This window comes from Strix uralensis, chromosome 2 (assembly GCF_047716275.1).
Source record: "Strix uralensis isolate ZFMK-TIS-50842 chromosome 2, bStrUra1, whole genome shotgun sequence".
Classification (NCBI taxonomy): domain Eukaryota; kingdom Metazoa; phylum Chordata; class Aves; order Strigiformes; family Strigidae; genus Strix; species Strix uralensis.
In genome coordinates this window covers 12,660,373-12,904,165 of record NC_133973.1, presented here as the reverse complement: position 1 = coordinate 12,904,165, position 243,793 = coordinate 12,660,373, and the positions used below count along the sequence as shown (strand labels likewise).

The following is a 243,793-nucleotide window of genomic DNA, read 5'->3' as shown; positions in this document are numbered from 1 at the left end:
GCTCATATCCACTGTAGTACAGCTAGTTTTAGTATTATTTCAGTATTATTTTAGTATTAATTTAGTATTATTGCTGCTGGGGACTTAAGAGTTGCCTGGGAAGGCCATGGGGTATTTTGCACGATGCTGCCTTTGCAGCACGCAGATAAACCTGTCGGTTTGTTCCAGGCTCAGTGGCAGTTTCCTGTACAGCCATGAAGACACCACAAACTGTCCAAATTTCCCAACCTTAATCAGCTCTCTCCCACTCCCCCTTGCTGTGCTTTTAAACTGTTTGTGAGTAGGGATTTTTTTTTTCCCCACATGTGTAGTAAATTGAACTCTGGAGTGGTGTACAAACCTGGGTTTGTAAGGTTCATTGCTTGGGTATTTTTTTTAATCAGGCCACAAGTGGAGACCTGTGTGATCAACCTTCAGAAGGTTTTCTCTGAGTGCTTGTGCTCTCTAGGTCCTGACCCTCGGTCTGCAAGAAGGCCCAGTCACCCACACTGAGCCCCCCTGGGCTTCCTGGGACTTTTCAACCCAGCCAGACACTAATGGAGGCGTGTCTGCAGGATTAGAGTCAGCACCAGCACGAGCTCTAGGTAAGTGCGTGCCCTCCCTCGTGTTCAGACGTGTTCTTGTAAACTGAGATTTCAGACAAGCGAGTGAAGACATACTTCAGTTTTATTGTTGTTTAGGCATGGATAGAAACATTAATTCTTTTGCGCTCTTGGTTCTTGAAACGTGCCTATAGTGAACTCGGAGCAGTGAAAAACTCAGCTCCTAGGACTGACGATTTAAAGTGCATAGGAGATCTAGCAGAATCCCAAAAGACGAGGAGTAGTTGTTATTCCTTTTTCATAGCTGTGGAAGTTGAAAGACTTTTTGTCTTCTCCTCTCCCCCGTATTTCCCAGACAGTGGTATGAAAATTTTCAGCCCTTCCCTATGCTTTCCCTCATGATCTTTGGAGGTTTCTTCTCTGTATTTAAGAACTATTTGTAGTGTTATAAAGAAAGACAGATGATGTTTGCACACTCCTTCACAGGACTCTGTTAAAACTTTTCCTGTTTAGAGTCATGCCCATTGCGTTGTTTTTTTTTTTTTTTAAAATGTTTATCACTTGGCAGTGTTCTCGCACCAAAAGAAAAAGATATATTTGTATATAAAGTAACTTTTTTGTGTGTTCACGTTTTATTTTGGAAAAACAGGTGTTTAAAAATTTTAGAATTTTTTTAACAAAATTCTAAAAAGAAAAAAATCACAATATTTACAGAGATAACAGAATGGCTTAGCCATGCAAAACAAATTACTTTGGTTTTTCCCCCATTTTACTTTGGTTTAAATATTGACCAAGATTATAATTTTTTTCCTTTTGCCAAATAAAACAGTAACAAATCAAACTTTAGAGGCATATAACAGGATTTCCCTCTAATATTTTATACAGCATAGAGTTTATAGGACATCTTATGTATTTAATCCATGCCAATGCACTACAGGAAGCTTTTATTAAGACATCAGTCACTACTGCCCAGACATTTAACATTTTACAAATTTACAAGTAACAGTGTTTTCTTCCCCCTAAATAATGCAAAAGTGGCAAAATACATTTCCTAACGTCCATCTTTTTCTTTTATTTATTTATTTATTTTTGCCTACCAGTCTATAAAAACTTACTTTTTCCCTGGATATTTGTAAATGGAAACCTGATGTTCTGCTTACTCTGCTGTTCCTCTCTATCAAAACTGCCCATTGCTTTCTTCCAGAAACTAACCTTCTGCATAAGATGAAACTTCTGTCCCTTAAGTACAACTTTCTATTGGCCCTTTACCCTAAAACATTTTCTTATCACTACCATTCTAAAAATTCCCTCAAGCATCAAACATGTTTATAAAGTTACAAACTTGAATGTAACTAAAGATACATAGACGTTTCATTGTTACAATTATATGTACTGTTTGATAAATTAGGTACCAGTTAAAAACACTAAAATTATCTCAAGGTGCATTCAATATCTGTAGCATAGTTAACAAAAACACACAAAAAATATATATATATTCTATTTTTGTGGGAAAAAAATGCAGCTTTGATATGACCACTTTTTAAAAAAAGTTTACAATTCTGACTGGTATCTTTTTGAAATGAAGAAAAGGTACAGTACTTTAAGGCAGCGGATAACATAAAGGAATCAAAATTAACCCAGAATTCCAGTCCCTTATCCTAATTCTAATATGAAAGACGACTGATAACGTATCAATAAGATGTGTGTCTTGCTCTAGAAGAAAAGGATTATTAGCCACCGTCTGTACATAGGCTAGGAATTTTTCATTGTGTTCCTTGCTCAATACCCAGACTTCGTGGAAACTCTTTGTTCCCTTTCTGGCTGTTTAACTTTGCATGGTTTTTTAAATGTTCACTTTTATTAACAATTTATTTTTTTCTTGTCACAGCTGTCACCCTTCCTCTTCACTGTGATTTCAAATGTGTTTTTTTACTGTGATTTCAAAGAAAGGAGTTTGACATTTTCCTTTAAGACAATCTTACATTCTAGGTACTTGCTACAAAGCAGAGGCTTCACTGATAACAATCAGAATTAGACATGTACCTGCTCAAAGGGTGTCGTAAAAACAATTGAAATAAAACCATTACACTATACATCAGATTAACAGCAACTCCCAGAACAAAGCCTTACAGTGTATAAAAATAGCTACGTAAAAAATTTACATAAAGGCAAACAAAAAGAAATCTTCAGTGCAGACATTTACAAAAAAATATTTCAAACAGAACACAACATGGTGACCTATTATCATGGCTGTTGCCAAAATTAGTTTGTGGGTTTTGTTTTTTTTTTTTTTTAGCTTGAGATAATTGTGTCTAAAATCCTTTGAAAACTCGGTAGTATGATCTGTTTAATACTTGAACCATGAATAGCTGTCACTTCTTTGTATATGTTTAAATACAATCCACGTTCATGCTTCAATTGGTCTATATGTATTCTCTGAAAATAGGAAAGATAAAGCCAGTTAAACATTTCAAAATATGTGAACCAACAAAACTACTCAGTATTTAACCTTCAAATAGACAGCTACACGAATAGTACCTTCTTCTGCCATTCAGTGATGAGAATACTTTCACAATAAGAATAGCTGTTGCAATATTGTTCCTGCTAAATCCAGTAAGTCTACCTGGTAAGTAATGGATTTATGTCCATTTCATTTATGTAGATCTACTGATCTGAAGAAATAATTAGAGTAAAAGATTGCACCGAAGGCACATGATGTTATTGAACTTCTATGTTCAACAAATACACCCAGCTGACTTCAGCTCCATCTAATCACCTCAATATTGCAATGCCGCAGAAGGTACCAGGTCCAGAAAAAAAATACAAAACAAGCCCTAACTGAAAAAGATTACAGAATTTTCCCACAGAATTGCAGTAGAAACGCTGGGTATTCACACTGCAACTTTTTTAAGATTCAAATTTATTTTCCACTTTAAACCATTCATAGGGCATAATTTTGGGATTTCCAATTCCCTCTCTCAAATAGTAAAACAGTGATATTGCTAGCAAAGTGCACACAGCAATGCTCCATCTCTTTATGTACTTTATAATCATTCCACCAGTGAATTCTGAATATTTAGTACAAAAATAGTGCCCCATACCTTAAAATTTCAGACAATACTAACATATTGGAATTATTAATAAGGAGAACTGTTTTTAGATTAAAAAAAAGTTTAATCTTTAAGTATGAAACGTGGCAATTCCACTCATAACACACCACCACTGAACACTTACTAGTCTCATTTTTAGGAACAGTTGATGATTAACCCAAGAAACCTCAATATGGTTAGCTGGTTTCCACACTGTTGTGCTACCACAGTGTTAATTTAAATGGGCTCAGTTGGTCAGAAAAATGGTCTAATATCCTACTCTGGGTGCTAAGGGGAGAGATGCAGCAGTGGCACATCTACGTGCAGCGGTGGTGTATATATATGTGAACACCGGGTGGTGCTGTTGGTGCTTTGTAATGCTGCTGTAATTCCAGACAGAACTTCGGCATCTACCTAAGTATTTGTGTAGAGTTTATTTTATACGGATCCTGGTTGGGGAAACTTTCATACCTGTTTCATTGCTACTAACTTAATATACAGTATCTCTTTCCAGGATAAAATCGATAATAGTGTGAGTATGTGAAATCTTGTGTAAAGGAATGATTTGGTTCTAGGGAAAGTTTCATGCCTTTTGCAGTGATGATAAATAAAGCTGACCGAAGACTTAGAAACTATTGCTTTCAGTAAGGGAAGAAGGTTCCTGTAAACATTTAAAGTCATAACTCAAAACCTTGTAAACTATACCTAAACACACTCTTCATATACATACATGCACACATGTATACCAGTGATACATTATACAAATTTGTATTTTCATTTCCCCAAGTATGTGGTTTAAAATAAAGCCATGTGCTAAGTTATATCTAAGTGTCAGGCTTTTTTAATAAGCGTGTATGCAGGTATGAATTCTTAACCAGCCAGGGGCTGAGCCTGTCTGTCCTGATAGAGCACCACTCAAAACTGCTCCGCTGCCAAACCTCTGCAAGGGGAGCAACAGACTCCAAGCTACCACTGTGGTCACCAGACACAGATCGCTAGTGCGAAATGGTGGACAAAGGTATGTGAAACGCTGCAGTATGAAATGCTTACCTGGAATGATGACTGACACATTTTGTCTCTTAAGTTTCAGATTTATGATTGTTTTCTTCTAGTTTTTTGTTTTCTTCTATATTTCCAAGATCTTTGTCTACATGTTTTGATGCTGTCCTATAATGAAAAAATAAGGTCACTTTTGCATGCCTACAGCATTTTGTTCCACTCTCACATTAACGACAGTGTCTCCTCCCCTCTCAGTAATACATAAAACTTTTACGAGTTCTGTTCTGAGTGGAGCAATAGGCTTGCATATGTCTGTAAATAGACCAACAGCACCAGTTCCCCCACTGGCATTAGTACTGCAGGGAGTACTGCAGTACGGCTGTGCATGTGTGTTTTACTTCTTGAGGAATTCAGAATTATTACATTTAGTAAGGTTAAACCAGTTGTGCAGATCCGTGTTTCTTGACAAATTAATTGTGTAGCTTGTTTCAGTAAACAAGAGTTTGCTTTAAGGCGTACTAAAACCTTGCAAGTGTGGCTAAGATATCTTGATCAACACAGCAATCTTTTCTGTACTTGTACTAATTGACTTTCAGAGCCTGTGCCAAATAGAAGCTCTTTAAATGTGAAGAAATTAACAAAAATTCCGGCAACACCGAAAAAAACCCGCTCTGGCTTCTGGATCTCTGCTATCTATGACTGATGAGCTTTGGGTAAAGAAGAGATTGTGTAAATGTTTGAGGGGGGAAAAAGAAGAGGTATGCTTCATTTAAAATAGCAGGTCTTCCTTAATGCAAGTAGTGGAGATGAATTAATGAGTTAAGTGCTTAGTTTAACTTAGCACAATAAAACCACTATGCCATTCATTTAACGTGTGAGAAGCCTCACTGTCTGCCAAGGTGAAAGATTCCTGCAGTGCTGCGATAACATTTCGAGGGCCACAATTTTTAAAATGTAAATGGGCAAATGTGTTTGAGTGGGACAAAGTAAATCCCTTGTGTCAAAGCAGATTATTGTTATATGCGTTTTTCTCTATGGATAATTTGTTTCCCCTACAGGAAAGTAACGTCTGTTGTGACAGATTCATGCATATGCTCACCCTTGCTTCAGGGCAAAGACCCATAGTGACACTGACTTGCAAAATACAATGAAGACACAGGTTAGCAAGATAGTGTGACATGTCACGCTGACACCATGCAGGTATGTACCTTCCAAAACCACTGACCTGAATTTTCACTAGTGGAGTGTTTCTGTGCACATCCTCCATCTGAGCAAAGGCCGCTAGCAGGGGCTAAGCACTACGTAGCCTTGAACAGTACTGTTAAGACAGCACGGTTTAGTTCGTGTCTCAGAAGAGCTTCTGATGGGATGCAAACCCACCTAACCCTCAACACCTCCGGGAGCGCTGCGGAAACGCTGCTCTCTGGGCTGGGGAGCAGTGTTTGAGGTGAAGTGCCAGGGGGTATGGGACTCTGGGCCCTGAATCTCCCTGATTACACTGAATGGGACCATTCCAAAAGCTTTTTGATTTTAGAGTACATTATTTCCTGGGTGGGTATAAGCTTTAGTGCTTCAAAGCTGCATTTACCTTTTACTGCTGGTTTTAGAGTGCCTGGTATGTTTGTGTGGCTGATGGAAGGTGTCTGTGCTGAAAATCCACTTACTGCAAAGATGTGAACTCCTGCTTATCACGGGCAAATTTAATTTTAAAAACACTGAGACTGTATCATGAAGTAACTTGTTCTACAATGGTAAATTTCTTTTGTCCAGTAACTTTCTACTTTCTTCTGGTATTCAAAACCTGAAACATGTGATGTGCATAGAAGGAAAGGATGCGAGATGAAACGAAGAAGAAAATTCAGTGCTCTGGTAGAGATTGACCTTCTGTGACCTTAATAACCTTTCACAAATCTCTTTAATCCTAGTAAAAAAGAAACACTCCCCCAAATAAAGAAAACCCTTAAAAAACTTTTTTTTTTTGTAATTAAAAAAATGTTTGGTTTAGGTAGAGCTCAGGATTTGGCTTGTTATGTGGCTAATGAGTCTTTTCCATAAATAAGTCTTACAAAATTGGAGACAGTAGGGAAAGAGATGAAAAGCTGAAAGAATCTGGACTCAAGCAATTACCTGAGCTGAAATGAGTTGGAGGCGAGAAAGCAGGATCATGCACGTCTGCCCTCATGTAGCTGTGTATGTCTGCTCTTGGAGACAAGACAGTGGACTGGATAGACTATTGGCATGGCTCAGTGTGATCCTTTTTTTGGCCTCTTATCAAGAGTTTTACAGTGCCCAAAGCAGACTGAATCTCACATGACCTGACACTTAACAGCAGAGGGAACTGTAATGAGCATTACTGGTCTTTGATTAGGTTTAAATTATTCAATGACTAAACCTGGGAAATTCTGCAGTGCGATCAAGGTTTTGATTTTTAAAGTGTTCTATTTTAGTTCTGCATTCAATGAAACTGTTCCCCTCACCAAATGTCACCTCTATTTTCCTAAAGCCAAAATGGGTGAAAATGGGAGATATAAAAGGCAGCACTGTGACTTTGAAAGAGGCAGGTGATCCAGAACTCTTCTGGAGGATGGTATATACTGCTTGCTTGAAATGAGAGCAGCAGCAGTTTTTCATGTCTGACAATCAGATGGATTTAGATTCTCAGTGCCTGAGACTGAAATACAGCAGTTTTATTCTGGTGGTTCAGTGATCTTGCTGACCTTTTTTTGTTGTGTTTTTTTTTTTTTTTTTGTTCCCCAAATAAATACTGGTATCGAGGCAGACTGACCACCTCAGCACAAGCAATACTGCTGCCTCTTTTAGTGCTATCTAAACAGTGTTATTAACAGACAGAAGAGCAATTTTGCATTGAGTTGCAGCAGTGTGATCCATTGGCAGTGCTCTGCCAACAGCAGAGGAATAGCCGACCCTGGCATGGCACCAATCCTCAGGGCTCGACAGACGTGGCCTGGGTTTCTAACAGAGAAATGGCTCAAACCGTGGTTTCCATTGCTTCCTGAGGTGACTTGAGGCACAGGACAAATGGTCCTTTGCTAGCTCAACATTCAACAACAGTTGTTCCTTAGTTTTTTTGTGCATTAACTCCTGTCAGCTTTGCTACATTTGCACCTCAGGAGTGACATCTGAGCAGCTGGGCAACACTGTCGAATGGACAGAAATATTCCTAAGGATTTGCCAAAAAGGGCAAGACAGCCCACTTTGCCCAGACCATCTCACACACTTTAATGTTATCTACAGCTCCACAAACAAAGCCCACACCTTAGCATGCTCTGGTCATGTTGTTCTGAAGAGTGAGAAGTTGGTTGTATGAGTCTACTTATGCCTCTCAACTGTTTTTTTTTTAAATTCATTTGTAAAACATGGATCATTCTGAGCTCTTGCTAAAATTATGACTCATATTTTACATTTATCTGTGCTTGCTCTTCAGGAAAATAATTATCCTCAGGGAATCCTAATCAAAATCTCTCTAAGTAGTACCAAAGTGAGACTTTTAGCTTTCTTTGGAGTGTGTGTGTGCGCACTGAGGGGCCGTTATTTTCATGGATTTTGTTTAGATACTGTTCATAGCATTGCTCTTAATATAAAGAACATTTTCCATCTCAATTGTCTTGCCTGCTGTAGAGTAAATACAGTCTGCGTATAAATGACCCAGAAAGTGTTGGGTTTTAATTGCTGATTTCTTTTAACCTCCTCACAACTCTAGGCCTCACCCTCAACACTCTTCAAGGAAGAAAATCTGCAATTCTGTTGTCCTTGTTACCCAAGCTTGCGATAATGACGGGTAAGAGAATACATATCAGTGTAGTTCTGGGTGCTGAAGCAAGAGACACACATTTTATTACAGCTTGCCTTACTTTTGAAAGGCATGTTAAGACACTCAACTGCACTGTTGCAAAATATTTTCTAGGAGCTAACAGTCTTATACATGCAAATCTGGAGTGTCTGCAACCTCTCTTATTATCCCAATCTTGCCTTCCACTTCCTCCTATTATTTTCAAATGTCCATCAGTAGGAAAAAAGGCAGATATCTTACAAAAATATTTCAGTCATCAAGAAATGAGTGACCATTTTTCTTAATTCGTGCCACTTTTGTGACATGAACTGACACTTTCAGAGATGTTTGTAACTTTTGTCTTTTCTCTGGAAGGGAATTGCACAAAAAAACCCACAAATGCTGAGTCTTGTTCAAAGCATACAGCAAGTTTCCTACATATTTGGCCTGCCACATTTAGATTCATATGCTTATTTCCTGTAAAGTATCAGAACAGCAGAATTGTTATGCTTCAAATGTTCAATTTCAGAGAAACTAGTAACATTCTTGATTACTGTGACCTAAGAAGAATTTCAAGAGTTTGGTGTGCTCTGAGTATGAACAATCTTAAGACTGCTGTTGTGCTTCAATTTGCCCAGCTGAATTTTCCTTCACTGCATTTTAAACCACTTTAACCTTGATCTAGCCTCATGTGACTTGAGATTTGTGCACCACCATATCCAAGGAGCAAAAATGGGACAAAGGCCCAATCTACATGTAAAACTTCTGTGCCTGCAAAACAGAGATACAGGGTGCTGGATGCATTCATTTCTTTCTAAATCTTTAATTTCTGCTGTACTCTCAGCTGTTTCTGCCAAGGTGAAAATTTCATATATGAAGGATTTACTGAAGATGGGTGTCCTAGAATCACTCAACTGAGGTCTGACACAAACATTTTAGAAAGACTCTGAAGTGCTAAGTTATATTCTGTTTGGTGCAAATTAGTTTAAAATATCCTTTTTAGAAAAAGGAGAAATCTGTAGAACAAGTCTTTGGCCTTCTGCTCAGATGAAGGAGAAACATGGCATGCTGGGGTAGGTAGCCTCAACTCTTTATAAGTGAGGGGGTTGGTTGCAGGATGTGGAATACAGATGAGTCCCTGATTTATGGGATAATATTCATAGTGAAAAGAATATGTGGCAATAATCAGCTTTTGCATCAAGTGGAGCTGAGGCAGTGAATAACTATATAAGTGATTTATTGTGAATATATTCCAAGGCTACAAGTATAATTCCTACTTAGTGTGGATGACAAGACAATAGAAGATTATACAAACCACAACACCAATAATGAAAAAAAGTAATGTTTTTCTTGCCTCGGCAGACTTGGAAAGTTCTGTGCTGCTGCCTTCTCAGACTTTCCTTTGGCGTCACTTTGGGGATAGAGATTAGGTGAGTTACTGTTCAAGGGTGGGTTCAAAAAATAACTACTAACTGTTGGCCTGTATGGAGATGGTGGGATTGTGATTAGACACGGATTGTGTCTAAAGGTGTAAGGTGCTTTTTGCAAGGTCTACTTGGATTTCTACATTATAATTCGTAATGAAAACTGTCAGAATAGGTACTGACACTCTGCTTGCTCTTGCAAGTACAGCGTGCAGAAAGCAGGGAGGATAACAACAGATCAACTTAAATATATGCTGAGAACGGGAGATCGTCAGTGATGATGCATCAATTAAGGGTTTCAGAGGCCAGCAACCATGTATCAAATATGGAGACTATTATTTAACTATAAAGGGATTTTTATCTTGTTCCCAGTGAACCTGTCTAGTCAATACTAGCTCTAATTCTTACTCTAAGATTGTAGAAGAGAAGCTGAGCATGAAGTGTTGTCCATGTTAGAATACGCTGTATCCTATCTTTGAAGCTGAAAAAGTTATCTTAAGTCATAAACTTAGCAAAGGACATGCTATATTCTACAATTCTTACCTCTCCCCATGCTACATAATGGCACAAGAAAAGATACTTTACCTTCTCTGCCCTCCTTATACCCAAACCACCTCTTCCAAAAAAACCCAAACCAGTGAACCACAGTTTCATGATCCCACATTCTCATATTCAAAAGCAAAAAAGAAAATTATTCTAGACGTTGTTACACTAGTAGCAAAGTGTGGGAGGAGAAGCTCAACCCTATTATTACTTTTTAATTTCTACCAAAAGAAGCGTAAGCTTTGCAAAACAAATTTTTTCTCCTGTACAATATCTGAATGTGGTTCTGCACTTGGGTAATTTATTGCAATTGTTTATTTGAAAAACTACCAAAACCTGCTTGGTTATGGCTGGAGTAAAATCCTTACATTTTATCCAAAAAAAGAGTATTTTCAAGCAGATTGAGAACTCCTTGTTGTATTTTCCTATCAATGCTAACACATTTGTTCATAGTAAAATCCCACTGGTATATTTTAAATCTCATCTGATCTAATTTTAATGAAAGGTCATAGAAAGAACAACTGAACTTTTAGATTGCTTCTATACCTGTACCGATTTGTGCATGTTATACATAACTACCTTAATCTTCCCTGTTAAGAAGCAGCTGTAAGGAACCCTTCACAGAGCAAGCCTGCCCTCAGTTCTCCCTGGAGACAAATGTATGGGGTAAGGCCAAATGGCATACAGTCACAGCCATCTTTACAAGGATGGAGAAACATGGTTACTTTCTGAGATCATCCTGTTTAAAGCGAGCCTGTATGATAATAAAAAAAATCTGAAAGCAAGCAGGCCTCCCTGGCAAATCCTGTTCTATGCATAGGATGGCTAAAACATAGATTTCGATGATAGCTTCTGGACTTTCAGCAACACAAGATCTATCTTTACCAATTTTACTTCAGAGCTCTCAAAGTATATATGAACAAATGAATTAAGGACCTCTCTTCTCCCTGAGATGGTTTAGACTTATTCTGTAATTCATTCCATTTTTAAAGCAAATGAGCTACCCAACTTCTAAATGAAGACAGTTTCTAGTACCAGTAAAGCCACACAGAGGTAACATCCCACAGTTAAGTAGCAGGTACTGTATTCAAGTGCAAGAATCAGCACAGACTTGGTTGTCAGGAAAGAGAACCTCATTACAGGTGATCTATGAAAAGTCTTGGAACCCCACCTCCAGGAGGTGAGTCCTGTAAAGCATTAGGACAAGTCGCTCAGAGGTACCAAGTTTCCTTTCTCTGTTAAATGCACCCACTGTAACAACTTTTCCCCACTCAGACTACTGGAATGCTGCAGGAGGGAAAACAGGTAAACATACATTTCTGCTTATCATTATTCTTTTTTCAATTCAGTATCAAGTTTTCCATAAATTCTTACTTTGATTTCTTCACATAGAGCCAGTAGACAACACCTGCAACCAGAGCAGCCAGCAGAAGACCGACTACAATCCCCACTATTAGCTTTGCCTGGTCATTAACCTTTTCGCTATTGTCATCTGAAGCAAAGAAGAAAAGTTAATGAAGTGACCTATGATAAAGTAAACCATTACACCATTTCTAAAGAATTTCCATCAGAAACAAGAAAAGGGGTCAGAAAGTCAAAATTAAAAAAAGTAGGCATTGTTCTTAAAACACATTTAAAGATTCAGAAAGTCATGTTCTTAGTCAATCATGGCACCAGCTATTTCAAATCAAGTCCAACTTTGAGGGACTGTGGAAGTTGTTCAGTGATGTCTTGAACTGAGACAATCAACAGAAAGGTTTATGGAGATAGAAAACCATACATACCGTTTCTATCCTCTGGCTCATCGTATTCTGGAATACTTACTGAAATGAAAAATGTTAAAATTAAAGACAAAGTGTGTTGTTCCTGAACATCACCTTTAATTGGCTATTTACAGTAATGACAGAAACACTGAAACTTAATGCAGTGTTTGCCAAACAACATGGTAATTAATCTTATCTTTAAGCAGAAGTGTTTCCTTTGTAACTATAATATATCCAACTGAAGAATCTTATTCAAAACCTGTAATACTAATCTACCCTTCCACAAACTGTAGCTTCTCAGCACCTTTCGTTATTGAAAAGTGACATTTGATCAAAGCCCCATAGGGCTGATTTCTGTTCTGAGTCAAGTCATACCAGTAATAGTAAACTGGAATTTGGGGACTAAAAGATGATGTTAGTTTAGTAACAAATAAATACTTTTGTCTATAAATAATGTATTATTTGGCAATATTTTTGTCCTATTATGTTGTAATATTATTTTGTAAGATTATTTACTTTTGTAAATAATATATTGCATACATGAGATAGCTAGCCAAGAAAGTCACGAAGACTAAGTGACTTCATCCAGAAAGCTATCAATAAATTTTATGTACTACTGATCCAGAGTGGATTTACAATTGCTTGACTTAAGACAAAAAGGTTAAATATCTTAGTATCAACATTACTATGCAGACCTAGTCTTCATACAAGTGTGAAGTGTGGGTACTTTATGTGAAACTGTAACTTTAAGGTCTTTAGAAGACACTCACTAGCAGAGACATTCAGGGAGGTCACAGTCCTTTCTAGCTGGTTTTCTGCAATGCAAGTTAAAGTCACATTTTCCTCGGGAGCAATTACAATTTTACTGGAAAATTTTCCATTAACGTATTTGGTCTCCTCTGTCTGAAAAGGTAAAAAATGAAGATTAGTATCCTTGAAAAATGCATTACCTGTATTTACACACTGAAAATGTTCAGAGGGAAATTACTTTCAACTAATATTTCAGTGTTCCAAACAACAGCAGTAGAAATAATGCATTATTTTATTAAACGGTAATGTGAACACTTTGGCCACGATATCCAGTTACAGCTACATTTGGTATAGTGTGCACTGTCAGACCACTGATAAAGATGCATTTTTGAGAAAGTTAAGCACATTCTATACTTGCTTTTGCTTCTTTTGACTATTTAAATAATATTCCAAGTGAAAAAATTCTTGAAGAAAAACCCAAAATCGAATTCCTAAGGTCTCATTTCTTTCCCTCTTGCTGTTTTTCATTTATGTCTTCATAAGGAAAATAATCACGGTAAGTTTTCCACTTTCTAGCTTTCCAAGTTGTTTCACACTAAGCATTATTTTGCCAAAATACATGTATTTAGTAGTACTTGCAGTATCTGTGCCATAATAGTGATGTGAAGTCGTTTCATAATTTTGCTGTATGTCATTCTTAGGTTAATACAATGTCCAGAGAAAATTATTTTCAATCATTTATATAGTTTCAAGACAATACCTGCCATATAGCTTCAAGTAAATGGACAAATTTTGACGGCTATACATAGTTTCTACAGGATTAAAGCAAAACGTAATGGAGTAATGAAATCTACAGGAGTAATTCCAGTTTCCAACTGCTTGTATAGATGTCTTATTTATTTTTCCTGCTAAGGCAAAATGTGGCAGTGCCTTGTATGTGATTTGGTAATCAATCTGAAAATACTTCAGTTTGCTTATTTTCCAGGTACTTTTCCTGCTGTATACGAGTACTCCTTATTTCTCCCCCAGGATGACTGCATTATGGTTCTATTTCCAGTGAGAAACAACAGGTATAACCATACAAAACCAACTATAAAAATCAGGATAAAAACTGCAAAGCCCGTAAGGAACTATATTGACTGTATTTTCTGACTTGTACTTGTCACATTTCATTACACTCCACACAGTTAATGTCTACATCAAGTACCCATTTGCTTTCTAATGTAAGTTCTATAATTCCATCATTATTTGTAAATTCTTTATTTAATGGCAAAATCACCACATTACCCAGATAAAACGACCAAGTACCTTCACTTAAAAATGCGTATGTCATTTGTAACCTTTTATTTTTCCTTCCAGGTTTGGCTTGTAGCCAGTGGATCTTCTGTGCCTTCACCTGCTCTGTTCAATAGACCTTTATCATCAGAAATCATCCATGTAAGTACCATGTAGCTACAGCTACCACTTAACCCTTCTCTTAGATAAATGAAACAGACCTAGTTTCTTCAATCTCACTATCTGGAAAATGTTCGCTGATTTTAAATTGCACCTCCTATGCACTATCTTTTGTTGAATAAAGTAATAAGAAAGATACTTGCTTTATTTATGATGCTTCCACTTCCAGTAACTGTCCATTGCACTGCTGGTTTGGGGAAGCCTTCCACATGGCAGACAATTGTTTTAGACATTTTATTTGTGTTGGTTTTCTTTGTCATTTTGATTTGAGGTTTTCCTGCAAGAACAATACTACAATTAAACATTTTGTTTGAAAAGGAGAATTAACAATGATAGCTATCTGCTCCCTTACCTTCCACAATAAGTTTAAGTGTCTTTCTTTTCTTTAACCCTTCGACCTCCTGTAGAGTAGTTTCACAGATGTAGTTTCCAGCATCTTGATATTGAAGACTTGAAAATGATGGACTTGTTTGCATTCTGATATTGTCCTGATAAAGTAAGAAGTTAATCTCTGTGAATTCTAACTCAGAATACATTAACCTCTAAATTACAAATGTGACTGCTATCAACAGAATTTTTCACGTGCTGCGGTAAATTAGAGCCTTACTCTTAAAATGTTCTGCTCCCCCCTGCCCCCGCCCCCCCCCCCCCCCCCCCCCAATAACTACATTTGAATAGCTGACGGCAACATAACAGCATGAAAAGTGGAAACTACTGGAGATTTATAAAAACCACCTCCCTCCTTCTCAAACTACTCTGCTTTCAAATCAAGGGCATAGATGGAATCAATTAATAGTCTGAGCTTTTCTAGTAGGCTGGCCAAAACCCCTAGTGGTACAAACTGTCTGAGACACAGACAACTCTCCTCTAGGCCAGGTTTATGAGATCAACCTATGCTACTAAACCATCAGGTATCATTATTTTTAGTTCCAGCAGTTTAATTTAAACCCACCATCTGTGACAGCAACCTTTTTCACCAGCCACTGAACACCAGTTCTAACACCCAATCTCTCAACATGCCTTGTTTTTTTATTATGTTTATCAGAACCAAGACCAAACTTGCCTCTGAGAAAACAATCAATGGATCTAAATTCCTCCAAACGGGCCTTCCTTCTTAGAGGGACCTGATTCTCAAAGGGCCTTGTATAGACCATTTCAAAAAAGTTGTATTTGTTATAGTAGGCATTACTTTTCTCTATTTGAAAACCGAGCCAATAACTACAGTAACTGATTTTTAGTCATCAACTTGAGTCAGTAGCTCTCATTTTAGCCATATGTGTAAGACCCATTTTAACAATATTCTTTAAAAAGCCCAGTGAACGACTTCCTTCCTTCCTTCCAAAACACTGAAGTAGCAGCAGTAATATGAAGAGGCGAACACTTAGATGAAGTGTGAAGTAGATGAATTACTGACCTTTATCCAAAACACAGTTGCATTTCTACTAGATGAAATCGTGCATGACACAGGCAGGGCCTCTCCAATCTGTTTTGTGACTTCACCACTAGGAGTAAGCTGCAAATCCAAATCTGGGATAGAAAGAACATTTGTCAAAAGTTAATCTCGGAAAGCCTGGCCCATTTCAAAGGCTTACCAAGGAAAGAAAATGTGACTAATTGCACTCATTAAATTCAAGATTTCATTTCTTCAATAAAATCTAAGTCAATTTTACAAGTAAGGGAGAGGAGAGAATTATTCTAAAATAGTCACTGCAGAACATTCACGTTTTTGCTGTAATTATAGGCTAAAAGGAAAAGCAAAAACTCACTAATCACTAGACAGATACATTTTTTTCACCTTGTACTGCTGAAAGAGTGACAGAGGAGGTACAAGAAGCTGAAGGAGTACTTCCCATAGCAGTACATGCCTCCTGAAAGGGGAAGCACAGACTGCTGTGATGGTAGCTTGCTATGGGCCAGGTAGAAATTTATCTTCGGGGTAGGACTCGTGGAGATGGGGACAGATTAACCTAAACAGTAGGTGTGGAGAAGAGGATAGGAGGACAAAGGGTAACTTTCTGGAATCTGATAAAACAAGTTGTTTTTTATCCTCAGGATCTGGAGAGGATGAGGATGGTCAATACAGGGTGTGCAAGACACAATATTGATGAAGGGGTGAAGAGTCTGAATTACAGTGTTGGGAAGCCACACATAAGGCCCTTTCACTTAGTTGTTTTCATTTGTAACTTAAAAAGCCATTTTCATGTAACTCACAGACCAAGCTTTGCTTGACCTGTTTGGGCTCCAGGGAAATTGCAGTCAGTGATGGCTGTGTTTGACACAAGGCAGGGTGAGAGCCAGCAACAGAAAGATCAGGAAACACTGCTCTAGATTTTTCTTCGTATATGGATTTGGCAGGCTAGGGACTTTTTTTTTTTTAAAAAAAAAAATCCTACACTGAAAGAAAAGCAGAGTTTGCCAAGCTAAACCTCTATTTTGCTTCCCCTCTCACAGTGCCTTGCTTGTAAGCCAAGTTGCCTGGTTGAACGACTATCACAGATGCGCACACATACACACACTCGCTCTCAAATGGCAGGCACACACGATTTCATCACGAATATAGTACTTGCTGGAAAAGGACTGCGAAACATCCTTTTTGGCTTTTAAGCAGAGTTTAAAAAAATCTTGAGGCAAAAATCACAGTTGGTAGAGGAAAGGGAAAACAGTGAGTTTTCCTTACAAAACAGTGAATTTAGCTACTGGCTTCATTCAATGGTTGCCCTGGGAACACCACTGTAACTAAAGGCAGAACTTCAGGGAACAACTAGGGTCCATTCTGTACTGTTAAGTCTGCATTATTATCTGTTTTATTAGTCTAATGCCTAGTCCAAGAGGTCACAAGAACTGTACTTTCATCTGTGCATGAGTAAAGCAAAGATCTCACCGAAGAGATAAAATGGCATTTTGTTTCTGTATTTCTATGGGGATTTCTCCCCCTGCCTCCCCAAACTAGTAAATGCAAACAAACTAATGAGATTCTCAAGGTCTTACCATTGCTTCCACAAGAAAAAACAGAAGAAATTAAAACAAAGACAAGACTCAGCCAGTGAGCATTTATATATAGATTCAGATGGTGTATGGGATGTGCTTCTTCTTGCTGTTACTCTCAAGCACCAAGGCAGAGGGGTGGCTGAAGAAAAAGCTAAGTTGTTTTCTTACCCTCCCCCCCCCCCCCCCGCCCCCCCAGGGTGACTCTCCTGCAACATCTACTTAAACTTTTTGTTCTTTGAAGCAAGATAGCACCTCAAACCCAAGAGATCACCAAGGACCATATAGGAGGGATTCCTCTCCCCTATGCCACAGGAAGCATTAAATTATTAAATTTTTGGCCTTTGGCAAGACTGACACAGCCCAGAGCAATCCTTCAACCCAGTCTTCCTTCAGGGTAGCATCCTCCCCACCCCTGCTTTTTGTGTTATAACTGAGACTACAATCCCTCTCACACAGTGGTCTTGGTTGCTACAGAAGTTCAGGAAAATTTACAGTGTGTGAGATGAACTGCATAGCTCAGAGCAATATTTGTAAGGTGATTTATGAGGCCAGTACAGAATTAAGCTACTGTTTAACATAGGATCTCCTCTAGGAGCTCTACATAGAGAAATTTGATTTGTATTAATCTTCTGCCAGTTATCTGTAGGGTCCACAAAGAAATGTGATGCAGATACTTTTACTTCTCAACTTACGTGCTCCATTAGTAAATAATCTCCTCTTGGTACAGAAGGATGAGGAGAAATTATTTCTTGCATACAGAAGACTGTCAAAATTAATTTTCCTTGTCATTGAAATAAAAACTTTGTTGCAAGAGTTTTCCATACATTTCCTGTTTGGCTTTGAAATGTTCTTCATGAACAAACTTCTCATCAGGCACCATTTTCAATATATGCTAGCTCTTAATGTGGTCTCACTTGAAGTCTTGCATTGATTTCAGAGCTGTCTTTGCATACCAAGTAGCACAGAGAAGAGACAAAGAGTGCATTCTGCATGTATTGCCACATCATGTGAGAGAGGTATGGAATTAATGCAGGGAAGACTGGAGCAAACACTTCTGTTCTGAAACTCTATTGCACATACAGGACAGGCTCCCAGCATTTAAAGGAGGTCTCCAACGGAATACTGTGCTACGACTGGAAAAACTATGTACAGCACCTGCTTGTAGTCTGAACTCCCCAAACACATTAGCAGACAACCAGAAACTCCTCCTAGTATACTGAGAATAGATTTTTCCCATGCAACATTCAAAAGGTGATTTCCCCTGTATTTTCAATGAGTCTGCAGCACAAGAGAAGACTATTAAAAATACCTATGGAGAAAGACAAATGGTAAATTTCTCAAACCTTTAATTTATTGGAAGGTTTGCAAACCTATTTCCCCAGAAAACACATTTTAGCAGAAAGGAAAGCATCACCAAGATGTTGTTCCACAGCCATACTCCATACCAGGTTTTATGTACAGAAACAATTATAGCAAGAGATCAAGAAATGGGACTGTGGGATGAAACAGTCACCTGCTTCTTCATAGTGGGGAAGGTACACCTGTCCTCTACTGCTAGGTGCTTTCCTTGCCTCACACCGGGTGTGCTTCTGTAGCAGTTTAAGTGGTTGTAAACAGGTTTTGCCCTGACCCCCTACCTCTTCCTTCCTGGCCTCTGCCAGTTTTGCTCATCTGATCCTAGGCAAACTCACTCAAGGAACAGAGCTGGCAGAAAATATACAACCTGGGGTAAAAAAAACAGACCTACAATATAAATCCTGTTCTGTTGCTCCCTCTGTTGAGGAACAAATCAGGCCAACTGCAAGCATTCAGTTCTGCCAGACTTTAAACTGGGACCTTGCTGCACAGATCCTGCACCCACTTCAAGGGCAAGAGCTCAGATTGTTCAGTTTGTCCCTTATGTCCTCTGGGTAAGGACGGGAGACCCTTTCTTCCCTCCTCAGTTTGCTTTATAAATAAATTATTTCCCTAAACATTATGGGTAACTCAGATGCTTTAATGTCAATTTTCATCTGTCTGTGAATCTCATAATTTACGTTCATCTTGGAAAAAAAGAGCTTGGTATTGAGCCAGAATATTTTGCTACAAAAATATTTAAGGGCTATAATGTGCTAATGTATTTTCATACCAGCAAGCTGCTTTCCCTCCCTAGACACTGAAAGGAACCAGAGTAATTATAATGCTCAATAAAATCTGTTTGGGAAAAAGCACTACAGTTGAAATGTAACAAATTACTATAAATAGTTTCACAGATTTAAACTAAAATTATTATATTGCCTGGGTTTGTTTTGGGTTTGTTTTTTTTTTTACATGAAAATAAAAAAAAAAAATCTAAAGGGCCAAGATCGAATGTGAGGAAATGAAAAGCCCTGACTCAGAATGAAGGCTTTTTCAAGTGTAACAGCACAGACAGGAATACTCATCCATATGTGAAAAGGTAAGCAATAAAGCAAGAGAGAGATAAAAAGTAGGATTTGATAGGCATTAGTAAATATTATTTGAAGGACAAAAAACATCATGGAAGCATTAAAAAAAATCTGAAGATCTAACACCAAAAATATATAAGTACATTAGAAGGAGAAGGCACTAAAAACTACTCAGTTATGCTGTAAAATTAATATAAAATAAGCAACTGCAAGATGAAGGAGGATATTATAAAGCATCTCCAAGTTCTATGACTTTTTCAGAGGAGTTCTCCTTACAAGAAAACATGCTGCAAAAATGCTTTAGACCAGCATAAGGCAAGACATATAGTAGCTTAAAAATAAGGCATGGTCTGGGCATTCAGGAAATACAGAACTATTCCAAGGCCACTGTGCCTCACTTAAGCAAGGCCTTATTGCAAACAGAGGTATTTAAGAAAAACAAAACAAACCCTAAGTGAAGTGAAGCAGTAGGGTACTAGATTGTACCTATGAGCTCTGAGTAGCTGCACTAGCTGCCAACACTGGAAAGACTTCTGTCAAGAAAACACATGCTTCTTGTGTAGTAAAGCTCTTCTGACATGCAGACAAAATAGCAGAGAAAGGAAAACTGGCTTGTTATAAATAACTTGGAGCTGAGGAAGCCATTCTTTAGAGCAACTATTTATGGAAGTACAAGTAGACATGCAATCCACTTGGAGTAAATAAAAGGGTCAGTTATTCCACAGCAAACTACCAGCAAGCCACCTTTGACTGTAGTACAGAGGTCTCTTCAGATCTTACATACCCTGACTCTTGGCAAAGAGAAGGGGCAGGTAGGAAAACAGCAGATGACCTTATTAAATGCAAAATAATCCATTAAATGGAATAGTGTAATTATTCATGTACAGGTATATTCTGCATGCATTGCACCTCTTCCAAGAGAAAAAATACCAAAGTATACAAACATGAAGTTTCTTTTTATGTAAAGTATAACTACTGTGGAAGCCTTTAAACTTCATTACCCATCATGTTCCTCTGAAGCTGTAATCTATTAAAGGTATTTATGCTACTGAGAAGACTACAGATCATCAATGCTTTTAGGGGAAACCTAGTACCATTGTGTTTAGTCTCATTTCGCAGACTGTGATAGTACAGCAAAATTTGAAAGAGTTCCTGTCTTGTTTTCTCACATAAGGAGATTAAAAGCAACCATTGAAAAGCAACCCTTGCTTCAATGGTTCAACCAGTTCGATGGCTGCTTTTGAAGTGTTGCTGATACAGTCTGAGTAAATACTCTAGTATCCAGCTAAAGAAACTTTACTGAGCTCTGGAGCTCTCATGACTCTGGGAAAAGTGAAAAAAGCAGCTTGTCCTATGTGAACATAAGCAATTCCTAAGTCTCTTCTCCAGACTCCTTACACGTTAACATCATCTGGATGAAAGGACATCAGACTAATGTGAATTTGACTATGAAGAATGACCTTCAGTGATACCACTGTGGGACAGCTTGTGTGTTTGAGTACATTCTAAGGCACAGTTGGAGCAGAATAATTTGCCATATATATGTTCACATTGAGTGAAACATAAAATACCAGAATTGGCACTGTATGTGACAGTGCATATACTATACAAAGGTTACATAAAGTGAATCTGTATCTAAGCCAATGAATTGAGAAAGTTAAGGTTTTGAAATAGAAATACATTAGAAAAAATAGAAATGACCTGACAGTACTTCAGACCAACCACATCATTCAGTTCTCCCATAGGTTAACTGGAAGGTCCAAGATAGGTTTGTATCCTAACCAGGAGTGCAAAATGCAATGACTTACAGTGTACAGTGATGGTGGTCGAGTCCATCATGCTTCTGTCAGTCAGAGAGCATTTGTATTCTCCTGTTGCATTTCGTCTCACATCTGTCATTACATACATATCTGAGCTTCTTATACCTTCTGTTTCTCCCTGTGGATGGGAAAGAAAATAGTTATTGTATATAGGCCTGCTAAAAACATTACTTTTTATTGAGGATTTTTTTAATTATAAGGATGGTGAAATACTCCAAAATATGTATTGACACAGCATCATTGAAGTGTAGCTACCTATTAATAATACTAAGGTTTATTTCCTGTATGACACCATAGTTTTAAAAAACACCTACAGTTAAGAGCTTACTCTTTTAATTGAATGACTGACTTATTTTAAGAGGACATTAAAATACAAAATTTGAAAGTTTAGCAGAAAAAAAAAAGAGGCGAAAACAAAAGACTGAAACAGTCTACAAATAAGAGTGTTGCAGAAATCACAACAGCAAAATAAACTGCGTTTCTAAATCTGTATCTGAAACGATATATTCAGTTTAGGAAAAATCATGAAATGAAGTGTACTGCATTACACGTGTTTAAACAGCACAAGCAAACCTTGCTCTATCCACATCATGGTACGGAGTCTGTTAGGATATACACTATATGCAGTTATAGACAGTTAGGATATACACCTTATATGCAGTTATCGACAGAAACTGGTGTTTTGAATTAGCCTGCAAGTGCTGCTTTCTGGCTGTCCAGTTGCCCAGTTTCCCCCTGATTACAACTGACTGACTTAGATCAGCTTTGAAACAAGCACAGAGTGAAACCCTAATTCATATCTCTGAATCCAGAAAGAGATTTACGATACCTGTGAACCTTGCAAAGAAACCACCAATTCCAGCTCTCCTTGAGCGAAAGGACTAGTATCAGGTAGCAGGGAGACTGAAGATAAGACAAACTTGGGTGTTTAGCTATCTCACTGTGATAGTGGAGCAAAGAGAGATACCATACACTTTTTCCCTGGCATACAGGGAGTTCCTAGGATGACTCACTGAATCTAAATGGCTGTCCTGAGATAAAAGGACTTCAGCTCCTAGTTTCCCTTGCTGCTCTTCAGCAATTCAAACATGCCAGGAGTCCAAAGTAGGTGAGGATTATGTTCAAAGGGCGACATGCGGTTTTTTGAATACCTGAAAGCATGCCACTGCTTTTGGCCTCTCTCAAGATCAGCTCTGCTCACTACTACAATAGGAACAAAAAAAGTTATATAAAATAGGAGAGAAGCAGGACATGGAAGCAGGACTAGAAATCTTAGAATATAAGGCCACATCTCTCTCGGGATTTCACCAATACTAAGAAGATGAATGGTACCAAAGCCTTTTATTTTTCTCAATTTGCATTTTATGCATTTGACAGATTTGTACTACACTTTCTCTTGTGCTGTCACACTCATTCTTTTTTGTGCTGTTATTCCAGCAAACAATTAATTAATTAACTAAAGAAAAGAAATTGCGCAAAGATTCATCCGTGAAAGTTCAAAAAATGGCTGAATTAATTTCCTGTACTTTCACTGCCAGATCTTTGTCTGTTATGACAACAGATTAGATGGTTTTATTCAAGATGCTAAACTGCTTTAGTCAAAACTGTTTCTTATCAAAACATCTGATGATGGGAAATGAAGCCTAGAAATTTTTAGTAGGTCCAAACCCCAAAGCTTTTGGGTAGGGTGGGGTGAAGAAGTTTTTTCAAAATATTTTGCCAACTCAGGTGAGGTGTTCTCAGAGCCTGATGTAATGGCCAATGTCTATCTACAGTTATAGTCACATCGAATTTCTTCCTTCATTTGTTATAAAAATCACGTATACGCTGACATGTAGCAATGTCTGTACAAAGGATGATACAGAGTATTTCACCACGCAGTGACAGTGAGGCAGGACTTACTGGAATGTAAAACAGGAACTCCTGTGGAGGAGGGTTGCCATTTCCTGAGCACTTCAGAGTGATGTTATCGCCTTCTTTAATGATACTACTTTGTGTCAGCACTTGAATAGTCACCTTCTCTGTTGGATCTGTGAAAATAATGTACACGTTTAATAGCTTCTGCAAAAAACCACACAGTAACACTACGCATAGGATATTCATCGCCGAAGAGTACATGATTTTATCATCAAGCAGGTGAAGTTATTTGCATGTGTAGATCTTTCTATGAAAGAACTGAAGTTAATCACACTTTTTAAATTTTTGCCAATGAAGTAAGTGCAAAGAAGCCATATGATGTAAAATTCATTTTTCTTCACCAAAATACCTGTAACTGAAACAGCAGCGATTATAACTATGTCATGCGCTTAAAAGAAAAAAACCCTGATCAGTTTGAACACTTTCATGGTGTGATTTCATTATGAGGGATTAACTTGTCCTCTGTGAAGCTCACTGTTTGGAGGACTGCAGCAATCAGAAAAACAACCGAAGCTCTCAACGCCTTGCATTAGTACTAGATAATAGCTTTCTTGCATTAAAAAGAAAGAAATATGAACTAAGCGACTATGTTCAGCCTATTCTATATGCTGATCACTACAGGCTTTCAGAAAGATGAATCTGGTGAATATAATAGGACCCTTAACATAGTCGACAGAACTGTAAATGTAACATACTTCTGTCATGTTCAGTGAAGTTGAACTATAACTTACATTTTACTTTGGTAATTTTTTTAAGGCAAAGAGTATACTTTAATAGATGCTATTCTTTCTAAGTAGAAGCCTAAATATAATTTTTTGAAAACAAAGTAAAATGAACAAAATTAAAGGAAATAATATGGGTAGATTACTCTCACTGTTTTAATTTCAATGAATAAATAAAATTCCACCAAAGATGCCAGTCTTGCATTAAGACACAGTACAGTGCATCTTATTAGACACTAAAAAAATCTACACAGCAGAGAAACCCTTGCCTGACAGTTGATTTTGTGCGTTTAGTGAAGCGTGTGCTCTACAGCCCTTCCGACCCTTAAGGCATTCATCATGTCTGTCTTCTGCTATGGGATTTCTCAGTAACAGGAGCTGCATTCTGCTATGGCCTCTCGATTTCAGAGCCCTAACAGAGCATCTCACTCTCCTCATTGGAGGAGGGGTACTGGGCTTCAACAAGCCACATCCTCCCTCCTTCAGATGCAATAGCCTCGGCTTCCTTCCACGTTCAAGCAGATTCCACCTCAGCACCTTCAGAGCTGAAGCACAACTCTGCCTGCTTAGGAAAGGGAAGTCCAGCATCACTGCTGGTGTAGAACACAACGGATGTGATGAAGTAGCTTGCCAGGAATCACATGCACACCTCTTGGTGGCTGCTGGGCCAAAAAACCCCGTTTCAGGGGCTGTCTGGGGAGCAAGCTTGCTGCAGAAACTTGTCTCTTCTTCTGTCAAGTTTATGTGAAGGTGACCAAATGTGAAAAAGTTATCATAAAGAATGTCTAGATATACCCTGGAATTGCTTCAGCTTTGTCTCAAGACTGAAAAGGGATGAATTATAATGAGGAAGACTTTAGGACTTTAATTTGGAACAGGTTTTCCCACAGAGATGAACAGAACTGGATTAAAAATGGACACAGTTAAACAAGAATGACATTCTTGCAAACCATCAGTCTTTCCTGTAGGAATATCTTGCCCTTTTATCTACTGCAATCAACCAGGAACAAATTTTTAATTTCATTCTCTAAACTGGAAGAAAAAGAAAATCTGCAGAAGTAAATAACAAGACTAATTAAATTGTTCTCTAAGGTGAAAAGGTCACCCTTCTGAGAAAGACTCAACCTGGTGACAGGAAGATACAGTGTTCAGTGCAATGCTGAGTGCTGCTTAGAATGAGTAATGTGCTCCCCTGCTTTCACTAATAAACAGGAGCAGTCTGGTGAAAGTATATCTTGCCTCTCAGTGGCACATATCTCTGGCTTGGCCCACCTTGTGCTTCTGTAAACCTGAGGTTCTGCTTTCTGCAGGAGCAAAATTCTGTGAGCCATCACCAAAAGGCAGTTATTTAGTAAATGAATGCTGCTATCCCAGACCTGCCATGGCCACAACTGTGTGATTTCAAGGAAAACACCAGCACTGGAAGCAACATGAGTATAAAGTGTCTTTAATCTGTTATGTAAAGAGGTTTATCCATAACGAGACAGATGCTTAACAACAGGGCATGACTGGAAAGTCTGCCTGACAAACATTATCTTTTTACACTGATTAATGCTGAGCAGAACCCAACATAACTGGAGTCTAGATAATTTAGATATCTGAGATACTATCTGACTGACCAGCTCCAAGAGTTCTCTTGTATTACTCATGTTATTTTCAGTAGCTTGCTTGCTACAGCTGCAAACCAGAGCTGATAATTACTGCTAGCTGAGCTAAGTTATCCAACTTCAACTAGTACCCAACTCCACAGGAGCTAATACACTCTTCTTCTTATACTAGGTTACAGTGGCTGGCTTCTTCCAGGATGTCAACTTGAGTACTAGAGACTGCACTAACCCAAAGCTAAAAAAACAACAAACAGTAAAACATTTCTTAGATGCTGACTGAATAGGTATAGCTTTAAAAAAAATCTAGTGTAGGCATGGTTTTAAACATGCTCTCTCCATTTCATTAGGATAAACGGGTAAATTGCAAGGAATGAACAGCAGGTCTTTATGAGTTTTTTCTGCCTGTTTCAGAGCTGCAAAACACGATAGTTTCAGTCAATCTGAAAAAAAAAGGCTGAAAGACTTCCATTTCTCGCAGTCGCAGTCAGGATTTTTTTTTCATCTGCATTACATTTGACTCATTAAAAGTCCCATTTATTGAGAAAGAAACTAATTAGGATCACTGAACTAAATTAAAAAACAAAAATCAGACATTATCATTAACTAACATCAGTCACAAAATTCATCTGTTGAAGCTTTGGACATCTATTAATAAAGAGTTTCACAAATTCGTTTAGAGATGCATTTGAGCAGAGTAAGGAATTGGAAGTTACAGCAACCGAAAATACTCAAAAAGGAAATTGGGCAACCCCATATTCTGAAGTCAAAGTTCATACTCAGGGCCTCTTCAGTACTGAAGGGTGCGCCTGCCTCCCACTGTTGGCTAATTAGCAGCACAATGATAGTGCCCATCTCTGGAGGAAGATCTTAATTAAGCTGTTACTAGACGAAGATTAAAAGAGCTAGTCTAACAAACATTAAATCTTTAATACAGAGCGCACACGATATCGGGTGCAGTGACTGTTCTGCAGTGCTGTGCAGCCTTCTTTTTCCTTCCCATTGGGAAGTCCTTAACTGCAAGCGCATGTAGTACACACATCACAGGAATCTGCAAGAGCCTCATCCTCAACAGGTGAAGTAGCCTAATGCATGAAAGTGGTGGGAAATGAGGAAAGTAAAGCATCTCTTGGCAAGTAATAGCAACAAGGGCTTTCTGGTCATTATACTCCTTCCCTGTGAACATCTGCCATACACAGCAAGAGTTATTCACAGACATGGGGCTCCACAGATGACAGAAAAAAAACCCAGCAAAATTTGGTACCCAATTTAAAAGCAAAACCAAAATATAAAAAACCCTCTCTCTAGCTTTAAAGTGATGAGATAGGTGTCTGCAGGCTTGAAATCTCCATGTTATTTCCAAGGATAATGGTTGCTGTCCCAGAGATTTTCTTCCCCAGAAGTTCTGCCAGTTGTCATTCTGGAGAAACAGCTGGTGAAAATAAAGCTTTAATGTACTCTGGCTTCTCCAGGTGAAACCAAGGAGCAACCGCTCCAAGGTTTGATTTGATTTGACCAAGGTCAAAACTAATCCCCTACTCTGCAGCTCAACAAACTACCTGTGAAGGAGAAGCAACTAGTCCTCTAGGTAGAACACACCCTGCCACTTCAAGCCCGTGGCTTCATTTTCAGGGCCACAGAGCACACATGCTAGCTGGAGAAATCCACTGCCTTACTGACTTTCTTTGCATTCAACTGGATTACAGAGTTGTTACACAATGTATACTAAGACCCTATTAGATGCTGGACTGTATATTTAGACTCCATCATTCCCACAACAGGGACTTCTTTCATAAGCTGAGGTATAACCTGAAGTGTGCAGAAAGGTAACACTTGACTGGACATACTGCATATCTCCTGTTCCTCTACGTTCTGCTATGACCTGTTGCGTTTTGCAGCCCTTCAGAAGTGTCATTTTACCAGATTTTGAAATGGCTCTTCCACCCTCTCTAACCGCTACCACCCCCTCTGACCCTTCCTCGCCAACTGCCTGTTTTGTTTATTCAAGGAGAATCACGATTTCCACATCGGTCAGTAACACAGTAAGGAAGTTGCTTTAGGACTCAGGCCAGCTGGAAGTAATTATTTACACAAATTCTCTACTTAAAAGTCCACCAATATTCAAATTATAAATTTTAAGTGTAAAAATCAGCATCTTACAGCTGTAGATGAGCTACTGCGTTTTGTGCAAGGTGGTCTGCCAGCATTAGCTGTTTGGGACTGACTCTGCAAAAATGAAAAATGAGTATACTAAAAAACTGCTTTGTGTATTTTAGTGTGTATTTCAGGGGACACAGAGTCACTCTAATCAAGCTCTCTAACTTTTGTTCAAGTTCTGAAAAGCCCATTTCACTGTAACTTTTTCTGGTTATCACTTTCCTCTTGTCAACGCAACTTTGACATTCAGCATTTTACTGTTAACGAAGAAATAAATCACAGGTAAATCTGAAGATAAGTAAAAATTACACAGACAATGTACCTGGACCTTCTTGCTGCAAATCAGCTTTGAAGAATCATCCTGACAGCCAAGTAGCAATGTCTCTGTAATTTTGTAAACTGTCTGATTTTGCTCCCCCCCACTGCTGAGGTAGACTTCATACAGCAATAAATGCTTTATAATAACTTACAGTGAACATCGAAGACAACAGGGTCAGATTGTATTGTTTTCTGGCCAGATGGTCCATAATATGTCACAATGCAAGAAAACTTGGCATTTGCATCTTCCTTTGTTGGCATGTACTGAAGAGATGATGTCATGGTGAAGAGTCCAGTAGATTTGTCCACAATCTTTTGCAAATTTATGACTACAACTGAAAAGGAAATACTATTTCAGTGTCACACAGACAGAATTTGCAACCTTTTTCCTACATTTTATTGCCCGCTCTGCATTTGTTATCAGGCTGCAAATATGCAAGCAACATGACAAATTACCCAGGAGACTGTACAGTTTTCCTCTAGTATTGCCACTGACATCCACCAGGAACATTTTATCAACAACATACTCCTAACATACTGTACATTTTCAATAAATCAAAACAAAAAAACTAATTGCAAACTGGTGGGGTCTTTAATACAACTCTCAGCTTAATTTGTAAGACAGACAGAAGGCCTCAAAAATGCTGGCAAAAACAATTTTTAGGATCATATTTATAACTTTATTTTGTAAGCATTCTCTATTTTATGGAAGGTAGAATCTGTGGTCTGATTAGCCCGTCAAAATCAAAGTTGAAAGGGAGGGAAAAAAAATATTGTTCTTAAATATCCTGGAAGATAAATACCTGTATAAGGAGACGATGATCTACACAGTCCAAAATATTGGACAGATGTGAAATTAAGATAGTTAATACCTTATAAGAAGTTGGAAATTAGCTACAGGTTTCTACTAGCTCCACAGGCTCAAGAATAGCTTTGCAGTAACATTAACAAAGGCAACCCTCCTCCCGATGACGTGGTTTTAAAAGCTGGAACTGAGAGATAGAGATTATATGGCATAGGTTGGGTGCTCTTAAAAGGCCTAGAATTTTCCTTCCAGTTTCATCTTTCCATATGAGTAGTTTTTCTCAAAGCAACAATACATTAGACTAAAGCAGAACAACTCTTATAAACACAGTTCTTCATGAATCCACCTGTCTGTGGATTCAGGGACATTGGCCATTATTGAAATGTACCTTCTTCCACGGGCTGCAAAACTCTCCCGTTTCGGTACCACGTAACATTGCCTTCGGGATAACTATCTCTCGCAACGCACTCTCCGAGCTGCAAAACAGATAGGAAATAGTCACTGTTTTTGTCCACTATGTTTTAATATAATTCTATTTTTGCTTATGCTGCTTTGGGTAAAAATTTCTAGATAGTTCAAATGCTTAACCCTAACCATTTTTCTTAAATAGGACAAATCCCATCAGTGAGGCTTAGGTATGGTTTGGAAGAGGGTTTGGTGGTGGGTCTAAGATCAGGATGGCCCCTGTTTGCAGAATCTGGCAGGGCTAATACAGTAGTGGCAATGGAAGTGCTCTGCGCTCAGCCTGGCTGTAGACGAGGATCTCTCACAGGCAGGTGTGCACGCACATTCACCCTCTCCAAGCCTCAGTCCACCACCTCTCTCCATCTTGACCTGTAAAGGGGCTTCAGGAAGCTGTCAGGCACATAACTTTGAGGAAGAATGCTGCTCTTACCATTTGTAGCTTCTCTGTTTCTAAGAAGTCTGCTTGATGTAAGATTTCTGGTTGAGAGGGTTGTTCTAGAACATAAATAGGATAAAAGTACTGGTGAAGGGAGCACAAACAGCTCTTCGAAAAACAAAAAGTTGCTAAAAGATATACGGACTTTGAGACTAAATAGAACAATCTGGCCTAGTATAGTCTTACCTATGCCTCGCCATTAAATGAAGAAAAACTGAGATACTTCTACCTCAACAGCAGCAAATGGATTGAAAAGGAAAAACCATCACTTTAAAATGTGTCATACTTTCCATAATGGATTCCATGCATTCTGACAATATATATTTTAGCCAGGCAGACTAGTTCAGCACCTGTGAACTCTGATCTCTCTGATTTATAGGATACACATGCTGGAGAAGGAACCACTGGTACAGAAACTATAGCAACAGAAAAGCAGCTTTACTCTGGATATTACTGTAGCTGAGCTGTCACATTATAAAGGAACAAATTCAACCCAATCATTCTTCTAATGTTTATTTTTCTTAACTGGGATTCTTACATTTAAGAAATTCAGATGATAGAGATAAGTGTAATTACTTTAACTGATTCTGAGTTAGTTATGACTCTCTTAAAAAAATAACTTTTTCTTCAGTGCCAGTATGTCTTCTTATTTACTTTTATTATGGTAGATGGACCTCTTAGCTTGCCAAAGTGGAGGATCTATCAGTGTTTCCATCATAAAAGACTACTTTCTAGAGACTACATAACTTGTCTGTTAAAATAGTTTGGCCTGAAGCCCGGAATGCAAATTTCTATCTCCAAAAGAGACAGTTTTCCCCACAATTTTAAAAGAAGAGGGGAAGAGTGAGGGGAAAAAAAAATAAATCAATGTTTATACAGTCAAAGAAAGTCTCTACACCCTAGCTATACTGCTTAAATAAGCATACATATTACATACTTTTACAGACCGAAACATCCTTAACCATGCCAGCTTACAGAACCTTTTTCCCAAATCAAGCTCCCTATGAAATAGTGTATGTATGTCAGTAATCCCAGCCCAAAGTGAACTTCACACTATCTTGCCAAAATCTCTGCACAATGATGAAGTTACTAATGTGCAGGTGGATTGTTCCTGCTCTCGATAGCAAGACTCAGTATTTCCACAATAATCCATTTGCTCTGTGTGCATGTATGTGTGCGTGTTCATGTGCACACAAATGCACAGATGTTCTTCACTTGGAAGACTATGCCAGGATGAAACAGGAACAGCTCAAAAGAGAAATGAAAGCCAATAAAAGAAGCTATTCATTTGACATTTTCAAACAACTTTGCTTGTGGCAAAACCCAAAAACAAACAAAAGAAACAGTCAAGGCTATGCACCAAAACCATCACAATTTTTTCAAAGGTCTAATAAAGATTTATTTATTTTTTTTTATATATGTGCATGTTTTATCGTTAGTTTTAAAGGAAAAAGGTTAACCTATTTTCTGTAATAACCTGTCAAGGACAAAACATTTTCATGTGAATTCAAGCAAATGTGGTTTTACAAGACCATTAACAGGCCTTCTGGTTCAGATTTTCGGGTCCCATAAACAGGCATAGCTGGCTGCCTGTCACAGTCACCAGCAGATCAAACCACAAATCACACCACCTTCCCCTCACCTCAGCTTTACTCCCTTTTATCTCTCATCTCCCGTAGGACTGGTTTGAGAAGACCTACTTTTTGGTGCTTTGGACGCTCCACCCTGCAATGCTCCTGCTGAGGGAAGGGGAGGACCTCCTGCTCCATGGGCCCTGAGTGGTTCTCCCTACTTTAAGTGCTCTGGTGACCGAGCAGATGCTCCAGTTGAGAGGCCACCACCTGCTTTCTCTCAGCAGTCTCTGAAAGGAAACGCCTGCTGCCAAATCCCCACAGCCACAGCACGTGCCCCAAGGTAATTTGCTAGGAAGAGACTTATTTGGCATTTACTAGTTCAGCGTCTGAAGTGAGAAGAAATTTTAAACTTGGCAGCAGTAGAGCCCACTTTGGTGGGTTTGCAACTTCAGCACACTGCTTATCTCTGGGCTTAAGAGCTTGCCAGAGTAGTTTGCAACTCTATACAGGTCCTATCATAGTGGGGAGAAGAGCTCTCTGTCTGCAAAAGCCAAGCACTGGTGTAGCAGGACAGCAACTGATGTCCGCCGGGCTGCTCTGCTTTGGAGACTCTGGCCATTTAATTCCAGAAAAAACAAAAAGATGCTGACAGGATCCATCTGGAAAGCTGGTAGAGCTTGTTTGCGTAGTCCAGCAAGTGAGACTAGCAGGTGGTACCTGTGCAATGAGCCATTTCAGCTCGTTAGTTCCGAGTTAATCAGGGAGCACAGCTGAGGACGTGACAAGCTCCACTGAAACCCAGAGTCAGACACGACTTCTGGGATACAGCTGAGTTTCAGGTGCACAAGATTTTGGTTTATGAGAGTTGGCAGCTTAGCTCTGTTTATCTGTGGTTCAAGGAGTTAGGAACTCCACTGGTTAAATAAATGAAGCCCCCAGGCTACTCTTAACTCTTTCATAATTAGACCAAACAAGCAAGCAAGCAACAATAAAAATTAAACCCCAAAAACCAGACTCAAGGAAGTGAAATATTAAGAGAACCCTAAAGCTGTGAACTCAAAATGAAAACCAGCAAAGGTAATTTTCTCTTGCAGTGCTAAGTCAGCCACATTACATATGTGGCACCCTCTATTCTTATCTTCCTTAGTAAATAGAAGCTTTCTCTATTAGTATTAATGCATACAATAAAACATACAAGCTGTGCTCCATGGCTGAGTTAGCATTGTGTTAATATTTAGTACAGTACACAGTAATTCAAGCAGTTAGCATTTTGTTTCACCATATACCACTGTCTCATCTACATATTTACTGCTGTGCAATAAGTAAACATGATAATTCTTTATCATTTCCTTTGAAGCGTTGTGTTTACTATGCATGCTCTGAGCACACTCCTCCCTGTTGTCATTAATTCGATTGCTCTTGCAGTTGAATTGAAAGTGAAACGAGGAAGAGGAATTACTGTTGACTCTAATCTAGCTTCAATCTCATTTATGCCACTGACAAACTTCTGCCTAGACACCACCGAGGACTCCCCGACACCTTCTCTCTGAGAGAAGAGTAAGGGTTCTCTTCCAAAACATGAATTTGCGTTTTTTAAGCAGAAGCGTTATCTGTTTAAAATTGCCCATTCCCGCAAGCAACACACAGAGACTGACTTTGACTGTGTAAATCTGCATCTGAAGAGGAACAAAGGCCAAAAAAATGCCAAATAGAAACATGAAGCTGAGGAAGATATCCACAGCAGTCACAGGGCAGCAATTACAAACGCTAACCTTAGCCTCAGCAGACCTGTGCCCGTAAAAAGGAGTAAGGGACACCTCCACAAGCGGACTCAGGGTTTGAAGGATTACATGTCTACTCTGAATCAGCACCAGGAAGAGGCCAGGTTTGTCCACACTCTTGTGCAAGCTCAGAGCAGGACTGTGCCTCAGAGTGCTGGGCCTCCCACTGTGGGTCAGCCTTGCAATCCGTTCGTAGCAATACCGAACACTAATTAACTTTTCTGTGCTCTACAACAGAACAGCAGACTGGTGGTCCTCCTGATAGTTCAGCAGGGGACAAAATAAGCATTTGGGGCTAGCAACTCGTTTTCCAGCCTCTCGCTCACAGCTCATACCCATTGCATACTAGCTGCTCAGAGCTGGTTTAAACCTCTCCGTTGATCTAATCCTGCAGACTGCACACAGTTAATGTTTCCCTCTTGCAGAAAAATTCGCTCGGAGAACAAATGGAAAATAATCAGTGCTAATTTTACATTTTTCATTTCCAAGGCCAAATGACATCACACAAGTGAGTCATTATCAAAGACTAAAATTCTCTTTGAGCCAGCACTTATCATGAATAAACTGCAAGTGCAGGCAGTCCTGTTACGTAAATGCCACCAGTAGATTACATTTTTGAAAGCTGCAGAAATTTGCTAGTCCTAGTAATTTACTCAGCCAAACTTACTTTCTTGGCTTTAATCTTTCCCTTAAACAAAAGTTTCTGTAACTTATAATTCAGATGCTGATGAATGTTAACAGTAGTAACAACTAGATTTACTTACTGAAGACTTTGACTATCGTTGGCTCTTCGGATACATCGTCTTCTGTAACTAGCATACATACAAATCTCTTTTCATCACTGATTCTTGCATTCTTGATGGATAATGTATAGTTTTCTGAGAGACTCAACCTGTCTTTGTAGTCTGGTACATCATCATACTGTACATTTTTTTTTGTTGATGATCTGAAGGCAATAAATACTGGAGATCCATTGGGCATTTCCTATAATAAAAGGATAAACACCTCTATTTTGCATAAACACCCACTTAGAAGTTCCTGAAGATCTGCAATCGGTACAAACCCGTAATTTAAAAAAAAAAAATCTAAAAACTGCATCAGATGGCTTTTTTCCTGATTAATTTCTGCTGTACAAACAAGAAATTCAGTGTAATACAAGAGCTAGTTTAAGACTGCTGTGGTACACACTGAGAATATCATCAGGAGAAATAATTTCAATCCTTTGGCTCAATCTCGACATAGCACAGGGGTTTCTCTGATGAAGGCTGGTGGTTCTGGCACCACCTGCCTCTGTCTGTATGAAAAAGTATCTGAAATAGAAGCATTTGTGGGCTGGTCTCAAAAGCTTCAGTCTCCTTTTTGTTCATGATTGTTTTACATATTCATATTGTTTGTCTGGGATATTCAGACTTCATTTCAAATGCAGGATTTAATCAGGCATAACTGCCTATTTTATTCTAAATTAGTTTTTAGCTTTTTTCCCCCTTTGTTTTCAAAAGACCCAAGAGCGTGTAGCATGGGAATATACATACAATCAAATATTGTTATTTATGCATCTCAGGATAATCTGCAAAATATTATTTTCTAGACGTCCTCCTTATATTAATAAGTATGCAGTTGCCATTCTAAGAAGGAATACAAAGTTGACAGCCTTGCACAAACCTACCATATAAAAAATTTATTTTTATGAGAGACAAAGTTACAGCCTGAGTTCTGCAGGACTTTGTTCCCTGCCCCCCCTACACACACACACAGAGCAGGGACAGACACTGTCTGCCTTTAAATAAAGTAAGGTGAAAGGTTGACGCCATCTTTATGTTCAGTATTGTGCTGGGGGCTGGAAGAGGTTTTCGTTCCCTTTTATCCCTTGCACCTTGCAGCACTGATGTGAGTAGTGTTCCCAGCACAATACCTCAGCTTGACTGCAGAGCCCACAAAAGCATGACGATGCTGTGACAAGAGATGAGTGGTGTCAGAGCTGGGCAAGGAGCAGGAGGCAACAGCTAACGTGAAGTTTAAATTCCCTTATAGTCTTTCTCCCTCTCCCACTTTTAACTCTCGTATTACTCCAGACGTCTGTGACACAGGAAAGAAAGCTTTGCCTTGACTCGATACACATGAAGTTGGCTCTCAAGCGCAAACGAGCTCTTAACTCCGTAAGCGTACCCAGCGGCCGAGCACGCACGGGTAGATGCTGAGGGGAGCAAGACCTGCTCCTGTCACAGTGCAAGGCTCCCAGTGCGCCCGGGCTCCCACCACCAACCCCTATTGCTACTTCCAAGGCAGCAAAGCAGAAAACGGAGTTCTTCCTTCTTCCAGTGAAATAATCACCTGACCAAAAAACCTAAACCAAACCCTCCCCCTGCTAAAAACAAGTGTTGCCATACTGGGAGCTGCCCTGGGAGAACGGGTATCACTTTCACTGGGTTGTGCGGCTGCATCAACAACTTCATACAATAGCAACTGGATGGGCCATTCTCCACATTAGGTTTCACGTCCCTTTCAATTTAGGAGAAGCTGTAACATCCCATTCGCTGCTTGGTACTTGTCTGAGATGATCAATCCAAATGCACCGGAAAGAGATAATGCATTTCTTTTTCTCAAAATAGCCTTGCATCTTCATACAGATGGACTTCTTCCCAAGAAAAGTCAGCAGACTAAAAAGCACATTGCAAACTGTAGGCCCTACATCTTCTGAACATTTATATGAAAGAGCTTGACTATCCCTTTTAGGAAAACGTCCTTTCCAGACTTCTGACTTCATTTCCCAAAACGTGTTTGTGCAGCAGGAACTCTTGAGAGGGCTGCAAAATCTGGAAACTTCCAGGTCCAAGGGAAGGAGCCAGGGGGGGATTATGAAACACCCCCTGTGGCAGACCAGTCTGCTGTAAAATAGGCAGGTGAATGCCATTTAAAAAGAGAGAGAGAACACTATGTAATTTTAAATCCAGTGTCAGAGTAAGCAGCACCTGTTGCCGGTAACACTTCGGTTTGAGCACAAGAGAAGATTTAGATGAATTTACAGTAGCAGGAAAACTAGTTGTCCCTTGTCAGTCTGAGAAGGGTTCTGGTATCCTGACGGTTTCTTCCACATATCGTTCCAGGTTTCATTTGACTTTGATATGCTTATTCTCCTTTTGGCCCTGGATTCTGATTGCACACAGGAGAAGGGCACCCTTGGTGTTCCTACTGCAGGCTGACCAAGGCAACCAGGAGCACACTGGTGATTTTGCCTCTGCTCTCCACATGCCAGAAATGGCAGAGCGAAACCACCAGCAACTCTACTAAGGTCGGCTCTGCCCTCTTCTTCGCTGTACATTAAACACACTGAAGCATGAAACAGTACTGAGTGACTGTCAGATCAACGAGACCTGGGGACAGCACCTTCCCAGGGATGAAGCACATGCACATGCTGCTTCAGGCAGCCCACTTCAAAAGTATTCAAATGTACAACGATGGCTCTGTCAAGCGAGTGAGACACCACTAGGTAACATGCCAGATCTCTAATTCAGGTTGGCAGAGAACTCCCGAATAATTATTTCTCTTGAACAATGAGATCAATTCCTCAAACCTCTCATCTATGCTTGGCAGAAATTATGCAGATTGGAATCTTGCAGTCCTACAAACCCAGGAATGAAAGTCTTCGTATTCGAGGCAGAAATCCTATTGACTGGAGTCTTGTAATCTCACACACAAAAAATACACATCGTCTTATACCACCTGTAATGAATGTAAAGGTAAGCTATACTTACGTATTTCCATTTTCCAAACATAAGACCATCTGGTACTTCTAGACGACAAGGCATAGTAATAGTATCTCCATATACTGCATTTACTGTGTACAATCCCAGAGCTAGAGGAGAAACAGAAAGAGAGGAAACAATTTTAAGCGTTTTCTTAAATCTCCATATGCTAGCTAATGTTTGGTTCACAGCTATTACAAAAGCAGAGCCACGTCCTTTGTAAATGGGTATTTTTCCAGCATGTAGGATTTATCCCCAACCTCCCGATAAAACAGATTCCTGTCACTGAATTCCTTTACTTAAACATTATGATCTTTTCATACTCATATTTTCTGCTGCAGTCAGTGGGAGCCAAGCAGGTTTTCAAACTGGATCGCACCTGCTCAACTGGATGAACATGTACACTACAATCAGTATCCACAGCTATTGTCCCAAACTTAAAACTTTAAAAGGAAAATCCCTAAACCTTTATTTTCTTCATCTGAAAAAACAGCCATTTCTGCCTGGAGAGTTTATGTTGCAATGCAGTATTGTGAGGAGGCCAGCAGACAAGCGATATTCTGACTGCTGCACTACATAAAGACTCGTGAAAGAAAGAAAGTGTTAAGTGCTGGGTACCCTTACACCTGGGAAACAAACTAGTCTGAACAGTTAGATCTTCCAAAAATGAAGTGAAATGCTTCAATGAATTATTTAAGAATAGCTTTTTTTGAAACCTCAGCACAATGTTATTGTGCTAATGCACACAAATTTACAGAATAAAACTGACCCACTTATTTTCATTGTCCAAAATACGTGAATTGAACAAAACCAACAGACCCTCAAGTGATGAAACGTTAAAACACAAGGAAGTTTAAAGGGGAAGGTGTTACAACTTGGTGCATTTGCTCTAATGCGACTTTGCTTTGCTCCCATTTATCCGTAGTTTCCCTGCTCTTGGTGATGCTCATGGCTCCTTACACTGGAGGGAGGTTTTGCCTCTGGTGCTTGCCTGGTGTCACTGAGCATGTGCCCTGGCTGCCTCCTCTCACCCACACGTCTGCAGCTTTTGCCAGGATCTTCTGCCCAAAGACTCAGGGTCTCCCCCTTTCATTTGCAACTGGAGCTATACAATCAAAGGATTGCTGCCAAAGAAACCTTATTTAAGAGTGAGCAGTAGGATGCTGGTGATGTAGTCAGGGCCACAGAAACACCCAAGCTTCTTAGAGACATTCAGTTTTCCAGAGATTCAGCCCTTCTTGCTAGAGCTGGAAAAAGCAAACCCGTTCCCATGCACTCCCAAAAGACCGGAGCCGCAGACCCCGTATCTTTTCCCAAGTCCTGAGGCAGCCACTGGGATGACCTGACAATTCTCTTGCTTTCTGCATGTGTGCACTCTATAGGGAGGTTTTCCCAAGGATTTTTTTGTTTCTTTAAACAAAGTCATGTATTTTTAAAGAGCCAAACACTTAACTCATTGCCTAGAATTTAAATTAGAAAGACTCCAGAGCATTTTCCTGAGATGAGGACTTCAGATATCACCATTAGCACCAGCTCATATTTATCATTTGTATCACAGTGACAATCAGGCTGTGGTCTGTGCTGTGTGGTACTTCACAAAGAAATAGTATTCCAAAATCCTGCCTTAGAGAAGCTTACAACCTAGACAGCATTGCATGGCAAGGCAGAGGAGGTGGCAAGCAGGCTGGAGCATAATGGATTGAAGGAATGCAGGAGATAACAGGCACCACTACCCGCACATATCTTGAACTTCTTTTCTTCACACTGCTCATTTTCAACGAACAACTGCTATTCTTCTTCTGATTCTGTCATATAATTAGTCACAAACATACTTTAGGTACATCATTCACACTATAAGCAGGACTGCATGCGCTGTACAGTTTACGAAGACCAGACGTGACAATAGCAGTCCGTCCACTAGATGGTGCTCAGTAAGTGCAATCTCTAAAAATGAAACAAAAATTTTTTTTAAGAAATCGGCTAACTTCAATTTTAGGCAAATAGGACCAATCAAACTATAAATGGAAGTAAAATTCAGAGCTGGAACAAATTCTTCCCTTGCACTCATCCTCATTCTGATCTCCAGGAGGGGGACAAAGCAACTTTGGCTTCTCAAGTTGAATCCCAATTTTAGATTCTGCTAGAGCTACAATAAACAGTCCTTTTTGGTTCCTCTCTCTCATGGGTGCAAAATTCAAGACACTTGCAAATATTTATTCAACTAGTAAGCTGGTTAGTACACGTTCGAATTCCAGTCAAGTGTCATTTACTAATTTGAAATTCTGTAATGGTATTTTGCATCACATGGAAAACAAGAAACTGCTCCTCCTGCTAGGAGATACTCCCTGTCACGAGGGGGAAGCAAAATGACCCTGTGGAATCTGTAATGTTGTTCTCTCCTAGACACCTGTTTAACCCCTGCAAGTTGCTAAGGTAACAAGTAAATGCTACCAAAGACTTGACAAACAGCCTCATGAGCGCGAATGAAATTGTTTCTGGAAAGGACTTACATTTATAGCATTCGGAGCAGGTAGTTGTTGAACGGCCTGATAAAGAGAATGACTGGCCTCTGATTTTAGAACTCTTCCATCTGAAAGCCATTCCTTAAGACGGACAACCCCTCCTGCAAAAACCATGCCTTGCCATAAATTCTGTCTAAACTAAAATAATACAGTTTTCTATTAATTGTTAACACGGAACGAGAAAGACACAGGTTTCACTTTATATACAGAGAAATGGTCCTTACAAGAATACAAGAGGTCCTGCTGTAAAATTTTCTCCTACCACGTTTAAGGAGTGCGAACTAGTCGAAAAACTGTAAACTTTCCCTGCAGGAACTGCAGTAATCTCCACAAAACAACTTTGCAAACCTAGACATTTAAGAGAAAAACAAACAATCACCTCAACAAATCTGGAAATTCCTCTCTCTGTTGGTATTAGATATATTTGTAAAATGGTGGGATGAAGAAGAAAATAGAAGAAAATGACTGCTTAATGATGTAACAGTGCTTAGCATCAACCATCATTTTCTGAGAGCCCTTTACATAGTTTCCAGCTTATTCTAAGAAAATGAAAGCAGGATCTACAAATATATAACAAATTGCTCCATGCCCTGACACAACACAGGGTCAATGTCAAGGCCCTCATATCTCATTAACTGCAGGAGGGTGCAAAGACAACTGTAGGGAATAACACTACAAGAAATCACTGGACGTCATGCCCTGCCTTGCTGTATTTCTGATGCACCTTTCTGTAGCTAATTAAGAGCTCAGCCAGCTCCCCTGCATGGTTTTCAGATGTTGCCTTTAAAACAGCCAGCACTGTTAATAACAACACTAATTCAGAAGCACGTATGCTGGGAGAAGCTCTACTTGAACCAGCTATGAATTACACCTATATAACAGGTTAATGCAGCTCACTTTCCTTCCATGCCTTTACATACAGCTTTGAGCAGGCTGAGGGGTTTAACTCATTTCCCCCTCTTTGATCCAGTGGTGAAGAAACTCTGAGCAAGATTAAACCTTTCCACGTAGGTTCAGACACAGGAAGAAAGCAGCAGCATCAGGAGGTATGATGACTCAGAGAGATCCCAGCAGGACACAGCTAAACTGAGATGGCATTTGCTGTTGATGCTTTTAATTACAGTACTTTCCAGGTCCCCATGGCAGTGCTAAATGGCATCCTTCTTTGTCCCTCTCTCTGCCTCTGTTTCACAAGGGGGGAACCAAACAGTACCCACATATTTGGGTGACAAAACAAAAAATCTGACTACTTGATCAGAGGCTTGAAGGCAGAGGAGGTGCTGTTGTTATTTTGGATCCTCAACAAGAGCTTATGATGTAAGTCACAATTTAGACTAATATTTTTAATCAACGGGATCATATAAGAGCAATGGATAGAAGGTGAGTATCTAAAAATCAGGAAGCTGATGTTCTTCCAAGGAAATAACAAAAGCTGTAGGAAGTGTGTGGAAAGCAGCCACGTTTTCCATCTCTACCTTCCATTTGAAATACTGAGTATTTTTCTCCCCGCAAACACCTTTAAGTGCTTAAGAGTAAGATTTTTCTAACAGATGTAAAACAGAACAAGGGCTGTTCAAACACCCTTTAGATGCAAGATCCATGGGAGACTATGAACCTGTATCTGAAAACTACAACTAGCAGAGGTACTGCCCGAAACTCCTCTTCACTGACCTAGCTGGCTGCCTCACAGCACAGCTTTACTTCTGGTTACTAAAGCAATGGAAAACTGGGCAACTGAACCTTCCTCAATATCCTGGAGTCCACTGATTTAAGTGTGATGTTTCACATCTACAGGGATGTCCTGTATTTCCCTTCTGCACCTAATTTTTTACTGCTGATGCTTCTGCACTGGCAGGTTCAGCAATGATGTTTTATTCCATTTTCTGGACCCAAGGAGCAAGGTCTCATTACCAGAGAACAGCAGGACAGGCTGGCTGCTATGGTTCTTTGAAGCAATCATCAGCACTGAGCAGAAGAGGTCAATTAGCAGCTTCTGGAGTGGAAGTGTCCAAATCCAAGAGCTATTACGTCTATTTAGCATCTCCTTCAGAAACTGTAGTTATCTACTTTGGAAACTCTGAATTAGGATTAGCACTTCAAATCTTTATTTGAGGTTTTGGCCCTCCCATTTTATCTCCAGGTAGCCCAGATTAGCTTGTACTTAATACATTGTGGGAGGTTAAAAAGCTTTGCCTCATGAAGTAGGTATTTTATTAAGTTGCTTGCTATCAGCTCTGAAGTAGCAACAGGCAAATCTTTCTTTCTGCCTTCCACTTCCCAAAAGGATTTCAGCTATACAGGCATACACATAGGTCCTCTCTTGAGCATCCACTTAGGTACCCACCCAAATGGTTGGTATCAGCCTAAATGATTTCCTTTAGGAAACATCAGTATTTCACAAAAACACTAATTACATGTTCTTAAGATCAGGAAGTCATCTTTCTGAATCATAGTATCATTTAGGTTGGGAAAGACCCTTAAGATCATTGAGTCCAACTGTAAACCTAGCACTGCCAAGTCCACCACTAAACCATGTCCCTAAGCGCCACGTTTCACGTTCTTTAAAGACCTCCAGGGATGGTGACTTGACCACTGCCCTGGGCAGCCTGTTCCAGTCCTCAATAACCCTTTGGTGAAGAAATGTTTTCTACTATCCAATCCAAACCTCCCCTGGAACAACCTGAAGCCATTTCCCGACACCCGCCTTGCTACAACCTCCTCTCAAGTAGTTGCAGAGGGCGATGAGGTCTCCCCTCAGCTTCCTCTTCTCCAGACTCAACAATCCCGTTCCCTCAGCTGCTCCTCATAGGACTTTTTCTCTAGACCCTTCACCAGCTTTGTTGCTCCTTTTTGGACATGCTTTTTTTTTAAAAAAAAAAAGACAAAGCAGTATATGAATGACAGCTGGGTATTGGTACAATGCAAAACAGATTAGAAAAAGCCCTCCAGCTTTGAATGGGACAAGACTTGACAGCAGTACTTACTGTCCCAACTGTTGATATCGATAATGCCTTAAAGTAGATTTTAACACTGAAAAGTATTTTCCATTTAATTAAAAGTACTATTTAGGGAAAAAAATTAAGATTGTTCACAGAATCAGATTGGTTGAGGTTGGAAGGGACATCTGGAGGTCATCTGGTCCAACTCTCCTGTTCAGGCAGGGCAACTTACAGCTGGTTGCCCAGTACCATGTCCAAATGGCTTCTGAATATCTCACAAGAATGGATATTCCACAGCCTCTCTGGGCAACCTGTCTGTGCCAGTGCTTAGTCACTCTCACAGGAAAAAAAGTGTTTCCTGATGTTCAGAGTTATGTCCTACATTTCAGTTTGTGCCCATCACATCTTGTCCTATTACTGGGCACTACTGATGAGAGTTGGGCTCCATCTTCTTTGCAGCCTCCCTTCAGGTATTGGTACACATTGATGAGATCCCTTCCGAGCCTTCTCCAGGCTGAACAGTTCCAGCTCTCTCAGCTTCTTCTTATAGGAGAGATGTTCCAGTCCACCATCTTCATGGCCCTTCACTGGGCTTTCTCCAGTGTGTCCATCTCTCTCTTGTACTGGGGAGCCCAGAACTGGACACAGAACTCCAAATGTGGCCTCACCAGCACTGAGCAGAGGGGGAGGATCACCTCCCTCAACCTGCTGGCAACACTTTGCCTAATGTAGCCCTGAATACCATTAGCCTTTTTTGCTAAAAGGGCACACAGCTGATCATGTTCAACTTGGTGTCCACCAGGACCCCCAGGACCTTTTCTGCAAAGCTGCTTTCCAGCTGGGTGGCGACCTTCCATGCTGCATGGAAGTTGGACTTTTCAGACAGGACTCAACTATTTTTTCTCCCTCTCTTTTCCTTGCCTGGTGTTGCATTTAGGGTGAGAATACATTTGGTAAGAGGTAAATCCCCTTGTGTTCTAGCCGGTCCTCAGAGATTAGAGGGACTAGGGGTGGCTGGACTTATCTCTTAATAGGTATGCCAATTGGGGCCGTCACTATAGGTCTGACCCAGCCCAAACAGCCTGTATGCTGTAGGTCTGGTTGCATTCAAGAGAAGCAGTCAGGTTCACGAATAGTATGGTTTATTGTTATGCAACATCTACAGATTCTTTAAGACTGCCTACGGTAAATGCACAAACTGCAGGTTGGCTATATAGCATTACACAAAAGAGAAAGGATTGCAATCACACACACTAAGTTCCCGGGTATACACTCAGCATAGCTGAGGAAATCTTACCAAAAGGCATCCCTTGGGGGAAGGGGAGAGAGCACAAACCCATCGATCTGTCCCTCTGATTTGGTATCAGATTATCGTCCCTCCAAGTTAGGTACAAACTTGGGGTAGTATTTATCTTAGTTTGTATGTGTGAGGGGGTGGGACTGCAGTCAAGCCATTATCTTTTGAGTAACGACACAGCACATTCTTTGGTGCCCGGGGTACAGCTGTTTTTGTGAGAAAAAAGGGAGGATGAGGAACAAGGCTGGCAGGCTACTGCAAAAATCATCCCTTGAGAGAAAGAAGTAGAGCAGGAGATAAATCTGTCCTTGAAATGAGTGAAAGAATGGTACCGCATGGCCTACACCCCGCTTCGCATCCCTCCTTGGCGCCATGACAAACACAAATCGCTGGACCTCCATCCTGTCCTGTGCTTGCTCTGGGCACCCTGTGTCAAGGAAATGTGTGTTTTACAGATTTCTCACTGTTTTGCTTTTCTCACATTTCCAACACCTAACACCTGGCAAAAAGTAACTTTTCCAGTAAGACGTTTAGTAAATTTTAAAGACATTCACAATGCTGATCATGGGAGCAGAGAAGAGAAAATACAGCAAACATGTCATGGACCTCATGTTTCCCTACCTAGGCCTGACGAAGTCAGCTGAAGAAAGGGTAAGTTCTGTATGAACATAATGGGACTTTAATCATCCTTTTTGTCAAGTCACAACAGCCTAGGACCCAAACACCACTCAGTCTTGAGTTTGCAGACCTCCGCAACAGAGGCCCAGGTGCTATTTTTTCAACAAGCTCGTCCTTGTGAGCCAGCTCGCTTTACTGAAAACAAGCCTCTTCACATGAGCTACAACAGGCACTCTTACGCACAGCTTACACAGACGTGCCCTTGGTCATTCATCTTCTGACATAGCACAGAAAACACAAGATACACTTCAAGATGTCAAAAAACTGGTTAAAGCAAAGCAAAAAGAAAAGGTTCATATTATCAAAATTCATGCATATGACAGCATCCATTTCAGTTCAGTGGTTACGATCGTTCCTTGTTTCATATGCTGGGCATCAAAATTGGGAAGCAGGGCAAACACTTCCAAAAAAATCCAAACATTGATTATCTTCATCATACAAATATGATTAAAGACAAAAGAGTTTATGTTTGTGGATATGTTATCTGATACAGCTTATATAAACAGTACATATTGTTTCTTATCTCTCTACCTGTTTAAATAGTAAAACAAATCCACACGTGGGTGATTAGGACTTCAAAAGGACTATTAGCTACAAGAGAATCATCAATATTATCCAAGAGGGAAATTAACTTCAGATAAACATATCCAACAGTATTTAATGTAACATACTCTTGTAAAACAACGTAACAGAACTTGATGAAGGGTTTCTTATACTTTATCACAGCATTCCTTCAGTGAGTTTTAAACCCTGAATAATATCAGCATGCAGGCAATTTTAACACCAAAGGAAAAAAAAAATCCTTTATCATTTTATAAGCACTGATGTAATGGACAGCAATTACCCTTTGGAATCCTCACTAAATTGAGCTCTTTGAAGATACAAAGTAGCTGACTGGGAATGCACATTCCACGTGTTTTAGGGTTTTTTTTGAGAAGACCCAACTCAAAACATGGTTGTGACTCTGGAAGATGTTGAATTCTCTTTTGACAAGCTGGTCAAAGAAGCACCTACTTAACTCCAAAGACACAAGTAGCCAAACCCACACAAACAGAAGCACTTACATGCTTAACACTGATTTTGGCAAGTACTCCAGCAGATTAGGGAGATGGGACTTGGCACCCAGCAACATCAAGGCATCAGGCAATAAACATCAGGAAACAGGCAGGGTATTTAAAGCTAGATACTGAAAACACCAGAGCTGGAGAGCAGGCATTAAATGCCAGCAAAATTCAGCAATCGTTACTCTACACAAAGCATTATGCTTGTTTAAAATACGCAGAGTTTATTCTTATAAATGAGGAAAAAATACTAAAGGAAACACTTAAACACTTCACAAATCCTCTCTCCTATGAACACTTAACAACTAATATGCTCCTACTCCTTTCAAATTCCATACAAATCACATGTTTTCCTTATCAGTACAAACAAACCAGCTATTATCAGAAACTAGCCAAGGTAACATGTGCCATCCGACCAAGGCTGCATGGGCTCTATCACCTTATCAATAAAGAAATCCTCAGCCCCGTCCTCCATCTTTGGTCAAGACAACAGAGACCAATGCACGTTTCTCAGTGGCGTTTTGCTCTATAGTTCAGCCAGTCATGCATGATGAACAGTTTTCCTACACAAGAACGTACCTTGGCTCTCTGTGTGACCCTAAGTGTGAACTCAAGGCTGAGGCCTCCATGAGTTTAGGTCCAAAATCTCACAGAATAATTTAACCACAGTTTTCAAAGTCCTACAATATGGCCAAATAAAACTCTGGGTGCTGTGTGCCTGTTCACAAACCAGACTACTCAACTGCTGCTTGTTTCACTGAGGGCTATTTCTGCTCTAAGATTTCAAAACATCCAGCTGTTTCAGTATTTCAGCAGCTATTTTCCCCACTTCCCACACCAGAATACAGCTTTTGCATCTGTACGCTCCCTTCCTGTAAGCTTTGCTTGTAGCTTGATTTGGAACAATTTTAGCACAAGCTTTTGAAAAGACTGAGGTACATTTCAATCTGTAAGGCAGAGGTCTTAGAAAGTTATATCCTTCCAAGAGCATACGGGTTTGTACTAGATGCTACAAGTGTGCAGTTTACAGGGGTGATCATTACTGTAAGCTTTACCCTAGGGAGGTTCATACTAGGCATTTCTCTGAACATTTTCCATCATCCTTGCTGCTAAAGGAGTACACTGGAGAACATACAGAAGAAAAGCTTCTTCAGTCTGAATGTACCAAAACGCCTGGATTGCATCTAAATAATGATGACTAATAAGCTTTTGTCAGCTTAGGAACTTTAAGTGTTATATATAAAAAGCAATAATCATGACAGTAATCATAATCACAAGAAGTTTCTAGAATTTTTAATATGTACGCAAAAGAAATTTGTACGTACTCATACTTCTTTACAAGTTGAATGTCCATCATTACATGCATTGTCATTGTCACTTAAAGTAAACCAGATACTGCTTTCCAAGTCAGCAAAGCTTTCAAACTACATAAAAAAGCTGTTCCTAGCATTAGCTTCTGCAAAGCTTGAGACCAAATGATCAATTCAAAGCTCAGTAACTGATGCAAAATGCTACTGCAAAATGAATTACTTGTGTCAGCACATCAACCTTGCTACCTTCCCTCAGCCTCTGTTCCAATGAGCTGAGCTACCTCAGCCTCTGTTCCAATGCCCAGCTCCAAGAAGACAAAGGAAACTGCTAAGACCAATAGCTCTGAAACAGGACCAGCAAAGCTCTGGTTTGCCTGGCAGCAGTAAGCGCATCTCTGCTTTTTAATCTGGTCCCTTTTAAATCAGGAAGGCTCCAAAATCTACTAAAGAACTGGAAGGATAACTCATGAAAGCCACCAGTGCCTTTGTACCACATGGGCTTTGTTACAGCAAAATTTTCCTTTCGGGGGAAAGTCCTCAGCTTATTTCTACAAACCACCACCCCAAAACACCACCTGTGATTTCAATGGCCTTCTAATCACACTATTTTATGGAAACCCTAGCTTTTGGCTCAGAATTACTCTATTTCTGGATTTGGTGCTGATCCAAAACCAGTCAGATTTGTTTTGCAAGCTGATTTGCAGGTTTAAATTTTCAAGTCCTTTGAGTAAATCTTACAGGTTTTAAAAAGTTACATAAATAGTAGTGTTGCTCTAAGTAGGGAAAAATGTAGTGTTAAGCAAAATTGTAAATTTGTATCTCAATTACTTTTTGTCCTTTCTTGAACACTTCTTCTGCCTTGTTGCCCCACACAATGATGTCATCGATGTACTGTAGATGTTCAGGGGCATCACCCTTTTCCAGTGCAGTTTGAATTAGTCCATGACAAATAGTGGGGCTGTGCTTCCACCCCTGGGGTAGTCGATTCCAGGTATACTGGACACCCCTCCACATGAAAGCAAACTGTGGCCTGCACTCTTCTGCCAAAGGAATTGTAAAAATGTAAAGCAAATATTTACAAACAGGACTTAAGGAAAAAACATCTACCTACTTAAAAATGCTTGAATTAGTATAAGGCTAGCAAAGACAATGTTTCCACAACGGGGTGGAACCATGTCAAAAGACACACCCAACACTGGCAAGTTGTGGTCAGCATCAGAAAACCCAGATGTGTTTTTTATGAGCACTGTACAGTGGGGAAAAAAGCTCTCTTTCCCACAGTTGGTGCTGCAACTCGAAGGCCACTGTTAATGATTTACTTTGATGCAAATTTTTACAAAACATTGCTTAGGACAGTTCTCATAATTCAGAGGAAGAGATAAGATGGCCAACATATCTTCATATAAATACTTCTGTTCAAGATGTAGCCATGACTGAAGGAACTATATTTTTTTTTAACATATGGGAAAACTGAAAATAGTTTATTAAAATAGTTACCAACATATGGTGTGATTTTTAACAAATGGTCTGGCACATCTGCCAGGGAAGTGAGTTGTAGCCTACTAAAGTTTGATGATACAAGCTATCTGCCAAGAGATGAGCAGCAAATGTGGGAAAACAGTTTCTGAGTCAATACTGCAATGAGTTTCAACTTTAAAGGGTATACCTAATTATGCAAAATGGGATCAACAAAGCCTTTGTAGCTTGGTAAAACTTCTCACTCTTTCTGAGGTTAACCTCTGGCTGCTCCTGCAGCGTACTTCTGTTACGCTTCTCAGTTGCCCTTCCAAAGCACTTTTCCATTTGCTAGAACTGCCTCAATTGTTTTTCATCTTCTTGTTTATGCTAGTTAGCAATGGTGCTGTGTATCCAATAGCTTAAAGGGACTTAAAAGTTTCTATTAAGTCAAATAAAACCTGTAGCTCAAAAATAATTATCTAAAAGCCCTGATTATATTTTGCTATGAATCCTTTTTTCCTTTTATAAAAAAAAGTCAATAGACAGCATACTAAAAAAAGACCTGGCCCTCTTGCTTTTTCATAACTTTATATTGACAGTGTGGATCAATATACCCCACAGGCTAACAGTGCAGAAAAAACACATAATTTATACATAAATGCTGAATAAGAGGCTAAACAGTGTATGTTTTTCATATCAGAACTGTAAGAGATTTTGTTTTGGTACTCTGAGTACAATGCCCTGTCATCCTAGATTTTAAGTCAATGTCAAGTTGGCAGCGCACCAAGGGAGAAGACCTTCTGAAAGAGGAGGCTGAACTTTTGCCATCTGTATCCTTCCCTTGCGTGTGCTGCTGCTTCACTGCAGCAAGAGGCCTGGGAAATGGGGCTGCAATCATGGTATCACTGGAGTGGAGACGGCAAAGGAGTCCCAAACCTGCTGGCTCCTTCCAGAGGCACCTGGAAGTGAACAGACTGTTTCTCACAAGGTGAAACACTGGGCTCCCTTCCTACCACAGCCATTACCTTCTTCCCATCACCCTGCATGGGATTAAACCAACGAGAAGAAGCAACTGCAAGATGACAAGAAGGTGATCACTGCATCCCACTTGGTCAACTGCTGTTTCTGGGAAGGTGCGATCACAGCACCATGTTAAGACTTCACTGTGATCATAACAAAAAACAGTAGTACACCTGGGTCCCTGACCCAGGGTGCTCCTCTCCAACTATGGAAAACATAGAGGAAAAAAAGTCTTCTTTCACATGCTGTGGTCCATATATGCTAGTAAAGTACACACTAGCTTGTCTATATACAAGTATGCCTTGTGAGTACATCCCTTTATATTTTGGTCTGTGAGGATCCATAAGCAGGTAAGAGGACAAGGAGCAGATGGACCTTCCATATCAAGTTGTTTTAAAAGTTAGGCACTACCTAAGAAACATATGCTTTACTGATCTATGCTCCAACTCTTGCATCAAAACAAAGGAAAAATAGTTCTAGCAAGACCCTAGCTTTGGAAAAGCAACTGATAGGCAGCATTTTCTTCCCTCTGGCATCAGCCAGATGCAAGGATGCACTCAAAGACTACAGCTTCATAGGGAAGTCTGACCCTGTATTCGCCTACTCCCAATCAAATACATGGAAGGGCTCTGTGGCTACATTGGCAGAGCCAACATCAGCATTACTTGGTTTTCCTCACCTGCTCTCTGCACCTTTTCTACTTCTAATTAGTGAAAATTGTGTGGTTAACATACCTAAGGCTTAGCAGTACAGAAACAAATAAGACTTATCCATACCTCCCTCTATAAAGGTAAATAAGAAAAATACTGGATTTCTTGATAAGTGAAAACTTAGTAACAATTTGTTTTACCACAGATATACTTCCCAGGACAGGTATACATTTCTTACATTTCTTACATTTCTTTAAGCATGAAGGAGTCTCAAGAGAAAAATCAAGGTACCAGAAAGCAAATCAGAGGATTGTTTTGCAAAGTATGAGAAAAAAAAAAAAAGAAAAAAGAAATCACTGATCACTCTAGCTAAAAGTAAATAAACATAATGGGAAAAAAATAGGAATTAGGAAAAACAAGGTACCACAGAAAGTTAGAAAAACTGATGTAGTTAAATCAACGCCACCACAGTCCTCCTATGCAAAGGAATCTCAACAACAGACACCGTTCTAACCACCTTCCTCTTGTGAGTTGTCTGCATTCTGCCCACAGTCCTCCTTACAGGAACAGGCACTTCCCTTCTGCCTGTCTAGCATCCTTCGAAGCTGAAAATTAGTGCCTGACAGTTTTCAAGAATGTAATTTTTTTAACCATGCTTGTTGTTCCTCTACTTCAAATCATGATTGTTCTGTCAAGTAATCTTAAAACAAAGAAAAAGGCCAGATCTCTACTACTGGGTACGTTCCAGATCTGCAAACCCTACCTTCTCCATTACCTGCACATTCACCTGGACACTTGCTTACTATCCTAAGGTTCAGCTCCCCAGCTTCTGTCAGAGGCTTGCTATCTGCTATCAGCATTCCGCTCTGCAGCAAATGGGGTTTCCAGCAAGCAGAGAAGAATCTGTGGGGAGAAGGCATAATTTTTGCTTCTCTTTCTTCATCAATGCTCTGAAACATTAGCAGAAGCTCCAACCGTATTCCTGTAATAATTCCATACACCCCAATAAGAAAATAAAATATTTGGTGAATGCAAGTTTGATAGGCAACTTGCAGAAGTGCAGCTTCCACTGACACTGTCGAGATAAGCACCCAAAATTGTGCATCCAATACTGTGTATTACAGAAACACATTCTTCCTGCCTGCACTTCATCAAGGCTGCAGGGTCTGCAGCTAATTAAGAGGCAGTGTCCTGCCACACTTCTCTACTGCAGTCACACTCACCAGAACTGCTGCTTGCTGGTTTTGGCCGCGTTTATTCCCAAAGAAACCATCTAGATTTCACCAACAGAGCAAATCATAACCTGTGACTGTAATGTGTACAGAATATTATTTTTGGTGAGTGAGCTTCATTTACTTGTGGTGAAAACCATGCACTAATCACCTGGAAAAAACAAAAAAGCCGCCTTACAGAAGTTACAACTTTAAAGGGCATAGATGAAGGACAGATTTATCCTTCCGTAACGCTGAGTGGGTGGAAAAAGCTGTACATGCTTTCAACAGAAAACATCCAGCCCTTCCAAATTAGGGAAGTAGATTGGTAAATGGAAAGCATCAGCTTTATGTGCCATCAGGTGGCTCTGGTTGGATGGACACCCCCCCAGGTGATGATAGGCTTTTGGCTGCTCCTTCTGTTTTCCAACTGCGTTCCCTACTGATAAGGGAGAGGACAAAGCGATGCAGATGAGATGAATGTAGCCTCCTCGAATCATCAACAAGTCTTTGTTACCTGGAGACAAGACCTATCATTTCACTGATAGCACAATAACATAGGTGTGAGGGGGGGGAAGCTCATTGAAAGTATAATGCTATAAATCCTTATGATTTATGCTAAAATAAGTGACTGACAGCTCCTCTGAGGCTCTCTTTAGATTTAATGGGCTCCTCACAGACACAGCTTTTTAAATTTCACAGATGCCTGTAGCCAGCCCTGGTACTGGCAACTGTCTCCTGCTGTAGGAGGATGAGCTGAAGCAGATGTGCACTTTCACCAGTGGGAGAAATCAGCATCACCTTCGTTTCTGAAAGATTCGTCTTTGCCTGCCTTTCTTAACCAGTATGACGAAAATTAACAGGTGTTATCAGCAGCACAAACTGCAAACTATATATGAAAAGAGTTAACATTACACAGACTCTTATTCAATGGTGAAACACAGACTACATGGTCATGGAAATATGTAAGGCTGGTGTGACTTCAGTGCCCATCATTTCTACTTGTGGATATTACCGACATGTGCACTGGTATGAAACACTGCCAAATATCAGGGTCTGTTTCCACCTCATATGTATTTACATATGTATGTGCATATATAAGCCAGCATCTGATGTGCTATTACTTTTCTTTTTTGCATGAGTTCTTTATTGTTTTTTACAAAAAACCCTCATTGCTTAAAATAATGCTGCATATATAAAACTATGCTGGAAAGGACCACACAACTGCAGCCCAAATCTGGTGGATGGGCTCACAGCTTACAATGATTTATCAATATAACGTAACATTAGAACATACAGGTTCTGTCCAGTTATTGAACAAATTGCTGTAAGTCTCAGCTGTCCTCTCGAGAAAACCATAAAGGGTTAGAAAATGCAAAGTATGGTTCTTATTCATTTTTTTAATTAATATGAGTTACTTTTTAGAGTTTTAAACTGTAGGCATTGCTTTACAGAAATACACTGTTGCTATAAAGTTTAAAAGCAGTGGCATATGTTGTAATGCCTATCTGTAGTCCCAAAAAGGATACCAAGGAGTTACTGTAAGCGTGTGTAAACAGAAGCAGTACTGAAGTTCAGTCTTTCAAATATTTATGCACATATTTGTCTTCAAGAACAAGTAGTCCCACAGCACGAGGGCAAGGGCACAAAACATCAGCATTACTACTAGAAAACAGTTGTGCTGACTAAGCTTCCCTCACTATTATTATCTTGTGGTAGCTTCCTGAAAGTCCAGGACCCCATTTAAAAGATAATAGAAGTGTGACATGAGCAACTGATTGCTCAGGGACCCAGCCCAGCCCAGCCCAACCTCCAGTGCAGTACTTCAGGATCCCCGTGGAGCCACTGTTACTTCCAACGTAACCCCTGTCCAGCGAACCCCCCAGCTCCAGGCATGCAGCACGCGCCTCTGCCACAAATAAAACGTGGTACATTGTTTGCAGGAACAGTGAAAAACTTTTTGACTACCCAGGTAATACACTACGCTGGCTTTAGGAAATGCGTTCACTACATGCCACTCATTTTGACATAGTTCTGAACAGCAGTATCAGAAATGATAGCAGCTGCACAGACTTGGATGCTTGTAATTGTAGATTTCGATGTGAATGGTTGAGTGAACAGCAATTCCTTCAGAGTAGCCCACCTCAGTTTGATGTGTGGCTTCCAGCACAGAGTGGCCACACTTACGCTGTCATTGAAACTCTCTGTAAACACCTGTCTTGGTGTGAAAGTCGGCCACTTTCTCTATATACCTGTCAGAAACTCTTTGAGGAGAAAGCAATCGTGTTTTCGTTAGCATGACAGCTTTTGCAGTGCATTATGCTCTTGTAAACTGCATTAATGCCCAACTGCACTTTTAAGTATGGTTCAATATGCTGTTTTGACCTACGTATTTGGGCCATAATTACCAATTTCGTTATCTAGACACTGCTGCCGCCCATATCGCCAATTCTTCCTGAGCAGGAACACAGAGACAGGTCTCCCAAGTTGTTACTTTGATCTGTGGCAAGAGCTTTTACCTGTACACTGCTAGTTATCTGTTTTTTGACACCAACCACGTACTCAGATTATTACCATTTTGCAACAACCAGCAAAGCCAAAGTGTTTGCTACATAGACCCTGCGTTGGCCAAGCACACAAGCTACTGCAGTGCCGGGCTGAAGCAGGTCACCTACTGAAGGCAGAGCCTTTGGGCGCATCTTTATAGCGCAGTACTCCAAAGAAAATGAGAGGTACCTTACTTCTTTCCTAACAGCCATCTTGCGTTTTCTGCAGAGAAACAGCATTCACACAGGGCCCAGTGAGGGGCTGCTTCAGCTTCTGGTTAAGTTAAAAGCATCCCTGAGTCTGTCAGTCACAAGTTGTCCTGCTGTGCTGTGGCTCTCAAAGCCATCGTGCCCGAGGGGACTCCTAGAGCACTCACTACCTACAGCCCTTCCCAGTCACTATTCTGTATCAAGAGGAACGCAACCATGCAGTGTACCTGGCAGAAAACACTTTCTGAAAGGCCAAAACAATCTCACGGCTACTTCCAGCCATCTCCTACGGTCAGGAGGGGTGCTAGGATGGCTCAGTGGCGCAAGGGATCTGGCCCTCAAAGACAAAAACTTGTTCTTCTGTCTTTTGTGAGGAAGCAGAACATTTTTTAATACTCTCCAGCTTCTGTAAAAACATGCACTAATTAGCACACATTTTAAAAAATTACTCCTGTACCTAATTATTCTGAAGAAATCCTGAAAACTCATTATTAGTTCTGGAATCCTTTTTCCTTTTTGGAGCCAGATGGTGCCCTTCCTAAAATACCAAGGCTAGAGAATAATTTATGTGAGCTTTGACCATGTCTCAACAGCTCAGGGAATGATGTATGTTTTTAATGCCCTGATACTGACAACAAGCCTTTTTACTCTAAATTAATGGGAAACAAATGTCGCACAGTGAAGATAAAAGTGACTTTGCAAAGTTTTATTCTTTAGAAGTTGCCTTTTTTAAGAGCCCAGGGTCCTTGCAGAAATGTCAGTATCGGCTTGTCTGACAGAACAGAGGGATGCCAGGGCACGTGCATGTGCTCATGAAAACGTTTGGTATGGGTTGTGTGTACAGCATGGGGGGAAATCAATGGTTTTTGGGATATTGGTTTTAATTGAGTCTCGAAAAAAAAACAAAACCACAAAAACAAAACCAGCCCCACCACAAACAAAACCCCAGAGTAACCCATGCCAGCCTCCAGCAAAGGAACAGCTGCCTTTGGCTTCTCACAGGTACAAATCAGCTTTTTTAGGCTGATTTGCTTTGTTTAACTTTTTGATATGCTTTTCCTAAATGCATTTAATATGCAAATTCAGTCTGAAAGATAGATGTTCTTAGCCTAAACCAAACTAAAGAAGAGGGAAGAGGCTGGGTTTTGAGACCCGGTGCAGGTGCTGGGCGTAGCCCCCCCGGAGCAGGCCTTCAGTGCACCCCCTGCTCACCAGCTGGTCCCCAGCCACTCCTCCCCATGAAGCACAGGACAGGGACCTTTGAACAGAAACCTGCAGCTTCTGCACACAAGGGACGTGAACCCAGACCTTCAGAAACAACGCTCGAAAGCATCTTTTTAAAAGTAGTCAGTAAGAGCCTAGAAATCCCAAACTTTCCACTTACAGATTGCTGTTTTCACCAGTGAATCTCAATGCACTTTCCCATGGACGTAACTGCTTTTATCCTTGTTTTAAAACAGCCTAGGAAAGGTCTGCAGACATGCAACGCCTTGCCCACCATGGTGAGGAGGGCTGCCGGCTGTGCAGAGCTGGGACAGGTATGAAGAAGCAATGGACAGCTGGCACAAAGAAGCTTTGAATCGGGTGACAGACCACCAGGCTGCAGAGTTGTAAGAGGGTTTCTGCAGCACCAATCATGCTATACCCTTGGCATGATCCTAAAGCACCATTTAATAAGCATCATGCCTCTACTTTGAGGCTGAAATAACAAGTCCCTAAAAGTGTCTTCACACCTGAACCTGCCTTCTGTGCACCAACAGCTGCTCCAAGAATTATTTTTCCTCTCTAGACAGTCCATATAAGTACCTAAAATTGGCTGCTGCAGTACTGAAACAAGTCCAACATAAAATTAATATCCAGCATAGCTATTTAAAAAAAACCCCTCAATATATTAAGTACTCTACAATCAAAACAAGGCACCTTAAATCAAGCTGAATGCATCTGAGTAGGTTTTTATTATCTAGATTTATCTGAGGTACATGTCATTTCTTTCTCATTAAATTGCAATATGAGCCATTTTGTACATATAAAAACATTAAAACATATTTTCTTCTCAAAATGACTAAAATGTGATAAAAGCCCACACAATACTTCCCTTGCCTTGATGTTTTCAAGAGAGTACCATATGGCTTGTCTGAATCCCTCAACAAGAGGTTTCCTGAATTCAAAACTAATTTGATTTGGCAGCTCCTTCTTTAGAAAGATGTAAATTCCCATATTTTAAATTATATTCTATCTAACAAAACATTGTTTTCTTGTCATAAGTACAAGCAAGCTTTTACACATTTTTCATTTTCATCGTAAATTCTTCAGCTTTTAGAACTGGCAGTAGTATTATTTTCAAGCACAGTATCCCTGCACATTATTAATAAAGTAATATTTCATAGGTGCCTCCATGTCTCTCCTGTATTTCACGATATTAGACACTCCAAAGACCTGGAGTATGTGGTAATCTCTTTTTTAAACAGCTGTACAACCTAAGTAAGAAAGAAAAGCAAAGGAGAAGAGCCTTATTGAAAACCCTTTTCTTCTACAGGGAAGCTGCAGCACAAAGCTCTCCTGACGGGCAGGGGCCAGGCAGGCAGCATTTGACAAGATGATTACTTTGGGTTGGGTTCTCCACGGTCCTGCTACAAAGGACCATCTAAGGACTTGTCTCACAGACCAGGCAAAGTAAGAAAATCCACAACTAAAGGCTCTTCTGAAGAAATCAGCTTATGGGCCCAAATGAAATTACAGTAAAATATTCTGGTTTTGTCCTGGTTTTTCACATCAGACTGAAATTACTTCTTTATTTCTCAGGATGGATACAATAGCTGCAACAGAAATTGCTATTTAGTTACACTTCAGAGAACAAAGTAGTCTGTCATCATAGGATGCTTCTGTACTCCTAAAAATAACTGGAATACAGATAGTACAATACACCATCTTTAGAGCTGTGTTAAGGGCTTTTCCTTCCACCTAAGGAAAACAAAGCTCAAGTGGTTGTGCTGCTCATGGGTACCCCCACAGGAAGCCAAAGGGTTAAGAACTTGACAATTTCCATTAACATTTCACAGGGAAATAGGAGGTACTTCATATCCAGAAGTGTCATGAATTTAGGGACAGAGGAAAAAAAAGAAAAATAAAAATATAGTGGCCAGCTGAGCAAAAGGCTGCAAAACAAGGTTAAATTGACTGGCTACCAGGGCATTCACCCTGTGGAGAAGCTTGCAAGGCTCCCATCAGGAGACAAGCTTCCACAGGAACCTCCACTGGCTTCGTCTCCAGAGGACACACCGATGGGCATGAAGCCACAGAAAAAATAGCCATTATTAGCTCTACTGCCCTTCATTTACTTAGTTACCTCTCCTCACCTTATTGGCAGTTGTTCCTGGGGAAAAGGGTAACCTGGTACCAGCCATCAGGCTGCACAGACAAAGCTCTCGGGGAGGCAGGCACCTGGGAACATCAGTCCCAGCATAATGGACACATGGCAGGAAGATACAACATCGCATTGATCCCCTTCCTGGTTATCTGAAGAAGTCATCCAGCTGAAATGACCCTTAACAGACAAGGTGAGCTATGATTGTAGACCTGTTTTTCTATCCCCAGCTATTAAGGGACAAGACAGCGGTATACTGTTCTAGCACAAGTGTCACTTCGTTAAAGCTAGTATTTGAAAAGCAGGAAAACAACAGGAAAGAAGGTCTTCAGCCCCAAACCCGACATTCAGGGAGTGCAGAGGGTGCAGTGGATTTGCCGTACCAAGGCACAATCCTAACTAATCTTACAGAAGCAATTCTAATTAGGCAGGAAATGAAGAACAGTTCCTTTCAGGCTGGCTGAAAGAACAGTGGATTGATTTAAATCAAATCACTGATTTTAATCATGGATTTAAATCAACCAAGCAGGACACCTTGATTTAGCTCATCAACTTTAATCTTGTACTTTTTACTTTTTTCCTAATGAAAGATCATTCATTTTGTTAAGATAATGTGGGGAATTGTAAAAAGCACACACTTCATGTTAAAATGGATTAAAATTTTTATTCTCACTCAACATTGATGACTTGTGACTACAGAGCCTGAGCTAACTAATTTTTTTAACAGAGTTAAAAAGCATCACTTTTAAAAATCATTCAAACTTGAAAGCTCATACGTGAATCACATTGCAAATTATTTTAGAGATTGTAATAAATTTAGGCCTTGATAAATATAAAGGATTTTGCTTAGTTTTCTTCTAAAACTATTTAGGTAAAACACCCCCAAACTCGCAACACCATAGACATTAATCTATTTGTGTCAAAGAACATTAGAGTCCAGTAAAAGGTAAAGCATTACATTAATTAGGGATACCTATTGACAGTAAGAAACCTGGTATTACTCAGCATTCTCTTAAAAAAAATTGTAAAAAGCTGTCAAGATATGATTGCAGCCTCCATTAATAAAAATAAACGAGAAAAGCGTTGGTATTGGGATCGCAACACTGAACTATTCAGACTACTTCAAATATGAGATAGAGTTCCTGATTAGATGCTACCCAGAAAAAAAAAAAGCTTCATAATGTATATTGTGGGGAAAAATAATGCAAAGCAAGTGACAGCAGAAAGGAAGAGGACACGTATGGACAGTACTTGTGCTGGAAAAGACCCAGAGGTGACAGAAGAGCAGAGCGGATTTCATGTGTAGGTACTTGTAATACAACATGACAGCAGCGTAGGGAACAACAACGTGTATTAGTAAGAATGAAAAAAGAGACATTAAAATGATTTAAGGGACATTTCAGGAGAGTGGGCTGACAGACACATTGTATCTGGTAAGTCCAAGTATTACCAGTGTACAGCATCAGTGTTTCATTCAATAGTTTCCTTTTTTTCCTTTATTTAGAGCCTTGCCAGAGACAACAGTTGTCAGAAAACATTCACTTTGTACCAACGCACACCAAGACATACTTCTCTGTATAAAACTCTGCAACCCAACTACTAAGTTACATGAGCTAAATACAAGACAAAAGTGCACAAAGCTTGTAGCTAAGCAGTATCTCATTTTAATTGTACATACAATTCTGACTGGTTTTGACAGGGAAAAGTTCCTGATGAAAAATATCAACTCTTAATCCTTGTGAGCTACCATTTAATTCTTCACCAGAGTGCTAAGGCTCTGCTAAAAGTGAGCAATGACAAAATGGTGACACTTTATTCATTAGTCCTGCCCTCCGTAGGCATGCAAAGCCGAGGCCTCAGAGCTGCTTATTTCCATGTCAATGTCTTAAGTGCCTTTCCCTACTCCCCTTAGCTCTGCAAAGCTTTGCCAGAAAGATGGGGATGGAGCCCATCTCGAATCATTCCCAGCCAAAGCAAACCTAAACAAAACTTACAATCCCCCCAAAAAGATTAACTATGTTGGATTTGCTCAGCCATATTCTACCTCAGCAATCTCTGAGGATAATTTTCCCCCTTTTACTGACAATGTTTTTGAATAAGAAAAGATTTACATTTGAATTTGAAATGTTACGATAACTTTGCAGTACTTTTCCTTACAAACTATGGGAACCCAAAGCACAAAGTGGCAATCTGCTAACCCAGGCAGATGCAGTGATTCTGCTTTTTTTTATTCCACACACAAAAGAAAGGGACTTTTAAACACCACTTGAAAACACACAAGTGATAAGAACAGTCAATCCAGAAGGAACATTCAGAAGAAAAAAAAACAAGCTACGGTGGGTAAATGATGAAGATTTAACAAAAACTCCAGATTGTTGGCCTTCGGCGTACACGTGTCAGATAAATTAAAGTACAGCTTAAACAGCAATGCAGAATCTCTTCTGCTTTATGATTAGGAGCTTCAGCTATTTAATTTTGTGTATTTGCTCGGGAGATAATTTTCTAAGGGCCAAGCTACATAATCTATGCACTAGCGGGACTCTAGATAATTGAAGTTATCTACTTGCAGCTCCAAGAGGTTAATAGAAGAACACAGCTGCGGGTTGATTTGTTGGGTACCGCTGCCTTGGAGGGTTGAAGACTATGCAGACGTGCAACAGAGAAGCTTTGCAACATCTTGAATAGGTCCACCTTTAACATAACAGCAGCACATTAACTGTGGCAAAAGAAACACTCTCCAAAATCATGGGTGTGATGCCAGTTAAGAGTGAAAGTGGTGGCACTAGCAGATAAAATAAACTGTATTAACTACTAACAGTGCAAGGATATTAGTCTTCTGCACATGATCTCCTCTCCCCTGCACCCCAGTAGGATCAGATAGTGCAGTTTACACCATGGACCAGACATGGTTTTGAATGGTGGATTTGTTTATGTCACGTCCAAAGTTATAAACCAAATTCATGTAATTTGGTGTGGATCATTCAGCTTTGGTTTCCCCTTGCAGCAGAGGGGAGAGAAGCTCTCTTAATGTCAGCACTTTACTTTCTCCCCCCAAGTCTTCACACCTGCATCTTTTAAAATTATGGGTTTCAGCAGAAAGTAAATACTCAATGCATTCAAAAATTTTGAAAAAAAAAAAATACTATCTATCCTAAGAGAGCTTCCATAAATCACACTATTAGAGCAGGACAATGAAATGCTATTTCTCAGGGCATTGAAGACACCTCATGAGATACTCTATCATCTCATCTTAAACACAAATTTATCACACAAACAAGAAAAAAATAATCAGAATGCACACCTACACTGGTTAGAAACCTCAGTCTGTACAAGCTTGTCTGACAGTAGGAAAGCTGCACAGTCTTATAGCTGATGAATGCATCTTTCAATTCATGTGTTCATTTTCTGAAAATTATTAAGCTTGTTAAAATTATCTACTAAAGAGAAACAACATCAAATCTTTTGGTAACCAATAAAATCCCAAAAGATAAAGAGCATCTATTTAGTAAAATAATAGCTATTCCAGCGTGTTTTGGCATACCTAGCTGGATACACCTATGCTAGCTGCTGTAGTCAGTGCAAAACGAGGACAAACTTCCCTGTTTTCCATCACAGCCAGAACTGCTATGCGTAGTCACTTATAACAGAAACACATGCTTAGGAACAATTACTTAAAAACACCTTGCTCTGTACTTTTCACCAGATATTACTTTGCAGATTAATTCAAAGCATAACAGCTAATGATACACTACGGACTTAGCTGTTTTCTCTTCAGAAGGACACTTACTATGCACTGACACACCTGCTTTCCTGGCTCTTCCTTATTTCTTCTATTCATCTATCAAAGAACCAAACCCACTCTTTTCTTCTGGATACAGCCACTGGAGAGGAGTGAAGTGTGTATTAACAAGCAGCCTTTTGGCTCTGTTGTATTCAAAGGAGCAATATGCTAATGATAACACTCATACAATTTTCTTTTCTACCTAACTTCACGTTGTAATTTTAGTGAAGAACACATTTAAACAGGTATCTTCAGTCCTATGGCTTTTTAATCCTACATAAATTGTGTGCTTTTTTTTTAATGTCTACATATTTATGCATTAGTACCTGCAGCTAAGGAAAAAAAAGTCTTCTGAATAATTCTTTCCTCAGAATTATAGTTCATCACCTTAACTTGTGGTTTGTCTTTCACCAAACATAGAATGCAGCATTTCTTATCTTCATTGTTTACAGAGGATATGCCATCTTAAACAGTTTATATTCTCCCGTGATAACAGTTGCTTTTAAACAAGCAGATAAAACTATTTCCATTTATAACTTGTTTTGCTGGTTTACAAATCCACATGAAAGAAGCTTTATAAATGTGAAATTATGTTAAAGCACTCATTATTCCTAGCAGGGAAACAAAAAACAAACCCCAAAGATAATTCAACTAGAGCTTATTAGTGTTACACTGAATATTTTAGGCCAAATACTAGATCTTTGATAGTTGACTGCCTAAAGAAAAATATTTTTAATTATATTTTTTAATGATAAGATTTACAGGTCCAGTGTTAAAAGAAATACATGTGTAATCTTTTTCAAATAATGAAGTTATAGCTATCATCTTTCTGGAGGGATAACTTTAAAATTTATATCTGGTATGAGCTGGAGTCAACATATCTGATTTTAAAATAAAATGCAAATAATAAGTTCAACATTTCACAGATATATATTAAATATTCCTAGATTTTGAATTACTTAAATACACATGCCATTAAGCGTTCTCTTCCTTTCCTGGTTACAAAATTTTATAAGCTTACTATCCTGAAAAAAAAAAAAAAAGAGAGTGTTGCAAAGACTTGAAAATTTAAATTTTGACATATTTTGGTACTTATAGGCTGGAAACCTACTAGCACTTATGTGTATTCTGTAACTTGCTTCTGCTACTGTTGGAAAACCACTTTTGTGACCAGGTTGTGACTTTTCCTCTCCCTGCCACCAGTCTAAAACAAGAGAAGGGATCCAACTGAGCTCTTCTAATACAACAAGTTCAGCAAGTGGAAATTCTGATTTACAAAGAACTTTATGCAATTCTGCAGAACCCTATATATAACTTAGCAGAGGCCTATAAAGATGTCAAATATTTGATCTATTAGGATTCAGTCTCTGCATTATTCTTTCAGCTACAAATTCCTGTAAGATATCATGGAAGGAGTAATAAAATAATATGAAATATTCAAACCAGCAGATGAAGATGGGACTTATCAAAATATTAAGAAGCTGTTCTATGCACTCAACTGAAAAAAAATATTGGATAGAGATTTTATATTTAAGGTTTCTGGAAAGAGAAAGTGGGTTAAATGTAGGGTATGTATTTACTCACACACCTGTTTATGTATAGGTACAATCACACTATAAATATGGACTCTTTTCACTAGAAATTTTCTTTTCTATCTCACACTTACATATTACTACACTATATTACTAAGGAACAGGTTAGTGAACTCATTACAATTTCTTGAGATTTCAGCCTTCACATTCCCCCTCTTTAAATGCACAAAGAGAAGATGAAACGCACTAGTTGAGGCTTGGGTTCTGACTTCAGTTGCAGCTGCATAAATCTCTGAAATTCACGAGTTATTCCAGAGCCATACTAGACCAACTAAGATCTGGCTCTACATTTCAAATGTCGTCAGGTACATTTTTAAAGTCATAGTGAAAAATTTTGTTATGGCCATCAAAAAAACCCATTAAAAGCCAATTATTTCAAATCCCTATGTCCTCGCTTCCCTCCCTGCTCATGCCAGTCAACCCGCTGCAGCATTATCTTTCATGCTGCTTCTAAATTAATTCTCTTAAACGCACCAGTCAGTTTTCATGTAAAGCAAGGCAAAAGACTTTATGTAAGCCAAATACCTTCATTTGAAAGATTTACTGCTAGGAAAATTATATGTTCTATATCTAGAGTAACAAGCGGAGTATCAACAGAAAGCCACAACCATTCTATGAATATTACAAAAATTAGTCTTTGGCTAAATATCTGAACAAGGACACTCGTATTCCTACTCTGATATCAAAAAATAAAACATTGTGCATGCAGAACTTTGGGCAAATGGCTTTCAAACAATTTTTTTTTTTTAACCAACTCTAGTATTTTGTGATTAAATAGTAATACTTTCTATTAAAAAGTCATTATTCTGCTAGTACAGTAAAATAATCTATCACTTGATTACTATCTGAAGATCAGGTTTTCAAGAAATACCTAGTCTTAAACTCTGCTAGGTTAAACACTGACGTTGCAATACTCAGTAAATGATGACAAACTCTATTCTGGCATGAAGGCAAATACTTGTATTTCATTAATGTAAAACAATTACTGTATTTTCTGTACCATTAGAGTTTCAGTATGAAGGGTACTATAAAGCCAACTCATAACAAACCATCCATAAAGACGACACAAGTTAACAGGCAGAAAACAACATAACCCAAAATGAAAAGCCTAGCAGTAGTAGTAGAATGGTGACACCCACTGTGTGCCACAAAACCAGAGAAATAAAAAAATAAAAATTAAAGAAATCTCGTGTGAGAAGTGATGTTTTAATAGGGGTAGGAAAATGGTGAAGCTCCTCAACAGGGAATTTCTTCACTACATTTAAGAAAATAACCTTTTAATTGCTATCCATTAAGAGTTTTCTACAGCTCAGTACATCTACCTAATGTAGATACCTGTGTCTTAGGTCTGTCTGCTTTTGACTTCACACACTTCAGATCCTGTGCATGTCATCTGGGTAAGTTTCCAGTTTGGAGAACAGCTCTTTATAAAACCCTCTAGGCTCATATAAGTGTGTCTCAATGGTTAACTCAAGATCTTCCTTCACAGCTTGCCTACTATGCTCACAGTTCTCCCTGCCTTCAGGGGTTTTAGTTACCCAAACAACATATGGAGTTTGAAGATTACTAAGATATATAATGAAAATTAAAAACAAAAACCCAAAAACCCCAGGTCCTAAGTATTTTACAATAAAACATTTAGGTGAACCAAGACACACAACCAATTCTTATTTACACTAAGTGTTTCTAAAACACGGTTGAAATTCACAAAGATAACTCTGCCTTCACATAGTTATTTGTTTACATTTTTTGAAGTATATTAATATGTAATCCAGGTGCCCAAGTTAGAACATAGAAGTGTCTCATCTGACATTTTCCTCAGATGTATATAGTGCACTTAGATATATTTATAGATTGAGTGTTGGCTTTACCTATGGATCGTAAAACAGGTTGGACCTGTGCTGTTACAACCTTGAAGACCTCTAAAACAGGCTGGTTTTAAAACATAATATCTACCTAAACTTACACAACAAATAACTTGCTAGTGCCCACATGCTTTTTGAACAAAAGAAACCTTGACAAACAAATGCATTTCTGCCCAAAGGTTTTTCCTGCCTTCAGTCTTCACCAAGCAACTCACACTACTCTCTCAGCTCAGCCCCTTTCAGATGAGTTGTTTCACAACAAACTAAAAGAGATGTAAGTGATTTTGTTGACTTTTGCCAAAACAGGCCAACACATTTAGGCTTAAGATGGAACAATACAGGAAGCAATGTCAGAGGCTCAGGTCCACCAAGGTACATCAAGTTTTACCTGACCCTTTGCTACTCGATTACAGCACATGTGCTCCTTGGCTGATCTGTATTTCCACTTTAGGGATATATACTACAGGAGCAGCTGCCTCTGAAGTAACCAAAAACATGCTATTTAATTCAGCTTCTATAGGCATTGCAAAATAACCTGTCAATGCACAGTTAATTCACAGAAATTCACCAATTTCCATAGAAAAATCTGAAATTGGTCCAATAGTGACAACTCTGCAAGACTTTTCCAGGGTTTTATGACACATCAGCATTATGTATCTGGGGAATAAATAAACTGAACAAATGCAATAATAATTTTTCAAGTGATTCTTTAAGTCATTCTGAATGTATTGTAAGTTGAAATATGAATTTATAAACTACTGAGATTCTAGCCTCTAGCTTTAATCACAATCAGTAAAAAGAAAGCATTTATAATTTGGTGCCCAACTGTGAAAACAAAAAGCCATTTTCTGTTTTGGAAAAACAAAACAGATTTTACTTTCAGCTCATTCTTCATGAAACATGAGGTAGGAAGAAGCAGTTTTAAACTGCTGCTTGTAAATGTCACTTGGAGGCATGGCTACTTAGAAAATTAAACCCATAATACATCATATTACAAACGCAATTCCAGGTCTCCTGGGTATTAACCTCATGTTCTAAACACAATTTAATTTGACTGCGCTGCCTATCACAAAACTATGGAAAGCAAGATTTCATAATTTTTCCATTATAGCACATTGATCAATTCTTCTAACAACTTATTGCTATTCCACTTATACATAAAATATCAGAATCACTTCTCTTTTGGTTGCTTTTATATTTTCTGTTCAAAATTATGTGACAGCAAAAAAGCAGTCAGCAGACTAAGCATTAAAACACACACATAATCTACTTGATTTCACAGAGATGTCAGCATATTTTTTATCTGTTATTACAGATTTGCAATCTTCCGTACTGCTCAGATAAAAGATACCACAATTTCTCTCTACATTTCAAATGTTGCTATTGTTAGGACTTCTATCATAGCAGCATGAAGCAACCTGAAGACTCAGCCTCCACCGTACCAGGCACTACACATCTCTGGAGGCAGACTGCCACAAAACACCTTGCAAAGCAAGCAAATAGCAGAGGGAAAAGACAAAAGGTAAAACATTTCTTCTTCCATCTCTCCTCCCTGCCTCCCCACACCCTCCCTGCCCTTAAAGTAGCCATGGGAAGTAGGATCCAGTGAGCAGACACCAATCTGCTTTCAAAGTGAGGAGCTGTACCGTGGAGCTGGGAATGGCTTGCCACATGCTGCTGCTACCAGGCTCTTTGGTTTGCCAAGAGACCTTACGTGGCACGCACGCCACTGCAGAACAGGTCACGTGTGCCTGCTTCTCACCTGCAGACAGGAAGCTGGAAACCTCACGCTTTAAGATGGTCTTCCTCAAATCAAGGCATGAAATTGTGGAAGGGGGCAGACCTGCCTATTACAAAGGGCCAGAGACCGAAATCACCTTCTCCAACAAGATTAACCCAGGAATTCAATTCTAAATATGCTGTTTCTGTGGTATCTTGGTTGGTTTGTTTTAAGCAGTGAAAAGTCACCTTGAGGGAGATGGGAAGGGGTAAGAGGCAAAGACAGCTTTCTGCCTAGGGATAACACATTTCACAGATTCAAGAGATCTGAAAACCCATTATGTCCAGGGCTTGCAGCCACAAGCTCCATGACAGAACCGAGGCCAGTCAGACAAAACACACACTAAAAGCAATAGATATGTCATGTTTCTCTAGGTCTGGCTTACACAGTGACACCTCCCTGTAGGGTCTCCTGTAGCAAACCCCCATGGATGCTACCACCAAGGGCTGCTGAAAAATGAAGTGTTAGGAAGGATGCACAGTCTGCATCCCTTGGTGCAGGACGATCAGCCATAATCAAGTGATTCAACAGAATACCCAGTGATGTACTGTTCTGCTCTACAGGTCTGAACACTTACTACAGGTATCTACACTTCTTTTTGGCCACATTCATCTCAGCTTTATGCTTTCAATCGGAAAGTGTACAAAAGGGAAGCACAGCTGGTAAAGCTGTTCCTAGATAATAACTTTATTATTTTTTAATAGAGAGGAATAAGTAAAAGCAGCATAAACTACAGAACAGTAAGCCATAATAAGCTGTAGATATATTTCAATTCAGTTAATCATTAACAAAGAACATCTATAAAGTAGACTCCTTCTCAAAAACGTTAATTCAATCAGAGATATATTTCTGTACGAGCATAACAGCACAGTCATTAACATAAATTCAGAGAGTCAGTATTGCTTTTTGGGTGATCAAAGTGACATACAATGGAGAAATCTGATTTCCTGAAGTAGCCCCTCAATCACACTCCAAGAAGGTATCTGGCTCAGAATCACAAGGTTAAGCACAACCAATTGCACAGCTACTATGATTATTATGTCTCTACACAACGTAACATACCCCAAAATTCTGTTGTCATGAGTAAGTGAAATTCTCCAATCTGATGCAAACCCATAGAATCCTCTATTAATCATATTAAAACAGCAATTAATATATTTAGAAATACAAAAAAAACCCAAAACAAATCAAAATCCATTACAACTCAGCAAATGTAAAGTTGCAAGTTGTGAAAATAAACAAATGAACAATTTTTTCGTACTATCTGAAGATATCTCAGGTTCCTAAAAAGGCAGGAAATAAAACCCTTCTACACATTTAGAAATTACACTTTTTTTGAATCAAAACTTTTGAACAGGGATTTGTAATAAGATATTTAAAATATAGTTTAACCTCAGTTGTGGATTTTTTCAGCTTGCTCCAGAAATTTAGGCCCCTCATCTTAGAAAACAAGCCAAACAGCCAGCTGAAGAGCACAGGCCCTTTGGTGTATGTCAGACAGACATATGTGCTGTAAATTAAGAGCATTTTCCCCAGCTTTTGAAAGGTGTCATCAGACAACTCCCCATCCACTGCAGGATCCACAAGACAAGTTGTTGATAGTTACAATTCCTATGCTTCCCTCACTCTTCTCACAGGGGACTCATTATAGACCCAATCCATGTGCTTTTTCACTAACATCAGCCTCCCCACATAAACTCACGGAACTCTAAAAATTGAGTGTTACAAAGGTAAGCTGTATAGATGCTTTTTTTTTTTTTCTGTTGAGCACACCTGAAGTCCTTCACGTCATATTTAATAGTCTTATAGTCTAAGGCCCACCACACAATTTTTAAAAAGAACAAAGCAATAAATTATTTCTTTACTCCACTTAGTTCATTTGTTGTCATGTCTGCCAGGAGCTCCATTAATGCTCCCAGTGTTCCTTTGGTTTTCCACTTGTTGCCTGTAGGCCTAAGATGCTAACAGTAATGTGCTCCAAAAAGCTACCTCTTGCCAAGTACAGAAGCAGCACTCCCAATTCTTCTGGTGTGCATCATTTATAACTTTGTTTTATACTGAGATTTTTGGAAGAGGTGGGAATACAAAGAAGCACAAGCAGAAAGTCAGTCAAAGATACATCTTTAGGATTAGTCAGCTCTGGGTGGATACCTACCCGCCGCGCACCTGGAGATACCACAGAATCACAAACTCACAGAAAAGTCTGGGTTGAAGGGGGCTTTGGAGATCATCTAGCCCAACCTTCTGTTCAAAGGAGGGCCCAGATCAGGTTATTCATGGCCCTGTCAAGCTAGTTCTTAAATATTTACAGTGAAATACTACATTTTTATCTAATTTTCCTCTTCAAATTAGGTAACAAGTGTAATAAGAACATTCAAATGGAGGCCTTTCATTTTGACTGATTTTCATTTATGAAGTCTCTTCACTTAAGGAACAACAACTTCTAATATAATTTCAAAACAGAAAGTAAAGGCAAGGTTAACAAGTTGCTTCAACACCACCCAATATCCCCCTGCTCTAGCTTTATAACAGCGTGGAGACACCACCACCAGTAAAGACGCAGCTCCACAGACTAGAGCAAAACATCCTAGAGACCTGGTATTCCAGGTGCCATTTGGTGCAAAACCCAAGCCACCACATTGTTTTCCTGTTGGAAGAAAGAAACTGCTGAGCTGCTTCATAATTACTGTGAGACAGTGGAGACAGTACTCAAATACCCCTTTTGTGTGAGACTTGGGTCCGTCTAAAGCTTGCTGACATCAATCAATGAGTGTTGGATCAGATCCACACCTGAGAATTTAAGCAATTTAATTAAGGCTTTGTCAATCTCAAAGTTTGTTCAAGAAGCAGTTGGCCATTAACTGAAGAGGACAGGTTGTTCTTTTAAACTTGTAAGGCTCTCCCTCCAGGACCAGAACAAACATTTTAGGTCCTTAATCTACAGTTAAGGTTAATCTGTTTTAACAATTTCCTAATCGGCTAAAATGCTCTGGATATTGATGAGAACAGAAGCATAACACAGCCTCGATTAACTGAAGGGCAAATTAACTTTTCATCTGAATCCTGGGACACTAGAAAAAGAACAGTTGGAAGAAGTTGGAAAATTTGTCTCCTGAAGAGTAAGGAAAGATCTGAAACACTAACTCTCTGAGCAGAACAAATAACCACAGGAAAGGCACTTGCAAAGAGAAGAATTACAACCAATCAAGACTGGAAGGCTCAAAGGGTGGTTCCATTAAGAAACTCAATGTCAGATTAAGACCACAGGGAAGAAAAATCTTCTGAATGTCACCTTTGTTAAAAGGAGTATTTTAAGGAAAAAAAGAAGAGACAAGAAAGAAATGTGACTTCAAGTTGTGAAAGAAGGCTTTTCTTTCCCTAAACTCTGTACCTGATTGCTAAAATAGGTGCTATTTGCACTTTAAGTAGCCACCTCTATGGATTTTATGAAAAAGACTCTTAGTGGGAAACCAGGATCACTATCTACTTGTTAGGAAGAATTACACCAGTAGCGTAAGAGATACCTGGACTGCCAGGCTCCAAAACAACAGCTGGGAGGGCACTTAATCTGTTGAGGTTGTGATTAACTATCCCGAAGTTGATGCTGGGAAGCAAGAGAAATAGACTGCAGCCAAAAGATGAAGTCAAGAACTCAGCACTTGATCGTGAAAAAAAATCGTTATCTTGCATATATGCAGACAGGACGCAATCTATACCTTCAAGAAATGCCTCACTTGATAGGTATAACCTATCACTAGCCATAGCATCTATTACGCTAAGGAGTAACATTTCTTGTAACATGATCTGCAGCAAATAAAATGAAACACGTCTCCAAAATAGTTACGAGGAAAAAAATGCTGATTTACTATTTAAATAATGTCACTCTAGAGGCAATCTGAAATTTGCTGTTCTTGTTACTCAAGGTTCCTTGCATAAATACCACTGAAAGAAGCAGATACAAACATAGCACTGGCAAGAAAAATATCAGTAAAAAAGATGAGGAAGCGGAAGCAACTGAATAACAAGAGGTTAGATGGCAAAAAACTTGTAACTGATGAATTTTTAACTGAAATGAATGTGATTCAATACCAAACACTGGCAAAATTAACAGGTCCCATGAAAAACTGTTCTATGCTATAAAAAAATTTCAAAGAACACTGAAAAATCTTAAGAACCCAAATTTCTTCTAACTCTATTAAATCACTAAAATACTTTGAGGATCTTAAGCTTCCTAATCTGTAAAGAGACTTTTGGGTACTTTAAGACATTACAAAATTCAGTATTAATTTTTTTTTTTTAAATTATTGAGACCAGCGTCTTTAGTATATCTGTTAAAACTGTGGTTTAGTAAGTTGGGTATTGTGAACTTTGTTGTCTGTGTGTTTTAGCAATGTCAAAATCCTCTTTTTTTTTTTTATTAGCATACAAATGAATTCTGATTCACGAACAGTCCTTGTTGAGCTGTACAAATAAGTTGTTTCTACCAGTATCTGAGGTATACACAAAATCTACAACAAAAATGCTGCTGAAAACACTACCACTCTTGTCTTTTATGTTCATACTGTAAAATTGCCATTTCAGCTCCTCAACAACTGCTTTAAGCTACACACCCGCTTTTCTCACTTTAAAAGGTAAGCATTATCAGGGTTAAGCAAGCATTTCAAAAATCTCACTGATTTTTTGTATGCTGACGTAAAGCTTACCAACTAATTTTTTACTAAAACACAGTGAGTCGTAAACTCATAAACTTAAGATATTTATCATACTGTATTTCTTGTAACCCCCAACAGAACCATCTACAGCCATTTTCTAACTCTAAAAAAATTAATAGAGCAGTATCTCAGGTAAAAATAATCTCATCTAACTAATTACTTTCCATATGGGCTTTTACACCACTCTAGCATCACCTTTATGCTCAGATGAGAGAAAACGGCACTTCTAGGAAACTAATAACGAATAGTCTTCCTTATGGTGAACCATGCCCTTCTTCCCTTTGCTGTGAACTAACACCATTTAGACAGCTGGCTCAGATGTACACGTCCCCAAGCGGTCAGATAAATTCCTGTGACTACTGTACTCAAACTATTTATAAAAAACTAACAAAAAACCCCAAACAGACAGTAGTCATTATAAAGAAGTTCTCAACAGAAGCTGACAAGTCAAACATACTGTGCATAAGCTTGCAACTGTTCCCAGCCCTGCCTCAGACGCTACCCTTTACACACCTGAAGCTACCAGAAGCCCTCCCTACAGAGCAGGGCTACCCAGCACAGCCACGCTCGCCACTGCTCCAGGTCCACTTGTGCAGCACAGGTCTCCTCCCTCAGCTGTGCAATCAGTGAATTTGGGTATCCAAAGATTTCCACATACACAAAATAACAGCACAGTATTATGGAGCCTTCACGTATTTATCAAGTTTTGGTTCACATGCTTATGAAAAAAAGCATCCTCATTTCTATCACACCAGTACAAATACCCACTCTGATTTTATAGAGTCACTTGTTTTCAAGTTGAAATGCTGAATATGCAGTTTCAGTATTTTACAATTTTTGCAGACAAAAAGTAAAGGTTTCTAGTAAAAATGCTGACATTAACTTGCTGCAAGTGCTACCAATACCTTTAAAGTTATACAACTAGAAAAAAAATACACATTTGCAAAATCATGTAATAGATCAGTGTTGAGAGTATTACTTTTCACAGATAACATAAGTGATGGATTTCTTTCCTCAAAGACCAGCAGATATTTCACAGACATTGAATACAGAACACTATACAGGCATTTCGTCTAGTCTGCAGTATTAAAGCATTCAAATAATTTAGAAGATGTAACAATGACACGAATGTATAAAACTTTGTCATTGAGACATCCATATATATCAGTCTAAACATCAAGATTCTCTAGATATCTCAGTTAAAAACCTACGTAAGTTTTGAAAGATATCATTATTACAATAAGTCACAAGGATAAAAAAAAGGACAGTGGTTTATGTTACTTCAAATTAATTTAAAAACTTCAATTAATACACAATTTTGCTGTTAGCAAATACCAAAGAAATTTCCAAGTGAACTTTTGTGACACTGCAGATTTAGCCCCGACAATAAGTAACTAAATGTTGTAAAGTAAATGAGAAAAAAATCTGTTTATAGTGTTAAGACTGCCACAATTAAGAACTTGTGAACAGCTGATTTTTCAAAGGAAAGTCTGTTTCTGTTGGAAAAAATAGGATTAATGAAACAAGTCCTTTCTCCTATTCACTTCTCTCCAACACAGGCAAAAAGATAGTATCTTTTTGTCTGTAACTCACAGAAAGGACAGACAGTTTGTTTCAACGAAAGAATCCTGAATTTTTCTCACTTGTTTTCAGGCGAGGTTTATCTAGGAACGTTTTATTGAGACTAGCAATTTCAACAAAATAGATAGAAACAAATAAATATTAAGCTACTATCCCAAGCAACAGAGTCATCCTCCACACACTCTCCCTTAAGCATTGTAAGCTACTACTCCTTATCTTTTACAGAGCTGTTGGCTCTTTGTGATTCCTTCATTATCTCTTCCTGATCTAAGCTCTCTTTCCAATACAAATGATTTTTCAAATTTCCTAGCATTTCTTCAAGAAAAGATCACCCTAACTTATTCTGACTGAAGACTATCTCCCAAAGTTGTGAAGAGCTGAGGGAACTTGCTTTGAGACACAGCCAAGAAACTTCTAGTTCCAATGTTTAAATGCGCTATCATCTCTCTCAAACTGATGTCTGACTGTAACAGATCCTTTTTTGCAGTCTGTGCTAACACAACACCTGAGCACGTGTTTGTTTTGCTAGGGAATCAGTATTGCTTGAATCTGAATCCTTTGCCCTTTGGGGAAAAAGAAAAAAAAAAGGATCGGCATTATTTACTACCCAGCTATTTCGCCTCCTCAGAATATCAGGATTAGATATTTGGATGGGTATCTATCCACTCTACTGAACAGGGAAATTAGCTGATACCTACCGATTTGGGGGATGCTTACAGGAGTTTCATTTTCTCACACATCTGCACTGACTGACTGACTACTGACACTGATATCAGTAACTTATCAACTTTACTGACCAATATGTGACTCTTCACAGGGAAGGATAAATGCTGCTATTCTTTTTCTTTGGGGAGATCACAAAAGTAACATATAGAAATTATTGTCCTACCCCCTCACACAAACAAGGATAACTTATGTGGTGCCATGCATTGTCAACTTTAACCTGATAGTAGAGAATAATCCTGCTGGGATGAAAATGGATGTTTTTACATGCCATGAGCACCTTCCTTTTACAATGCATCTTCCTCTTACAATGAAAGAAGTAACAATTGAATAAGATTATTCAAGCATAATCCATACTGCCATTCAAGAATCAAGGCTGGGAAAAAGCAGAGTTGGTGCAGATTATATCAACATACTGTATTAAGTTCGCTGGACATGTACTCTCTCCGGGGTTTTATTTTCTTCTGTCCTATACCTCTGCAGTCATTTTGTGAGAACTGTGCATAAACCAAGAGCAAACAAATCCTTGTTACAACTGTGGTATTATACATCCATTCTGCAGTATGAAAGCTGTCTCTGTAAGGAACACGACAACAGACTGTAAAGGTTTAGGGGTGTGACTTTACCTGGCTGTCTTCCACAGTCTCATTCAGATTTTAAATTCAGTAGTTGAGGCACAGCATGAAATCAGTTTCTCCCAGAAGGGTTATATGCTCAGAGAGAAGCTGGATCTCTCTTCTGTGTCTTGGAAAATCTCTTGAGTGAATGACAGAAGATAATCACAAAGGCTGACAGACTGGGATACAGTGGGTTTGCACAGACTTATTTTTTACTGGGTAGATAACAGCAGTCAATTCTTTATGGTCATTAAAATCAAATGTTTTATTTCAAAATCAAGGTAAGTGGTCTTGAACATGAAATGAGAGCAGACAAACTCTGCCACTCCCCTGCCCTTCAATTCCAGTACCATGGGAAATGCTTAAGGAAGTTAGAGAAGAGACAGTAGTCTACTAAGACTTGGGACAGAGTTGTCTTCCCTTATCATAAGAACTCCAGACTACAAGAAGTCTAACTTTATGTGGCATTTTAAAAAAATATGTTTTGGGGTAATTTTAAGTGCATTGTTTGCTCCCTGAGAGATACTCAAAAGCAAAATAAGAAAAAAACACTGCATACTTACTGGCTCATTAATATGTCGTCTGGTCAGAATTAATTTTCTCATGCAGTGGGACCACCTGAGTGATCAATTTTCCAAGAGACAGCTGTCCAAAAGCCCTAAGGGTCCCCTGCTGGTGAAATTCAAAAGCATAACTAACCCTGGCTCTGTTTCTGGCCAGGAAGCACTTAACCCTCCCAGCTCCTATCTGGGAGGAGATAGAGGAAAAGCATTAGCAGGTCTGGTCACAGAAGCATCAAGGAGCTTCAGTGGGGAGTCCTTTGTTCCCAGTCTTGCTTTCCTACTCTTTATATCATATTGATCTACCTGCTACTATTTCTTTTTTCTTTAGATGAGCCCAGGTCATGCTTCCTCACCATAGTTTCCAAAACTAGAGTGGGAAAGGCAAGCAAAACCAGACAGCTCATCCGGCCACATTCCCTCTTCCTCTTGCCCTTTGCCCTCCCCAGGCAACAAACTAGACACTCTGAACAAAATGAAAGCTGGTACGTTTTCTGTAGATGTCTCTGTTCCACCCACCAAGAGTGCATACACACATTCAAAGAAGAGGACAAGGCCAGAGGTTTCACCTGATCTAGAAACTAGCTCTGGAGAGATTCATCTTAATTAATTACATCCTGCTTTATAAATCCAGCAGACAACATGACACATGTGGTACACTGGTTTCAACAATGCTGGAGAAAAATTAGCTGACAAAGGGGAAAAAATTTGCCTTTTCATCCTCTTTTCCATTTGAAATTAATTGCAAAACGTATACCAGCGTACTGTAAAAATGCTGAAGTCAATATAAAAATTTGCACATGTAAGGACCCCCATGTATTTGATACATATTTCATTCCATTTTATTTTTAAATAACAAATATTTTTTGAATGAACCAGTTTACAGGCATTTTTGCTACACCTATGTAAGCTACCTAGGAAGAGCAGTATTACCATTTCTATTTTGCACGCACAGAAGCTGAACAAAATAAAAGAGAAAAATCAACTGTTTAACAGAGGTTTGAGCTTAGAGAGTTGACCTGCAACCAAACATGGAAAGTTAAAGGTCATATCAGACCAGTTCAGGGTGTTTATATACAGGGTCACCAGCCTGACATCAGCAGGACCAGTAGGGAAAGGCAGGTGTGACTGAAGGACCTTAGAAGTGTCAGGCTACGCACCACAGGGAGGCAGCATCTCTTGGCACCCTAGGTAGCTCCAGACCTTCCCATTTCCAAAGCAGCTGGAAGAGGAATGCAAATGGTGACACACTATGTTTGTAATTACCAAATGCTAAGTGTTACGGATGTTATTTAATAGACTAAAAGTCCTAAAATGAAGGTAACAGGCCCTGACCTCGCTATATTAGTCCCAGTACTTACCCAGTCCTTTAACTTCACACTCTGTTTCAAATGGAGGAGCCATTCATTGCTTTCTAAACAGGCACAACAGTTAGCCCACAGTCTGTGAAACTTCATTTCAAAAAGGAGAAACAAAATGACAACTCAGGATACTTGGTTAACCTGCCCAGATGCCATAATCACTAGATTAAAACCCAAGAATTTGAGAACACAGGTTTACATATTCATGATAAACTACAGTTCTCTGAAAGCAAGGCTGCTATAAAACTCTCTGGACTACACATGTCCATGTGGCGATAAATCCATTTATGATGCCAAATTAGTTTTCTAACTTACGCTGCTGAGCCCTCAGGAAAATCTTGCTCCAGTCATTCAAAGTCATTGTGATTCAGCTTTGGCAGATGTTTAGCAAATGAAGTACAACACCTGGTACCTTATTTTGATGTTGAGTCCAGATGCGAGTGGGATATAGCAACCGAAATACACAACTTTGTCAAAGTAGTACCCCTGAACAGTAAGGTAAAAATTACTAGCACATTTAGAGAATGTTGAGTACTATTGTCTTTAGTGGTGGTATTTCTTACTGCAATTGCCAACAATAACTCAGAAAGATCCTGAAATTTCAGAAGTTTCAGGAGTGGGAATCAAACAACTGAAAAATTACATAAATTTGCAAGTAAGACCTGACAAGCTTTCTAGCATAGAGACTTTCAAACTCTATCCTCTAAATTATTTTTGCCCAAAAAGAGAAGTCCAAGAACAGAAGTCTCTGGTCACGAACCCACAGAAAAAAAGACATCAAAGAAATAGGCGATACAGTGTAGTTTTTCTTTTTTCTTAGGACAAAGCACACGATATCTGCCAGCATAATGAATTATTTCAACAAAACTACTTAGACTATCTATTTGTCAGTGAAAGTAATGGCTTTTAAAGACCGCTGCAGATTAAATATATGAAAAGGTATATACGGTTTTCCTTATATTGATGTTTTCATACAATGTTGTTGGAAGGAGTTACAAAGAAATCATGGCTGGCTAGGAGTGACAACATTAAGATTATACATTCATATGTAAAATAGAGGCCACACTAAAAGAAGACCAACAATTTAGAGCATTCTCCTGACAAAACACAACTATCTTACACAGTATATAAGTACATACAGTGTGCATGAGTTCTCCACCTTGTCTGCTTTAAATGATTCAAGTGACCTGGTCTAAGTCATTCCTTTTCTGAAAAATGCACAGTTGAAAAATGGTTCCTGATAAACAGGGAGGAAAAAATGCTGAACATTAAGTTCTAGTGCTTCACACTGTCATTCATACTAACTACCTTTTCATGAAAGTGGACTTGTCTATACTGAGAATTCAAGAGTCACATTACAGCTCCCTGCATAGAGCATACCCTTGGAGGTTTGATTTCAAAAGCCAGACATCGTATTGTATATTCCCTGCTGACAAGAAGTCAGTCAGAACCTATTACATCACTCTTCAAAGAGTGATAAAGCAAATGCAGGAAAACCCCTGAAGTGATCTGATAAATGATTTTGTTAGTTAGTTTGGCACCAGTGTGTCTGGTATCTAATACTTATGATACACAGCCTACCAAGTACACGGTATTAGATTCCTGCTATTTTGTCTCAACAAGAAATGTATGCTGTGACACAGGCCTTTGTAGTAAAGTATGGGAGGAGAGAAAAGTCACGAGAGGAACACAATACATTTCCCAAATATGTAAAGAAATCAGTGAATTGTGCTGGGATTGTATATTGCTAACAGGCTGCCATTAGGAAAAAAAAAAGTCACAATTCAGACTACTAACTCCAAGCATATCATGTTGCACCAGCATTACCTAGTTTTCAAATAAAATTTACTATTGGACAAAGCCCTCAAATCAGGGTTTCAAAAGATCTTTTTCTCCTCTTACAATACATTTCACGTAATCTTTACGTATATCCAATATCAAGACTATGAGTGAAGAAGGGAAGAAAATGAAGGACAATAATCCAGAGATTAACCTATTTCACAGAATCATGACAGAGTAATTCAGGCTGGACAGGATCCTGGGAGGTCTCTAGTCCAGCTTCCTCCTCAAAGCAGGGTCAGCCATGAGATCCCATCAGGCTGCTCAAGGCTTTATCCAGGCAAATCTTTAAAACCTCCAAAGATGGAGCCTGCACAATCTCTCTGGACAACCTGCTCCTTCCCAGTGAAACTTCCCTACCCTCCCAGTAAAAGCGTTTTCTTCACTGTCTCATTTCAATTTAAGGCTACTTTCATTCTCCCCCTCTGAACCTCAGTACTGAACCAAGCTGTCTTTTCTGTAACCTCCTCATAGGGAGGAGACTGCTGTCAGGTGCCCCTAAAGCCACCTCTCCTCCAGGCTACCCAAGCCCCACTCTCTCAGCCCCTCCTCATACGGCAGGCTCCCCATCACAATTGTTCCAGTTTATCCCTGTCTGTGGTGTACTGGAAGGCCCAAAATCAGATTCAGTATTTCACATGTGGTCTAGTGAGTACTAAGGAAAGGGAATAACCACTTGGTGCTATGCTCCTGTTAAGGCAGCCTAGGATACTGTTTGCCCTCTGCTTCAAGGCACCCTGCTAGCTTTGGACAGCTTGTCTGTCAAGACCTCTGAGAGATCCTGATGGAACCTGAGGGAAAGGAGGCTCTTGGGACTCAGTGTGACTGCGGACTTCTCATCTGTGCCCACTGTCACTGAATCACCTGTCCTGTTCAGCAACAGGTCCACATTTTCCTTCCTTTCACTGGGCATGCAGTGGCAGAAGACCGCCTTGTTACCCTTGATGTCCCTTTCCACTCTCAGCTCCAGCTGAGCTTTGGCTTCCCTAACACAATCAACTATGTGCCTGTGCAACATTTCTAAATTCCTCCTTTGTAATCTGCCCCTGCTCCCACCTCCCCAGTACTGCCCTTTCAAACTGAAGTTCAGTTGTGATCTATCTACTTGTTTCCCTGAATAACAGGTAGTAATGTTTTCATGCCTGGACGAGGGAGCGGGGGGAGGGGAAACGTCAACCTTAAGGACTTGCCAGGTCTCAAGTGAGCTCCATCATTTCATTGTTGTTACAGTCATTCATCACATCACTAAACAGTTCCTCCTTGTTCATGAGCCACAGATCAGAAAAATATTACCCCTAGCTGGTCCATTAGCATCCATGTTAACAAAAAAGTAATTTGAAGTCTACTTCAGTATCAATTTTATAATTCTAAGGTATTAAATCTTACATAAGTGATGGCTTTCGTGACAAACGCACTTAAGCTGCCTCTAGACTTTAAGGTCTCTTTGTATTTGAGTGATTTGTTTTAGCTACTTTGCTCAGCCATATACCTAGGGCCGTAAGAATTCAGATACAGAGGTGCACTTGATGCAGTGGTCACTGTATCCAGACTTACAGAAGTAATGAGCCTTTCAATGTCTTGAGATTAGTCCACTTATTAGAAAAATAATGTAATGTGAACTTCCAGGCTAAGAAATAGTTTGGTATTGGAGCTTATGGCAAAGCACAGGGAAATAAAGACTAAGCTGAAAAATACTATCATCAGTATTTTACTTTTTTTACTTAGTTTATCTAAAGCAACCAGATGTGTGCAATGAATAAAAATGTCTACTTTGCAGCATTTCAGTGAGTACTAAAAAAATATACACTTGAGTACGCAAGTTAAATACTGGCAGAGGGAATCCTGCATTTGAATATATGGTAGTTTTGTAGGTCACACTAAACCCAAAGGAACAAACACAAGAAGTGCCCAATTCTTCTTTTCATTAAATAGCACACTTTTGAATATTTCCTTTACAGTTAAAGCATTCTATAACTAGTTTACTATTAGCAAAAGTCTTTCCCACCTCCTCCCCCCCTCTGGACAGCATTGGTTTTTTGTGTGACAGAGCAACCTTTCTACTCCAGCCCAACCTAACTGTCAGGTAGAAGGAGTAACATTGGTCTTTTTTAGTGCTGCCATCCTTGATACTTTTTTTGGATGAGGCTTCCATTTAATATATTCAGCTGTATCTGATGTAGATGACTGTCTGCTAGGAAGAAGACAGATGACCCCTCTATATTACCCTGTGAGGGAGCTGCATCGATTTTGCAATACCACCTTTTCACTGTTTCAGTTCACGGTCTGGAATTTTTGTCAGTACTGCCACTATTTCTCATTCTCTTTCTGTGAAGAATCCCCATCTATCGTCCCACTGGATGAAAGCCACAACAGGTTTTGCTCATCTACAACAAACACTGTTGTATATGGAGCCTGGTATCCTATGGAAATATAGCTTATGTAATCATACTGAGCTGTGTACCCGTTCATCCATCAGCTGAGCTCTAATTACTTATGCCTGAAAATATCTCAGAGTTGATACACAGCTATCAGCCTCAAGGATCTTAAGTACTTCCAATTTTCTCACTTAACAGAGGACTACATTAAACCCATATTCATTTTAATTTGTTCCCCTTCGGAGAAATTAAGTCATGTCTGGCTGATTCTCCTTGGAAGCAGGTCAGGGTTATCATGGATAGGGTGTCAGGGTTTCAGCAGTTTGAGGAGATAGAAGGGAGGTGTGGGACAGACAATACAAAGCTGTTTGAAAAGAGATTTCATTATTTCTTCTGCCTGCAGATGGATGTGTTGAAGTGGGAATACATGTTAACTAGTATATTCTAACCAACATGATCAAGGTGTACAGTAGCATGTCCCGAGTTGTATCTTCTGGGAAAGACCATCCTTGACAAATATAATCAGAAAGCTTCTGTAAGAGAACTCTATGGAAGAACACATGGAAAGGGGAAGTGATATTTATTTATCATATTTCAGGTTGATTTTACCTGCTCCATTCTCTCACAGATTCCATTCACTCACACTCTTGCAATCACAGACTTGGAAGTACCACAGCACGTGTGCCCAAGTGGTCTAGCCAGCATCTCGTGTGGGCAACACCGATTTGAATGCCAGCATCCAGTAATATCACGCTCATGTAAACAGCTGGGTCACACTTGTTATGACACCATCCTTTGCTTCAGAGTGTTGCTTACTGGTCATTTCTCCTTGTTTGTTTGAAATCTGTTTTTCTCTCATGAGCTAACAAGAAAAAAAAGTCACATGGATGATATGCTGCAACCTTGTTGTCATCATCCCGTTGCCAGCAGAAGACACTGTGTTCTGAGTGGTCATTTATGTTGTGGTCTTAGCAGAGTGGTCTCAACATAAACTGTATGTTCCTCAGTTTTACTACTAGAAATGGTGTCCTGGGAGCAGTATCCTCAAACTGTGTCCTTTGTTATCAAGACAGGCCGTTCCTACAGTCTCACCCTACTCCTTTCAGCACTTTCACTGAAGCTCAAGCAGGTACACACAGAACTTCCACTCATACTTCATTCATACAATCTTCAAAAGTTTAATTAAATTCAAAGTACTAAGTCTGAAATGTGCAATTTTCCTTCCAATATCACATAACTGTTACAAAGTAATCAAGACTTGTGGCTTTTGAAACCACTATTTGTTGCATTCATGGTACTTGGAGGGTCTGAATAACACTGTAGGTGTGCAAGGCTTAACTTTGACAAATGGCTTCTTTGTAAAATCCCAGAACCGGAACCCACCTCTCCGCTCTCTCCTAGACACCTGCGGAAGAACTTCAAAATCTCTTTCACGTAGGACATATACAAAGATCCGATACCCAAAATGCATCAGTACCTGTGTAAATCACCCACAGTGCCAAGATGAAAACCCTCCATGTTTACTAGATCTGCAGGTAGCTTTTCACTGTCTAGAAAAGGTAAAAGTCAATCCTCACATTGTCAGCGTTAATGAAATATGGAACTATCATAACATAAATTATTTCAGTTTGGTCTTTACCTTGTACTGGTTGGTATTTAATAAACATGTGATCCTCAGTACACTTGAAAAGACTTACAATAATGGCTAAGGCACAAAACTTTTCCAGCATTTATATGACACATTGTTCCCGTGTTTTTTGTCTGGTTTTTAGAATTGCCTCTAGAACTTGCACCTAGACCCTGAAAGGCTGATTAGTTCAATTAAGCTAATAAAGAAAAAAAAATAAAGTGTATCTCAACCTTCACTTGACATTAACAAAAGTGTTTACATGGCACAGTTCTTGGCTTTCCTAGCCAGCAGAGCCTCTGCAACACAACCGATTAATTAAACACTGCTGAGAAGTTAACACTGAAGGTTACTGATTAATTGTATGTTAGAGCTGTCTAATCAAGTACCCAAGGCAATAAACAAATACAAAGATAAATTACACACTGATTAACACAATTATTTATAGTTTTATTTTTAACTGCTTGCTTGCTAGATGGCAGACTTCAACCTGAGTAAACAAGGGGACAGGATGATCAGAATCACTTACTGTATTTCCCAGCTGGCTATTATGGCTGTTTTCCCTTAAAGTGAAATATATTATTATAAATCCTACTTTGTGCACGGTCATCACATAGGCATATAAGCTGAATGAGCAGTCATACAACATTCATTTATCATGTATTTTTGAGCACTACTGCTTGCTAATGTAGGTCTCCAAGGTCTTAAATCCAGCACTGGAAACAGCTGCTAGCCTTCATTAAGAGAAAGCAAGCAATCTACTCTAAACACTACAGCTTTACAAGAGGACAAGATTCAGACCCAGAGATGATCAACAACATTTTCTCTAATTCACAAGCTCTTCTGTCTAACAGCAAATCTCTCATTTCAGGGATCTTCACTTCAATGTTTGAATTTCCAATCCCAAAACCACAACACTTCTCCATCTGGTAAGGCTACTTTTCTGGCCTCCTCTAAGCCATCACATAACTTATTTCTCCATTTGACAATATAGGGAGACAAATAGTAAAATATATCCTCACTCCATGCTACAAAGGAGGAATTTAGAAATGTTTCTTTGTAAACATTGGGGCAAGATTATTTACCCTTATCATGGTTCAGACAGGTCTTTTGAAGAAAATGCTTCAGGAAGGGCTCTTAAAGAAGGAAACTCCAGAATCATTCTTATTTGTCCCAAAGTCACTGAAAACAGAAGTTTGTCTCCAGAAATGTCATCAGTTCTCCTCCCAGATTTACTAACCCTGATTCATACCAAGAGGACTATGAGAAGACTCTCCTTTTGTGTCCACCATCCACCTCTCTCCTCTGAAGGAAAAAAAAAGGTCATCTGGGCCTTACAAAACACATCAATTACTGAGAAAGTCCAATGGCTTTTATCCATCCCCTGGTACTTTCCCCAGGATTTCCACTGTGCCACAGAAAGATTTATTAGCCATTTTAATAGATTAAGCCCTTTGTCAGTCTGCACTTAATATAGTCAGCACAACAGTCCAAATACCAAAGTTCAGCCTTGTCCTGTACTTCTCTTGTTATAAGCCACTGTATATCCAATATAACAATAACCAAATGTGCCATTAAACTTCTCAACTACGAGTGAGATAATTCAACTTTCCCTCTATATCTAAACAGACCCATTTCCCATCTATATCACACTAGTTTTAAAGGACTCCCTGCCACAAGACTGGTTTAAGACAAGAGGCTCAAGTACGTCGTGGTGGCTAACGCTGTGCCCTCTAATTCCACATCTTCCACAGCTTACAACATCCACAGCGAACCACGGATCTCCCTTTCTCTGTAGAGCTGGTGTGCTGGAGCTGTCAGATCTCATGCACGCTCACCTTCCCCCGCCCTCAAATAACTGCTATTTGAAGCTGCTTGGGGGGCTGAAAATACAACAGTCTCAGGAAGAGTGGATCAGCATGAAGTAAAAGAGAAGGTCAAAGGCTGATTGATGTCACTACTGAATATTGTAATAAAATATTAAAATTTGATCAATTTACATACGTAAGTCGCAAACTTCACACTAATGCCACTGTCTTTTTAATGTTAAAATTACCTTTAGAATTTCTCTTTTTTTTTTTTAAATCTGGTTGCAATTACAATCAATCAAGAACAAACAACCCCATCCCTTCTCTCCTGAATTATGGATTCTGTGACATCAGTGTAAATTACACATTCAAAAATCTGTCTTTCCTTGTTTCCAAAAGTGGTTAATTATATAACATTGGAGAACTGTTTTTTGAAAAGCTAATTTTCATAAGAATCTTTAAATCTGCAATAGCTTGTTTCCTTTAGAAAATAATTTTCACACATCAGAAAAGAACAGCAGGAACATCCAAAGAATATTGAGCTTCATTTATGTATTTACCAATCCTGTGAAGATGGACCTCACTCTCCTGTACCAACAACATTTCTCCAACCCCAAAGTCTCAAACCTACTGTTTGACCCATGTGAGCACGGCTCTCTTCGGCACCCTGGGTTTCCAACTATTACATGAGAGTGTGTGTCCTCTCACAAACTTTTAGATTAACACACCTGTTCTGAACATGCTAACATACATGCAACATGCTAAAGCAGGCAGCCCACCTTCAACAACTGTTACCACTCACCAAGAGAAAACATACTTAATTAACCAAAATGCAGGCAATACCTGCTTGTAAAAGATGTTGGGTGGCCATCACTGTTACAACAGGAACATATCAATCCTCTGTCATTTAAAAAACCCCAACATCTCACTGTACGTTTGCTTCAAGTCCAGATGCAGAGATTATATGTGGGTTTTTCTTACTTTTTCTCCCAGATTGATTTAGCACAGGTATTTAGGCTCTTACACTGTTCGCATAGTGGCTACTGTTGTACTGCAAGTTTAACTGGTTTCCTTAATTTTGACACAGAAAGGTAAGCTAATTTTACAGTAATCAAACACACTTTCTTCTTCCTTTAATCATATAGGAAATTTTATTCCAGTTCTTTAAAACACGCTAAGGAAAAGAGAACATGCTTGTATTTCAGATTTCTGTGGCAGGTAATACTCTCTACAACCTGTTCCCATCTTTTCCATGATGCTGTGTTGCAACACCACAGTTCTTCCATGTAGCTTTCCACTTAATTTGTTAGAGTATTTCCAAAAACTAAAACTAAATGGGCTTCAGGTGACCACTTAAACTGTTCACACAAGGAAGGTCTTTTAAAAGCCTCTATTAATATGCCCTATAGCTGATGAAATTTCTCATAGCACACATGCCAAACCAACAACATCACAAACCAGCCAGGTAAGAGATTCACAGCTTCAGCAAATGATACCCAGATATCACAGAAGTGTACACCTGCAGTCAGAAGACTAAGTTTAGAGCAAAGCTCCTTCCTCTGTCAGTACAACCCCTGCAAAATGTGCCAGATAACAGCTCATTTCTATTTCAAATGCCTAGTGACACTCCATGGTTTCAAAGCACTTCTTATGGGCTTGTTTCCTAGGGGCCATTGCACTCCCAGAAAAATACAGTGAAACAAGTGAATGCATTTGATAGGGACAACTGCAAACCTCCACATATTTTTCCCATTCTGGGGTAGAGAATGATTCTGAGCTCTTGAGCTAACCTGACTTGCCATAAATTTCCCCAGCAAACCCGTCTGGACAAGCCCTTAAACAAGAAACAAGTTGTGTGCACATTTTATGATGCATGAGACAGAGCTGTGCAGTAAGAGTTAAGCAGCTTCACATTGCTTCTTGACTAAATATCTGAAAAGGTTATTATCCCTGTAGCACATAATCAGAAAAAAAAAGTAGGTAAAATAATCCCCTGCTTAGGGGGTTGTATTAAGATGATGGCCTGGTATTTAAGAACCAACACAAGGCACAGTGTAAGTAATCTCAACAATCTTAACAGTACACACAGACTCTTCACAATCCTCACTTGAGAAACAGCAATGACGTTGTCACTGTTCTTCAACAAAGCCATACCTTCCTAATAATCTCCCATGGCAAAGCCCAAATATTAAATCCAAGAAACATTCATGATGACATTCACATGGATCAAAAGGCAGAATTTTGTGTAAGGCTGTTTATGCTAAAGCAGTTAAGTTTTGACGTTTCTATGCAGGAATTTCAAAAGAGCATATCTGTGGGTGTTTTTTGATGGATTATGTATCATAAAGAACAGAGAGTTCTTAAGAAAAAGCTACAGGTGAGCTCAAGATTTGTGGTTTTCATTAAGCAAAAATTACTTGAAACTGAAAATTACTGAATTCAGTGTACTGTAACCTGGCACAACCCTCATAACCTTCCTCCTACAATAACAGATCTAATTACATGTCTTTGCTATGAAATTTAGTTACTTTAAAATACCCTTTGAACACAAAACTAGCTTCATTGTTATCCCTATTGTATCATCACTAAATTGCACCTATGCAAGTGCTTAAGTGCTCTCATTGTACGTTTACAGGATGAATGCCTCAGAAAGTAACTATCCAAACTACATAAAGATGATTAGGGCAATTACTCGTGGGTAAGAATATTTAACACAATGTCAAAACCATACAGCATTTGCGTATTTGTTAGGTATGCTGTTCCTGTTGCTGCCTACAACTGTCTTCCATCTAAACAGTGAGATTACTGCCAGGGAAAATCTTTCTGGTTTTTGTTGTTTTGTTCCCCCCCCCCCCAATGCTGGTGGTTAGACTCCCACTACAAGTTAGAAGGCATTTGCAATTTGCAAAATAACTTGTAAACAGGAGTTGCAGAAAAACAAAAAAAAAACACAGCATCTTCTGTAACAAGAGGACTGAAATCATAACAAAAATCCCAACAGAATTTGTTTTGGTTTGAACTTTGAACTAAGTATTTGTGAGGGAGAAACTCCTGTTCATTAAGGAAACCTTTGCAAACCTCCTAATGCCCTAGGTACAAGGTATGTTTGAGAAAATTGTGTTGTTTACATCTTTAGAAATTTCAAGTTTGTCTCCAATTTTCCTTTTCTTTATGTTAACAGGACTGTAGACTGATGGGTCTGTACAAACAAAAAAGAAAATAGCATTTGTCACCAACGTCACTACTGCAAACATACCCCAGTAAGCTCATATACTTGTATTCAACAGTCATGCTGAGAATTCAGAACCTCTCCCTGTTTATTAACCAGAAGTTTTTCCTGAATAGCAGCTTTTCATGCGTGTGAGGTTAAATACCTGAATGGGGTCACAAAGCAATATCTGAACTAGATAGTCTAGAAACACTGGGTCTGCAAACGTAAAGTTACTTTCTAGTTAAATCTTTCAAAAACTAAAAGCTTCTATTTCAGAACAGCTTAATGGAAAGAGATCCTCCTCCATTTGCTCCTCAGACAATCATCTAATGATAAATAAGGATGAGGTGGGGTAAGATCACAGGGGCTACATCTACGCCAGCGAGCAAGGCAGGGCAAGGGCACAGGCTCCCCATATGCCTACGCACCGTTTGGCAGATTCGCACGTGCTCCAGCACAACGTGGCCATGCCAAGGCATAATTCCGGCAAAACTACACCAGTCAGACTTTGCTCCCAGCAGGACATTCAGCTGTTGGATGTACATCATGCTCCACTGCCCGCCCTTTTCAACAGCTCCTATGGATGCTGCCGCAGCAGGGAGTGCAGAGGGACTAGAGGCGACTGCAAAAACGCCAATGGGGGCAGGGGAAGAAGCAGAAAGGCAGATAGATGGTAGGAAATGACATGTCTCTAGTGAAAGGAGGAGAATAAGAAGAGGAAAGAAGGGGAACTGCTGGATGAGAGAGCTTAAACATTTAGTCTTTAAGATTAAAGATCATTAACAGTCTCTCCCCCCTTCCCCACCTCTGTACATTAATGCTTTAATCCAGTTTTCAGAAGAAAAAAAAAGTCTTACAGACTTTTACTCATTGTTGTATGATCCATCTGAGTGAGTTTTAAAACTGAAAAATAGGTGTTATCTAATTTGAGAACACTTCCACAGCAACCCTCTATTTTCACGTGAATACAAAATGGCTTTGGTTCTGGTTGGTTCAGACCTGGGATGGTAGGAGTTAATAAAGAAAAAACAAAGCTGTGAAATGTAGATGTACTGAACTATACTTTTAGTAATAAACTACAAACTAAAACCGCATATTTACATTGCAATTTAAATTACTGCTTCCTAAGTACAACACTGAGAACTTCTTAGCAAGACCACTTTATCCTTTGTGTATTCCCGTAAGTAGGGCTTATCGAACTTCTAGACTTGGCATAAATTAATATGGAAGAGATTTACAGGCTTAAGAGATTTTTTTTTCCAATTTTCACAAACTTGATAATAATTGTACTTCACTTTTTAGTACATGACATTTTATTTACATTTCTTTTACAACACAATTAAAAAAGGAAATACAAAATACTTCACTCTGTTAAGATTAAAAACTCAGAAGTATCAAAGGAACTAAGTAACCCAAGAATTTAATCTGTGACCCCACATTTTCTAGAATTATACAAAATTGGCAGCATACTCCAACACTCAGTTCATGTATTATTACCTTTAAATGTTTAACAATTCCAATTAAATGTTACGTTGCTTGAGTGCTTCTCTTTCTAGCTCTACTAATTACTGTACAGTTTTTAACAAGGGAATCACAAAAAAACACATTCACAGCTTTATCAAACAGTAAGAACTCTTAGACCTACTTTAATTTGAATCATACAGGGGGAAAAAACAAGTCTGCTTATTACTAGCCTGATCTTTCTTAATAAACCAAGTACTTTCATATACTTTAGTCTGCTTACTACCAGTCTATCTTTCTTAATAAACCAAGTACTTTCATATACTTGTAATTAGTTAATTGCTATCACACACAGAATTATAGAGACTAAACCCAGACATCTGAAAATGCTCAACTAGAGAAGTTCCCTCACAGTCCTTGGACTAGACCATACCAATATGCAACAATTCTCATTTCAGATATTATACAGAAAGACACTCAGAATCTGTTCAGAGCAACAATATGAATATATATTTAAAGTTTTATCATGCTAGTTTACATGAAGTCAATCACCAAGAAGCACACAAAAATTTACTCCAAAGCATGTTTTGCATCACAAAACCTACTGCTGAATATGAATTTCAGTTTTGCTTAAACCATAAGATTATGTTAAACAAATGGTTTAGCTGCATAAAGTTTTCTGCCAGGTTTCTTCTGAAGTCAAGTAAAGTTGAATGGCATTTCACTATGGTTACCATCAAAAATAACAGACCTATTGTTAGAAATACACAACCTGTTTAAATAGATGGTTATTCACAGTCATTTGTAGCTACACTATAAAATCACAGTTCCTTTCAAGAAAGTCAGCCCCAGTTTAAATGGGGATTTTGTTTTTGTGGAGGGTTCTTAACATGTGGCGGGATAGTTTAAATCCAAGATTTATTTACAGCTTGTGAATTTAACACAAAACACGCTTGCGATAGAAAAGTTAGAGGGAGCAAGAGCAGCACTTTATTGTGTTGGAAACCCAGCAACAGTGTTTGAGAGCTTGCTCCCCTATTTCTGTGTTTAGTGACATCCCTCACTAAGCAAAGATTTTGCTCCAGCCCATCTGACTTGGGCCTACAGGGGACACAAAAGCTGTCACACTTTTGTGCCAGAACACTGCTTCTAAGTAAGAGAAAGTGTTTCTCTTGGTCTCTGTCACAGTTTGCCAGATTTTAGATGTGCTCATTTTCAGATAGAAAAAAAACCAACGTCCCCATCTTTTACTGCTACCCTGCCCTTCAAAAGGGCTAATCACTTCTGCAGCTACCATCAGCCACATAGCCATATACTCTGCAAGGTAGGTAACAATGCTGACTACTAAATGAAGACTGATGAAATTCTGATTAGGCATTGTGCACATAGATGAGATTTTATTTTTAATCACTCTTACCTATCTGCATTTAAAACTCAATTTTTGGCCCAGCCCTAGAGAAGTGAAGCCACTTGTAGTTACTGAGACACACTAGAATAATGACATAAAACATGTTGAAGTCACAGCTTCTCAAATGTTCTAGAGGGTTTTCAGCAGCCACTATTCATGTTCTTGGTACGTTTTGTGTTTTGTTTTGGTATTTTTGGTTTTTTGGTTGCTTTTTTTTTTTTTTTAAAAACACACAGACCACCCCCCCCGCCCCCAAGAATAAAAAATATGCAAACAGAATTGTTGTGGCTTTCAGCACATTTTGCCCAAGAAAGTCAGCAGGCTCCTTAAACGTTTGTCAGTTTCTTTTGTTTATCTTGTATATGTGCTAAGAAAAATACTGGAACACCAGTAATGGCAAAAAAGCCTAGAAACAGCCTGATTTTTCACAGGTATCTAGTTAAACTCAAACAAACCCCTTAACTATAGCTAAAGTTGTGCATTTCTTAACATAAGGAGCTTAGGTGACACAAGCCAGAACTCCTTGTCTTTGTCCAAGGTTACAGCTCATCCCTAAGGAAACCCTCCTGCAAGAACACACAAAGATGCATCCTCAGAAGAAAACGACACTGAAAACTGCTGAGATACACAAATACCCCCTTCACTAGCCAGATGTTACGAGCCTTCCTTCATCTTTTGCTAATTCTGAAGTCATTCACAGGTAAAAGTGGCCAATGCAATCCCTGTTCAGTCCAATACAGATGTCGAGGGATCAGACCGTGTGTCTTTCAGAAGGCTACGAAAGTGCACACCTGTAATCATCTCCTCCCTCGCGACTTTTCATCGACCTAACTTCTAAGGCTTCAAGTACTTTCATAGGACACAGTATACTTGATATATTTGCATACCAGTGTCCATTTCCTCTATTCAGAAATATGTATTTTACTGTTATAGTAAAAAAAGATAATTTTATTAAGAAAAAATTACATTTCACTGTTTTGGTCATTGGTCAGAAAAGATCCATTCAGATTCAGTATCTTTCACCACACTAGCATTGTAGATGGTACTAGACAATTCCAAATGCATTTGTAACCTAAGCACACACCATTTTTAGAAAGCTATAAAACTTAACCTTTGTAGGATATGAATAGTGCTTCACAATAGCTTTTAAAATGGCTATTAAAACTTCACACTTCAGATAAAAAACAGTCTAACGCTTCAGATCCTGACATTGCATTTATACAATGGATTTCTTTCTGCTACTCAACTGTGTGAAAAAAAAACCCACCTATATTCTAAAGATTACATCTTTGTACTTTCAAAAAGTAGTTTAAGCAACTCCTGAATTTGAAGTCTGCCAAAAAAAATTCCCAGCAGTAAGAAAATAACTAATTCCTGCCTTCTCTGCTCACCAATAGAGATGGATGTCAATTACGACTTTAGTGGTGGTTTTAATTTTATTAAAAGCTTTTTCTGCAACTTTCAGATGGCAAAGAAGGAAATATCCCCCATTACTTCATCTGTTTGTAGCAGCATCCAGAAATTAGTCTTTGCCTTCCCATTGATTAGAAAAATTAAGTGAACAGGGATTTCTTCTGATACAGTTGTAGGCTAGACTTCCAAAAGCTTTTTGTTTATAAAGCACAGCCTAGACAATTAATTCACACTGAACCAATAGATCAGAAACCCACAGCAACCTGTTAATCTAATACTGGCTACAATAAACTGTTCATTTTTAGATCAGACCTCATTTCCACACAGGAATACAGGGTCCTTGGGCTCTCCTAGGGGCAAAAAAGCCTCTACACCGTATTGTCAGTGTAGTGAGCAAGGGATCATGCTTTTTCCTTCATACAGAAAAGCAATAAAAAAAATATCAAGGCAAAGGCCTCCAAGGATCTTGCCTTCCAGCAGAAATCTCTTTTCTCATGTCAGATTCATGCAAGCATGCTGCACACCACAGCCATAATCCACAATTTAGAAACAAGAACACTAAGTGTGTTGGCACAAACAGAAGGTTTGAAAGAGGGAAGCTATGTTCGGGCAGTAGCTGTTTCATGCTTTGGTAATTCTTCAAGCAGAAGCCAATTCTAGAAATAAACACCCCCCCCCCCCCCCCCCCCCCCCAGATTTGCTTGTTTTGCTAAATGAAAGAAAGAAACCAAAACACATGCAAAACACCCACTACCCACCAATTTTTTACAGGCCCATTACAAAGAATACCAACCACAAAATGGGTAAAAGCATGCACTTTTATTTCTCCCTCAGCTCTTGGGGGTATTTCAGATGCTCAGGTTCAGTTTCTTCAACTAGCTGGAGCAATGCTAGCACATCACAGTAGCAAGCCCAGCTGTGAGACCAGAAGTCACAGAAAGCCATGGCCCTCAGTTTTTCTCATTGACATGCTGTTTCTGTATGCAAATGATGACTTCTGGGGGTTGAGATGCTTCCTAGGAGTGGAGCCTCTATGTGTCAACTTCTGCTGAAGCGAACACTTATGAATATACACAGGATGGCTGTTCAGATATCCCTCCCCACCCTGCAGGTCAGGCACTGGCCAAGGGGGCTTAGAGCTGCATCTCCAGCTCCTCAGAAAACTACACCATGGCTCCTGTGCCAAACAGCAACTGCCCTAATTGCCGCACTGAATGTCTTTAGCTGCTTTGTGAAGTCATTTATTTTGGTTCTGTCCACATTTTTGAAATGTTTCATTTCTGGTACATCAGGTTTTATTTTCATGAAAGATTCCAATTTATTTTTTTTAGTTGCTGGGTTAGACAGCTGAAGTCCAAAGTCCTCATCTGCACAGATACATTCCTTTTAGCAAACAGATCTCTAACCCAATTGTGTTACGTATGGTTTCTGCCAGCTTTATTTGATCGCTTTATCTGTCCTTTCCTTTCATGTCCCTCTCGTACAATGTGGGAGTGGGAAAAAGGCAGCAAGACATGTTACTTATTCTTGTAACAATCTCTTCCCACACAACCATAACAACGTAATTTATAATCTCAATATTTGAATAAAACTTCTCAAAAAAAATCTTGCAATCATGTTAAACATGAAAGAGATGTCCAGTTTCAGCCCTTCAGGTTTTTAAGCTCTATTTGAACACAATTTTGGAAGCTGGGCACATTAACATTACACTTACTTTACAGTTAGATGTGATTCCAGTATAAACCCCATCTTTCCATCTTCTCTCAAAGACTTACTTCTGCATAAGGAAAAAATGCCAGAACTAACTTTATCAGCTAGCCCCAAAAAGTTGTATTACGTAGTACCATGTTACAGTTCAACGTCTGAATGTAAAACAGCGATTTAAGGATTTTTTCTTCTTAGCCTATTCTGACTTTTTTCAAACTGTTAGTAGGAAAAACAAAATCATCTCCCACGCTGTATAGTTTTTACCCATGAAGAGTGGGTTTTACCACTTCCCAGAAAAGTCAGTGCAGCAATTTTCAAAATATTTCTATACTTCTTCAGGGTTATCTTTATTATTTAGAAAAAGAAAAACACACCAAGCCAACAAAAAACTAAACTGAATAAACAAGTTTAAATAAACCAGTTTAGCACTTTGGGACTGCACATTCTCTGCTTTGTAAGAGAAATACTACACGCATAGGCTGTCAATGCCTGCTACTGCAGGAAACTGGTTTTCATAACCAAGGAGGCTGAGATTTCAGCAAGACCAGCCATCATTGGTTGCCTTATATTTTATCGTCCCACCACCGATTTCCTTCTGCTGGGGAGAAATAAATACAAAAGCAAGACATTCTACTTATCTTGCTTTATCTTCCATATCGCTTTCTCTTATGAAAAAACAAGTTTTGATTGTTAATTCCAAAGTCAAGCTTCAGACTCCAAAGGAGTAAGTCTTACAACGCTCTTACAGTATTGCTTGGGGTTTGCTGGGTTTCCTGTGGTTTTTTGTTTGTTTTGTTGGGGTTTGTTGGGGTTTTTTTTGTAGAAAAGCAGCAGAAGAAATTATGTCACTCTGCAATTTATTATGTCACTAAAACAGCCAGGATCAGCTAATGTTTAGTAGAAATAATATATGGTAGCAAATATTTTGCAATAAACTATAGACAGGCAAACCTAAAGGTAGCATGAGTCTCATTACAACACTGTTTTTGAAAGTCCAGCCGTGTGTGACTCCAAAGCATTATGCATATTCCCTATTTAAATCAATTAGTAGACAGGTTCTGTCCCCCCCCGTCCCCCCCCTTTAATTTCATCACTGCATTTACACTAACTGTGTGGGTAGTGGCAAGAAGTGACACATGCTAAGAAAAGGAAAGCCATTAGTCCCAATTTTGTAATTCTGAGGGAGTAGATCCTGGCTGTTTGGAATCAGTTCTTCATGTTGGTTCACAAGTGCACAAAATGAGCAACCTTTCTTCCAGCTGAGTGAGAAATGGCAGGTCATTGCTTCACTGGCACTCAGAAAAATGACTGCTTACTTTCAGTACACCAAGGACAAAATAATTGGTGAATATACAAAGTATCAGAGGAAATACATTCAGAATCATTCTGCTCAAAAGATGCTGGTTGGGAGTCAATATTCTCCACAGTCTTGTAGTGTTGTTACTTTCACAAATATTCTCCCTCCTTGAAAGATAAGCAGCTATTACAGATACTTGTATCCCAACATTTGTTAAAAAAAAAGAGCAGGCAGACTCTCAGGAAACTGGGCATCCTTCAGTCCAGCCTCCTTGCAGTGAATCATGCAGCCACCCTATCTCACATCAGTACTTCATTGCTCTGCTCCTTCTATGTCTAGTTACTCAGCAGCAAAAGGAACAATTTATTTTTTTTTAAATGTGTGGGTGGGGAAAGCTGGATGTGTACAAAAAAAAGCATGTCTTCTCACAGAAGTGTTACTGAGACACTGGAAATACCAATTTTGGTTTCTTCACCCAAATCAGAAGTTTGGAATGAATCAGCCTCTCTAGACTGCTTATATCCCTTCTCCTGTCCTACAAAAATACTGTATATATAATTTTGAAATCAGCACATCTGACATTGATAAGAGAATATAGGAAACCACATCATACTGACTTTTCATGTGGTATTTTTTACCATTTTTTTATACCTTCCTTTCTCATTTACCTCCAATCTCTCCCACTACATTGCTTTTTCTACTGAGTTTACACTCCATAAAACATTCAAGCATTAATTTCATCCCATAATATAACTGATATTTTAAAAACAGAAAAAACTGGTAGTATCTGAACTAGGTTCAGTTCTGCAGAGCTGTAAGAAAAATCATGTATAAGCAGATACGACTAAGTCTTTGGACAAAAGTTCACCATATTCGCATACCTTAACTATCCACATCCATGTTGCTATATTCATGACATTTTCATAGATCAGCCATTTTGCTCCTCTAATAAAATGTTCTGTCCCCAAAAAACCACTGTATTTGTACTTATGCTACAGAGCATCTGACACTAGAAGAACGAACTAACCTTCTAAAAGTGAATCATTCTTCAGAGTTAAGACATGAAGAAAACACTGTATCAATTGCCACAGCTTTAGTCAAGACAATGGCACTATACAGCTCATAACCAAGTCAGCAGCTCCGCTACTTAATGTCACTATATTCATTCTCAAAGCAAATTCTGACAAGGATGAATACTAGTTTAACGACAGAGAATGTGAAGCCTAACCAGAAATGTGAGGTTATCAGTGGACTTCTCGAAATTCTTTTCTTGCCACCAAAATTCTTTATTTCAATTCTCATCAATGCTTTTTGCAGTGTGCTAATGAGACCTGCAGAGTGGAGAGACACTGTCATCAGAAAAAAGGAGAACACCACATGGGAAGATGTGGGATTGCCTTAGGAGTAATAGAAATGGGGCAAAAGTTACAGAAACGCAAGGCCTCCAGGGCATCTTGCTTGGAAGCGCTCTAGGAGTAGACAAGTCTAAGCATGACACATAATGACACAGCAATTATGGGCTGACAGCTCAATGGAAACAGAAATAGGAACCTAAATTATACCTGGGGACATAAAGTATTAATGTCACTGTGACAATGGTGAAGGCTCATCTCAACAGCACATTTCTGTTCACATATTTTCAAGACGACCTGATTTAACTTGAATAACAAAAAAGATTGTTTACTTGAAGGAAAGGAGAGTCTATCATATCAGAGAACACTAGGAGAGAAGACTTTGTTCTCTAAACATATTGGGGACAGACCTATTTAAGCTACAGTTCAAGTACTGCCACAAAACTAATGTACTGTCACTGAATTCTGGCAAGTCGACGTTTTCTAGCCTTCTGAAGGGAAGAAGCAATGGCAGAAGACCCTTTTTAAAAGGAGTCAGTCAATTCATAAATGGAATTTATATTATCATCTGCAACTATGTGGGCATGACTTAGTGATCCAAGATGCCCCTTCCGGTCTTACATGCACACCTCTCTTGCTAACGTCACTATAAATCTTCCCAAAGGAAATTCCAGCATGGGCATAAACCACTTGCTTCACCCAAACACATCATGCCCTCTGGCCTGAAATTAGCAGTGAACACTTGAACTGGAAATGTAAGACTCCTCTGAGCCTACTTCCATTTTCCAGTCTGCTGAATTTTTAAACAAATTCCCCTATAAGGGACTTCTTGCTGCCTAGCTCCTTATACGTTTAATATAGATCTACCAAAAATTGGTTTCTGTGTCTCCCTGCTCTTCCATGTCTTCAGTTTTCTTGCTTAAAATATCTATCTGTCCCCTCTGAATTTACTGGAGCTATAACAACATACTCCAGCCTAGTGCTTCAAGCAGCAGCTTTAGAGGCTTCCAGGAGCATGTTACCTGCCTGGTACCCTAGTACTTCCCCATACAGCACTGGGGACGCACCACCAGCCCAAGAAGGTGCAGATTCATCTTTGGTCATGCTTTGCACTCTGCCTTCTCCTCCCCCTTTCCTGTTCTTCATTCTTTATCTCGAAAGACACTTCTGAAAGAAAAGTCTTCTTAAGTGATGCTTTAGAAGTGACATGCTGTTGCTTTTTTAGCATTTAATAAGCCAGTTTAACCGTAAGTATTTGTTTGCCTGCATCTCCCACCTGTAATTTGTTAGTGATGCTGGTGCTGCTGCCAAGCTGCAAAGTTTCTTCCCGAAAAAGCGGTATTACTAACTCACAAATTACATACTTAATTTTATATATCTTCTCCTACATGTTCTAAAAATTTACAGAAATACTTCTTTTGCTCAGTTGGAGTAAATTTAATCTAACTTGATTCTGTGGATTTGGGCTTGTCAGTGCATCACCTCTGCTTAACTTGCACATCTCATATACCAGATATTACTGTTTTTCAAGACCATTAACAAGTAAAATACCAAACCTGTTACTCTCTACATCAACACAAAGAAAAACCCCCAACATTTCTGAAACAAAATCTTAAGTGTAGACATTCTAGATTTGAGACTGGTACAGAAAAAACAAACAAACCCCAACAACACTTTAAAAATATAAACCTCACTTTTGAACAAGAAACCTAGAACTTGGCTTTATACAGGTAAATAACATGTCTCTGGAGGCTGCAGCAAGGAAAAATATACCTGCATACCATTTTCTAATTGAGTATCCAATCCAAAATTTCTACTTGTTCATTCAAATGCAAATTAAAATAGCTAAAGCAAAATTCCCAGTCTGAGACACAAATTCGATTATAACAAGGAAGTTGCTGAATTCTTAATATGGACGCTTTTCTATACTTACTTACATTTTAATCTGGACAGAAAAAACAACCCCGATGAGGAATATGCAGATTAGACTTCACAGTCCTTGATGTATATGATAAATTAAAACAAGACAAAACCAGCAGACAAATAGGAGCTCTGGGATTTTATTTTATTTTTTAACACAAATGCTTTAAGAACATCTTTAAGGGACAGGCGTGACCATTTTTGTCACTTTCTGTAAAGAGTTTTCCTCTCAGTGAAAGAATTGCAACCTGAGACATCAGCACAGAACAATGATCTGACTGGTATTCCTGGTATGACCACAGGTAGGTGAAAGGATAGAAGAGGTTCTTAGTCTGAACTACAGCAGCTTTTACTCTGCTTACAAGTTACTTCATGCTCTTAAACTTCTGTAAACACCTTTCAAACTTCAACTAATTAAGAGCTGAAGTTCTTCAAATGATCACTCCCGCAGACACCCAAGTCAAAGGGCTTTGGGAGGCTTTGTTCCCTGCACAGAAGCGAGCAGCCTCTGCAGCAGTTTGAGACACTGAGCCACCCCAGCAGTAAAACGCCATGCTCAAGGGCTCCAAACACATAGAAGTGCAACCCATACCCCCATTTCTAGCAGGTGCCCACAGCTCAGGAGCAAGCAGATATTTCCCACAGGTTACGTGGCTGGTTGTGGTGGGTTGACCTTGGCTAGATGCCAGGTGCCCACCAAAGCCACTCTGACACTTCCCCTCAACTGGACAGGGGAGAGAAAACAAAAGGCTCATGGGTCAAGATAAGGACAGGGAGATCACTCACCAATTACCATCACAGGCAAAACAGACTCTACTTGGGGAAATTAGTTTAATTTATTACCAATCAAATCAGAGCAGGGTAACGAGAAATAAAAATCAAATCTTAAAAACAGCTTCCCTCCACCTCTCCCTTCTTTCTGAGCTTAATTTTACTCTTGAGTTCTTTACCTCCCCCCCCTCAGTGGCAACACGAGGACAGGGAATGGGGGTTGTGGTCAGTTCATCACCCACTGTCTCTGCCACTCCTTCCTCCCCAGAGGAGGACTACTCACACTCTTCCCTGCTTCAGTGTTGTGTCCCTCCACGGGAGACAGTCCTTCAGGAACTTCTCCAACACAAATCCTTCACAAACTGCCCCAGCATGGGTCCCTCCCACGGGGTGCAGTCCTTCAGGAACAGACTGCTCCAGCGTGGGTCCCCCATGGGGTCCCAAGTCCTGCCAGAAAACCTGCTCCAGCGTGGGCTCCTCTCTCTACAGGTCCACAGGTCCTACCCAGGAATCTGATCCAACACAGGCTTCCCACAGGGTCACAGCCTCCTTCAGGCATCCACCTGCTCTGGCATGGGCTCCTCCAGAGGCTGTAGGTGGAGATCTGCTCCACCGTTAACCTCCATGGGCTGCAGGGCACAGCTGCCTCACCATGGGCTGCACAGGAATCTCTGCTCTGGCATCTGGAGCACCTCCTCCCCCTGATTCTTCACTGGCCTTGGTGTCTGCAGAGTTGTGTGTGTCTCATTCTCACTCGCTCTCCCAGAGAGTTGCTGCTCACCTGTTATGCAGCTGGTGTTTTCCCCCTTCTTAAATATGTTATCCCAGAGGTGCTACCACCATCACTGATGGGCTTGGCCTTGGCCAACAGCAGTTCCGTCTTGCAGATACCTGGCATTGGCTCTATCAGACATGTGGGAAGCTTGCATCATCTTCGCACAGAAGCCAACCCTGTAGCCCCCTCGCTACCAAAACCTTGCCATGCATTCCAATCGACTGGTTCACAGAAAGCCGCCCTCTCCAGGGGAATACTTTTCGCCCCAGTTAATCCAGCATTTCACAGGCATGTGCACTGGCACTATCAAATCCGCTCTGCTGGCAGCCCACTTCAGTGACAGGCAGCAGAGCTCTCACAACACAGTATTGTGTGCTTTGACAGTAACAAGCTTAGTTAATGCAGTTGCTTAAATAATCCATTACTGCCCTCTTTTTCATAAAAATCAGTGAACCGTGTTCGATGCTGTGTGCTCACAGGTCAATACATTTCATCAGGTCCCTAAAGAGATGCTCTGATCTTGTGTTGGAAGCATACAGGTGTCATGTCATTTTGTTTCAGAAAGGACACTTAAAAGCAAAATACATACATCTCTTGCCTTCACACACACATACTTATCAGTCCTGCTTACAGTGCTATTCAAAGACTGAATTTAAAGGACTTCAAGTACAGTGGTCTCAGCTGACCTGTAGCCACAGAAACCTAATGTTGGCAGATTTTCAAAGATCAAGGGTTAAATCTAAAACAGAAAAGCAAGGAAGAAATTTCACACACTTGGATGGCAAATTTTGACCATCCACCATGAGCCTAAATCTAGCTTTACATCATCTAAAAATCTAACAATAGACCTACGTAAAGATTAAACAGGTAAATGCAGACTTCCATTTAGCCAAACACCATCACAAGCCAAACTCAACCCCATACTGAACACAAGCTTTTAACAAATTATACTTTGATGGAAGAGAGTTTTATATGGTCCAGATTTCCCATTAAACAGTTAGATATACTTTGTCCTATAAATTTTTATTTATATAAGTAACAGTTTCATGAATGTACTTTGAGATATTTTCTCCTGCTCTCCATACTTTATGTATTTTCACCAACACCCTCCCCCCCGCCCCCCCCTTATTTCTGTCCTTCTATCACAAATCTTCCTGGATGAAAATCTGCATTTTTCTCCATAGCTCCATGATTGGCTCACACCTTTCTGACATTAAAAAGCAGCAGAAACACTTCAGATGCTGTGATATATGTAACTCGAAGTAGAGGAGAGAAAGCGATTAACTTAAGTTTGTTGCATTGTGTCGTTCACTTGGGTGCTTTCTGGAGAATTAAAGTGTGCATTAAGCTAAGCATAACACTTTTGAAAGCATACAATTATTCATAAAGATCTCTTGTGCTTAGCTTTATTTTTTTCCCTAGCAATATTTAGTGCAACTTGCAAACATCAATAAAGAACACAGCACCTAGGAATATCTAACACACCCACTTAAGGTACTATATTGTCACTTATGAACTAGCCTAGTAAAACTTCTGAAGGGCAAAACTAAAACAAATGCTTGCAAGAACACAAGAGCAAGAGCAAAGTATAGCAATTAATCTTACACAAATATACCAAGCTTTCATAGTCACGAAGGCATTTTCTTGAATGTATTAGAGCAGACAGTTCTGCTCTAAGCCTTAAAAAAACTTAAAGAGCTTTCATGCCAGACTGGAAGAGACAGAAAATTGTACTAATTTATGATTTAGAATAATTTTTCATTACACGATTGTACAGAAGTACAAAACTTCACTAGTTTAATGTTTTGTTTTAATAGAGAAGTTACATACGCAACGCATAAAGCAGATATTGGGCCACAGCGATCTTGGCAGCAGAGTTGACACCTTATAATGGGACAGAATTAGTTCACCAGCATCAGAAATTGAGGGAATTCCCTGTTTATGTAGCACGCTTACTAAATAACAAACACAAAGAACCCCACTATTTGCAATGGTGAAACTTAATTGACATGTTTGCATGAGTTATTCCACGGTGAAGATTCACACTGCTACAATAATTAAATACTTTCTAAGATCAGAGAAAGAAATTAAGACAAAGACAAGCTCTTACTGGGATTTAAAATAAAACCCAAAGCAAGCAAGCAAAACCTCAGCAGGAAAGGTGATTTGATTTCAGTTGACAGAAGCGACACATCACTTAACTTCCACTAAGGACACCACTACCTACAATAAACAAACCCTGCAATTTGACAAAGTACTTTTGAAAGAACAGTACATTACATGAGGAAACTGCTATTTTTCTTTACTTCCTGAAGTTTTACAATGACCGCCAAAGGGACACAAGAGACTTTAGTCTTAGTCAAATAAAAATCTGGGGGGGGGGGAAATCCCCTTTTACTGCTGTAGACAAGTTAATTGGAAGAGCTGCTGAAGTGACCTTCCAAGTGATGAGGTGTAATTAGGATGCTCAGCTTTCACAGCATGTAAATGAATTAAAGCAAGAGAAGGTACTGGACAGCTTCCTTAGTGCTTAAAACACCCAAAGGTGTTTTTGAAACCGGCTGCAAAGGGACATATAGTCCATCTTGGAAAAAATTCTCTTAAGAGGACAATTCAAGAGCACACAATTAGCTGGAAACTGTGCATCCTGAGAGCAGCCTGATGTGCCTCTTCATTACCTTGGCTGATGAGGCAAGGCTGTAAGAGAGCTCTACTGAAACAGGGGAATAAGACAGCAAGGTTGTCAGGAACCAGGAGGGGAGAGAGGGAAGGGAGGAGAGGAAAAGGAAAATAAAACAGGCACCAGTTTCCTCGAACTGTGGAAGAGAGAACAAAGTCTGAAGCACAGGTATGCTTTTAAGGAGAAGTGTCTCGAAAGTGGCAGGTCCAACTATGGCAAAATATCACTTAGTAGGAGGAAAAAAGGCTCAGGATGTTGAGAGACAGACAATGCCTATGCAGAAGCCATTGCTGTGCAGTGGTATGCTCTGCTTCATCAAGTTCCCATTCAAAACATCATCTAACTTCTATTTTCGATATAAAAATGCAGATAGCAACAGTAAACTATAAGTAGTCTCTGGCCTGCAGGAAATAAGTTACACACTATATGAAAATACATTGATCAGAAGTTCACTCATACCACTATGCTTTTTCCCCTCATTAAAATGTTTCTACTGAACAGTAATAGACACAGGATAGTTTCATCAATACGGCAAGAACACATCTGCTCTATCAAAGGCTGTGGAGGCACTAGATGAAGAGCACAATAAAAGAGGACAGTTTCTTTGTACGCATGTCTTGCTATTAGCATACAAAAAAGCAGCTCAAACATTCTTATCCCACATAAAACTACCCATGGGACAACAGCAGGTAACAGCAAAATTAATGAATTTTTGTAATGGTCCTGCCTCCCTCCCCAGCCGTTTAGGTACATTACTCTTAGAAGGAAAAAACCTCTAGATGAAACTAGATTTCTTCTCCTCCAGTCATTTTCTTGCAATGGATCCCTATTACACATCCACAGGTAGCTGACACTACTCCTGTGCAGATAAGTAAAGAAGAAAATTTTGATTTGATCAAAAGCAGGTTTTGACTCTGTGATTCCTTAAGTAAAAACAGAGGTGCAACATCTGAAACTCTGAAGATAGAGCAACTTCTTCACTATTTACCCAGAAATGAGAAGTTACCGAAGGAGTTATTCCCAAGAGGCCTATCCCCAGCGTGGCACTTGCAAAGATCTTTGAGAAGCTCCACTGATGGCTGAAACAGAATTTAAGCCTGTCTTCCCTTGGTTTGTGCAATACCTTAAGTATGATCATGGAAATAATCTTCCAGCTCTCTTTGAACTGACAAAGAACTGCCCAAGCTTAACTACTTTTAACTGACCACCATCAATTAAGAAATCCAGAGAGTGACAGGAGAAGGAACAGGGTCATTCTAGAAAGAAGCCATCTGCAACTGCAGGCAAAGGCCAAGTTAACAAGCCCCTACTCTCATTCACAGAGATGTTCTCCAGCCAAGGAACAGACTGCCCCACCTGCTTGAGAGATGCAGACTAAGACCCCTTCATGCCCTCTCACATCAAGAGGAGAGAACACTGACAGATGAGATTTTTCAGTCAATCATGGTGCAATATGCAACACCACCAGACCTGGCTGTTTTGTCCAAGGAAGACTATGAAACTGCTGAGAGCAGCTCCCATCTGCAGCAGCTCTGCTAGCTGTAGTCTGGTTGTCATCACATCAAGCCATGGTCAAACGAAAGTAGCTGGAGTGAACAATAGGTCCTTCGTAACTACTGTTTGGGGCTCAATATGTTCAAGCCATTGTACTTTTTGGCCTAACTCTGACACATGGTAATAGAAATAATCCTGAAGGAGGAAGCATGGCTACGCCTGTGGGAAAGGTGCAGCAGGAGGGGAGCAGCACGGTTCTTCCCCCACACCCTCCAATATCTGAAGTCACCCACCAAAGAGAACGTCACAAGGCACGCTGCATGCAGTCCAGATTAGAGACCATGAGCAGAGCTGTAGCAAATCCTCCTCAATGGAGACAGTTTTATCAGAAGTTTGAAACTGTATTAGGTATAACGCCAGCAAAACCCTTTCACAACTGCATCCACACCAAACACTTTTCCTGGTAGAGCTCTTGAGCTTAAGCACATAGGTTTTTCCATATCTCATTCTGACTTTGCTATGCTATGAAAACATTCTGATCCATTTGCCTAATTTGTGCTTGAAAGTTCAACAATATCACAGAGATTAGCAGATAAATTTCTATGGCATAACTTACTACTATATTACCTCCTGGTTCTAACTTGTCTTTCCTACAATGACATCAAAACTACTTCACCGTGACTCAAAAAGCGACCTTACACTGAACAAAAATTTAAAGATTAAAACAATATCTGCATTTCTGTTATTCTTATAACACATTGGGGCTTTTAAGTATAAAATAGGTTTCCTTACCCTATCAAGATTATTTTTCTTCCAATTGCATCTTCTTTGTTTATATATATTCCAAATTTATCGGAATGGCAAAGATTTGGAAATTATTTTGAGTCAAACTGTCAACGTTAGACCATAACCACATTTTTGTTGCCAATCATTTAGTTAGTTTCTTTGGTTTTAATATTCTGAAAAGGTATACCGGTGTATTTCATAAACCTATGGAGAAATGAAAAAGTATGCAAACAAACAAAACTTAGGAAAAAAATAACTATGTATTTTAATGCTTATTAGAACATTAATGTCAAAAGAAATGGAAAGCTTGGAAAAATACATAAATCACCAGAGTGTTTTTTAATGAATCGTCCTTTTAAGGTGCACAACTGCCTTCCTAAGCAGTTTAGTTGGCCATTCAGTTGTTTGGAAAGTTGTATTCATCACTCCTCCCATGGAAGTTACCTGCATCCCAAAGGACAGGCAAGAAAAGATGACATCTGCAGAAGTATTGTTAATCGGTAGGCATCAGCTTATGAAATTCCCTACCAGAGCTTGCTTTCATTGCATTTGAACTTGCAAAACGGCTTTTGAGGAATAAAGAAGAAAAAAAAAGAATTTGCACATAGTAACATTAGAGAGTTTAAAACATTCAGTCACCATGCCTAAACCCACATTAAAGGGTTAAAAAAATAATACTATGTTTCTTGAGACAAAAAAATGAAGTTGGTAGAGTGTTTGGATCAGCGTCTCTGTTGTACTGCTATCTTCTACTCTGTATTCTGAAAAAATGAATTGCCAACAAAATGCTTTATGTCATTGATTTTTAAATTTAAAAAATACTTTCGTAACTGATCATCAGAAGAAATTTATAATGAAAAATGGGCTTTAATAATATTCACTACACAGAATCACAAGGGTTTATTGGTAATAAAAGGCTTAATTACAGACTCAATTACTGATAGACATAAATGAAGTGCAGTTACATCATTTTTATAAGCTGTACAAAATATAAACTAGAAAGCAAAGAAATCATTCCTGGGCTTTATTACCTAATGCCGGTAAGAGGGTTTTTTAAATTTATTTATGAAAAAGAGTCCTACAACACCCCTCATTCCCTCCACTTTTCCTTTCACCTTTCACTTAGCTTTCCATCTCCATCCAATTTGCCCTTTCATCCAGTAACAGAGCCCTTCACAGGCTCCTCTATTTCTTTCATCCTGTCATTTTAGATGATGACAGCAATGGCTTCCATCAAGTTTTCTACCTGGCCAGAAGTGAGCCAGCCAGTTACTGCTCCCCCAACCCACCCTGTAGCAGCACCACTTCAGGTGCAGCAGTGGGACAGCCCCACCTGGCCAGGACCAGGAGGAGGTGGTGGTGCAGAACTGCAGTAAAATCCAAAAGCCTCCTCTCATCTCTGCAAAGGACAGAGCTCTTATGTCCTCCTCCTGTCCACACAGCACTTTGAGAAAGAGTTACGTAAGTCTCCGACCACTTCTGTATAGCTCAGGCACCTCTGAGCTGACGTCCAACAAGGCAGAAACAAAACTAGAAGGAAAATTGCCTCACTGAAAAATGCAGCTGTGCAGCACCTCCATAAATCAACCTCTAGCAAGCCTTACACTCACACAGCTACCATCTTACCACACCAGAGTGCTGTGCTCTTTCAAGGATCCTAGCACAGTTCCAGGCAGCACTGAGCACCCCAGAAAAACACTGCCAGAAGAAGCTTGCCTTACCCTGTAATCCCCTGCTCACCAAAGAGTTTGTTAAACCATCTACGTGATCTGTATTCCCTGCTGTAATTTCTGCAGAAGGTTGGGGCACCTTGCATGATCTTGGAGAACAGAGGAAAACAGCCCCACTAAATATAGATATTGAAACCTGAATGAGAATTGAGCCAGTCAGGCTAGCAGAGGTTGCTATTCTTAGCATTGCTTCCGGTTAAATAAAGATTTCTGCGTAAATAAAGATATCAAATGTACCTAGAAAATGCTTTCATTTTCACTGCTGCTGCAATCTGCAGCTGGCAGTTGTTTCCCAGTGAGGACCTGGGAAGCAAAACCCAAGAAAATTCTATAAGCCGAGAACAACTGATCATTGGCACAGAGATTCAAATAAATGTTATCCAACACTTTTAAAAACAGAGGAGCAATCAGGCCACTTTAAGTCAGTTAAAAAAAAGATCATATTGAGACAGAAAATGCAGCTAACGAGCCTGACTAGTGCCAATGAAACGCTCTTTGAAAAACAAGAAGCCAAAATACACTGATTGAGAAACTAATTGGTCTATAAAAGCTAGCCTTGAATAAGAAATAATAAATAGTTGTGGTAAATAACTATAAAATTAACATAGAACAAGATTTTTTCAAAATTAAAAATGAGCACAGTAAGCAGTTTCAGTAGCATTTACAGTGCTTATGGAGAAATAAAATGAACATAATAAAAAGGTACAAGACCACCAATTTCACCAAAAATTAATTTTACCCAAAGCAAAATAACTGAGAAATACAAACAAATCAATTATCCTACTGGTAAATAATACCTGTCCTTGTGGTCTGGCTAGCAAAGCAACTTGATTCAACTATCTCTGATAGCTATAGTTTCAGATATTAGAAACTTTTAAAAACTGAGGATTACATTACACACACAATTATTTTTTTTTTTTAAATACTTCAGTGAAAGAAGCTGTGCAGAGGTGTGTAGCTCTTACAGGATATGTTGCCATCTACCACAAAAGCAACAGAAACAAAGGCTGCAGAAGTCTCTAGAAATGCAGTCATAGAAGACAGTCAATAAGCAAACAACAATGCTAGAACATTTGAACAAAAATAAAGGAGTGTATGATAAGGTACTTCAAGAGCAGGAACATGAAAGCTTGTGTATGAACAGCAAATGCTGGCTCAAATGGGCTAGTAGGACTGGAAGATCAGCAATTTTCTGGCACAATGCATTCATAGCCTGTCACCAGCAACAAAACTTCTGCACTCAAATAATTTTGGATGCTTGTTGAAAAAAATCAAGAGGAAAATAGAGATAACAAAAAAAGAGAAAGTTATCCTTCATTACTATCCCCCTTACCTGTAAATTATGACTGATGATGTGGATAACCTAACCCACACAGGGGTGCAAACTCAAAGCTGAAAGTAATCTATGCTTACAAGTGAAAAAAAAAGCATTTGCCAAAAAGAATGTATACGCCATCATCCTTGTCATGGGATGAATGCAAATTGTACTTAGAAATTGAAGGGCTTGATCCTCATCTTTTACAAGCCAGTTTAAAAGACTTCAGGGAAGAGAAGCATCTCTCCCTCATCTCCCTAAAACGCAGTGTGTAGAAAATACACTGAGATAATGTGTAGGCATTTACTGAAAATTATTACAGCTTCTAACCTTTGCTAACAAGTTCCAGGGCTAGGTAATTGATTATAAAAACGAAACTGCATTTACCATTTGCTAACTTCTGATAAGCAGCAGCTATATAATTGATTCTTGCTTTCAGTATGCATCCAATTGCACTGATATGAAAGCCTGTATGTGAAACAGATATTTTATCTAACAGTTCATCTGTTTCACTGCCTACTTTCCCTCTATGAATGAAGACTGAACTAAAATAGCCACAAAAAAATGGTATTGACTACTTCAGTGTATTTGGTATTATTACTGGGTAAATGACCCAAGACAAAATTAAATGCAAGGTTATCAGAAGTTACTACGTTTTCTGGGAGGGAATCTAGGAGTCAGGAGCAATCATTAGTCATTGTCCCACAAGTCTCCCAAGCAGACCTCTGTCACAGGAATCTGCCAAACCTTGTAACCCTGTGGTTCTCCTGGCACCGCCACTGGAGAGAGCACCCAATGTTCTGGCAGGACCAAAAAGCAATGAGCATGCTACTTCCGCAGCTCTGAAGATACAGATAGATGTCCACCTCCTCACCTCCTTTCAGTGACTTTCAGAAGACACACAAAAAACACTCTAGCCTGTATTTCTTCCACTTATTACAAGTTTCCTGCTTTCCCTTCTCCTTTCTTCATGTTTCAACTTCTGTTCTCCTTTTTCTCCATGTGCTTACAGAAAAATAAAAGCCACAATTCTTTTAACACATTTTCTCTATTAAACATCAGCAACAGTAAGACTCCACCCATTCTCCATTTTCTCCTTCAACACCTACAAAAGAACTCCGAGGCATAGTTTGGTAGACAAATTCCGATTAATTAACTGTATCAGAATAGTCTGCTAATACAAACACAGCTTGCATCAGCATGTGTATTCCTGCCAGCATAACAAACAATTCTCCCTCCTTCTCTCTTGCTTTGCTTTTGACAGTGCAGTCTGCTCACGTAAATGCAGCCATGCTAGTGCCAGCGCTAGTATAGAAGGAAGCATCAGGGAAACATTCTTGAGCAATGTGATCCTCTAATAAAATACTTCCTTTAAAGTCTGTAATATAATTAGCGCTGATTATTCTACCTGATAAGTTTCCTCTCTAGATCTTCACCAAAAAACCAAAGGTTGTGTTTAATGACCCACATGGAGAAAAGAGGAGCATCCTTTTCTCCTTTACATAGTCTCCTGCTGGTCTAGAGCACAAGGCTCTCCACATGGTCACTCACACAAATAGGTCAAGGCAAAGGACTTTGAATCCTCGTCACGTTCACTTCTGATGGACTCCGACTTCACAATTTACACCTGATCACTTTTCTCCATGCCTTAATTATTCCTAGACTGGGAAATTCTGCAATCAAACAACTCCAAGGTGTTTGAGATGACAGATGAGCCTGTGATTAGAAGATTCACATTGTCATGATATTATAGGCATGGTTAGAGCCAGGCAAAATAATGTTTGTTTAACTCTGCTCAGATCTTCACTCCAATTCTTTCTTTAGCCTGAGCATAAGTTCAAGTAGAAAGCACCATGCCTAAAAATCAATCTTCCACTGACATGCCTGTCTGCTGCAAAGAGAACAGAGCACACACTGGTGCTTAATGAGAGAAAGTGGGAGTTAAACTTTTTATAGGTCTTGCTACCTATCATAATTCTATGCACTGTGAACCAAGATTTTACACGCTTCCACTTACGTCAAAACAATTTTTTAACGTTTTAAGTCTCTTGTCACTAGTCATGGTGATCCTTCCTTCACTTACATTTTACAGATAAACTCAAATTAAAATTATTTGTGTTATTTCAAATAGCAGTAACCATAAAGTGCTACAGCATCTCGTTGAAAAGTGGGACACATACGACTCATGAATGGGACTATAACTGAATTAGTCTACACTGCAAAATAAACAAGCAATCGTCACAGGATTTGATAGCCATGCATTTAAACATATCCTAATCTCAAAACTAATAAGAAGGCATAACTATAAAAATAGATCTCATGTTAAGTCTCATAAAAGTCTCAAAACTGCAAATCTGCTCTAAAGGATTTCCTCACTTTTTAATTAACAATCATAAAAATATTGTGATGAGATAATCTCAGTTTATATAGAAGCATTTTCTCCATTTAAAATTATACTCAAGAAAGCTTAGTAAGCTGCACATTCCCTGCTGACAGTCGCCAAAAAAAATATCCTCATATAATATATTTTATATATGGAAAAACCATTTGTGTGCAATTTAAAAGTGGAGGCTTATAAAGTCAGCCGAAGAGGTGAACTCATACCATACTCGGGAAGACTGAACTAGATCAACTCCCTACCTAAACTGTTTCTCTGTGAGCTGTGCTAGCCAGTCATCCTCTACAAGGAGCAGGAAGATGCTACGACTCGCAGACAGTATCCAGCATTCTAACAGCCTCTATGCCATCACTTCCAGCTTACCATGTTCTCCTGGGTCCCCTCGGTAGGGATCCTGCTACACCTAACCTAAAAATTAGGTCCTTAAGGATATTTTTAAATACTTGAATAATTTTGAAGCTGGGTGTACAAACACATCCTGGATCATGGCCCAAAACTATTGCATTAGCTCAATTTCTAGATTGTGTGACTTAACACAATTTCTGTTACAGTGTCTGTTGACTACCACAGTCTGATGCTCCCTGCCTCAGTCAGACACAGCATGAAAAGGCTCAGACTAGAAAAATGGCTGAAGTTGCCATTTCAGCAGCAGTGGGTCATACACCTGTATTTATTACAGAGTTCATATTAAACAACTAATGTTACATTTCTTCAGAATTGATAAAAAAGCATTATAAGAATATGGGCTCTTTTGATTCAGAGATGAGAGTTTCTTGTCCATCCTGAATGATCACAGTGTAAGGCGCATGCTACTCCAGAGAAAATTTGATGGCTCAACAGGACAGAGCCTGACATTAAGGTCACCCAGTGATCACGCTCAGCATACAACACCCTTTCCCTGACACATTATGTCATACACCAAGCCTCTTAGGAGGACTAGAGGAAAACATTCAGCATTTTTCCCCCTCAAAAAAAGACTGTTAGCGTGAATGGCTTTTCAGGTTATCTGTACTGACCTAAGAACAGAGAGGGGACGTTGTCCAGAAAGGCTGCGTTAGTCCAGACAATCGCCCTACAAGCACAAGCCATGTAAGCCCAGGGTAGGAGCACTTGAGCTTTGAGAAGTCCCTGTAGGGAAGCAGATGTCTTTCCGAGGCAGGAAATAACACTGAATGGTATGGCTGACAAGGGGAACGTAAAAAACTGAGTACAGGGGCACGGCAGTGCATGGTCTCAACCAAGGGGGACGGCCTGCTAATTATGGCAGGTAAAAGGACAGGGAGGAGGCAGAGTAACTGCCAAACCCAGGAGAGCACACGGCAATATAGACAGGGAAAAGCTGCCACTTTCTTGAAATTGGGTTTTCTCCTGCTCTCTGGTGGCTTTTCTACCTGCTTCTGCTCCCCTCCCTCTAAATACTCTATCAAGGGTTCTCCTTAAGGCTACCATTTTCCAGAAAACTTTCTGTTCTCCTTCTGCAACTTATTTCACTTGCAAGCAAAAATCCAGCTGCATTTTTCATGCAGGTAACCTGCCTCCTCCAGCCAGATTTCTGCCTCCACAGGCCTGCCAGCCACACAAGGCCAAGAGACAGCACATGCTGGCTCTGAGCAGCTGTGGCTGGGGCCCTCGGCTTGCTTCCTCCTGCCACCACCCACCCCAGCTCTCTACCACAAACGCCACTTCCCACCACCTCTGCAGCAGCAGTGGATTTGACAAGCCAGATGCCAAAGCTGGCTTCCCCTCAGGTTCAGCTGACTGTTCTCCAAAAACTCACACCCACAAGACATGCACCTACTCATGGCCATCAAAATGGCTACCTCTCCTGCGCAGCAGAGCCCTTCTACAGGCCTGCCCAAGTGATAGTGCATCCCTCCTGGTCTCCGTTGAAGACTCCTTTCCACAGTTTTGCCATATTATTACTTTTCACAGGCCTTATGGGTATACCTGTTTTAACACACTGGAAGTAAGCTATTTGCCTTTTATTTGTGTATACCACTCCCTGCAGAGATGCCGATCCATGTCTTTGGCCCAATCATCAGTTACTGACAGCAAATTTCTCTTTCAGCTAGTTCATATGTGCTCCAGTCAGAAACATTTGCTTACAGTGCACTGGGAGAAAACTGAACTTTTAACTATAAAACCAATCCATCTTCCTTTTCACATTAATACACCCTGTCAAAGATTCAAAGTGCTGCTCTTGCAGTTCTAAATACTCTACCTTTCCTTAATTGTTCTCACTTCTAAAGTATTTGTTCTTCAAAACCTACAGATCATAGAGGCATATACTAGTCAATGACACAGTGAAGTTTAGCAAACAATAGGCTAGCAAAAAATATTTTCTATTTCTCAGCCTGAAACATTCCCAAATATCTTTTGATGTTCAAGTGCACTTTATAAATCAAATATGCCTCTATTATGTTATTTTGTTTTCTTTAAACCAAAGAACTTACACTTTTTTTCTTACACATCAGATGCTAAAAGAATAAAAATCAGTGGGTAAGCATTTCAGTATTACATTTTTGTATCTTTTTCCTTTTCCTACGATCTTGCAAAGACAAGTTCAGACTCCCCTCCAAATAAAATCGCAGAAAAGCAGCAGCTTTTTCAGTATGAATCTGCATGCCAACCCACTTCACAAAATTTTAACCCTTCACTCACATGCATCATCAGTAGCACACCTGGTGATATACAAAATACAGCACCTAGAAAGCATCAGTAAAACCCACAGGAGGGCTCAAGCCCCAGGGCTAAACCATGCAGCCACTGATGCTCCTCAGCTGCAGCAGTAGCTGCTGGTGCTGGCTGACACTGCCAGGCTGCCCTGGGAGTCACTAAACACTCAGCCTAGTCCTTTCCTGCAACGGAGGGGAGAAATACTGTCTCAGAGGAATCACCACTCCTGCTCCAAGTCCTGGCAGGAGTTGGACCTCCCTGAGCTTTTTGACCTGGACACGTGCTGTTCAGGTTCAGATCACACAGTAATTCCCACCCTCTGAGCCTTGCAGGGCAAAGTTTGGCTAACCCGACACAGGGAGAGCTCTTTAACATACAATTCATCTGGTACATCTGCAAATATAATTTGCACAAGGTTAAGCACTGCAGACTCACAAACAGCGTGTTGGCAATAGCAATTACCAAGGATGTGCATCCATTGCAGAAGTAGCCCATAATAAAATTTTCTAGCCTTGCAGCTGCAACTACAGTATTACCAAGCAGCCAAAGGCCACAAAGGGTTCACTATGTTGAAGTGTAGCTCAAACAAATGCCACAATGCCATAACAAACATAAAAGTCAAATCATTTTTTCATTACTGGAGTACTGGAGTTTGGGTTAGACCACTCAAATCCTCTTGAATGAAATGCATTCAGTGGTACTCCCACCCTGGCTTCACAGTCCAGGAGGGCTGACATGTCCAGAGGAAAATTGGCTCACCCAAGTCACTGTCAGTCCCAGTTCACAACAGTTTCCTTCTGTCTACAAACACCACTGTTTGAAAAGCCTGCCATACAGTGCCACTCCAGAGACCATTGATCACTTTCCTCTTTCATTAAATTATATCAAAAAAAACCCAAAACCCAACCCTCAGCTCACATCCAGTCCTCAGTCTTTCCTGAGCAGAGGGAATCAAAGGAACTGTGGTTTTTTTTCCCCTTAAAGTTGCCATTGAGGAAGATAAAGGGAAACTGCTGAGCCCGAAATATTATTAGCAGATGGAAGATTTAGGTCTTAACCTCACACCTGCAATTAATGCAAGCCTGGATAAAATTTTTCGTTTGCTAGTACTTATCCTTCCCTCCTTTCCTAAAGATAGAGTAATGGTCCATCTTTAAAGAAACAAGAGGAAAAAACCCAATACAACAAAAAACACCAAAAACCCCACCGAAAAACCACATCCAGATTTTAGGAAAAGTTTTAGCAAGAAAATAAAGATTTTTCACTGCAATACTCCCCTTAAAGTGTCTACTACCATTTTTGATTAAAAGGATCCCTCAAGTTTTATGTAGAGTTTACCACACTCTGTCAGAGAACTTGCAGACTATGAACCACCAACATCCTTCCATGCTTATGAAAAAAGTCTGTTCTGTACAGTATGTCCAAAACCAGAAACAAATATTTATTCTACTGCATGGAGAGAGCCTCCTCACAAGAGTCATGGTCCCCAACACACTCAGGCTCTGCTCATTCATGCTTACATGAAAAGCTTCTCAAAACAATCATTGCTGTTTACAGATGACAACACCTCAAAGGAAGACTAGCAACCAGTCAAAAAGCAAGAAAAAGCAAGCTATTTATGAGGCTTTTGTGAATTAGAATCCACAACTAAGACAAGGCACCTCACCATACCAAGAGGGCTAGGTTTTTATATACGCTTACGCAAAACTTCCAAATGTGAAGCTTATACGCGGCCCTTGGGAGAAACCATATATAAAACTGTAACAATAATTCACTTCAAGAAACAGTTTAAAAGCACTACTTCTGTCCAGGAAAATTACCAAGCTTTTGGGCTGAACTATCAACTTCAGTCTTCAAAACTACTCCCACATCTAGTAAAACTGGTCTGTGAATTCCAGCTAAAAATGATTCACCTGCCTCTCCTCCTCCGGGTGCGGATATCACCCCTCAGAACACCCTGCTTCTTTCTGGATAAAGCTTCTGGCAACTCACACTCACCCATTCAGCATTCATTAAAGAAACACACTGCGTTATTCATTCCCCCATGCCCTGTGCCACTGATGTAATGGAAAGAAAGCCAAAGACTGCAAGCATACAGAGTATGCTGAAGCCCATCCTTCCTTATCACTGATCTACTTGCAGATGGACATAACGATTAAAGAAGTGACCCACTGAGTGCTTTGCACACCATTCAGAGCAGGAGAAAAAAATGCAGTGCCCCTAAAGTAAGCAGATACCTCTCTGCAGCAGTTCAGAGGGTAAGCATGCCCCCAGCAAAAAGAGGGAATTTCTCATGCTTGGGAGGAATACAGACCCTTCCCCTCTCACATAGTGGAAAGGAAGCAGCCACCATGGACACTATAGGTGACCACCATTACAGAGAGTTTCTGACCTCTGGCTCTTGAGGCTGCATGCTGTCCAAGAGTAACTCCAAAGCTGCCCTCACCAAGCTGTGCTGCCACGGTGGCTGCAGTGGTGCTCCACATCCCTGTCTATGGAACGATGACACCAGCAGGCGCTGCAGAGCCAAACACTGCCAGCAGGCCCCAAGACCCAGCTACTCCCCACTCCCACAACAAGAGCGCTGAAAAAAACACAGCTCTCATTCTCCCCACTCCTATCCCTTTGGCTCTCAGGCAGACATGATACATCTCTTAATGGCCCTCTGATATACCAACATTTTGATACATAGGCCAGAAAATTTGCCTTCCCTGGTCCTGTAGCAGCTTCCTCGTAGCTGCATAACCCAAGGGCTTATGGCTCTTTTGAGATAAGAACTTTCCTTCTAACAAAGCAGGTATACACTATGTTAAGATGCATAGAAGATGCCAAATAAATTCTGTGAATCTGTAAAAATGGTTAACCTGCTTCTTCTACATCCACAGTTATCATCTTTGCAACGTGCCACTTACTTTCCACTATCTCAAAAGCTTTAGACTCCTCCCCCCTGATGCCCCCAGAAGCTATGCAGTTTTAGGTTTAACACTGCAGGGTACTTAAAGTGATAAGCAACGACAAGAAATGACCTGCAGACACAACTGAGTCTGGATGAAATACCAGAATCTGACCCCTACCAAACCTGTGGGTGAACTTTCAGAAGTCCCACTGCGACATCAGAGATTCACCTAGACACTTAGGAATTTGTTGCTGTGGGGCACCACACATTAACTGGGGTTAAACCTTTAGGGTAAAGGTTATACTTAGGGCTTAAAACTTCAAAGCTAAGACAGAACCTCATCCAACAGTAGTGTGATGAGCAAGGTCAAACTAAACTGTGGAAGAGTTACCACTCTGAAAGGCAAAGCCCTGCTACAGAAGTCATGTCAAGAGCTAAACTACTACAGCAAAACATTTTCTGGAAGTTTTAAATATTTCACAAAAAAACCCACACTTTTATTGGCAACAAAGATGCAAAATGTGAATTTATGCCACATGAAGTCACCGTCATCATTTACTTATACACTGGTGACTGTTTTAAACCTTAGAACTGTCTGCACAGCACGCTCTGCGTTACTAAAAGTTCTTGTCTGCGCAGAAATACAGTAGCAAGAAATGCAATTCACTCATATAAGCTGCAAGCTGGTGGGACATTCATAATACTGACTTCCTTACCGCTTCTGTGTGTAGGTAGTGTTCAAGATTAGCAGTAAGTTGTGCAGTAGTTTGAGAACTAAGGAGTAATGTTAAACTTGATAAAAATCTCAGTCATGAATTAAAGTTGGAAAAATTATCCCCTTGCTAAGCTTTCAAGCTGTCAAGTGTAAGATGCAAATGTTTTCTTGATTTACGTCACCAGTTGTCAGCACACCACTTTGTTGGCAGTGTCAGAAACTTTAAACTTCCCCAATTTGAGAAAGCAAATCCCATAATGCTGTGTCAATGAGTGAATTTTAAGATAATACTTACCCTATCATCTTCTCTATATGCAAGCACTTGTTATACAATTTGATGTACAGTATCAAGAATGACAGAATCGATTCAGAATCCTTCTCTCTTCTGAAGCTATACAGCTACACTGAAGTTCCCCAAATCCTGCCTAAATATTCTGTTCTTCATCCTTTTTTCTGCGCCATGTATAGCTTTTAGTAAGTAAAGGCCATTAAGATCATCTCTGCTCTCTAAAACTAGAATAAGCTAACAAACATGATTTTTTATCTGTATGAACCAAAGTAGTCACTTTGCTAAATGTATGCTGGTTTCTACATCTCACAAAACAAGATTCCATGCCAAAATGGAGTAATACCTAAGCTAATACTCTAGATAATTAAGAACAATTCAGAAACTGCAATTAAAGAACTGCATTTCACAAATAACATTAAAACCTCACACTTGCATTCAACTGCCGTTTTTTAAACCCAGTTCCAACCATGTATTCTCTGTAAGCTACCCAGTTAGAGCCTTATGTGAACATTTACCATTCTACCCCACAGACAAACTGCATCAACCCTCTTCCATCTCTCTAAAATACGAGCCTTAGCAATTCTTCCTGGCCAGCATTATAAACTCACGGAACTCAACAGTGAGTTCTTGAAAAATAAGTTGTTCCACTTTCTAAAGAAAACCCCAAAAACTCACATAAAAAAAAAATCTGAAATATGTCAGTTGGTCATATAAAATGCCACATTTAACTCTAGCTCTATATAAGCTACATGTATTTTGTTATCCAGTATCTACAGTTATTTTCTCTAGTTAAATTGAAAGATTAGGAAAAAATATGCAGCTTCTGTATCAAGTCAAATGATAAATGGCATTTGTGCAGGATTCATATGACTGAAAAATAATGCTGAGTTCATTACCAGTTTACTTGAAGGCAACTCGATTTAAAGGATTTGTTTGGGTTTTTTTAGAAGGGATTGGTCCTTAACAGAACTTCATAATTAGTGTCAAAACAGTCTGATGAGAAATAATATTTTAAAAAGAATCCAAGAAAAATATAAAGTCCTAGGTTTGCAGAACAGTTGTCAGTTTTCTGTATATACCTGTTTCTGTATTAGAGATATGGAATGGGTTAAAAGCATACCAGCACAAACCTAAACTGGCTTTCTTTTACAATAGCCTGGAATCCAGACTGTTTACAGAATGTCATACATATTTCAATTTTCCTTTATGATCCTAGAAGAACTTACTGAAAGAATCACTTTTGTATTTAAGAGTCCTACTTAATACATTTTAGTGGAAGCATTCTACAGTTCTCTTGCCACAACAGTCTATCTTAGTACAATCATTTCCTTATCCTGTTTGTATCCTATTTCATGCAACACCTCTCTTGGCCCATTTCATCTCTGGAAAGTACCCTCTTTTTATTTTAATTCTTTTTGAGTTTCTCCATTAAGCCCCACCCCGGACAAGGAAAGGTCATTTAAAAACCTGATTCTGCAATGTATCCGTTTAAAACACACCTAATGCCTTGCTGCAAGACAGAAGTATCTTTGAGTCATCTTTTTGGGTTTGCCTGTTGTGTGATTCAGATTTGTCCTTCCATCTCCTTCATGCAACAGGAAGCCTGCGATGAAAGTAAGATGCTTCCAGAAACAAAGCCTGGCACCACAGATCACTGCGAAGAAACAAAGACTTTTAACATAACTTTCAAGCTGAATCAGAGGTCTGGGAAAAGCAGAGACACGCTGCTTCTAACAGTAAGGTAGCGGAGCTCCCTCTATTGAATTAGCTGCCAATATGTCTTCAAGTTTAAAAGATGCCAACTACGGTCAGAATCAACATTCTGTTAAAAAAACAAAACTTTCCAGCCCAGACAGCTGGGACGCATCCATCAGGAACACTGTATAGAGAGCGCTGGCCGAGGCAAGGAGACAGTCACTGCAGAGCTCCTGACACATGCCAAAACATCACCAGCCTGCCAGGGCTTCAGCCCTGCGGACTTCTGCTGTCCCTAAGACCTGAGGAGATGTTTAAAATTTGACTGCTGTTTGAGCGCTTTCCCTCAGGAGCACAATTGCTGTGACCGATCCCCATGTTTAATGATGCCAGGAGGTGCTACGGATGGGGCTACCACAACACAAAACACAACGCATGAATGCGATTCAAGCATTTGAAGTATTTCTTCACAATAAGGGGTTAACTATACACAGTACAACTTAATTGAAAACAGATGATATGGATATATAGACTGCTGAAACACTCATTAAATCACTCAATGCACTTTTTGCTTGTTATCAAGGGAACAGCTTAGTATTTCCATTGCTATTGAAAGCACTTCAAATGCTTTCTAACCAAACCTTACAGAACTGTTCTAACCCCTGATAACCTCTAAAAAAATCATATCCCAAAGCTGCAGGCGCTCTCTCTCACTCTCTCCACTGTTTTATCATTGTCTGCCTTTTTTTACCTCCCAGAAGAGGCATATTTCTTATCAACAACATAAATACCAGTTCAGTAGAAGCAGCAGTTGTTTTAATAAGTAAATATTTATTTGCCTTTCTGGAGACCTATATGCATGATAAGAAATGCAATTTAATCTTAAGCTAGGCAGATATTCCTCAAAAGAGCTGCCACTTTGGAGCAGGAGACTAACATCCACTGGTGTAGGACCAACTGCAATTCAAGCCATTTCCAATAATACACACTGGGGAAGAAGAAAAAAAACAGAAAAGAAGAAAAAAGGAAGAAACTTGATCCAATCGCTGCCAGTAGTAGATTGTCAGCATACTAGTTGTACTGCGATCTCCTAAGATGACATTCATTTTCAAGCATATTAAAGACAGGAACGTACAGCCTTCTTTAATATTCATCCTGCTCTTATTAAAGAAAAGATACAAAGATAAAGAACACGTAGGTCAAAGCCTTGTCTTCAGGGGAGATACCGCTCAACAATTTCAAATCAAGGGTAGTTGTTAATACTCAGTTTTTCCTGGAAAAAAAAAATCACGTTCTGCTCAAGTCAATTCTAATTATCACCCTACAGCATTTACAGTTCTTGAAGAGTCTCTCATTTGAGCACTGGTGCATGGAAGCGTAACTATTTTTCTTGAAGGCAGAGGAACTCCAGAGAAATCGGCACATTGCAACAGGTCCTCAGTTCTCTTACAAACGTGGCCTTGCAGTTTACATGCATTTTCTAATAAAAAAATTTTTGTATTACCAGAGGAAAAAGTTATACACTAGCCAACCCAGAGGAACCTTGAGGAGCACTGAACAGACAGCCTGAAGATTATGTGTTTTAGACATGGCAGTATCTCTCAATAAATCAGTATGTAAAGTCTAGCTCTGTATCAGAGTCTAAACTAGACTGTACTAAAAACGAACTAAAGACCACCATACTAAGAAAAACATACTATTAGTGATGTGGAAAAACAGTTTCCACAATCAACATGGTAGTATAAAAAAACCCACCACCTCCCACATGTGAAACAGCAGTGGAACAGGCACTGCAGACTAGACCTCAGGCCAACTTATCTGTGACCATCACACATATGATCATGTAATGCAGGTCACAAAAAGGCAAAACTGAGTATTGATCATCCAGTTTTAGGAGATCCAATTACAAATTATAGCTCCTACAAAGTTGGTACAGTCTCTCAAGTGCTAACAGGCGCAAAGTGTATACAGGTAGGCCCAGCTCCTCCACAGCTGGTTTCCTATTCAGCAATCTGCTTTTGTTTCACTCAGCCAGTCCAAAACCACTTCAACAAAAAATACTCTCCAAAAAGTCCCCGTGGTAGGGACTCAAGAAAAACCCATGGTGGTGTGATGTGGTATGACTGGCCAACATATTAACGCTATCGCCAGTTTGCTTGTTTTTTTATGAGGTCTTTCTGCACCATTTGTAATCAGATATGACATCACGGAAATCTGCAGTGAGCACTCTTATAGCTTCAGACTATAAACCACACTACAGAAGTAGGATATTTGTAAGGAAAGAGAGGAGATAGGTTTATCCTGATCACACAGATGTAACTGCATTATGTAAAATACATAATGCTATTTTATTTTCCCCTTCATGTGTCATCTTACATAAATATTTAGAGATTCTGTTCCCCAAAACTTTCTGCTGGAAATATGCCAACAAATGTCTTCACTACTTCTACAAAAACAGCTGAAACTATTTACCCTGGTATTTCACATTAGCACCCTAGGTTGCTTTCAGGAAGGAGAATGGATGGTACTGTAAGGAAGGGTATTATTCTTACACAGGCTGGGAAGTGGAAATAAGATATCTTTGAATTAAATATGACTTACGAGAGAGATATTTATTTCATGAACATAACAACATATATTTTCTCCAGTAAAAATCAATGGTCTGAAATTTCAGAGATTTACAGACCTGGATGATTTCTGTTGTTGCCCTCTGCCTTATGAGAAGCGCTAGAAACCCAACAGAGGAGGGGAGAGCACAAGAAGAAAAGTAATTTATGTTGAGAGACTTTTCTAGCATATTCACACCAAAAGAAAAAAAAAAACGTATCAAACACTTCCCAAAGCAAATGATTTAACAATTTATAGCTCACTTAAAAATGAGTCTGGCTTTGCTACCTGTGTATTGGACCTCAGACTCAAAGCATATTGCAACATACATACATGCTGCAGATGCCTCCTAACTTTGCTTTCACAAAATACCAGGGGAAAAAAAAAAAACCTTGTCAGGAGTGAGAACACAGTAAGTGTCATGTGAATGAGAAGACTACACATTACAGTCTCACTACCCTTACACAATATAGCAATGTGTGACAACTCTTTAGTAATAAAATATAGTATGAGAGACTGAGCTTCACAGTTGTAACCCACCAGAAAGCAGGGGGAGGGGGAAGCTTTACAAAGGTCATGATTAACTCCTGTGATTAAGAGCTGACTTTCTTTTCACATACAGTCATTTCCTCTAGAAAAGTATGAGATTTTAATTGGTGTTCTCATTTAGTCTGAACTAGTCTCCTAGTACCACATGTGGACTTGGACCCCCCTCTTTTTTTTTTTTTTTAAATGGGTATCTTCCTAGGCAGTTTATTCTGTGAAGAAAGAAACTGAATTTCTCATAGGGATCCCCAGTTAGCTTGAATATTCCTGGAGATATCTACACCTGATGCACATCAACTTTTAATATGCTTTTAATGGCTTGTCTATTGCTTTCCATATGCAAACCTGAAATGGAACTCCCAAAAGCCAAGCCCCATGATAGAGTAATATATCCAGAATTTGTTGTAGATGATAGCGAATTAGCTATAATCTAAAGTAGCTGAGATAGCAAGGAGAAAGACATGTGAAGTCTACAGTAATATCAAGACCTTTTTATAGATATTTTTATATTTAAGTATCTTTTATACTCCTCAGAATAAACGGAGAGCTAGAGGCTTAAATCTTTTATTAGGCTTTCCAGGCATTTCCAGTTCTGCAGGGAAAGTTTCTAAGCTAAGGTGGGGCTGGTTTCTCCCCATATATATTTGCTTATACAGTTAGCCTGAGCCTCTCCTTGAGGGGACAAGGAAGAAAGGAAGAGCAGAAAGAACTAGGTAAATGGTTTTACCTCCAACCTATTTAGATTGTAGGTGGTCAAGTCCCATCTTTTTATACACCTCCATCAACACAGCCCTTGAGATAAAAATATTTTATGGTTTCATGTTTCCTTCAATGGGAGAATAAAGCCAGTCACACAATCAGCGAGATCATTTCATATTTACTGGGATAAATCTCTCCACGGGGGCCAAGTCTTGCTTCTTAGAAGCTGATGTGCTTATCTCTCTGGATACTCCACATGCCTTTAAGATTTCATAAAATGAACAATCTTTCCTGAAGACTTTCTCTACATCACAGAAACCCGTCTTCTTTGTAAGCTCTGCCGCCGAGACTGATATTTTTTATGTCCTACAGTGATTACACACAGTATTTGGCAAAGCAAACGCCTAGCAGAACAGCCTGACATATTGCTTATGGTTCCAATATTGCTTTTGGTTCTGCTCGGAGCTTTTTTACTATTCTAATTGAAATTAAAGCTTCGGCAGCCTTACTTTATTGCTGTAGCTCATTTTCTACTTAACTAGAGCTGGTACAAAATAAACACAACTACATCCCGTGAAAAAGGTCTGTTCTTATCGTCCCCCTCGATGAGAACATACTGTCTGTAAATGGTTAACTGGAGAGCACGTAATAACAAGGCAGAGGACAGGAATGAAAAAGCACCAACTCCCAACACTTCTGCAAACCCTCCGCTGTTGCAAAGGCAGGCACATAAAGGCAAAGCCATTTCTTAAAGCAATTCAAAATGTTACCACAGGCTGACGCTCTTTCTACAAGAATAATGAGACGATCTCCGCGCTGAATGCAGAACTCCTCACTTCACAGCTTTTTCCTCAGACTTCACTTTCACGCTCAATATTTACAAAATACAGCCTACAAACACCTCACGGCCAAAATATTCCCAGAACAATTAGGGTATTTAGCACTCCCTGCGCCTTCCCGCTTCCCTAACGCCCCGAGAGGGATTTCAGGGGGCGGGGGGGATGAGGAGGAGGGAAGTTACCCACGCGAACCCGACCCCGACCCTCGGGCACCCTCGCCCCACGCCGCGCTGCCCGCGCACGGGGAGGCCGACGGCGGGGCTGCCCCCCCCACCCACCCCCCGCCGCCGCGCTCCCCGAGTACCCGCCGGCCCCCAGCAGCGCCGAGGCGCTCGGCGGGCACCCGTCGGCTCCGCGGGCAGCCGGGCGCGGCGGGGCGGGGAGAAGCGGCTGAACGGCCGAAGTTGGAGGCGGTTCGCCGCGGAGACGTGCCGCTCGGCTCCGGGAAGCGAAACGGGCGCCGCGGCGAGCCCCGGCTCTCTCTCCCGCGGGGGCAGCGCCCGGCGGAGCCAGTGACACCGCCCCGGAGGGGCCCCGCCGCCGCTTCCCACGGGGGAAGGCGAGACCGCCGCCCAGCCGCTGGGGCAGCTCCCGCCTTCCCCTCAGGAGAGGCGGCATCAGCCCGCCCCGCCGGCCGCCCTCGGCCGCCTTCCCCGGGGGCCGGCGACGGCGGCAGGAGGGGACCAGCTCCCCGCCCGCTCCCCGCCGAGGCGTAACGGGATGCGGAGGGCACCGCCGGCCGGGAGCGGCGCAGAGACCCCGTGGTAGGTGCCGGGGCGCTCCGGTGAAGGGCGGGCGAGCAGGGCGGGCGGCGCCGGCGGCAGCACCGAGCCGCGGGCGGGCACCGGCACCTGCGGCCCCGGCCCCCCCTCCTCCTCCGCCAAGTTACGCGTGGCCGGGACGGCGCGGTGGCGGCTGCCCCTTCCCGCGGGCGGGCGGGCGCTCACCTGTCGGCAGGCAGAGGGCTGCGAGCAGGAGGCAGAGCAGCAGCGGCGGCGGCAGCGGGCGGCGGCGGCAGGAGGCGCAGGCGGCGGCGGCGGGGGGCTCCATCATCCCGCCTGCCCGCGGCGGGACCGGGAGGCAGCGGCGGAGCGGGGCGGCGCGCCCGCGGGGGGCTCTTCCCTCTCGCAGCCGGACGGCGGGGAGGCGGCTTCTCCCCCTCCGAGGTGGGAGGCGGCGGCGGGAGCTTTCCCCCGGCGGCGGGAGGAACGGTAACTTCCCGGGCGCGGGCGGCGGGGCGGTCGCTCTCCCTTCTGGGTGCGCAGCGAGGAGCGACTCCGCACCGGAGCAGGTGGCGGCTTCCCTCTGGCAGCCGAGCGGCGCTCCAGGACTGGGAGCTGCGGCGGGAGAGGCGGGGCCGGGCAGCGGCGGCGGCTGTAGCGGCGGCGCTGGCCCGGCCCCCCCAGTGCCCCCGCCCCCCCCGCCCGGCGCGCAGGCAGCGGGGCGGGGGAAGCCCTGCCGGCCGCCCCGGCCGCCGCCCCAGCCGCTGGGGACGCGGCCCCCCGCCGGGCCGGGGGATGCGGGACCTGCCCCGGGGGCGACGGGTGGCGCCCCGAAAGCCGGGAGCCGCGGAGAGGGGGCCGGGGCAGGCGGGCGGGCGGAGCGACACCCCCCCCCCCCTTCGCCCACCCCTCCTTCGCCTCTGCGCGGGGCACGGGCGCCTTAGCTCGTTCTGTGCTCAGGATGCACGTTTGGGTGCCAGTGTTTCAAATCAAAAGCTAGAAAAAAATTAATAATAACAGTGCCGTTGCGGGTTTAGAAACGTGGTGGGTCCTGCGTTATCCTCTCCCTCGTCAAAAAGAATAACAATCAGATAATCTGATCCAACTAATTTAGCAGAGGATTGGGTAAAGGGAAGGGAAAGGAGCTCCCAACTCTCTTCGCTGCAAGAAGAAATGCGCCGAAGGGCAAAGGAGGGATCATTCGGCGCTCTGGATTCGGCTGCCCTAAAGGTCAGAAAGATTGCCTCGTCGAAGTAATGTAATCCAGAAACAGTGCCTGCCTGCACAGGGCTTCCTTCTCCTCCTGTTTCGGTCTGAGTAAGCACTGCTGTTTCACCGAGAGGGAAATGAGCACCCTGAAGTCGCACAGCGAGTTTCTCGGCTGACAGTACAGTGTGATCAACACGTAGCCCACGCTGTCATATGAAGTGAGCCTAGTGCCCAAAATCTAAAAATATGAATAATGCACATCATTTGGTCTCTCCAGCGGGACTTTCTAGTAGTGAAATCCAAAGTGTCAAGTGCTTTATTTTACTTCACCATGTGATGATGTGAATTCTTAGATGGGAACTTCCCCAAAACTCCTGGAAATCAAAGTCAAACTTAACCAGTCGGTTCTGCTATTCTCAGAACAATTCTCATGATGACTAACAACTAAGAACACTTAAACCTTACCATGATAACAGAGTAGGTTTAGATTAACACAGCCTGTGTATTTTTTTCCTCATGTACTGTGCCTGTTTTCTGTGGAGTGGTGTAAGGATATTTCACTTTTAGAACTTTAAAGTATTGTTTTCAATTCAAAACATCCTTCAGTTCTTCCATGTTATTATTATTATCTTTCTTACTGTGTAAGCCATGCTATGCAATCAATTTTAAAGATATTTTACTTTCTAAGCTTACTGCTCAGCAGAGCTCTGTCGTCCTTTGTTTTCTCAGCAGATTTCTCTTTATGGTCATATTACTGAGCAGAATCAAAAAAAAAAAAAAAAGCTACTTTTAAGATCAATAATCTTTCTGCCTTCATGTTGAGGCTGATTAATATTTTCCATTCAGTGTTTTTTTTTCTTGCATGTTTAAAAGCAGTAGAGTAGTCGTTAGTAGGGATATTTAGTATTTTTATTGCTGTAGAGCCTGGAGACCCCCTCAAAATCTTGAGAGGGGTGTTGTATAGAATTGCATTGAGACAACCACCTAATCCAGTTCAAAGTTGTATTTCTACTATGTTTTTTAACTTTTAGTGCTTTTAATAGTATGTGCGGTTTTGCGACAGCTTGGGGTCCATGTCAAATTAGGGGCCTAATCCTGCCTTCTTTATTGATACGGGCAAACCTGTTGGAGCTGGTAGGACCATGGCTGGGAGAAAAGACAGAAAAATTATCTGAATGCAGACAAACATAAAAGATGAAAGGGCTTATAGGCCAGAATTCACTGGTGCTTTTAGTATATGTTTTGTTTTAAACATGCCAATGGCAAGATCAATTTGTATAAATACAAATACATGGTTTGCTGGTTTAGGGAATTAAATAGTGCCCAAGCACCTTGTTTTTAAAGCAGATGATTAACTGTTCCTTCATTTGCATCAAATTAATGAATACTGTATATTTTCTGTCAGTGGGAGTGGGGATGAGGAAGTCTTGTGAATGTTGCAAATAATTTCCAGTGGCATGGTGCAGTGCCTAAAAGGCGAGCTATACAGCTGTGCATTTCAAACAGGCAAAACATACAGAGTCATTTTACAATTTATGCTTAAAATAGTATTCAGAAAAATTATTCGATGACTATTTTGCTCTCAGATCAATACTGAATGTGTTGTTGAAAGTCTGTAAGAAATATGAGAAATGCAGAAGATTACATTAAGGACATAATACTTAAATCAGAAGTATGATTTGTTTAGGATTTCCCTCACTCCTTTGTCATTTCTCTTCAAAGCTGTTTCTACCTTTCACTTGAAAGGAGCTCTTTGAATTCTGAGTAAATAGAAAACATCTCAAGCTCAGATTACTCAAATGTTTTGATAACTTTACAGGAATTTAAATGTGATTAGAAATTGTCAAGGTAATTATAAAAGATATCTTTATGTGCTATGTCATTTCAACTGTCCTCATTTCTGAGATTTGTAATTAATTCCTTTAATGTCTATTGGCTTGACAGAATATAGATTAGGTTTTTCACAGATTATTTTCTTGGGCCATGCTCCTCTTCCCATTGAAGTTAATGGGAGTGTGAGTGAGTCACTGATCTGTTGGGAAAGCAGCAACTGCCTGGCTTTAAAGTCCAAAATAAACATTTATTTTGAAGAAGTTAAAACACTTACTAGTACAAAAAAAAATTCTGTAGAAAATAACTCCGTGTTTCGAAAGCACTAATAATAATATTAAAAAAATCTTTGATAAATGCTTAATCCTATCAAACCATACATTTTCTATTTATGTGACAAAGTGGATTAAAAGTGTAATCCATTAATAATGGTTGTGCATCATAACAAAGAGTTTTTGTTAAACTGAAATATCATTTCCCATTTACAACAGATACATAAAATAGTTACTTTGGAAGCACATTTCTAGCAAGAATAGTAGAGAATACTGTTGAATAGAGCACCGCTCAGCACTCCTGGTCATTTAATCCATTGTTAATAGTGAGTGAATAAGCTTTAGTCTTGGACGATAATTACTGTGATGTCAGTGAAACTGTGCATGCTGTTTTGGCTCAGCATTCAGAAGTACAGTCTGCAAAATGGAAGCCCTCCATTGTTGAAACTGTCCTTGAATTATAAAACAACTGTTGAATTCAACATCCAGCCTTGTATTTCTGTAAATCTGGTTCTGTTAGTTTAGCTGGAGACTGTTTAGTTAAAGGTGTTAATTCAGGAGATACCTGCATGGTTACAGATTCTTGTCATTTGTACTGATACTCGTTGCAAAATTATCTAACACCAAGGATTAAGCATGAATGTAATCTATACTGCCAGTTACAACATTGCTGAAGGAATTGTTAGTGAATCATCTAGGACTTGGGCCATATTTTTATGACAACTGGGAAATCCACAAGGTGATTCCTGATCCCTTAGGCACCCGAATACCTTTAAACATCAGGCTCTGCAGATCTGAGCCAAAGCACATTGAAGTTAAGAAGAATCTTTTGGTGACTTTGCTTGATTAAGGTACAAGCCATGGTAGAAGAATACTCATGTTTGTCAGGAGTTATTTTGCATTGCTCAGTATGAGCATATCAGCATAACTGGTAGCAAAGTCTTTCTGAATTAGATCAACTGTGTATGGTGGAGCGTCTCTAGTTGTAAGGTATTTCAAACAGAACATGCAAGACAGAAATAGAAAATGGTCAAAAACCAGACTTGGGCTAAAGATGAACTGTGACCAACAGTAGCAAAGAAGAAAGCCTACTTACTGGGGTTTCTGCAGCTATCTGCAAATTTGGCTATCTCTGATCTGAGTAAATGAGACCCACATATTTAGAATAAATTAAAAAACCCCAACAAATTACAGTGGAAGAATACCCAGAATCTGTGTTTCCAGTATTTCTTCACTGCAAAAATGGTCCTACACAAAAAAATCAGCAAATGCCTGCCAGTATTATTATTATAGTCATCAGCATAGCAATTAGGCTCCTGAAACAGACTTATTTTCCTATTACCCATGTCCAATGCACCTGTTTTTTACATAATTTAACTAAAGGACCAGTACTGTACAAACATTCATTAAAATAACATTACACTTGCATTATATACAAAATACCCAGAATGCCTTCAGCTGAGACAAAATTTTCATAAAATATGAGTGAAGGATGGGAAGAAGGAGTTTGAAGAATAGGTAACAATTATTGTCTTTAAAAATTTGTGGTCTGCATTAGAAAACAAGAAGAAAAGAAAAATATTAGACTAGAAGCAAGTCTTACACACAAAAAATACAGGAGCCATAGCGGCTTGACATGTTAACTGAGAAGTGCATAAAGAGCAAAATCAATCCAGTTCTCTAGGTTGGACCAGTATATATCAGCTTTGCGGGCCACCTGCTTGCCTTTTGCGACGGCTCAGTTGCCTTTTCCTCTGCCTTTTTTAAAACAGGTTTGAGGCAGATAAAAGTAAGCAGTTTTCAGATTTCAAGTCTCTTTTTTTTTTTCATTATGAAAGCCACTTTTGAGGGCAAAGAATTGTTTTTGTATGAAAATCCAGTGGGATACGCAATGGTAGAGTGTGAAAAGTAGCACTGATAATGTATTGGAGATGTAAAATAGCTGTAATACAAAGAATCAGATCGTTAACGCTGCTAAAATGATTACACTGTGTTTACCCTTTTCTCAGCATCCATAAGACCAAATTCTTTGACTTTCTGTGCTTTCTAGTCCTTGATGGTACTTGACTGTAGCAGGAAAACACCATAATACTATAGGAACTGACGGATCCCCTGTACTAAGGAACATCTTTGACAAGACATGTCACGTTCTGCCAAAAATATCCTGCAAGAACTTCTGCAACATCTGGCTTGCAATGCTGGCATGCTGTGAAGGAGCAAGAAAGAGCATAGTGTCATGTGATTTATGAGGATGCCAGTGGGTTTCTCTGCCCTGTTTGATGGCTCCAACCAACTCCTGATGCTTACCCACGTCAGCTGGCCTGCCTGCCTGCAGGCTGGACTTCCGTGTGTCTCCAGTGGTGTGGAGCACAGTTCTCAGAAGGGCTCAGCCAACGCCTGACTTGTGAAGTTGGTTCTCGGGCTGAGGAGCCTTTCCATAGGGCTCTTCATAATGGAGTGGAGTGGCGTTGGTCTTGGCGTCAGCCTTACCTGGAGGCATCTCCCCGTCTGTTCCATTGCTGTTGCTTGTGGCTAAGACTTGGACTAACTTGATTCTTGCAAGGTCAGCTCTGGCATAATCTGGGCCAGCTACCAAATCTGGGCCTCTGTTGCCTGGTTCTACCCATGCTGCCAGTACAAGTGCAGACAGCGTCCTGGCAGGGGAACAGAGGAGATTGGAGGCCCTGTCTGGCCAGCATCCTCCTTTTATCTCTGCTACTGTGCTGTCAGTCAGGAAGCAATCTGTAATCACTTGGGGATTATGTCACATCAGATGAGCTGGTGTAGGAGCTAGTGTTGGAACAGCATTAGAAGTGCCATAACAGCTTCTGGCATGTGGGATAGTGTGAATGGGGGCTCTGGAGGCATCAGGAAGTGGATGCCTCCTCATGGAGTGTCCTTGCTGAGGTGCCAGGGGGAAGCAATCCCACAGAGCAGCAATGGACACAGGCACAGATACCCCCTCCTCCATCAACAATGAAAGACCATTTAAATATCTCTGTATTCAAAATCAATTTTTACTTCCTTCTATAGAGGCTATGCTTGGTTTTGGTGAAAAATTTCAAATTCTTACTTGGATCACTGATTTCTGTATGAGGTATGTAATTTTAAAAATCTGCTTGATCAAACCTAATCAGAATACTGATACTGAGCAATTTCTCATCTGAGGGTCTGACATTGATGAAGCTTCAAATCACGACACCTTTGTAAGGTAGGTACTCAAATAGCTTTCACTTCTGTCCTGCCTTTCATTTGAGGAGTTCAAATACTTGTGAGAGCATTACGTGCTCGGCAGCATGTGACATTAGAGAAGATACTGAATCCTAGAGAGATGAACGGATTTACCCAGATCTATTTAAAAAAGCAATGGTGATCTAAGGACAAAATTTGGAGTTCCCGAGTTTCGATCCTCAACCCCAAAACCAAAACCACTCTGTGTTTATACTTGGATATAGATGGAGAAAGGTGATAAAAACAAATTTAAAGATCAGAAGCAAGGCTGGTAGGCAAGCCAGTGAAATGCACCTGCCTGTAGTAGTTAGTGTGCTCATGTTTAATTTCAAATCTAGCCAAGGGGAGGAAAGTGGAGATCACAGAATCACAGAATCGTCTAGGTTGGAAAAGACCTCAAAGATCATCCAGTCCAACCATTAACCTAACACTGACAGTTCCCAACTCCACCATATCCCTCAGCGCTATGTCGACCCTACTCTTAAACACCTCCAGGGATGGGGACTCCACCACCTCCCTGGGCAGCCCATTCCAACGCCTAACAACCCGTTCTGTAAACGAATGCTTCCTAATATCCAGTCTAAACCTTCTCTGGCGCAACTTGAAGCCATTCCCTCTTGTCCTATCGCTTATTACTTGGTTAAAGAGACTCATCCCCAGCTCTCTGCAACCTCCTTTCAGGTAGTTGTAGAGGGCGATGAGGTCTCCCCTCAGCCTCCTCTTCTCCAAACTAAACACCCCCAGTTCCCTCAGCCGCTCCTCGTACGACATGTGCTCCAGACCCTTCACCAGCTTCGTTGCCCTTCTCTGCACACGCTCGAGTAATTCAATGTCCTTTTTGTAGTGAGGGGCCCAAAACTGAACACAGTAATCGAGGTGCGGCCTCACCAGTGCTGAGTACAGGGGTCAGATCCCTTCCCTGTCCCTGCTGGCCACGCTATTTCTGATGCAAGCCAGGATGCCATGGGCCTTCTTGGCCACCTGGGGAATGTTATCTCTGAATGAGATAACTCATTCAGAGCAGTCATGCATCAGGGCATGTTGTGGATGTTCTCCTTTGCATGACCAAAACAAAAATGAGAGGAAGGATGGAAAGAAATGAGGTACATTTGATAGAAAGTTTGGAAGGCAAGATGTGAAAGAAATGAAATGGAGTCTGGTCTGTAGCTCATTCTGACCAGCAGACTCTTGCCATGTCCATAGAGGAAAGCAACAAAACAGCCCTCTAGTCCCATCTCATCTCCCCATAATTCTCAGCTGTGATAAAGAAGAAAGTATACAAGGACTTAGTGATAAGAGGGGCAAGATCCAAGAGTAAAAATCTGAAATGGAAAGCAGGAGAAAGGGAACAAAAGAAGAAAGGTAAACTTAGAAAAATAAATGTTTCTATAAGGGCTACTTATTGCCACTTACTCTCAATGTGTTTCAGCATCTTGCATTACAAATAGTATAGTTGATACAAGTGGGATTCTTGACAGAATATAATTTTATAGTGGTGGAAAACTAGTTACTTGGGACAAGACCTTGGCTGGTCTGAGCCCACACTTGATCCACCTAAGTGGAGACCGAGTGGTTTTAGGTCTGCTTGTGGCTGAAAAAAACAGTGAAATTTGGAGGAACCCACAGGTCTCTGTGTGGAAGATGGACAGGACAGCAGACAGCTCGGAGCCTTTCATGCCTGCTCAGGACTTACCTGAACGAAAGGAAATTTGTTACCCCTTCTTCAGAAGCAATTTCCTTCCCTTTTTGTCTTGGGTGAACCAAAGAACCTGGATCAGGTGTTGAAGACTGATGAGTCATTGTTGAGTAGTGCAGGTGTATTTGCTGCAGGGTTCAGCTCCTTCAAAGTACTGCTGCTCTGAGTGATGCCAAAAAGTAAGAATTGAAAAGGAGGAATTACAATAAAGAAATAGTACCAGATTCACACTGGTTTGCAATGCTAGCACGCTGGATTCTGTACATCCCAAACCTGGGCAGTTTCCTTGTGTGACAGGTATTACCTCAAACCCTGTTTATCAGTTTTTCCTCACAGTCTTGATGGTAGTAACAGACCTACCTTCTCATGCTGCATGCCTTTTAAACATCAGTAGCTTTCATTCATTAACTTGGAGGAGAGGGTCAGCAGGAAATCAATGATGCTTTTTTTATCTAGCCATATGCAGAACCATTAAAATGAATCCACTGACCACGTTCCAGCATTGCAATTTCTTCCTTGCAACCTTTATTGCAATGTGTCTGCCCCTGATTGTGCTACATCAGCACTTGCAGATTAGAAAGAGCAATTCCTAAGTAAATGAAGGGAGTTGCTTCTTCCCAGTCTGCTGGTTGCTCAGGGAAGGAATGGGCCTGCCTCAAGAGACAAAAAGGCCATTGGTCAATCGCGTGTTCCTTAGAGCCACGCTGTTGTCAGATCCTTGGAAAAATGTGTTTGATCTTCTGTCCTTTAACTGGATACCTGTGCCAAGGCTAAATTTGTAATTTTTTTTTTTTCATGCTTGAAGATTGAAAGGCTTTTAAGACCAGACTGTTTAGAATGCAGCACAATTTAGGGTGAAAGTGTTGAAATATATCCCTTACATACACAATGCTGGTTCTTCGGGGGGTAAAATTAGCCCTTGAGGAGAAGGATACAATGATTACAAATGTTGAAAACAGTTTTTTATTATCAAATCAATAGAAATATGCCAACATATTTGAAGGTGAGGAGGGACAGGAAGTGGGGTGTGAGAATTAGCCATGTAAGAATGATGATTACTGTATAATATATATTTTACATTAGAACAAAAGGGCCTGAAGTGATTGGACTCCCTTTAAATAGCTTTGCTGTGCCAGAGTAAGGAAGAGCTCCTGCTACAGGGAGTTTACAGATTAAGTAGACAGGATGAGCAAGGGATGGTTTAAGGGAAAAGAAAAACGTTATTCTTGTTTTACAAATGGGGCAACGAGGCATTGTAAGATTGACATGATTCTCTGGAGAAAGAAATTTTTAAACTTAAATGGCCCTAAAGTCTGCATTTTTGCATATGTCAAAAATCGCAGGAAAGATATTCTATAAAAATTTGCAGAGCAGTTCATCCTTTAAAAAGAAGAAAATGGTAGGATCCATCTGGAAAGATTTTTACAGACATTGCCAATCTACTATAGCAAGTATTTCAGGATTACATAAAAGTGCATCCATATTAAAATATGTCCAATAATATATCATCCTGCTTCGGTTTAATAGGTTAAAGTGTTCTGCACATTACATTTTTTACATTAAAACAAAAAATAATTGTAGAAAAAATCAAATAAAACTTGAAGAAACTTTTGATTTGCAGAAATTAAAGTATGAGGTGTATTTTCATAAAAATTACCTTTTCGTTATCTTCAAGAAACTGTGAAGAAGTCTTTGGGAAGAAGATTTATGACACTGAGTGTATTGGCAGAAGACGTAAGCTCAGGTTGTTAGATTAGGGGCTAGTGTTGAGTTACATTCTAGAAGGTAATACCAATGGCTGGTGCATCCTTATTAGCGAGTCTAACTGGGGTGGCCGCTCCATGTGTTCGCAGTGGCTAAAATAATCAGTGCAATTGTAGAAGCAATGCTGCGGGGGCTTTTTTTCATACAAGGTGCTGAAAGTTTCTGATAAGGGTGGATAACTAACAAACATATTTTTCCAATTCTATTTAGTAGCACTCTGCAGCTCAAAGATTGAAAGACAGTTGTTATCAGCTGTCTCAGGATCAGGCTCTGAAAGAGGTGGAACATAGTGGATTCAAGGTCAGATTCACATTCTGTCAGTATGTGTGAAATGATTCTTTGCTAGGGATGGCAGTCAAAAGGGTTCAAACCTTCCTGCCACTAATGTTCTGAAAAATTGCAGTTAGTAAGAAGAAAGGGAGTCTACCTGTTATGCTAAGGGCAGACTTACCAAGATCTCTCTCCTTTTCTGGCTTGCATTTGAGCTAACTTTTTTAGTCCATGACATTTTTCAGAGGGCAATTTATTCCCTTGATTCTCCTACCCAGAGTTCAGATTTATTTTCAGACTTGCTGTTCACCCTATTCTCCCATTGTCAAACAGGGTCTCATATTGACAAGATGTTCCTCCTGCATCCCATTATTTCTGTTGCTGTTCTCTGCGCTCTCAGTTCACATGAATGCCTGTTTCTTTGTTCCTCCTGCACTTCAAGTCATTTGTCTTAGCCCTCAGGCAGGTTTCTACCTGTCTTCTTGTCCACAGCTGGGCAACCTTCAACCTTCAACCAGTCAGTTCTTCTCCCTGCTCTTTTCTGTGCACCTTCCTCTGGCTCTCACCATGAGAGAACCCCTTAACTCTGGTTTTCACTTCCACCAAAAGTTGCCTACTCACTGGATGCTGAGCTCAGCAGCGTGGGATTCTCCTGTTCCTTGGAAATTCACCTATAGTCTTGTACTGGTTTTGGCTGGGATGGAGTTATTTTTCTTCATAGTAGCTCCTATGGTGTTGTGCTTTGGATTTGTGATCAAAACAGTGCTGATAACAGAGGGATGTTTTTGTTATTGCTGATCAGTGCTTACACAGTGTCAAGGTCTTTTCTGCTTCTCAAAAGCTGGGAGGGGACACAGCTGGGACAGCTGACCCCAACTGACCCAAGGGATATCCCACACCATATGACATCATGCTAAGCAATGACAGCTGAGGAAGAAGGAGGAAGGGGGGGACGTTCAAAGTTACGACGTTTGTCTTCCCAAGTCACCATTACACATGATGGAGCCCTGCTTTCCTGGAGATGGCTGAACACCTGCCTGCCAATGAGAAGTGGTGAATGAATTCCTTGTTTTGCTTTGCTTGCATGTGCAGGTTTTGCTTTACCTATTAAATTGTCTTTATTTCAACCCATGAGTTTTTGCGCTTTTACCCTTCCAGTTCTCTCCCCCATCCCACTGGGGGGACTGAGAAAACAGTTGGGGAGGTGCTAAGCTGCCCACCAGGGATAACCTACAACCAATTTTGTTCCTTCCAGAATTATTTCTGGCCCATAGTTTGATTTTCTTTTCTGTTTTGGACTTTTTTATTCACTCTGTGCTAAAGGTGCTATATAGTCACTACAAGTAAACAGGCTTATTATGGCTTTATATAGCTGTATTAATAGATAATGATATACACAGAATAGTGGTCATGCCACCTATTCACCAACAAAATTGTATATTTAATACAAAATCCAAGATACGAAGATGCATTTGTTCAAGGATAAGGATGTTTATGAGTATAAGATGCGTGGTGAAGATGCATTTGATCCTCAAACTAAACTTTTGCTCGATGTTCTTTGTAAGGCAGTTGTATAATCTATTTAAACAATCAAAGGCGTATCAGAAAATGGATGCATTCATCACAGTTCTTCTGCACCTTGCCCACATTCACTCACCTGCTCTTCAAGTATAAATCTTTGAGCATTATCGTTTTTTCACATGAATATGAGGTAAAAACAAAAAGAAGTTGGAACTGGGAGGAAGATGTAGACATTTAATAACAGTCCTTTTATGGGTTAGATGGGGAAGGAAATTAGAATTTGCTTCAATGAAACAGGGCAGCGGTGTACAAAATTTCAGTTTTCTGAGGATTGAGGTGAGGCTTTAGAGAGGCATAAATGCAGTAGTAGATTACTGAAGTGAATGCTGCTGTTAAGCAGAAAGGTTTCCACTTTCTTTTGAACTACTGCAACTAATCTTTGCATACATTGTGGGCTCTTTTTTGCAAATCATATCACTTTGGAGAGGGATGAACCCCTTGAAAAGCAAAATCCTCTAACAAGGCAACCAGAAGGATTTGAGTCTCTAATTGAGCTCATGCTGAATTAATGTTGCATTTTCAAATGCTGCTTGATGACATGGGGGATGGCACAGCCATGTCATTCTTATATTGTATAAACCAAATTCTGAGGTTTTGAGAGGTTCTTAGAGATGCCATCTATCTCACTCAAATCTAAGTGCCTCTCAAATTAAAAAAAAAAGAGAATAATAATACACACGATTTCTATGAAGTGCTCATCATACACAGTTCCAACAGCACTTTAAGAAAGGATGTCAGTATCATTATTCACACTTTGCAGATTGGGAAACTGAGGCAGAGGATGCAGTGCGATTTCCTAAATCAGCCAGTAGGTCTATAAAAGACTTGGGAACAGCTACAGTGTCCCATGAATGCTAATACGGCCCTGTAATCTTTACCATCTTGTTTCTTTCTCTGAATGTTGCTTGAGAAGAAGCTGTCCTTGAGAGAAACCCTGGGCCACTTCTTTGAGAAACTTTAAGAAGTTTGAATTTGAGAACTTTTTAATCCAACATCTCTCAGGTATTGAATCCTTCATGCTCTTCCCAAAGTGTTTGTGGGGCCTTTGCGGAAGCCATGGATAATCTGGAAAATGGTACTATTAGGAGGTAAGCGGCATGCTGATTTATTTCCTTTGCATTCAAGTCATATACTGTGGTCTTTGTTATTTCAATAGCTGCCAACCACAAGGACCAGAATGATGAGCAGGGGGAAGTCTGAGCCAGAGATGACAGGAGAGCTAATATATTGGCACAAGGTCTTTGTAATGCGTGCATTATCCTCCTGTGACAGCAGATTGCCCTCTCAAGGTATTTGTTCAAAGACATTACTGAAGATAAGTCCTGCTAAAACATGAAGTTTTAGATAGTGTTGGTTAAATGTGATTTTTATCTGTGTGTACTGAAATAAACAATGATTAGGTGATTTGGATTTTTTAATTTTGATAAAAAGCCTTTGAGATCTTACATATGCAATCTCTAGGACGCACTATAACCTGTAAACAAATTGGACATAGACAAGGCTATCTGGAAACCATGGGAGACAGAGGTACTTTTCTTGTTCAGGTACTTGTTGGGTGACTATTACAGTTAATGTAATAGTCATTATAATTACTCGCACTTGTTCTGACCTTTTCATCCTGAGGCCCTAAGTCCTGATCAGAAGATGGGCAGTACCGTCATCCTTATTAAACATTCATGGGAAAAAGTGGATGGGAGTGTGTGACTCTTGGTGTGATTCAGAGTGTTGAGGCTGTTCACGGATGAAGGCCTGTAGGAATTGGGTCTTGGTTTTTCAGAAGAATACCATCTTCCTCATGCAGGGCAGCTGCTGTTACTGTTGACTCCTACTGTTTGAACATACGGAACACAGCGGCAGTGGCTACACATGAATGTATATATGTGTATATAAGAGGAAGAGTAGATTCGAACTAATTTTGGAAATTCCTTCCCCTTCTGATCAGCAATACATTAACTTCAAAGTTAAACCACTCTTTAACAAGTTGGAAAAATGATTCAGTTACAGCTGGTAGGAGGCTGAATATAAAAACACAATAGTGAGAATGAGTTGCAGAGACACATAGTACGCCTGTTAATTCACATTCTCGGTTTTGGTCTTTTTTATTATTATCTTTAGAACTATTTTATTTTAGTATAGTAAGTTTGAGAAAAAATTGTCACTTAACATAAAATTTTACCTAGTAAGATAATCTTTGCATACCTGCTGTCCAGGGCTAATTTATTTTAGTTATTCAAATTTACTCCAATAGCATGTTCAGGGGGCGACCCTAGTCTTAACACTCTTGTGCAGCATATGCAAGCTGATCTTAGTAAACAGATTATTGTAGAGTTTAATATGAAATTGAGATTTTTACCTGCCATTAATTTATCTATATCAAAACTTCCCTGAATTGTCAAAAGGGACCAGTATTTTTCCATAAATTACTGCTGACCTGAGGTATTATTTATGCACTTACTTAAGTCCATCCTGTTTGTCTTTAAAGTGAGAGAACTGTCTTAATAGCTGATTCAGGGCAGTGGCCTTTTGGAAGAATATGTGGTGTATCTTCATTGCCTTTTAGCCTAGATACAGCTATCATAGGCTGCAAAAGTTCTTCATGAAATTCTGGGAGTACGTGGGTGAGTTAACTTACTCTGAGCTCCTATTATTATATTGCTCTCAGTACCCTAACTAGTACCCGCCATTGCTGCTATAGACACACTCTGCGTAACAGCTTTGGTTTCCTTTTGCCATATTCCTGTTGGTGGCGAGATGCTGTTTCCATCTTAAGTACTTGTAATTCTAATAGTCCAAATGGTATTCACTTACTTTAAAGTGATGCTGGCAGGCCACAAGCAAGTTCTTGCGGAAGTTTTTTGTTGCATGGGTTACTTAGCATGCCTCCAGTACTCCAGAAGTAATGGCTGTATTTTGCTGGATTTTAACCAAGTAAAATTCCTTTTAAACAAGGTTATGGTTTAAATTAAGATGCAAATAATTTGATCCAGTATTCATTTTGGTAACATTTCTAGTTGGTTTTTTTTTTCCCCAATTTTCCTGTGTATCACCTTCTACTTGGGAAAAAAATAGCTAAAAATATAAGAAAAGAAAAGAACTTATATATGTCCTAGTAACCGACTAAAATCTCAATTTTCCATTGAGACTTAAACTTTATTTGAACTCAGCACTAATGCTAAATCCATGGTTATCAAACTGTTCCACAATACTGTGGGAGTGAATAAGGCAACTATTTTTTTGAGATATTGCTTGTAATTACTGGAAAAGATAGGGATATTAGTAACAATATTCAGAAGATTTATAGCTTGTTTGCTGGTGCATAGGAGAGTAAGTGGAGATCACTGAGAGTTCTCCGTTATGAGGTCTATGAATTAAAATTGTTATCCATAATTTATTATTCTCCATGTGCTTCTAGTCTACATTTAGTTGGAGAGAAAAAGTAGACAGAGTAGGGAGGAGTAACCTTGAAAGACTAAGACTTGCTTCGTATAATTACCATCTTCACCCTGTCCCTGAAAACAAATAGAGAATCCTATTGTTATTTAAATACTTGATTGCTATCTTGCTTTAAGAATTGGAGACCCATTAATTAAAACAGAAAAACTGCAGCAGCCCTCTTGCCCAGCTCCTGTGCCTTCACCATGGAGCTCCTGTGGAAATTATGGAAGGTTAGGAAAAGTCACAATGAACTCCAGACAGAGTTCAAATACAGCTACCAGCTTAGTGGGATCAACTGCTTCTATTTTTGCAAGTATTTACATTTTTCATAAGTGGTGCTCCTTGGATCTAGTGCACAGCTCAGATTTAGCGCACTTCAACATGCATTTCTAAAGTTGGGTGAGAAGAAAAAGCACTAGTTTGATAGATACGCTTTTGTTTGTTTAGCCCTAGTATATTTTTCTCACTGATTATACTGATATAGATGTATGTATTTGGAGAGAAAGAAAGTTGTACACTGCTTCTCAAAAGAAGAGAAAGAAAATGTCTATAATTTCTTTTAAACTGAGTTCAGGTGAACTTGATTATCAGAATGCATCATTTAATGCTTTACCATGTAGACCTTATATTAGCAACACATCAGCTTCACTCCAGTACATCTTTCGTTCCCACACATTTTGAACAAGTAATAGTTTAATAATTGAAAGAAAATGTTTCCTGTGCATCTTCTTCTTTCAATGTCTCCAAATTAGCTTCTAAACTCCTGCCCTTGTATTACATGGTGCAAGTTCTGCAGAAAATTAGTAACTCCATCCACATATAGACATGTTGGCTGGCTGATTTTTTAGGTAATGAAGATTTAATTAGGTAACAGAATTGTTAAGTTAGAGTCTGCCTGGGCAGATTGAACCGCAACATTTTAAAAATTGTCATTAATGTTCATAAAATGGTGATATAACATTTTATGGCCTAGCAGTAATTTTCTTTGCATTTATTTACTAGTTATTAATTCTTAAATTTATAAAATAAAAGTACCAGGAAGGGACCTGTCTGATCATTCTAGATATTTCTGACATATATCTGAAAATGTAATAAATCCCTGCCAAAAGCAGCATCCTTGCAAAATGAGAGTAAATCATTGGGTAGATCAAAAAATAAACCAAAAGGCTTATTTTCTATTTCAGAAAGATTCCAAATGCTTCTGTAGCAACTGTTCTAATAATTTAAATGTTGTGTCAAGTCCTGATGCACAAAGGAAAGGGGTGGCTTTGAGGAACTCATTCAAAAGAGAGCCTGAGAGCCATTGTTAATGTAGTGCCAAAGGACAGAGTTCATCTCCTCAACTCCAGACACTTAGAAGTCGGACAAACAGAAAAACTGAGCTTCAGTTCTCCAGCTGGTGGCTGGAGTAAGACTCCTCCAGAACAATTCACCTGGTATATTGTTTAGCGTCATGCAATCCCAAAAGTGTTGACATTGCTTCTTGATTTAGTCTTGAAATTTAAAAATGAAGTTTCTCACCATCACAGTAGTGAGATTCATATAGCAGGCTTGTCAACATACTAAAAAAGGAAATAGCTGGTTTTATTATTAAAATATATTCCGGAGCATCACATACACATCCTTTGTCCCTGTATTTATTGCCTTCCCATTTCTTTTTCTTGCACTTTCTTTAGGTACTAGTCTGCAAATATTTATGCATGTGCTCCTTGTAGGTTTGAAAGTATTACAGGTGTGGCTGCTAACATGCTTATAGTAAATTGTTCTGTTTGCTGGACTTTTAAGGGCTCAGGTTGCGACGACAGTGATGTGTTTTCTTACAGTGTCATGGCTGAATATCTGAAACTATCCAGATAGCTGACCTCCACCAAATGTAATGGAAATTAGCTATCTTAAGTACCTTTGAAAATCTCCACCCTCAATCTTTTGGGGTAGAAACATTGTTTCTCCTATTTAACTATGGAACAGTATGCCAATTTATGGTTGGTTTAGCAGCAGTAATAATACTATCTGCACTCACTGTTACTATTTTTACATGTATTTAAAAATTCTTTTGTTTTATGTTATTACTCCTGGACTTGTTCAATCTAGAGAAGAGAAGGCCTGGGAAGACCTAATAGCAGCTTTATACAGAGAGGAGAGGAGGTGATGAAGAAGGTAGAACCAGGTTGCTGACGGTGGTGCATGGTGGGAGGGCAAGAGACAGTGGAAGGAAGTCTAAACAAGAGAAGAAAGGTTCAAACTGCATACAAGGAAAACCTTTTTACCCTAGAGGACAGTGAGGCAGTGGAGCAGGTTGCCCACCCAACAAGGCTGTGCTGCCTCTGTCCTTGAAGGATTTCAGGACCTGGCTGGACAAAGCCATGAGCAACCTGGTCTGTCCTCAGTAGAGATCCTGCTTGTGACTTCCTGAGATGCCTTACAACTGAATCTTTGTATGATCCTACCATTTTAATCACAGCAGTTTTAAAATAATACTACTGGATCAGCTGAAAATGGCTATTGCTTTCAGATTGTGAATGAATTAGTCTAATCAAGCAGTTCTGTATGAACTACAGAATCAAACCTTCCTTGATACTGTAAGTATGTTCCTTTATAACTTCTGAATCATTATAGAGATGCCACATCTAACGGCATGCAGGTGCTTGAATATATTTACTGGAAAGACAGGTTGATTTTGTTTTTGCTGTCTAGCTGTTGAGATAAAGAGGTTGTCAATGCCTTCATAAACCATAAGAGAGGGAAGCTTAGGATTGCTAGGGTTTTAGCTGTTAATAAATTCTTCAGTTTCTGGCAACCAGCAAATTTTTGTGGAAAAGCAGAACTTAGTCAATACCATTTTCCAAATGAGACTTCTAAAATCTAAGATATATTGTACTACAACATTTTTTTCCACATGGGGTTTTCTTTAAATCACCTATCATGGCAAAAACCAGATATACCTTTATTCCATAGTGTAAAGCAGTGTGTGTTTATATTATTCCTTGAAAAAAATCTGCTTCTATCTTTCAGTTCAAAAAGTCCATCAAAATGTGTTTGTTTTTACTTTAGATAAAAATAGAGGGAGAGAGAGGGGGAGAGAAGCTACAGCTTTTACATTTTTTTAAAGATTCTGATTTCAACAGCTGCAGAGAGTAATTATTATAAAGGCTGTAGTCCCAATTGTTTTGAGTTGATGTTGTAGCCATACTGTAGCAGATACTCAGCAGATGCAGACTGAAGCACACAACTTGAAACATATGGCAAGATAAAATCTGAAAGCTATGCTAGCTAGCTACCATAAAGATTTTGTGAGGGAAAAGAACCTTAAATCAACGTAGACTTTTAAGGAAGGACAGCAAAACCATTATAGGATAGAAATGATGATACCTCTCTCTCACTTCTGCATCTGTAGCTGAAATCACTGGAAATAGGAATTACCGTGTTTTATTCTAATTGAGGGGAGTTGACAATCATTTGTTCAAGACTTCCAAATAACACTCATAATCTCAAAGCTCAATTATTGCACATTCTATTATTTCAAAGTCTTTCTTACTGTAGCGATATTCCCAAGAAGGCAGAATAAAATTTCAGATAGTAGCAACAGGAAAATAGATTTCAACTGAAATAGATCTTATTAGCTGAATAAACCACTGAGAAAATTTCTGTGTTTTGGAAATTGTTTAGGTGATTTTCACTTGAAGCATGGTGTAAATAACACAGCACCTGCCTTTTTCCCCTGATGGACATGTTTAGTTTCAATTTCTGTGGTAGAATACATTACTGAAATATAATTGCCATTCATTTCATTTTAAGCATTCCAGGGCAGAAACAATTATATACATCTTAGAAGGCTTGTAAAAAATTGTATTTTATAAACAACATATATTTTAACATTGATAGTTATCATACCTTAAAACTGATACCATTCCTTTCACTTATATATATACACCTCCCACACACACAGACAGTAAGAATCTGTTATCTGGACTTGTCTGCCTACTATCTTGGTATTCCATTGGCAACTACTTAATGCCCTGCTCTACTAGCCATCATTATTACCCTGGTTTTCCATCTTTAACCCTTCCACCACCTATCTTCTGTAAAAAACTTCCCTGAGATGCCTAGTCATGTTGAAGCAGGTCTGACGAGCAGCAGCGGACATCACAGAACTACCTTAACGTGTGGATGACACTTTACTGTAAACTATGCATTTATGTTTTCTTCCATAAATGTTGTTGAATGTATTTCTTGTTTCAATAAAATATTTACATATAGAAGTGCTGAGAAAATGAATGCTCTTGTGTACAGTAAAATATTTGTTTCTGTTTTGATGCTGCCTTTGTATCACACTGATGCTCATAGAGCTGTGTGGGTTGTCTAACGTGGTTTGCAGCAACATCTTCCTTTTGCATCTGAGCCTTTAAAATCTTACTTTTCTGGTTAATGTTAATGGTACGTGAGTGGGAAAGATCTTATAATGCAATGTACCATCCCTGTCTGTATATATTAAGTGACTGAATGCATCTTCCCTTTACTACAACAATTCTTATGGCAAAAAAATCATTTTGCTATTCATTGACCTGCTATCCGTTGCCCTTTTCAGAAACTCGCCCTCAGCAGATAGCAGGGTATGGAAACACATGTTCACATCTTCAGAGATGAGAAACAGCATGCGTCATGACCAGCGGATATTTCATATTGGCAAAGAATGATTTTATGTCAGGTTGGAAGCTGCTAGATGCTATGAATGGCAACGACGGCGCCAGCTATCCCTTCAGAGCAAAAAAAAAAAAAAAGAAAAGAAGGAAATGCATACACACCATGTCAGAAACACTTACAACATTCCGGTTATGCATGTAATTGAAGTGAAAGGCACCTCACACCTGCTGTTCAGTTGAGAGATATACCACAAGATAACTATGACATGGCAGAACGTGATAGTACATGGAAAGCCTTTACTTCAAACTGTTGTAGTTCATGTTGCTTGCTTTGTAAACCCCTTGATGACAGAGAGTGTGATTTGCGGAGGCATTATATAATCTTTGACTTGGGTGAAATATCTGGCTTTTTTGAAACATCTAGTCAAGGATTTGGATGAATCACTCAGATGTTCTGTTCAGACTTCTTTTTAACCTGAGCAGGAAAATAAATGTGCTTCCAAAACTTCCGTGATGAAGTATAAAGAAATGGTCTTTGCAAATGTAGGTAGGAAAGCTGGTGAGGAGACTGCTCTGTACTTGACTGAGTCCGTAGAGGAGAGTTTGTGTTAAATAAATGTATGTGCATTGTCATTGTTAATGTTATTTTTGTAACTATTATACTTAGTAATTCATTAAAATATTTTTAAGTTTATTAATAGATGTATTACTCCAGATATATTTACCAAGACATCTTGTTTGTTAAGCATTTAAGTACTATACAGTTTTATGGGGGGAATAAAGCTTATAGGCGGATGAAAAAGAGCTGTGGAAAAGTGAAATGAATATGGATTTTTTCTTCATAGTTTGACCCAGGTTACCTCATCCATGGAATTTACAGAGGATGCAGATGTCACAACTGACTAAGACTTCAGTTCAAACTATCGCAGAATGCTGGATCAAGTCTTTTGTGAAACCACAGTCCTACATGTGGGACTACATCTGTGGTTGGGAGTTTACTACATGGTGTTCCAGGACAGAAAGACGAATCCAGGACTTCCTATCTTTCATTGCTTGTAATTTGCATCTGTCTACGAATTTGAGAGGAGACCCCATGTGTTTCTGAATTGTGCGTTTCTATGCTCTTTTGCAATTCTACTTCTGATGTAGCTGCAGTACTAAAGAAAGGGCTTTGGAATAAGGGTTAGTGCCCCCTCCTGCACAATTAACATGTATCTGGACCTGGTTCATGGTCTGTGGAGGTGAGTGGGTAGAGTCCCAGTGGCTTCAGTGGATATTTAAATTTGGTTCAAGGAAGTAATGGAAACTGTACTTGTCTTTGCAGGATTGAAAGCAATATGCCCTAGTCAGTGAACTCCTATTAGTTTACATATGCATACAGAAAATATACAAGTATTTGAAGTTAAGAGCAGTGTTCACTTTTTCCCTTCCTGAAAGTCTTTCTTGATGTCTTAGAGAAAATTTTCAATCAATTAAAAATGAAATTAATGAGTCTTATTGGAGAGGTCATTTTAAGCAATGTATGCATTTTACATGTATTTTTAAGTGAGCAAGATCTTTTTCATTTACACAAATTTCTCTGTTATTCATGTCCTTGTTTTCACTCGCGGTGAAGACAATACAGCCTTCCAGCTCAGACCTAATTTTCAGAAAAAATTTCAGGCATAGCAACATCAAATCTAGTCATGTAATCAGCATGCTCTGCAATATTACTACTTTAGGGACAGTGAAGTTTATAAATCAGCAAAACTTAGTAGTAAAAACCAGTGCATTTTTAAAAGGGAAACACTAGAAGAATAATGATTAAGTGAGATTGAAATGATAGCACTCTTAACAAAACAATTTACTGAAACATTTTGAAATGGAAATGCCAGCAGGCAATTTGTTTTGTTTTGAAATAGGCTTCAACATTGCCTTCTGCCACTGTGATGGTAGGATGAGGGAGGTATGTATACAAACACGTGCATATATACACATAAATAAAGGTACACGCACTCACACATCTATATATACTCTTATGTGTGCATACATTTGTGCATAGAGGTAATGCTTTCCTTTGTATTATTTATGTTCAACTCTTTAAACTTGATACCTGTTGTAGTAGCAACTGTCTTAGAGTCTCACGGCAATTGTATAATGGAAGCACAAACATTTTTATTATTTCTTACAAAAATAATAAAATATTTTAAAACATTATTTTAAAAGAGTTTCTCTAGTACTGAATTTAGCTTGACAGAGCCTCTTCCAACCTCTTTCTACATATGGAGCATCTCAGGCAAATAGCAACAGCAAACAAAACCTTTTTGTTGCATGTTGTACTGTAGGGGCTATTCCGGATTGTAGTCAAGAAATTTGATAAATTCCTTATTGAGGTGGGAAGAGGGAAGATTTGGAATGGAGAGTAGAGGACATCTAGCATAAAATTGTAAGAGTTTCAGAAGAAAACTTAAAAGTCAGGTTTTACAGACTAGAACTTAGGATCCTGTAAATTCACCATTATGTGCTCTTCCCTTTCTTATTTTGGCTAAATTCATTTCTTGCACAGCATTAGTAGTAAATACTGAAATCCTTTAATATCAGCTTCTCCAGTTTCTTATGTTATGCTCATGCTTATAGGCTTTGGATATGCTGAATTTGGCACAGCCCTGTGACTTGAAAGGTGTTCAGAATATTTTGGAAAGAAACCAAAACAGATGTGAAAGATCATTTATATGCAGAATACACATGAAAAGGATCCCTAAGTGTACTGGGGATGTGGGGGATGAGCCCCTGACAGAAGAAGTGGAGGAATGGGATTGGTTGGGAATGGCTCCTGTCCTTGCAGGGGCATTTGGCAACTGACATCTAGCTGTTGTCGAAACCATTATTCCTGCTCTTCCTCTCAAAGCTCAGATTTAGGTGCTCTCTGAGCATCTCTCATAATTTGGAGTTTGTGTGAGGGACTTCTCAAATATGATGGATAGTGGTTTAGCCAAAAAGTCATTGAGTACCTCAGCCTTCTCCATATCCCGGGTAACCAGGTGTCCTCTTTCCTTCCTTTCCCTAGTCTTCCTTTTATCACCAATGTACCTATAGAAGCTTTTCTTGTTGCCCTTGATGTCCTCGGCCAGATTTAATTCTATCAGCTTTCCTAACCTGATCCCTGGCTGCTCAGACAGTTTCTCTGTATCCCTCCCAGACTACCTGTCCTTGCTTCCACCCTCTGTAGATTTCCTTTTTGTGTTTGAGCTTGTCCAGGAGCTCCTTGTTCATCCATGCAGGCCTCCTGGCGTTCTTACCTGACTTCCTCTTAGTTAGGATGCATCACTCCTGAGCTTGGAGGAGGTGATCCTTGAATATTAATCAGCTTTCTTGGGCCCCTCTTCCCTCCAGGACTTTATTCCATGCTACTCTGCCAAGCAGGTCCCTGAAGAGGCCAAAGTCTGCTCTCCTGAAGTCCAGGGTAGCGAGCTTGCTGTGCACCCTCCTCACTGCCCTAAGCATCTGGAACTCCACCATGGTCACTGCAGCCAAGGCTGCCCTTGAGCTTCACACTCCCCACCAGACCCTCCTTGTTGGCTCCTCTGTCACTTGGAAAAGGAAGTTATCATCAATGCATTCCAGGAACCTCCTGGGTTGCTCATGTTCTGCAGTGTTGTCCCTCCAACAGATACTGGGGTGGTTGAAGTCCCCCATGAGGACCAGGGCTTCTGAGCGTGAGGCTGCTCCTACCTGTCTCTAAAGGGCCTCATCCACTCAGTCTTCCTGGTCGGGTGGCCTGTAGCAGACCCTCACTATAACATCTCCTGTCCCTGCCTTCCCTTTAATCCTCATAAGCTCTTGGTCAGCTCCTCATCCATCCCCAGGCAGAGCTCTGTGCACTCCAGCTGGTCACTGACATAGAGGGCGACACCCCCTCCTTGTCTCCCCTGCCTGTCCTTCCTAAAGAGCCTGTATCCTTCCATTCCAACACTCCAGTCACAGGAGCCATCCCACCACATCTCCATGATGCCAATAAGACCATAGCCCTGCAGATGCGCGCATGTCTCTAGCTCCTCTTGTTTATTCCCCATGCTATGTGCCTTTGCATAGAGGCATTGAAGTTGGGCCCCTGATGAAGCTGACTTACCGCCTGGAACTCCTTAGTGCTGCTCTTCAGGTGCTCTCCTGCTGCCCTGTGACCCCTCTCCAGGCTCTGAGCATCCATGGCTGGCACTGACATCAAGCTGGTAGGAGTGGGATGGATTGAGGTTCCCCTTCCCTGGCAGCTTTAATTTAAAGCCCTCATCACCAACTTGGCAAGCCTATGCCTTCTTCATGTATTTAGGACAATCACTGCAGTTTAAACTTGATGTTATTCAAAGCCGCCCCCCCCTCGCAATCTGTCTTTTTCTTATTGCCTGGGATATCGTAGTACTTTAGTCAGTTAAAGCTAGAGGTGGTGGTCCACGTGCAGGGTTGTTTGAATGGGAGGTACCAAAGTGGTGGGACCAGTACAAGGAGGAAAACACTGCCTACCTGCTGTCCTGGTTTATGATCTGCCAGATAGAGAAGTACCCAAAATAATCCCATCATGTTTCCTCTTCCAACACGCAGTGAGACAAGATAATCTACACCTTGTTTAAGAAAAACTACATTAAGATAAGGTAATAGGGCATCTTGCAGAATATCTGTGAATAACACGCTGCCTCTATGGCATATAAAGATCTTATAAAAATACTTAATTTCAGTGTCAATCTTTACATCTTCAAAGAACTGGGGAAACATTAAATCTCATAACCCAACTGGGAACAGGAATGGTATAGATTATTCTTATAATCTCTTGCTTTTATGAGTGAAAATATTAAAGCAGGCTGCAACCCTTCTTGCTCAGGAGGTGTAACATGTCATTCCGTATCTTTTCCTGCTGGAATCGATATAGGGCTGTTTGCAGAACAAGGAGCTATGCAGCATGAATCCAGGTGGTGTGACTTGGTACTGCTTATTGCCTTGCCAAGGGCACAAAGGGAATCAATGTCACAGCCAAAATGGGAATTCAGACGTTCCAGGTGATAGTTTCAGAAGTATTGACGTGGTATGTTTATTTTGCCCTTCCAGAGGTTTCATATAAGACAATTCAGACAGAGAAATTAAGGTAATATCTTTGGGTCTCATCGTATGCACTTTGCCTGCCTCTGGCTGAAACCCTCAGCTCTGTACCTTGTCCTATTTAAAACTAAGTGTTTGTATTTGCGGTTCAAATGCTATCTACAGAGTTGATAGAGTATGTAATTCTTGCCAGCGCTGGCCGCTCTGTTACTGTGCCGTGCAACTGTCACATTTCATCCTTTGTCAGCAACAGCTCGGAGGGGCAGTCCTTCCTAATTTCAGCAGTTAGTGACATCAAAGACCAGGATATTAGGTATGAAATCAGGACACCAAGTAGGGGTCCCTCCGATGTTAACTTCTCTGGAGTTTTCCTAGCTGACGCACACACGTGTTGGTTGCGTGGATTCACCTACACCTTCAGCAGCTTCTTCTGGACTAGAAGATTTCAGATCCACGTTGTGGGGAAGTGGCTGCTTATGGCATAATTCCCCTGAAATTAGGACATTAATTCTGGTGAGGAAGCCCAGGCTGCTCACTGACAACACTGTGCAAAGCATCTGTGCAAGCTGAGGATTCTGCCTGCAGCATTTTGGTGGTAGGAACAAATGTACCTCAGCAGAAATGACGCTTGGGACAACAGGAATCTGTCAGAACCTCATAACACAGCTGTTTCTGATGCGGACATCATATTTTCCCTCAGAAAGTGAAGTTTTTTATCAGTTCATAGGCAGCCTGCTCTAGCTTTATGAACTCACTGGAAAATTCAGAAAGTTATTCAAAGACATGAGAAATATTGATACTGCACTCAAGGCAATAATTGGGCTCTGTAACAACTTGTTCTTTTATATTATATTGAAACAGTGAAACACCCTATGTGATAGACTTTAGAGTTATTTTTTGATTTGTTTTTTTCTCCTAGTATTTTATCAATACTTTTAGCATGTCTTTTTTGTCAAAGTATGGAATAGATCCTCATCTTTCACTTCTTTCTGTAGGTCTCTGATTTAAAATAGAAATAACGCATGATGTGCTGAGAGACATTTTTGATAAATCCTATTACTATTAAAAAAAACCTGGTTATCTGCTGCCAGCACAGAACAGGTATTAAAAAGAAGTGGAGAGGATTTATAGTAAACCAGTATAAGAAGTCTTTCTTATAACATCCAATTAGAAGCCTTTGTTATAATATCAAGTTATGTTTACATTATAATTTAGTTTAGATATCTTCCTCATAAAAGGGGTTGAATGTAACTGTCTTGTCAGTGAGGAAATGGCTTCACTGAATGTTGCACAAAGCACAAAGAGATCTGAGCTAGTTTTAAATTCTCTTGTCAGTGTAGACACCTGTACTACTATAGTTGGATTGCTTCTATAGTAATTCACATATCTATCTCTACAGTATATAAATTATTCTATAATGTCCCTGAGTTATAGACTGCATGCATGGACATCCCATACCAGATGTACTTCCTATATTGTAATATTTTTCCCATCTGGTCGCAAAGATTATTGTGTAGATTTTGATATTTTCCCCCAAATAATGACTAAAATTGTAGTGTGAGTCAGGAAATTAATACCAGACAAGTTTCATCAAAATAGTTGAGAGTTTTTGCCATTAGCGTCAGTAGAGCTGGGATTCCATCCGCTGCACTTTTTAGTAAAGATACCCTTGGATAAACTGCACGGGCAAGCACGGGCACGTCCAGTGGGAGTGCTGATCAAATCATGCTGCTCAGAAGGAAGAGGATAAATCTTAGTTCCCGTAGAAAATGCACATCTTGCCTTGCTTCCAGAAGTCTAGTGGAAAGGCCTTTGGCCCCAAGTTACAAATGGATACTAAAAAGCTGAGAAGCCCCCTTAAGTCATACCCTGGGCCAGCCACACAGACCCTCCTCATTATTAAAATCCCTCCCTTGAAGTGATTTTGGGGATTAATAGAACAGGCTTTTCAAATAAGTTTAATTTTTTTTCTCAGATAAAATGATATCAAGTATCGAATTAATGTCAATGTTGAATACTTTATTCAGTGTTCCTGCTACTCTAGGTACATGTTTGAGTATCAGCTTTCATTCTAAATTAAAGTTTGCATTTTGCATGTTTTTCCTGTTTTTCTTTGCAAGCGTCACCCAATGGCTCTTTTAAATGGCAATGCCAAAGCACGAAACACTTCTCCTGTAGGAAAGCCCTTGTAGGGCTTTTAAGACTTCCAGAACCCTTTTTGGTGGGGTTTCAGCAGCTCTGTACATTTTCTGGTGCTTAACTCACTTTTGAGATCTGAACAGATAACACTGAGTAACATAAAAGGAGAGAGAAACAGGCTGGAGAGATTCTTCAAAGCACAGCTCTAAACAAAAGAAATATGGGGTCCTCATCCTGTCCGCTTCACATTCCTGTTGTAACGATTTCAGTTCCTTCTGGTTTCCTTATCTCAGAAAAGAGATAGCATTGCTTGCTTACTGCACACAAAGGCTACGGGAATTAATTGATTTAGACGTACAGGCTGCTTTTGAAAGCCTGCAACATTATTAATATGTACCACTACCCGCCAAAGACATGACCAGCTAACCACAGCACCCTCTGTGACAGTGCTTTACGGAATCACTGCAATTACTTCCAGCCTGCAAGGATTAAGGAGGCCAAACAGAGCTTTCTATTCAGCAAATTCATTTCCCACTTTATCCCTAAACTGTATCCCTCTTGTTGCTTTTGCTCATCAGCATTCAGTTTCTAGCCTGGATGCCTGTGGGATCTGCCTGGCTGGCTGGCCCAGGGTGAGACTTCAAGGGGCTTCCCAGGTTTTTAGTATTTGTTTCTAACCTACTTGGGGCCAAAGACCTTTCCACTAGCTGTGTTGTCAGAGCAGGAATTCACGCTGCTGTTTTTAATGTCTGTAGAGCAGTTGTATTTCCCTGGGGCTCCTGCAGCCATTTATCCATCTTAGGCTTCCGTCCACAAAACACTATTCAAGCACCTCTTTCGAAATGGCAGCTGGCTGTGGCAGGCGCCGATTCTCTGTGCTTTAGTTGTGACTGTTGCTTCACACTTGTAAGTAGCACTGTACTGAGGGGTTTTTTTTCCTAATTGCTTCCAGCTCACCCCTGCACAGCAAGAAAATATTTCTGCGCCTTGTTGATCTTCTGGATTGTGCAGATATTGTGCCATTGGCTTTAGTACCATATTTTCTGTGCCTTCAAGCTATTTTAGTATTTTTTGCTCCTCTCTTTCCTTCTGCTTCAAAGCTCTGCAGTTATGCTTTGTTGGACAAGTCACATTCCAGGAAGAGTTAAAGTAAAAAATAAGTCGCTGGCAAAGATGTGTATCTTTTATATAAAGTAAGTGTAGCAAGCCAGCATGCTGTTTTAGCTTTCGCATGTACATTTACTGCTAGCAGTAGTTAAAATAGTTTGGGATGTTTATGTGATTGAATAGAAACATCCTGTAGGAAAAAACAGTTTAATCAATGTTCTGAATGGTAAAACAAAAAAAATTGTTTTTGTTTTGGGAGCATTTTTGCTATATTTTCTCTTAATGTTAACATTTTGATTCTGTATTGTATGCACAGTTTATTGATTATTGTGTGTATGTGTTTGATAAAAATTTGAACAAACTAAGTGCTTTGATAAGCTTGTGCTACTGTTCCATGAATGCATTTTTCATCTTTTACGTTATTTTGGTTGGGGAAAAAAACCACAAATTGTCATTCTTCACTCTGAAGGTAGAGTGAGAGAAGGCACCATGGTGCTGTTTCTCACGGACTAGAAGCTGTAGTCCACAGCATGTCCTTGCAGACAGCTCTTGAAGAGTATTTTAGATTTACTGCATTCCACTGAAATTTCTAGAAAATTCCTGCCCTTTTTTCCGTTAACCAAGACTTTACAATTTCAAAACACCACAATGTTCTAGAAAGGTATAGCAATGTAAAAATGTGAAGATACTTTATTTAATAGTAAAGTGGCTTGGGGATAGGCTGATGTACCTTGGCCATCACTAGTCTAGTGCTCCTATACTCTATGACATTTAAGCACCGATAATTTATAGTTTTCTTTCCCGTAGTTGAAACTGAGAGGTGTTTCAGGGTTTCAGTCATACTCTATGTTGTAGATCACAGATTTATATTTTTAGCTGAAGCTCCTTGGTAAAGGCTGGACAACGGATTTTAAAATTATGAAACTCAGTCTGGGCTTTTCTGGGGAAAATATTTCCATATTTTTTTCACTCTTGTATATTAAAACTCATCCAAAAATCAGGAGGAATAGGAAGCAGGAAACAATGTTCCAGCAAAATTGTTTTTGTAATGGCCACACCTTTTGGCATGTGAGGGGAAGTGAAATGTGACAAACTTCAGTTTTGCTGTATCCACCAAAGGGATATTTTAGCCTAGCCCCATATACAAATATGGATGAGTTTAATCAGAGCTGAACTTTTGCAACGTGTTAGCTCAGCAGGCATACTTCTATTCATGATTACTCCTCTGTCACTCTAAACATGAACTGCCTCAGTTTAAATTTCCACACATAAAAATCAATTATCTCCAATTTTGTCTGCAATTTCACATAAAGATTCAATCCTTTTCAGAGGAATTTCAGGGATTTCCTTGAAAATTAAATTATCTGGGTGGATTTTTGAATGGGGAAGAAGGGACAGAAGTGTGATCTTTTGATTCTCCACAGATTTGTAGGAAAAACTCAGACATTTTGCAATCAAAATATTATGTTGACATATTGCAGACAGTGTTACACTATTTTGGCGAGACCTTTATTAAAGTCTACAGTGACTTTTAAACTCTACTTAGATGTTTAACTGGATTTCAATATATTAATTCACGTGGAGCTTTTAATAAAATCTTAGAAATGTTATTATTTTGTCATGTTTGGGAATTTTTAATTAAAGATTTCTTCAAATTTTTTAACATTGTTAACACAGCTCTTGTTCTGTGAATAACAGAGATAAGGAAAAGATAGAGTTATACCGTTTGCTTACATTTTGTTGCAAGTAAATGCTCTGTAGCTTTTATTTCAATCCTTAGTGCTTAGCAAGAACTTCTAGTTAAGTCTGATACACAGGTGCATTCAGGGTTTTTTTGGGTGTCACTATATTAAAATACAGCACGTAGCCTTTGCGTCCTTTTGAAAATGAGAACGCAATTTTTTTTAGACATTTTGACTAAGATTTCAGGACCTGATAATTGTAACTATCGCATATTTTATAATAATAAATTAAATGTAGAAGCTTTAACTTGGGAATTTAGAAATCCTTCATGAATTCCTAGTTCTATTCACACTGTTTGGTGGAAGTTATTATTGTCTCTGTTTTAACACAGGGACTGCAAGTGGCAGAACAAAATCTGGTACTAGATGCTGCTTCCACATACTTTCTGTCACCCCTAAATATTCCTTCTCCTCCAGTCAGTTTCTGAACAGAAATAGTTTTCAGTTCAGAAAATTAAAGCGTTTCACACACAGAGGTGAATGACTAAGACCATGACCACTTTAGAAGGCAGCAGGAGGCCACTTGAGCAGCTGGGTTTGTTGCCACTGCAGTTGGTGTGACTAAAATTTGGGCGCTGAGGGGCTGGAGCCCAGGCCCCATGCCCAGGCTGTTGGTGTCCGAGTGCTTATGGCTGCTCTGCGCCTGCTCTTCGGGAGCAGCCAGCACTGGCCGTCCAGTGGAACAGCTCGTTGTGTTCGAGGGCTTGCAGGGCTCAGCCTGTAAATTGCAGGCATCTCTTTCTGCGCTTTGCTTTCCGTCTTGGTTTTGTGGGCTGAGTGGAGGTCAGGTACTCTTAAACTGATAAAGGGGCTCTTGAGAGAGAAATTACTTGACCATCCATATGATGAATGGCTGAAGAAAAATCAAGAAAAGCCGAGCTCCAGCTTGGCATCCAGTAAAAACCCAAATGTATGTTTTGTGCCAGACATCTGTGCTTGTTCCAAGGAAAGCCCTAGGAAAGACGCTCTGGCCTTTCTCCACCTGGAAGCTATGAAAAAGGCATGAGAGCTCAGTTTGCTTTTTACTTAGTGTGTACTGTGTTATGTCCCAGGATACTGGAAGCTCTTAAAAGTGGAGCAGTATTTCCATTCAGATCCTGAGCTTTACTGATCACCAGGTGCACTGTGTAGTTTCCAAACCACTATCCTAAAGTGTGCCCTGGCCAGTATTTCTTTTAGTATTTCTTGTCTTCTGGCTGGAAATAGAGAGGGTATGCCCTTCATGGCACTGCCCGTCAGAACATTTACAGATACGTGCAATTATACTGTTCTCCAGGAATGTGTAATGTTCTCAGTATATGCAATTAAATGTTCTCAGTGAATTCTGCAATTCCTTTAAAAATCTACAGCCCTTTGATGTGATACATGTCATATTCCATGTTCATTGGAATATGGGTGAATATTTGCTTCCAATCCCTTTGCACATTGTTGTTCTCTTAATGATGAGCATCACCTGCCTCTTCGTGTATAAAGAAGACCTCTGGGTTGGTTGCTTTGTTTATTTCCTTGCTTGTTTTATAGTTAAAAAATCCAGATCTTGTCTATTCTGAAAGACTTTTTGATAGAGTGAGAACACAGTAAAATTCACATCAAAGATCATAGGGTGTTCACTTTAAAGTAGAGTTTGGTTTGTTTTTGCCAGCCTTTTATAAAGAAATAGAAGAAAAAATGTCTTTGATAAAGCATTCCTTTCTTCAGTTATCTCTTGTAGGAATTCCCAGTTCACATCTCTTTATCATCCAAATGATTCTTCTACTAGAAAGGTTTCAAGCTCATTTTTTGTCTTTGTTAAATCACATTTTATTTTCCATTTATATGAATGGAACCTTGAGACCTGGCTCACGTTTTGGCAGCCTGAGATGTTACAATGCCTCTGGACAAATCAGGAGAATACTATAAACATGATTTATTTAACCATTTTTAGGGCATCTATAACAGTTTTCTTAATCTTGAACATATAGAACCTAAAGTAAAGATGTGCTTATATTAATCAGGTTGCTAGAAAAAAATCAAGATTATAATCAAATGATAACTGCCCTCAAGAAAAAAAAGGATCAGCCTGGTATATGAAAAAAATGGTGGGGCAGAGGCAGGAGGCAACAAAGCAGATAATATTCCTAGTGGGTTTTTTGCATATGGCACTTCAGTAGATTCTGTTTAGCTTTACAGAAGTGATAAATTTCAAAAGTAAAGATGTCCCCCAGATTCCAGCTGAGCTCTTGTGGCCCCCCAAAAGACTTCTAAACCAGGTTCTGGTTGAAGAAAAGACAACTTAGCAATAGAAGCAGAGCTGTAGCTTGGTGGACCTTGTTTTTCAGTTTTAATGTATCCTGTATAAAACTACCAGGCTATCCCTAAACATCTTAATAAAGTGAAAAGTGGAATTTTAGGTTTCAGAAATAATTACATGTGCCCAGATTCTGCTGTCGTATAAGAAATCGATAGCTATGCTGCAGTCAAGGGACTGCCCACTGTATAAACATGTGCATTTGTTTTCTGAAATTCAGGATTAAAATAGAAGATGGAGGGTGAGACGGAAGGTGCCAGTGAGTAATGGTACTGCACTAGAGTTTCCTAAATTCGTACCATATTTTGATGGACATTTTAAGTGTTAATTTGGAGGGAAGTTAGATGTGTAAGTTCAAATGAGCTTGTAATACCAAAGAAAACTCATGCACTGTACACAGTATGGAATTACCCATCTGCCACTGGGTAGCCGCTGCTGTCTTTAGTATGAAAGCCATAAGTTTGATGGAGACAGCTGAAGGCCAGCTTGAGTCCAGGATGGCCATAACCTTGCTCGTTGGCATTTGTCGACTTCTGTCAGCTGTCTCTGTAGCATTGACATAAATATGGCTATGTCAAGCTATAAACCTAGCTCTGTACCAATATAGATTAGTTCACTTATTTTAGCTCTGAGAATGGCTGGTCCCCAATAGCTGTAACAGACTTGTTCCTGGCATAGTCTTTTAAACACATTTTACAGTAATTTGAATATGTGTCTATTTAAAGGCATTTTTGGTTTGATACAATTTTAAGACAGGTTAGAAGCTACTAGTTAGCTAACTTAAAAAAAGAAAAAACAATAGAAAACCAAAACCAAACAACCCACCTCCTAAAATTCCAGGTGTGAATGACTCACTTCCAGAATGTCTAGGCCAAATTCTTAAAATCTTCTCAATCTGTACTCCAGGTATATACATGGACATCCAGTCAGCATGCACAAGAAGTTACATGTTGAGCTACTGGTGCAATGGGCATGTATACCCCCATGTAAAACAGTGGCCAAGATTTCTCCTCAGTTACCTCAGTGTAAGCATGGAATCGCTCTCTACCATCTTCAGTACCAAATCTAAAGTAGTGCAAAACAGATGGACACAGTTTCAGAGCTGCATTTGAATCAGAATGCTACCATTTCGAGTGTAAAAGTGTTTTATTTGAATGAAAACTGATATTTCTTAGAAAAAATAAGGTTTTATTTTAAACAAAATTATTATTAGAAATAATTATGTCAGAAATATTACCTTTGCCTGCATAGAGGCAAGTATATATATTTTATTAATATGTTTAAATTATGTCAGAAAGCATATTTTTGTAATGATTATTAGGGGTTACATGACAGTAGTTATTTCATTATTCATATTCAATATTAACAATTTATTAAACTGTAATAAAAGTACTCAGCCTCATCCATTGCAGGCTGAAAGTTAGAACTGTGAAATGTTATCCTTGAAACCTATTAAAGGTGCAGAGCTAGGAGAATGTAAAAAAGAGGAGAAAGTTAGGATGATATTTCTGAGAATCTAATGATGATAAAAGAAGACTATTCATTAGTCAGTATTTTTATTTTATCTTCCGTTTCATTAAAGGTGCCTAGCTGGTCTTTATACTATGCCTCAGTTTGCGCTAAAATACAATGTGGAAAGGTGAAAAGAGTACTCCAGATATGCTACTGGAGTGAGACTTGGCTCTACCTTTTGTCTTGCCCTTGCCAGTTGCCAGCTTGGTGACATCATGTGTTTATATCTGTGCTGAGCTCAGGCTTTGGCTAATTTGTCTATTTTGACTGTAAACTCTTCAGAGCAGGATCTTCTACTGGCTTGCAACAAGAGCAGCTGGGCTATGTGCTTGGGAACTGCAGCTCTTGTTTCTTGAATACTTCTATGATGCAAATAAAAATAGTCACATTAGTAAGGATAAAAATTACATCTTCAGAAAAACCCAAATCCCAGCAACACCACCTCATCTCCAGCTGCTGTCTTCCTGCTCTCTAGTACAGTCTGTAATTGCCATCCCAGCTCAACATCAATGGCATCCTTCTACAGTGAAGTCTGCAGTCCTGTGTTCTTCAGGTTACTGCTTCCCAACTAAAGTTGGATTTTCTTGGGCTCTGAGCATGTGGAGCAGGGGCAGAAGGAGGGAGGGATGAGTTCTTTGGAAATTGAGTCCTGTATTCTGCACTGTGTCTTGTAGGCTTGGTAAAAGCAAGGTTTGTTGAACTATGCAAAGACCTAAATCGGCTAGTCAGGGTCTGTTGTTGGGAGTGTCAGCTTAGCTCCCCCACTACTCAAATTAAGAGATGATCACAGGGGGGGGTTGTGGTCTCTGCAGAGGCTAGATTAAGTATGAGTGCATGTGTATGAGCTGGAGAGCAATTGGAGAGCAATTGATCTTTCCGTGATATTGTTAGAACAAAAATGTTGACTCCATTTTTTTTAATGTGGATAATGGTGCCTAACTTTTCTGTAGCAATTTGGAGAGGGCAGGGGGGTGGAGATCTCAGTCCTTCACAAAGGAATTTGTTAGCTTTACCTTAATTTTGCAGCTGGTGGCCACATCATGCAGAAGGGAAGTGATACACCTTAAGGTTTACATTAGAATGGGGAAAATTGAGCATAAATCAACTGGGTCCCAGCCCATTGCACTGTCCTTTAGATCAGAAAAGAGACATGACTTGAGGGTTAGTCTTATGTGTAAAACACAGTGCATTGCTTTGAAAAAAATGAGTTATTTGTCATGCTGAAAATTTCCAAAGCTGGCTCTTTAGAACAAAGGCTAAAAATCTGCCATGTTATAAAGCCACTTTTATAGCAAGTAGCTTCCAAAATTTAGGGGTTACTTTTGCCTTTTTTTTTTTTTTTTTTATTTTATGAGATTGTGTAACAATGAGGAACTCACAGACTGAAATGAACTGATATTTGTTCCTGGAAGTAATATTCAAATCACGTCACAGGTGTATAGACCAGGGCAGGGAGAAGCCAGGAAGGATAACAGTGCTCAGGATCAAAACTTAGCTGTGCATGTGCTTGGGATCTTGCTGTGACCTATGGGACATCTGCTCCTCAGAGGGAAAAGGGAGGATAAACACCTCTGCCATTTCTGAAGTACTGTGGCTAGGAAAATTTGATACATTTCATTTCCATCTCTATTAAGCTATGTTGACAAAACAGACTATTGGCCACTTTTGTAGGGGATTAGTAATTAACTAGGTAGCCTAATTACCAGAACTACTTTGGCCTCCCAGGAGAAAATGATTAGAAATCCATTTCCACATATTATTTAAAATAAAAATACTGCACAAAGGCAGATATTATTGGCTTGGCCAATGGTTTGCAAATGAATCATAGGATACAATGCATTGCCGTTTGAAGTTGCATTTGGTGGCTTTTAATAAGATCCCACTGTTTATGGATCAGATGGAGCATAATCTGTTTATTTACTTTTTCCTGCATGAAGCTTCACTTTAATGCCAGTCTGCTGAGACTGGCAGAGACTGGCAGAGACACAGTTGCATCATTAGAGCAAAAGTGCCAAAAGGGATGTTTGGCTCTTTCAGATTGCCAGCTCTTCAATCCCGTTTATGCCAGCAGACAGTATTTATTAAATACTTTGAAAACCAATTCAGCTGATTTAAATTACACTGGCAGCATAAAATTGTGTGTGATTAGCAGAGAGAGCTGCTGGTATGAGCGCAGGACAGGTTACAGGAATCCTTAAAGTCTGATTGCCGTGCTAACAGCATGTCTCAGTGTCTCGCTTTAGACATGCCTACACGAACAAGCACAGGTAGATCAGAGCTTGTGGTCCTCTGCACTGTCTGGATAAAAACCAGCTCTGGTTCAGACCTTGCAGAGATGTCTTGCCTGGGTGTATTAGTCTGAAGGGCAAAAGGTTGCATCTCTGGCTAAGAAGAGCTACTCACTTTACTGCAGGGATTCTCCAGCGTTGTTGTAGGGTGGGGTGGGGTGTTCTTCTAAAAGTCTCTGATCAGGCACTGGATAGGATGTTTACTACCATGGAGGAGAGATTATGTTCCTCTCCCTCCTGTGGTGGAGTAGCTGATGGGGCTTTGTACCTCCTGGAGTTCTAGCTGCCATTCAGTGCTCTTGTAATGATGGACAGAATCACACTGGAAATATTTCTCAAGGGCTTGGAAGAGAAATGTCTCTGTGTTGCTTCATGTCCTTTAAAATTGTTGCTTTTCACTTTTAAGGATGAAAATGCAACTTGTTGCTTCTCTTGAGGGCATCATTAATCAGGTCTGACTGAATGCTCATCAGCTCAGTAGATTTATGTGTATTTATTATCATTGTAACATTTCATGTACAGTTACATCCATTACACAGAGTCTGTGCAAAGCTAGGCAGATGCAGATTCAAGGCTTGTCAAGTGTGTTTCCTCTGCTGAGTCATGGGCACATTTTACCCAGCCAAGCCAGAGAGTCGCGTCTGGTTTTATAAATTAAGATATATTTAATATTGATAGTGTTTGAAATAATGGGTGAGGGCACAAACTGAAATAAAAACCCGGTTCTGCTCAGCATTGTATGACTACAGAGTAAGAAGAGTTTTACAGTCTAGACAGGTATCTAGAGGGGAATGTTTGGGAAAATTTACAGAATAACAAAGTGATGTGTGCAAGATCTCACAGCAGATTGGTTGCAAATCTTGGCGTGAACCTGTAACTCCTGCTTTCGGGGGCTGTTCCCTTGTTTCTCTCCAGCTCTTCCTGCCAATACAGAGTTATCATCCATACATGGATACACAGATGCCACAGTGGACCTCAAAGCCAGATCTACAGCTCATTAAAAATCAATGCTTTTTCATTATGCCAATAGAGTGGTGCTAATTTACCTTATATGAGGACTTGTCACTATGTTTATAGTAAAGTTTTCTACTGTTTTTAATACACAGAACTCTAAAGTCAGGACTTTCAAAATTTCCTGTCTAATTTAGGCATTAAATCTATATGTAGGCTGAGAAGTGTATGGCCTGATTTGTGATGAGTGATTCCACTGGAAGTAGTGGATGCCTGAATCCTTTGTAGCTCAAATTACTCACATCATTGCCTACATATAAATGTGGGTGCTTAACTTCAGGCCACCTAGTTTGAAAAATTTGTCTCAAGTATTTCTGTTGGCTGCTAGACATTTCAGTGCAGCCAAACATTCCTGTTGCCTTTGTTCAGTTCAGCCATCTATCCTTCTGAGTTTTCTTCATTATGGTGTGTAGCTCTTATATTAGTTTGACCTTGTGTAAACAGATAACCTTTGCAGGATTCAGTTTAGTCTTTCCATAGGTTCAGAGCAGAAATGGATCAGGTTCTATATTTGGGACTTTATCCCACTGGACCGTTGATAACTTAAATGGTACAGGACAAATCACCTATAAAAGTAAATTGGCAAAAAAGCACTCATTGAATTAAGCATAATGTTCTCAGATTGGTTCTCATTCTCAAGTTGGCTTACTTCTAAAATCAGCATATTTCTGATGATGGTTACTTTCAGCTGAGTTGCTTTAAAGTTGTCCTTTAATTTTCACCAGTGTTTTGAAATGACCACACAAGGTGATATTATAACTTTTTACAAGGAGATCTGGAGGCTGTAGGAACATGTCGGACTGGTATTTCACTTACATCTGGATGTCCTGTGTGACATATTAACACTGCAGACACTTCTACTATTCCTAAGGGGCTGAGGAAACTTCAGTCTCAGACAGATGCAATACGCAGGGTTGACAGAGCAGACAAAGAATCACTCCAAGTTACTATAGCAGGTGAGAGATGGATGCAGGGGAATTGAGCGGGGCTTATCGTGGTGCTGTGTGACGTGCAAAGTAACATAAAGCATATGGCTGTGTTTAGTGACTTAGAAATAAGGCATAGATGATGATGCACTAAATACATATGTTGAATACAAAGGAGTGACTGTTTAGGTTTAACTTGTATCACTCTCCCAATAGCTTGAAGTCTGGTTCACAGTGACTGTACCTCTATAAATACCTTTATAATTCCGCTGAGCTTGATCTCATCTACAAGATCAAAAGGGTCATTAAAAACATGAGCAGTTACCACCCAAGTCATAGTTTTACCTAGAAGTTCTGAAACACTAAATCCACAGAATCAGTAATATGCTGTGGGATTTTGGATTTGTTTTGTTTTTAAACTCCTAAACAGTTGTTACATGCAGCTGACAGATCTGGCAAGGTTTTAAACTCTGCAAACAGCTTTTGATGCCCATCTTTTATAGTCATGTAACTAATCAGTATCACCTGCATTATTTTTTTCATAAATAACTTGCCTCTCCTTTTTGAAAACGTCTTTATGGTTTCCTTTTCAGTTTGAAATGTAAGTTATCTGAGGTAGAGACTAATCTTTCTGTCCTCTGCCTGTCGTACTGTGTAGTACCCTTAATAACCAATAAAATAAGAATCTTTTCTCCCTTGGTCTCCTCTTTCTTGGTTTTATGTAAAATTCTTATTTTGTACTGCATGATTGTAATTTAATTTGACCATTTACTTACTTTATTTTGATCATTATCTTCCTATGGTGTTCTGTCTTAATTTTTCTTTTGCTTCAAAGTTGTCTAGCATTGAATTAAAAGAATAGGAGCAGTTAACAATGGCAAGGTAGTGCATTATCACTTACAACAAATTGAGTTGTTCATTCCAGTGGTTTTGGTGGCTGCCAGTTCAGCACCTGCAAACCATTTCTCACTAACACCTGAATGCCAAAGCGTCTGTAGGTATAGGCAAAAATAGTTGCCTGAGATAGCAGATGGCTCTGGAGCAGTCATGTGGTCATGACTTTCTGCTAGCTCTGCCTGTGCCAGAGCACTGCAAAATCATGCTGGCTGCAGCTTTAAATGACGCAGAAGATAGGTGGTTGGTAGGCTAGGGGGCAGCAGCAGTTGTTGGAGGTGAGCACAAGGCTTCTCCCTGTTCCCCAGAAAGCAAAAAGACCACCAAAGGCAATATGCAGACCTGTAACACTGGGTCTCTCATCCACTTCTGTCTTCATCTCTTTTCCTTCCAACATTATTGGGGTCACCATTAGCCGGGGTCCTTATTTCTCTGTGCGGGAACAGAAACGACGCAACGCCAATGTGATGATCAGGTCGTCCATCTTTTTTTTTTTTTTATTCCAATCCTGGTTACATTTATACTCTACTAAGTTCCGTACACGCACTCATCTATCTTCTAATAGGCTACAGGTCATCTACACGCGCTGTTCACGCGCCTCTACAAGCATTTGCATTGGTTAATTGCAATTAGCACGTAAAGCCCAAAACTTGCCAAAACTCCCTTATCTCATACCCTGTTTTGCTCAGACTTGTGTGCTTTTGCTGACCACAGGTGTTTCTCACTTATCTGCTGTCTTGTGTGTTTTTGCCAGCCTTATTTTGCTGGCCTTGTCTTCGTCCTTGCATTCTTCTGTCTGCACTAACTTTCTCCCAGCGCGGCCCAGACTCCTACACAACATCTTGGGAATTATGGCTTTGTCTTGATCCAGACACTCATTCCTTTGATTCAGCATTGCTTATGCTGCATAGAAACCTCAAGATTGAGGAGAAAACTCTCCAGAGCTCCTTAGAAACTCAAGAACGTAAACATCGCAGCTATTTTCAGTGTAATGTGGCCCTAAATCCTTCCGTCTTTTGAAATCTCCTCCCTAATACGTAAGTTCAGTTAAACCACAGACATACAGCCTTGTGGTTCTGGCAGTTTGCTTTTAAAGGTCACCCACCACTGAAGACTTTCTTACAGGAACAGTCCCTGACATGACCACAGGTTAGACTATGGTGTCTGCAATTTAGGGGAATTATTCAGGGAATGAAACTAGGTGTGCTGTGGGCTAACTCTGCTCCCCTTGAAGGCAGGAATACAAACAGTCGAACGGAGCACCTTTGCCTATTCTGAGTACTTCTGACATACATAATGCACTAACAAAGTGATGGTTTTCAAGTAAAGCAAAGATGTAAGCCTTTCCTCTAACGGCTGACCTCAGCAGTGAGGGGATGATCTTCTCAAGTCCTGTGTAGGAGAGCTGAAGCACGATATAATTTGAGTGGATGCTGGCAACCACCAGTTGCAGCATGAAGGGGGAGGACTGACGGGATGTGCTGGGAGGCTGGGTCCAGCCACGCAGGCTGTGCCAGCAGAGCTCCGTGGGAGAAAGCACTTTCTTTGGGTATCATCACGTCTGTTCCGACTTACTGTACCAGAAATCCCTTATCATGCTGGTGTTAGAGGGATTTTCCTTTCTTCAGAGGTGTCTTCTCCTCAAAGGCTGCATTCTTACTAATGGTCAAGGGCCTGTTTTCTGTCCCCTAGTCCAAATGACACAGCACATGACAAAACTGTTGTTCTTTGTTTGGACTCATGGATTAGGCAATATTGGCAGGACTGCAGCCATGCTGCTTCTGCATGTGCGGTATCTGCACTTCATTATAGATTAAGTTTTATTTTTGATGGCTGCCAACCTGGCACAAGTAAAAAGCTAAATTTAAATAAAAAGAAGAAAGAATCATCTCTGAGAACTCACCAATAAAGAGATGTTGCTCTGCATTTGTTGCATTTGGGGGGGTTTGTCCGGTATTATGTAATGGCATATTAGACAGGAAGTAGTAGCGAAGTATGGGTGGCATTTCAGCTATGCAAAGTTTAACAGTTTTGGTAGAAAAGGAGAGAAAGCAAGAGATTGGAGGTGGTTTTAGGATCAACTGTCTAGAGGCAACAGAGTAACTTTAATTTCCTAAACTACATTGATCCAGCTTGCTGAAAATAAGTCAAAGAAGGGATAATTTTCACATTTCATTTAAATTATAGGAAGACCTTGTAAATTAATTTATTGGTAGTCAGGTAAAGTTTAATTAAACTATGCAAAGAGAAGGTGGCATCTCTCTCAGTACTGCTCCCCTGTGGGTAACTTTCAGAAACAGATTCAGAACATCGTTAAATCATAGACTCTGGAGACTGAATTGGCTCTGTGACCATTTATAATCCAATTAACAAGAAATAAATAAACAAACACACAAACAAATCCCAAGCCCCAGCCAAATTGTCAACACAGACAAAACAATGCATTAAAGTTTAACACCCATAAAGTTTTCTTTAATGAAGAGGATGCACTAAAGTAAATGCCACAAAATTGCTTCTTTTAGCAAACTGTAGGTATTAGCATATCTAGGATTTGAGATTTTTTTCTGAAGCACCCGATAGTCCCCAATATCTTTCCAATCAACTCCCTGTTATTGTTCTCCTGTTTTTTGCAAAACACAAACAAGAAAATGAAAAGCATTACAGCATTTCATCATATGCAGCAGGATTTAAAGCTGCTTTGAAGAAATTGCACCTCATTATCTGGAAATACAGCCATCCAGTCTGAAAACAGCCCAAGATGATAGAATGCAGCAACTTGTCTATTTAAAAACACAAGCAACCGTAAGTTTATTTCCCTAGTGCTCTGTTCTCCATTGGTTCCCCACTGAATACCGAATGAACTTAAAGATTTCTGCCTTATATTCAAAACCCTACAGAGGATTTGCTGGGGTTTTCTCTTAGCTGTAATAGGGAACTACTATATTAGGTAGTTTGCAATGTCATATCTGGACAGTCCCTCCCCTGGCACCATTGAGGAAACAAAATAAGAGGACTAGATTGAGTGATGACTTTTGGGCAAGTTCACAAAACAAGCCGGGAATGGAGCCAAATCTTGTGACATTCACAATAGTTTCATAGCAGCCAAATCACACTGGCTGCCAAAGCTACTCAAGTAAGCACATCTTTCTCTGCAAGCATCATCTTTTATAAGAACTTCTACCATAATAGTGAAATTTCTAATCTCAGGATGCAAAACAGGATACTCTTCTATGTCAGCTGTGAAATTTATTTTAGCAAGCAATTAGAATATCAGCCCAGGACGATCTGTCAGACATGCTTGTTCCTTTGATTTAGCTTTCCAACAATCAACACATTTTTCCAAATCTCAAGCCTAAGAAGGAGAAGAAAGAAGAAGAAAAGGTGTGGGAGAAAATCATTATTTCCATAGAAATCTTCCAGCATCTAGACAGCACAGAGTTGAAGTTAATATACACAACTAGATTGGAAGGAACATGTGGGACAAAGTTTTGTTAAATATTACTTATCGTTCCTAGAATGTGTCATCTGGTCATCTTGAAACTCTTTTACATCCTATCTTCTCCAATTTGAAACTTGAACCTGAAAAGCTTCCTTTTTACCTCTTGATTTTGTGTTTATGTTTGATGTGTGCACCCACATCTGCATCTTCATGCCCATGTGGGCTGATGGCCACTTGGAGGCCTGCTTTTTAAAATAGGTTCCCAGCTAAATGGATACAAATGCAAACTTGTTTTGCAACTGTAATTCTAGAAGAAGACCTAGGAGATCAAATTCTTAGTTGCCATAAATTGGGTCAGCAAACGTTTACTGAACAGACACAGGGCATCCTTCCCATGGGCCCTGCACAGTACACAGAACCCAAATCATGTGATGCAGCCTTCACCATTGACATAGGGGCTTTATCTATCTCAGTGACTGTAGAAAAGTATAAATATTTGTCTTCCATGTACTACATTAAGGAGATAAATGCTTACCTTAATTATAAATGAAGTGCAGCAGCTGCATGTCTGGGCAGAGGTACTTTTACAGGGATGTACATTTAAATGTGTCTTTGTTTGAAGCTTCAACCTAACTGTTACTTGTCTTTTTTTGTTAACCACCTACCTATGTTGCCTAGGTGTGTTGATGAGCTAGTACTTCAAAAATACAAGAACTGTGATTATAATCTGTATTGTTATTAATAAAAAAACCACATTTGACTGAGGCAAACCTTGGATCACATCAATATGTAACTGTATTAGAACAGATCTGCCAAGAGGTTTGCAGGATTGCAGACAGAAGATGAAGTAATTAATTAAGGAATTACATCCACAAGGTGAAAAGTCCCTAAAGATAAGTATGTCAAGAGCTATTTTAGGGAAAAGATCAAGAGTTTCTGCATGTGAATAATTTTATGCAAATCTTCAATGTCAATGCTTGTGTGCGTGTGAATATATTTTCCCTCTTGCATAAGTGCTCTCAATTCTGGGGTCTCAGAGTTTTTGTGACAGACCCTGAAAAACTCAGAGGCTGTTCCTACATGATGCTCTTCTCTGAAGTGGCCTCATACACATCAACAGTAGACCAGCAGTCAATGTGCCTAAATGTTACAGGAGAGGACCCTTCAGGTGGTGAAGATCGGGGTGAATGTTTGCTCAGGGAAAAAAGGACTGAATGTAGGATAAGATAGTGTAGGACACAGAGCCCTTGGCTAATGCTGAGGAAGGTAATCTCTTTCCTGAGCTCTGCTTAAAGACCCCTTTAAATCACTAGAGCAGTTTACATAAAAAATCTAATCCAAGCTCACAGAGAGCAAGACCTACCAGACGGTGGCTTTCCGGAATTGTGCAATAACCAGATACCATATTTTGATGTCAATTTGACACAGGTTGCTCCAGTTCTGTTTGACACTTTCATTCTTCAGTTGTGCCAGTGTGAGAAAAAGAGCTTCCAAAACATTTCTTTAGTACATGGCTATCCTCTCTTCCTATAAGTTATTTTGAAATATGCTATTTGTTCTTTTCACGTGATTAAATGCTTGGCTTAAGACACCTGAAATATCCTGTAGTCTGCACACGTGCACACACCGTAACCTCATGTAATACATACACAAATGTTCTCATTATTGTTTCTATTTTCCATTGTGTTATTAGGAAAAATCTGTATATGCTCCAACAGTTGTGTGCTTAGTGTATTTATTTTGTAAACGTTTCTCTTTTGTTTATTTATTTTGATTTTTAGAAGAAAAATAGATTTATTTTAATTTGATGACCACCCTATTATATTCAACATGCATCTTTCCACTGTTTTTTTATAGTAGATAATACCTTTTAGCCACCAAATTAGAATAAATTCCACGTTCTAGTCTATTTTAAGTGACATTAATAGTGATCTATGGTTTGTTTTAGATAATGAGCAGGTTGAGAGGAACATTTTAAGAAGATTTTATACCATTTGTAAAGCAAGCAAGGAAACAAACAAACAAATAAAACAGAACAAACGATAAACAGGAACAATTTCCTGTTTTCCTTTTACTAATTTCTGGCAAGCTAAAATACTTTATGGTTTTGTGCGTATTTCAGTAAAGGCTTCTGCTTGTTTAGGAAATAACTTTCTCCTGACCCTGAGATGGAAGAAGTAAGGCAACAGGGACAGTGTATGTTGCTTAAACATAGTAGATGAAAAAACAAATAGTAGTGACCAAGCACTGCAACACTAGAAAGCAGAAAAAAGAAATAATTGCAATCCTTACAGGTATCTCTTTTGAAGATCGGGGGCATTATAACATTTGTCTGTCTTATTCACCTTTTGTATAAGAGGATTTGGAGCACCGCTGCTGTTGAAAGTTGTTTCATATTTGGAAATCTGCAGCACACCCAGGGCTGAACCAGGAAGCACGGCTGTGTAATGTGTAATGCACCACTAGGGAAACACCTCCTTGGCGTGTGCTCAGTGATCTGGTACCTGTGATAAAACCCCAGCAAAACAGTTCTATTAACAGAATATTACTATTGATTATGATCTATATTTTCACACATTTTAAATGGAAGTTCCTGCCATCATCCAGACACATTTTTTTCACCCCAAATGGTAGAAACTGGGTCTTGGGCTAGCAGCCAGGGGTGGGCTGTGAATGTGCCATCTCCCTGTATCCCAGCCTTCCTAGTTCCCTGCAGACCTTCGCCCCAGCTGTACCTAATTCCTTCGGTAAGTTTAGTATCTTTCTCACTGATGAGGGTGAGACAATCCACTCTAAGTCTCAGCTATGCAGCTCAGATAGCAAAAGGTGAATATTAAAATCCAAGTCAACAGCCACAGTCAGAAGGTTAAGAGGGGCTCTACAGACAAAAATGCATAGGTACAAAGATACCCAGGCAGGTCTTTTTCAACAGTCCAGGTAGCCAGCACCGTAAAATGAGAGCATGAATTTCTGCAGACAGTCACCCAGACACGTTTTATTCACCAGACTGTCATATCTAAATCCATATCAGTTCCATACACAAAAGTGAGCTGTGCTGCCTCCTAACACTAATTGTAAATGGAGCTATTACGAAGCCAGGGAAGTCATTATGACGGCTCTTTGTCTAAGTCATCAGGCAGCCTGTAAAACATGCCACGTTTATGACGGTAAGTGTTGTATGGCTGTAGGAGCTGTATATCATGCCTGTCACTCTGGAGAGGCACCTGCTGACTGTTCATATGCCAGCTTGGAAAAAAAGGTATGCAAACAGCTTAGCTACAAAATCTTCCTTTTACATTTAATGAAACAAGTTTGAACTTTGGTCTGTGACCCTGGAAGTAATAGTTAAAGAGTCTGTCCTTTTAAGAATGTATGCAAGAAAAATAAATCCTATGCCCAATGCATAATTGGTTCAAGGACAAGAAATTTTAGGCCCTTGCTAATCTTAAAAAAATCATGTTGTATTTAGATGTAAACCACCTTTGGTACTTTGAGCCCCAGACCAAACCCTACAGAACAGAAACACTCCTCCAAGTATGCATGTAATGAGAAGAGGGAATGCAGAAAGCTGAAGAGGGGTATTTCCTGGCATATCACCATGAGTTGTGGTTCCCAGCCTCCTACACAACGTGCTTGCCTTTTGGCCCTGTGGTAAATTAGTGGATGGGCAACAGCCTGGCTGCTCTGAATCTGCCATCCTATGCCTGTTTTTGGGTGGCGCAAAGTGTTGCTTTACCTTGGATCTCTGCTCTGCAAGTGTGCTGCTGGTCTCTCCCCCATTCTTGCACACCTTGGTTTCTGGGGTCACAGCAGGATTCAGACCTGAGAGAGCCAACACTTTCTGCATAGCAAACGTCTTTTAGGAAAAGTCTTAAGTGTCCTTGATTCCTGTATTTCAGGCAGAGGTGCTTGAGGACACATATAAATATCTGCACAGAGTGTTTATGGGATGCATAAAGCTCTGTCCCTGGCTTTCATGCTCACTCATCCTTAACCCCTCTAGAATTAAGAGATATACATAATAAATGATTCATTATGAGTGATTATCTCTGGAGATTTTTTTAATCTTATCAAAGCACAGACTATGTCAATCATATGCAAAGTCTCAAATGGAATTACTTCTCATAATCAACCACTCTTAAGTTTGTATCTCATTTTTACGATGTTGTTTTAAAAGGAGATCTGATTCTTGGTGCCTCTTTTGCAAATTGAAAGGAAGAAATAATGTATTTTTAAAACCATCTTCAGGACTCAGAACCATCAGCTGAACAGCCTCTGGAGTCTTAGGATTTCCGATAAACTTTCATCAACAGAAAATCAATCACTTCAGGGAAAGATATCTGTATCCCAGTGGCTGCATACAAGCAGAAGAGAGGTAACACATATTAAATTAGATGCCTTGTCACGTAGCACAGTAAGAATGGTGCTAATCTGCATAACCCATTACAACAATAGCCTGTGACACAGCGATGTACACTGGTAACTTTAATAAATAATAATATTTCTGAATGTACAACAGATTGTCAAATGGCTTTGAGAAAAAGTAAGTAAAAAAAAAAGTCAAATATTTGAGGCTCGCAATGGAAAAGAAATCCAGTAATTATCAAGGTTCATGGAAAATGACTTGAAAGTTTCCATTGTGAATTTCTAATATGCATGTAGGGACCCTACTATTGAAAACTTGATGAAAAGTAGACAAAAAGGATTTTCTAAAACAACATTAGTGAGTAAGTATGCAGCCTGAATTGCACAGCTTCCATTAAAGGTAATGGATGTTTCAATGTGTATTTCTTGCATTGAAAATTTGCCCTTAATAGTCTCATGTAATCTCACCAAAATAAATTTTGAACTTCAGACAGAAACGTGCTAGATATTACTCTGTACAAGAACTGGGCACAACCTTAATTTTGTTCACCTGCTCAGTATGTAAAACTAACGCAGAGCACAGTCCCCCAGATGGTATCGCCCAGACTGGGAGCTGCCTCCTTGCTGAGCCACATGCCCATGATTTCTTCTTGTTCTGCCATGGGGTGATAACACAGTGTCATAGCCCAGGAAATACTCTTGGACCTTTAGCTAGAGGCAAGAAGGAAAGGAACGGTTGTACTTGGCCCAGACGGCTGGTGTTGGGTATTGTACTTGGCCAGTTGCTGTACAAGGTCAGTCGTCAGTCCCACTCTTGTCAGCATGTGGGCTGGTGGCTCTGAAAGAAGGGGAGAAAGGCCCTGGTGAGAATTTGTAAAGGAGGAACCTCGTAAGGTGTAAAAGCACCCTGGGGCCTCAGTAGGATGCCTGGGAGACTGTGCAGACTGCCAGTGAGTCACCAGCTGGAGACTTGTTTCCATTCAAGCCAGCAACTTCTAAACCTTGTTTTTCTTTAAATAAGAAATGTAGAAGCCAGATACATTAGAAGCTAAAGCAAAGATTTTCAGTTTTTTCCTGGTGATCCAGCTAGAGTTTTCTGTTTGCACTGTGCAGGCATGCTGAACAATATCACAAGAGACACATTCAAGGCTAATGCTGCATTTTCACAGGAATGGAGCAGATCCAGAGATAGGGTCTGTGTGGACGGACAACTCCCTTGAGTAGCTTAATAAATGTTTCTACTCAGCCTGTATCCTATTATCACGACTGAAGAGGCTCCTACTGATTTGGGAGGACTTTGAACCAAATGTGTTGAAGGCTTTATTCCTGTGTAACATTATATGGAGTCTATGTACATTCATAGAGCACTGTTTACAGCCAGGTTCTACCTACATAAGGACCTTCATTCATGAGAACATGCAATGAAAACATCTGTAATTTTTCTAGGTGTATGTTTTTCTGGTGCCAGAACTCATCAAAATGTTACAAATCTTCTGTTTTTCATAAGCAAAAAGAATTAATTTTCTTTTTGTGTCCACTGTCTGTAGTAAAGCAATGTTTTTAACATTCCTGTTCACATTGTCAAAAAATACAATATGAAACCAAAATGAGTATGTGAAAGGTCACCAAATCTGGAAAATTTTAGTTCAAAATGTGTTTCCTTGGAAATTCATGATCAGATCAAAACAAGGTGTCAGAATGACAATGCATGTGGGCCATTAACTTTCAGTATAGTAATGGTGTTCTAGCTAGAATTATATCTCATTTTTCAGTGGTTCATTTAAGCCTTGGCACTTTAAATAATTAAATCACAAAATGAAGCAACTAAGGTGGATGTGATTTTGACCAATATTTTTAAAAAAATAATTTCTTTCATACCACATGAGTCTGTCAGTGAGCAATCAGATAAGCACAGCTCAGTCTGTTTTCTGTGCACACAGTGTGTTCACACGTGCAATGAGAGCAACGTCGAACTCTGTGTCTTTTTAACAGATGTGATCTAGAGCCAAGATCCTGAGTAATGCAGGTGCAACTGGAATATCCAGTGATGATTTGGCCACATGTATATGGATTGCCAGAACCTAATATTGGCAAGAGGAAAGGAAAGGTCCCACCTGCATTCTGTCTGTGACAGGTGCGACTCAGTCTGTTGACTCACAGTTACAAATGTCGCATCATTATAAACTCTGCCATGTTCTTTGTTAAGAGTCTTCAAGCTGTGCTTGCCGGGGAGGGTGAAGTGCACAGGCTTTTGCCATTGTCCTTTGCACTGAATACCTTCAATTCTATTCCAGCAAAGGCAGAACACAAGGGGGTGGGAGATGAAAGATCACAGCAAGGTTTTAGATCCCAGAGTCATGCATCTGGATACATAGTCTTAAGTCCTGGAACGATCAACTTCTGTTTCTACATACACAGGACCATTTTCAGGGATCACAGCCTGGAAATGTTAGGGATCAGTGTTTCAAGAGAGTGTTTTAGGATTCCTTTATAAGGACAGCTTATAACTAACTGCAGTTGGTGGTCAAATGAGTGGAGCATGAAGCACTGATAAAGTGGAGCGATATTAAAAATCCACTGTCTTGATAACTGTTGTTCATTAAAGGTCAGACTGTGTGGGGAAGCCTCTATGGACCATGTAGAAGTGACTGCCTGCCATCACAAGAGTGGAGACAGGTCCTTACAAGTCCTTCTTGAAGAGTAGTACTTTCATATCATAAAGAAGAGGCATCCCATCGCTCTGCCACTTTCCACTTTTTCCAGTAGCACTGGAAAAATATGGAGAAAGAGAAAGACCCATTTCAAAGAAAGTCATATACTTCCCAGAGCCTGGGTAGCTCCAGATCATTTTCCATAGAGACCGTGGCCTTAGACATGTATGTTAGCTTGCTGTGTTCTGGTTATGATAATATTGTTAATCTTGAAATTCTGGTCTCTGGTGGATGATTATATTTTGACCTGTAAATTGCCTATTCAGTTCTAGTTTTCTGTGTGATAAGGCTGTTGAACAGTTGCCAAATTTCATGCCAGAGGTGTCTGAACTGTAGTGATAGATTAGATAATCCCTGCAGTAGTGGTAGATTAAATAATCCCTGCAAATCACGTTGCCATAAAGGTTTCTAAAGCATATTAGGATTTTTAAGGGATTAAAAGGAACTGTAAACTGCAGTTATGATTATCATCCAGCACTTAGGTGTTACTGTAGCAGAATGAAGCAAAAAAAAAAAAAAAGCTATGGCAACTGATATGGTTATGTGATGTGTTGATCTTTGGTCACAAACACAGCTTTTTCATGTGTGAAGGTATAGAAATAGTGTCTGAATCAAGATTTAGTAAAATTTCATTGTCATCCTCTAGAGGTACTGGCTTGTATTTCTGATTTACATTTAACATTAATAAGGACACAGAAGCAGAGTAAGTGAGAATGTTGTATCCCACAAGATATTCTGGAGTTTCAAAGTGTGCTTTTTTTTTCTCAATTACAGTGAAAATCTCAGTTAGACTAGAAATTCTGATTGATTTTATTCTGAGACTCTGAACAGCTTTATTTTAATAATGTTGAAGCAGAATATTATATTAAACCAAAAGCCTTAAGAATAATATGTAAATAATATGAAACCTTATGAATTAAAGGTAATAACAAAATTAAATTAGATGCTTCCAAATTTTCAAAACACAAGGTTTCAATATGACTGAATCAAAGCAAAAAGTGAAACATGATTCAATTTGATAGTTTTCTCTCAATTTTGGGATGAAAATCGGTATGTGTCTATTTTAATTCAACATTTCCCAATGTGAAAAAGTTGTCTTAAAAATGCTTTTGAGCATACATTATTTGTTAAGAAAACACGTACATTAGAATAAGTCTTTGCTTGGTTCCTTCACTCTAAGTAACAGTGCGTGTTTGACTCTGCCTGGCAGTGACTGCAAGGCATTACTGTTGGTAGGTCTTCCTTACAGTAGAAGAGAAAGGTCTCAATCAAATTCCTGCGGGCTATGTGCCAGTATCAGAACTCTGTTTGGCTTAGATGCATGTGTAAATGAATGACCAAGGATTAAAGGAATGTAGCAACCAAGTTCTTTTCTCATCCTTAGGTCTTTTCTTCACACAAAGTTGGTGCTATACAAAGCTAGAGTATGAAATTACAATGTGGTGGTGTACATGATTCTATCTACACTAGGGAAGAAGAAGGAAATGGATGTGTGGCCTTGTCTGGTCATATGTTTTGGAAATGCAAGTACCACACTGAGTGGTATTAGTAGAATGAGAGTACAGCATAATGAGTAAGAGTACATATGCATTTTCTTACCAGTAAATCCAGCCTTAAGCTAGGTACTCCAAACTACCTCCTTGTGTAGACATTTTTATGAGCAATAGGAGAGGCAGCTTACTTAGAAATGTGCTTTCTAAGCTGTCTGGCTCTCAAAGCTATTTTGAAAGCTTAATGTCTTTGAAGATGGGTTCAGGTACTTCATTCATATTTGTGGTATTAATAAACTTCTCACAGAGAGCTATTGTGGAATGGTATGTGTTCAAACTCATACTAACTTCCTAACTTGTGCAATCTACTCTTTCGACCCCATTCTCTCAGCTTAGGGTTGACATAGGACCACTGGCAATATTATCTTCCGGCTACATGTACATTAATGCTTAACGTGCCATCCCGCTGCCAATCTCAAAACAGACTAGCATCAAGCAGCTGCCACCAGCAGCTGTGGGCATTCAGCACCTCTGAAAATTAGCTGCAGGGTATATTAAGTCTGGTATTCCAAAAGTGGTGAATCATAAATTGGAAGCTGCAGTTGAAAACATAGCTGTAGTTCTTGAATTTTTCATAAGAATTACTACAATTAAAGCCTTATAGTAGATAAAAATAAGTAGGAAAAATCAAAAGACTTGCTGTACCCACTTGAAAAGGAGAATTCATGTGAATGATACTCACTCTAATTGTTTCAAGTAACATCTTAAAAGTAATGTTGATAATTCTGAAATAATAAATAAGATTAGTAAATTACCAGTTAAGTGAAGCCACAGTGCAAGGTCAACAGCTAGTGTGGCATCACACTAAACGACAAAATGAGCAAATTTGTTGGTTAAAAGTCTGAGAAACCTACTGGGGGTTTGGCAAGAAAAGCTGAACATCAGTAGAAGTTAAATTGGGATGGAAATATCAGAAAAAAAAGAAGAATGCAGAAAACTAAAAACTGAAATGTCTCATTTACCCAAATTCACCTTACAGTTTCTTACCCAAGATCCCACATGCTTATCACATATTTTACAGCCAAGATATCTGATTCTACTCAATAACACACTTTAAACAGATACCGAGACATAGCCCCATTTCTAAATTGATATTGGTACTTAATTTGGTGTCAGATATCATCAAGAGTATTGCTGGAGTCATATCGTGCATCACAAACTATGCCATGCAAGTTGTAAAACAACAGCTCCAGGTCTAGGAAACTCCCTTTCCTCCAATCAAGCTTTGTGAATAAGAAGCATTTAAGCCTTCAGAGTCAGTGGGACAACATCCAAATCAGTTCATGTCACTAAGATGTCTTAAAGCTCCCTGACTTTTCTTCTAAAAACATGGATGCATCCACATTAGTAGTTTACTTTGGACTGGTTTTGGAGCTAATGTCCTCATTGTCCACACTTAGCAAGATTTCCATCATGGACTAGTCTCAAAATGTTCAAAGTGGATTTTTTTTTGTATGAAACTAAACCAGGAGACATGCTTCAGTCATGCTTCAAATGCAGTGGGCTCAGTGCATGAACATAGAACCAGTTTGAAGTGCAGCTAGTGCAGATATCAGTTCCTAACCACCAGCTGTTTCTTGTCTACAAATTTTCCCTTATTAACCTGTATTTCTTGATAATGTAGACATAGCTTGTTTGTCCACTTGCATTGCCGGCTGAAGATTGTGATCCAGACTGCCTATAATTCCTACACTGCCTGGCTGTGATGCAACATCAAGACCCTTCTAAGACTTGTTTGCTTCTGCAGGGTTTGCAGAGGGTAAAATGAACTTTGCAATAGCCTTCCCTTGAGCCCACTTTGGATACAAGGCAATCTGGGGTTCGAAAGGCAGTAGACTTAAGATTGTGAGTCCTTCTTCTGGCTGCACTTGGACTTACACCAAGTTTTTAGGACCTATGTGTTCCTGTTGTCCACAGGAGCAAAGGAATGAGAGTGATTGCTGGTTGGCTGGTGCATATTCTCAAAGAGGTGCAAAATATAATACAGCTGTTTCTCAGCTGTGTCTTTCACATCTGTGTCTTTCACTCCATGCACAACAACATGGAGTTCAGGGTGGAAGGACTTTCTGGGAATGAATCATAGAACGGTTTGGATTGGAAGGGACATTCCTGGAGTTTTTCTTCCTTCTCATTTCCAAGCGCAGTTTCACTCTTGGAAAGAGCGTTTTGCATTGACTCATAGGTTTTTGTTGTCCCAGAAATGCTGGAGCATTCTATTTTCTTGTAATAAAAACTTTAATGTCTGTAGCAAACCTCACCAGTTCTAAAAAATCCATATGGTGTTCTAAAAAATCCATATGGTGTTCCTATATCAGAACTAGCATGTAGAATCCACAGAAAGCATCCACCCAGTGGTTGAAGAATGCAGCAAGTCCTCAGTAAATAAACAAATAATACAATTGGCTGTACAGTCAGAGGGAAATGCTGGTGATTCCTCCTCTCTGGGCTTTGTCTGAAGACAGAGGAAGGTACTTCTCATGCCTGTCACAAGAATAAGGAGCTTCACACTTCACACTCTGGTGTTGTGGGCATACAAGGTCTCTGTAGGTACCTGGCTTGTGGAGAAAAAGATTGTGGTGATTGTGTGCAGACTCACTGCATCTGCTGAACTTCCTGAACAGAATGAATGCTCTTTTCATTTTGTGATTTCTGCTAGTGAAGAGATTTCTGGCAAGGTTTTTTTCATATGCATCTTTCTGGGACCTGCTGCCTACGAGCAGCTGCTGGCCCGTGCAAAAGTTGTGTGCTTGATGAGAAATGCCTTCTGGGAACTGACTGTTGGGCTTTTTCTGCCACTACAGCCCATACATCAGCAGCGTACATTTAAAACATGGTGGTGGTCTCTTCCTGGTGCCTGTGACTTCTGAGGAATGTGAATTACTGACCTATTTTGCTTATTTTATTTCTTTTAGAACACTAAGTCTTGATTTCCTTGTTTTTTTCTTTTGTAAGATAGTTGCAGTAACAGACTGCACCTCCTCCTAGCAGCCCATGAACGTTAATATTTTAATGTTTATTCTCATATCTCACTTGACTGTCAAAAAGGTAGTATTTAGCAGTACACTTCATTTAGTGCAATGTATTAAAGTAGTACTATCTCAGAATAAATACATTATGCCTCTCATGCATGATATGAAATTTAGAAAGGAACCACATGCTAAAAAGAAAAGAAAAAAAGGGAATGAAAAAAAAAAAAAGAAGAGAAGAAATAGCCATGGACACCTGAAAGCCAGACTGATGCAAATTAGTGTAAGCTTCATTGGAACAAAAGGGAAAGAAAATCAGTTTGCATAAATAATACTCCTTCTTCTTGCATGTTCATATTGTTTAGATGAGTGTTTATGGGACTGGATGCTGGTGTCTTTCATTTCTTTGGAGAGGGAAGGTTGAGCACACGCTGAAGAAGAACAGGAGATAAAAAATTAAAACAGCCTTAATGGAGTATCAGGGCCTCTGCTAGTACTCTCTCCGCCCAAGAAAACTGTAAGCAAATGTTTCAGAACAAATGCACAGTGTTTGCAAGCTTTCTTTCTCTGTGTCTCACAGAATTAGAGAACAGTGGGTTAGGAAGGACCTCAGAAGGTCAGACTGAGAAATCTGCTGCCACATACACTTGGTGGTTCCTTCAATGGAGGAATAAAAATAAGGGAATAGATTAAAAGCAGAACCGCTCATGAATGATTTGGACATAATAAACATCCCTCACACTTGCAAGTGTTGCATGTGCTTGGCACTGATACCCCATGACAGGATGTACTGGAGTCCTGACCACTGCAAATCAGTTACACCAGTGCTTGTGCCTTTCTTTTTTGCAGAAGGAGGTAGCTCAGTGAAGAAACACCAGTGTGGACATTCAGTGGACAACCTAGTTCATTGCATTTAATTGATTTAGTTCTTTTCAACAGAGTCCAGTGCAGCATTTACTGCTACATGGTATGCAGAAATTCATTTTGCTTTCTGCCATCATAAAATTAAATATTCTTTCTTTGGCTTTTTGACATTGTAGCAGAAAATGACATGATACTAATATTACCGTTCTGTAATCAGTTTGTTTTACTTTGAGGACATCAGCAGTATGTATGAACAGGTGGGGCAAGCTGTAAATCCTCTTCAAGCTAATAAGAATTTTTTCTGATTTCTTATAAGAAGCCTTTACCCAACATTTTTCCTGAGAGGAACACTGATGGCAAAACCATCACACTATACTTATAGATTTGCTATTGGGGTTTTTTTTTTTGGAATTTCCAAATTTTTTGGAAAGCTGTCTCTGTTGACCTCATTCAAATCCTTCTGGCATTACAAGGCTGCAAGGACATGCCACTTGGGAAAAAATCTACCTCAGAATTACTTAAGCTGTATTCCTGCAGTAAATCTAATTTTAAGGTGCGCTGTAGAGAATCAAAACACCACGGCCACATGACATAGAGCACTGAACCTGTACAGTGTCTCCCTGTCAGTCCAAGTTGTTAAAAAATATTAAAGTGGAACCTTTGTTCTGGTAGGTTTTATATCAGAAAGGCACTGTTTGCCTGTTCATAGCTGGGATAGAGCTGAAATGCAGCTCAGGACATAAGCCCCATGTTGTTGGGTAGTTCTAGATAGCTGTAGAAACATGGCTGAGTCCTTGCCGTTAGTCCTATAAGAGACTCATAGCTGGATGAGCATGGACTGTAGTGGTCCGTAAGAGCAACCATGGAGCCAAACCTCTTTGCAACAGGAACAAGTTCACCTGTTACCTCACCTGTCAAAAGAAGGAGGTCTTCGTAGGTTTATGTCAGTGTCGTGTGAGTGAAGGAGTGCCCTTTTATGATTTAATTTTGGGGCAAAACTAAGAAGAATCACACCATGTCTCCAGTGCTGTGTTGCTGTAGATGCTGAGTGTATCTTTAAAATTTAATCCACTTCACCGACTACAAAAGGATCATCTAATGCCGTAGAGTCATGCCAACTGTCAAAAAATAACCTGAGTAGTCAGTGAGCTGGAGTGTGATCTGCTCTGTTTGTCAAATTTGTGAAGTTAGGGCACTTTCTCGCATTCCCTCTGCCTAGATCCATTGTAATAAATTTGGATTGCATGTCAATTACTGCAATTTATGACTACCCATCTCTCCATTCTGAATATGTATGTGATTTTAATTTAAGGCTTCCTTACTGTACAATATTTATTATCAGTTCTCTATTTTAACCAGCATTGAGATAACTGCTATTTTACACTCTTCTAATATCTTCTCTTTTCAAGGTCATCAGTTTCACGACATCGCTGAAAATGAAGTAGGACGTATGGTTCTGTTTAATCAAATTTCATGCTCTGTTGCCTCCTTCTTATGGCCTCTGTGCTAATTGATCAAGTTTTCAATTAAAGTCCTCCATCTTTGTTTTAGTTCTTTGTTAAGGTTTTTATTCCATTACATGGTTTCATGAGATCTAAGTTGTTACAAGTGCAAACTGTCTCTGCCTTTCCAACTGTCTAGTTACAATGATTTAGCTATATAGTTCTTCTCATTTCCCCTTTCTTATTATTAAAACCCTCAGTGGACTAGCTTCATCTGTTGGATTTAGACTTAAAGTCCAAAAATCTGATTCATCCATCAAAGAGAGATTAGTTTACCTCATGAATTGTCATGGCTAAAAATCTCTCTGTATCTCAGCACCTTCCAGCCATTTTGCTCAGCCACAATTAAGCAAATTGCTGTTCCTAAAGAAATATTGAAATGACTCTTGCTAATAAATGAGGCCATGTCAAGCATGTGCAGAAAACACTGCCTTATGGAGAGGTTTTCCTAATGAGCAGTGATTCTGTTTTCGTTCTGTTATTGTGTTTATATGGATCAAGTAAATATTAATACGACAAATATATTGATGCACAGGGTTGATTATTCATTCTGTAGTTTATAACTCTATGTTTCAGCCCCTAAGTAGTACTATATCAAATGTGTTTTGAAATCCACTAACATATTCACTTTTAAAAATCAAATAATCTTTTGAATCAAATGTTTTTTAAAAGGCCATAGAAAATGTGCTGACAGAATCTGTATAAATACATCTTTTTTCAGGGAGGCTTTGTTCGGTTAGGGGCAGTTCTTTTTTTCTTTTAAATGGTGGTGGGCTTTTTACTTAAGTTTTGATACTTTCAATTCTGACAAAAATATAGACCGGATCATTCTCTGAAAAAATTGCGATGACTGTCAGCACTCTTAAAAGGTTTACAGTTTAGAGTGTTTGCAATATGAAAAATCTCACTTTATGATAATCTTCAAATAAAGCATGAAAGCCTATAAAACATTTTCCATTTCCCTATTTTAGATGCAAAATCGGGTTTGCTTTCCAACCTCGGCTATCTGAATGTTAAAACAGAGCCAATGTGTTGATAAGAGTGACTGTAGCAGACCAGTTCCACAGTGCCTGTGCTAGTACATTTTTGTATGCTATTTGAGTGTGAAGTCCCGTAGTTCTTAAACTCTTCCCCCAATGTTGTGTTGAAGAGCATGCTACAAAGCTCTATGCTTTGAAAATCTCTGTATCATTTCCTGCTGAATATTCAGGCAGTCACCAGGAGGAACCCTGATGTGTCAGGGAGTACTTGTGCCTTGGGACTCAGGTAGCATGAAGTGAGATCCTGCTTCCATCGCAGGCAGTGACACAATTCCTGATGATTTCAACATGGTCAAGATTTCATCCTTCCATCCAAGATGAAATCATTCATAGACAATGGCATCATCTGTGGGATCAGACTCTGTCAGGGATCCATTGGGTTTCTTTGGGCAAGTCCACTGACCACAACAAACAACACAAGTATCTATATCAGCACAAATACTTTTATTTGTAGAGGCCGTCTTCAGACATCTGAGGCATTTTTTGAGGGATGGCAAAATCCATCTAACCTGTATGCATTTTTTGACAGTAGTCAAGTACTGAATACCTAGGGAACATGTAGCAACAGGGCAAGCATACCGTGGTGCTTCCCTGGCATATTCTCCCAGCTTCCAGCAATCCATAGTTTAGCAAATTCCTTGGTTATAGAAGTTATTTCTGGCTTTAACAGCCTTGATGGACTTGCTTCCATGAATTGGCCCTGTTGATTTTTGAACTGGTAAGAATTTATAGTATTTAAAATATCCTTCAGCCCAGAATTTTCCAGTTTAACTGTGTTGCTTGAAAAAATGCCTTCTTTTGTTTGTTTTCAGCCTGCCATTTGATAATTTAATTTGTTACCTCTACTTCTTGCACTGTGAAAAATCAAAGTAATAATTTCCTAATAATCTTCTCAATGTCATTGATGTTTCTGTTCATTTGTGTCACATCCACCCTTGGTTGTCTGTTTAGTCTGCAAAAGAGTCTTAATCTAGTTGTTTTGAGTTTAGACACTATTCTTTACAGTGTGATACTTTTATCTGTATGTTTTCTCATCCTAGTACAGCCCTTCTAACCACAACTGCAGGCAGTGTTCAGCTATGGGCACACCTTGGGTTTATACAAAGGCATAATTACATTTTCAGCCTGGTTCTCTGTTTCCTTCCTGATAATTCCTAGCATCCTGGTTGTTTTTGTTGGGCCAGCTGATGTTTTCATGGAAGCATCTGCTGTATCAGGGAATTCTTGTTCCAGAGATGCAGCAGCCAGTTCAGAGCCCATCCTTGCACACATCAGGTTAAGTTGTGTCTCCTAGGTGCATCACTGCACATTTACCAACACTGCATTTCAGCTTTCATTTTATCCTCTGCTATTGTGCCATCTTTCTGTATGTCTTTACAGCATCCTTTCATTTCCAGTCTTTGAATAATTTAGCATTAACAAATTTGTCCTCTCACTCTTCCCTCCTTTTCTGGGACATTTTTGAATATGTTTATTAAAAGCCTTTAGAGAGGAAGCTTGTTGAAAGCTTTTTGAAAGTCCTTTCACTGTGCTGTGAAAAGCCTTTGAAAACGCTTGTACTCTCCACGTACAACACCTACAAGTGGAACCACCTCAAATGGGGGAATGCTTTTGCCTGAATGTCTCTGTCCTTTGCTTCTCCTCCTTACAACAGTATAGGTCAATAAGGCCCCTCTTTTGCAAACTATTTTAGGGGTTTGGGGAATAAAGATCATGTAAGTGCTAGCTCTTAATACTTCTTAATTTTGCTATTTTGATAACATCTTATGTGGTGAATGCTTGAAGTAAGCTATAGGAAGAGCACGAACTGTTCTTTAATTATATCTAGCAGCCATAATAATTAATAATTGTGAAGCAAACGTCTACATTTGAAGTATGCAACTACTACTGTGAAAGAAGATTATAATGTCTCTTTGCTTTTAAAAATCCCTCAGAGCCATTATGTTCTTTATTAAGCATATTCTGGAGTGTATTTTCTTTTGCAAGTGGGCAATTCAAGAAGTATAGAGATGAATACAATGCAGTAGACATTTAAATCAAAATTAAAATAAATTCAAAGACAAACCAAATTATTACTAAAGTTAGTAAATTCCCATATCCTTCCCATGGTTATTCAACACTGCTGAGCTTGCAAGAGAAAGATTTAAAAAATCCATCCCCCATCCCAACAAATAAAGAAAACAACAATAAACCTCTTTTATTGAATGTTTGATTATTTTAAGAAAACCTGCTTGTTTTTTTAAAATGTATGCTGTGTTCTGTCTTGACATGGTGAGCCCCAACATGTAATAAATTTTAAACCAATTTTGTCTGTGAATGCACACTATTGATTTAAATAGCATTTATTAGCATTGGATTGTTTTAAGAGGAAACTTCGTGAGCCTCCACTTGCTATCTGCTTAATGCTAAACCAAACAAGAGCCAGTCTGACTTTTCTCACTCCAACCTGAGTAAAAGGGAGTGTGCAGCTGTTTCAGAAGCAGAATTGGCACCAGTCTGATGTGGGAGTCATAACCTGGAGGGTGCTCCCCAGCACCATTATCTACCAGACACAGTAGAGCCAGTGTGGACTGCTTTTAGTCCTACCTTATTTCTTTACCCAGAGTTGTATGTGAGCTGGAAGGTGCTCAATTCTACTATTCTGAGCCATACACCCTACAAATCATAAACAAAACTCTCCTTGAGTCTTCTTTGCCACCCATTAGTATCAATACCGGTTCTGCTGCAGACAGAGCTTGGACAAATTCATGTTTCCTTCTTGGTTTCACCCCTAACTCTGCTATCACTCTGCATTTTGTGTCATCTAGATCTTGTACGCACTGTGCTCTGATCATCCTTAACCAAAGCCTTAAGGAGAACACAGGGAATGAAAGTGTAAATTATACTGTATCACTAGTGCATCCACAAAATAGGTGGGAAATTCAGTTGTCAAGGAGACGAAGGAGAATAATGTGTGAAATGTCCAACTGCATATCTCCTTTCCAGACATTATAGTCAATGTCAGTAAATTTTGGTCAACCCAAGAAAAACATTAATTCATCCAGATCTTGATATGATGGATCCTTTTAGACTGCTTTACATTTTTGCATTCAGTAGACACTTAACTTGCTGTGTGCCAGGTATGTCTCCAGACCATGCACTACATGTACCTGCACAATGGAGGCTGGAAGGTGGAAGGAGGCACAGGACTCCTTAAGCTGTCACTTTCTGGGTGGAATGGCTACCAGCTTCCAGCCTCAGGGAGCACACCTTACTCTCTTCAGCCTGGGATAGTACACCAAGGCCTCTTCCTCTGCCACAGTGTTCCTTAATCTGCACAGACGGATCTAGTTTTCTCTAGAAAAGTAGAATTTATTTATTCCTTCCCCTTTTCATTGTGCATGCTTATCTTACCAGCTGAGTTTCCTACCTTCTTTGCAAGATAATGATAGATAGATAGTCATTAACCTTTCAGCGCCCTTGTCCTCTTTAAGGGTTTGGTTGACCATGGCCAGACTGTGGCCTGCAAGTTTTAGATGATACAGAATGCAGAGGTCTCTGAGATCTAGCCCAGTTGTAACACCAAGTGCCATTCACACCGATGAATTTGTATGTGAGCAAGAACTCATATTACATTTAAGGTTAATGCTCTTATTTAACCTAATAAACACATTTAGCACAGGCTACCCTACATTATCCATTGAAGGTGACTCTTTTAAGACAATTTGTCACTAGTAAACTAGCAGAAGAAACCATGATTCTTGTTAACAGCTGAATGATATACTTGTAATCTCTATTTCAGAAGCTGCTGTGGGAAACAGCCTCATAGTTTGATGCTTCTTCTGCAATCCAGCTGGCTTGCACTAAGCTGATCTTTGCTGTATTAAAAGCCTAAAATTGCTATTCTTAAATTTAGGTTTTATTGAATTTAATCATTCTATTTTTAAAACTGCACTGCAGTTAATGATCCAAACAGATCAATATTCATAACCGGAGTTGTGCAAACTAAATACATTAATAAGTAAAATAGATTTACTTGTACTTTCACATAAAACTTAATTAATCTGATGTGAATTGTAGACATTTTTAATTGGAATTATCAGCTAAGGAAAATAAAATGCTTGCCTTTCTCTGCAAAGAAAGAGAAATTCTGGTTATTTCCAAAGATTAGGTACCAGATTCTGATCTAGTACTGTTTTTATACAAGTAAATTAAGCTCAATTTCTTCAAGCAATACCTTCATTTTAAAAAACTGAAAGAGCAAGATCATTCCTGTAGGGAACAAGTATCAGTGAAGCTGGTCCTTCTGGTAAGGGTTGGCAAAGAATCAGAGGAAGGTACAATAACTTTGCTTCCAAAAGCGAGATATTGCACTGTGCATGAGAAAACAAGCCTAACCACTCAAAAGAGTTGATTAGCTGAGACTCAAGCCCTTGGTGGCAGTAAGTATTTTGGCTCTGGAAGTAACTAGGTCATGCTTGGCTCTGCATTCTTTGCATGGTGCTTCTCTGAGCTGTGTAAAACCTACTCCAGAGCAAAATTGCCCTTGATATGTTTGTGTAGCCACCCTCTCTGTTAAGACACATCAAAGTCTTCCATAGACATGACAAAAGTGTCAGTAGACTTTGCAGTCTAAAATAAGTGGATATATGCTATATGCATTTCCTTCTTCATGAGTACGTGGAGAATGTGACTACCCTTTTGGTTAGGTGGACTAGAGTGGATTTCTGTCAACTTTCTATTCCTTCTTTATTTTGGCTTCTGGAACAAATTAGTCTAATTAGTCTTAATTAGACTTAATCTGTAGTCCACTTTATTTAGAACAATGATGACTGGATCCCAGATGGATCCCTGGTTATCCCAGACTGTGAGAACTCTCTCTGTTCCTTGGGAAGGGGGAAGAGAATTCAGGAACACACAGTGTCAGGTCATCAGTGCTGGCTTTATACAGTCATAAAGTCTCCTATTGAGTGTAAAGTGTGCTAGGGAGGAGGATCTGGTCCCATAAATAGGATAGGAATAAAATATCTCTATTCTGTATAACCAGAATTACATAAGACCACAGCTCATAAACTTTTGTGCCCAGGAAAAAGAAGTTCTGGTTTTTTTCTCCACTCGAGTTGTTAGATCAAGAACCTGACACTAGTAGCTGCCATGTTGTACTTGTCTACAGATACTAGTTGGTCAAGGCTGGTATTTTTCTTATTAAAAACAGGAGTCTTTATGGAGAGGTTTAATTTCTTCCTAACTGCTTCACATACACTTTGGTCCACACTAAGTTGGTTCCACACCAAAAAAAAAAAAAAAAAAAATCCATTGTCAGCAAGAGATTCCCTCCCTCCTCACCTGTGCCCAAAATTGGTATTAAAAATAGTTGAACTGCTAATGAAGATGAGACAAACCCCTGAGAACACTTCTGAGAATACATTTGTCAAGTAGAATTTTAGTGAAGCCCTTTCATGGAGGACCTAATGAGTATGCAGGGACTTGCTGCTGTAGCAAAAAAAAAGTATCCGTGCTTGTCTCATGTCTGCAGACCTATCAATACATTTTTCTATGCAAGAGGGAATACAGACTCCCACATCTTTTTTTCCTGCAACAATAAAGCAGTGGAAGATTATTGTCTAATTAAGTTTTAGATTTCCCAGACAGGAAAAATCCATGCATTCTCAAATTCACCCTCATCCAGCTCAAATTCATTTCTAAAAAAGCCACTGAGATGCTGGTAGATGGCTAGACATTATAAGGCTTTTTGCAGTTCTGAACAGTGCAGCTGGTGTTGTCAGTTCTATTTAGACAATTTTAAAATACCTGAGAATCCCTGGGGGAAGTTGGTTTGCAGATCAGTAGATTTGGCAGGGGTGGCAGTCCTGTCCAGGTTGCCAAATTTCTTCCTTTTGCTTACTCATGGGGAAAGTGATGACCATGTGTGAGGAGTAGCACTTGATTTTTCCCCTTACTGGCTAGATAAGCAATAGGTACAGTCCGAACTCTGCAAAGAACTTCTCTCTGTGTCGAGCTTTGCCTCTAGGACTGTCAGCCCTATGCGTTCTGCTGTGTGGCTCATCTTTGTTTCCCAGTCTGAACATAGGAGAAAAAAAATCTGTTCTTGAAATCTTGCCATTTTCAAGATTTGATTTCCACTTCATACTCTCTTCAGGAAAGTCTGATTCTAGAGCTTCCCTGGCTCTGCTTTTAATCCTTTCTCCCCACTGTATTTAAATCCAGAGAGAAACCTGTGGCACCTGTGGATTTCAGTGTGAATCTGACTATAGATGGCAAATGGGACAAGGAGGGATGCCATCTCCGTAGTTGATCCTTCATAACTGTTACTACTTGTTTCTGGAAATGAGGAACAGGTGCAAGAAATGAAGAGGTGTGCAAGGGCCAAAGTTTCTCTGTTTAGTGCAGATTTCTGTGGGAAGTTTGCAAAGACTTGCAATGTACTGCTCTGTGCATGGCTGTCTATCTTCTGGGATTCTTCAGCTACTAAGTGACATGGGAATCTGACCCTGTTGCAAAATTTAGCTTCAAAAATTAAGGTTTTGTGGTTTTACTTAAGTTTCCACCTCTCCTGGTTGCACAGTACCTAATCTTTGTGTAACCCAGTGCTGTATTATCCTCCCCAGCCTACACTCTGACAGCATTTAAAAGAGGCGTGAATTTTCTCTGTTCATCTCTGTGGGATGTGTAATGCCCCACACCTAAAATTCAGCTTACTAACTATTTTGCTCCTGCTCATTTCAGCTAATAGAGCCAGCTAATAAGATTATTTTACTGTACATTCCCCATGTATGTTAGTTAGCCTGTGTTAGAGTCTCTGCGTAACTGTTTGATGTACTAACAGGTACTGGAAGAGTGGGAGTGAAAGAATGGGTTAGGAATTTCAGCCTATTTAACAAGCTGGTTTTGCCTTTGCCTGACAAAGGAAGTAGAAGAAGAGGCTATATCACAACTGCTTCCTGAAGATCAAGCCACCTACCTTGTTCTGCTTTGATTAGACCAATTCAATATTTCAGTTTCTGGCTTCTAAAATTGATTTACCTGTTTTTCATGTGTGATTCAGCAGCACAGTGGTGACAGAAAACATTGCCCCGAAATCCTGAAGTTTACTCTATTTCATGGTAATATAGAAAGAGCAGGTGATTAATTAGAGGCCCTTTCTAAGAATATTTCTAGAAGATGACACAAATGTCACTGTAGCTCCCGACAGGGTCTTCTCCCAGAATTTAAGTCCAAAGACTCAGAGACACCGCCTGCATTTCCCATACTGTAAAAACCTGCAGGTTTGTGTTGCCATATTACGTTGGTCTTGACTTTGACTTCCTCAGGTGTGGTAATAAATAATACAATGATACAATAAAATAATGATTACTGCTTCCCATGGGTGTTGTGTATGGGTGTACTCGTGTTGCTACAACCAAAACAGATCACAGCAAACGCTATGAGTCTCTAACCTAGTTATACTCAGAGTTAACACTGACAAAACCCCAGGACCCCACAGACTTTTTACAAGTGAAGGAAGGTCCAGTTTGCTATTTCCACCTCTCTCTTTTTTTTTTTTTTCTAGAGATACCCAACACAAGAATCAATTGGGTTTTAAGTGGGTTAGGTTTCATCATCACCACTTCAGTTGCAGGAGAGTTTCCTGAGATGTAATGCATACTTTCTTTTTAATTCAAACAGTCTTTCCTTGTATGCAAGAAATTCTCAGATGTCCAATCTGAGGAAAAGGGTTGGAGTACACTATCTACACCTACTAGGAATTTGTTACTTTCAGTCAGTGTACAGAGCTGAAATATGAAGTCTTTGGAGATTACCTGATTCAGTGCCAGTTGACTGGTAGTCTAAGTAAATAAAGTGATTTCACTCCAGGAGGTTTTAGGAGATTAATTTTATTTCATCGCCATTGTAAGGATTTCTGAGGACATGCACAGCCCATATTCTTTTTGCATCACGTCTGATTATAATCTCTTTCCAGGAGAATGAGAAGAATTTGTATTTTATTGTGTTACTTGTATCATGATTTGGGTGATTGAGAATGCAGAGTATGCCTTTGCTTTTGCCTTTTCTTGCTCAGAAATTCCCTTTGTAATCAGATGCTTACTCTCATTGACTGTAATGGAAGGAAAACAGTCCTTGACACACAAGAAAGGACGAATGAGAAAGGTCAGGTGAATGAATAGCTCTTTGGAGCAGAAGCTGGGTTTGAGAAACAGGATAAAGCAAGCTGCGAACCCAGGGCAAGGAGACCATCCCACGTGGGATTTGGCGTCAGCCTGGAGGCTGATGCTGCAATGTGTCACTGTCCCATGCAACGTATGGTTGGTTGCACAAAGGAAAGAAGTCCAGCTAAATGATTCCACTCTCGGTATAGAGGCCTTTTGAGTCAAAGGTCTGAGAGACTTCTATTTCATCTTAAAGGGAAGAACTCAAAGCAAGAACAATGTGGCTTCATCTTCTGTTTCCTGTAGTTGTTTCCAGAGCCTAAAAACCAAGTGAACATTTTCTACCCAGACTGAGCATCCTCAGGGTAAGAAACTGACTGACTCAGCCATGTATCAACTTGCAATGTGTATATCCCCGCAACGCAAGTCAGCAGGCATTTGTTTTCGGTGCCATAAAAGACCGAGCAAACATATCATTATTATTACTATTATTTTATTGTTTTGTATTTTAGGCTTGTATTGGGGGACTGTGAATATATATACTTTTTTAAAGAAGGAACTGGCAAAGAAGATTAAGTGATCTAATAATTTGTAATAATGAGTACTGCATTTGTGAGTACTGCAGAATGTTATATTCTGGCTTTTGGGACCATGCATGCATTTTATAGGGGAATAAATAAATAATCATTTGTGACTTCAAAATGTAACAGTCTTCAGAAGGGAAGGGAAGGGAAAAGAAATGAATGTTGATTCAGAAGGGAACTACTGTTCCAATTTGCCATAATTTTAACAAGAAGAAATCTGTTGAGTGCTTACAGAAGAACAATGTGTAGTTAATACTTCAAGTTAAGTACTGGCTTGATTTTTTTCCTCTTTATTCTTGGATCCAATTATCAGCAGTCTACAGAATTAATGAGAAATTATTGAAAGTTTTCCAAATTTCAGACTTTTTTTTAAGGTAATGAGAAGGAACCTTAGATTTTACTACCTTTAAATCTTGCTTCACTTTTCAAAACTGGATGAACTTCCCTGTGCAGTTCACCTCTGAACTATCACTGTAAAATCTGATCTATTACTACAATTTATGGCCAACTGGATATTGATTTACTTACACCAAATGATAACATAGGCTAAGAGCAGTCCCATAGGAGCAGTGGAAATACTTGGGCAGTAAAATGCAACTTAGAATTTCAAAATCTGGCCTTACGGCAATAAAATGGGTTAATTTGAAAAGCTTTCCAGAGTTTGAGAATTATTGATATTCCCCATTTTGAGGAAAAACAGGCTGAATTATTCATAATGATAATATGGTTGGAACTTCTGTTCCATATGAGAGCTTGCTATTTGCTTTGTGTGTGAAAAGGGATTATAAGTGTTTTACCTCCCTTACTGGGAAGCAGTAATTCACATGAATAGTCAGTGATACTGCTCACAAAGAGGAGTTGGATCCTCTTCTGGCCTTTAATAATTATAGGTCATATTGTGCCCCTGGCTGTAAAACAGATCTTCTCACTTCAGGAGGTACACTGCTGACCACTGGTATGAAATTCAGCTTCCAGCTGGTGTACTAAGCTGTGTAAGGAGTACAATTATAAAAGTCTTCTAAAGAATTTTTGTGGCCTTTTCTAGGCATTGAAGACCCAACCTGTGATGCAGGGAATTTCTGGACTTCTGGGATGAATTCCAGTCTAGATTCATTGGCCCACAAATTGTTCCTAAGACAGCCAGAAATTCATAACATAGTCTATGAAAATTATATTATCACCTTTCTAGTTCACACCAACAAGACATCTGTATTTCAGTGAAGCTGATGATACAGGTTGAGTAGCAAATCAGTACACAGCTGCAGCAAGTTCTTCTCCATCATGAAAGAAGCAAATTATATGTGGTAGAGAAGACACTCCCCAGGAAAGGGAGGTGTCAGGTGTAGGTGTAAAAGCACCTGGACCACGGGCATTGCCACGGGAAGATCAGTTCCCAGTGTTGCAGGCACATTGCCTTGCCTGTGCTGCAGGCAGAGGTGTGCTGGGGTGGTGCACCCTGACTGCACTGGGAGCATGCTGCAGGGCGATGCCTGGCGCTGCACCATCCCTCAACCACGTACTACCTTCCAGGGTAAAAACATCTGGGTATCTGAGCTGGGGGACAACCAGCATGACCTGTGAAGGATCCTCTTGTGTGAAGACTAAAGAATGAGAAGTGCAAGGTGTGCTCCGAGTACACCTGTCCTGCGTTTGAGACCTAGACAAAAATTGCTCTGGATGGCATTCTCTTTCTGAACACTTCCAAGCTGAGTTCTCTGAAGCAGTCAGTCTGCTCTAGAAAGGAAAGCCATCTGCAGAGGGGACATGGGTCAGTCTGCACTCTTAGTGGGGATCCATGGTCTTATGTGGGTACTTTTAGCAGTGCGGATGCAGCCTTTGGCACTTCCACTGATGGTACATTTCAAGCATCTGTAAAGCATGCTAGCAAAGGTTCTTATTAACACCATGGAAAATTACTCCAGTTTGGAGAAAAACTGTTAACAATTGAACAGATACAAGGAGTTTCTACAACTGGTGGCTTTGTGTGGTTTATACTTAGTTGTTTAGCTAGTGCCTCTAGGGTTGATCTGTATGTTAAGAGGACATTGGCATTTTGTGGTTAAAGATTAGTTCACTGCAAGGTTGCGCTTGCACATGTCCTTCCTTCTTCAGAATTCCTTGTGGGATGTTTATTTCCCACTTTTGGAGTGTTATGTCACAGAAGTGCTAGGCAGGAACTGGTGGATACAGCCTCCAGGTGATGTATTTATCATTTTAGGGTATTGAGAGTGCAGGAAACATTTATTGAAAGTAACAGATACAAGCCACTGAACAAGAAAATAGCAGTGGCACTTCCTGGGGTGTAGGTATAAAAAGATTTTTTGGCACCCTATACACAGAACTGAGAGTCCAGGCCATTAGCTAATACCGGAGTCCAGTTCTCCTTCCAGGTGCCCAAAGTATGAGGGAGTCAGTGGAGATGGATATCACAAAGCAAGACACAGCCCAATTCAGCGCTTCTGTATGCTCTAACTCAGAGTAATTTCACTTACTCCAGGGGAAATATTCTTGTCAGTATTATTAGTAGCAATATTTGACTCAAACTTTGGAAAGTATGGTTAGTCTTTGATACATAATACAAAATATTTAGTTTTCTGTTTACCTTCTTCATGTTAATGTTTTTAAGTCTATGCTGTAGTAAATAATATAATAGTACATTTTTATTAGATTGGGTAGACACTTTTACATTCAGTTATTAGCTGTTTAGACATTGGTAAATGAGCTGTTCTCAGAGAAGCTGATCTTTGGATATCCCTTTCTCTCCGAATGCACATTCCAAACCACAGACCATTTCCCTTCTTTAAATCTTACTTTTTCACTCTTTTTTTTTTTTTTTTAGACTAAACAGCAGATTTTATTTGTATCTGCAGTTTTTTAGTGTTTGTTTTTGTTGGGGATGGTATGCATGGATAATTTATTAATGTTCAGAAGCAGCATTCTTTATGATTCCTTATGATTCTTTCTCCCTCCCGTCAGAACAAGATATATGAATTAGTGCAAAGTAATATATAAGGAACTTTTTCAGTGGTTTATGTGATCAGTAGAGAGCTAGCCCAGAACCTTCCAGAAACTCTTGGCAGGACGCTGAAATGATCATCACAGATGAGTGGCTGATTGCAGAGCTGAATCAATCTGTGATTACATTACAGTATAAGGGCCAGTTTCTGCAACCCCTTATTCATGCAAGCAATCCTAATGGAGGCAAAGTTAAGAAGAGGAAAGCTGAAATCATCAAATTCCTTTCAAGCATAAAAAACACCCTGAGGAGTGAAGGGGTTAATGCCTTGAAGACTGCCTTTTCCCCACATTTTCCATCAGCTGTATACAATGTGAAATGAAGAGAATTAATTTAATAGTTGCTAATGGCTTAAGCAAAAGCAACCTCTGTAAAGCCCAGTCCCAAAAAACCTGTAGGTACTGCTGACTCATTCTGCAATTCAGAGAGGATGTTTCTTCCAGTAATCTGTGTAACTTTGAAAGACTAGTGAAAAGTTCCTTAACCAGGAGTGGCTTCTACAGATGGATAATCTGTGACACAACCATCAGAAGCTTTTACTTGAAAAAACAGTGTATTCTGTTGCTATATCTTGAATGCCATAAGAAGCATAATTGCAATTAGACCGTGTTTCCATTGTTATCCCTAGCCCAGCTTAAAATGATGGAAACATGACATGATGTGTTCAAAATGAAGAAGAATACATGATAAAAATGTAGGCACAAGAAAACATAGTGGGTTGTGTAACAAGCCCCCAGCATTGCTTATTATTCCAAGATTCTAAAAAGCATGTAAGAATTCATGCTTAAATTTAAACTGGGTGTTTATTAAACCCTGTTCCTAAGCAAAGCATTTAAGCTTATGCTCAGCTTGAAAGCTGTGGTCAAGTTGTACTGATGAGAATAGAAAATGTACATCCAAACTTATCAGCATGAAGCAACTATGGGTTGATGCAAAGCCCACTGATACCCGAGGAGGTGTATTGGACCCTTATTTAGACCATTTGCTAAAATGGGGTCATTAATTTGTTCATTCCACAGTGCTCTAATGTACCCCTAACACAGATGGGGCAGTGTTCAGGTGAAAGAAATACAGGGGATGCAGTCTCTGCTGTACCTGACCTTAGACTTTGCACAGGGATTGGAAAAAAGTTTTTGAAGTACATTCCAGCAGAAGTATCTGCCATTTTACCCCCATTCTTGGTCCTATAGTATAGAGAGTCTTCTCTGCATTTCAGGAGACTGCCTCCAGGTTCCCCTAACCACTGCCACCAACAAGCTCTGCATGAGGAGTTGAGGGAGCAATTTCAAGAGCATCCTTGGGGCCCATGAAAGGTACTGAATAATCAGGAGATGGAAGGAGGGTGTAGGAAGAGAAAGTTAGTTTAAAATTTCTCCTTTTTTATTGATAGAATCTGTATATAGAAGTATGGAAAGATCCAATTTCAGCTGTTAAGGATGTTATTTCTGTTATCCGGCACATAACAGAGTTGCCGTGAGTGCAAGGAAGAGTACAGCTCACAGTCTTTCCAATGCCCTTTCATTTTAGAAACAGGTGAGAAAAGATTCCTGCTACACACTGCTCCCAAGGTATCAGGGGAATGTGTGTGTTTAGGGATTTGTACAATAAATGTACCTGAGGCTGCATGTGGTCTCCGTATTGGTCCTGCAAACTCCAAGATAAAAACATTATAAAGCTTCCAGTCTGCTTTTCAAAGAGGCTTTAAAACAGACTTTTGAATATGCACATACTGAAGCCTTGTTGCTGGGTATGGGGGGAACAACACGAGATTCAGAGGTGCAGGGCTATGGTATAGATGATGGGTTTTGGACCAGAGTAAAAGGAGTTAAACAGCAGTGGTACATTTAAAGTAGTTTCACACTGGAATGTTGCAAATCCTGATGTTTCTCTCAAGGTCTTGCACACAGAGACAGATATGAGATACACAGACTGATACAAAGCTGTGCAGCCTTGCTAGGGTTTGCAGCCTCAGGACTGGGTTTATATACTAGTTTGCATTTCTGTTCAGGTAAGTTCTCCTAAAGCTTTAGGTGTTCCTGAAAAGCTACAGCAAAAGGGACAGTGTATTTTCCATAGGCTTCATGGGACAACCGACTATGCCGCCTGTCTAGTGTGGAGGGAACTCTCTCATGAATGGGGAGAAAAGGGAGAAAGCTCAGTTGGGAAAATTTCGTAGACATAAGCTTCTCCTTAGGCTTGTATAATTTTCTGTCATTGGCCAGTGATAGGTGGACGTTCAAGCAAAGATGACTTAGTGCTGTGTTTGGTCAAATGTAGTAACTTTGACCAAGCAAATTCATTCAGATGTTAATAAAAATGGAAAACTATGAAATCATGGCATTTTCAGGATAGTAGGGAGGCTTTGTCTTCCTTCCTGCAATTTACCCTCCTTCATTGCTGAGGCCCAAATGACAATGTGGATAAATAGCTATTATCACAAGACCTGGCTTTGTATGCCTTGTGTAATGGTAGGAGGAAAATTAATACAGAAGCACCAAGCTGATGAAAACCATTGTAACAATAGCCATTCTTTGTGAAGTGCTGCATCCTAAACTGATTTTCACTAAACGTTTACAATTGTGTATCTCTGTGTCTAAGTGAGAGACGTTCTTGTTTACTCTGTGATTTCATCAGCCTGAAACACCCTGTGCTCTAACACGCACAAGCTGACAGATTCTCAGTGTAGGGGGATTGTACAAGACCCCTCCCACTTCACCAAAAACCTCAAACCCAAATCCCTTGGACTTCTGGATTTCCTGATGTTTTTTCTTTGATTTCACCTCTGGGAAAAAAAAAAAAACAAAAATATGTGCTGCTGAAAACTACACTGAAAAGAGAGTTAGGCAGGGGGAAATATGCTTCTAAAATGTTTTGAAGGATAGAAATTACCTGCTTTTTGTGAGCTATGTGCAATAAATTCAGTTTGGGGATTAGTTATCCAAATTACATCTTCCTTTTATCTAACATAAAAAACACTGTCACACTCTTAACTAATGTTTCATTTTTGTGTGTAGATGCAATATCAGATGCTTAATTAGGCCAATAATTATTCATGCATTAGTGTGAACTTTTTGAAGTATAATGGTAACTTGTTAAATGTATAATTATTACCACTGGTAATTACCAGCCTTTTTTTATGTGCATCACTGGTCCTGTAGAAAAAAGTAATGTTTGCAATACTGAATGGTGGAATTCAGTAGAATTCACATCTCCTCACACAACCTGAGTTAAGATTGAAGATTTGACCTTCCTCAGGTCAAAGTCCCAATGTATTGTAGTCTTGGATACTAAGTTGTACTCTACATTTCTAAGAAGCTGCTATTTTGAATTTCCTGCTAATTTAATGCCTTTCTGTTGTCTTTGCAACAGAAAAATTGGATCCTTTGTGTCATTGTTATGAAAACCTTTAAGTCTCCTTTGATGCAACTAATTCTGTGTGCAATCCTTGCTTTTATTTTTTTTTTTCCTTTGGAAATTCAAATAGCAAGCATTTGATTCCACAGCTGAAATTCTCTGTGAGGAAGTTTATTTTTAAATATCCAAGTCTGATGCATATTTTCCATTTCACTTTAGAAATTTGAATGACAAAATACTTGGGCAAAGTTGAAGATAAAATGCTCATTCTTGCTAAACGCTTTGGAAGTACTTCTCTAGCCTGACCTATTCTTTTTATTACTGTGCGTGACTCTGTTGCATATAAATTTTTATGTGTGTGTGTCCATATATATAGGTAGGTATCCATCTATATATGCTCCCTATATATACAATTTATGCGTGCACACATTCTTTAATATAACATTAAATACAGAACCATATGTTATACAACATTATGGCTTCACTATTATTCACTCAGAAGTTAAACATTTCAGAAGCTGAGGCACATCATGTAATCATAACTCTGGTCCTACACACTTTGCAGTCTTTAACTGGGTGATCACACATTTCTTCTCAAATAATGCACCTGTGTGCAGCTTTATCTGTATGCTTAGAAGTTGCAGTATTTTAAATATAGACATTGCTCCACTACCTCCCCCAGGAGCTTAATCTTATGTTGTTCGAAGCAGTGAAATCATTCTTACTGACTTCCGTGCTGCAGGATGTGGGACTCCACTCCCTAAGGTAGTCCATCCTCTGTGCAAATGTAACTTGAATACGGTACTTCAAACCCTACATTGTCAAACTTTTTGTTCACTGTTTCACAGGTACAGTAGCATTTCCATGAGTTTTATTTTGGACCTTTTATTCTATTTTTAATAAAAATGATTTATGAAAAACATTTACTAGGACTACTGATCAATTCCTTTCTGATGCTACAGAAGACTTCTATATGTACTCTGCTTTACACATAGTAAGGGGTCATAGTAAAAAAATTACTATCCAGTTTTTAGAGGAAGTTTAGATTTTTGACTTTTTTAAAAACATAAACTTTCTGAGGACAATTTTGATTTAAATTTATAAAAAAAAGCACAACTACAAATGGTTCCAAATAAAAATATTTTTATTGGACTGCTTCAGCTTGGACCATAGTGGAAGTTGTAAATGGACACTTTTATACATGCCATTCTCTTCTCTGGTCTTATCTTCCCAATTCAGATTGTGTTTTTGTAATGTCTTCCATTTCATCACAAAGAGAATCTACAGCATACGAAAAATTGAGTATCCAACAGAGAGGTCCCAATGTTTGAAGCTACCTGGATTTGAGAAACAATTTGAACCCTTAGAAAAACACCAATTATAAATTTTGGATCACGTTTCAAATTTGGGTTGCTGATATGTATTAAATTTAAAGGACTTTAGAGGTGGCATCTAGATATAGTTCTTCCCTAACCAAGTTAGAAAGCAGATAAAAAGAAATAAACCAAAAGAGAATGATCAAGAAGAGCAATTAAAAGCTAAATAGTTCCCTGCTGTATTAAAGTGGCAATAACCTTTTGTTGTCTTGATTTACTGCTTTGTAAATTGGGAATATCATGGCTGTTTCTGATGTTTACACAGCACTTAACAGATAATTAGGATTGTCTACATGCTAAGTATTTCAGCCATACGTGGTATTTTAATGGCATTACCCAGACCTGCATATCAAAGCTGTGTAAGACCACAGTTTTTGCATACTTCATCTGGGACAAAAGAGGATGTTTTCTTCAATTTCCCATAACCCATTCCCTTTCCTCTGCTTGGAATGTATGAACTTAGAAGAGCTGATACCTGAAGCCATAATGTAGTGGAGGTTTTCAGTGTAAAGATATTCTCGCATGAGATCACTTTTTTTTCTGTAACAACTGTATATAGATCCCAATGGTCAGTGAATTCAGTCCATTCAGAGGATTGTCAGTATCCCCAGTAAAGACTGGGCTGGTCAAGAAAGTTGTTGAGTCTGCTGCTCCTTTGATCTCCATTTGCATAGATGGTCCAATAAATCTAAAATCATGTTTCTAAATAGAACAAGGCTGGAATACTAAATACTGCATGTAACCATTGGGCTGTATTTCCCTCTCTTTTTTTTTGCATAAGGGTAGTACATAAGGAAAGAGATATTGGAACATTCCTTTTAACTTCTTCAGCCTTGTCCTTTCTTTGGCCAGCTGGGTCCTCTGGAAGGAGTTGTGCCTTAGGAGATCACTTCCTATGCAAACTTGGCTGGAAGCACATAGCCCTATCACCATGATGAGCTCAAGTTAATATAGGCTGCCTCTAGGTAAACCTTGCTAATTTGAGTTCAGCACCGTGCTAACTGTAATTAAATGGCTTCTAATTCAGATCTGCCTCATATCTTGGCTCCTATCCCCATTCACAGGAGAGGGAAATTTGTCTGCCCACAGTGATATGACAAATCCTCACAGTTATCACTGAAGTTCTTTACCGAGTTGGTATAACTTGGCACTATAACTATAGTGCCCTGACTTAACTAGAATCAGTGTGAATGTTTTATTGGTATTTGCCGTCAGATGTTTCGGGAGTCAGGGAAATGTACATTAAAACATTGCATCCTTTAGTCAGAAAGGTAACAGAAATTATTTTGTCTGTTGCATTTTTTTACCTCCAGAACACTGCCACAACAGCAACAAAAACTTTCTGAGTAAATAATGTAAACAACATATGAGAAAAACAGCCAAGAGTGTCATAAAGCTAATCAAGAATATATTTTGTTTTGGATTGAAAATCATGTAATCTTCCTTTTTGTTTCTTGCAGTTATAATTTCTTTTCTGTTTTAAAATAATGATGAGAGCAATCGACATCTGCCAAAAGCAAGTGATGTGTCAGCTTACCATAAATTCCTTGTCAAGTCTGGGCAAGTGTAAAAATGCTAAATGTAACATTAATTGATCAATTTAACATACCAGAAAAGCTAAATTGCTCCATATGATGAAAATCCTCTTTTTGCCATGTTCAGAATATCCTTTCAAAGTGCAACTACTTTACCACTGATCAATGACTGTGCAATAGAGATGCATTTCATATTCATTCTCCATTGTTGCAAATTATTTTAATTATTTCTGCAAAGGGTAATTGGCATGATCAGTAGAGGTTAGCAGATCATCTGGGAGCATTTATTTTGCCAGTTTATCCATTCCTGAACTGTCAATATTAATTTTTTTTTTTTTTTACAAATATTACATATATACAGCTATAGTAAATGTAAGTGTTTTCTAGAACTTGTGACCTCAGGGTTCACGAGTTAATACATTTGTTCTGGCTTCTAAAGAAAATTGAATGTTAATGCAACATTTCTAATACTACCATCTGAAGTCTTTTGTAAAAACAATATGTATTGTAGCACAGGACTGTATTTATGTAATGAGAAAGCATAATGTGCTCAATAAATATTGAAGTTCTTTGCCTCCTGCTGAGCATTTGATATTGAAGCGTACCTAGTTATAGACTTTGAAATTGATGCCCCTTTTCATTCTGGGTTGAATTTGCACCTTTGCTATAGTAATTTCACTTTACATCTCTGCACATAATTATTGTGAGACTGATTCAACAGAGTAACAATAAAGAGAGAGATAGAGAGAGTTCTGACTATTATTTTAATGAAACTGGAAAGTTTGAGGAACTAAACTAGTAAACATTGCAAAATGCCCAAAACAGGGAATTCAGGCAGTTGTTTTCCGGTCCTCTGTCACAGTATTTGGAGCTAAATTTCTGTGAAGTGAGTTGTAAGTGTAAAAGAGAGCAGAACTTTTGTGGTCTCTTCCACAGAGAGCAGAACTTTTGTGGTCTCTTCCACAGCGGAGTAAGGAATCCTATATTAAGCATCCATCACCAGTAGCCTCCAAGCACTTAGGTGCTGATATGGATACCTGAGTAATGAAATGCAGCAAGGGTGTAAGACAGGCTTGTATCTTCCTAACCCTAAACTCAGTATCAAGTCCTCCTTATGTACTAACTCTTCTGAGGACTCTTAATTAGCTCCCAAGGCAAATGGACTCAGGAAGGCAACCGGCTCTTTTCATTCTGCACTGAGTCATCATAGTTTTAAATCATAAGTAGCTATAATCTTTTTCTGTGTGAATGTGTGTGTATTTTTAATGTTCATGTTAGAGCTGAAATGCCCTCAAAACATGATTATTTTGCATTGGGATAATGAGCATCTCAAGAAGACATTCACAGTCTGAGCAGATCCTTAGCCCCTTGGAGAGTGTTGCAATACAAGCACTTTGAGGACATACTACTTTAGCAATACTCCTAGATTTGGGAGGATGGTGGTGGTCCCCCAGAACACGTTTTTAAAAAGGGAAATAAAGAAAACCCAGGAACTGTAAGCCAGTCAGTCTCACTTCCTGTGCCTGGCAAGATCATGAAGCAGATCCTCCTGGAAATTATGCTAGGACACATGGAAAATAGGAGGTGATTGGTGACAGCCAGCACGGCTTCATTAAGGGCAAATCATACCTGACAAATTTGGTGGCCTTCTATGATTGGGTTACAGCGCTGAGGGATAAGGGAAGAGCAACTGATGTCATCTACCTAGACTTGTGCAAAGCTTTTGACACTCTCTCATGACATCCTTGTCTCTAAATTAGAGAGACATGGATTTGATGGGTGGACCACTCAGTGGATAAGGAGTTGGCTCAATGGTTACACTCAAAGAGTTGTGGTCAACAATTTGATGTCCAAATGGAGAGCCGTTCCTCAGGGGTCGGTGTTGGGACCGGTGCTGTTTAACATCTTTGTTGGCGACAGGGACAGTGGGATTGAGGCACCCTCAGCAGTTTGCTGATGACCCCAAGCTGTGTGGTGTGGTTGACACACTGGAGGGAAGGGATGTGCCATCCAGAGGGACCAGAACAGGCTGGAGAGGTGGGACAGTGCAAACCTCATGGAGCTCAACAAGGCCAAGTGCAAGGTCCTGTACATGGGTCGGGGCAATCCCAAGCACAAATACAGGCTGGGTGATAAGTGGATTGAGAGCAGCCCTGAGGAGAAGGACTTGGGGGTATTAGTGGATGGAAAACTGACTATGAGCCAACAATGTGCGCCCACAGCCCAGAAAGCCAACTGTGTCCTGGGCTGCCTCAAGAGAAGTGTGGCCAGCAGGTTGAGGGAGGTGACTCTCGCCCTCTGATCTTGTGAGACCCCACCTGCAGTGCTGTGTGCAGCTCTGAGCCCCCAACATAAGAACCGCAACCTGCTCAAGCAGGTCCAGAGGAGGCCACAAAGGTAATCAGGGGGCTGGAGCATCTCCCCTGTGAAGACAGGCTGAGAGAGTTGGGGTTGTTCAGCCTGGAGAAGAGAAGGCTCTGGGGAGACCTTAGAGCGGCCTTCCAGTACTTAAAGGGGGCTACAGGAAAGGTGGGGAGGAACTCTTGATCAGGGGGTGTAGGGATGGGACAAGGGGTAACGGTTTAAACTGAAAGAGATTAGGTTCAGATTAGATTTAAGGAAGAAATTTTTCCCTGTGAGGATGGTGAGACACTGGCATAGGTTGCCCAGAGAAGCTGTGGCTGCCCCCTCCCTGGCAGTGTTCAAGGCCAGGTTGGACGGGGCTTTGAGCAACCTGGTCTAGTGGAAGGTGTCCCTGCCCATGGCAGGGGGGTTGGAACTAGGTGGTCTTTAAGGTCTCTTCCAACCCAAACCATTTATGATTCTATGATTTCACATTGCTGGCATCTGAGAGCAGTCTGCGTAGACTGTGCCCACAGGAGAGTCAGACCCCAGGCATAGTCCTACTGAGAGAGTTAGAGACATGAAGCAAGTTCTTTCAGTCAAGTGAAGAGCAGTGCATTTCTCATTCACAAAGTTTTGGCCCCTTTGAAGCCAAAAACAGTTCTGCTGTCATCTTGCAGTGTGGGTGGTGTTTAAGACCCGAATCTGCAATAAGCTAATTGGTTGAGTTCAGAAAGAAGTATGAGAACTGACTATTCCACAGAAATTAGTGGGCACCTGGGAGTAGTGCGGAATTTTGGGTGGGAGGTTTTCTAAGACACATAGGAAGTTACCCCTGTTTCAGCTGAAACTAGCTACTGAATTTCTCCTTTGCGTAAAAACAGATGTCTCCCAGTGTCCTTATTATGGTTCATTCAATATAAGAACAATAAAAGTGTACACAGAGGCCCAGATACTCAGGCACTGTAGATCCATTGACTTCAACATCTGCTGAAAAATCAAAACAAAAGCATGCACAGAGGGGTCTTCAAACTTGATCTATAATTAACTTTAAAAAAAAGAAAAAAAAAAATCTGTGCCAGTTCAAATCCTCATACTATATGGTATGATGTAAATTGACATACCACCACAGATGTTGCCAGACTTGCATCAGTCACCGACCTGATTAGCTCATGCATTGGGCCACTTGTGCCAGAGATGTAAAATGAAATTCCAGACGGTGCAGTTTTTCAGTATAGTGAAACCAGAGGTTTTTCAAATCTCGTCAGCTCACTTTCTTAGAACACATCATCTTCTAAAATTTAACTTTGGTTTTACTACTTGGCTCAATAAAGGGGCAGAGTGGCCAATGCGATGATGGAAGATTTTTATGAAGTCAGTATCACTTAAGTTTATCGGTAAGTCTCTCTCTCACATCACTGTTCAGTTTCCTACATATGTATCTTCTTTAGACATTAACACTCTCAATAGTCTTTCACAAAATATGTTTCCAATTTCTTTTTCTTAAGCAGCAGAAATGTTGCAATCAAATTTCTATGGAAAAATGCTATGGGCTACATTCATTTCAGATGTTGTACCCCAAAGCGACAGCTGTGCTGTGTGTTCTCAGTAAGAGAGTGGGTTGTTCCACTCACTGGTAGTTGGTCTTCATTTCATCCTCTGACTCATAAGGAACTTTTTCTATGGTTGTTTTCAAATTGCAGTCCCTCTCTTTCCCTTCTTTACCCCCTGCCATTTCTGTACACTTGCCTATTGATTTGCTTCTCTTTGATAATTTTCCTTCTGCAGGAATATAGGGGTTTATATTCCTGACTCATATTTCCTGAGTTTGCACCACTCTCTTCACTGCCCTTTGCTTTTTGAACTCATTTACATCTCTGTAAGGAGTGGGAGAAAAATAGTACCCTTCAGTGCTTCATTTGCTCCTCTCATTGCACAGGTGTAAATGACAAGATATGAGATTGTCAGGAATTAGGTCTGGCTCAAGCTACTCAGGCATTGAGTTATGCATGCAATTTGAGGTTCAGAAAACACTGGGAACTGACAATTTTCATGTTGTGCAGTGGTGCAATGGTATGGAATAGCATAAAATCTTACTTTGATCCACAGTCACTACATATTTGTGTGCTGTAGCAAACCCTGGATAAACCTGAATTTAGATGCAAGTTTATAACCCCTGACTTGGGCAATATTGCCTTTGAGATATCAGGTTTTGCTGCAAACAATTCATGCTACTCTGTACATATTCTTTGCTTGTAAACAATTCAGTCTTCTGTAGGTTCCCAGGCATAGGTTAGTATTGTTGCTACAAAAAAGTTTTCACTTTGGCTGACCATTCTTCCCTCATTATAAGGGGATTCATTTGCATGCCTACCAGTTTCTGAGCTATAGAAATAGCATCCTGGTATATTAAGAAAAGTAGAAGCCTGTTTACTATGCTGGCTTAGAAACTGGGGTCACCCAGCAACTGCTTCAAGAGCGGCTGAGGCTTGTTGGCCATGGAGGACTGGGACCTCAGAGAGAAGACAATGGACAGCTGAGTTGTGCACCACAACTCTTTCCCAGTAAACCATTCTGCTTGCGTATCAGATTCCTACATGTGGGTATATTCTGAGTTCATTAGTTATTCTGAATTTATTAGTTATTCTACCCATGTATCCAGGCTTCCATCCACAAATCCAGTGCATCTCAAATTTTTGGTTTAATACTAGTTTATTAGTAAAGTTATTACACTGAATAACTTACAAACTCTTAGAAGTTTGCTTTAATGATTATCTTTAACCATGTACTTCTTGGAATAAACCTGTACAGTGACCTGAATGACATGCAGTGTTTTACCCTGGTTTTAAAATAAAATTATCTGCATTCTGTCTTTGGAGACACATTCAGACCTGAGTCCTATGGAGTTCACAAAATCACAGAATGGTTGAGGTTGGAAGGGACCTCTGGAGTTCATCTGGTCCAAGTCCCTGCTCAAGCAGGGCCACCTAGAGCCAGTTGCCCAGGACCATGTCTTCCTTCCAAGGAGGGAGACTCTACCTTTCTGGGCAACCTGTTCCAGTGCTCAGTCACCCTCACAGGAAAAAAGTGTTTCATGATGTTCAGAGGGAACCTCCTGTGTTTTGAGTTGTGCCTATTGCATCTTATGCTGTCACTGTGCACTACTGATGAGAGCCTGGCTCCATTCTCTTTGCAGCCTCCCTTCAGGTAGTTTCACATACTGATGAGATCCCCCTGAGCCTTCTCTTCTCCTGGCTGAACAGTCCCAGCTCTCTCAACCTTTCCTCATATGAGAGATGCTCCAGTCCATCATCTTCATGGCCATTTACTGGACTCTCTCCAGTAGCTCCAAATTCACAGGCACCCATACATTTTTAAGGGTAAAATTTAGCCCTGCGGCTTTTTTGTTTGTTTGTTTGTTTTAATCATTCTGGCTATTTCAGGAACACTTAAAGTGGAAAAGTAATGAGAAAATAAGAATATCTAATTTACTCTCAATTTCTTTTTTCCTGCTAGATCTGCTTAAGAGGCTGTGGTCTTGATCTAAGTCATCTAAGAAATGAACAAAGGAACAATTTATACAGGAGATTAATGAGTGTGAGGGGCTTTGGTAATATGGCAGTAAGTACCATAGAAATGTTATAAATACCTAAAAATTCAGCACAGAGAGGTATGGGCAAAACTCCAAATGGTCGTCACTATTGTAAGATGGAAAATAAAACCCTTAATGGGCAAAACCTCTGCCTGTTATTGGTAAGAAGCACTAAAAGTAGCCATTCTTAGGAGCACTTGTGGTTGACTAGCACTTGTTATGCTACAGGAGAGAAGTAGTAGTCCTGAGGAAGAGGTTTTTCTTTGTTGTATCAGCAGTTTTAAGTAGAGCGCAGATGCTTTTTGCTTCCAGGCTTGGTTACATTAGAAGACGTACTGAACACAGTGCAGAGGGTTTTTTTTTTTAAAAAAAGTAAGTGATGTGCTAGGAATTAATGGTATGACTAGTGAAATTTTGCTTCTCTCGCTTGTAGAAACTACAGGCACTTCTCACTTTTGCATGTGTTTCTAATTGAGATAGGTGTAAAGTCAGATATTCTCACAGAAGTCACACAGGCCACAGTGTACAATAGCAATTAAGTATCGAGTGTGCATATGACTAATTAATTAGTGCTATAAGGAAACATATGTTTTGGCTCCTTCCTGGAGCCAATTACCACATGCCTGTGTTATAAGGCAGAATGAGAAGCGGCCCCATGCTGAAACAGGAGTTCATTACAAAACAACATGACAAAGAAGGAAGCAAGTACATGCTGACCAAGGCAACTAGTACAGAGCCACAACAAAGGAAAAAATTATCAAGGAACCTTCCTCACTGAAAAGAGAGCTCTTGCTTCATTTCAGGGACAACTTCAGATCATAGGTGCACTTGCACAACTTTTTAAAAAATTAACGTATAATGCTTGAAATTATTGTAGGGCTGAATATGGCCCATGGCTGAAAAAAACATATACCTTACTTCTAATGACCCCATTAAGGTTGGAATGGAGATAAGTTTTGATACTTCCCTTTTTTACTTGGTTTGGGTTCATGTTTGCATATGTACAGTGTCACTTTGATTCACTCTATGCTTCAGTCCTGAGCTGTGGCTCCCCTGGTGGTCTTCCCAGCCTCAAAACAGCTCATTCTTCTTGAGAAAGAATATGAGCAAAACTGAGCAAATAGTTTGTTTCAGCATCAGTATAAAGATATGCAATGGGCTTTTGGCCAGGCTGCTTCTGAGGAGTCGGTAAGGACACAAGCTGACCCAAGGGCTAGGGTTTGCTCCCTTCTTCACTTTCCAAAGACAGCAGAGACTTTCCAATCCTGCCTCACTTTTGAGGCTGCAGAGATGGTCCCTTCCCCAGTCTTTATTCTGCTGGGATTTCATTATCCTCAGAATATTGTCTTCTTGAAAGATACTTCTTCAAATGATGTAACTAGGATTTAAGGTACTGTTGCAGAAGTCAGGTACAATTATACGGATTGGTTATATCTGCCATGTAAATTATTTTTCAAGAAGCATTAAAAGTAGCATGCTCTCAGTCACTGAGAATGTGGACAGAGTTCAGCTGCAGTTTGGCAACTAGATGTTGGCAGAAACTTTGTACCATTTTCATTGAATATTTGCACAAGCAGGGATTACGTCAGTGACAACAGTACAAATTTGTATGTTAAATACAGGAATGCCTTCTAGCAAAATGACAGAGTGACTGGTAATGCCTTCTAATTCTGTGATTTGCTTCAGACTAAGCTTAGGTATCATTTTACCCAACTCCTGACATGAAGATGTGGCAAGCGCAAGTATGATTAAAATAAATCTCAGGATTTCTTCATACTTCCATTCCCATCTTGCAAGAATACACCTCACCAAATACATTGCTACTCTGTGATACTTCTATCAGACCTAACTGAATAGGGTTTAAAAATCTTCAACATGGCTTTATGGTGAAAATATTCATGAATACAAATCCACAGTTTGCTCACACTTAACATAAGCCAGGTACATATTTTTTCCTGTGCACTCATTCATGGGAAATGTAACACAGATGAAAAACCCATATAAGCTCATGGTTTTTATATTTGACCATCTGTGCTTCTTGCTGCCAAGAAAAAGTCCTTTGCCTTTGCTCCTATCATTTTATTGACACTATTGGCAGGTGGGAGTTTTATTAGCTTTTTATTATTTTACCTACTTTTAGTCCTTCCCCTCTTTAGTTTCATGGTGGTATTTTAAGAATAAACCCCCTTCTTTCCTGCTGGTTTTTTTTGCAACTGAGCATCCTGTTTAGTTATTTTGTTTCTCATCTTGACAGCTGCCATCCCCTCTGGCTTTTCTGCCTCCATCTTGTGACTTGATAAGACTGATGCTTTAAACCTGAGCACCACTCCTCTCTTCCCCCACCTCCTCTGCGTTAACTTTAGGGATCTGTGCATCCAGCGGCAGGCCTGCTGGAGCCGTGGATCTCCAGGGATCACCCTGCTGCATTAGCAGTCATCTTCACATTTGCTCATGGCAACTGTGCTGCTTACAGCTTGAAGGTGACTCTGCCTCTGTTGTCCCTGCCAAAGAGGGCGGTAACTTAGTTGCAGCTAAAACAGTCAACTGAAAGGAGGAAAGAAGGACTGGCCAGCAACATCTAGAATTGACACTTGCTTCAGTTTCTGGGTTTGTGGAGGTCTACCTGTGTTTCTGTGAGCACAACCCACCTGGCGAACCCAGCAAAGCCCAGCTCAGGTGGTAGCCAGCTCTCCCCAGCAAACATACTCATCATCTTTCTGGTGGGGCACTCTTCTCCGAAGGACGGTTACCTGGATCTGTCCCGAGCAGCATGGCACAGTCTGCATCCTGCCCACTCTCCCATTTTGAGGACAGCCAGGGATGCCTGTGGGCAGGCCTGTGGGCACTGGCTTTGCTGGTGCTCTGTCAGGGGTCAGCCCAGGTGTGCTGCTGGGCATGCACAAGCCTGGCCAAGCTGCTCTTGGTAGGGTCAGTACTCACCTGGAAGTCCGGTCCCAAAGGTCAAGCTCTAAGGCACCCCCTGCACCTTGGTTTTTCATGTGCAAAGTGTTGCTAACGGTGCTCTTCACTTTTCATTTTCATTTCCAAACTCCTTTGGCAGGGCACTGTCTTGCACAGTTTAAGATGAGCCTCAAGGCACTCTTAGTGTATTAATAATACTACATGAAGGTGCTGGATACAAACAAGAAAGGCCTTGGCATTCTTTCAAAAAACAAATGTTCAGTTCTCGATCCAGAAACACAGCTGGTACTCACAAAAATCATCATTGAAATAATCAACAAAGGTTTCTTTAAAATCATCTTTGGTTGTCCAAGCTCTGATCCACATAGCTGCCTGTGCTGTTTCTTGGTACATCTGTAATCAGAGGGATGTAACAAATAGGTAAACAATTTATCACATCTTTAATAAACTAGACAAAAGAAAAATCAAGATCATGTTCAAAATCCATTTAGCAGAAACTAATCAAATAAAATTATTTGATGTAATTGCGGTCTCCTGAATTTTGATTTGTGCCAGACAATATTATTTAATGTGCTCAGAAATGAAGAACTGGTATTCCAGTGGCACAATATATCAGAGCAACATCAAAGCCATTTATAGCCTGTGTGGCTGAGTTGCACATGAGGTTTAAGAAAATATTCTGTTTAAACACACTTAGTTGTGTTTTTTTTATGTTAAGCATTGTCAGGGATAACAATATTTCATTGGAGGCAGATGACTATCCAGAAACATAATTAATCATGATTATTTATGTCATACCTAATTATCAGGAGATAGCCCCAGGGATACACTTCAGTTATATTTCAGAACCTTCAGACTATAATTACTTTGGTTTGTATTAAATATTCTTTCCATACTCTTGAAGAAGTTTAGAACATATTTATAAGAAATAAGGTGAAAGGGATAGAAATAAGTAATGTACAATCAAATAATGAAAATATGTGCATTTGGGGAAATGCTGAGTTATTATGAGGAAGTATAATAATTTCATTCTCTTCATAATTGGGTAAAAGAAATGGCTTTCTACTGTAGTTTTTAATATGCATGACAGCAAGGGCCTTAAAACACAGGCCTTTTAAAATTCTGTTAATGTAGTGTAAAGTGGATTAAAAGTTGGAAAAAAATTGCAATCCTACCTAAGGGTCTGAATTCTCAAAGTCTTTTCATTTGTAAATTTTGAAAGCTATTTTTCAGTGAGGACCTTTCATATTCTAAGGAGTTTCATAGCTTCTGGTGTTGCTGTAAAAATTATTTAGATGCATTTCTGGCTTATTATTTATAACCCATTGTGTGTAATTAAAACATTTATTAAGAGTTGTAAAATTAGGTAGGCAATGTACATGAATAGGTATGTGTGTAATTTACATTCCTGGTTGTTAATGATATTGAATACCTTTAAAATGAAGAAAGAATAAGACTGAATATAAGACCGCAAAACATGCACCCACTCGTAGACCTAAGCTATAATTTTATTGAAGGGCATACCACACAACAAAGTCATTCCTGTATAAATGAAAACCTGGACATTTATTTTTACAAATAAGGGTTTTTTTTCCCTTGTTTTTGTTGATAAAAAAGACAACAACATATTTTCAGCACCACTGTAGCCAGAGGCTGTTTTTGGGAACATGGTTCTTGCATAACAGATTTGCAGAACTATGCTGGAATGCATGTCATTGTACTATCTGGGAAAGTAGGTTGGGGGCGTGGGTTGACTTTGGTGACTTTTTGGTTTGGGGTGTGCTTAGGAAAGGTATGCATGTCGAGGCCCAAAAATCACTGTATATTTGTTTATTTTATTAACTGACAGAATATGAGCTTAGAGGTACTCATTCAGTACAACATTTTGGTGTGTCTTTAAAGTTAATGTAAAGTTGGAGTCTACTGACCTCAATTCCGTTATGTGTATGGTTAAACACAGTTTGTACCAGGACCAGAAGCATCGGTACAACTCTTGTTGAACAGACTCATGCTGGCTTCAGTGAACTGCCCTGAGACTAAACACTCCCATCCAGCTGTCATGTAGTGAGTGCTGAATCTCCTCTTGGTTTTGGCAGGAGTGCTTTAGGATCTGTGTAGTTTCACTCTTTAGGTCTAATATTACCTAGGTCCCATTGATTTTGGAATCGTGTTTCACTAAAGCTTTTGTTCTGACTTGTCCGTGATTTAGTTAACCCAAAGTGAAGTGCCTTGGCAGCCACATCATTGCTATATTTAACACCCATGGCCTGGTTTTAATGTTTATGTATTTCATGACACAGTTTTGAAACCTCTGCAGGGTTTGACTTTACAAAACCCTCATTAAAGTAAAATTAGAGGATTATTCTCTTTGCTAAATTATTCAACATGCTTAAATATTAAGATAAAAAATAATAAAGAGAGTGTTATTTTAAAATGCTAAAAAGGAATGCCTCATGTTAAGGTTCAAAGTCAACAATCTCCTCTTAACACTGGGGCAGACAAATACAGAAATTGTTTGTTAGCATTTAACATAGAGACAGCCCTCAGATAGAGTCCATTATGTTTTAATGACAGTGCACTGTTTATCTAACCAGTGATGAAAAACAATGTGTACATTTGAACTGCCACCCCTATGTCTTCTGTGAATAATCATATGCAAAATTGAATGTTACCTGGGGAAATACTTCCTTAACAAATGTCTGATTTTTTTCTACCTCCTATTCTGAAAGGTATTTTTCTTCTTTGTGTGCTTCCTAGCCTTAGATGGACATTTTTTTTTTTTTCACCTATTATGTGAAACATCATTTGAACAGAAGGGAAAGTGTTTAGGTAATTGAACATTCAATTAATTAAATCAACTAATATTGAAAGCCAGTGTTATGAATTGACCACTTTCACTTGGCATTTTCCCTCTCTATTTTTATCTATTTCCCTGAGATTTCTGAGTGTTAGTGTCTACGTGGTACACTGCTTGTTGCTGCTGATGGACAGGAGCAGCCTCCCCTTAATAAAGCACTACGGTGGAAACAATGATTTAGTGACTTTCTGGAGAATATTAAATGTTTCGTTTTAATTTTTTTCTCCCAACCTACCAGCCTCCAAAGGCAACCCCTAGGTAAGACACAGTGAAGCTTATCTATCTGATGTGGATTCAGTTTACACTGAGGCAAGCTGAAGCACTTCCCTGAGTGAAATTTCCTGAAGCAATGTGTGGCTGAGGTGAGAAGCTATCCACCTCCAGAAGGCTTAGGGGAGTTCAGCTACTAGCACATGAGAAATGAGAAAAATAAAAAAGGAAGAGAATTCCAGAAAGGGAAAGTGGTCTTCATCTAAGCTAAACAGACTATTTTTTCCAGAAGGAATAGTTTTTTGTCTGTGTCTAAACACCCCCCCCCACCTCCCATTTGATCCATGAGTTCTGCATGAACTCCTCCAGGTGAGTCAAACACCTCGGCTTTCACAATGGCTGCTTCTCCCCAGGTTGAAAGTTATTCCTTTCCTAAGCACCCTCCACCAATTTGCAACGTGTGCCATAGCCACGAGAAAGCTGCAGCTCAGTTCTGGCTGGTGAGGAATGGTGAAAAAGACATCTGCGTGGGAGAGGGGTCTGCCAAGCTGAGGAAAGAGGACACTGGAGATCTGAATTTTCTGTAATTTTGATCTGGCATGCAGGGAAAAATGAGAGAGGTCAGAGTTACTTTTTCCAAGGACACAATGGAAGAAGGGGAATTATTATTTTATGCATGGTGCACATGAAACAATCCACAATAGAAGTTTTTGATGAAGTAGACGTAGAATGCTTCAAATAAATCTATTCTTTGAAGAGAAATCCTCAATATTGTTGTAGTGGTGCTGGTAGGAGCCTATGGCACATCCTCAAGTGTGCACAAATGTACACTGCCTTCCACTGAAGGTTTTGGGAGAAAAGAGGCACTTTTTTCCCAAGAAGGAGCCTGTTTGCTTGTATGCGACATTGCGAAGGCTGTGGTAACTTCTGCATTGTCAGAACAAATTATCCCTTGACCATTTATTTTTCCCAGTGCTTTCCTTCATCTTCCATTTATTATTTTACATCTTCTTTATCTCCCAAGGTTTTTTCTGCAGGAAGAGAGATTTGGCTCATGGCATCCATCCAGTGTTATTGCTCTCTGTGGCTGTAAACCCTGGAGTGTAACTCCAGTGAAAAATCCACTCCATGCATAAGATGGGAAAATAATCTAATTTCTTTCTAAAAACTGCAACCTCAGTAGAGAAAAAGCACAAAGTGCTGGCAAATAATCTGCTGTTTGTATATATATTGTTTCCCGCCTTTTTATTTCAAGTTTTCCCAGAGTGGAAGCCCGTGTTTTATCAGACAGTTCTCTCCTGCAGTCTTCCCAAGTCACAGCAGAACAGAGGAACTATTTTAAAATTGCCAGCTATTCGGAATGTTTGAAAACCTATTAAAACACAACATATACAATTTGGAGATAATTTCAAACTCTTCCTGGAACCTGTTTGCAATTGATGAGGCTCAGAAACAATCCAGGTGAAAAATGCTTTTATATGGTACCAAGTTTCATATTTTTTACAGCCATATTAGCCACTATAGATAGTCTCCTAGTATTTGAATATTAAGTGAACAGTAGGCGCATGTGTAGAGATATTCAGCTGTACATCTCTCCCAAAGGAGGGAAATAGGGAAACATATAAATGAGCACCTACATACCATTTTTCTGTTATTCTGCCTTGTTTTAAATTCTTTTAGGATTATCTTATGGAATTAATTAGATTATGGTAATGACCTTGGTTTATTTGCATTAGTCCGTGGAAGTAATGAGCTTGAACTCAAGATTCATCCCAGCTACCTTTGGTCATTTGGAACGTGTAGGTTCTCTCTGTCTTCAGTGTAGAGCGACAGTGAGGTCCAGAAAGTTATGCAGCTCCCCTGTCTTAGAAACCATTGATATAGGGCACGTTGTCAGAGGGCCTGAGGACTGCCAGGGTCCTCTAACTCCAGTGTTTGTGTATACCAAGACTGAACTGTCCACACTGTTATTCAGCGAATCCATAAGAGAATGGACTATGCGTCTTCTAAAAAAGGCTTAGACCTCTCTGTATGAATCCTCGTTTAGTGTATAGAAGTCGTCTGATCCTGTAGGATTTCTGTGTAATTTTAAAGATTTTTTTTTTCTGTCAGGACTTAATAATGTTGATGCACTTTTTTTGCTCAACACTCCCCTAGTTATCTGGCCACTTCGTGCACCTCAGCTGTAAAGAGAAGGGTACCTCTTCTAATGGCACCTGAAACATTCTAAGGGAAATTAACAGATAATGGAGCCGTGAGTAATGGAAGTCAAAGGCAGCTTTCTCCCTTGTATCCTGCTGGAAGTCCAGCCTAGAAGGTAATTATGGATGAGCTCTACATATGTGCTACATGTATCCATATGGAGACATAGATGATACCCATCAGTACCATGCCTTTTAGTTGAAGGGAATCAATCAGTCAAAAAGTCTGTCCCGTGTTTTTCAGTTGGTAACTAACTCAAGCTGATTCGACTATTCTGCTGAGGTATGTAATATTTTCTATCTGTTTTTTTGTAGTGGGGGAGGTTCATTTTATGACATCAGAAATGTTTGGAAATTTTTTTTTTATTTCAGTAATGAAAATGAGCATATTGGGAAAAATCTAAACATTTATTTGTGATATTTTTAATTAACATTTTCCTTTTTTAAAATTTAGAAAATGTTAATTTCCATTAAATTTTAATTTAATAATATTTTTCTGATTTATGTAGAAGGAATAACAATATTTTATAAAGTTCTCAGATTGGAATTTAAAAAACCTCATTTGGGTAAAATGAAACACTTTGTTAAGTGAAAATTTTTATTTTAGAATTTGTTGATTCACTACATATTGTCATCAAAATGGCAAGAACAAGCAGCTAGAAGAGTTATCTGCCAACACTTAAGGTGTTTAAAGACAGGAAAATGTCTTTATTTCAGAGATGCCTAGACTAGTTTTTCACTTTCTCTTCTTTTTCTTACCTTTTATACACTCATTATTAGTTGGATATTTTGCTAAAGAACTCCAAATAGGTGTTTTAGTTATTCTTAAATGCAAATCAGAACCACTCAATAATTCTGTCTGCTGTTAAAGTAGACCTAAACTCTGGTTGGTGTTAACAGTAGAGAAAATAAACAGGACAGGATTAACAAGTATTTTGATTGCATTGCTTGTTTAATTCAGCTAAAATGCGATAGTATTTTGTAGTATCAAACAGGAATCTTTATTTTAGAAAATACGTATCACAAAGTTGGTCTCCCTTTTTTACCTTTTTTTTTAAACATTCTGTCTTTTTTATTTCAAACTCTTTGCAGGTGTCACGCTCTTTTTTTTTTTTTTTTTTTTTTTTTTACATCACTATTGCATCCATCCAATTTCTGTATCTATTCAGCGTTAGATACAGTGGGTACTCAGGTAGCCAGTGCAATAATTTTTAAGAGCCTCACCAGAACCTATTGAAGTCAAAAGAACATCCTTCATTGACCTCAGCAAACATGTTGTTTAGAAGGAAGTTTCAGATGTCAATTGAGCATTGCGATAAAGTCTTTCAAGTGTAAACTCAGTAGCTGCATATCCCCTTCTCTTTATGTCACTTCATTACATCTCATTGCAAAAGGTCAAAGCAATAGAGAGTGACACATTTCCTTTTATTAGGGAGTAATGGCAAGGAGCTGTTGCCTAGGTTTGGTTTGTCCTGACTGTTACCCTCAATATCACTGAAACACAGCATGGAAATTAAAACATCGAAAGAAAATATTATAATTGTGAGTTGCCATCCTTATCTACTGAATAATGGAATCTTTTCTAGAGGCTGTGTTCCCTGTGGCTGGTAACAAGCTCTGGCTGAACGTGGTTGAACCTTAGAAATGTCATTTTTTTCAACCTGGATCTTTATATCTGAGTAATTATGAAATCTCTGGAGCAGGGAACTCTTCAAATCAAACATATGCATCGGAGCAAAATATTAATTCAGCAAACATGACACAAGATAGCACATCAATCAGTTCGTAACTGCTCCTTTATAACTCTGCAGTATTCTTTTCCTGACCCATAAATGTCACTCAAGAACATGAAGCTTTTTCCACTTTCTAAATTGTAGAAACTTTATATCCCTACATCTAAAAGCCTGAATTTTTATAATTCTATTCCAATCTTAAGTAAAATTCTGAAAATTCAAAAGCCCTGGTGAAAAGGAGCACTTGCACAAAGCTTAATATTAAGTTAGGCATGGCACTGTTTGTTTTGTTAAAACTGAAGCACTGAGCAGGAATTTGGACCTTTTTATTTTATCTTGTGTTATATTTTTATAACATACGGTAATATGTAATATATTTTGAAATATGAACTTATTTTGAAACTGAGCATCAAAACATTTATTTTTGCGAAAACCGAAACCATCTACTTTTACTGTGCAAAAAAATTATTTTTTTCCAAAATCAAAACTCTTCTTCAGAACCTGTCAACCTTAAGGGATTGGCATGTTCCCTCAGGATATTTTCTAGTAGCTCTGGTATTTTTGACTGCGAGAAAGGGTCTTGCACAGCAGTTACCCCTATCTTGATTTGGGTTTTAGATGCTGCCACAGTCTAAATAGAGAATAATAACAAATAATAATCATAAGTGGAAAAAGAAAAAAGAGATGAGGAAAGTATGAGTTAGCTTTAGCATAGGCTGCAGCGTTCCTCCAAACTTTCAATTCACCTGTGGTCAGGTTCTGTTCAGCACTTAGACTGCTCTCATACGTATATATGTTTTTCCTCAGCTAACAAATATTTCTTCTTCTCCTTAAGGATGAATTCTAGGTGGGAATGAACATGAAGACAGTGTGTGTGAGAGGTCTGACTTCAGGGGTTGCGGATCCCTTCAAAAACATTTTAAAGGTAGCTTAGATAAGTAGAGGTAAAAAAGCTAGAAGAATAATGTGAGACTGTCAGGAGAGAAAGCTTTGGGGGCCTTATCTCAAAAGGAACAGTCAGCTAAAATTCACTTTTGAACTAGTGGGGCAAGAATGCTAACCAGAAAGAGCAAACCAACCCTGGCTGGTTTGCTAATGTCCTGAATTATGTACTACTCTCTTTGCTTCCCCTCATCTTTCCACATCTATTGCTGCAGATGAGTAAGATTTCTATAGAGGAAGTGAGCAGCTGGAATTAACCATGTGCCCATGAGTTAAGCAAACATTCCACTGAAAAAGGAAAAAAAAAAAAGATAAAAAAGAGAGAGCACAAGAGAGACAAATGAAACAACATGCGAAGTCAGTTGGTAGACTGTGGTGTCCATTAGCCAGAAAAAATGATGACCACTTAGCTGCTGGTATTTGAAACAAAACAAACTAGTCCTCTACAGATCAAAGCACCCAGGGGAGAAAAGCAGCAAGGAAAAGAAATGTCCATATTGTCTAGCCAGTTAAAATGCCTGCATTTTAACCTTGAACCTTGAAACTAGCAACATTACAATAGTGGAAGTAGGACTGGTTTCCCATTTAAAACAGACACAGGTCTTTCTGACTGCATGTAACTGTTTCTGCCATCAGTTGTGGGGAGCAACCACCGCCCAACAAGGAGAGAATTGTGCGGGAGACCACCGCATGAGCACATGGTGCTGTCAGGCAGTGCCGCCTCGCGTGGCTATCCCATGCTCTGTCATCCTGCCAAGTCCACAAGTATTTCTGAGCTGTAAATTGATTTAAAAACCTGCTTGCATCAAATCAATCAAAATTCATTATAGCGGTAATAAAGGTATGTTAGAAACTGTCATAGATTTTCTTAATCACTCCCTTGGATTTGCAGTTCTTTGGTATTCAGACACATTTTCAGCTGCCGAGCACATGCCAATATCTGGGTAGAGTGAGCGAGCGGAGGTGTGTCATGAAAAAGAGGCAAAAATATTTCACACTGAGTATTCAACAGGCTGCTTCTAGATTAAAAACCTGCTGTCTGAAAACAGACTACATTATATTATGCTACATATGAACACATATTTAAATGGCCTAGAAAGCCATGCTAAAAGAACGTGTATACAGGTGCTTCTGAAAGCACACTGATGCCAGCGAGTGCTGACCTGACCTCAGCACATGGTTCCTGCCTGTAATACTGACATAGTGATGCTCCCTATCTTCCTTGTGTTTTTCCTGAACCTGGTGATACTGCTGCCTTCAGCAATACTCAAGTCAATAGGAAAAAAAATACTAAGGAGGTTATCCCGCTTCTTCCTTTGCATCCAGCTTGGGTCACCTTTACTTATATGTTGGTGGCTGTTGCCAGCAAGCTGTCCAACTTGACTGAGGTCCCAATGCTCACAGGACCAGGAAAAGCTGTGCTTTTTTTTTTTTTTTTGGCCCAACACTGAGCTCCCTTTACTAGACTGAGTTGTTACTCAATGCTAGTGGTAGTATAAGAAAGCTGGAAGTGAGAAAAAAGGGTCTAGAATTTGGGAGGCACCCAAAAATATGGAGGAACATGAATACAGAAAAGCACAAGAGGTAGGGAAGAGTATAGGTAATAACGATAAAGAAGGCTATATGTGTTTGAGGAGTCCTGAGGAAAACAGGAGACTGCTTATATGTGTCCAAAGATCAGGACTGCATAAAGAGGGCCAGAGAAGGTTTGTGTGGCCTAGGATGGGAGGCTGAGGATGGAGGGCCGGGCAAAGCAGCAGAGATAAGCTGAGTTGCTGGCTGTCCTATAAGCTCTTGGCATGACCCAAGACACACTGTTTAGTCTTTTCCCATTACCTTCCCACTTCTGATGATCCTGTTTTGTGGAGTTGCTGGGCCAAGAAATATTCATCCAAGATTATGAGGTTTTCAAAGGGCTTTGATGATGAGACTCATATACATAGCAGCATAGTTAAGGCCTGTCTATCTGCATGTTCTTGTGGCATCTGTTCCATAGTATCTCTGGGGAGAGCAGCACACAGAGGCCCATGTGCCTCATGTCTTGGCTAACAAATCTGGAGCTTGTAGCCCAGGCAGCAGAAGCTCATATGGTCAGAACAGAAATCTCCAATTCTGAGGGTCTAACTTGGGTCTAGAGTTACAATAGCAGAATGTAGGATATTTCACCCCTATTTCTTTTTGTAGACAGAGAGGGAAAGGATACGAGTCTGTGTATGTACAGGTCATGCACGTGCATAAGTAAATTTGGTGGAAGGGGAGTTTGCAATTGCAAGTAGATTCTGGTAATGTGTTTAGAAGAGGTTTAGAGAAGAAAAGGCTGCCAAGAGAGGAGAGTGTGTCTGATGAAAGGCTGTAATCAGCATTTTTGTGGCTATGGAAAGGGAATATGTGAGAATTTTGGTGATAGAGGAGATAGAGTACGAAAGAAGATGGAGTGGGGTAGAGAGGGAACAAGCACAGGGAGCCACAAAATGCGAAGCATGAAAGCAAGAAAAGAGCTCTCTAAAAGAAGGGAGAAGTACTGAAAATCACAGGGAAGAAAGAAAGGAAAAAGGTAAGATAGGAAAAGAAAGAAGAAGAACAAAGGACAACCACTTCTGCACTGGATAGAAAAAAATGACCTTAGGAAAGATTAATTAAAAAGGTATCTGGAAAGAAAAGATGACAGAGAAAAAAAGAACAGAACAGACTAAAGTAGCAAGGAGAAAGAGGGAGACAAAGTACATGTAAACGAAGTTTTTAATTAGTGCAAAGTATAGAGATATCTACAGAAAAAGAAAAAAAAACCACATATGGATAAAATATCAGAGACATTAATTTATGTAGGTCCCTTCAGGCTCAGGTTTTTATGCCTTTTTTTCACTACCGACATTTTAAAGTTGAACACAGTTCTTCCCTCTTGGTCATTCTGACCACTTTTTTCCCCTGTGATTATGTATATCATTGCTCCAGTAGCACAGAATGTTGTAATACACATTTTCCACTTTTATATTTATATCTTTGCTCATTTTTTATCATTGTTTTCTACTGACACTGATTCCCTTGTTAAAACAGTCTTTTTATCTGCACTGACTGCAGGTTTCTGGATGACAACTTCTCTTTTATCTGGGGAAATTTTTTTGGTAGAACTGTTGGCACCCAGTCACTGTGTATTTGCTCTGCAGCTCTCAGCACCACTTACCATGCGTACCTCTCAAGGAATGACATATCTTTCTAAGGAAACATCAGTGGTGAAGTCTTATTCAGGCTACGTTTGCCATGAGTTTGTTCATGGACAATATATTTTATGAATACTGTTGCAGTTTATTTTTCACACAGATGACTCCTATGAATTAGCTTTTGTCAGTCAGACAGAGTCATCTGTTCCCATTCCAGTCCCTGACACCAGCACAATCTGTGGGTTTGAACTCTTCATTAAAGAAATTGGATTATAATATACATCTTTCTCAGAAACAGGTTTAGTTAAAGGTGGTAAAATACAATGAAAATCTGAAAGCCCTTATAACTTATTTTTTGCTGTTTTGAAAAGCTTAACATGCTGATTTGTATCGTAACTTCCTCCAATTCCCTGTTCTTGTTAGGGAAGCTAATGTAATGAGGGAGGCAGAAAGGTGCATAATAGTCCTGCCTTCAGCATCTGGATGGCAGCATGGATTTGAGCGTAGTTTTAAAAGCGGACCACAGGTTTGCTGTATGGTTATATGTTATGATTTTACAGGCTCTGAATGAATTTGATATGCACTATGAAAAATTTCTAAAGTAAACTTTGCATGGAAGGGACATAATGAAAGGACCATTTGTTCCATCTCATTAAACCAAATTGTAAACTTGGGATCATAACTGTGTGAATTTTATATGTTATAACTGAAGGGATGACCCCAGAATGGGCGTGTGTGCTTGAACAGACTTCAGTCTAGCTAGCAAAGGAGTAAATGGCAGTGGAGACTGTGGTAGTCCAGACCTTGGCACCAAAAGGGTCCTGGAAATTTTGTCCAGCTCATAGCAAAGCTCACGTCACCTCGTCTTCACTGCATGGGTCCTGTAGGTGATTACACATGGGGGAGAAGCTGTAACTAGCTGTAAATAGGAGATAGGATGTCCAAGTGGCCTGGCCACTCCCAGTGTGCTTTTTCCCCTCGCCCTCAGAGGCAGTGAAATAACACTAACCTGAAATGTATGTCACGCAGAGCAAGCCCTGTTTCTGCCTGGGCGCTCTGCCTTTGAGAGTACAATGAGAAGGCTCAGGAGAGACGTTATAGAGGCCTTCCAGTACTTAAAGGGGGCTACAGGAAAGATGAGGAGGCACTCCTGATCAGGAAGTGTAGGGATAGGACAAGGGGTAACAGTTTTAAACTGAAAGAGGGGATATTTAGATTAGAGATAAAGAAGAAATTCTTTATGGTGAGGATGATGAGGCACTGGCACAGGTTGCCCAGAGAAGCTGTGGCTGCCCCCTCCCTGGAAGGGTTCAAGGCCAGGTTGGACGGGGCTTTGAGCAACCTGGTCTAGTGGAAGGTGTCCCTGCCCATGGCAGGGGGGTTGGAACTAGATGGTCTTTAAGGTCCCTTCCAACCCAAATCTTTCTATGATTCTATGAAACAGCCAAGACTTGGATTTTTGAAGGTGTGTGAGAAACTGGTCACCCAGCTTCCATCAGGTTTTAACAAAAATGAGGCCTCTTAGACTTCAGTTGTGAGAAGTGCTGAGCTTATGCCAATTCCATGGTGTTCACTCAGGACAAAAGGTTCCACTCACTCAGCATGGTCACCCAGGATTTCCCATGGGAAGACTTCCACTGTAGGACCTTCTGTCACCAGCAATCCTCACACATTGCTTTTTTTTTGTGATGCTGTTAGAGTTTTCTTTCATACAGGCCCAATACCTAAGCTACACCCCAAACCAAGAGGAAGGAGCCCCTAGACTGCAGTGAGCTGTGGACAAAGCTTACAAGGAGTTATGTCTTCTGAATGAAAGAAAAGGACCATGGGAATGGAGAGTAGATGGAAAGGAAAGAGAGTGCTCCAACCAGCCAGCCCAAGATTCAGGTTTTGAAGCATTGTCAGCCAAAAGAAAAGCCTGGGAACACAGTCTTACGTCAAAGCTCTCCTGAAGAAACATGGTTTCAGGTCTCCTTGACAAACCATAGTAGATGGTTGGCATGTTTGGAAGGATATAATTTCTTTCTCTACTAGACTTGTTCTGTATGGGACTGGTGAGAGTTGGGGGTGGGAATAAGTGTGTTAAAACCTGTAGCAGATGGATGCTCTTTCTGTTTAGGGTTTAGCTACTGACACTACTAGGTACTGTTGGATTTACGAAGAAATATGGACTTGCTTATCATCCCCACAGGTAAGATGACATATGAAAGCTACTTGAAGACTGTGAAGGTCTGTAAAGGTAGATATGCATGTCACGCAGATGACATACTTATATGGCTATGTACATCCCATTAAGTTAAAGTAAAGGAATAACTATTTTCCTGTTTCCACTTTTCTGTGTTATATGTCTGTACAAAGGGAACAGCAGGTAAAGGGAAAAATAAGTGTGGATTTTTATATATATATATATATACACACATACATATATGTGTGTGTGTGTGTGTGTATAAAGAGTTCTACTACAATAAAGCCAGTCTGGCCAAACTGTTTGTCTGCCTCTGGGAGATTTTGTATTAAGCCTTGTGTTCTTACCAGACTCACAATGATCTCAGATAAGCAAACTGCACCTTTGTGAACGGAACAGAAGAAAATCTATTGTTCTGATGTTTATCTATTTGCATATTTAGAAAGAAGTGTGACCTCATTCTCCATTCATTGCTTTGTTTTATTCTTCAGTTTATCTCTGAATACATTTTCTTTGACCATCTCTCTGATTCAGATACTTAAAGTAATCTTAATGAGTGGAAACCCATGGTTATTATTAAAGCTGTTTAAGCAATGTAAGGTTTCATTTTCTTGTGTAGGCTCCTCTTATTCTTAATTGTAATGATCTCATTCCCTAAAGTGTCTGTGCTTCCATTATTAACTCCTATTAATAACTTGCATTAATATAATATACAAGTCCCAATCTGTGCTGAAACACTGCAAAACAAACCTCAGACAGGGAGGAAACAGTCTTCATATGTTTTGTTTTAAAAGGAAGCAGAGATATTCCAATTAAGAGTAAAGCCAAAGACAGTATTGCACTGGATTCTCGATGCTGGTACCTTACTCGTCCTGTCCTACCAAGAAGCACTAAACATGTCCTGAATAAACACTGGAGGGGTCCTACCTTGAAAGGTTGAGATACTTGTGACATGAATCGTGAGGTAAGGTCAGGCTGCCCTTGTGCAGTACAATGCCAAAGCTGGAACCCTGACTGTGATACCTTTAGTTGGAAAAATTGTAAGTCTGCCCTGAATTTCTCAAAGGCTTCTACAGGGCAGAATGAACTCATAGGGATGCAACACATAAACAGCAATTACACCATAAGGGTCTGAATCAAACTGTCACTGCCATGCTATTTTAGACAGAAGCAGTGGTGCAGTGAGAAGCATCACCGAGTTGGCAACCACCTCACTGCAGCTGATGTAAAAATATCTATTACTGCGTACATGAACCACACTATGGTGCTACCTATGTAGTCCTTATGCAGGGGGTGGAAAAGAGGGGAGGGGAAAGGGTGAAGAAGGAAGAAGCATGGAAGCAGTCACAAATTCACCGTCATCCAGCCATGCCTTAAGCCTGTGTGTGTGTCTGGGAAGAGAAGCCAGGCAGAGCTTGCACCACAGGCAGGGAAAGCACTGTTGGGCTTTGTCCTGCAGCCCTCAGAGCTCCCCAGCCCCTCAGGGCAGCCTGGCCAGGGGTGGACACTAGGGCAGGAGAGAGGGACTGAAGTTAAGTTTCCAGGGGACACAGTAGCAGGAGGAAAGCTGTTCTTAAATCCTCTTGGAGTGCGTGGGTTAAGTATTTTGCTTTACTAGGACATAAATAATTCTGATTATCTTTGTTTCTAAAATTAATGTTTTGCTCTTTTTCACTATACTATTTTTCCAGTTCTAAATATATAGGCTGACCACTTCAACATGTTGCCTTTTTTGTAGGGCACTTTGGTAGTGCCTAATTTTCCTATGTTTCTTGTAAGGACTTGAGCCTGCATCTTAATTAATTTTAAGCAGCACCTTCTAGACATCTGACACTTTCAGTGTTGCTGCTGGTGACGCTGGGCAGAGAGAAGCAGGGACTGATCCCACACAGAATTACTGTGGAGGAGCTGAGTTCTTGTTATGCTGAAAGCTGAGCTGATGCCTCTCTCCAGGGAAGGGTGTCCCCGCCATGTCTTGGGGAGCCTGGCTGGATGTGTCCTGTGGGATGTGTTATCAGTGCAGTGCCTCTGCTTCCACTTCTGGCAGCGCACAGCGAGGGCAGGGATGAGCAAAATGCCGGCGTCTGTGCCTGGTGCAGAGATGATCCTCTTGGCTCTCCTACTAAATATTTCATCTAAACCAAGTTCAGGGCTCAGTCAGACTGGCTCCAGAGCCCCTGAACACAGCCTGCATGAGTGAGACGACAGACTCAGTTCAGCTCATCCCTCCCACGTAAGCCATCACTTGCTACCCCAGCCCTTTGGGAATGGGGAATATGCATGCAAGGGAGTGCTTGCTAGCTTTCACGGTGTTCCTTCTATTGTATCAGCTGTTGCTTCTTCAGCTAGGTCTTTTTCCCCTCCCCTACAGCTTTTCCATCTTGCTTCTTCTTGTGGCTTTAATAAGAAATGTGGTTGAGGGAGGCAGAAGCAAGAACGATTGCACAGAAGGACTATCAGGTGTCTGAATTCTCTCTCTGTAGATAAGTAATTCTCAGAAGATATGGTCAAAAATGTTTGGTGGAAGCAGCTTTGTGTTAGACAGTATCAGCTTGTTATAACTGGGACATTTTGCAGGAAATATTGATTATAATGATATTTCATTTTGAACAAAATAGAAAGTAATGAAGTGACCTCCTCACTTTCTGCAACACAATGTTTTGAAAAGACTGAAGCTGATCAGACTGGACCCCCTTGGCTCCAGTTTGGAGTGACTTTCACTGCAAATTTTGCTTTTAAATGAAAAATTATAAATGACAAATGTAAAAATAGAAAGTAACTTTTTAATTAAAAACATTTGATGATCTAATATGGAAAGATTTAAAATCCTGGGCTGTCTCTGAGACAGAAATTCTGGCTCCTGCATAGCTCTGATAATATCCAGAGCTCAAGTGTAGCACTGATCCTGGATTCCTTGACCAGTAAAACCATTTGTGTATATCTGTGTGTGTTTTCTGCAGATGGCTTCCATCCTTATTTATTGTAGCAGTTTCCAATATCAGCCAAAAATATCTGCACAAAAGCCTCCGTTATGTTTCTGGGCTTGAATACTGGCCAATATTACATATATGGAGAATAGTAACTCACTATCGTGAATGGCTACCTCTTGCATTATACTGACATGGCCTGGGCTGGATAAAATGCAGTGTGTAAACTGAAATTGAATGAGCTATAAAGACTTAAATTATTCATTTGGGAAGTATGTTCTGAGTGTCACTGAAACCCTAGAGATCAGGGAAAAATAAATAAAAGCATTTTCTCCTTTGTTATTGGCTTATATCTTTGCTTACTGAACCCTGTGCTGGGCACCTGGAAAGGTCCTGCAAGGGGCAGAGGACTTGAAATTTCCATTATGCTGTTGCCCTGCGGCAGCGTTTGGTATAGGTGAAGTGCCTTCTAAAATCAGCGGCTCGAAAGTTACATGGCTTTGCCTCTCATTACTGAAGAAATAAAGCTTCCTTTTAGACTTTGCCACAACAACAGGGGTTCCAGATGTAGTTTTCTATTACAGACCAGCAACAACAAAGATATGTATTTTCTAGAAATAGGTGCCATTTTCCATTCCAATAACGCTATGTAATTCTATGGTTCTACATGTTCTTTATTTTAGGATTAATATATCCGAAAAGAGGACTGCTTGTTCGGATTCCCTACAATGCAAGGGAGAAAGGGTGCTGGTTTTTAGAATAAGATGTCAATTGACGTACTTAGACAACTCTAAAGTATATGTATTAGTATTTTTTAAAAACCACTATCTAGTAGTCACCATTTACTTTCCATTGCCTGTAGTTCATGGAGTGGGAGAATATACAGCTTGAGAAAACAAAGCTGAAACCATCTACTCATTATTCTACTGATTTTCACTGCCTTTCCTTACAACACAAACGTTTCCTGTGGCATATATCTCAACAGTGTCTGCTAAACGATGTGGGATGGCTCCTGCCCAGTTCTGGGAGGTGGGCTGCTCACAGCGATAGTGCAGCCTGGTCAACACAAAGCTTCCCCGAACGGCTGGGTACCCTCATACTGCAGGATCTGGCTGTGTATTGGGAGTCCCCAGACCTCCAAAGCTGTTCTTGCTGCTCAAACAGGTTCTCTCCTTGCTGCAGCCCAGGCAGTGGGATATGGCTAGAGAAAGGGTTGTCAGGGCTCAGTCATTGCATTGGTGCATTAGTAACGACTATAAATTAAAGGAAACTCTGTGTGGTATTTGGAGCACGTGCGGGCTCCAGTTGGGAGATTCTCATCCCTCTCATTCAGCTAAGCCCAGGGGATCCCTGATCATGCAAAGGACTGCAGAGCTGAAAGCACTATCATACTTCTGGGGAATGTTTGGGAGAGGACAGTCTCACATGCCTGAAAGCTTCAGACCAGCACAGAAAAGGGCAGTTTGGGCCTGGCAGGGGAGGATGTTTGGCATTAGAAACACATCCACAAGCTGCAGAGTGAGCCCTTTTCCTCCATGCAGATTGCAATGTTGCCGCATGGAGAGTGCCGCGTTGGGGATCTCACAGACCCCACTTCCCACCAGCTGGGAGCCCGGTGGGGGAGACCAACCAGAGGAGGTGGTTTGCCTCTGTGCTTCAGCACTGAGAGACAGAGGCTGAAGCGTGAAGGGATGGGACCAGACAGGGTTGTCAGACATAGCGTTTCAGGCACACTGTAGTGACAGGGAATTCTTCTTTGTCATGGGATCATGTGAGCAGCCCTGTTCCACCCACCTGTATCATTAACGAAACAATGGATGGCATATCTTGCCTGCTAATGTCTGGGTGGCAAATACACTTTAGGGAGGGAATGAAAGGTGGGTGTGAAAAAGCTTGACTGCTATAATTGTCTCCTATTAGCTTAAATATTTCTCCCTCTTTTCTGCACGTTGATCCAGCCTTAAGACAAGGGAGGGAGCAAGGAAGATGATATCTGGGGTTGGTTCATGCCCTTGTTTTGTGTTTTGTTTGATGTTTTATTTTTTATTATTTAAACTGGAAATTAATATTTAGACTATCCAAGATTATGTGTAGTTTTAATGAAACAAAATCATTCAGTCCTTCTCTCCTCCTTTTAATTTCAACCAGTCCCTAGGAAGCTCCCCTGAACAGGCTAAACACTTAGATTTAAATGACTTTTCCCTGTTCACAAAAGCAATGATTTCTTATGTGATCCATGTCACTGGGAAAAGTGACATAATTCTTGGGAGGGATAGAATCTTGTAGGTTAAGTTATATGAGTCTTGAGTTACCACATGAATCTTATTATTCTGGGTAGGTTCCTCATATTTTTTTTATGTTTTCATCATATTCCACTGAGACTCTTGACGTACATTCAGCAGCAGATTGAACTGTGACAGGCAAAGCAATTTTCATCTCTAACTTCTGCCTTGCCCTTCCTGGGAAACTTCTGCCCCCACAGTATGGACTTGGGGCCTCTCCTAAACCCGTGCCTCTAACAGCCAGCTTATTAAAATAAATCTTAATCCATTTTGATTCATGGCAACATACCATCCTGAAAAATGTGAGGTCAAGAGATGGCTCAAAAACCACCCAGTCACCTCAGCTACAGGTGTGGCAGCTTTCAGAAGATGATAGAGTGGACAATGAGGGAGTAGAGATCCCTTCAGCAGCAGGATTTTAATTGGACAGTAAATATATGACAAGATCCTTAAAGCCTGCCAAGGAACAAAAGTTACAGGACAGCAAAATATTTGCATACTTGTTCCCCCATAACTGTAATGTTTCTTTCCCCCTTGTGCCTGCACAAGTTCTTGCTCTGATGACAAGGATGGTGTTGAAAGCTTAAGCCATCTTCAATTCTTGAATTTTCCAATAACATTCCAGTATGAAATCCAAAGGAGGGATAGAAGCATTGTCCGTCATATTTAGCTGCTGTGAAATTGTGTGACATTAAAGCACAGGGAGGAAAACAAAATCTTGAAAACTCATAATCCCTGCACTTCACTGGTTACAGAAAAGCCAGGTTAATCCCAAAATATTGATGTTGTTTCTGGTGCTGACATACCATCTGCTTTTCTTCATGCTAGACATGACCAGCTGTGAACTTTAAAGCCCTTCTTGTAGGTGACACTTATTTGTGTCTTCAGACATTTTACCTTCATGTAAACATGCTTTTCCTTTCCCATGTAGAAACCCATTTGCTTTGATGACGTAATTAACACACGTCAGCAGACGCTAGGGGTTGGCCTGGGGGTTTTGCATTCTTTCTGGAAGGGTTTTGGTGGATGCCTACTTCTCACGCGCAGCAGTATGCTCTCCTGTTGTCTTGGTGGTCGGTTTGCCTTGCTCCCACGTGGTAGACAAAGCAAGCAAGGCTTAATTTTGGCAGCTATGAATAGGAAGGGGAGAAAAAGTCTTGCTGAAAACTGGATAATGTGCTTAGAGAAGCTGGCCCAAGAACGGATGGTAAATCCCCAGCAGTGGATTGCCTTTTACTGAAGGAAGTTGTATGAGGATAGTACAGTGACATTTCGAACAAAAACTAATATTAAGCTTATCCAGACTGCATGCAACCCATAAATTCCTCTATTTCTGTAGTAGGACGCATTTTGAATGCAGCTGCCTGACTATACTAGAATGGAATTAAACAAACCTAAAAATTCTTTTGGCTTAAAGGAAAAAAAATAAATTGCTTCCTGAGAGCAGTGCTGCACCTTGCTTTAGAAAGCATCTTATTTTTGAAATTTTCAATACAATAAAACAATTTATTTAAACTCATTCTAGCAACCCACAACCCAATTTTCCTTTCTCATTGCTAGTGTTTATGACACACACATCATCCAGGATTTTTCTGTGTATGCAGACATTAATACAGCTTTCTTAACTAATGGGATTTCCCGTTTTATGCTAGATACACATTTAACACATACATTTGTAATACAATTATTGATGCCATGGATTAAATATGGGAACTACAAAACCATACAGGAAATTAATTCCCAGTCACTGATAAGGCTAGAAGGATTCATGTGCACTGGGAGGAACTAGTACAACAAATAGAAAATGTAAACTGTGACAGTATTTCTTGCTTTATCAACATTATAGGAATAAGACTGTATGCCAAAAATAGACCTGTTTTGGAGCTGTATTAAACCACACTGTTTTAAATAAACATAAATACAAATGTGTGCAGAAATGGTGTTAAAAGGACATTTTTATGATTGCAGGGTCACTTTACCAAAAAAAACATCAAATGTCAGAATTAAAATCATGTAGGAGATAAATTTGTCCCCTCCATTGTGTCTATGTATTATTACGTAGTTGCTAATGACGCAGTCACATAGAGATTTTTTTCCAAAGGACCATACCTCATTCATCATGCAGGATGGATGCTGCTCACTTAATCAGCAGTTATTCAGTCTCTTGTTTACTCCTTATTATAAGATGAGAGGCCCCAAGCCTTATTTACTGCACACTATTCAAATCCTTCTCTAAAGACAGAATTTTCCGTTGCCTCCTGGGCTTCTCTATTGAGCTCACCCCTGTGGTATCTGAGCACTTTGCAATGAATACATTTATTTATACAAGACCCTTGTGAGCATAAGGGATATTATTAGCCCTATTTTACAGATTCACAGACAAAATTTTGGTTTTCCAGTCTGAGGCACCTACGGCCAGATTTTTCCAGTGTGCTCAGCGTTATCTGTTTAAAGCAGAGTTCAGGTCCTATTGAGCTCAACTGCAGCTGCAATACTCAGCATTTCAGCAAATCAGGCCCCAGGGTATGAAGTCAGATACCCAGAAAATAAAATATGCAGAATTATTTTCTGCTTAGAGAAAGTTTGCTTTCTGCTGTTTCTGACTTCTTGTCTGATCCATTCCTTCTCCCTGACCCCCTCTCCCATCTCTGACTGCTGCCCTGTCTCCTCCTCTCAGACCTGGTGAGGGGAACCAGCGTCAGGCACAGCCATGAGATGGCTGGGTGATGCAAAAAGGCAGTATGCAGAGGGTGGACAGCAGGAAGGGGTTCAAAGGAGGGATTTAGAAACTTTGCCTGAGCAGGTAGGCATGGTGTTAGGAAAGCCAAAGCTCAGCTAGAGTTGATAACTTGTGAGGGATGTGCAGGAAAACAGGAAGAGCTTCTGTTAGCAGCAAATGGCTGAATGAGAAAAATGTGGCACTGTTGCTGAGTGGAGCAGGTCATTTAGTGAAAGCAGACAGACATCAGCCTATATATAAGGAAAAACTATTTCCCAGTAAGAACAGTCAGGCTGTGGATCTGGTTGCTGAGAGGACTGAGCAGGTTCCATCCTTGGAGGTTTTCAAGGATAAAACCCTGATAAGCTTGGTCTGACTTCCTGAGTGACCCTGCTTTCAGCAGGATGTTGGACTAGGGAACTCCCTAGGTCTCCTTCCCACTGAATTGTCCTCTGGTCCTGCAGTTTCATCTCTTCTGTGTTTTACAAGCATGCTTTTCCCAGACAAGAGCTCATGTAAGATTTGGCTGTGGTCTTTTTGACATTTGAACTACACTGTTTTCTCAGAAACTTAATTGCAAGAAAACCACCTCAGTCCTGGGCTGGGCTCACGTGCAGCAGGGCAGGCATCTGAGAAACCAGGTGCTGAAACCTGGGCATTTACTTATGTTTTCCCTGCACATATGAACGGAGACATTCCCTTCTCTTCCAGTAGACTACAATGAGGTGAAATTTGGGAATATTATTCAAGGGGAGAGGAAAAGTTAGAGGACCACAGTTTCTCTGAAATGTGAGGATGCTGGTGCTTTTCAAAGTAAGATTGGGAGGAAGTGCCAAAAAAAGAAAAGGGAAAAAGGGAAAATGTTGTGTTTTCCCCTAACTTGATTCACAGATAAAGAGCAATTTATTTATTTCTTTTATTTTCTTTATTTTTTTTTCTTTATTTCCCCAAAATAAAGAAAACTACTAACCACCACCACCACCACCAAAAGATGAACAATGAATACTTCCACCTCAATAGTTGTAGTCTCACAAAGCTGTAAGCAATGCAGGTATGGCCTGGTGTGGAGAAGAGTCTTAAAATAATTCATGATCTCCAAATCACCTAGAACAAGGGACTTTCTAGAAATGTTTTTGCATGTTACCTTCCCATGATAAAGGTGCAGCAAGTAGGAAATGACCTGCCAGAAAAGAACAACAGATCTATATGGGCCTCAATTGTGGTTGTCTTGGGTACACAGCCTGAAGTGTCTCCCTCTTCTCGCTCAATACATTTCTGCATATTCTCATTTTGTGTATAATTCTGTGGATCACATGAAAATAAGAAAAGTCCTCAAGAGCTTTAACTTCTATAAATGAATTACAAAAATTTCAAAGTGCAATGCCGATGAAGATGTAATTTCCAGGTTGCAAAATGCAAAAACATTGCATATGTGTAAAGTTGTGCCCTCTCAATTTGTTGTTCATTTTCTTTCCAACAATAGAATAGTTTTCAGCTTCTGTGAGGGCAGATGACATATTATTTCTGTATGAGAGCAATTTACTTCGGTTATGTGTACATATACACAGACATACACACAAACACACATGAAGAAGCAGTTTGAACTAAACTAAGAGAAGCCATATCTGACCTGAGAAAAGGAATACGCATATGCACACAGATTTGCATGATGAACTAAGTAATTTTTAAACTCTAGAAGGCTTTGCAGTGTTATAAATATTATTTACTTAGTTGCATGCTTATTGAGACCAGCACTGAAATTGATACTAGGCAGTACCTCACTTCCAGAGTAGAGTCTTCTGCAGAACCAGTCTTGGTGCAAGAAAGCTGAAACTCTGCCACAGTGGCAGGAACCTGTACACCCTCTATGCATCCCCCTTCTAGCAGGAAACATCCTTCACATTAAAAATTCTTTGCATGAGCAAATGGGGTGCAACGCTCTCAGTGTACATGCATGTGAGTCCAAGGAGATCGTTGGGATCTAGATGGGGCTACTAAACCTCAGCTGCTCAGCAAACAACCAAAGCAATCAAGTTGTGGGCAATACAATCTTCTCCAACAGCCTCAGGTTTTAGCATTTTCATCTCTGGCCACCATGAGCAGTGCTGATACCCTTTCTAGCCCCATGCTGCCCACAGGTAATAAATTGGGAAACCGCTTTGCCCCCTTCTCAGCCTGATTCCTAATTTCATGCTAAACCATGCCCTGCAGCATGACTGAAGTTCAATCAGGAGGTGAATGAATGCATAGGTGGTACAGCAGGCTTAATCCCTGTAACTGTAATTTCCTTCACCTTTATAGACTGGCAAAAGGAAGAGGTAACTTTTTTTTTTTTTTTTTTAAGGGAATGAATCCTGTGGCTGTAGGGGATGGGCTTCATTGAAGTAACTTCTATTTACTATCAGAAAAAGAAAGCTTTAGGTTTATTGGAATCATTCAGTGAAAAAGCACAGAAAAAACAGGTCATCCTCCTATCTCTCGTTTCCTCTGCTTCTTTCGTACCCCTTCATACAGTTTGAGGGGGACTTTTTGACATCTACTCTTCAATTTGGGGCTGTTCTCGGCACTAATTTTTAGTTTCACAAGGAGCATTTGAACTCTTGAATAGCGCTTCTCTTATCATTGCCAGACCAAGAGCTTATTGCTATAAAAGAGGTGAGAGATAGAGAGAGGCGCCTGATACTTCCCAGCTGAGGAAACATTGCTACTAACCTGCTTTTTTTTTTACAGAACAGTGAGTCATATATTATGGTCAAAACAAGATTTATTTATCTGAGTTAGAAGAAATAAATAAAAATTGAGAACAAACAAACAATAGTCATCGACAGTTGGTACCTAATGATTCATATTCTTGGGTTAGCAGAGATTCATACATTTGCTAAGTAGTTTTTTCCTAAGTGCAGTTGCTCTTGGAGACTTCTACGCTGGTACTAATTCTGTGATTATAACCTTCTATATCTCTCAACTCGCTTTGCTTCCTGCTCGGTAATTTTGCTTGTTTAGAGCAGTCAAAGAAAAATATCTCTTTTTATAACAAGAAGAAAGCATCATGTGCATAGTGCAATAGCCTCATTGTCATGTGGCTTCCTAAAGCCTCATAACCAGCTTATGTTTTTGGGTGGAACACACTTATGGTTGTCAGACCTTGCTGGTGACTTGGTACAGACATTTTTCCTGATTTTCAGTTGCTAAAGAGAGGAAGGCACTTAGTGGATAATTATCTGGTACAACTTTACTGTTCTGTCTGTTGCTCCACTTGGTCCAAGGCTGTTACACCAGGGACAGGGCTGGTGTAGAATGCCACTGTGAAGATGAAGGTGCCAGAAAGTCATCTGGCTCTGTGTTCCGATAGAGCCCATGTCAGGGAAGAAAACAGGAAGAAGCCCTGGTTAGGCAGCTGCTGTTTCTTTTAAATGGGAGATAGAAAGCTGAGGAAAGGTTTTAGGCAGAGGCTGTGCAGTGAAGGGAAGAAAGATTTTCAGTGGTAATCTTGTTCTCCTTTTTCTAAAAACCTCCTTTGTTCAGTTCAGAAGAAAAGGTGAATAAGAAGGGGCAGGATGGAAGTATAGAAAGCAATGAATGCTAGAGAAAAGGTAAATCAGTTATGCCTACTTACTGTAGTACAAACATGCAAGATAATAGGATATTGGGAATGTGTCTGTCAAAGCAAAGGAGCCAGGGAAAAATACAAGTGAGAGTTACCTATTTTCTGAGTTCAATGTCCACAACAGGCATTCATGAACAAGCCTAGACTGTTATTTTTAAGATCTGCAATACAGTTGTTGTATTTCACATTGATGCCAAGGCAGAGGTGACTGGGATTTGTAAAGGGACAAATGTGCACCAGCTCAAGGTGACAAACCAGTTGTCTAGATCCAATCAAAGTCTATACATGCTACAAAGGCAAAGAGGATATAAGTGATGTCTTTGTAACCTGGTAATCCAAGGTCCCTCCACCAGCTCTTGCAAGAGCACAGGGAAGCCCCTGGGCCTTGGCTTTATGAGAAGTGTGTGCTTCAAGGGTGACTGCTGTGGAAGCTGGAAACCCACTCTGTGCAGTCAGCAAACCCACAGGTCCCTACAAGAGGCTGTTCTTGGGCAGAGAAGAAAAAAGTGCCTAACCTTGCAACAGGGAGGGAAGGAAACTGGTGCCGAAACCGCTTGCTTGGGTTTGCAAGGCTCTATCTCCATGCTACCTAATGTGTCAATATAGTCCTCATGGGGTGCAGCCTGCAGCTTCCCCAAGCTCCTTGTTCAGCTTCGTAACAGCAGCTGACAAAGTGCAAAGGGCTGTTGGGGAGTTACTGCTTCTGCAGATCCTTGGTCTGAAGGGAAGTGAGTGAGATGCTGCCCAGAGGGCCTAAAGGGAGTGGAAGTTTATAGAGATGACATTTCAGTTTATGGGAAGCATAAGGAGGGACATGATGTAATCACTTCTGGATGTTATCTTAAAAGCTCCTGGACTCCAACTGAATATAGAAAAATGTACACTGTTACAAGCGTGGCTGTAGCATTTAAGGTATACCACTGCTGAATATAGCTGGGCAGCAGATCAGCGTGGGCACTGTTTTTTGAAAACCTTGACACAAGCTTTAGGATGTTCTTGAAATGGACACTCAGAGATGTGAAAGAGCAGAGAAATGACTCTACGTGCAAGCTTTGATTGGAATAAATTGCAGTCAGTAACATACCCTCTCATAAGACAATGTCTTCTTTTGGTTCAAATCCCTTCTGTTACTTGTGAATCATCAGAGGGCAGTAGAGTTACTCTGGTGTAAAGTTAGTTACTTCCAGACTTCTGTTAGGCTGTAGTGAATTATAGTTACTGAATAAGCTTTTATCTAAGGTTCCTGCAACTGAGCAATTAACTTTCTGACTCTTACACTGAAGCAATTCATATAAACAGATTGTGGTTATGAAGCAAAATGTTTAACAAGTTATAAATTGTGAATCAGTTGTTGATTTGTCCTTTTTTGTTTCTTTTATTTCCTGAAAAAAATGTAAATTTTCTGCCTGTAGTGGGGTGTTTTTTTCTAAAGTACTGAAATGTGCATGTCTTTGGGATATAGAAGAATGCCCAGAAAGAGTCACAATCCCTGGCAGTTTACCATGTAGGGTGAGACAATTCCTCTAAGGAATTGTTACAAACAAGACTCCATCAGTTATGATGGAGTGTGAATTTATAAATTTATAAGCAGGGAAAGAGTATTGTGCCTTTACCATGAATAAGAAAATGTGGCTGTGCAGCTAATGTGACGTAGGTTAGGCTATGTAAATTAATCTCCTTTCCTATCCTTCCTACTTCGGTGAGTAGTCAAGCCTACAGGATAAGTAATGTAGCTCCTTTACATGATGATACTTCTAATCTTTTGTCCTTGCTTTGCAGAGCTCAACAGTGTTGCCATATAAAGTATCATCAGTATCACAGAAGCTTGTCCCATTTGAATAGATGGCACAGCTTCAGACTCTGCAGATTCAGGCCTTTAATGTAGACTTCTTTGGCTCACAGCTGCAAGAGCTACCTAGATGGTAACTTTTGGAGAATAATGATATGCCTATCTATTTCCTTTAAGATTAGTCCTTGCACCTTCTCTGGAAGATATTGCACTTTGAAGATTATGGAGCAGAACATGATAAGAAAGAACTTCTCTGACTCCTTCAACTGTTTAATAATTAACTATATGACCTCTGTTTAGAAGTAAAGCCAAGCTAATTAATGCATATTTCAATAGATTATATTGCCTATAATATGACTATGATGTGTAATGTAAATTCAGGAAATATGAAGGTTGAGTGTGGATAAAATGTTTCATGTACATCATGACAAGGATTATAAAAGCATTTCTTTGCAAATGTCTTCTCTCTTTCATTTTATGGCACTTTGCATCACTATGTAATTATGTATAATTGCTTGAAAAAACACTTAGACTTCTGGCCCCTTGGGGTGCAACTTACTCAGAGAGAGACAAAAAAGGGTCAGTGTTTGAGTAAGGAATGAAATTTTCTGCACTAGTACAGGATGTTCCCTGGAAGTGGAAATGTTTCTGCAACACCTCCCGCAGGAGGGCTCATCCTAGTGGTCTACATCCTACGTACTTTTAATCCAAACTTGAAACATTTTCTACCACCTACTGCTTTTGCATCATCGTTGTCCTGTTACCTGCAGAAAAATGTTTCTGATCAATTAAAGCTCAGAAATGTCTTCTGTCAAGTTTCTGAAAGTGATTTTTAAAAAATCTTCACAATGTCCAAGTGAGTAAACCAAGAGCAGTTATCTCCATTTTCAATGTAGAAATATGGAAGAAAAAATGCAGTTAGGCTCCCCTGGATGTAGGGTTGTAACAGAATTGGGGATGGTCTGGTGTTCTTGAGTCCTATTGTGGTAGGTTAGACAGATATATGCTTAACCTCTCTTGCAAGCTTATATATTGTCTTAATGGCAGGTTGGGCTTTTTCGCTTTAGGTACACTTACATGCACAGAAATTACTTTCTGTGATGGTCAGCTGGAGCCTTTCAGCAATTAACTGAAAGGTTAGTGTAGGAAGAGAAAATAGAGTCCTTTTTCTTTACGAATCCTTTCACAAGTATGGACTATCTCATTAGTTAACTTTGTTATTTGACACTTGTGGAAAGTGTCATGAGGTCTGAATAACTGCAATTACTGCTCACCTTGTTCTCTGTGCCTTGACTCAAACGCCTTTAGGTATTTTGCAAAATCCTAAGATAAAGACTGATATGCAAACAACATCCCTGAGATAAATGGCAACAAACGTTCTGTATGACATGCTTTATTTGTGAGGTGCTCAGGTAACACAGTGATTACTGCCTGGTTGGACAGAAGGGGTTTTCTTATTTTTCTCTGATTCTTATAAGTTGGATCTCATATTTTGAACACTGATTTGACATCCAATAGGACTGTTCAAATGGAAGGCTTGAGAGAGGTTGCACTATTCCAGTGTCACAAAGGCAGGCAAAATGCAGAAGAGCGGTGAGGGCTAAACTGCACTTGCCATGAGGAATGGGAAATAGCATACAGAGTCTAGATCCGATATGGGCTGAAAATGTCCTGTCTGTGTGACTGAGTAGTTAAAGGTGTCTGTTTCTGGGCTGCAGGACCCACCAGCTTTTGGGATATTGGCTTTTCCCTTCATCATCATCAGGAGCCTCTGGGTCTGCAGACCTGCACCGTTATGATGCTGAGGGTGACCCGGAGGCTGTGCACAGGAACCATGCTGCAGAAAGGGAAGGGGAAAATCGACACTAACACAGTCAAGCCTGATGTCTGCACAAGTTGTGTATCTCCAGTCCCAAATCAGAGCACTCTGTGCAAATATAGAAATGTTTCAAAGCCAAATCTTAGTTGCTGATATTACTCATGAGCACGCCATTCAAGTCAACATAGTGGTGGGTTAGCTGGATCTCAGATCTAACTTCTTTGCCTTTCTTCTTCATCCAGCTTTGGAAGGCGTCTCTACAAATGGTGTTTCTGTTGTGAATTTGGATCACCTTTGGAGTGACATACCAAAATGAGGAAACCACCTCCTAAGTTATTCCTGGCTAATGCTTGTTTTTCTCTCTAGATTAGCAAAAACCCCATATTCATCCCACTTTTCCTCTCCTTGTCCCCAAAGAAGAGTAGCCTCTAACTTTGTGGTTGGAGATCCAAATCTGAAATCTGTGAGAAGATCCTTTCTCCACCAGGCAGTGGGTTGGTGTTTGTCTGTCATAATTCAGACCTGTAGGAGAAGCTTCATGTTGCAAATTTTCTTTCATCCACAAGATCTAATAGCCTGAAGACATCCATGCTAGGCCAACAGTAATCAAAATGTTGGAGCCATCATCTGGTTTGTTTTTGGTAAAACATTCAGTGGTCTCAACCTAAACGTGAGGGGACAAAAGACTATGTCTCAAGTGCTAATATTACAATGGGAGATTAGAACTGTGCTGTAAGTACTTATTTTTGTGTTTGTGTTGACCAGAAATATTTGTGTTGAACAGAAATACTTTTATAATTTAAGTGAGACAAAATCTTTCTTTTTTTTTTTTTTTTTTTTTTTTTTATTGTATCAGCCTACAATGTTAATTCAAGCAAAGTGACACATTTTGAGAGTCACACGGTTGAATTTCAGGCATCTGAAAGATGCCTCATTTAGTTGGCCTGTCTACATAGGCCTTCTGAACAATCAATGGAAGCAGAGAGGCTTTTGCAGGGGCACCTGAAATTTGGGTAAATTCCTGAAGGACTTGTCTTTCTGGGTTGACTATATTGAGGCTTGTGAACACTCACTGCTGGTCAGCACCGGAGTACCTGAAATTCACCTAGTCAAAACCATGCTTCTAAGACTTTCATTCCAGTTATTAGACTTTTTTCATCCTTTTCTAACGTTTTGGTCAAAGGGAAAAGCAAACTAGTAGTTCAGAAATACTGATATACAATATTTCAGTTTTTCTGCATTTTCTTCTTCCCCGTTTTTCTGGCTAAAATTATTTGCTGCATTTGATTAAGTTTGTGATTTTTGTCTTTTTGTTGTCTTGAAACAGTGTTTTCTAGCAAAGTAACCATTCTGCTGAAAAAACATTCAAGGTTAAAATCAGCTATATATTACAACTGATAGTTTCTGTTTTTCCCATAGTCTTTGGATAAACACAGATTCAAGTCTCCCAGGCTGTTAACTTGGCATCTTTCACCAGTGTGTAATTCAGAGAACATATATTTCAGATAAACAGAGGAGTATCTTCCCCCTTTTAGCATGCTGGCTCCACCTTCTTCAATCTTCTTCTGCCGATCTCCTCTGAGAGAAGAGAGTTGAGTATACTAATGACAAACTGGCAAATGTGCAAACTCCCTCAAGGAGCACTTAAAAAGCTGCTTCGTCACAGCAGTGTGACATGGACATGAAGAGGGGATTGTTCTTTTACTTCAGATTCCAAGCAGCCATAGACTTTATTGCATATTTTCACCTATGTGAGTTACAAATTAGTGACAAACATGTTTGAAAGCTAGTCATTACCTCCATCAGTCAATTATTCAAAAGATGTATCAGTGTGATTAGTCGCTCTCAGTTAATTATAGGAACAATAATTAGCTAAGAAGGCAGTACCATCATTCATATAATACTGATTTTTATTGTTTTAGAGACACTAATTTTAAAAAGTCCCTGGAATCTATATATTGAGAAAACACCCAAGATTACTTTTAAAACAACTTTATCAAGTTGCAGGAAGTGTTTTACTCTCTTCTAGCTTTTTTGGCCAAACTTATACTTTTGCCATCTTCTCAACACTGGTTTCTGTTGAAAATTAATGAATGTGTCTTCAAATGTAGCCTTATTAGTGAATTGTCTTGAGAAGGTTGAGTGTCACACAGATGATTAGACAACTTGCTACTGTTAATCACTTCACCCCTGGACAAATGTAAACTAATGCCAAACACTGGAAAAGAAAGATGGACATGTCAAAGACATTATATCTCATTGCTATAAAGATACAATTTCCTCTGAAATTACAGATGCAGGACTATAGGATTTCATACTTCTCCTCCCTAAAATTAGCACCTAAGGGAGAATGCATGATGCAGGCATTTTGTTTAAACAAGATTCTGCCTGTTTGTTCCTTATATTTGCACTTCCTTTTCAGCACCTTCATCACCACCTTGTTAAACTTTATAGCTCAGTCACGTTCCCAAGTTCTAAAAATGAAAAGGCCCAGATCCTCACAAATAAATAGGGACCTAATTCACTGTGACACCCTAAGATGTGTTTGCAAGTCCAGCCCAGTGCATCTGGTTTACCCCTACAGGGTCAAATTAAGGATAATAATCCAGCATTTGGTGCTGAAGCCACTAGATATGCTTGGTATTACCAGGGTGGATAAAACTAGTCTGAAAGTAGCTAAGAGTTTTCCAACAGCTAAGAGGGTGACTGTAAGGCTAAGAGTAGAGATCCCTACTTGTGGTTAAAAAGAGAAGTTCCACGTTTTCTCATCTCCACATGCCATGCTTGCCTGACCGTGGCTAGCTGGCACAGGCAGCTAAACCACCAAAAGCCTAATCCCACAAAACCACACAGGCTGAGGGGAGTATGGCCCTCCAAGGACATGGGGAGTGGGGCAGTGGGATCATTGCTTTCATCTGCTGTGAGCTGCTACTTCTGCTTGCCCATATTGTCCATCTGAACCTTAAGTGCAAGCTATTTCACTTCTATAGAGTGGCTGAAGAGTTTTCAGTCACTCCAAGTGAAATACTACTCTCAGAGCATAATACACTCCTACTACTACTTACCTGTAGCTCGTAATCAAAAGGTACCTTGGGCGGTCATCTTTGCAGTCACCTGCAGACTTTTCCCAACTCCCCTATCCGGTGAATGCCCTAAATGTTTTTATCATATGCTAGAGACAAGCTTTTAGAAGACTCCCCCTCCTCCCCAGCTCTTCTGATATTTTAAAAATCATATGGTTATCTAAGGCTTTTGGTTTAAATCTTTTTCATTTTCATTTCACCTCTATCTTTACTCTGAAAATCTCTCGATTCCTGCTCCATTTCTAGCTGCCCTGGACAACAATTGCATTAACATATCACTAATACACTACATTTATTTATTTAAAATAATAATAATAAAAGATTGATAAAGCCCAGTTAGATCTCAGTAGATGATCATTTAACTTAGCATAGTCTAGAGGTCCAAGCAATAGAATAAAAGCCAGGAAAATCTGCATCTGATGAAAATTCCCTCAAAAAATGATGTAAGGTCTGTATCACAGCTTCTTTATATGTGATGTAGAATTTATACCTGACAAGGTGTTGTGAGACATCTGTATATGTTATGCATTATTTTGCAGCTCTCCACTTCCTTATCATAGCTCCTAAATACTAGTTATATGACTCGGACTCCCAGTTTTGGCAAGCCTCCTTGCATGCTTTCCAAACAAAACCACCCTTCATTATCTGTTTTTATTTCTTTGTTGTATTGGATAAATAAAATAGGTTAAAGGAACACAGAAATTCTGTTGTACTGAACTTATGGTACCTAGTCCTGTTAGTGCTTTAATCATCAAAAACATAGTTTATATAGTTTTATAGTTTTATAGTTTTCAGACTGATTTTAAATTGCTCTTCTCCAAATAGTGAGAGGAGTAAGAGCCTTCAAACATTTAAAACAAACGTTCTTCAATGCATAAATCAAACCATGGCATTGCACTGGTTTCTTTGTAAAAATTTGTAAAGGTCTGCAAGTTTCATCTGCATATAACACTGCAGAAAGGTGAACATTTTAGGACTGATTTATCTGAGCATTTTTGATTATTTTGTCTGGATGGATGTGACACCCTCTAGCCAAATCACACCACCTCTGATTTCTCATTACCGCTGTGTCTTTGCAGGACAGTTGCAGAGCTCCTTCTTGTATCCAGTATTGAAAAAGATCCCACTCTCCCTGGTGCAACTTCACTTGATAACCTATCCTTTCCCTATCCCTGCTGTCTTCCCTGTCTCTTCCTTCTAATTCAATCTGGACAACTTCCAACTCATCCCTCAGGCCTTTTCCTCTCTCTGTTGTGAAAATTTTTTCCCTTTTTTCCTCTTTTTTTTTTTTTTTTTTATCCTCTAATTTCATTCAGCAGCATGGAAGGAGGCTGATGGGATGTATTAGTCCAGGGAGGTACTACTGCTGCTAGACAGTAGGGAGAAGGTAAATAGGTGTCACTGCTGAAGAGGGGGACAGAGATGATAGGTGTGAGTAGATATATCAGCATATCTCATACTTGGCAGATGGAGGGATGAAGAACAAGATGAAAACTGTGGCTGCCACAACAACTATGGAAAAAAGTTACAACAATAGGAGGAGAAAAGACTAAAGTAATTCTTCTGGAAGCTGATGCACTAGGGATACGGACAAATTGGGGTAGTCACAACCAAATACACCCCTATTACCATTCCCTTTATACAGCACTTCAGGAATAAAGAGGTCCTTGCTGGACCTACAATGATGAGACCTAACAGCTTCTTCACTGCTTCACAAAATCCCTTTTCAGGCCAAATTATCATCTCCTCACACTCCTTCCTGTTGGCACACTCCTAAGGCAGGAGTAAACCATCTTTGTTCACTGCTCAGACTTGTGATAGTGGTTCAGTGGGATTTGAAATGACAGCATATTCTGAGCTCCCTGAGCATTTCTTTTGCATAGGCATTGCGACCTGGCACAGGCTGGTCCTGCTCACTAATCTTGTTGTTCTTTGTCCACTTCTTGAAAACTTTACACCTGTGTGCCTGAATGATTTATGTTTTTTTTTTTTCTGGAAAGGTATACCTTCTTATGCTGGAAAACAGAAGCAATGCAAATGTTATTGGATCAATCTGACTCAATTACTTTGTGTAATCTTGGATTTAATCTCATTGATAAGAATTTAGAGAGATATTCTGAATTACTTTTCTTTTTTCTTTCTTCCTATGCTCAGTTTTGTCATAACAGTCACTGGAAAGCACTAACTGTGCCCCTTTCTCCCACAACTATAACAAAAAATCCTAAGTTATTTTAAATGCATTTCTTGCATTTTATCAAAAGCTCCTCTTCTTCTCTCTGGATGCATAAACAGATACATACAAAATCCCATGCAGTTAGTGTGGACTGGACAAATACAACATAATGTTCCTGTGTAAAAGATTCCCTATAAATCCAGTCCTTCCTGGACATTAGAACAGGCTCTCCAATAAAGAGAAAAGAAAATAAGGAAAGTGCTTGACATAAAGAACTGAACAAAGAAAAACTCTGGCATGCTAAAAGATGGAGGAGTGAGGAAAAAGCAAGTCAAAGACTGCTCTTTTGAAATCTCCCCTAACTGGCAAATCTCTTCTATATCACCATGGTACTGTAGCACTGTGAGGAGACAGATGCTCCCTAAAGCAGTCAGCATCCAAACAATTCAGTATATTTCAGGCAGAAGCAAATAACCTGAATTATGCTAGAAAACAACCCAACAGAACATTTCATGGTAAGCACATGTCATGTGCTTCCTCTTAGAAGCACTATGAAACAAGCAGGAAAAAGAGAAAATTTTGACCATTTATGAGGGAAGAACTGTATAAAATGCAGAAGGTAATCAACTCACAGGTTTGGTCTGAAAGAAAATTCTCTTCTGATGGAGAGAGAAGAACATGCTGTAAGTGCTTTTGGTCCCTGTTGGCTGTGACCTACTGGATAGCAAAGGAAGAGAGTTCTTTTACATCATTACAGTGTACAGCAAAGGACAGGCTAGGTTCCTCAGCTGAGGGGTCTGGGACAACCATTTCTATTTAATTCCTGGTTTCCAACATTTCCGCAGTCTTAACTCAGCTTTGTATGACAAAGCAAATGCATATTTTTCAAACACAGGACATTTCCTATGTTGAAGCTTGTCTAGAAGAATTCCAGCAAGCTCAGTGAGTGCAAGACACCTTTGGAGCCCATTCAGCAGCATTTATGTGTTTCTCCATGCTATATCATTTACTGCTGTTATCTAAATGTTTTAGTCATCCTGGAAATATTTCTGTGTGTTGATAAATTTTGGTGGGTGTAATAATTAATGTCTACTGGATAAAAGGTGTGTCTATAAAGTGCTATAAGTTTTTGTCTAGGTAACTGCATATAGATACAACCACAGGCATTCAATAATCATTAAAAAATATATGAATGCTGAATTCAGACCCCATGTGCCTATTGATCAAAATGCCAATAACAGTCATATGTTGTAAAAATCAGGGACATATTGCAATATTATATACAGAGCACACAAGTAAATGACTTGCTTAGATTATGTTATTATCCCTGGTGAAAGTAGTTCACATAATTGTTCTGTCAAGTAAGTTTTTTACATCGCAAGTTAGAAAAATGTGGGGAAACCTGTTAACCCCACTTGTCTGACCTGTTCTTGTTAGAACTATCTTTAGTTGGAGCTTCAGAAGCAACAAACCACATAAAGTCTACGCCCCCTTTCTAACATTATTATCCCCCCTGCTGTTTTAATTTATGTGTTTAATTTTGGTTTGCTGGGTGCAATATGGCTAATTGCTTGAGAACTGTGCAACCTTACTAGTGAAATTTTGCTTTTATAATTTGTAGCACATCAAGTGTAATAATGTACATTTAATTTCTCGAAAAGATAATTATGCTAATAGAATTATTTGAATAAAAATTCACACTTTATGCAGGATAATGTCCTCTACCTCTTAATTTATACTAATGTAGGTCTGTAAGGAATTTTTAATAAGCTACTTCAACCAAGGGCCAGGAAGGGCTCGACAGAAGCAAAGGACTGACAGGTCTTAAATGGGACAAAAATGCTTCAGAGGTCTTTGTAACAAAAGCTGTCAGAAGTGATGCAGGTATTGGATTTGGATAGATACTACAAGATACAGTAACCAGCCCTGGTCACATGGGAGGATGTGGTCTTGCTATGTTTAGCTATGAAGGAAGAATAAGAAAAGAAAAAAAGACACTTCAGGTGAGCAAATGCATTACACACCAGCAGGGCTGCAAGGTGCAAGCCTTCATGCAGACAACCCGTCACCTCCCCAAAATGTGTGGCACATAAGAAGGGCCAGCACCTTGTGAGACTGACTCTGAAGGAGCTGGCACCCAAAGAGAGAGGACACCCAGCCCCAGCCTGGAGAGGCAGCTGGATGGAAATCGCAACGGCAGGAGAGGAACAGCACCCCCCTCAGCCCCAGGGAAATGTAATTTATTTTTAAGGCCATTCATTAGGCACCCGTCAGGCGTGAGGGCTTGGAACTGGCTAGAGAGAGATAAGGCATCATGCGTACCACTCTCTGACAGACAGCCTCTGTGCCAAACTCTGTTTCAGCATTTGGGCAGTGTCTGCAGGAGCACTTCTGAACGATAATGAAGCTTTTGGATCTGGGAGGGGCCATACTGAGGCCGAGCTACCCAGGGGGGCTGCTAAGCTGTAGCCCAGCACGGGCCAGCGTCTCATCCCACCACCACCATCCCAGGCGATGCAGTTTTAGACCATTCTAAGTCCTCTGCACACAGCTGAAGTACCCCCAGAGATGCTTCAGGGCCTTTGCTTTTCAAGGATGGGCACCATGTTAATTTTCCTGGAGACATTAGGATTCTTGCTGCATTGGGCAACTCTTTGCTTGCAGCTGGGAAAGGCATGCCTTCAGCTAACCCTCTTTGCATTCAGTCTGTAGGAGCCCTACGCAAATGAGGTGTTAAAACAGTGTGGCACTGTTTGCTGTATTTTACTTTGGAAGAAATCAATTATCAATGTGGCCAGGTTTAAAAACACATATGTGATTCCTCTCTCTTCCCAGAGTAAATTTCCATCCCCTGCCTTTTACACGTATTGCTCAGTGAAAGGCTGGCCACTGGTCTCTGTG

General features: G+C 39.8%; 1 protein-coding gene across 1 annotated transcript; it reads right to left on the bottom strand.

Annotated features, from left to right (window-relative positions):
* Positions 1 to 648: 648 nt before the first annotated feature.
* Positions 649 to 123,583, bottom strand: ALCAM (activated leukocyte cell adhesion molecule). The gene is made up of 16 exons (XM_074856156.1): positions 123,226 to 123,583; positions 37,121 to 37,221; positions 34,133 to 34,352; positions 30,008 to 30,072; positions 29,501 to 29,588; positions 28,460 to 28,642; positions 23,492 to 23,619; positions 21,578 to 21,707; positions 15,770 to 15,882; positions 14,708 to 14,843; positions 14,495 to 14,632; positions 12,921 to 13,049; positions 12,172 to 12,210; positions 11,762 to 11,879; positions 4,682 to 4,798; positions 649 to 2,978 (listed from the first exon to the last, which is right to left on the bottom strand). Exons 1-15 carry the CDS (start codon positions 123,329 to 123,331, stop codon positions 4,711 to 4,713), a joined length of 1,782 nt encoding a protein of 593 aa, XP_074712257.1. The 5' UTR covers positions 123,332 to 123,583; the 3' UTR covers positions 649 to 2,978; positions 4,682 to 4,710.
* Between the last annotated feature and the right edge of the window lie 120,210 nt (positions 123,584 to 243,793).

What these genes read in the sequence shown, in the direction of transcription:
- ALCAM (XM_074856156.1), bottom strand. Translation starts at nt 123,331, where the DNA reads ATGATGGAGCCCCCCGCCGCCGCCGCCTGCGCCTCCTGCCGCCGCCGC. An exon ending in AGTTCCTGTTTTACATTCCA is followed by an intron (nt 21,708 to 23,491) that starts GTAAGTCCTGCC and finishes TCCCATCCACAG; the next exon opens with GGAGAAACAGAAGGTATAAG. An exon ending in CTCCCTGAATGTCTCTGCTA is followed by an intron (nt 12,211 to 12,920) that starts GTGAGTGTCTTC and finishes TTTTCATTTCAG; the next exon opens with TAAGTATTCCAGAATACGAT.